Raw genomic sequence first — 288,358 nt, 5'->3', positions numbered from 1 at the left:
TAGTTAATATCTATCGTGAAAAAATACGAAGGGAAAAAAGTTATCCATATTTTTAAACATGAAGAATTTTTCAGCAATAGTATTGTTCCTGGCGAAACTGAAATGAAAAGTGAAAAACTATCCTAGTGACTGAAAGGATATCGTTTAACTTTTAAGGGGGCTCCTGAAATGGCTTGAAAAAGTTTCATGTTTGGCCTGTAGAGCAGGGTTTCCCGATATGTAAAAAATAAATAAAAATAAATAAAAATAGAAAAGATACCCTTATGGACTAAGGGTATCTTTTCTATTTTCCAGCTACGGTTACAAAATGTACTACAGGTTTACTAATGACCTTTCGTAGGTCTGAGCAACACAAAAAAATTAACCTTTGGATCAATATCTCACCGAAATTATTGAGTTCTTCCTGAGGACATGAAATATCCTTACATATAAGATGTTCCATATGTTTAAGGATGAGAGATTTTCGTTAGTGAAAAAAAAAAATAATAATAACATAAATCTGTGATAACTGTTCTGCTTCTTTTGCATTTTTTTTGTAATTTTGTCAAATAATAATTCTTTTCTTGCACCAATCTTATGGGACATCCTTACAATTGAAATTGTTTTATTCAACTGCAGCCACTTTGAAAACGTTCCGTAATCTCCCTCAGATAAGGGACATGTAGCTTCAAATGTCGTATATTATAAGGTTGATGTTTTTTTTAAGGAATAACTGCAGTTTCCTCAGTGGGGGGATAAAGTTTAACTGCTTTTAGGAGTCGTTTGTAAGCAGAAAGATCTTGCTTACAGTGAACTAATGCTTACAATCTTGTCCTGGCCGTTTGAACTAAGGTCTTTTTAGACCAAAATCGTAGTCAACAGAGTGATATCTTCTTGTCCGGAATGATCTGGCTTCGAATCTAGAAAGTGAGGATAATTGTTAAGTCTTCTGAAATAAAAGGTGGTTTAGCAGGTAATGTACGGAGATGTCATGGTTGTTCTCCCTGGAAAATCTGGTAAATGTTTTAGTTCCACAGAGGGGTATAACTGGCGGAATACAAACACAGTAGTAGTCAAACATAATACACTTCTTCAAAACCCCTTAGTAACTTTGTCGCAATTCTAATATCAACAAAACAGTGGAAAGAACCAATCGATTGACAAAACAGACCTGTGTCATTCATATTATTGTTCAATGACGATCTGTCATTCGAAATGGACTAAGCAATGCATGTCTCACTGTTCTATAATATTAGAATGCGCCTTACTCGCGCAGTTTATGTATATTCTGCTGTTAATATTTTGTGTTATTTCCTCTCGAATTTATCTTCTTTTTTAATAGCCAATATGACTGGTCCGTTGAGGTACCTCCGCATTGCAACTGACTAGTCGTGGTTATAATTTTATGGCGTCTTTCTTAAAGTAGTTAAATGGTTAAATCCCCTGATGTGCGATTCTCACCTTGGTTGTTAGGGGACTGAACGGATTTAAATGCTTTCTCGGTGTTTATTTTTAATTTACAGCTGGATGCCACAGAATTGATGGGCAAGCAAAACATTGCAGAAGCTCTACAACATAGTTGCGCTTGTGTAACTATGTTGTAGAGCAGTCTTTTAACATATTGTATGAAAATAGCAGAAAAATTGGGAGAAAACACAATAAAAGAAAACAAAGTATAAGAAAAATTTGAACAAAAGTAATTGCATAAATAAAATAAAAAAAGGGATGAGTTGTACTATATGAACGCCTTGGCGTTCATGCTTTCTAAGATGGTCCGCGCTAGGGAGACTCTTAAATGCTGAAGGGCGTATTCCCGTAAGCTCTCTGTCAACTTATTTTTACGAAAATTTCATACTTTCAACATTCGGCTCTGAAAATGCTGGATCTAATATCCACTTGATTTTTTATAAAATTTGGCTCTTTGCTTTAGTAAATGCTTTCTCGGTGTTTATATTTAATTTACTGCGGGATGCCACAAAATTACTGGGTAAGCAAAACAGTGCAGAAGCACTGATATATACTTAGTTGCACTAAGATACAGGGTGTTCGGGATAAATTTGACAGTTTCGTAAGGAAAAAGAAAATCTTCTTTGTATCTATTAAATTTAATGAATTGACAAAAAAACATTACAGGCAGAGTTAATTACAATACTATCAACAAGATTTACTCAAAATAACCACCATTAGCATCGATCACAGCTTCAATTCTGCTTCGGAACCTCGAACAAGCTGATGCTACAGTCTCCTTGGGAAGGGCCGCAAAAACTGTTTTAATTTTATCCATTAACTGGGCTTTTGTATTACTGGAAGTGCGATTGGTGTCTTTTTCAACTGCGCCCCATACAAAATAATCCATGGGGTTAAGGTCTGGGGAGTTTGGAGGCCAAACATTTGGACTGGTGAAGTCGTAGAAATTTTCAGACAACCATTTTTGACTTTTCCCAGAGGTGTGGCAAGGGGCCGAATCCTGCTGCCATACATACGGCCTACCATTGGCTACCCTTGTTATCCAGGGCTTGACTACAGTTAGCAACTCCACGAACAAAGCCCGAATTCCAATGCCAGGGTTCTTCAACACCTGTTCCTGCAGATTTGCGAGGAATTCTGCTGTACGAACGCAATCAGATCGTCTGCTAGGGATCTTTCTTCTTGCTACATCCTCGTAGTCACCATTGCAAGTCTCTAGTTCATTCCTGATTGTTTTTACTGTATTCAGGGAGCATTGGGCAGCAGTCGTAATATCCTTATTTTGATGGCGGGCACGAATCATCATGATACAAGTTATTCTCTTCCATGATTCAGGTGGGTTCCAGCTATCCATCCTTTCTGACATCTTGTATATGAATGAAGAAGGGTCCAAACTTTTAAATGAAGAGAAGTGTGTGTTAATACATGTAACTTACGGAAAAATATAATTAATTATAAATATGTCAAATTTATCCCGAACACCCTGTATAGTGCAACTAGTTCTACATCCAGGTATCTTATAAATTAAAATTGCAGTGATTTGTCTCAGAGTTCACTACTTAAATCTTACCCCATCCATGGTGCTTGGGTACATGGTACGTACGTGTCAAGGGTAGAAATATTAGTTAAAATTAAATTTGTATGTTTGTTCATCATTCCTCAAGAAGCTGTTGTTCTCATTGATGATTTCGCCAAAACAGTTATGAATACAGGGAGAGTATACAATATGAAGATTGAAAGAAAAACATGTTTTCTTGAAGAAACCTTGTCAACTGTAAAAGACCTTTCCATTTCTGAAAAATCTTCTTATGTTTTCGAAGAGATTTGAAACCAGTTCTTTACAACTAAAGAGTAAGATCGTATCACGTTCTTCTGAATGTAATGCTTTAGGGAAACCTATTGAGTATAACAATATTTTTCCCAATTTCTTGAGCTCCTTCTCCTTCCCTCTTTCACAGAAAGTAGTGCATTTTTTAAATATAAGACAAGCCCTATAAACTCAAAGAGCTATCATGCACGTCTGGAGTAGACTTTTACAAACATCCATGCCCAGGTGCGATTCGAACCCACAATATGTTAGTTAGAAACCCTGTATGCTATTAACTCGGTCAACCAAGTCTGCATTTGTATAACGGAATCCCAGTCTAATTTCAAGACACTGAATTATTTAAAATTAAATTATATTTTAAATGTGGAAGTAGAATGTGAGTGTGTGTTCATCGCATGTTCAAATTTATGTCACTAAATCACCAGAAGAAATACTTGAAAATACTTAAACATTTTAGGCGTTTGAAGCAGATTGTAGAGTGTCGGAGTTTGCACGTAAGATTTTTTCTTACAGAAAAAACCCTGGATTTAATACTAAGTACTCGAGATTGCAGTAGCTGTCTTCACCTGGCATGTAGTAGAAAGTGTCTGTCTGCAACGATGATTGAAGATGAAGACCAGGAGATCCAAGAGCATTTTAGAAAGAAAAAAAAAACGGGAAGGGAGAAGACATCTATGTTGAGTTTTAAATCAAAGTCATAAGATGATTAGAGCTTGTAGGTTGAAGAGAAGAGTTTCTCTGAGAGGAGAGAATTTAGTAGAACGAGAAATAGATAGATCTGTGAAAGGAAAGAGGATAAATGGAAAAAGTTTAGTGGAAAACAGTTTATAGAATGTTACCGGGAACAAACCTATTTTGGTAAAAAAACGGTAGCTTTTCAAAAATGCAGTCCGCATTTTAGAAGAATCAGCTGTGTGTGTGTGTGTGTGTGTGTGTGTGTGTGTGTGTGTGTGTGTGTGTGTGTGTGTGTGTGTGTGTGTGTGTGTGTGTGTGTGTGTGTGTGTGTGTGTGTGTGTGCGCGCGCGCCTTTTGTAACTATTATTTCGATACATCCGTCAACTAACCATCCTTCTTCACATTACAAAGCGTCCTTTTTCAGTTTCTTACTATCGTCAATCAGCTGACCAAAGGGTAGAAGAAAATGCTTTATCATCGCGAGTAGCTAGAAGGCAGATCTTACCATCTCACCGACTCTTTCACACAACAAATTGATTAAAAGATTTCAGGAAAAGAATTAGTTAAAGCGAAATGGAAATAAATATGTTGAGTTTGCCGGCAGCAAATAATTAACTGAAAGAAACACTTAATTAACTTCTTGCTTTGTGCAACACGAAATAGAAGGTTTAAAATTATAAACAACATCTGAACCAATTAACACTGTAAACACCTGATAGAGAGCGAGAGAGAGATTGCTTCAAGGAACAATCCAAGAAAAGAAACTCGCAAGTGAGAAAATTAGAAATTGGACGCCGCTACGATCTGAATTACAGTTTAGGTTGAAGTCTGAAGTAAAAATAGATGAAAGAGTTTTTTTTTCCCACATCTCATACAATGCTTATGTAGATTTGGCCTCTTTTTGTCAATGAGAATCAGGAAAGAGTGATGTAGCTACAATGGCTGCTAATTAGAAAGTTACCGCATCTAAATGCATAGATGTTAACATACTGAACTTAAATTAATTCAAAATTAACCAATAAAAATGCTAACTGACTGACTAACAAAAAGAAAAAATAAGAAAACGTGTTGGAAATGTAAAATGATGGTTCAGAAACAGTTGGTTTGAATTCGAAAGCACAATAATGTAGAAGATTCCATTCTCTTGAACACTTTGTGTCCACGACAGCTGCATCAAACAAGTTTGATGTAGAACGGCAACAAAAGAAGTATCTAATATTTAAAAATCGCATTCCATGTTGGCAAAATAGTGATTAGTGACCCCGATGAATTCTGGGGTTCATCAGCGTTCATCAGACTTATTCGCAGATCAAAATGAACAGAGTCCGTCAGACATCTTTAACTTCAAAAAGAAAATTCTTTTTCGACGACAATTTGTAGAAAATGCAATTCATCGAAAATTTTAACTAAAATTTCATTAAATTGATCCAGCCAAAGCGGAACTGCTAATATCATTTCGAAACTTTTTTCAAAAATATTATGATAAAAGTGGTCCATTTAGAACAAAAACTGAATGCAGACAGCTTCTTGTACTGCAACTTCTACTAATTCCGCTAAGTCAGAGAATTATTGTAATACATAATTTGGACACGTGATTTCTTTGTTGCCCCGAATATAGCTGAACTGAAAACTGGGGCGGTTCGACATTTTCTAGTCGCATATTACTACTACTAACAATAATAATAATGGAGCCTGCGTAGTTCAGACGGTATAAACAACGCCGTTTAGTTGGAATCCCATGTACGACGCGCATAATTTTTATCAGTCCTGTTCAGCTGAAGGTAAGTTAGCAGGCATAATAAGGAGATGGCTGGGCTTTTCCTCCCGGAAACAGGCAAATCAGTCCCATGAACAGACATGAAACAGTTATCGGACAAGAAAGACTATAAGAAACCCTATTGTTCTATAATTATTCCCTATTAAAGTAGCATTGCTTTCTCACCTATCTCATTTCTCACCTATCACCTTTCTCATCTATCCGGAGATATCCGGATAAATGGTATCCGGATATCTCCGGATACCATCCGACGGTCTTTGTGGAAATAAATGTATTGTAGAAAGGACTAGTGGTTGTACACTATCACCAAAGGTATCTTGTTCTCTTCCCGTAGATTACTTCTTTTTTCTTCTTCTTTTACTCATGGTTTAACAAGGATAGGCTCGGCGCACACCTATGTGACTGTCTCACTTCCTACCATATTCTGCTGAGTGGACATTTATACTTCCTAATGTAGCGTTCAGGTGGCGTTCTGCCCAACCACTAGTGTTGGCAATGCACTCTTTTTAACCTTGTAGTAGTTTTCCAAAGGATTCGTCTCAGTCATTTCTAACAACATACTACACGTGGTGGTTCCTTCAGCCCCTAAGAGTAAATTAACTGAAACAGAGGAATACACTGAATGTTCCGATTTATTCTTTCTGAGTACATAATGCTTGACAAAATCAAACTGCATCAATGTGATACTTTATTTTTTCAGAAGGTAATAAGATATTCATTATTCTGTAAACAAATATTTATGACATAGAAGTTATATTTACTTTCTTTATGATAGTTACAGAAAAATATCAGAAGTCTTATGAAAAATGTAGAATACAACAAGTAATGTATACATTTCCTAGTCAGGTATTAACAGATCTTCCCAAATTCTACAGTATACGTTTAAACAAACAAAAAGCGTATCAGACACTTCGGTGATATCTTTTTCAAGATAATCCACCGTTTAGATCAAGAATTTAACCATAACACGATCACATTTTTCCCAAATCTATGTCAAGCAGTCATGCGTTTAACTGAAATAATCTTGACTATCACTGTTGATGAGATTAACTTTACTCCCAGCGATTATGTCACGCAGCAGCATTGCTCCGCATATCTTAGAGAAGTTGAGTTAAAACATTAAACTAGGGGCCATTTGGGTCGCGGTCCTTTTAAGAGAGAAAAAAGAAATCTCATTCCTATATAGGTTATCAGAGATTTAAACTTTTCAGGCTGAAACAGCTGATACCGCAGCCTCCCAGAAAGCAATCACAGCGCTATACTGGTCCACGAGATGAAATCGCTGAGCCTACCGAATTATCGCTGAGTAGGCAATGAGCACGTGGTTGAGAGGGGGAAGAGTTTCAATTTTGAAAGATTTCCGTCTTAGCGGGTAACGACATCAGATGGAAAATCGTACCAGCAACAACATTCCCAATATTTCTTTATAAAGTATTTATACGTTAATAAAGAGAACACTGCCGCTGCCATAAAAAATAATAGCATACATATGACTGATTTTTTATTTGCTGAAATGCGTCATAACTGTTTATATCACTACAGGTGAAGTGTGGTAAACAAAACATTTTTAATTTTGGATTTGTCGACGTTCTAAATTGAATTACTAAATCGAAAGAGTATTGAAGCACAGTGGGAATAACTTAAATGTAAAAATAGTTTTTATAGTAAATAAACTTGCAGTGTACTGATATAATAGCAAATATAGTGTACACATGCCCAAGAAGTATGAAACTGATCCTAGAAATAATAAAAAAGTGCCTTGATTATAGAACTCTCGTGTAGCGACGTCATTTGTTAGCGTAGCTAACAAATGAAGTCACCGTTGATCTGGGCCCCGGCGATCTCCTTATCCCAGCTGATCAGAGATGTTCCAATTATGATGCTGTTATATGAATTCAATGATGATTTTATATATGGTAATACCTCACTGTAATCGGTTAAAATTAAACCACTACTGAAATTAGTTTCAGGCATTTACCAAGTGATATTATGAAAGTTTGTTAACAACATTTAACATTCCATAAAAAGAGAGGGTAAGTTTTTGCAAGTGTTAGGCCCAGTAGATTAGATTTCAGAAACTCGACTTTCCCTTATAAGGGAGTGTGATGAATCTGTGTTTTTTTTCCTATTTGCAGAAGGAAATTTTAAAGAAAAAACAGTGTTGTCTTTCATATAGAGATAAGTTACCTTCCCATAGCAAAAAAAAAAAAAAAAAGTTTCCATCTTTCCAAGAAAAGTGGTGAATTGTGAAATCAGTCATACACTCAGATGACAATTCAGACTATCTTTACGAATAATTTTCGTAAAGATCGTCTAATTTTTAGAATGAAATCAGCTGACAATTTTAATTAAAAACATCACTTAATATAAAGCTAAAAAGTAACTTTAGAATATAGACAATATGTTGAACATGAAACAGACGTCTTGTCATGCATAAGCTGACTCTTTTTCCACTTTATACATGAACTTAACAAATTAACTTAATAAAAAAAATTGTTTGTAAAAAAAAAGAACCGTGTCTTGTACAGCACTGACAAGATAATAACACGGACATCGCATCTTTTTTTTTTTATTTCATTTTCGCCAAATGATTTATTTACAGTAAAAAACATTAAAAAGACATTCGTTTCTAAACGCACACCTCCCCTAATACACCCCTTGACTTCACCCCAGTATGGTTACTCGCGTGATCCAAATTTTTCATGGCACTCTTAGAACACTGCAGTATGTGAAGAGAAGCGTAGCGTTCCATTGAATGGCAGAAGCGAGAGAAGGTCAGTCAATGAGCCATAGTATCGGAGGTGGAGTAGACAGTAAATTACAAAGGAATACGTCGACCGAAGCCCGATAATGATGACAAATGGTCTGAACTGTACTGAGTTCTGCCTGTAATATTCTTCACATCTTTCATGAGTAGCAGCCCGTTAAACTGTATCTGCTCCACTTCAGTCCCGATTCCAGATTTTAGCTTTCTAGGACACAAAGCTGGGAACGAACTAAACATTTCGTACTATTAATAGTATTATGGAATGAAAAAGGATGTAAATCTGTTTTTGTTGTGTGAAATGCAGATGTGTCTAACATTTCGACTGTAGAAAAATTTTCAAGTAGCTAGGGCTGGTGCCAAGAGATGCATTACCATATAGTTCAATGAGAGTGACTGCACTTCGCAATATATATATATATATATTCTTTTTTTTTGTCCCTGTGTGTGTCTCAACTTGGCCAGACTTCCACATGAACAAAAAAAAAGAAAGAAAATTTATATTACATAAATAGATCTATTGGAATCAAAGAAATGAGTTGCATGAGTTATGTGCAGATATATTTTCGAAAACTGAAAATATGCACTAATTACTAATAAATGTATAATAATTAATTACTAATTTAATTATATCCTTTTTATAATCATTTTAAGATAAGATAATTATCAAGAAATATACCAATTTTACTTTAAAAAGTTTTAAACACTAGAATTCTTTCAAACACCATATAAAATATACTATCACAAATATATATATATATATATATATTATTGCGTTTATTTATGTATTTATGTATGCTAAGGAGGTAGTAGGAAAAAAGACCAGGGTAATAAATGGCAATGCTGTAGCCAATGAAGTTTTAACTGAGGCTCGGCTATTGCCGTTACCCAGCCATGACTGGAGCTTTTAGCTCAATGACACTCCATCCATACAGATTTTCTTCATTCAGATGACGGGATAAAGAGTCAAGGACTCAGTCCATCGCCCAGTTCTTATAAGAACTATAAGAACTTATGTATGTATTAGAGAGGCTTGGTGTGGGGGAACTGGAGCTGGAGAGTTCTTTTTAGGACTTCCAGTTAACAAATGGCAATGCTGTAGCTGATGAAGTTTTAACTGCGGCTCGGCTATTGCCGTTACTCAGCCATGACTAGAGCTTTTTAGCTCAATAACACCCCATCCACACAGATATTCTTCATTCAGATGACGGGATAAAGAGTCACGGACTCAGTCCATCGCCCAGTTCTTTTAAGAACTTATGTATGTATTTTCTTATGATATCTTATGATTTAAATAGCATGTAATGTTACATATTTTTATGACAAATTATTTATTTATGCTATTTAAATCTTATGATTTAAATAGCATGTAATGTCATACATGTAATGTCATATATTTTTATGACAAATTATTTATTTATGCATGTATTATCTTATGATTTAAATAGCATGTAATGTCATATATTTTTATGACAAATTATAAATTGTTAGCGTTTCACAGAATTTCGAATAAGAAACAAATATTTTTTAAGTACATCGATAGGAAAAGTTTCTTCGAGACATGTTTGGCATTCTGCTTTTAAATTATTAGCCTTTTTTTCTTTTGATATACTGAATTCACCAAACTATAAATACGTAGAACCATTCTTTCATTAACAATATACTAATAAATATTTTTTACATTATTATTATTGCTTTTTTGGAACTGGAATAGCTTTATATTAGGCCTTTCATGAAGCCTTTTTACAAAACGCATTATATCATTTTACATTTGTTGTCCTGGTAACCAATACTGGAAGCGGTTGTCATTTTGCTTTTTGTTTCTTTGCAATTGATTCGTACAATTAGTAAACATTTCTTCATCTCTTTGCTTCTGATTGATACATTCACTCCGATAAATACTGCTTAAATACACCACTTGAGCCTGTTACGATGAACACCTTAACTTATTTTATGTAAATCTCACTCACGACAAAATGCTCGTTACCTACCGCGCATTGATGCAATGTATAAACTATAAAGTGAAAACCCGATAAAAAGATAATAATTAAAAAAAAAAAAAAAAAAAAAAAAAATATATATATATATATATATATATATATATATATATATATATATATATATAAGGATCTTGTTTCAAACTATTTCAGACGGGCAATCTAATAGCCTCATATAGAGCGATAAAAATCATCTACCATCTAAAGACTCTCACACTCATCCATACCTGTAATGGGATTCGAACTCACTGACTATTGGTTGGAGTGCACAGGAACTATCTCGTTCAAACGAGGCTGGCAATTAATTTAAATTCAAATAATAAATCGATTATAATAATCTATTAACTGAATGAAATAATCAATTCAAATTCTATATTTTGAATTGATTTCTGAAACGGTCACTCATGGGACATTCGTCAACGATATCTTCACGTTTATGAGATTCTATCTCTCCCCCAGAATCTGAAAGCAGTAGTTACGCCCCACTTCATAATTCAGTTGGCGCTTTGCACCCCACGTGAGTGATACCAGTCGATACGAACACCTGATGACCATCCTTCGATATCCCACATTAATGATAGATAGCGTCATTGGATGATGACAGTAATGACAGACGTGACAGTAATTAGTTAGTGGAACTATCATTACCAATCATGAGGTGATAATTGTTTTTGGTGATAAGCAATGCGCTGGCAAGAAGGCATTTATGCAGCTGACCATTACTACCACCTAATTTTAAACTACTCACGACGTCTGCTGCTCTGAGCAACTAAATATATACGGATCAAGTATGCAGCGATCTTAACAGAGAATAAAATATAGGGACGAAATATACGAAGTCTGATTATGAAGCAATCAAAATTAATTCTGTGGAACGGTTCAACATGGTTCCAAGTAGTTTTGCATGTAAATTTATAATAACGGTACTATCCACCTGGAAGTGTGGAATAGTTTGATACAAAAGTCACCAAGGACATTATATATATGAAAGGGATATCTATGAAAATAGACAAGAATAATTGCTACCCTCATTACAGAGTGAGTGAAGTCTTGAAAGGTTATAGCGGTACATTTTTCATTTAACAGCAAAACCTAACCAGCTGACATTCTAAGCACAGCTGCTGCAAGCATTGACGCAATTTCAATTGTAGCTCTAACGTTTGATTCTATTCATCAACTAGGTAGATTTCTTCTTTTCTGGGTGTTTTTTCCGAGTTAAGAGTTACTCATTGAGTGACGTTTAGCATTTTAACTTCAGGAAGAAGCTAAGTTTTTTTAATTCTCGAGCGCAGGGAAGTCAAACATAGAACACACACACACACACACACACACACACACACACACACACACACACACACACACACACACACACTGTACATACGAACAAGTTATAACATGATAAGTTAGGAACAACTCTTTTTATCTAATTAGCCTGTTTGACTGAGTGGTTAACCCAACAGGCAACGGGTTCGAATCCCATCGGAGATATGGATCTTTGTGATAGTCTTTAAGCAATAGGTAAATATCATCACCAGATGTGAGGCTGCCGCTCCGCTTGTTGGAAACGTGAAATGCCTCCAAACTTCCACGTCTGTTTTCTAGAAGAGGGTTTACTGATTATGTAAAAGAGAAATAAAATATAAATAGAAACCATTCCTCGTGGCATAATTCAGTATAGGTTTATAACTTTTCGTAGATAATTTCTATCTTTACATGAAAAAAAAGCTGGGAGTTTTTTTAATCCTTATATATGCTTTGTGTTCTTCCCTGTTCCCTCTTCCAAGACCTGAAGAGAAAAGGGGCTGCTTTGTAGCAGGTAGTTTTCATGGGTAGCATGAAACCATCATACAATGTTTTTCGAACTGCAGATAGTTTTGCACCGTAACGCTTCGAGTAATTCTGACACTGGAAGAAAGAGCATAGTGCAGCCAAAAATTATATTACTCATATACTGCTCCCTTATTCCATGAAATAAGTACACAGTTATTAAGATCTTTTAATGGTACTTACTTTAATAAATCTCTTGGGTTCAGGATCTCTGTAGAGAAACATAAGTGGAAAATTATTCCGCAGAGGAATGGACATAATGGAAATATGATTAGCAAAAGTTCAAGGTGCTCTGCTGGCTGCTTCAATAATGCATTCTGATGGGGTCGACGAACCATTTCTGTGCCCTAGCGGGTTGTCTTTGAGTGCATTCTAAATTACTCGTCAATTTTTAGAGATAACTTCGATGACATGCACGGCGATTTCACAAAGGGATTGGCGATCAGCAAAATATTCTAAATGCCTAATAAATATATATCAGAGGCAATTCTAAAGACAGGCAATCCTGTCTATAGTAAATATATAAGTCTACAGAGGTTCCGTTTTCCCTTTTGTCCTTAGCATAGCTAAAAGCTGGAAGAGAAAGAGGTATGATAGATGGGCAACAGCGGCGTCAGATTTTGACATCAAGGGGAGTCAGGTTTTAGCAACATGTAACTTCGATTGCGATGCAACAACAATCTACCTCTAAAATCACACATCAAATCAAATCAAGTTATGTTATAATTATCAAATGGTTCCAAAACTCTACATTAATTTATGGTGAAATAATGATTGAATTAATGCTGGTTATTATTATTACTTAAAGAAGAATTTTATTCAACATATTAAAAGAAAGACAAAACCAAATAATATCATAAAAGCTATCATAAGCATATATGAAAATAATCAAATACAAATAAGATTAAATCATTTGCTACCATATACGAGAGAGATAAACCAAGGGGTTTGACAGAGATGTCCCCTCTCAGCAACTCTTTTTAATATTTACCTAAATGAAATAATAATAAAATGGAATAAAAATTTCCATCAAGATATTAAACTTTCTTCTACTGTGAACTTAAACACTCTCCCTTTTACCGACGACCAAATAATAATTACAAATTCTGAAGATAATTTACAGAAAGCTATTTTAGATCTAAATGAGATAGCCAAAGATTATGGTATGATAATATCAACAGAAAAATAAAAAACTATTTCCTTTAAAGGACAATTTCTAGTAAGAACTAAAATAGTAATAGATAACAAGATCTTAGAACAGGTGAATTCATTTAACTACCTAGGTTGTATGATCACATATGAAAATGAAAAAGATATAAACACAAAAATCGCAAAATATTTAAAAATAACAGGTGTAATTAATTCTATATTTAAACCAAACCTAGTTCAAAAACAAACCAGACTAAAAGTATACAATACATTAGCCCTACCAGTCTTATTGTATGGAAGTGAAATAACGAAGAAATTACGAAAGAATTAAACCAAGAATCAGTAATAGAAAATATTAAAAAATATAAACATAGATGGATGGAACACGTTCAAAGAATGAAAACAGAAAGATTACCAAAACAAGCCTTAAATTGCAAGCCATTAGGAAAAAGAAAACCAGAACGTCCTCTTAAAAGATTCAACGATGACTTCTAAGGCCGGAACAGTCCACGCTAGGCTTAAATCCTTGATATGATGTATGATGATGATGATGATCATCATCATCATATACATATAACGCCATCTACTGTCAACCATCACTAGTACGTTTGTCTGTAAATTGCGTGTGTTCTCAAAGCCGATTTGCGTATATATGCAGGATTAAAAACCTAAGGATTAAAAATAATGTTAAGAAACGTGCTACGTTGCACATTTTCCGACATAGCACTGTTTACATGAAGATATTGCTGATTTTAGGGAACTTCATCATCATCATCAAATTCCTGACATGTACCCTCAAGGAGTGTACAGGATATAATAGTACTACATGAAAAATTTACATCATTACAAACTTCCTATCTACAATTTTCTTCCAAATCAATCTATCAAGACTCCAACATTATCAGATCTTATATTTCTATCTTCTAAGGCACTTTTTACTGTGTCAATCCACCTATATCTTCGTTTTCCTCTGAGTCTTTTTCCTGCCAACCTGGCAGAGAACACTTTTTTGTTTTTCATGTTAATCTTTCCTCTCCCATTCTGTTTAAGTGACCATACCACGTAAGAGTAGCTCTGTTAATGCATTCCTGGATGCATTACTGGATTTAGGGAACCTAAATGAATTATTATTATTATGTGACTTTCTTGCCACTCAGGCATAGTTTACTTCACAATAATATACCAACTATATGAGGCCACATAACTGGAGATAAAAATTAGAGTATAACTTCCGTTCGGTATTTGTTGTTATTGTAGTTCGTCCCCATCAACACATTCAATGAACTTTCTTGCGGTAAATGATTTGATGATCTCTGTAGTGTGGAGTAGGCATTAAGTTCCATTGGGGAAGTAGTCATTTAAAATGAGGTTTTGAACTTGGAGGATAAGGAGTTATGACGTAATAATCGAGTAGAAAAGAGGGATATCTCGAAGAATGACTTAGACACTTCTTGGCTGTCAAACGTTAGCTTCGTTGTCCCAAACCTCCCTCTTGCTTATAACTCTGAATAGTTACTGTTGTTGTAACTGTAGGTGAGCATATGCTTGAATGGTGCGAAAGGTAATGGACAGATAAATATTAAGCTAATCAACGCGATCTGCTGTTTCAAAAAATAATATATCACTGGTACTTCCTGATAGCGATACTTAGCTGGTGTTATACAGAGGTTGAGGATTTCTTCAAAAAATTGGATTTTATTCCTGGTGGAAAACAGGCAGTCCGTCAGAGAATACACTCAATTTACAGATTACGTGTAGACACCATTTGCCACTCTGTTATAGTACTAATTAAGTTTCTACGAAGCCAATTTCCTTCGCCGTGAAAGACCCATGAGCTTATGATATGAAAGGGAAGATGAGAAAATAAACAAATTATGATTAAATATCATTTTCCCTCTCTGCAATGAGCCAAAATGTCCTTCGTAGGTAAGTAACTATTTCAGAAACCTAATTACGGTAATTATATAGAGATTAATAATCTTTCCGTAACCTCTGTTCGCTCGTCATTATGTCTGTTTTACAGGAAGGGAAAGCAAAAAACAACTTCTGTGAAACTGATTAACTAACATTTAGCTCAAAGATGAAGGTGAAGATGGGGGTTCTATGAGTGTTAGACGAGTGTAAAATCCAGTTTTTTTTTTTCAAAAATAAAAGCGGGTTCTTGCTTCTGAGTGCACCACTGTTATTTAGCTCCGATTTCATGTTAATTGAGGGATGTATGCTTTCTGAAAAAAAAAAACGACAAATTTCTGACTGTGTTATGTTTTCATTCAACCCAATGGTTTGTGGTGTAGTAATGCTACTTTGCTAAGGAATTATTATTGAACAATGTGGTTTCCCCTTGCCTTCCTTGTCAAATAATATCGTATGTCTGTTTATATGTGTGTTTACGGCCGGTTTGCCTATTTTTTCTGGAAGTCCGAGTTTCCGAAAGGAAAACTCTCAATTTCCATATGAGCTAACTCATCTTTAATTGAAAAGCCCTAATAAAGGTTCCTTGCTTCATAGACTGGATTCAAACCGAGGCATTTCCAACTTAAGGGTTCCGTCAATTCAGTGAAAGAGCCTCCGTAGCCAATTGAGCTACGGAGGCTCTTTCACTGAATGTGAAAGAGCCACTAAAGTGTGCCAAATTCAATGGAATATAAGTTTTAGAAACCCACAATGTGCTTTGAACATACTTTTATAACAGTATACAAAAAAAAAAAAAAAAGAAAAGAACTAGATACTCCAACTATAGAATTAAAAATCAATGGGAAGTGGAGTAAGTAAATATTCGCATTTTTGACATTATAACATATGGATCTGAGAGCTGGGTCAGAAGTAAAACACTTGACCAAAGACTAGAGACCGCAGATATGAGAGTCCTGAGAAAGATTAGATTCGTGAACAGATGGCATCAAACGCAATATCATATTAAAAACAAGGATATTAGGAAAGAACTTGACATTGTCAGCATCCAGGAATGCGTTAGCAGAGCTAATCTCAGGTGGTATGGTCACTTGAACAGAATGGGCGAGGAAAGATTAGCAAAACAAGTGTTCTCTGCCAGGTTGGCAGCAAAACGACCCAGAGGAAGACCAAGATATAGGTGGATTGATACGGTACAAAGTGCCTTAGACGATAGAAATATAAGATCTGATAATGTTGGAGTCTTGACAAGTAACAGACTGATTTGGAGGAAAATTGTAGATAGGAAGTTAGTAATGATGTAATTTTTTCATGTAGTACTATCATATCCTGTACACCCCTTGAGGGTACATGTCTGGAATTTGATGATGATGATGATGACATTATAACACAAACTGAGTATTGTGCTTGAATGGAAGAAATAAACTCTATTTGAATTCACCAAATGACATGGTAGAGTGTTTGTATCTTCATGAATGAAATATTCTACTATACCCAAACGTTCCGGTTTCGAATCCGGTTTACGCTATAAGTAAATGGAGTCGGCTGCATGAAAGAAATATGCAATATATTTCTCACACAACATTTTAAATTATTTTCTGTATATATATATATATATGTAATAATTTTTTTACCTTGGGGATATTGTATATTAGGATAACCAAGTTATTTTAAAATAACCAAGTTTATAAAATAACTTGGTTATCCTAATATATATATATATATATATATAATTATATGTTAATCTCGACAGAATTAGATTCTCTGTAAACAAGTTAGTTGCTCTATCATACGGAAGGATTTAAAAACAGACGCAATTTACACACGTGATACATTGGCCTCACAGTTTTAGTTGCTTTGGTCGTAATTCAAACACAACAATCAATGTGTGTGTGTGTGTGTGTGTGTGTGTGTGTGTGTGTGTGTGTGTGTGTGTGTGTGTGTGTGTGTGTGTGTGTGTGTGTGTGTGTGTGTGTGTGTGTGTGTGTGTGTGTGTGTGTGTGTGTGTGTGTGTGTGTGTGTGTTCGCGCGCGATTCTTCTAAAAGATTTTACCTTACCTGTAATCCTCTTTACATGAAGTTCTTGAACCATGCCTCCAAGGGACCAAAGGTTCTTGTAACAACACTAACACCTATTTAGCACTTCTCCTGGCGTCATGGTAAAAGTTTGGCTTCCGAAACGCTTCTGACACTGAAGTCAAGTGACATTACATGACACGCATCTTTTTTGCAGACGCTTCGTTTGTTTCGAGTATCAGTAGTGTCAGTAAATGACACAAACCATTAGTACAGCACTTTTCACATTTTTCTTCAGGTACCGAAACAGGTGCAGGAAGAGGTTAGAAAGACTACAAACAACAAGCTGCCGTCATTAAACTGATATCCCTGTCCTACCTTCAGAGACCGATTCTTATCCTGACTGCCTTAATCTTCGTCGAAAAAGAACGGCTAAGAAGATGGAAACTTTATTAGCGCGTGTCAAGGTTCTAAACCAATTAACGGAAGACCATCGCTCAAAATGAGACGTTCCAATAAAAGACTATTGATGATACAGGAGTTTTCTTCCTACGGGGATCACAATAAGAAAGCTCCTTTCTTTGGAGATATAAGACTTTTCGTTAGTGTAAGTAGGTTAGATCAGCTTTGTCTGATGAAAAATAACATACTACTCTGAGCAGCCTGTGGACGTCATTAGCATCGGGCAAGGAGAGAGACAGAGAGAGAGAGAGAGAGTTGAGGAGGATTATCACTCATAAGTGAAGACAGGTATCCGCTTTAGAATTTCCCAGTTCATTGCATGTTATTTAATGCAGATAATCGACTATCAAACAACACCCTCTGCTAAACTGACTAGTTTTATAAGAACAACAACAAAACAAAACAAAAAAAACTGTCGTGCAGTGAATTTTCTTTACTTTGTTTTTTTTTTGGAGGGAGCCGATACTATAGTTTAGATTATTAAAAACCATGTACAGTATTAGTACAAAATAACATTTATAAACATAAGCCGTTATTTTTTTATTCTTCTATTAAATTCTGCTTAACTCTGTTTTTATCATTTTAGAACTTAAATTTCAAATATTTTTCTACAAATTTTTATATCCTTGACAAAAAAAAAAAAAAACATTAGTATTTTTAGAACAATTTTATGCTGAAAAACAGTAAATGAAGTTTCATAGTGAAAAATGGGCAAAGAACAAAAAATAAAAAAAGAATGTAAGAAAATAATTTTTTCTCCATAGGGTAAAGTATCTTGATTGCATTAATTATACTAATAGCAAGGCTATTTTATTTTTAAGTAGTCTGTTAGAGCAAAAGGCTTTGTTTTGTAAGTTACTTCAGTGAAAGTGTATCTCGCCTGTGGCTGTTTGGTCAAGAAAAGAGACCTCGTTGCCATGATCATTGTTAGCAGGCTGTTATCTGAAGAGCTGAGAAACGGAAAGGGGGAAAAAATAATGGAAAATGAAAAGAAGGCAGAGTGGAAATTTTGAAGAAGGAGGGGTTGCTAACAGAGAAACCTAAGTAAAAGAGACCATATATTGTTTCGTTTATAACATCGTTTTGGGGCTGAGGTCAGCAAAGAAAACAAACAAAGGGTTGTTACATTCATATGTTTTTAGCTTTTTCATTCAAGAGAATGCACAATAGACAGATTGTGTGATTAGAAAAAAGAAAAAATTGCAAATACTCTTCAACGTAAATATCGTAAGGTCAATTTCCTAAACCTTAAAATAAATTTTGATTAAAAAAACTAAAAAGATCTCAGAAACTACACGAAACCAACATCCACGTTTTAAATGACAAACATGTGATCAAAATGGAGCAAGTAAAAATACAATCCTACAGAATTTTATCAGTCCTCCTGCTGCTCTTTTTTAACATTGAGTTACAAGCATTAAAGAATGAAATAAATTTCAAAAACTTAAATATTTCACAGCATATCTTCGATATTTTATCCTTCCAAAGTAAAATATAAAGTTGTGTTACGCTAACCATGACTACCATCATCCGGTTACGTTGTTCTGCCAGTTATTGTAAATATATCTAAGAATGTGTACATGTATATTAATTCATGTGGCATAGTCACAGATCCTCACGTATAGTGTTATGTACCTATGTGTATCTGTGGATATATATGTATGTGCGTCTATTGTGTGAATACATGTATATATTCATACATGACCTCTCTTTTAAAGTCCCGAATGCATCTTCCTCTCCCTCATATTCTCCGCGCTGAAAATCTGCTTGCACCGTCGTGGCGCTTTATACTCAAAAAAGTAAGGTTCAATTTTATTAAGATTTCTTCATCACTAACCCCTCTCTTTCGTTCTTCTTTCTTTTACCTTCTCTTTCCTTTTGTCTTTGCTGAATTCTCCAAGCTAATAGTCTACCAGTATCCCACCCAGCTACGAGGGCCCTTCTCCTGTATCAAGAAAGGCAACAGCCGTTGGTGAGTATTATTTCATTCGCATAACGTTCAAACAAAATCTCGGTGTTCTGTTAGACTACTTCGAAATAAAATTGCTTTGCTACAATGATAATTATTTTTTGTTTTTTTTCCTTTTGTTGATGGTAAGCTCAATGGTCAAATTAGTAAACCAGACAGACAAGTAAAGCGGATAAATCCCCCACGTATCTAATTCATTCCAGTTCAAGATCTGAAAAGAGACTCAAATCAGTTCTATTTATAAAAGTTTTTCTATTACTAGCCATAAGAGAATCGTTTAAATGCATGATATAGAATGAGCGCATTTAGAACAAAAAATACATTACAGCGAAACAACTTGGGCCTGAGCACCACCACAGCTCTTCTGCGCTAATAATAATAATAATACTGTAATTCCTTTCCAAGATTTACTCCGCCGTTAAAGAAATTATGTTTCCGCATACCGTAGCGGTATTACGGTGATGTATTCGCCGCGCAAGACCACCTCTGAAACTAGTATCACACATTCGTTTTCTGTGAAGAGGAACAACACCAAGTTCATTATAGGTGATCAGACTCGCTCGTGTCTTCTCTCTAATAACTTAATTTCCTCGAAGCAGTTAAGACTTTCTACTTATCCTAATTATAATACTCTTATTCTGGTCTGAGTGTCGACAGATGCCCTAAATTAAGTTAGAGTTGTAAGCCTTCATTTCAAGTAGAGATTTAGCCATAGTTCAGTACCCCATCTTAATCAGCCAATTGATTTCATTTGCACTGCATCAGACTCTTTTGTGGCCTTGTCTAGCCAAAGCCAGATGCTGTGGAATCTATCCATTATTACTCTGATACTCGTTGCATGTTACGGTTAGACTCTCTCTCAGCCCCAGTGAAAACTTTTAATTGCACTTTGCACTTAACTGAAGTCGTGTCCATCTTGTCATGAGTCTAGTTCGTATGCTCTTTTTTTATAATTTCGGAACAGACAAACCTCGGAGAAAGAGAGAGAGAGAGAGAGAGAGAGAGAGAGAGAGAGAGGACAAATAGATCATATTCATTACGAATGTTCTACGTATCTGTCATTTACTTAGCATTTTTCAATTCTGTATTCATTTGTTGTGAAATCGAAAATTCTCATCTTGTAGTTTAAAACAATACGACATTAACAAAATATAATATACTAGTCACTTTTTCTAATAAACGACTTTTCTTTATTTCACTGAAGAAGTGTGTTTTTAAAAGCGAAGATATATTCGTTTGCTGGTTGATCTCTTCGGTTTCATTTACACTGAGAGAAAAATATGAGTTTCCGGGGATTAAAATACTGCCACCTGGACATGAGACCAACATGTTGAAAAATCCTTATATGAAGGTTTTTTGTCTTACATGGGATTCGTCTTACAGATGGATACACTAAGTGGGACCATAAAACAAATGAAGAAATTTTACAATCCCTGAACATAAAACCAATTAATTACTACATAAAACAGAATAATCAAAAATGGATAGAACATTTAAATCTAATGGAGAACAACACACACACACACACACACACACACACACACACACACACACACACACACACACACACACACACACACACACACACACACACACACACACACACACACACACACACAATGGGATTGAAATCCCACAGTCTATTGGGTGTAGAGTGGATAGGTTAACCACTCGACCTACTAGGCTGGCAATCCATATGTCAAATATAAGTCAAATATTGCACTGTACTCACATTTGTCGTCAGATTAGATTAAATTATTATACGTTAAGTACCGGGTATGACTAATCCGTTCTTTAGCATGCGGTGAGTAGTTTCATATTAAGAATAGCAAAATCTGAGTATTCTTCGTGGTTAATGACCAAAATGTTTATTCAGTTGAATAAAATAGTGGTACGCTGACCACTGTTTCTTAGAAATGCTTTTGTAGTTCTTGAAATATAAATCAAATAATTCCTTTCTGCATCATACACGGAAAGGGAAAAAAAATCTAAACCATACTGAAGTAAGCGAAAGAGCGCGATAGCCACCGTGGATTAATAAACAATAACAAACTGCTTCAGCTAAATACAAAAGAAAGAAAAATACAAGTAGAAAAAAAACTTGTAACAAATACTACCCAAATCATTAAACCAAGAACAATTTTTATAATTGTTTAATCTATCAATTCCCATCATTTCGTGCCACTCTTGAAGAAACAGTAAGTTTATAACTGTTTAATCTACTCTTGAAGAAACAGTATGTGTATAAGTAAACGGTTACGTGATCCCTGAAGAGAGGACGATTTTATTTTTTTCCATAAGCATAGCTTAAGAAAAAATAACAGAGGACTGGAACCAAAATTTTTAAAAGCTGCTACAGATCAGACTTAATAGTTCTCATTATGAATAGCCTCACTATACAAGACTACTGCTTCCAAATGTTCCTTTATTCAATTGTCTGGAACCATTTCCATAGTTTTTTTAGTTCTCACTCGTTGGTACGATTCTTTCCAGCTTCATAACAGCATTAACTTTTCATCTTTGAAACAACTCCCGCTCTGCAACCGTTCCTGAAATTTGTGACTAATGTTTTATTTTTATTTTATTTTTTTCTGAAATAGCGACTATTAAATTAGTACTCTTAATTGCATGTTGACGTAGAAAAAAACGGAAAGGATAAACACTCCAAGCAGAGCAAAAATAATTTTCCTCTTATGTACGCTTGACATTCTAGTTCCACTTCTGTGAAGTCGAGGAAATTATTTTATGCAGATATAAAAGAGCCTTACAGCTGATGAGGTAAGAAAGAACGATATGATCACCAGCAATGAAAAGATGCCGGAAGAAAAATAATTTTTATTCGTGTCCTGTAAAGGAGTGGATATAAAATGCTAGTTCAGAAAAAAAAAGTATGGAATAGGTTAGCTGATTCAATAAGCCATCCCAGGTTAACAAGAGTTAGTTTGAAATATTGAGTTAGTGATGAAATTCATTTCTCACCTACATTTACTGTGAATGTCGTCCATTGTGCTCACCAGAGTAGTAATATTTTACAAAAGTTCACGTCTGGTAACCAAGTTTTGTAAATTTTAGTTCTAGCACTTTATTTTTATTCTTCATTGATTAAGTTTAATTTCTCTAATATTATCTTCATTTTGCAAGATAAAATAGAATAAATAAATAAATAAACAAAAACCAAAAACTCACCTGGAAAGTCAGTCTACGACATCTTAGATACTTTTGAATGTTGTATCACAACAGATGATTTCACTTTTTAGTTCCAACTTTCTCCGAACCACAGAAACAGTCGATGGTCACCCTTAGGGTGAAAGTGAAAAATTGTAGAGTATAACTGTAACTCAATGACTGATTTAAAATACCAGAAAACGATTATATTCCATTAATTTTTCAGTTTAAATATCTGAGAATTTTATAGTCGTTTGTAATTTTTATTTCAAGCTTTCCAACTAACCGAAGTCTTGAAAACCTATTGTAAACTAATATTAGAATGATGCAATCAGAAAGGAAGTAGGAAGTAATGGAATAAGAGGAGTCAATAAGGAAAGTGCGAAAGTTAACTATGAATCGAATGAATAAACTTCTCGTGAATAAATGAGTAAGAAGAAATTGTAGGGATTATAAATTCATATTCAGCTAGCATGCACGTGGATATATGTAAAGAATTAAAACAAAAACTAAAACTTATATATGGAATGAATCCAGAATTAATCCAAAAAATCCAGTATAGCAGAGAGTCTTCCGTAAAGAAAGAAGTATCCATTCGCAAAGAATGCTAACCTGATTAATAACTATTCCATTTCCGGAAAAAAGTGAAAAGGTTAACTATTTTATTTATTTATTTTATTTTATTGACAAATCCAGTTAAATGCTTTTGGGAAGGGATAGCAACGATCTAAATGTTTTTCAAACTTTCCAACTGTACGTTATTCAAACGTATTTATGAGTTCTCAACATTTATGCATGCAGTTAACTAGCTCAGCGCACATCGGGAGCTCAGTCGGTAGCAAACGACACCTTTTGGTCGAAAATAGCTGAGTTCGAAATCCATCTAGGACACGAACAACATTGAAATTAGCTTCATCGGGCTGACTTTTGTCTATTTGCAGAACAGAAAAGGCCATAGAATGCGCATATTAACAGACATAACAGCTTATGAAGATGAAAATAATCACCCAAAATTAGATTTAAACAGACAAGTCACTTAGCGTCTTATAAAGATGATAACAATAGACATAATAGAATGAATAGTTTAATTTATTAAGATTAAAAAAAAAGATGGATGGAACTGCAAAGAATTAGGTCAAAATGTTTAAAAACAGTTTCGTTTTATTATTAACAAAACATTAACAGAAAGAGATGACCAACAGATGAGTCAATGCTCTGATTATCGACACACATCCTGAAAACAACACACTCTTTAATGTAATGAACGCACTATTTCAACATAAAGATATTTTTCTTGACTTTTCAAACAAGACTGAGTTTTTCCGGCTGAGACACTAGTAGAGTATTTTTTCTGGGAAACTTCGGTATTATTTTTCATTGTATTTTAAGAATTTCCTATTTCTTTGCTTTGTGTATGTGTACATGTATCACTGTGGTCACTTTAATTGAAATATTTCATTGCGTACTATCTTGAACTGGAAGAGTAGCATCATTTGGCATTATCATCTTCTCGAAAAAAAGTCAGTAATGTAAAGGACATTTCCTTGAGAATAAACAGGCTTTCCCCAAGTAACGACAGTCAAGTGTTAATACAAACGCCATGATAAATGACGAATGTTGGAATCAGCCACTTTCTGTTAAGAGAAACCACCCCAACAGGAAATCTCATAAGTCTTCCACACTAAAGGATAAGCGTATGATGGCTTTATCCTTTCTTAATGGAACAACAATTTATCTTCCTCCAAGATTGATTGCGCCTCTCTTGACTAAGCAGACACCATTCTGCTTCCTAGTCACAGACTGCTCCTCTTTACATGCTCTTCCTACGTCTTACTCAGCCCCACACTTTTCTTACATAATATCGCGACGTCCATACGAATGTTTGTTTAAAATGAACATTGGCTGGATCTTGGTGAACTATTAAGTAGTTGGACCGTCTCATCACTTTAAAAAACGAAATATTGTGAATGCCATGATGGGTTTTTAATTCATGGAAAAAGAATAGAGGTACATGGAACGATTTTTGATATAGACGAATAGGTCTCGCTGCAATCCATCTTCCGTTTAGATAGAATGGCTTGTTACGGCCAAGTCACTTAGTCCTGGTATGAAATCAGTTAACTAATCTTCGGCGGAAGTGTTGTTATAATATGCTTCATTATGTTTTAGACGGACATGAATCCAGGATTGTCCTAAAAGAATCATATAACATTTCCTACTTACTCCAAAGCAGCGTGTCTGATCTCTAACTGCGGATTCGAATCCTGCTGTTGGCATGGATGCTTGTGATTGTCTTTAGAAGGTAGATGAATTTCACTACCCGGTGTGAACCATAATTCCAGATTATTGAGGCTTGAATAGGCTCGAAATAGTTTTCTGTTTCACCTCAAGATCAGAGTGGGAGTCGTATAAAAAAGTGGATAGGAACGATTGTATTATGTCAGTCAATGGCGCGTGTTCTCTTACTGGTGGGTCAGTTTTGAGGAGTAAAACATGAGATCCCCGAAACGCAAAGCATTCACCTTCTGTATATGAGATTAGCTGACTCACTTTTAGTCGAATGTCAATAGAAAAGTTCTTCGCTGACTGGATTCAAACCCAACCCAGATATTTCCAATCCAAGTGCAAACGTCTCATGGGCTTTGTTACAACGAAATTTTATCTTTCCTAACACTGTCTCGGGGATGTATAACAATATCTAATAGATTCTTAATGGCTTTCTTCTTGGCCAAACTGTCAAATTTAACTTAAATATAAAGAGCTAATAAGCTTCATTTCGGCAATGAAAACATTACTTAAATTAAGGGGATATTAAATCCCACATATCCCACATAGTTTTAAAACCGAATAAGAAACTCAAAGATTGGAATCAGAGAGTTTCTTGCCGAATATAGTAAACTATAAAGTATCGGCGACACTAGCGTTAGCAAATGCAAGTGATCCTAGTACGTAGTACAATACCTGACGACTCGTTGCAAAGGTGGGGAAGTTCAGATCGCTATTCTTAGGTATTTTCCATAATGTAAAAACACATTTCCTAGGAAATGTATGCTGTTATTACATTATGGAGGGAGGTCACTACCTAGACCGGTTTCACTACCCACACCGGTTTCGGTTTTAAAACTATGTGGGATATGTGGGATTTAATATCCCCTTAATTTAAGTAATGTCAAATTTAATTTTCTTCCCTTCATAGAATTAACGACTTAATTCGTGAAGAAAATGTACTGCTCCTACATTGGCGACGTGTATTTTTAACGATGATCCCTCCAAACTCCAGAGCTATAATCTTGTCTGGAGCAACCAAACTGGCATTTGTGTCATTGCAGAATTTTAAAGAGCAGACTTCATGGTTTTGCCATTAAGACTTACAAGTTTGATTCTGATATTGATTCACCGGTGTTGATGGATTTGTGTCTTCACTTCATTCAATCTCTTTAAATTTTAAGAAAGGTTTAAAATATATCGAAGCCCAACAAATAATCAGTATTAGAGCTGGTTAAAAATATGTGTGTTTCTTTTTCTTTTTAAAACGGGATTTAATCCAGTTCAAAAACAACCAACAAACACTGAATGTTTGTTGCAGTTGTGAAAGTGGCGTGCTTAAAGGTCGGGGGGGAGATGAAGATGTGACAAATGAGTATTCGGTTAGAAAAACTTGATTTCGAATAGCGTCTGAGTAAACGTTATACGGACTTCACATGTGAAAGTGAGTTCACCGATCTCGTATAGAGATGACATCCCGAAATTCGGATATTTCATCTAAAAACAGAAACTGGCTATAGATATAATACAGTGATCTCTTTAATTCATTTGTTTTGGCGATAAATACAATCAAACCCAATTGGTGATAGCTTAACCCAACAATAACAAACCTGCAAGCGTTTCTTCTGTGTTGCTATTTTTCAATGAAATCTGTCAGTTCAGAAACACAATCTGCAACTCAACAATACATCGAATTATCTCCAGGGAGTAGATTCCATGCATTGACGTTCCTTTTCTACAGATAACTTTTAAATTTGTATTCCAATAGGAATTCTTAATTAAGGGCAGTTTAGATTAGTTTTTTTTCTTCTGGTGAAATGTTTTTTTTTACTTATTTTACTTTATAAGAAAGTTAATCCTCCTATCTAATTGGGATTCGTATTACAAACTAACGTTGCCATCAGAATAAAGCTAAGTTATTTAGTCGTAATAGGCCAATTTCAGAATAATGTGGAAATGAAAAATTGTATGAGATATAGTATACTAATGGTTTATCTATCATTATTAGTCTTCAAATTGATCGAAGTATGCTGCTGGAATAAGAAAGAAATCATTCGTTGTCTTTTCTTAGAAATACTCAAATATACTCAGCAATATATTCTCTAGTATTACTTCAGCTTGTCAAGCTTTTCGTGCATTTTGGTACGTTCTTTTTTTTTTTTTTTCTAAAGTAGATAATATTGTTATCTTCAGATCGGGATCGTTTGAAGCTTGCGAGAATGCGTATACATTTGAGTATATTTAATTCAAATAGAAAGTAGGACTTCGAGAATTCACAATAAATCGCCTACTCTTAGCCAAGCCAAAAATAATTATACTGACCATTAGCATACTTCTGCTGAAATTCAAAACATCCCTAAAGACGCTCATTATCCGTCAGGTTGATAGCTTGCTTTCTTCACACAATACAATCAATGGAGAAATGCTCTTCCGGTTGTTTCTTTTCGCCTTCACTTTTCCTCCTATTTGCTAGCGACTTCTCACTGATCTTTAAATCCTGTCCATAGTTTTTCTAATGATTGAGGCTCTTCATCCGACAAATATTGCAGAACGCGATGATATGGATTTTCAGACCATCCAAATCGGTGTCATTTCACGCTGTTGGCTGGGATGACCAGATAGATTACTTCACTTCTTAAACCTAAGCATTCTGTGTATAGGTTTAAGAAGCATTTATTCCTCATTTGTCTTCAAACCAGATGGTCGTGGTCGCACTATCATTATTAATCGAAGGTTGAAATGGCTTGAAAAGTTCCTTATTTGGTCTCTATAAGAAGGTTTCCATACTATTCTTTAATCCCATAGTTCTCATAATATGTTACGACGTTTTGCAAACAAATTCGCATAAAAATTTATAGGATTGAGGAAATCTGTTTTCTTTCTTTCCAAAAAATAAAAAATAAAAAGGAAAAAAAGAAATAAAATCTTACTTCAGCTTCTCTTATCTTTCTTTATCTTTGCTAACACTTATCTTATCCTCAGGGTTTTTGTTATCATCTGATATTTTGCTTCCAGTCATGGTATATCGATATCTAACTCATAACGTCATTAACATTCAAAAAGCGTATGTGTTTCGTTCTAGAAGTTATTTCTTTGTTGATTTTAAACAAATTGCAAATTCAAATTCATCCAGCCTTACAACAGCATTCATGCATTTTGGATAGTCTAGCAAAAGTCTCCCAACATCATTGATTCTGCTCATGCAGGACAATTCAACTAATTAATGATTACTCTTCCACTGCCATTTCAGTCACTAACTCAGAGGAAGGGTTCCACAGAAACTTCCATGGATCGTGCTTCATCAAACTGGCTTCCATCATTTCTCCACTTTCCTCTGTTCACAGCTCATCAAACGCTTTCTCGTTTTTTTCCTTTTTTATTTCCGATGTTCTCCTAAACAGTACTCCTCACATAGTTTTCTCGAGCTACGACTTCCATTTATTCAAAAGAGAAATATAGATTCTTTGGTTCTCCTTAACTCCTCTCACACGATGCTGATAGGTTCTCCAACGTATCTTTCTCGTGTAAGGCCAAAGATCTTTCATTATCATATGCATTATTCTATCCAAATAGTTTGAACTCGAATTTTCTTCTGCGAGTGTTTTTCTGCTGCACATCATTCAGATATTTTACATATATGTTTGTATTACATATATGATATTGTATTATATCATACAATCCAATAAAGTCTGCAAACTTTATTGGATTGTATGATATCAAATTTCTTTTCAAAAAATGCACAAAAATATACGAGTTTGCCATCTTTAATCCTGTTATCTCTACTCATACAGTATTCGGCACTTTTATGCATTTCACTGTAACAAGCTGTTATCATTGAGGTTTTACAATAACAGTTTTTGAGGTTCTATAACAGACCTCAGGTCTAACTAAAAATACATGAAAATATAAGTTTTTGTTTTCTTTTCACTTAAAACGAGAACCAATGTGTTTTTTGCATATATATATATATATATATATATATATATATATATATATATATATATATATATATATATATATATATATATATATATATATATATATATATATATATATATATAGAGAGAGAGAGAGAGAGAGAGAGAGAGATTTATATTAACAAATATAAATCTCTTATTATGTAAATTTCTGTTAGGTATAAAATTCAAATTCAATTTTTATGCATTTATTTCGAGCAGTCGCGAAAAAACAACGAGAACGATTCCACCACTGATATACACGTCACGTTCGCTACTTTTCTTTGAGTCCATCTCAGCTATTACACAAAACAGAAAACAATATAAGAAATGGGGACGAATTCTTCATATCGTAAATTCTAAAGTGTAGAAGAACATTCGCTTAAGATTTCCCACTACGCAGGCTGAAATATCATATGCACACAGTAGAATTCCTTATGGAAAGGAATCAAATCAACTATCCAACACATCATTCTCTCTCTCTCTCTCTCTCTCTCTCTCTCTCTCTCTCTCTCTCTCACACACACACACACACACACACACACACACACACACACACACACACACACACACACACACACACACACACACACACACACACACACACACACAATCCTCGATATAAAAGGATGTTGTTTATTTTATTTTTTATACAAAGACGAGTTTTCTCTGAAAATAGTATAATTACAAATAAGAACTCTATATCCTGAACGAAGGTGCTCTAATTGTCACTTGTTTCTACTCTATAAAATGGTGAAAATAAAAAACCAATGTGCTGCTGTTAGAATAATGAAAAGTGACGTCAACATTGACAAAAATGAAAACAGGAATCGCATTTCAAATCCAAGAACTGAGTTCCGACCATTAACTGTCATTAACCAGACTACACTAACTACATTTTCTGGCTTAATTTGCCAAGTAATTATTGTACCTACTCCCTAACCAATTGGCTATAGTTCGAATTCCCCTTGACCACGACTGTTTTATAAATGTCTTTTAGGTGGGAGATGAATTTTATCATTCTATGAGAGTGTTATCATGCTTACGAGACATGAGTGACTTGAAATTTTAATGTATACTATTTCGTATAACAGTTTTCGGAATCTCAATGACCAGCAAAATTCAAAACATTAGTGCAAAACAATAACTTTCATTATAAAGAGGAAAATAATGTGTTGAAAAGACACAGCATTTGCCAGAAAATTCATGAAAAAAGAAACAAAATCAGACACCATCTTCATATAAAATAGGACTCGAATCGAACTGCGGGGAAACGAAACTGTACATTCTTATAATTACGCTAACAGCCTTTTGTATCCATCTGCTCATCATTAAGTAAGGAGATGCATCCTATTAGACGAAAAGGGTTTAATAACAGGTAAACCATTAGCTCTAACAAACAGGGATTTGATTACAACTGGTCTCTAGAGATTAGCATGCGGTCAGAGAGTGTTCCTTCTTCGTTATTCTTTGCATCTGCACCCAACCCAAAGTATAATCACGAACTTTTATACATATATTTAGACAATTATTCATATATACTTAGATTTATATACATTATAAATACTATAATTATAATAATAATAAACTCATACCATTCTAGAGATGGAAACGGTTGTAAAATCCCTAATATCTATTTCATTATGTTACTATATTAAAAAAAAAATCGCATGAGACATGAAAGACATTTTTTCTTAATAATATACGTGCTGCTATATTATGAACAGGAAAGAAAAGCTTGGAGAAAAAGTTATCAGTGTAAAACACCTTTATTTCAAACAGTGACGTCACTGCACTATTACAAGCAGAAATACAGAAAGTAATTGTCATTTTAATGACCAAATCAAATTACACTGTAAATTTCGTCGTTTCTTCTTTAGAAAAAAATAAAGTAAATAACGACTTTTATGATTAATTTATCAGTGTTTCTTTAAAACATCTGTTTCGTAGAGGGGCATCGTTAAAACAGCATGCAAAAAAAAAAAAAAAAACTCAAACATTGATCGTATTGAAATGCGATTTAACTTAAGACTATATTCTAGTAATGAATCATATTAATATTTCTTGTTTTCATCTATTTTATTTCATTTTGCTTTTGTTAAACATACAAAATATTTGGAACGAAGCAAGAAATTCCATTACGATAATAAAAATCACTTTGAGCGCAGTTGTATTATTACACTTTCTATTTACTGATCTTGTATCCTTCTTTTCAAAGACTATTAATCTGGAAAGATGTTTGTTTATTAAGCTTAATAATTCAATCATTCATTCATTCATTCAATGGTGCTTCTCTTTTAAACAGAAAAATACTCACTTGAGGATCGTTATCTGTATACATGAAAGAAGATCCAGGTTTCGTGTATTTTTTTTCTTTTTTCTTTTTTTTTAGAAAACCTTCGGAAATATTTAAGGCAAAGAAGACGAATCGGCTGTCGACAGTACAACACGTTCTTTTCTGAAGAATAAAAGATTCCATAAAGTATTTGATGGCTTCTACTAGAAAACTTTAAATGCGGTGTCCTCTCTCTCTCTCTCTCTCTCTCTCTCTCTCTCTCTCTCTCTCAAGACCTTATATGTCACGATAAAGCAGTTTCAAATAACTTACAAAGAATTTCTAGAACAAAAAGGAACATCCAGAATTACTTCGTGTAAGAAAACAAGCATATATATATATTTTTTATCTAATCACGTGATTCTTAAAAAAAAAGTGACTAACATATAAGTGATAGATGCTAAACTACTGATTAAAAAATTCACCCCGTAAATAGTTCCAAATATACTTTATTAGTCTAATCTTAATTACGCTCACGTGTAGACCTACACTTTTACCATGCAGGCACTCGAAACTGAAAATCCCACCGAATAGTTTGATCATTCCTTATTCGAGGAGTGTCTGTAGATGCGTGTGTTCACTGGACCGGTTTGCCTGTTCTGAGGGACGAAAAACCCGATTCGGAGTTTCCGAGTGAATAAAAAAGCCTTTTAACCCCATATGAGACCGGCTAACTTACAAAAGAGACGAGATGAATGTTCCTCGGGTTACTGACGGGAATCGAACCCTACTCTTTCCGACCACCGTGCTTCCTCTATACCAACTGAGGTACGGTGGTTCTATGTCCAACACTGAAAATAATTCCTCATTTATTCTCGTAGCGCTCGACTTGAATGAACACAAGCAAATGATAGATAAATGAATTCATCTCGAGGCCTTAGCTGCTCCCATTAATATTAAACAGTCCAACTCATCTTTTCCCTTGCTCGACGGTTCGGTGTTTTGGAGTTTCATTAAACTTTAGCAAATCACATTTCCTTAATTATTTTCATTCAAGACGTTTACATTTCCCCCTTTATTTATAATGAATTCGTTTATACTAAGAATGATATGACATTGGAAGAATTCGTGCTGAACACAACAGTTTCCTGTTTAATGGAAAAACAGACACTTTTGGATTATGGAAGAAGGCTGGTGATGGATGTTCGATAGCATTTGTCCAGGGTATAACACCACTTGCAATCGGGAATAATGAGTTATATCCGCTTGGAATTATCGGAGTAGATTCGGTGAAAGTGCTGTCAGTCGCATCTTTCATTAACACCCGGATGGACTAGTCGAACAGATGAAACCTCTTCAAGGGAGTCCTCAGTAGGACAGGAAAGCTCTCCTTCAGCAGAAGTACGAAACATATCCCCCTAAAGGATATCGGTTAGTTTGTAAAGTGCTCTCCTAAGCTACGAGGAAAATCTGATGGGCGACAGAAGTAGGAAAATCATCACAAGTGCCCCAAAGCAAGTCGTTACTAAGGAGAGATAATGTTATCCTCAGTAGGCATTCTACACTCCCCATCGATACTTACTATCTTCAGAGTGCTTATCTTTGATAAACACAATTTCTGCTTGGTCCAAATTGCAAGTTAACCAATTCCAACAAATTGTATTTTTTTGCCTTTACTAACAAGCAGTGTAGTGGGAGGAAATAATAATTATAAATAAGATAAGATGTCTCTATATTTTACATCGAAGTGGAAAGCAGAGAGAGAGAGTCGTTTGCGTTTGACTGTGTCTTAGTACTATTGTTTACTAACCAAAGAAATATTATTTTAAATCAAAACCATCAGTCAGTTACACTGTTTGGTTTTCATTTCATAGCAGAATCAAATAACCGAACAAAAGAGAAATTGTGTGTTTGTTTATTTGTAAAATTTGAAATAAATGAGTGGAATTCGTGAAATGTGGATATCACTGTAAGGAATCTGTATCTACCGGCCACTGAATTAGAAACTTCTCAGAAATCGGTGGTTTCCGTATAGTCATGCCACTGCCAGTATCGATTCTCTTCAATTCCCTGCGCATACTTCAGAGACGTATGGGTAGGCATCAGCCTTCATTAAATGATTCGGTCAATTGCTGCACACATGAAGTTCGGTTTGTCCGTACAAGCTTTCTTAGATGACGGCGATCTCGTTCCTGACAGACGACTGTCTTAGGACCACACTTACGCCTCATAGACGAGCACTGGGGATTATTTTTCCACTGATGAAACACCAGATTTCTTAACTTTTGAGAATCCAGTCAGCTCTGCTGTTTTCATGGCTGCAGCCAAAGGGGCACCCACAATAAGTCCAATATCGAACTCCGAAAGTTCTTTTGTTTTTCCCATTGTGATCAACACTATTGACGACTGACCAGAACACGTTGTAGTGCATGTGACCAAATATTTTGCATGTACTGGGTAAGACGTTTACGTATATCTACATAAAGGTTTTTAATTCGATGAATCGGTATGTGTATATGATAGGTAGATCGTATGTTCCAGGAACATCTGTACTGCATGGCTGGTGACGACACTAAGTGTGTGACATATGGATGTCAGAAGTAATATACTTTGCATTATTAATGTTGCACTTACCTACCCATTGACTGATGTTCATTACTCTAAGAGGTGCAGCCATAACAGATAATAGAAACATTGCAATTGACTAAAGATGACTATTCGGTGATCTATAATATGTTGACATAACTAAAATTGCTCTCTGGTATTTCAAGGCAATGAGTGACTTTGCATCGAAGTGGATATGGACATAGAAGTATATAGAAGGGAATACGTTTTCTTACGCGACTTGCTGTTTCATGAGAGGAGCCTTCAGGTTCTGTCCTACGAACCAGTACTGAAATGTCATCCAGCAAGTGCATCCAAGACCATAAACAAATAAATAAATAAAACGCTCTAAATTTAAGCACTTGAAACTGACTTATCTACTTATAGCAGTGAGAATATTCTTCTTTGTCATACCATTTCACCTGGTTTGAATGGATGAAACTAGCGCACATTTCTCCAACACCATCTGTGCCTATGTTGCATTTAAAAGCGTTAGTTTGACACTTCATCCTTTTCGTTGAATGATAATGCACGAAACTATAAAGCAGAACTGTCGAGCTACATGTGAACAAATGGAACTGGGAACTGTGAGGATTCGCTTTACTCCCTTGTAAGCTGAGGGTGTATGCTTTTGAACGAGTGCTTTCTTCACAAAGTGAGCATTATATGACTCATATACAGTTCCATGATAACATTCATGCATCAGATCTCTCAGCATGAAAGGAACTGAAAAATAAAAGAAAAAAGAAAAGAAAAAACTCCTTGTCAACTCGAATTTGTTTTCACAGTCCTCAATGTTTTCTTATATTCTTCCCTCGTAAAGCAATGTATATCAGAGAATCCCTGAAATAAGTTCTGTATATCTCCATTTGGAGCACATTTCTTGCTTTTTCCAAATTATTCATTTCTTAGTTCGGATTTTAAGTAATAAAAATATTCCTTGCGTAAATCTGGAAAAAGAAAAAGACTATCGTCAGTATACAATTCTTATATTTTAGAATAATAAATGTGAGTTTTTGGATAATAGATTCAAACCTTTTTTTAGTATTTTAATATTAATATCTTTTTTACAGCATTCGCTTCTCCATTTATTGAAAACTCATTACAGTTCTGTAATCTGCCGCTTTATAATTTCGATTCTATAATCTGCTTACCGGTTTTCCTTTAGTTCACAAGGGCAACCCTGCTTTGTAGGGAAACGCAAAATCTAAACTGTACTCCATTGATAAAGACAACCTCGCAATTCGGAATAAAAGAACATTGAATCCCTACAAATGAAGGGATCCTAAAAAACGTACTAAAACCAAACTTCAGTGATCTCCCAAGATGCAGCAGTGTAACCAGCTTTGTTATTCGAACTTCGTATTCTTTCAAAGGCATGGGAATCTATAAACGGACCGTTTATTCCACGAAGAAAAAATATTCCAATTTATTCATTATTTAAAAAAGATATCATAAAAGGTTATATTTATAACGGGAAACGTAAATAAAATTTGCAAGTAAATAAATAAAATATTTATCTTTCGACCGTCAGACTATGCTCCTCTGTTCTAGAAAATGAGATAAAAATCCCAGGCCTATTTCCCGTGTAAACAATTGTGAGATGTTCCGATATTCTCCAACTCCCTTATGTGGACAGGTAATACGACAACGAACTCAATGCAATGAGCGACCGATGTTTCAGTGTATTGATTGTGCCTGTGGATGATTTAGTTGTACGCTTCACCTCATCTGGTCGTCCTTCGTGTGGGGATAGTTGTTTTCTCAGCTATCATATTTGTACTCGGCAGTCACAAGTGGACGAGAACTGAAGAAGGTGGAGTCGTAGGGCTCCGAATGACTTGTGTTTTTCTTCATACTGCATGCCCGGTGATAAAGAATAAATCGAGAAAACATTTGGCTGACATACACTGCCAACATTAACTTGTGTTTGAAGCATAAAATATTCCAGGAGACGTTCGTGTAATGGTGAAAGAGAAAATAAATGGTAGCAAGATAAATCCACACACACACACACACACACACACACACACACACACACACACACACACACACACACACACACACAAAATTGTATAGACAAATAGAACCAAGTGACTGTTCAACATAGAATTATATAAATTGCTGTTTTAAAAAACCACGTGAAAATAAAAATTAATCTTGTTTATAGAAAGGGATAACCTTTGTTCTACTTGACACTATTATATTGTTAATGCAGAGATGCTTTTAATTATTTCAAAATAATCAAAACATTATTTTTTAAAATCTTTTTCGATTGTAGAAAGCGTGAATTGTGATCCATTGCAACTGTTATGCAAATGTTACTTTCTGCGGTCAGTGCACCACACCAGGGCGCTAAGTGCATTTATCTTCGGTGAAGAAAGTCTTGTGGGAGACTGCTGCAAGCACATCGAAATCGATACCATGGTCTCAGGTACATCGCGTGCCTTTTTACTATCATTTTTTCGTTGTGTTGTTGTTTTTGTTTTGCAGCGAACATACTTCGTGGTCGAGTTCATTTGATTGAAGGGATGTTTCGAATATATTTTCGTACACGATATTTCTTATATTCGAAAAAGGAGGTCTTGATGTATTAAAATAAAGAATGGAAGTGAGAAAGAAAGAAAGAAAATTTGATTATTGCTTGTGGTGAGAATAACTGAATTGAATAAATAACTTTCAATTTATTCCACTAAAAACCTAGTAAAAATGTCCTTTATCCACACTTTAAAAACTAAACATATTCATTCAATTCTCTTATAGGTGTACTGCTATTGTACTGCTTATGTGACCAATAAAATAATTTAATTCAGAATCAAGTGTCCGAATTCGGTTTAGTTTCATTTTAATTAAATATCTTTTTCTAATGATAACCTCAATGCCATCCTATTTATATTTGATGAGTTGACTGTTAGCATTCCATTGAGGAATACGTATAGTTGTTTATCATAACCATTTTTCTTTGAAAAGCGTTTCATCTAGTCATATTTATCGACAAGCTTCACAAAAAAAAATCATATGATGCATTTAATTTTTAACTGAGCACCATTTAACTCTTGCAAGTGCCTGCAAATTTCCACAATAAGACAAAAAAGGTTTGTAACTTACATGTGACAAGTTGGGGTGTTCCAACAGTGTAATCTGTTAACCAACTACTATAAATATTAATATTTCTGTCTCTCTCTCTCTCTCTCTCTCTCTCTCTCTCTGTGTGTGTGTGTGTGTGTGTGTGTTGTGTGTCAGCTTTTTAATGACAGGCCCTTAAGGACCCCTACCTGCACTACTAGACTTCTTCTTCTACTACGCGTTATTCCCGCTTCCCATGCAGGGTCCGCGTGTTACTTTAGATGCGACTTCTTGTTAATACTACTCCCAACCGACCCGTCGCCTGGTCTGCCGCTGGGGGGGGGGGGATATATTTTTGACTGTAGAGGCGTATGTTCATGGGGCCGGTTTGCCTGTTTGCGGGATGAAAAACGCCAGATAAACTGGCGGAAAAAATCCTACTGACCGCGCCCAAGACCGGCTAACTTGGCTATGCCTGAGGAAGATCCTCAAATTCCTCACGTCTACAACGGGAATCGAACCTGGGACACTCCTTCCCCAGGCATATGGTTGCGAAGCGCAGAGCCACTAGGCTAACCGCGCGGGACCTGCACTACTAGACTGCTATACCAAAAATGATCTTTGGTTGTAAGGGGATGTATTATTCTGCTTCATTTAAGCGTTATGCGCATGAGAGCTGCTGGAATGGAATTAGTTCGACAGCAGATTTTTTCAGTTTAAGCCATGCAATAGCATAAAAGTAAAATAAAGCATTCTTATAATTAAATGTTATGTAACGTCTAAGACGCAGAAAAATTTTATAGCTAAAAATAAGAGATACAGCTTCTTTGACACAAAATGATTGGACTAGTTCTTCAAAGAAGAAAACAAAACTGCAGTTGGCAAAGTGTTCTTTACAAGATAAAGATAGATAGATAGATAGATAGATAGATAGATAGATAGATAGATAGATAGATAGATAGATAGATAGATAGATAGATAGATAGATAGATAAAGATACATGATTCTTCTTTCCTGCTACACTGATGCTTCCGCTCCACTGTACTGCTATTGATTTTTAATTGTCTCCACCATAGATAATCAATCCTAACAAAATAATGGACACCAAAGAAGTCTTCATACTCCACCCTATAACAGGAAAATGTGAAATGTTAAAAAATCTGAATGGTGTGCTTCAATTTCGATTATAATTTAATAATTTAATTATAATTATTCGTAATTATAATTTAATAGGGTAATTTGATTAGCCTTGCCTGTTAGTTGGAAAGACCTGAGTTCGACTCCCGTGTAGGAAGCAAATAACCTAAATTTAGAAGGGCTTCTCAGCCAAACGGTTGAAGGGTTTTATCTTCCGGACACGAAACGGACAGACATAGATAGCATTAACTATCCTCATCACAGTATTAATTAGATTTCTAGAAATCCAAGTTACTTGTCTGTCACAGGTAATTATGCCTAAAACGTAAGAGGAAGATGAGATGAGATGTGCAATCAGAGTGGGTGTCTCATACCTGGCGGTGAAATTTATCCACACTATGGCTAGTAATAATCCAACAATCTCTTATGGACAAATTCCATTGTTTAGTCAAGAGCCATAACAAAAACAAAGTTTTTGTTTAGGTTAAAAATGATTCAATAAAATAAAATCAATAATAATTAAAAAATCCTTGGCCCACTCAGAGTATAGCCGTTCTATAGGTATGCAAATACATCTTTCGTGAGTAGGAGCCACATTAATAAAAAGAAAGAAAGCTTTGAGAAAAATAATTCTAGAAATTTACTGAAGGATGAGATTCATATGAAGATTCACATCTGCTATAGTATATTACTATTCGAATTATATATGGGTTTGTGTTACGGGAACTCTGCTCTAGAAAATGAAACTTATTTCGAGCTAATTCAGGCATCCAATACCCAAGGTAATCGTGATCATACCCAGCGAAATGAAATTCATTTACAGACTACAGACAATTACAAAACATTCATCGCCATGAGGGATTTGAACCCACAGCCTCTTGGTTAGAAAGCGGATATGACCACTCCACTGGTTGACCGATTGATTAGCGCATCCCGTACTTGTTTACTCCATGCATTATTCCCAAAATTATCATGGCAGGCTATAAATATGCATTGGAACAGGCAGGAGCGCCTACAGTCATAAAACGTCATTACGCATACATTACTGAAATAAAATAATAAAAAAAACAGCAACAACCATCTAACACGCTCACTTCTTTCCTTAATCAACCTGCCATTTTATTTCTTTCTCCAGGAAACACTTTAGTAATCAAGTACGCCACAAAAGATTTATTTTCCATTACCTACGATAGTTTATCTCAAAAATTCCCATTTAGCAGCTCTACGTTATTTGAAGAGAGTTCAGTATGTGACTATACTTATGCAGGAGACTCGACGAAGTGGTAGTTTTTGTCCCAAACGACCTTAAAAGTGTTGTAACATTGCATCATTAGCAGGAGTTTCTTATTACAGATAACAACATTTCTGCACTTTAAAAAATCTCCATAAAATTGTGACACTAATATAAGTTTTTCGAGGATTTTCATCTTGCTGCTCTTCAAAAGCGCCCAATATATGAACACGTAAATTACAGTCATAAAGTACGCGCTGCTATAATCCCAACCAAAATGTACCTAGAATTACTTCTACTTACGCACCTCTTGTACTAAAAGGAAGCGGAATAATCCACAATTTTGCTTTTTTTTTCGTTGCTAACTGATTTTCCTTAGAGCAACAACGCCAGTGGTTATGCTCTTAATTCGACTATTTTCAGATATAAACATGAATGGCAGTAGTTGCTTATTCTCTAGAACGTAATCATCTCAAAAAAGAAATAAACACCTCCGAGAAATATTACAATGCACGCTAGTAATGTACAGATTTAGTTCTTTCATAAAAATTAGTGTCGAAAGCTTTTCTCAGTCCATAATTACATTACAGCGTACTTTAGGAAAAGTCATCTTGCTTTTATTATTATTATTTGGCGATTTTATTTCGCGATACATGCAACAAGATAAGCATTTTCGTTCTTATTCAAGTTTAATTCAAGAACAAACTGTCGAGTAAATAATACTGGAAGTGACTAGGCATTTTCCACAGGGGAAGTTTTATAATTGATGTAAAACTAATTCTTTCAAGTAAGGATGTGATTGCTAGACAATCGTAAAAACGATTCGTTTTGTAATTGAGTTCTTGAATAGTGACACCATTTATGATCACAACAATTTAACCCCGAGCTGTTTTCAGCTAATGCACGTGTAGGCAGAGTTTGTTTTCTTTCATTCTGTCGCTAAACATTATCGGACTGAAAACCTAATTTGAAATCGCCAGAATTCTAAATTTAACTAAAATACCATAGCAAATAATTTTGGCAATAAAAATGATCCGATTGTTTATCAAAAATTAGAACTAAGTTTTTATTTGAGTAATTGCAAAATATCTTAGTGAATATTTCAGATGCATTTTGTTCGATCGAACCAAAAATTGAAATGACTTGATTGATTTTTGTATGGATTCCAAGCACCAACGTTTATTATGTTCAATCAAAACCAATGAACAACTTGAACACGAACAGACAGAAGGGGAAAATGAATCTGATCGGTTTTGCCCTTTTAACGCACCTAAAAAGCGAGAAGAATCAGTTAGTGAGTATTATTTGGTATTTATATACACGGAATGATTTGCGATTCTTGAGGTTTTTATTATTGCAGAATTAAAAAGATTCTTTCCATTTCTGCTTTATTCTAAGATTATTTTTCTAAAAACTTGGACCATGTATTAAGATATATATACAATCTCAAAGAGCAAACCTCTCTGCCGACACGTCATTATTTAGCACCACAGAACGTAATTAATTTGATCAACTTTTAAATTAATAAAATGAATTTGACATCTGCGTACTCAATAACTGATTTTGTGCCTCCAGTTGGAGGCACAATCTCGTTAGTACTGGGTAGGACGTTCAATTCAATTTCAAATCTCTTCCGTGAGGGAAAATTTTAATTAGATCTTTATTTTAGAGGGGGGGGGGGGTTTCAGAGTAGTAGGTCATAAATTAAATGGTGGTGTGGTCACCTAGAAAATAGAGGGGGGGGGATCTATTTTCGTTCTCAAAAGAGACAGAGTATGGTAGGGTTAGACGACATCATATCGGCTAGCGTTTAGGAGAGAAACAACAAATGATCTTACCTTCAGATGTGGCTGATCGTTATGTGTCTCCATGGAACTGGTCGGTTAATATTTTAACCTTGTCACCTGTGAATGTGAATGCTTGCAATGTATAGGCAGAGTTCACAGGATCGGCTCCTCCCCATGAGCACTACACATAGATCAATGCGATCTGCCCATGGTATTGGCTGACTAATGCTTTAACCTCGTATGCAGAGTCTAGTTCAGAGGTTGACTCCGCTCACTGTTTGTGATAAGAACTCGTTTAATTAGGTGTATACCATTGGGCAATAATTACACCAAGGTTAGCAAGAAGTTGCTGAATAGAATCGTTGAACCGTTTTCCGGTAATGCAAGGTGAAAATTTTCCATTGTAATATTTGACCATGTATAGCCCATTTGTGGAGCTTTCGTGTGAGTCACTGTCCGTTGTCCCCCTGCAGTTAACTCTTATAATGCAGCGATCGACATTGTTTCAAAGATAAAGCGTCATCATCAGTAACTCGCTTGAGCACAGCAAGCTGCTAATTTTCCTTCCCTATGGAATATGTTGGTGCAAAGCGAGAAGTAACACACTTTTCTCTCTCTCTCTCTCTCTCTCTCTCTCTCTCTCTCTCTCTCTCTCTCTCTCTCTCTCTCTCTCTCTCTCTCTCTCTCTCTCTCTCTCTCTCCAATCGTAGTTGCTTGTGCAAATTGCTACCAAATAGATCCATATATCCATAGAGGAGTAAAGTTGAGAAACTCCTCTTCCACTTGCAGAGGAGTCTGTAGAGATCCTCTTAATTAATGCTGACATAGCTCATATGCTTAATTTCTCTAATACTTCTTTATAGCTCAAGAATGGCAGAATTCTTGAGCTATAAAGAAGAATTCCTGGAATACTTTCTGAATGCCACCAGAAGGAGTACGTTTCAACTTGCATGTGTTTCCCTATTATCCCAGGATTGCTCAACGGATCATAAATTTGGAGTCTGAGCTAGACACAGGAAAAGAACGGTGTCCGCATAGTGATTCTTTGAATTACTGTAACACACTTCGATCTCTAAGAGATATGGCAATATCACAGTGAAACAGTCCGTAATCTTAATAGAAAAAAAGAGTAACAATAATGGATTGCATGTGGTCAGCAAATAGCACACGCTTTAAACATACTTCATTTAAATATAGTACGCTTGCTCTAGCCTTAGTTATTTAGGCAGTAAATCAAAAGAACACTCAACATTCAGTACAACTGAAGGGAAAATGCCAGTACTGTTGCACTCACTGCAGTTTGTTAATCCAAACAGAACAAAGTCGTCCCTCTCCCGATGTATATACTGAAATATCCATCAATATCCATTCTTGAAAACTAAATAATATTAATGCATGTTACTAAATTAGGTGACATCGGTAGATTATATTCTTCTGTGGTTAACACGGATTACGTTCCCAAGATTCCTTGCGATCCATGTACATCAATCCAACGGATGAACGAATCTATAACTCATCTACTTCCTGTCAGTATTTATTGAAGAGCACCTGTGGTTATCAGAAGTTTAATTAATCAGAAGAATAGGGTACATCGAGTTCCGTGGCACATATTTAAAATTAAGTGACGTTGTATCACAGACTATATTCTAGCGTGGTTTCAAAAAAAAAAAAAAAAAAAACTAATTTATCTCCATATTTAGCAATGAATTCCAGGTGTCGTACAGTTCCGTTACAAACGTTAACTAGTGAGATTCTCGTTAGTGCCCGAAAACAATAATATATCTTAACTAAATGTTGTGTACACTAGAAGATGCGTCCAACTCATCATCCATTGAACGTAATATGAAGTCAGTTTATCACGGTTGAATCCATACATTAAAGCGTGACAAGGACAAAATTTCCATTGTGGCAAACATCAGACGTTAGTGACAACACGCTGGTTAAAAATTACATTTAAATCAATCTCCGGACTTCGCATTATTTTTAGTAAAAGACCGATTTTCCGAGATGTCATTTTTGTGTCTTGTACACCCTACGAATGTCTCTTTATTCAATAAATGGGGACTTTACTCTAAGAACGATGTCCTTCACTTGCTTAGCAGAGAAACTACTTCTTACATCATCAAACCTTCGTGAATAGAAAGTTTTGATCAACAATTGCTGCATCCGCATCCCAGCTGTCGTTCACACAAAAGAGGTTGGCTTGGAGAAATAACGACGCCGTCTCCCATGCTATCTAAAGAAGTCTATTGTGAGAAAAGCAAGCATACTTTGTATTCGGTGTCATGCCGTCTCCACTATAAGTGTACTCAAGACTTCTTTACGATAGAGTGGAAAGAAGTGTTCATACATTTTTATAGAACACTTGCAGTTGGTATTCACCAGAGTCCTTACTTTTGTTACACACCTTAAATTTTACCCGGTTAAGAAAGATGATATCTTTCTCTCTTATCTCTTCTAGAATTCGCCCAAACTTATGTTCTATTTGCCTGTAATTCGTCTCTCGTTTTTGTGTGTGTCCGCATACTGAATAAGAACAGACATAAGACGGAGGTTCGATTTCTGCAGTTAGAAATCGCACGAGCTGTATAAAGTCAAATGTAAACGTTTTATTTATTTTATTTTATTTTTTAAATTTAGTGCTTTAAAGAACGATTAACTTTCGGGCCTACGGATACATCGGCTTTAGAAGTCATATCCTAGCAAGTAAACGTAAAAGAATTTTTAAAAAATATATAAAAAATTTCCATCTCAGCTATTCCGAGATATGAATTTCATCAACTGAAATGTAATCTGTGTTTTTTTCGATGCTAGTCGGAACTGTATTTTGTGAACATAACAATTATGAATTTTGAAAAAGTTTTAGAAATGGCAATTTTAAATGAAAAGCCATCTTTAAGATTAATTTCTTCCTGTCTCCCAGTCTGTTATTATTACTATTTTTTTTTCAAACCTATATAAATACTCCTCTCTAGAGCACGTTAAGAATAATGGGATACGGACTTTTCAATTTGAAAAGCTCTGAGTTCGATTCTCATCATGACGTAAGAGATGTTTACGTCGGGTTTTTCGAATGAAGTTAACCAGTGTTATACGGAGGTAGCGGGATTTTTTCTCCCTGAAAACAGACAAACCAGAAACAGAACAGAACAGAACACACACACACACACACACACACACACACACACACACACACACACACACACACACACACACACACACACACACACACACACACACACACACACACACACACACACACACACACACACACACACACACACACAGTAACAACAAAGAAATATACCGTCTAATGCAGACAGGGGATTTGGAGCAATGTATAGAGAACAGTAACAGTTTCTTGAGAATAACCTCTGGACTCTATGGAGATAGCTAATAATAATAATAATAATAATAATAATAATAATAATAATAAATTAGACTCGGTGATGGTCAAAGTCAAATGTCGGCAAACACGCTGCAAGTTCGAATCCCCGCAGTGAGCATGAATGCTTGTGATTATCTTTTAATGTCTTTAAGAGATTCCAGCAGTAAAAATCTATCTCAAGTATTCTCGCCCGGTGCAAGACCGCAGCCAGATTAAGTGAAGGCTTAAGCGGCTTGAAAAAGTGCAATGTTTGTTCTCCCGAGCAGAGTCTCCCAATTACGTGAAAATAAATAAAATAAAAAATAATTAAAAATACCTTTACCCTATCAATAATACTTTGTGTGGGAACCAAGAAGGGATGACAACTTCTCATGAGTAGGAGTCATAAAAAGTTGACTTAAAAAATTAAATCCCTTCTAAAAGCTTAGTATATTCTGCATAAGTTTATGAAGTATCAAAATGAAATAAAATACACATTACATTTAGGAACTTTCGCAAAATGCCTAATACTGTATATTCGATTCATTTTTGTCTGTCTTGTTCGGGAAAAAAAAACCGCATCGTGCAATTTATTGAAATCTGTTACTTGAGACAGATTTTTACTACTGAAACCTTTCAAGTGAATCTTAATTCTGGTTTAAATAGAATCCGTTTTGTAGAATTCGAAAAAAGATAGAAATTTTCAAACAACACTAAATAAAATATCTACAATACATAAGCCGAAACCGACTTGGTTTAATTGTTGCGAGAATGAGTGATGGAATTTTACAGGAATATTTTTTATTATTAAATGTCCCTGGTTATTTCATACTTGTTAATTTAATCATCAGGAACATTTGTAACAATTTAGATTCATTTAATTTCTGGAAATTCCAAAATTTCCCGAAACACGTTTAGTTGCGCGTATACAAAAGCATAGCATCATGAAATCTATGATGACTGAAAGTAACCAATCTCGTTGGACTAGGAAGCATAAGACACATACTAACTTTTTCCATTTTTTCACACATGGTGTTCATTCCTGGATAAGTCCAAATATGGTTACGACGATTATAAGTCACTCTCGTGTACATTAATAACAAACAAGCATAGTTTTAGCTGACAGCAACATCGCCATTTTCAGGATAATGCAAAACTTTTATAAAGTTGCAATATATTACTAATTTCATCGAATAAATACGAAATTTAGTGATAAAATTAGTTCTCGAAATAGTGCCGTACAGTGAAGATATAATTCTATCCATGTGCAAATATCTATGTTGCATTACTTATCAATTCCAACGCGATCTAATTTCTGGCCACATATCTATAAAATTGGCTAACGGTTCTCTGCAAGTTACGTCACGCAACAATACGAAACATTGCTTCATTACGTAATAATGAAATCTTTAGAACGGTATCTTTTCAATATAAGTATTGGTTTCATATCTAAAAATTCATGTTCCTTTTCGTCTATTAGGCTTTCTCTATCTTTACTTGTGGCTACATTTTTCAATTATCATTTAATATGCTGTTTTTATAACACTTTTATTGCATCACGCATTTTATCACCCATATGTAATCCTTCAAATCCGCTTTTATTGTGTTATCTTCTTACATTCTTTAATACAGAAATGTTCATGCTGTCTTCGCTTTTGCTATGAAAAAATTAATTGTTTTGCCTCCTACGTCCACTGTAAGATGGACGTAGGAAGGCAAAACAATTAACTACGTGAAGCCGTCTTGGTGTTCACACAGCGCTATTGTTTCCTTTCTATGCTTCACATGGATATCCTCGCTAGTCGCCTCATTCAAACAGATTAAATTCAGAAGTTTCTTCATAATTTTGAGCAACTGTCGTCAAGGATATGTAAGACAATGCAAATTTCCTTATGTCAGCTATTTTCTTATTTCCTTTAGATGCAGAAGGCATTGACCAAGTGGGTACATGCAAAGGTTAGTTATTCGTTAGTACTGCGAACCAAAAACAACCGAGAGAGTTGTTGTAAAACTTCTGTGTAAACTTATGTTGTATAATTCCTTGAGATTGTCGAATGTCCTTTAGATTGAGCAATCACTTAATAGTCGATATTGTAGATTTCTGGTTTCGAAAAGTGATTTAAATCACGATGTTACTGTTCTTTAATAGGTCATTGAAGACGTCTAGTCATATATTTTGATTTGCTGAATAAATGCACTAATTATCAGACCTTTCCGAAAGTATTTTATTCGAACTCAACCGATTCTAGTTTCTAATGTTGTCTGTGCTTCTCGTTTTGCAAACAGACTAGTTTCTATTCATGAACAATACACAGTAGCTATTGGCATTGGTTAATACTCAATAACACTCATTCTTCGTGACGTGACAAATTTTGATGAAATTTGAGATAGATGAATTGTCGCTCAATTATATTCCATATTCATTATGAAGAATTCCACAGCATAAAATTATATGAAAATCAAATAATGTTTGTAAAACAGCTTAAAGAATGCAGTTGTTTCAATAATCAGTTGATGGAAAAAAAGTATCATGTGAATGCGCTCAGTAAAGTTATTGGTGATCTTTTCAAGCGTATGAACTGATCACTTGTTCTACTTTATACCTTTAGTTTATCCAAAAACAGATTTATTCTAACCAAAAGACAATTATTTTATATTACATTATGTAAACAAAATAACTATGACAACAATACCATTTTTGATTTTTTATGCAATCTACAGCAACAATACTATATCGCTTGTATTATGCAATCACTTGCTAATTAACTTAAATTATGAATTAACACATATAATAACATATGTCTTGTGTACTTGAATTGATCTCGAACTGTTTAGTATTTCGCGATGCAAATAAAATCGCATGAGCGATTTTATTTGCTTTATTTTACTTTTATTTTACTCTGTTCCCGCAACTATGTGTGTTCTCTGGCTAGTTTGCCTTCCAGACGTAAAATAATAACCAGAACTTAAAAATAAATAAAATAAAATAAAAACTACAGTTAGATAATACAGAAACTCCTCTCTTGGAGCTAAACACGGAATTTTTCAGCTCGCTAAGCCTTCTAATAATAGCGGTAGTAGTGGTCTCACACAGGGCGATGAAAATCATTTATTACCCAAGATTCATAGCGTTTATTCTTAAGCGATCATGTAGGTGAATCGTAAATATAGACCGAACTTTCTTTCATGCTGTAGTCTAATTTTCGTTTTCTCTTTCTCTCTCTATCTCTTTCGTTTTTAAATTCAGTTTTCAGGTTTTTGCTATAGCATGATTTTAAGGAGACAAAAAATCGAAAGAAATATTTTTAAATGATAATTATGAATAATAACATTAAACAATCCTAGAGTGTATTATTCAGTATCATAAATATTGCAATGAAGTTGAATTTTATTTTAAATAATCAATATCATTAAGAAAAGTGATTTTTTAAGCTTCAACGGTGCAATAGTTTTTATTTTATTTTATTTCTTTTCTTAAAGAAAAAGTAATTTAAGATTTTAAGATTATAATATATATATATATAGAATTTTAATAATTAGTGGAAATATGTCAAATATTTGGGAATAATCTAACTGTTAAATAATAGTAAATGATTTATTTAGGACAGTGTTCATCATAATGAATAATTTATCTATATATTCACGTAAATTTGACCGTACGGTTCCATTTTTATCGATGTATTCTTATCAGTTTCAAGAGTGCATAGCGCATCAGTGCTCATCTTAAATGGATCCGATGCAATTAATTTTAGAATAACTTTGAATACTTTAATTTATCAATTAATATAATTTTAAATATGGAAAGCATAAAGGACAAACGAATAATAGCTATGCTTCAAGTGCGTCGTTTATGTGAGAAGCACAAAGGGTTTACGCTTCGCGGTGAGATTAGATTATCATGGACAAATACTAGAGTGAGACACGGATAATTTGAATTTTGATAAGATTTTTAAATACAGCCATATAATACGCACAGAAATCGGAAAAAGTAATCAGTTGGGAAATTATTATTTTTCCGGATTGAACCAAAGAAAGGCTGAAATAACACGTTTTACTTATTTATACACACGTTCCAACCTTCTTCGACTATAATCATACGATGCGCGAAAGCTCTGCAGAAAATGTGACATTCAATACATCGTCAACACGAGTTATACATTTTAAACATGGGGGGGGGGTGTTATAAATTATTTATAGAATATTATACGGGGTGTCCCATAATTCTTAGTGCAGTTTTGATCTTTAACTGCTTCAAAAGTATCACAGTTACAGAGTTGCAATAAATAGCATTTGAAAGTATAACTATTAAAATTTTTGGTGCATAAATATTATTAATTTATTACATTTTTCATTACATTTTTCTTATTTTTTTTTTAGAGTGCTGTGATTGAAGATGGCAAATGTTGAAGAAAAATTCAATCGCGTCCTGTGGCTTTCTGAACTCAAGTCCATAACAGCAGTAAGAAGAAAATTCTCCGTCCATTATAACAAGAAGGCTTCCCACAGAAATTTCATTAATAACTGGATGAAAAGATTTAAAGAAACTGGATCAGTTCATGACAAACAACCCAGATCGGGGAGGTAGGAGGGTTCATCAAGGGAAGCGAATGTGGTCGAAATCGAAAGGACATTTGATAAGAGTCCCAAGAAATCAGTGCGACATATATTAAAAACGTGTCTATATCGGTGTCTTAAACACATCAGCTGACACTTCGCGCACGCAAAAGAAATGAAAAAACTCAGAAAACAAAAACAGCAACTCATGACAAATCACAACATTCAATTAGATCGCTTCATATAATAAACAATCACAGTCACTAATGACTTCTGGGCGCTGTTGTCTTAGCGTATACCCAATCTCGCCTTCTGAGCCGTTAAAAAAAAAAAAAAAAAAAAAAAAAATATATATATATATATATATATATATATATATATATATATAGGATGGTTATATTCCACTAATTCGAGTTCTAGCCAAGGGCTTATGAGTTGTGGAAATACTTTCTGAAAATGAAAGCTGTGCCGAACAAAGCGGCCTTTTGCAGCTACCCAATTTTTAATCCATCTAACTCGAGTGCTTCTAGATGTTTTTTCAATGTTTTAGGGATGGCGCCTAAAGCACCTATTATTATGGGAACAACTTTCGTTTTCTTTTGCCAGATTCGTTCAACTTCGATTTGCAAATCGCTATATTTTGTAATTTTTTCATTTTCTTTGTTGTCAATCCGACCATCTCCTGGTACTGATATTTCGATAAACTTAACACCTTTGTTTTCACTTTTTTCAACCACTGTGATATCGGGTGTATTACATCCCAAGCTTTTGTCAGTTTGGATTTTGAAATCCCAGAGTATTTTAGCTTTTTCATTCTCAACCACTTTCTGGTGAACTTTATGCTTCCAATAGTCTTTAGATACTTCAAACCCATACTTTTTACATAAATGCCAGTGGATTATCTTAGCTACGTTATCATGCCTTTTACGGTACTCAATTTGTGCGATTTTGGTGTATCCACTCATAATGTGGTCTACCGTTTCTTCCTTTTCTTTGCACAATCTATATTTACTTGAATGTTTTGTATTTTTGCCTTCATAACGTTGGTTTTAATGGCCTGTTCTTGTGCTGCAAAAATTACAGATTCTGTTTCTTTCTTTAGTGCTCCATTTCTCAACTATTGCCAGGTCAAGTTGCTGTCAGCGCTGTCCTCTATTCTGTGAAGGTATTTTCCATGCAATGTCTTATTTTTCCATCTTTCAGTTCTCATTTTTACTTGGTTGGTTTTGTATTCCAATTTTGTCTCCATGGGTTTAAATAAACCCTCTTTCCTTACCTCAATTAGAAATTTTTTCCGTTGTTTGCTGCAGATAATCATTTAAATTTCGTTTTTCTTCTTCAATAACTTGCTTCACTTGTAATAATCCTCTACCTCCTTTTTTGCGTGATAGATATAGCCTATCAATGTCACTGCGAGGATTGAGGGCATGGTGCATTGTCATTAATTTTCGAGTTTTTCGGTCTAAATCTTCCATCTCAAGTTGGGGCCATTCAACAATGCCTGCTGAATATCTCAGAACAGGTATGGCCCAGGAATCAATTGCTTTTATCAAATTTCCAGCATTAAGCATTGACTTAAGGAGTTTTCTTAATCGTCTTATGTAGTCTGCTCTAGTTCTTTCTTTGATCTTATTGTGCAGAATTTGTGATGCTTCTAAAATTCCCAAATATTTGTAGCTATCTTCGAATTTTATTGCCTTGATTATTTCACCATTGAGCAGCTCGATTTCGTTCAGATCTTCAAACTTTCCTCTTGTTATTCCAGCAATTGCACATTCGTCTAAGCCAAAACCCATTGATATATCTTGACTGAATATGTGCACAGTGTTAAGCAACGATCCGAGTTCATTCTCTGATTTTACATACAACTTCAGATCGTCCATGTATAAAAGGTGAGTGAGACATTTTTGCACTCTTTTGCACAGTTTGATAGCTATGAGCATTTTTATTTAAAAATCTAGTTAAGGGGATCAATAACAATATAAACAATAGAGGAGATAATGAGTCTCCTTGAAAGATGCCCCTTTTTATGTTTACCTCTCCAATTTCTTCTCTATTTATAACCAACGTTGTTTTCCAGTTTTTCATGCTGGATTGCAAAATTTTTGCACGTTTTCGCTAATACCAAATAGTTCTGTGCATTTTAAAATCCAACTATGAGGCACCGAATCAAACGCTTTTTTATAATCTATCCAAGCCATATGACGGTTGGTTTTTCTACGTTTGCAATTTTTAAGAATCATTTTATCAATCAGCAATTGGTCTTTTGTGCCTCTTGAATTTTTGCTGTTACCTTTTTGTTCAATTGGGAAAAGAGAATTGCTTTAAGATAGCTGTATATTTTATCAGCTAGTATGTCTGTGAGTAGCTTAAAAGTTGTTGGCAGGCAGGTTATTGGTCGGAGTTTTCTGGATTTGGACCTTTTTCTTTATCCTTTATGATCAGAAACGTTTTCCCTGCTGTGAGCCACTCTTCTTTGATTTTTCCTTCTAAAACATCATAACATCGTTGGTTAGCAAGTCTTTCATATACGCCTGTTAGAAATTTCAACCAGTAGCCATGTAATTCATCCTTCCCGGGTGTTGACCAATTTTTTTATTTTTTTAGCTTGCTTTTGAACCATTTCAGTTGTTATTTTCAGTTGGTCCATTTTTCGTTCTTGAGATTGGTTCGTAATTTGTTCAATCCACTTTGCCTTGTTATTGTGCCTATTAGGGTTGTCCCATAGGTTTTTCCAAAACTTTCGTGTATTTTCTTTGTCTCTGGTATTTATATTTATATTTTCTTTAACGTTATCATTCCTGCAGCAATCAATTTTCTTGTAAAACTGGTGCTGATTTGCGCGAAACATCGAATTTTGCTTGTACTGTTCAATGCGTACACTGTATATTCTTATTTTAGCTGCAACTGCAACTGTGTTTTGCTTCACTTCCTCTAATACTTCATCAAATGGTCGCGTTCCAGTATAATATCTTTTTATGAGGTTATTTCGGATTTTTGTGATTTTCAGCTTCTTTTCCTTAAGGTTTTTCAAATTGCTCACGTCTGCTCTGAGTTTAAGAATTTTATTCTCCAGTCGATGTTTCCATTTTGGTTCCTGAGCCTTACTGCTTTTGGGTTCACTAATCTTATATCCTAATTCAGATGTTACGACGTAGGCTATTGAGTACATAAGTTGATTCGTTTGCCCAGTAGTTCCAGTAGGAATATCCCTTGCAGCAACTTTATTGGCCTCTTGTAGGAGTTCCTTGAGTTTTTGTTGAGGTACTTGTCTCAATACTGGAAGCCTAACTCGTTCCTGGTTGCTGTTCATTTGCTCGATAATTTTTCTTGTGAGTTCTTGTTCCTTATCTGATAGCTTCCTTTCAACTATTTGTATATTTTCATAATTTTCAGCAATCTGCACGTTGGAATCTGGTTCTGCTCCTTTAATATTCTTGGTCAATTCAGGGTCAATACGATCTCCTTTTACAGCTTGAGGTTTCAGCCCTTCCAGCTCAAGTTCACTAAATACCTTGCGTTTGATAATGAAGCTGCGTTGCTGCATCAGCTTTTCGAATGAAATTTCTGAATTTTGGTGTCGTTCAAGCCAAAGTTGGAACATTCGTTTCTGAAATCCCTTAACTGATTGGTTTGAACTGTAGAAGCACTGCATGACTTGTCGATTTTCAGCCATGCTCCACTTTTTCCTAGTACATACTTTCTAGTTCTGTGGATCTTGCTCCTGTAGCCCATTTGTCACTGGCTGTCCAGAAAGCCTAACATCCAGTGCGGTCCTTGGTAACCCGCGAGACGACCGATGCGGTATAGAGTTCTGATTTGCCTGTTCTGAAATATATATATATATATATATAGGGAAGGAAAACCTTACAGTGATAACAAACACTTGATATTAAAAGAAATGGGACGTGCCAACATCTTTATTGTGCATTTCGGTTCGAAATGAATTATGTTTTTTTTATCAAGAGGTTAAAAAAAATTGGTAAACAATTGAAGAAAATTGGTAAACAAATGAGATCTTCTTCTCACATCCCCCATATGTTGGGGGGTAGAGGTGTAGGCAAAAAATGTTACTTTGAAGGAAAAGTTTGTTATCACTGTAAGGTTTTCCTTCTTCTCACATCCGCCATATGTTAGGGGGTAGAGGTGTAGGCAAAAAATGTTACTTTTGCTTACATCTCTGAGATTTTTGTGTCCTATTTTTCAATGATAAATGTCCTTAAAGAATTCATACAAATTCAAGTAACAAAAATCTTGAGTAATAGCAGATATCAAAAGAAATGCTTTTTTTTAAGTTCTCCAGGATAAATCGTGAGATTTTCAATTTAGAAAACTGGTCACTTTCTGCATTTATTCTTAAGTATTGCTTCAAAAGAATCCTAATGTTTTTGTCGAAAATATTCCTTAATATTTTATTGCGCATTTGGCACAAACAAAACAGATATGACTGATCGATGATCATTACTGAAGTGTTATTAACTAAATCATAAAGGAATTCTGAAGATGAATTAAGAGAAGTGCTCTGACTTTCTCCATGAAAACAGCAAAAGAGAACTAGCACGAAAATTAAACCTTCCCAGCTGTTTAAAGAAACTGTCAGATACAAAAACTGCCTAATAGTTTTTCCAATATCAATAATTGATAAATCGTTAATGAAACTTGAAAGCTTACCATAATATTTTGAATATTATCCCTTTCATCGACAGCGGTACGGAGCACGTCTGAATACCCATTCCCACGAAGCACGTCTGAATACGGAGCCTCTATAGAGCACAGAGCAATTGAAAGAAAATAGGAGCCTTTGGTTTGAAAAGCCTTAGGTTTGAATCGTATTTAAGACCGTAGGAATATTTATAAACTTGTATAATAATTATATCAAAGAAAAATAATTCACGTATTTAAAATACCTGAATACTGGCTATTCTATAACCATCGTAATTCAAATAGATATTATTATCTAAGAAGAGCTTAGTCAGCAAATATTCATACTCCGTAATAACAATCACGAAATTATAACGAGACTTGTTTAGCGAGATTTGGGAAACTGGCTTCCTACAGAATTCCATCCTGGATGAAACAATAACGCAACTGTATGTCTCAGGAAATGGAAATCTGCAGTGGATGTCAAATTGAAATGCATTTGATAGACAGTATGTTAGTAAACATTGTCATAACGACTCGTGTTGTGAGGTCATGGAATAATGGATGACGCATACAATGCGAAACAATAATGAAAAGACTTCCTGAAGTACAAATTGATATTGTGCTCACAACAATAGTGTCGTCTGGTTTAATAGTTGCGCAACAATGAGCTTTCTTGTTCTTCTGAAACACGTGCAACAACAATTTAAATGAAATAAGCAACTAATGTATAAATCTGAAATATGCGAAACTATGCGAAAACTAAATGCAGAAACTGATATTATTGTTGATCGATTACAATAATCGCAACTAAGACTATGGGACAAATGTAATGTATTTAACAACTGCGTGTGTTTTATGGTAAAATTCACTGTTTAGGGAGAGGGAGAAAAATCAGTTTCTATGCTGCGATACTTCGTGGTATGAGACTGAATAACTTATCATTGGTTGAAAATCCTTTACGTTCATCGCTCTCTTACAACTACTTTGAAGATTTTATTAGCTTTCGAGTATTGAATTAACTTGAACTCGTAAGGGGTTCATTACTGTAGTTTTGTTCTTAATTCAACTAATATAGACAAGCCCTTTTGTTGGATAAAAAAACGTGTTCGAATCTCCTCTATGAACTGAGGAACCTTTACCAGGTCTTATCAGTCAATGGTGAGTTAAGTTAGTTGGTAGCATGGGGGGGGGGGGATTCGTAAGCAGCAAAAGTATTAAGATAGCATAGTCAGGTGTGGTTTCTTTTTGAATTTTTTCTTAGAAAAATTCTAAAATAAATAATAAAAATTAAATATGAACGTAGTAAAAATTAAGTGATTAAAAATTATCAAAGTAGTACTACGTGGAAGGACTAAGCTTCATTTCCTAAACTCCCACTTACTAAGAAATCAGCATTAGAACTGAATCGAACTTTAATTGACTAGCCAGACTATGATTTATTGATAATGTCCATATTGATAAGCTTTGTGTTTTCATAAAAGTAACAATAAAATAAAGTATCAATTTGTTCTGGATCACAAATGACTCAATTGGTATTCTAGCTCAGCATAGTTTACAACAATGTGACTCAATTGAACAAATTACACTAATTACGTGTCTAGAAAACATGCACTCAAAATTGCTTCATCTTTCGGAGGCAGAAACTTCCAGTATCCCTTTCGTTTTAAACCTCTTGATTTGTATATATATTGAAAAACGAAATCTACCACAATCATGATTTTCTATAACAATCAAGGTACTTAGAGCCAACAATTAAAGTATGAAACAGTAACAACAATCAACGACCACTAAGAATTAAATTAGCTTGTGAGATTGTTTAATATTTTTAATTTTTTTTTTGCAAAACTATGGTATTATTCCCGATTTTATTATTACTATAATAACAACAATAACAATAATATTAATCGAAATGGCTCAATAAACCAGACCAGTTTCTCAACTAATCTAATTGTAATATTGATTTACCCACTTGTGACAGTAGAAAATATTGAAAGTTTTAAGTAGAAAAAAAAGCTGTTAACCTTATGAGGTAATTCATTAAAAAGTTTTGTATTACGTTATCTGTAAAATCCAGTTTATCATAAATTAATTAATACGGTCATTAGAGTGATAATTTATATTGCGCTTTCAATTTTTATATTGTCTATTAAATGTATGTTTCTTAATTTTCTCTTGGAAAAGTGTATTGGAAAATTAAACCGAAAGAGTAAGTGGATCATTTTTCAGCACCTTCGAAATCAAAGACTCATTCATTAATCTTTCAGAGGATTATTTCTCACTTCAAAGATTACTGCATGTCGTTGGTAGAATTAATTTTACGAAGACTGACGCGATGCTAGCAATCAATTACCAAGCGGTTTGTTTACCTGCATAGTATCATGTAGTTGCAGGTCATCCTTACTCATTCCCATCCGCACTTTGTCCCTACGTGTAGATCCACGTTCATTTTCTACCCTAGTGATCGATGTTCAATACTTTATCTGTTTAAAGTAAATACTCTTAGACGAATAGCGAAGATCTGAATAATAGCTTGTACCAGCAAATGTTTGATGTGTGTAAAAGAGCAATCGAGATAATATGTGGTCTCTGGTTATGAATTTTAATGTTCATTTCCACAATTTGACTTGCTAAACTCAATTACACTCTGGTATTTTTCCTTAAATTCTCATGACAGATATCCGAGTAAACTAAAGTGGTTAATGATATGTATGAATCCTTATTAAACTCACGAAGTAAAGTCTTATTAACTATGTAATATCTTTAAAGGATGGTTCGTATACTTTAAATGGAGTGTAGAAGATAATGTGATGGATCCTTGGGAATGGGGATTACCATTTCCTTATGCATGTTCAATATACGTTTGTTTGACAGTGCTTGTACGCACGCCGATTTCTATTAATGGTTGTTTGAGTTAAAAATGTAAACTTTATAATAATAACCGGAGATATGTTATTTAGCAACAAGAAAAAGTTGCTGAACAACAAATGAATGATTGCCTTGAATAATCTGTCTATCGCTTGAATACGTATTTGTCTATATTTTTCAGTATTGTTGTGAATGTTGCTTTAGTATCACATATATACAGATGTTTGTTTGTTACGTTTGGATCTACTAACCAATGAAACTTTGTATGGCTTCTCATTTAGATAAGTGAAAGACAGACTATACTCAGAGCTAAACTTTTAATTCTCCGTTGCTAAATCTGTCTGCTATGATTATAATCTATTCTTATATCACGATAAATATTGTTATCGTGACATAAGAGTAGATTATAAGTGTATTGACTGTTAAGCATAAGTATATTTTTGATTATAAGTGATTGATTTTTGACAATTTCTTTACTTCTTCATTCTTTCTTTTCTTCTTTCTTTCCTTATTTTCTGTGATTCCCTATTTGTTTCAGTCTTTCTTGCTTTTCTTTGCTTCTTTTCTTTCATGATTTTTAACAATCGTTAATGGCTTTAGTTGCCTTATCGCAATTCAAACCAATCCTGATTCAAACTTTATTTTTTAAAATTAAAAAATTCGCAAGAAAAAAATATTAATTTATATTTGACAGTTTGACCAGATCAGTCGCTGTAAAAGCAATTATAATAATGATTTATCTGTCTAGTACCAATTATTTAGTTTGCTTATGCCCAACTGTGTAAGAAGAATGGTTCCTCTTATTTTAATTTAGATATAATTTGGTATTTAAAAACACTACAGCGAGTCAGTGTAATGGCAGACCTACTGGAAACACCTAGTAGAACACTGTAAATACACTTTCTCTGATCAGCTATTGGACTATTGGCTAAAGCTGTTTCTTCTACTTTCCTCCAGTTTCGTTTCACTATGAACAACGAAGTTCTTTTCCCCTGGTTTGGCTTTAACAGGAGAAAAGAAAAGATCTATAAGACGATCAAATAGATGCTTGGTTTAATACTTCACCCAGCGGATAACAAACAGGACGATTTCTGTTCCTACGTTCATTAGCTTCCTCACACCCTCCAGAGAAAGTTGGTGATCAGTAACTTGATTTTCAGCCGGAAGGGAAATTGACTGGAGGTGGTTATCAGATGTTGGCTAACCGTGACTAAGCGGATAAGACTAGTAACAGAGGAGAGAGAAAAAGAGAAAGACAGACAGACAGACAGATAGCCTTCAGGAAATATTCTACACGGCTAACAGCTGAACAGCTTTTCAGTCATTTAAACAAGGATAATAGCTATACATAAAAAATAAATCTCATTTCTTCGTGCTTGATAATAAAAGAAAAATAAATTATATTCCCTTGGTCAAACGCCTTATCCGAAGAACGAATTTTGGTGTCGTCGTACGACATAAACGTATTGATTATCGTAGTTGGAACAAGCTCCAATTTGTCTTTCGCCATTACTATAACCAGCATTGCAATATTTTTTCAAGGTGTTTCAATAATATTTATATCCGTGAAGGAGCTATCAAATTTATTTTCCAAATAACTTACAAGGAATAGACAGAAAGGGTAAAAACGATCACATTTTCTCTTCACCAGTTATTTAAGTTAATTGGATTTTGAAGATCCCAACAAATAAATATATTGCACGATATTTCGCAAGCATATTAAGAAACAGTCTACTTAATACGTCAAACAAATTGTCATCTTCAATTATATCCCACAAAAACCACCTGAGAGGAAATCTTTTCTGCATTTTAATATAATCCTTTTATTTAAGTTAAGGGATATTAAATCCCATATTGTTTCTTAGCCGAATATAGAAACTAGATAAAGTTCGGCGATTCCAAGCGTAGGCAAATACCTGGATAGTGCAACACCTGACCCATTTGGTAGTGCAAACTGAGGCAACTCATAGTAAGGGTGGAGCAAGCTCCGATCACTATTCTTGGTATTTACCCATAATGTGAACTTAGCTCCTAGGAGCTGTATTACTGTTCTTACTCAACTTATTATTAAATAAGTTCATGTCGCCAAATTGAAGCCTTTGGCTCTTCATATAATTAGTAATTTATTAGGACACCTTCTTGGCAATTCTCATAGAAGGGATGTAAGTTCTGTTCGCTACAAACTTGGTATTAACTAGGTCTACCTACTCACTGATGAGATCTCAATAAAGGTTGAAACCGGTCTGGGTAGTGACCTTCTCTCATAATGTTGAACAGTAATACAGCTCCTAGGAGCTAAGTTCACATTATGGGTAAATACCAAGAACAGTGATCGGAGCTTGCTCCACCCTTACTATGAGTTGCCTCAGTTTGCACTACCTCAAGGGTCAGGTGCTGCTCTATCCAGGTATTTGCTTACGCTTGGAATTGCCGAACTTTATATGGTTTCTATATTCGGCATGAAACTCTTTGCGTTTCTTATTCAGCTAAGAAACAATGTGGGATGTAATATCCCTTAACTTAAATAAGTTCATGTCGCCGAATTGAAGCCTTTGGCTCTTCGTATAATTAATAATCCTTTTATTTCTTTAAAACGTCTTTAGCAGAGTGTATGTGTATAAAGCGAACTTCCGTAGCTCAGTCAGTATAGACGAAGCCGTTTGGTCGGAAATACCTGGGTTCGATTCCCTTCGATGACGTGAGAAATCGAAGGGAATCGAATATCTGGTCTCTTTCGACTAAAGGTGAGTTAGCCGGTCTCATACGAGGTATGAGGTTTTTTCACCCGTAAACTCGGGTTTTTCGTCCCCAAGAACAGGGAAACCGGTCCCGTGAACACACATAAATTACAGAGATGGATTACACATGGGTTACAGTCACACACGGATTACAGTCACACACGGATTACAGTCAGAAATACGTCCCAGCCATATGTCAGTCCCGAGCCCGAATAAAATTAGGGGGAAGAGAGCAATGGTGAACTCCCCTCTAAAAAAATCTTACCAAGATATTTTACTACAAAATATTCTTACCAAGAATATTTTGTGGGCAATGCCTACAAAAGTCCCTCCCTTAGGGGTCGGAAACGACTAAAAGGGAAAACCACCGCCACATGTGTGTAAAGCAGCCTTTCAATAACGTCTAATAAACTTTCTTATAAAATTAGAAAATTTTATTTATTCAAACTTTTGAATTAAAATTGAAATTTACTTGAACACCTTTTAAAATTGAGCATAAATCAGTACCTTATAAAATTATAAGTTCTTTTGTAATTCATTTTATTGACCTGTTTCGTTATAATTAGCTATTGCCACACTGACTGAATGTTGCTTTTTGTTCTTAACAAACTAAGCGAAGTATTAGTGTGTTGTTATATAATACACAATTTTCATTACTGTAATTATGATTTTTTTATCACTGCAAAGTTTCCGTACCTTCCAAAATCTTTAATTAACTCATTCCAGCCTAATTACGCTATTTTTTTAAATAATGACTATACCGCTCACATCAAAGGTTGATTTTTTTAAAACTGAAACAATCTGAAATTTCGTGTAATTTTATCAGGAAAAAAAATATATCCCGTACAGAAACTGCATTTTTATACTAAATTCACACTCTTTTAATTTATCCTTTACAAAGTGAAATGATGAAGCATGCGTACTAGAGAACTCTCAAAGTTTCGTCTGCCCTCTGAAACTAATTGTTTAAATGCGCTCAATACGCACAAGCCTGATGCGTGTCTCCCTGTCTCTTATCTTGTCCGACTAGTTCTGTACAGGCGTTTTTAAAGTCATTAGCTAGACGAACGTGCTCATTGGTGGTGAATTGGGCAGCCCTAATCAGTTATTAGCGTCCGTGTTTAGTGAATAGCAGCCATGCAGAAATTGGGTTAGGAAAAGACTAAAAAAAAAAGAAAACAGCTACAATGTACGAAGATAGAAAATGCATTTTTAGTTTGAGAAAAATATCTATTCTGAGGTGTAGTTTACCAGAAGAAATTAGTGATGGGGAAAACGTTAATGATGAAAATTTGGGCGGTGTGTCAAACGTGTCCACACACCTACGATTATATAATAAATGAATGTGAGCTCTGACTCAGCTATTTACCACACCTAATTGGTTGAATGAAGAGAAGATCAAAGATACGAGAACATCGGAATTATAAATTTAGAAGTAACATTTTCAGCAACTAATATACATTATAGTTCGTCTGAAAGTCAATTAGCGTCATTATAGTCACGGAACTACATTCGTTAAGCCAATAATATTTACTCCACACGTATATTTATCATTGTCCTTTGTGTTGTACGTCTAGACGAACAGTTTCTGAGAGTTACGTTGCCACGAACACAAAGGAACAGGCTTATTTAAATGTCAATGCATTGTATAAAGAGTTCGAATGATCTCTAAGATATTTCCACGAAATGAACAAGGAAATTTTACCAAATATTATAACGAAAATTAATCAAAACAAGTAAAGCCTTTATAAATGTGGTCTTCCTTCTGTATTCCAAACTTGTTCTAAACTTGTATTAATGAATGAAATAAAATGACTATCTCTGCGAAAAATCCATTGATAGTATAACTGATTTATATGACTTTTATTAGATATGATAAATATCAAATATTGAATTTCCTTTTGTCTACAAGCACATTATAATAATAATTTCCATTATTAGTAATCGCCATTTCAGAAATTTAATCTTTATAAATAGATAAACAGGTGAAATCTAATAGAGCTTTAGAATTAAACTCCAAATAACAGAGTTTTCTTATTGTTGCGTAACAATAATAAAAACTTTTCTAAGAGTTACACAGTAATAAGAAAAACTTTTCTAACTGTTGCATCAGGGTTAAAATCAGGGAGGAATCAGGAAGCATCAAGGGGAAGTAGGCTGTGCAACAGCCTACTTCCTCTACCTTGGATCCTAGATTGGAATCCTTATGCACTCTCTAAACATCAAGCGATTACATTCTTGTTATGAAACCAAACAACATTTTAAAAAAATTTCATTTACAGGCCTTTAATATCATCTTGATTTTGCCTTATCAATTCCGCACAACGTTTTTGTAAGTATTGCATTCCTATCATCAAACTTTTTTTTTTGTTGATGTATAAGTCGATCAGGTCGCAGCAGGTAATATGTTACATTCCATGCAGAAGATCAGTAACCAGGTGAAAATCGAAACATAAAGTGAAAAAAAAAAACACTGATTTATTGAGGTCTTGAATTGTTCCATTGCTCCCAAAAAGTGATGATTTAGATGATGATAATCACGAGTTTTGTTCTGTTTGCAAACATCTTTATTATTTAATAAAGGTCTCATAGGTTACTGGATTCAATGCGTGAGATGTGCTAAATGCTTCTACGACTAAATTTTGACACATTACCTTGAAGAAAGTATTAAACCATTGAATCTCATGAATTTCGTCTCAATCAATTGAGTTGTATTCAATGCACAACGATGATTTCTCTACGGCATGCAGCATCTACGATGTAGACCAAAACAAATCTGCATTAACAAAGCAAGTGGAAGTTTAAAACCCGTGCCTTTGACCCTCTTCCTCTGAAACACCTCGATTGAGTTACCTTATAATTAATGGAGGACACATCACGCTTTCTATTGAGTTTTGTTTGGAAAACGGATAAGTTAGCGTAGGTGAGATAAGTGAATTTATTTCTGTCAACCGCGTGTCATTACTGGTTCATTTTATTTTATTTATCTTTGAGGAACAAGCAACACACAAAGATGTTCTTATTCAACTTAGGAAAGTCTCTGATTTCGGAGCAAGAATACGTTTCCCACGTCTTATGTACCAAACTGCACGTATCTGCCTTCCGGTTGCTCCACTAAGAAAGCATGCGCCAGTGGCACGCAGAGACGTTCATGCCTCTTAAACGAAAATGTTCTCGTATTTTTGTGTGTTGTGGGAAGAAAATTGATCTTGTAACAATATGAGTCCTGCTCTTTGAATAGAATTAACCTGCTTTGTATTATTTTAGTTTTTCTGTTTTCTATTTAGCAACTTACCTATGAATGATTGAAATCCTATAAGACACCCACTAGCATTTAGGAAGTAGAAAATTAAAAATCTGTAAATCCTGCTCTGGATATCATGGATCTGGTTTAATACTGCTTCAGAAATCCAATAAACAAAAAGGGTAGCGGTGAAATCAAACGTTCCATCAACATGAGGTCCCGCAAGTATAGCAAATTAAATCATGCATATCAGCTGAACTTTCTTCATCTACTTCATAACCAATCGAAACAGTGAAACAGAAACAGCTTATGAAAGAGTTCTACCAATTATCGGTGACTTCACAGTAAATGAAGTACATTATAGCATTCAAAGAATTATATCAAAAATATTCCTAATCCTGAAAAAAAAAAAATCTTTGTGAAATAAAAATATTTTATTAGCGAATAATGAATGTTTGTTTTTTAAATAAATTACAGTTTTTATTTAATTTAAATTGGCAATTAAATCACTGGAGTTTATCTCGTAGAGAATATTAATGTATCGAAACAGGTAAACAAATTTTGTATATTCTTTTAAAAAGAGAAGCTTATCATGAGATGAATCTGTAATTTATTCTATGATTACACTTACAGATCTCAAGAACACTTTTCTCAACATTTTGATAAAAATTTCTAACAGAGGACATGTAACTTACATACGCAGAATTCGAAGTAAATTATATTTTGGAGAGTGGTACGTAAAGCTCTTCTTAGTACTGATGGCTTCCTCGAGTAAAAAAAAAATCGTAACTCTTAAAATGAAACTACACCATGTCCCACGTTGTGACGCATTAAGTGAAGAGTGAGGCAGGAGAACGACATTTTAGCAAGACCTTAGTCGCGAAAAACTTTATTCCTTAGAACACCTTAGTTACTCGTCCGCGTAAGTAAGCGAAAATCAGTTTAGTGAGTGAGTGAGAGCCCCCGGGTTTCAAAACAACTTCTCTTTTATAGTCAGCCCAGATCTAGGGATTTGCTCAGGGCTCGGATGAAGAAAGTGCTACACAGATTCATCCCCACAGGAGGTCTGTGAGTGTAACGCCTAAAGAATGCATTACCGTGCTCGCCTGTCTGTTGATGGGCCTGCACTGGAAAAGCTGAGATTTTAATCTCCTGAGATTAAATCTGCACAACATATTATATTTTGAGAAGAACGTCAACTCAGTGCAGAAGGATTCGTGGGAAGAATCCAGGAAATTACTTCCCAAGAAATAGATTCATCTTTTAACATGGTTACGACATGGTCAGTTAATAAACAGTAGGTTAAAAACATAATCATTACACGTCGTGCTGATTGGTTGGCAAGCATATGTATTAAAATACTATTCTTATATGGAATTTATAAGGCCGGTGAATTATTCTCTTAACTGGGTGTGTTCTCTGGCTGGTTTGTTTGTTATTGGGTTTGAAACATATGAGTTTATCGAAGGAAAATCCTATCATTCTGTTTGAGACCAGTTAACTCAACTCCAGTTGAAGACCTCTAAGAATGTTTTTTTTTTTTAAAAAAAAAAAAGGATTATGACACAAATGAGAACACAAATCTTTCAGGATTTGTGTTCTAATTTATGTCCTTTGAACACAAGGAATGATCAACTGAATCAGGATTTCTTGAAAGAATGGGATACACTTTCAGAGCGAACAAGTAAACACGATATACATCGATATAAGGTAAATAAATAATTGGAAAACACTTGCATGTAGGCTACTCTCGAGCATGTAAACCGAGGAGCAAAGTAGAGAAATCCAGTAATTAATGACTTGCAGATGTCAACGCCAGGATGAACTTAATGGTCTGCTAACACAATGTGAACTAAGACGTTACACGACTACTATATTCGCCAAGTTGCAGTTGAGGTACGATATCACATCGGCTCTGAGTAGAATAATCTCTAAACATCAATCAGAATGTGACGTGACGATGCTTCGTTTCTTCATCCTCTTTCTGTTATCTAAAAAGGTTAAAAGGAATGTGGAAGGGAATGAAGCAAGTAGTTTTTTAATACAGTGTTGAAAATGTACACAGATAGGTACATATTTAAGGCATTTAGCATCAGGCCAATTTTGATACTTTATATCAGCATTATCCATGGATAATTTGGGAAGAATGGTACTTTTCCGTTGGTTGGAAAGAATGCACTTCGACCAAGGCTGAGAGGAACTTTACTTACATTTTTTTGATCAAGGATTATAAGTTAATTGCCCTCAGATGATGTATTTGATTTCGCTTGAACGTGTGATTTTCTTCTCACAAAACTGATACATAGATATAAGAATACACAATTAATATACATAACAAACTGAAGGTTTATATTAATTTAAAAAATATTTCATTTCATTGTAATTTCGAGAAAAACTCAACACTTCCTAGAGATTGAAAAGGCAAATATTGATGGCAGTGTGTTGATGAGAGTAACAATGAGAAAATAAAGATGGCCACTCTCCTTCTAAGTTTATAATCGTTGCTCTAAATCTATGAAGAGATTTATCCCTTCCTAGATTCAAGGGTATCCCATGCAACCATTTTGATCATATTTTAGTCAACGACAACTGAATACCACGAATGTGAGGAATAAAACATTTGCATGATACAAAAGGGTATTAAAATTTGTGCATTCAATATTTTCAAATCGATAAGTATAGAAAGATAAAATTTGAATTTAAGAAAGAATAACAGGAAACCTAAAAAAACGTTTTTATGGTTTGTCCTTTTATGTTTCACTGAGCACTGACGGCACACATATAAACAATAATTCATTGACTTCAAACTGAAAACACAGAATGATCATTGACTAGTTTCAGCATGTCCGTTAATAATTACGACATTGATATTGATCATCCGCACGGTCGAGATATTAACTAGTCTATATTTTCTGTTTTGAAGTAAGTTCTGTACGTGTTGTAAGTAAGTAATGCACGTGCGTTATTTAGAATTATGCCAACATTCGGATTCATATTCATCTGGTATTTCATCATCGTAGATCATTTGAACTTTGGGTGTTAGCCAGGTTACAAGATGAAGACTAGAGTGAGAAGTATTGTAGAAACTTGTGTTGTTGCCCTTGAGATTCCACGGCATTAATTAGGCTGGAGTCTTGCATTGAGTCCCACTCAACAAATTTCCATAACTTAACTTATCTTCTGCAATCCATGATTTGGCAGTTTGAAGTGTCCCAGGTGTTGTGTCATTGCCTACTTTCGTTCTTCTAAATAAAAATGTTTTTTCCTCACTAATTTCTAACGCTGTCCAAATTTTTGATGATAGCAGTATGCTCCATTTCTCATACTGCTTCGATAAATCCATCAGACATCGTGATTTTCTTCAAACAATAATTGCCACTGTAGCGCAATAGGAAGAACGACGGTACGTTGCGCCCTTCGATTGGAAAAGGCTTAAGTTAGATTCTCGTCGTGACGGCAGGAATCTTTATATGGACTTCAATCGGAGGTGAGTTAGCCGATCTCATATGGAGGTGGCAGGGTTTTTCCTTCCTTCAGAACACACGCAAGTAACAGACAAAAAATGCCAGTTGTTGTGGTGGTGGGCGGTGGATGGCGTTGATGTGGATGATTGGTAGTGTAGGTTCGGTGTAGTGGTGGAGATTGAGAGTTGTACAGTAGGTGTCCTCCCGCGATGAGTCTTCGGACTCCTTGGAGGTGTCACGAATAATAATAATAATAATATCTTAAACCCATTTTAATGAGGAGAAACCTACTCATTCGCCGCAGCACAACATAGTTTATCTTCTTTCTATCTCTAAAAAAACTAGGTTTGCTTCTCCTTAATTTTGTCACCCAGATTAACAGACAAGAGCACATATCCCTATTTTTCTTCTTGAACTGACATATACCTCTAAACTTTCCCAGAACTAATACATTTCAATATCATACTCAGCATCTAAAAAAACTGGACACACTTTTTGCTCAATATTTTTTTAAGTTTCATCTAATTTTAGAATACTCAGAATACTTTCCACTCAATCTTAGAATACTGTTCTTATGTTTGGAGAGTTATTTGTTTATTTCGTATGCGAACTAAAGAAAATGTAAGAGCATACATGTAAACGATTAAACTCATACATTTAAATAAATAGACATTAAAAGAATTGGGATAAAAAGCATACATTAAAAGACAAAAATTCCACTTGCATGAAATATTAAGTAAAAACATAAAATATCAAATTTCACTCATCCAGTGGCTATTATACTTTAATGCTGTTTCATTACACTGCATTAAATCTTCTCGGGTACATATATTATTAATGTCTATTAAGCAGAATTGCAGAAGATGATCCATGGTTTGTGTTTCACCACATGAGAAGCTGTCATTGTCTGTGTAGCCCCCATCTGGCCATACTCTGCTTTGATTTGCCCATTCCGAAACGAAGTCTATTCAATATCTTCCATCTTTGCCAGTCAAGATGTAAGTTCAGAGCCTCTGGAGATTATTCTTGCCACATTGTTATCCTTTCAGCTTTTATGGAATCAACCAACGGTTACACTGAGTGAATAAAACTTTTCCTTGATCTTAGCCTCTTATGTACTGCAACATGTCCATACAAAGGATGCTCATCATTTAGTTGTTGTTTCCGCTCATATCTACTCTGTGTAGTCCTTCTGATGTGAGGAGGTGCAATACCAGACAATGAGTATAGATGGTCAATTTTTGTAGGCTTAAGGCAGCCGGTAATGTGCCGACATGTTTCATTAAGAACCTTATCAATAATTTTGACATGTGATGATCTTTCCCAAACAGGGCTTGCATACTCGGCTGTCGAAAAGCAGAGTGCCAGTGCAGAGGTGTGGATTTGCACCCCACAGAGTGATGTTAATCGGCGCAGAATATTATTACGTGTTTGAGTTTTAGCTGCTGTCTCCTCTATGTGTCGCTTGTAATTTAGGGTCCTATCTAGTGTAAGACCTAGGTAAGTTGAATTTGGATAACTGACCAGTTTCACACCATTCTATTCTATATTTCATTCTCTCCTCGCCTCCCTATTATTGAGGTGGAAAAAACACATTTGGGTTTTACTGGGATTTGGTTTCAGTTGGTTTTTCCTTACAGTAAACTGTTGCTAGCTGTTGTGTGAGCTGCTTCTCAATGTCATCAAAGAATTTTGCTTGATAAGCTATTGCCCGGTCATATGCATATAGGAAGGTTCTTGACCATACAGGTTGGTCATTAGGATATATATTGAAGAAGAGGGGAGGTAGCACACTTCCATGAGGTACACCATTTTTCTGGATACGCCATCTGCTCTTTTTTCCTTGAAAATCAACAAAACAATCTCCTGCTGAACAGCAGCGACCTAAATATCTCCACTAACCGATAGCTGTTTGTCATTCTGTAAATTTTGACTATAAGCTTTTTAAGATTTAGTATGTTATATGCTGGTGTCAAATCTATAAATACAGCTCCTGTTGCTAACCCTCTTTCAAAGCCGTCCTCAATAAACTGTGTTAAGTTTAATACTTGTCCAGTCCATGATCTTCCTGGTCTAAATCCTGCCTGTTCTTTTATCAGTACTTTCTCTATTTCTGGACTTAGTCTGTTCAAGATTAACCTCTCATACAGCTTCAGTGTTGTGCATAGGAATAAATGGTGCTTCAAAGAGATCATTTTCTGAATCCCTAACTTTTTTAATATAATCTTTAGGTATTTTTCCTTCGGTACTTGGTTTACCATTCAGAGATAGCTGATTTGCAATTTAGTTTGCATTTATATTAACTTCGGTTGCTGCTGTTGTGCGGTAACCAGATAATTTTTGAGTAAGAGCCAGACTTTCCTGGTACTGTGTTTCATATCTAAGCTTTTAATTCTCTCTGCCCATTGTTGACTGTATATTTTGAGAGTGATTCTCAAAAATTCATAATGCTGTCCAGAGGAGAGTAGTCCAGCTATTCGATGATTCTTCTCTCTCTCACACTTCTCTCTCTCACACTTCCTTTTCTTTCAATTCACCTATTTCTATTCAGTGGAATAGCTTTGTGCGTGAAGTGTTCCTCAAATACTTTCTCAACTATTGTAGAATATTCATAGATCAATTCTCTCTAAATTCATGCCCACATTAATTTAGAGAAACATGTTGTAACATGTGTTATCAATTCTGATTTTGTTCTTCTTTTAGGCTGTCATTAAGCTATGTGATCTTTCAATAGAAGCGTCATCCATTTTCTAGGTGAAAGTGAATGCTTTCACTCTTAAAGCAATAATTTTTCATTGCGCTTATTCTTTTTCCTCCCGATTGAACCTCACTTGTCGAAACCACATTGTATGATCAGGATTGTGAATCACGATTCCAATTCAATCCCTCTCTCCTTTTATATATGTAGCCAAGCTTGTTATGACCAAGTAGCTTTGCTTCTTATGAACCAACATTTTGCTAAAGATAGGCTGGTTAATCTTATCTCAGATCTCTGTCTATCGATGCATTTTTTCCTATCTGATTTGTCAGTTTTGAGGAAGGAAAGAAGTTCTGGGTGGAATAGATCCTGCCATCCATGTATAAGAGCGATGAAGATTTCCGTAACGCCCCTAGGGCGTCGTTCACTACTGTACTAAAGAGACGCCAGGGATTGAAATTGTGAACAGAGTTAGGAATTATGAGAAAAAAAAAACAACACGGAGACATTTTGACACAATTACATTTCTTAAAATGCTTTGTTGTAAGAGGATATAATCAAAAGCATCAATCCTTCTCAAGAAATAATATTTCTACGGTTTTTAGCTTTTCAGAATTTATTTATTCTCTTTTTTTCTCCATATTTTCTTTATTATATTCTCCTTTTTTCCATATATATATTTGGAACAAGGTGAAAAAGGTCTCAGATGCGTATTCAATTAAATGAAACAAGTCGTGTGTGTGTGTGTGTGTGTGTGTGTGTGTGTGTGTGTGTGTGTGTGTGTGTGTGTGTGTGTGTGTGTGTGTGTGTGTGTGTGTGTGTGTGTGTGTGTGTGTGTGTGTGTGTGTGTGTGTGTGTGTGTGTGTGTGTGTGTGTGAGAGAGAGAGAGAGAGAGAGAGAGAGAGGGAGAGAGAGAGAGAGAGAAAGAGAGAGAGAGAGAGAGAGAAAGGGAGAGCGTCTATAGTAATCATAGATTTCCTTTTTCATTTTCTAGAAGTTAGATGGATAATTTGTGTGCAAAGCAACTATATTGTTGTTGTTGTTTTGTACCAACCAGTCCTTTTCGACTCCTGGTGATCTTGTGAACAAAGGTTCTCCGTTCCACTTGACTTCTTGTCATATCTTTCAGTAATTGTAAGTTCGAGTTGATAAGTTCTTTTATGTTGTTCATCCAACACACTTTTGTGGGTCATCCTCTTCTTCTCATTTCCTCAATCTTCCCCAACATAATTGTCTTTTCTAATGATTCATCAGCTTGCATAATATGTTCAAAGTACATCAACTTCTGTTTAGTGATCATCGCCTCCAAGGAGCATTCTGTCTTTATATTCTCTAAAACCTTCTTATTTGTTATTCGTGTAGCTACCTAGCAGAATTCAGAATATAGAAACTATATACAGAATCGCATTCTCTCTCTCTCTCTCTCTCTCTCTCTCTCTCTCTCTCTCTCTCTCTCTCTCTCTCTCTCTCTCTCTCTCTTTCTTTCTTTCTTTCTTTTCTCAATAATTACTCTCTTAAAGTTTCTGTTTCTAAAAGTACCTTAATCACTTTCTATTTGCAAGTAATTTAAATAGTCATCACTTTATAAATAGAAAATATTTCTGCCTAACTACAGTGCAGAAGAATACAAATAATGGTGTTTAATACATATCAAAATAAAGTTGTAAACAATAAAAAAATTAATTTTGCTTTTCTTCTGAAAATGCAAATTCATTTTGCTTTTCTTCTGAAAATGCAAATTCATTTTGTTGCCTTAATTTATATTTTACGCCACATGATTTCCTATGAGAATAAAAAATAATAAATAAATAAAAACTTAGTTCAGAGTGACTCTTTCCCTATTGGTGCTCTTAAATAGTTTTCATTTCTTAAATTGTAATTCATTTGTTTTACAGGAGCTTCCTTCACAAGAGGCTTCTGAAACCAGCCGTATTAGAAAAATCTTGAAAACTACTTCTATACTTGGTAATAACTTCTGAAGAGGATATGAATCAACTGCAGGAAATCGAAAGAAACGACTGGTTTTATATTTGGCAGTATTGATAAAGCCAGATGTCTGAAACTTTTAACTTATACAAACATTTCTGAAGTATTCGCATCTTCATTATATTTTAGTTGAGATGAGTGGTTTCCTTTTGCAAATCACACGAATTCATACCTGTAAGAGAATTTCAGAGACATCCGAAGTTTGAAATTTCATTTACTTCTTATTACTACCTCACGTTTTATGTAAGATACAAAACTACCAAAACAATTTTTGATTTTATTTCAAAATTATTTCTTTGCTTATGTACTAACTTTGGTAGTTTTATTCACAAGATCTTGTGCGTTTCTTACGAGGATCATCGTGGATTCAAAAACTGATATATGCATAGTCGTTTCTTTTTTCCCATCCACCGACTTTGGTGTTTGGCCTTTCAACGTATTTGATGTTATATTTTATATTATAAAATATAATATAAAATTTTATGCTTGTTATTATATTTTATAGAATGAACATATTATTATTTTTTTTTATTAAAGATCTTCGCTTTTCGCCGGTTTCAACCTTGTCTCCGCAGGAGGTCACGCTGCGAAACTCACGTATTGTTTGTGGCCTGTGTTCCATTCACTGACTTCTAGAAAACTAGTTCTTTACTTCTGGATACGGTTTGCTAAGCTGTTTGTTAGTTTATTGCGTACTTTACACAAATCACTTATACTTGCGTGCATCTACTGATAAATATCAGATAGCTGAATGATAATGAGTAGTTTGCTTTCTATACAGTTATTAATTCGAATATACTTATGCATCTGAGTTATAATCTAGTAAGCAGAGGAAAGACTAATTATATGGTATTTGTGCAGGATTAATGCCAAAGGTGGGCTGAGGATTAAAACTGAAAGGAACCGTAATATTGAGAATTAAATAAGATGATTGTAATATTTCATTACCACAGTAACTTTAAATCGTTTGAAAACTTTATGAAGAGTGAATACAGGGATGGGGATCACTTCAATGATCGGATCCATAAAATGAATTTATCTGAGTTTTTTTTTTAATCCCAAGACTTCATTTCCGTGTCTAAACAAGAATGATATCTTAAGTTTTACAAAGAGAGCAATTCACATCTTTTCCATTTTAGTAAAACATGCTTTCCTACACGCTGTATTATATAACAGACCACATTCACAGATAGTTCGCCAATACGAATCGTAAAACAACATCCTCATACAGAAACAAAGTCGCTTACTTTGTGGCGAAAGATACATTACTGCAGCAACTGTTCAAGCTCACTTGCTATGCCTGAGGATACGCCTAGAGATATATGCTTATGTAGAATTCATTTACGAGTGTGTCAACATCGAAGATCTTCTTCTATGAGAACGTTATTCGCTCGGCACACGTATTTTGGAGTTGCGTGTTGCTGATCTATTCTTCGTTTTATTTGTGTCATTGTTGAAAGCTATTCTGCTTATAAATATCCCCGTTCTGTCTTACTGCTGAGCACACATTTCTACCGACTTCACTAGCGATCCTCGCAATCACTTTCTAGCAGCCATAACATCACAGTGCGTGGAACGTGAGTCTCATAGAACGCCAGCCTGTTTCCCTCTTCTTATTCCAGCCACAGGTGTAAATGGTTTATCTTATACTCTTCCGACTTCTCCTAGCACTCGGCTATTCCTATAAATCACTTTCGATATGGGGCGACACAGGTCACATTGCTACTTTGTTCATCTCCGCACGGATAGTCAACAGAACTGTCAGTTAGGAAACCGTACGACTCGTAACGTGTTTTTCCCACTCCTTTGCACGTGTTGAGGAGCTATTTCGGATATTTTTTGCTATGTTACAAGTTGCTACAAACTTAAACATGATTCACTGAATAAATAATTTGTGGAGAGTGCATACAATCGTAAAGAAATGGAGAAAGAACTGGTCCCTTGGTAGGTTCTTAATGCCCACATAAACTGAGTTAGATATCATCATCATCATAAAGTTATGCAAACAGAACACCTCGTTCTATCCTGTGTATCAGAAACGTATACTGCATATCATATTAGAGGTATCGAAATCACAAGGTTATATTAAGTTGCTTCGTGTAAAAATAATTCCATCGCTTTTACACGTTAGGTGTAATAGCTTGTCGGGGCCAGGCCACGTAACTTTTTTTTTGAACTCTTCATCCTCTGATAGGGCTGTTAATCCTATCTGCATTATTTTCATCTTCTGCGAGATGAAAAAACTTGGTTTCTGTGAGATAAAAGCCTGCCACCTCCCTACGAGATTGGCCCCTTCATCCCATTCAAGTGCCATCTCCTGTCGACGTTGAGTACCATAATTTGACTCATGGCTAACTACGGGCGTTACGACATGTGGTGAGCACCCTACCTCTTCCACATATTGTCGTAAGTATTCAATGCTGTAAATCTGTGTGTGTTCACGGGCCGGTTTGCCTGTTCTGAGGTGCGAAAAACCCGAGTTTCTGAGTGAAACATCCCCACCTCCGTATGAGACCGGTTAACTCGCCTTTCGTCGAAAGAGAGATAAAGGTTCCTCACGTCATGGACGGGAATCGAATCCAGGTCCTTCCGGCCAAAGGGCTTCGTCTATACCGACTGAGCTTCGAAGGCTCTACGGAGATCAGCCCACTTACCTCCAATTGAAAAGCTCTGATAAAAGTTCGCGTCAAAAACGAGACGAACTCCGGTCTTGCCAACCAAAGGGTATAATAGAAAGTGACTGATATGGGGAGAATCTTAAGACTAATAGCACACTTTTTTTTATAAATTCTCTGAAAATTTCTCTCTATTTAAACTAGAAGTTTATCCTCCTCCCTGTTCCTTACCATTCGCTCCCTTAAAATCATAATTCTCGGTATTACAGTCAGCGCTATGTTCCGTAGCGCTATTTGTGTGTCATTTATTTTAATCCCACATCTTAATATTATATATAGAGAAATGTGCTTATGGTATAATCGATCTCAAATTAAAGTTCGATTTTTTCTGGATACTCCAATTTCTGCCACAAAAGTAAGCTACTATAAAATGAGAATTTTTCCTTTAAGTCATTAAGAAACAACAACAAAAATAATAATAATAATAATCGTTCCCTCGCCTGCTGCATGTGTTACGAGAACATGACCTAGAACAAATTAATGTCGAGCACACGTATAACTGCTTTCAACCATGTTCTTATTTCTAACATGGTTACACTTAAACTGCTCTGTAAACACCCAAAGATTACCTCCTGAATAATGACGTCTGCATGGGATGATTATACAAATGCAGCTCATCAACTAATGTGGAGAAGAACCACGAAATTTTCATCTTGAAAATTTCGTGGTTCGTATTGTGGTTCGAATTATGTTCGTATTGTCTTCCTTGACGAATTCAAACATAAATATTCCTTTCTTTATCCATATTAGGTTTTTCAACAGTTCCTGTTCTTAAGTAAATAGATATTTTCTTTTCATCTCACTATTATGTTTACTACTGCTGCTAAGTTTAACTTGAATGTGTATTTTGCTGAAAATTTCCTATTTTAAATAATTATATACTCGTAAATACTGTTGAGCTTACGAAAACCATAAAATATCCTTCTAATAATTATTAAATTTTTTCTATACTTATGGATTTGTTACATTAATTATATTATTTAAAATGAAAAACTGTTTAAATATTATTTCAAAAGTCCTTTTTCTACTCAAATTGAAAGCAAACATAACTGGAAGCCAAATTGTCCAGCCTCTCTCTCATCCAATATATAACGCTTATGCCATTTCGATGCTACGTCCATAACTTTTGACACCCGATTATATATCAAAAGACACTTAAGATGCGAAATTCAGTACATGCAGAATAGTTTAATAGCCTCTTAATCATTATTGATGAAGGCGTCCTCAGGAGACCATGTCTCCTGTAAAGGTCGTAGTATTTCCTATCTGATAACTTCCGTGATTGTCCTTGTAAAATAGCCATGTGATAATAATTTCCATGGACTTTAGGAAACCTAAAAGTTCATTATATCGCTTTGTAAGGTGTACAATAACACTTAACAATAATTAATTAAAGTATATGCGTATTTCGTCTTCTCTAATGTTAATTCATTTAACAAAGATAACTACAGATTTAGATACACAGATATCATTATCTCCAAAGAGTTTATTTCGGGGAGCTCTCAAACTTTTAGCTTTTCTTTTCATTTCGTTTCGTTTCCTTCTCTCTCTCTCTCTCTCTCTCTCTCTCTTGTTTTCTTTTTTTCAAAACCAATTCCTTTCTACCTTTCCACCTAGATTTTCAGTTGAATTACCTGCATATTGAAACTCCACCAACACCTCTCTCTCTCTCTCTCTCTCTCGGGAAATCTAAAGGTTACATCGAAAATAACTAAAAACTCTTTTCATAGTAAGCGATTTGTGCTGCCACAAACATCAAATAAAAACAGTCCGCCAGCATTATAGTAACGTCAGAGAATTTTTCTGCCGATTGTGATCTGGGCAAAACTTTCAAGTTATCTGTCCCATTTTGAAGCTATACATTCTATAGTAATTCTATCGCCTTTATATCAATGTCAGCGGACAGATATAGTATAGATTTTGTTAGAATTCATGCTTTAACATAAATTGAAACTGATGTAAATAAATACGAAGAATATTCTCTTCGAAGTGCTACAAATATCCGTATTGTCTTAAAGTGTTTGCAGTTTCCTGAAATTCACTTGTAACTTGTGTAACATGTTGGGCGAGTAGTAACAAAATGCAGGACAGAAAATTATTTTAAACGCAGTATAAAATATAAAATTTTTAATTTTTAATATACTATAATAAATTGGTAATATTATAAAGAATTATTTTATATTTTATCTAGCGATAAAATAAAACATATTTGCATAGAGAAGAATTATGTCTGGAATAAAACTAATTCTAATTAATTAGGATTATCAATCGCTATCCATATGATGTTCCGTCATTTATATGCATCGTGGACTTTTGTGCAAACGACGTTATTTAAAAAATGATAAAGTAATAAAAAAAATTCTAAAGCCTTCACTAGACTTCAAAATTCGTTGTGACTAGCGTACTGGATTGAAGAAAAAAAAAACAAATACTTAAAAGTATCGTGTTTATTTAGCCATTAGCGCAAAGAGTGGATAGTTCCACCTCACTGAACTGTTTGTTTGTTTATTTCAAATGGGATCAAAGAACAGCTTGTTCTAAGAAGAAAGCAATTTATGATTCCATGCTTGTGAGTGTGTAGGCGATAAATATTGATGCACCACATCGAAGTTGCATCCTATTATTTTTTGCTTCATCAAACACTGATATATTTCTCTGTTGGCGGGGATGAGTTCTGTTCCTAATAGTCTTTAGCAATATATCACACGTGAAGCTATGTTTCAGCAACTTTTGATCAAATGAACCTTTCTTTGCAATGCAACTTGATCTGCAGGATGAAGTTGTATTGCAAAAGAAATTTGATCAAATGTTGCTGTTCAACAACAAAAGTTGTTTTATCTAACTTCTATTATTCTGACTGAACCTGTCAGTTCAGCTAGAAATTTTCAATTGTTTTCTTTAGTTAGTCTAATAAAAGTTTCTCGAGATAATCAGCATTCTCTTTTTTGGAATAAGAACAACTATTAAAACGATCTTAGTATCATAATGTTTAAACTTCAACCTTTCAATGGTGTCAATCCATTTGTTCTTTCTGGCTTCATTTAAGTTGTCAATAAGCTCAACATCTATTCAGAAATCTATTCAACCGCTATTCAGAAAGTCGTTATAAAGTGCTTCGCTGGTTTTGCTCCAGCCAGGTATGTATTCTCTTCTAGCACCTCTAGGGATGTGTTTTTTGGCTGTAGAAATTGCTATTTTCACAAATCTTCGGTAGTTATAAGGTTGTGGTGGAATCCAGAGCATATTTTTATCTAGATTTGATGAAAAACTGTTCTAGTTTGCCTTGGCAAAATTCCAACGTAACATTAGTGCAATTCCAGTAATTGGGATTTGAGGACCCACCTCAATAAAGACAGAGCAGTGTTAACTGTGTGGGATTCCTAAAACACCACGGCTGGTTAGCACTGGGAGGCCCCTTTGATTGGTTATTACAAAACATAAGTCAGGATTGGTGCCACTATTCCATCGGTCGAGTTAAAAGTGCAGTTATTCTTGTGATCGAAAATCAGCTTTATGCTGTTTGCCTCTGCTCCCTCGGATAGCTTCGCATCATTTGCATCAGTTACTCTATAACCCCATTGGGTATGATGACTCTTAAATTCTTTAATATAAACAGCAGGATGCATTATGCTGGCAAAACTTCATCAGGCCAGCTTGCAGATGGTGACTTGTAGCCATTAATTAGTTTTAGGTCGTTAACTTCTATAATAACGATATATATGTTTGAAACATCGCTGGCAGAAATGAAACGGACCTTGGTAAATGAGTTTCGGGCATAGGTGGATACCCTATGCATCTGATATATGTTGCTCCTATAAGACTGAAACCTGGAATGGAGTGCCCTAAGACTCGGTCCCTTGGACAACTGCTCAGAGTCTGCCAGCTGAATATAGAAAGCATCAGCAGGGCTAAGAGTCAATGCCTTACTAGACATCATGACAACAGAATTGACATTGCCATCATACAAGAAACCCATGCAAGCAATGAGTCACAACTACGAGAAATAGGGCACTTCTGGTTGAACAGGATGAGTTCTAGTTTCCGTCATTTTAACCTGATAAACTGTTTTCATATGCATGTACACTAATCCAGGAGATCCTAAGATAGTCTGGATGGAGCCTTCTTAAAAGGTTGGGTGATAATTCCCATCGCCCAAATGCAAAAGCTACTAGTGTCAACTGTATTGTCAATCGGATAGTGAATCTGTCCAGAGCTAAATCAGAAAAAAAACTAAAATAATTAGAAAGGAATTGACCAATCTTAAAGAAGATTGTTCTGAAGCAATCAATCTATCGAATCCATTCACCAAAGAAGAACTTCTAGCTGTACTCCAGGGAGTGAAAGCTGGTAAAGCACCTGGATTTGATAATATTCACCCTGAGTTTTTAAAAAACTCTTGACCAAATACAATGGAATGGCTGACAAAATTATTTTCTAATATTCTACAGAGTGGTAGATTACTAGCAGAATTTAAAAAATCAAAAATAATAGCCATCCTGAAACCTGGAAAGCCCGCTGATAAACTTGAAAGCTATACACCTATAGCACTGCTCAGTGTCTGTCTTAAGTTACTAGAAAGACTTTCTCATGAACAGGACGGTTTCAGGCCCGGGCGCAACTGTGAAGATGAAGTTTTGGCCCTAACGACTCATATAGAATGCGGTTTCGAAAAATGCCTTAAAAGTGGTGCAGTCTTTATAGACTTGACGGCTGCATATGACACCGTATGGAGGAAAGGCATGATCTACAAGCTCCTTAAAATATTGAAATGTAAAAAGATGACCCATCTGATCAGCACTATTCCATATTATAGAACAATACAGATATTATAGAATATTATAGAATATTATAGAACAATTCCAGATTATGATATGAGCAAGACAAGAGCACTTTAGCAATGGACTCCCACAAGAGTCATTTCTGGCCTCTCTTGTTTTCAATTTGTATATTTCTGACCTTCCAAGGACAACGTCTAGAAAATTCGCATATGCTGATGATTTATGTATCACATTCCAACACCAGAATTTCTTTACTATAGAACACGTACTAACTAGTGACCTAGAGGAACTAAACCATTTCTTTGAGAAGTGGCGTCTTATTCCAAGCACCACCAAGATTGAAACATGCTGGTTCCATTTGAACAATAGCATGGCACGACATATCTTAAGAGTGCCACTAAATGGAAACATATTAGAGCACATCATCCAAAGTATCTTGGCATAACCCTGGACAAAACTCTCTCCTTTAATAGACATCTCTCCAATATTGCTGCCAAACTCAGAACTAGAAATAACATACTGAATAAACTTGCCGAAACAACCTGGGTGGCTTTGCTCCCACATTAAGGATATCTGCTCGTCTCGTCGGTCTCGTCTACCCAACTGCTGAATACTGCTCATTGTCTGATTTGGGATGGTATCAATTAATTTGACTTATGCGCTGTTCAGCCCAACAGCTGCTCAGCTGTTGGGCTGAACAGCGCACAAGTCAAATTAATTGATACCATCCCAAATCAGACAATGCGTATCGTTTCTGGAACAATAAAGACTACTCCATCATATTAGCTACCAGTTCTGAGTCACATACAACCTCCACAACTACAACGTCAAGACAGCCTGATTCGCGAATATAACAACATTTGCCGGAACCCTGCTTCCTGTACACTCTGACATTGACAGCTTCACATCACACAGGCTTAAGTTAAGACACCCGCCTATTATAATGGTACAACGCATCACGGAATGCTATGATGCAACAACAGCATGGCACACACAATGGGATTGCCCAAGCCCCAGTAATCTGGCAGACTGTCTCTAACCCAAACAGCCTTCCATCAGGGTTCGCCCTACCTCGAAAAATATGGACCTCCCTAAATAGGATTCGCACCAACCATGATAGGTGCGGAGCTTCCTTGTTTACTTGGGGAATAAGATCAAACTCCTCTTGTGACTGTGGTGAGGATACCCAAACTATACAGCATATCACGCTTGACTGGGTTCACTGACCCTATACGGGACCTGTGACTGACTTTATAATAGTTTCTGCTGATGCTGTTCACGTTGTCGAACTCTTAGACATTCAATTTTAATTTTATGCTTATTTGTATATTTTTATATGTATATATGACTACAGTGCCACTTCACACTGTTGTATTCTTTTATGCATTTTGCTGTCTTGTACGTGGTTTTTTTTTTTTTTTGTGTGTGTGGTAGCATATGTATGTATTCTTATTTAGCAAACGCTAAATAATAAATAAAATATCATAATGAGTTATTTTTCTCCTGATATTTATTTATTTTTTTCTTATTTGGTGAATGTTTTCTCCTGAATATTTATTTCTTTTTTTATTATTTGGTGAATGTTTTCTAATGAACTTTATATTTTCTCATGAATAACACAAACAGTGAAGTATTTTATTTGCTTTCTTTGGACAGTTCTACTACCGTCCATCTACCAAATGGAATATTTACACAGTATGCTAAATTAACGAATGGCATTAATAAAAGCCTGTCTAAATTAATGATTAGATTATTCCTTCTCTGAATGAGAAATGAACAGATAAAAAAAATCTGTCTGTCTCCTTCAGGATATCCTCTAGGTTAATAAGGAAAATTTCTCCGCAATGTCATGACGGTCTTCAGTTCTTATTTAAATTATATGGGCAACAATGAGGTCGTGATGTGCTTTAGGGATTTAAACTTGTGTTTGGCGCTTCACTCTAATTACGTATAAACCTCAAGGGTGATCATTAAATCAAGTAAGTACGTTTAACGAAAAGCGGCTTCCTTCGCAGTAAATGAAATGAGGGACAAAAGTTATGGGGAATAATCTCGTTAAATGTAAATTAGTTTGGAACTTTGATTAATTGTCCTTAAATATATGTTACAAGTGCAGCCATACATATTAGAAGAATGACTCACACAGCGAATTCGAAATTCACTTGGTCGCATTGATTAAAATTAATTTCGAATACTTTTAAATAGTTTGATTATTTTTTATTTGATAAGACATTTTGTCAGACTGGACACGTTTGATGTGGTAACATAACAGCTTCTAACCCAACACCATTCTTTTTAGAAGCATTCTTATCCAGAGTAACCAAAAGTTAATGTATAAAACATTCTCTTCTCTCTCTCTCTCTCTCTCTCTCTCTCGTAGCAGCAGCGAGAGAGAGAGAGAGAGAGAGAGAGAGAAAGAGAGAGAGAGAGAGAGGGAGAGAGGCATTCAACTAAATATTGCTTCTACAGGGTGTTCGGGATAAATTTGACAGTTTCGTAAGGAAAAAGAAAATCTTCTTTGTATCTATTAAATTTAATGAATTGACAAAAAAACATTACAGGCAGAGTTAATTACAATACTATCAACAAGATTTACTCAAAATAACCACCATTAGCATCGATCACAGCTTCAATTCTGCTTCGGAACCTCGAACAAGCTGATGCTACAGTCTCCCTGGGAAGGGCCGCAAAAACTGTTTTAATTTTATCCATTAACTGGGCTTTTGTATTACTGGAAGTGCGATTGGTGTCTTTTTCAACTGCGCCCCATACAAAATAATCCATGGGGTTAAGGTCTGGGGAGTTTGGAGGCCAAACATTTGGACTGGTGAAGTCGTAGAAATTTTCAGACAACCATTTTTGACTTTTCCCAGAGGTGTGGCAAGGGGCCGAATCCTGCTGCCATACATACGGCCTACCATTGGCTACCCTTGTTATCCAGGGCTTGACTACAGTTAGCAACTCCACGAACAAAGCCCGAATTCCAATGCCAGGGTTCTTCAACACCTGTTCCTGCAGATTTGCGAGGAATTCTGCTGTACGAACGCAATCAGATCGTCTGCTAGGGATCTTTCTTCTTGCTACATCCTCGTAGTCACCATTGCAAGTCTCTAGTTCATGCCTGATTGTTTTTACTGTATTCAGGGAGCATTGGGCAGCAGTCGTAATATCCTTATTTTGATGGCGGGCACGAATCATCATGATACAAGTTATTCTCTTCCATGATTCAGGTGGGTTCCAGCTATCCATCCTTTCTGACATCTTGTATATGAATGAAGAAGGGTCCAAACTTTTAAATGAAGAGAAGTGTGTGTTAATACATGTAACTTACGGAAAAATATAATTAATTATAAATATGTCAAATTTATCCCGAACACCCTGTATATCGTCAGCTAAACAGACGTTTGACAGTAAGTAGGACATTTTAATTATGAGTGGAATTCATGATGACGTCACTATCCATATTATAATGTCATTGTTTTTTGTTTTGACAATTTTGCATAAGGACTCTTGAGAGAATTATCCATCTGGGATGCATATTTCCAAAACCACGTTAACATTTTCTAGATGAATATTGGTCTTTTGTGGGGACATTTGTAGAAAAAAAGTTCATAGATTTCGATTCTAATTATAGCTTAAAAGAACTTTATTCCCGGCCGTTTTCAGAGTTTCAATCTTTGACGCAAGCTATAGTAGGGTGTATTTTATTCCTTCTGGAAGGTCAAACAAGCTTTTTTTTGTACATGGCAGTTATCAAAGCTGAACGTTAACCTCACCCGAGTACGTAAAATCCAGTTGATAACAGGAACATTGTCTTCGGTCTAGCATGTCCAGCAAATAAGCTGATCTAGAACGGTGATGAAAAGTAAAGAAGACCTACTGCCTACCGATTCCCAAAGTATTATGGTTAAGACAGATTGGCCACTCTGCTTGTGTTCGACTGGTAAGATCTGGGTTCGAATCATGTCCAGAGTGTAAGAAACCGTTATCAGAACTATTCAGTAAAGTCAGTGAGCGGGTCTCATACAAAATTACCAAGATTTTAAATTTTCCGAAATTTCGTGTTTTTCATTGCGCAATGTTGTGTGTGTGTGTGTGTGTGTGTGTGTGTGTGTGTGTGTGTGTGTGTGTGTGTGTGTGTGTGTGTGTGTGTGTGTGTGTGTGTGTGTGTGTGTGTGTGTGTGTGTGTGTGTGTGTGTGTGGATCATTTCTGGATCCTTGCATATTAACTTAAGCATAGTTTTCATATCACCAAGTTTTTTTTTACTCTGATGTGATGCAGCCACTTGAGTACAATACAATCAACCTACTATAGCAGCAAAAAAAGCATGAAAAACTCACTTATTCTACTCTTGCCTTATGCAGAGAAAGGTGATATTGATGCTCCTAACAAAATAACAGATACCGTCTTCCGTCAGACCGCTATCAGTGCAGTAGGAGGGATAATGGCGTGTCATATAGAAATGAAACTTTAAGTAATATTAAATGTTTGTGATCATTATTCAAAAAATGCAGATATTTCTGTTTGCCGAACTCGCCTGTTATTGTAAGCAAAAGGCCACACAGGATAATGAAGATTAATATGAAAAGATAAACACTAAATAGTAACTTGCTGAACCACAACAAAGCTTTGGGTTTGGATTTAAAGCCCCAATGAAAGTGCAAAGTTGCTTCCAGACAAGGGGAACATCTGCAATGAGAGAGAGAGAGAGAGAGAGAGAAAAGTAATATGATTTCAGTATTAGCAAAACTTCAGAAAGATGCAAAATGGAACTGAAAACGACATCGCTCTCATTTCATTATCTCTTACTTGATTTAATAAACCAAAATGCAGTTAAATTCCAATTCTTGGTAGACGAAAGTATTATCAGTGCCCCCCCCCCCAGTCCATCGAAACACTGAAGTCACTCCTAGTGGTAATTCATAGTGCATCTTCTTCTACGCTCCCACCGAAGTAATTCATCTTCAGAGCTGAGAGCCCGTATGACGTTTCTGACCAAGAATTATATCTCACTGGAAAAATATTACGACATGCAGGAAAAATAAAGGTAACTTATTCAACTCAACAAAAAAGTATTTAATAATAATTACAGAAATAGTAATTATACAATAACCGACAGAATGTTTTTTTTTTCTTCTAGTTGTTTACAATCACAGCTAAAGAAAACTTTTTCCACTAACTTCTCATAATGATTTATTCAATGCCAAAATTTAACTCATTTTCTATGCAATATACGAAACTTTATTCAGTTAACAAAGCACATAAGTCCTTTCTGGGCATTGCTTGTGTCTCTCTATTTCATTAAGAGTGCAGTTTTATTTAATTTTTTTTTATTCTTACCTCTTTATTAGCACTTTAACATTCCTAAACAGAAATTAGCATACCTTAGTTAAAGGCGTTGCTTTCATATTTTTTTTAAATAGATTTCTGAAGATTTATTACGAAAGAAGTCAAAGGCCACCCCATGGGAAAGATGCATCGTGCCATGTAACGAATCACGTGCTTGTAGCTGGTATAAATTGGAGGAATGTGATGCTCCCAAGGAAACTCTGTCCGGGTGAATTGGCTGCTAGAAGGAAACTGACCAAGTATGAAAGGGGCACTGCGATAGGATGCCATGGTGCAGGCGTATCTAGTCAGCAAATTAGGCCATCCCAAGTCACCAATCAGTGATACCATACTGAAATGGAAGCGCAGGGAATCAACTGCAGTTGACGCGCCCGCAGTGGAAGATACACCGCACTCACCGACTGTAAGGTACTACGAAGGATGATATGCACAAATCGCCATTCGTCTGCCGACACGTTGAATGCGGAGTTCCGGGCATCGACTGCAACACGAATCTGCCTCAGAACATTCAGAATCGAGGATCACAACATGGGTTTCCATGGTAGGACCGCAATATGCAAGTCCTCACATTACCCAAATCAACATGTAGGGTTGTTTTCAGTAGCGCAAAGAGTGTGTATAGTGGGAGATGGAAGCTTGGAAAGCTGTGTTGTGGAGCGACGAATCAGCTACATCTTCTTCCGAGCAGATGGACGGGTGTGGATGTGACGGATGCCCGGTGAACGTCTCTTATCAGAGGGCATATCCACACTACGAAATTCGTAGGTAGCGGTATGATGGTATGGTGCTGTGTTTCCTAGTTTTACCTCTGCATTCTGTTTGTGGTGCCACGAACATTGAACTCCGAGAGGTATCTGCACATTGTGGACAAAGATGCAATCCTTCCTAATGGTGGTGTTTCAACGGAACTGGCCATTTTCTCTTTCAGCGAGACAGTGCAGCGTGTCATAAGGCTGCTGCTGTAACTGCGTTGTTTGCGGATATGAACGTCACCACACTTGACTAGCCTCCACAGTGCCCCTATCTCAACCCTACTGAACATCTCTGGGATGAACTAGCGTGTTGGGTGAGGTGAATGAAAGAACGTTCGTTCCCAACAGCCCAGGACCTCGTTATGTCTACAGGAAGAATCGTCTGAAATTCCCATTGATCGTACTCTTGTGGAAAGTATGCCCGTGGGATTGCTGCAGTCATCTCAGCGAAAGAAGATCGCTGTTTGTTCCTCACAGTATGGTGTCCGTGACTTCTTTCCAAGCAGTGTATATTTTGTTTACTGTTGGAGCGAATAAATACTTATGAAGATGAAATAATAGGATGTTTAAGGTAAATGGAGAATTTTCTAGCCAACACTTGAAAATTTTAATTGTTGGCAGCTGAATTCAGAACCACTGAGGTCGAAGGAACCGTTCATAGATGCGCTTCGCAAAATGACTAATTACAATAAACGAATGTGAAAATGTATTTTAGATTCATTTTGTTTCCGGTGGATATCTACATTTTTTTCCTGAAATACCGTAACTGGAATCGTTACAGAAAATTGGAAAGCCATTACAATTTTTCGAACGGCTCGATTATTTTTCAAAGATATATAAATTGAAATATATTATTTTTATATATTTGTAACATATTTCCATGTTCTAAATTTATTATTCAATATTATCCACAACCACCATCATACCAGTTATGCTTTATCTATTTTGTGTGTATGAGGAAACATAAATGAATAAAATATTTAAAGATTGTCAATAAAAACGGTCCTAAACTAGAAAATACACCACACAATTTGCTGTAGTTATTATTTAAACTTTATACACCTTGTGGCACGCAGTCTCTTATGGCAAAAATTGCTTTATTTAGTTTAAGCGTAGTAAAATCTACTGCATCAGCTTTAGTAGAAGCGATCAAAGGCGAAGATAAATGCAGTCATAAATTTAAAATTCTCGAAAAACAAACTTTTATTAGCGGGCCAACTCTCCCTGTCATTAATTATTATTATTATTATTAGCCTGAATATGCATTAGTGGTGGTAGCGATATCATAAATTTACATTAACTGAATCCATCAGTATTAAAATGGTCTCAGAAGCAGGAGTGTAATACGACAGTAGATGCAACTAAATACTTCAAAATTTGATGCAAGTACTTTAGGTATGCATGAATATGCTCAATACGTACGGCAGGTCAAATACTGCCACACGTGCTATCTATCATGTACATCGGGGTTTAGACAACATATTCGACATCGCTTTGGGTAACGAAGCGCGGGGATACTGGCTATAATGAGTTAGATTTGCAGCCAATCCTGAGATTGTTGCTATAAAGGGAACACATCGCAGAATTCTTAAGATCTCTGTATTCTACATACCGTTAAGGAACATTGCTACGATTTCTGAACTCGATGTTATAATCCATTCATTACAGAGTCCGAAGATATATCTGTGCTCCATGCACGTTCAGTTATTGTAGCTCAAGTATGAACACGTTATTAGATGCTAAAATATTAATTTCATTTAAATATTTAACTCGACTGACCAGCAGCTGCTGTTTATTACTCTTTGCTACAAATTTTCTCTATAATATGGAATTCAATGTTAAAGCAGAACATATTGGTAATAAGCTGCATTTATTTTCAGGTATAAATATGAATTAAGATTCCTGGTGGAGTTTAGACCTTGTTACGGTACATGTACTTATATATCCTGGTGGAAGATCGAAAATAATAATAATCGATAACTATTTTGAAGCAGCTATTTATTATTCTCAAAGACATAAAGATTAGATTATGGATTAGATCCATAATCTAATCTTTATTAGCGGGCTTGGATTAGATCCGAAAATGTACCGGTTATATATAAACGACTGCACGGTATCCTGTCCCATATATATACAGCTATGCTGTGGCTGTTTAGAAATCCGACGCGAGCGAGCATCTAACATACAGCACACAGTACATCGAGGAAAGCAATATACAGTACCTTCAGCATACTCAACAGTATACTGAAGGAACTGTATATTGCTTTTCGCAAAGTATAGGCAGAATATCATCTGTTGAATCATTCGCCAATATTTCAAATAAAATCGAAAAGCAATGCCTCGTAAAATGCGATTGTGTGTTACACTTCAAAGAATAAAACGTGCAGGTGCATCAAGTTGTTCTTCTGATGAACTGAGGGGAGATAGAATTCATCCAGTACTCTACGAGAAGTTAGAACATGATAAAAAAAAAAGTTGATTTCAGAGAAGAAACAATAAGCAGAACTCAGCTCAGCTTAGTTTTCCGTAGTTCAAAAGTGGAGCGACGGTATATGACGTCGCTGAAATTTGGAGGCGTCCAATCATAATAATCATTGATATAGATCATTGTTTCGCAAAGTGTGGTACGCGTACCCTTAGGAGTTCCCGAAAGACCGTTGGGGGATACGAATCACTTTTATAATAAATTTTGATTACCTTCCTTTTTTTTATGTTTTCCGCCATATTGTCGCAGAGAAATGCAAGTCTATTCTATAATTAATTTTTCAATAACTAAAAATTCTCAACGAAGTTTTAAGCCAAATGTGTCTCTTGGCATGTATTGACTTAACCTTTGAGGGCAACGTCTTCTTGGCGGCACGATCGCGTTCCAGATACGTTATTCGAATTGTTTGCATTAAGAGTTTAAATTCAAATAGTTCGAACCAGGCAGGCGGAACTCTCCCCTAAATTTCATTCTCTCGTTAAACTTTTTCAGTATTGAAAATTTAAATTTCAAAATAGTGTGTGTGTGCGTGTGTGTGTGTGTGTGTGTGTGTGTGTGTGTGTGTGTGTGTGTGTGTGTGTGTGTGTGTGTGTGTGTGTGTGTGTGTGTGTGTGTGTGTGTGTGTGGAGAATAGAACAGAAGAACATGATAAAGCTCTTGATAAAAATTACATAAAAAAAATTTTAAATAACACAATTATCTTTTCTAATTTATTTAATTAATGAATTCAAATGTCCCGGTTAGCCTAGTGGCTGTACTCTTCACAACCATAAGTGGGGAAGAAGTGTCCTGGGTTCGATTCCCGTCGGTTAAGTGAGGAGTTGAAGGATCTTCCACAGCCATAGCCAAGTTAGCCAGACGTGGACAGTAGGGTTTTTCCCCAATTTATCTTGGGTTTTTTCATCCCGCAAAGCAAGCAAACCGGCCTTGCGAACTCAACACTGCAGGACATAGGATAAACACCGGGGCGTAGGGCTGATCACCTTATCCTGTGAACGGCTTGAGGTCCGATGATTAATAAACCCTCGTCGCCGCAATGTAAAAGAGGGTAAAAGGAAGATGAGATGAGATGAATTCAAATAAAACTGATCAGTACTCCCACTCAGCATTAACCTTTCTAATAATGTGCTCAGCTGTAACTCAGATTTCTAGTAATGTGCTTTTTATACTGGCAATTTCAATTTTGATAATGAAATATCAGTATTTTCCTTCAGAACATTTAAATAATTGCTGTTTGATAAATAGGAATATTTGAAAGACAGTTCCAGTCTTGGCTGCAGTTATACATGCTTAGCATAAAGGATTTGCACTGCAAACGATATTTAAAAGAAAATATTGCTACCGGCATCCGGTTTTTGGGAATAGCAGAAAAAATGATGTGGGAAAAAGTTTACAAAAAATAGTAAAGCTTTTATGGTAATACAGCTGCACCTACAGTATGTTCCACCCTAAGGCTAAAATTAAGTTCTTGAGTTTTGTATATTAATAGGGTATTACAAACATACCTCCTGTTGATGGAAGTAACGACAAAGTATTTAGTGCCGGACTAGAAAGAGACGAAAATGTAAAATTTCGAAAAATGTTGAGGATGAAGAACAAACAAGGTGGGCATAGAAATATCTATCTAATAATTGAAGTGTTTCAAGAATAAAACCGACAACAAAAAGATTATGAAAGAAATAAACTGTGGATTTTTAAAGTTAAGAATTAAAAACTTAAAGAAGAAAAAGTAAAAACGAAACTTGCAATATATACAAAACAGCAGCATCACGGTATGCTGGCAGTTTCGTGGGAGTTGTCATCAGATTATAAATTCATAAACAAAAAAGCAGTTTTGTCAAGAGGCGTACAGATTTTATAAAGGTTCAATTAAGAATCTATGCAACAATAAGATACTTAACATATTCAAGTTGATGATTAAAACATCTTTCATTTTATATATAAGTAAAAAAAGAAAATAACGTCGCGTTATTTAAAAAATCTAGTTTGTCTTCTACAAAACAGAGACAAGGAGGTTTTATACACACAAATGATTAAACAAAAAAAATAAAAATAAAAATAGGAAAAACAGTACACGTCTGTTTAACCGGCGTGAGTTCCCACACTGTTAATCTAACCTATCAAAACCATTTAGTACTAGGACAACTAAAAAGAGAAATGTTTAAATTATAAAAGAATGTTAGAGATGTTTTGAATATAATTTGCATCCTTTATTAAAATAATGTATTTACTCTCAGCTGGCAAGAAGCAAACTCAAGAGCAATAACGAAAAAAAAAAAATCAGTAGAATGTTTTTGTGATTCCTTGATGTATATTTTTCAACTAAGTGTTAAAGTTCAGTTTATTTATATTGAGAACACCTGGTTAAGTCTCGACAGCCAGGTGTGCACAGCTTTACTAGCATGATTACCACAGTTATAGCCCGCCTGCAATAACATCTGATCGTCTTTGACGACTTGCTTCAGTACCTCTCACACCTGTTTCGCTTGCTTTAGATGCATTTGTCCATCTGCCAAGCTACTTTCGTTACAGTACTAATCATAAAACTGCTCATTTTCATTCTTTCGTTATGTATTTTTGTCCACTTGAGTGCAAGTAATGCGTGGAACTTTCCCGTAACCAAGGAACCCCATAAACATTGTGTCGAAACAAGTATGGCAATCATCCGAAGATGATCCTTAAAAAGGCAAGCTACGCAATAATAATGTTAGTGACGTCATTTGTTATCGCAACAATTGAATCTACAGCTTTTTGGCTTATGGTAGCAGAAAACGCATCTAATTTTAGAACGTTTGAATTAATTTCTTTAACTTTAGTTTGACATTTGTATAATGATTGGACTTAAACCAAATTTAGTCATCTCGACTAATTTTAGTTAACATTTCAGTTACGTAATTAATTGACTTCTGTCTGCTCTTAGTAATATTCTTATATGTTTAGTAACGGACAAAATAAATCTAAATGCATACCCATTGTTTGAGATGCACCCAAACAATCTACAATCACGCTACCACACAATTAAATCTTGAATAAACTGCCCACTGTGAAAATAACAGTCTTCCGACACAAACTTATTCGACTATTCTTCTTTGGACATTTATGTGTGAAACTTAGTTATGCTTTCTTGGTTATTCCTTAATGAGTTCTCTGAGCTCCAATTAAGTAAATATTTTATGACCTTAATGCTGGTGCTTTTCTCCTCAGCGCAAATAATCTGACCTCATCTTCTCAATACTGCCTAAATACTTAATGCTAGGAACTCTGCTTTGAGCCTTTTCTGTGTGAGATGTTATTATTGATATTTCAAACAGTTCTGGTCCAAATGCTATTTAGAATATCGTGTAAGTTGCCCAGCAACGTAATATTATAGAGTAAACTGCTGGCCCAATGAACATAAAAGTAAATATTTGAATGCTTATTCGCAGGAAGGAACCTCACTCTCAGCAATAAATTGCTGCACACTTTATATTCTCGATACTGAATATTTGAGATAAATTTTTGTTATTACACATTTCGGTAAAAACCGTCCATAAATATCTGATACAAATCTGATACGCTACAGTGCAGCGTAGACAAAAGAATTCTTCACTCTTTTAAAGCCTAAGCAAACTGTAAGTGAAACTGAGATGGTGCTAGCTACCAAAAATGCATATCACATGACCTATTTCTAACTGTTAGTGTAATGGCTTCTTTCATTTTAAAAGCGTTCAGGGATTTTATCTGAAAACTATCGGATATTTAAAATATCAAAATTATTTAACCACAACACAAATAACATATTTTTTATCTGTCTTTTACTTACAAAGCAAGTTTGTCTATTAGTGCTTTAACATCGCTTCAGATAACTATTCATGTTAGAAAGTAGTTCGACGTGGCGCGCCCGGAGGGGGGCCCCCAAGGGGGCGTCTCCACCCCCAAAAAAGGAAAAAAAAAAACACTAGAAAATTTTCCAAAAATCTTTTCCTAATTAAAATTCATTTTTTATTTATGTTGTGTCGTGTCTTCTATTTCTATACTACTCATGAATTAGCGGCCACATAAGGTGGGAATACCCTATGACTTTCGGGAATCACGGCTGCTGTGGACGAAGTAGTGCTCGAGTGGACCGAGCGCCACTTCGTTTGTCCGAACCGAGCCAGAGGAGATCACGGGTATTATGTATTGGCGATCATTGCTCAGTCATAGGTCGTATGCAATGAGTAGTGTGTATTCTCAAATAGTCTACTCAACTTACCCCCCCCCTCAAGATTAAATCCTGAGAGCGCACCTGAACGTGGCAGTCTCCAAGTATATTCCTAGCGTAAGATATGCTCCATTTTGTCCATATGAAATTGCAACGAAAATTAAACAGATGTGGGAAAAGGGTAATCGGATACCAATTCATTCGGTCTCAAAGATATATTATTATCATTATATTCATTGGTGTATGTTATTAAACATCATTGAAATTGCAGAAATTCCTTTATTTTGCGTATTGCCCTATTCTACAATATGCTGCAATGGTTACCAAAATAATTTCGTATATTTGGGAAGGATGAAGGTCTCTTTCTTCGTTTGTCAGTCTGTTAGGTGTATTTGCATTGCATAAGCTATCACAACCATGGCCGTTTCATCGCATTTATGGAGAGAACGCAATGCTTTGATGATCCAAATTCTGTAGAAATAGAGAGCGAGAGAGAGAATGCGTAATAGTTAATAACATTATTGCTAAATCTGCCAAATTTGTGAGTTTGAGCTAATGTCAAGAAAATACTTTGTCGTAGAGATCATTCTTTTGAATATTTCTTTGTCGATTTTTGCATTCAACAGAGGATGATAAGCTGTAGAAAAACATGCTTGCTATATAACAGTATCGTGAACTTATCTGAAAAAGTGTATACTTATGTTTAATCAAATTTTCAAAATTTTTAGAACAAAAACACCGAATTTACGTGACATATATTTAATGGCGTCTACGGATGACGGATGTTTTAAGAAAAACTAATTTGAAGACCAGAAGTTGCTAATCAGTATACAATAAAATCTATTAGGAACTAACACTAACAGAAATAATGCCATAAAACATTCTTATGGGATCATCCGAGCATTATCAGGTAGTTAACTAACGATTTAGACAAATATATACGTAATTCTTAATTAGTAGAGTACAAGAGTGATTACAGTCGATATTGATTTGCGTTTTAACAGCTTTCATAAAAACTGTAAGTCTTAGGACGTTCAAAAAACAGAGAGAAGAGGTCATGTTACTGTCCACATCTCATCATCATGTGACGGTCAACGTAGCAAGCACAGAGTGGGAATTCTGAGACGTATAGTAATAAGGAATTGTTAAGTCACTGTTGTATTATTGATTATAAATATACATTACATGAACCTCAACACAAAATCGCTTTAAGAAGATCTATAGACCCACATCACAGTGGGGAGTGATCCGAATTCTTAATATGTGTTCAGTAAATATTGAACCTGTTATTTGTTAGATATGTTCCCTCATTTAATCATTGCAATACTCAATGATTCACATAAACGCGTTTCGCTTACTACGTATGTGCTAAAGAGCAGGATTTCGTGGTCTGAAAGTGCAGAAGATGTAAAACTTCATCAAAGAGCAGTATAGTGATGACAAGTGTCCACAATAATGACGGATGAGTATATTAAAAATCCCACTAACGTATCTTAGACAACAAAAGAACACTTGTCAGTCAGAAGTGGCAAACCAGATACAGATTTGTTACTCAAAAACAGCCTGTTTGGAAGACATAATGAGTCAGTTTGACAGTCAACGTTGCCTGATTTGAATTGTATACGACATTAGTGAAATATTGTTTGTTTGCTTTTTCCTCTAATGTGATCATTTCGATAAACTATATATGCTTTCTTCTTTGAACTCTAGTAATAAAAATGCTGAAATTAATTTCGATTAGGGAGTGTGTTCCTGAAGATATCTGATCAGTCATAACATATTCCCAAAGATATAACTTCCTAAATGTTTAAATGTAAACATCTATCAAATGATGCATGCCTTTATCTATATATCATCAAAATGTATCATCAAAATGAAATCTTAATATGCGTTTTATTAAAATCAAAGGGTCTTTTATTACATTAATGTAATAACAAAGTGTTTTCGAGGTAAGTGGATCATGTGATGACAAAATGAAGAGATTAGTCGAACCTGTCATAGACGCTCTTTATCCTGAAGCCATTATTTTTCACTGCACATTAGTCACAAACTCCTTCACAAGATAATAACCTAAAATAACCCCAGGATTACCAAACCACATCGCTCATATCCCCATCATACCTGTAGGTAATGATACAGAAACTTTCAGTTACCAGACTGCGCGCTTTACAATCTTTTTATAGCGGAAACACAGACAGAATAGAGAAAAATTGCTAACAGTTATCCTACGATACTCGCACTGGTCCCACGGAGACCATTCTTCACACGGCTAAGATTACGGAAACGACGCAGGTTACGGATATGAAAAGACAGGAAGGAGGAAATAACTGCTAGACAGTAGACCGGAGTTCCAATATGATGCCAATAGAGATACGTTACCCCACACACACACGCGTAGTCAGTTTCGGTTGTCTGGTGTACACATCGCATGGAAGTAGTACAATCTGTAACAATTGGGGTGTTGATATCACGTACTTCTAGACGTTGTTAAAGACAATATCCCCCCCCCTCCCTCCTTCCGTCTGTTATCCCCAAACTGTGAAGTAACCTAACATTCAGTACTACGAGCGATTTTCCCACAACTCGCTACTGTTTTTGTGTCATAAAGAGTAACAAAAGACAACACATTTCCACAAATGCTTATCTCGCGGTTTCTAACTTTTAAAAGGCAAACACTAGCACATGAGTAAAAATTCTAATATTCAACTGCCACATCCTTTCGGATGAATCCAAATTTGGTATTCACTACATCAAACACGAGAATAAACTGGACATTCTTTGCATTAAATCGAATACGGTGTCTGTGGCACAGGCAGAAAATTGGATGTATTTTACTGGAAAATACCTCAAATTCAAGCCTATTCTAATACGCGAGATAGTTATATAATGGGATTAGCTGGTCCTATATGTTTCCCCCTCCTGAAAAATAAAGATTACCTGAAAAAAAAAAACAGGATTGTTTAACCTCCGTTAACTGAAAAGTTATCTTTATTGACAATCAAACAGATAATCAACTGACAAGAGAAAAATATTTCTCCATGTATTATATATAAAAAAATTAAAATGAATGCAATGTCCATATTTTGTTTCCATGACAACGATAAGTTTTCCAGCATGCTTCTACTGTTATCCGAAAGATAACATCAATAAGCTTTCTTATTTTTATTTAATTGTTTGCAGCTGGAGTTTCTTAATTGGAGGTAAATGAAGTAATCACCACCTAAAATAATGGCTTTTCAATGCGAGGATCATCTTTCGCTATTTAGAGCGTAATTGCATTTTTTCTGGTGATAACTCTAGTTTTTAATAAAATCTGGCTTCGTGTCTTCACTACTGACGTTGTAAGTAAAGAATAAAAGAGGAGATAGAAAGATAACTTGGAATTATGCTGTCCTACATGTTTTTTTTATTTTTTTATCCGTTTGTCGACTGATTTCCTTTCATAACAAAAATAACTAAATAAATAAAACGATAAAAAAAGAACAATGATCTTATCTAACGAAGCAAAGATCCTTTATCTGAATTTTCAAATTACAGTATATTCTTGTCATCTTTATAAAACCCTACGTCCTATCAATCTGATTAAATAGATCACTCTGGATCAGATATTCACGAAATAAAAAAAGTTATCAAGCATGGCGTGTTAAGTACATTCTCTTGATCGCTGTTTAATAACTATTCAAAACAGGCCTTAATAAATGTACAATAAACACAAAACTAATCTTTTAGCATCTCGGAATGTTGCCGAGTATAAGTCGTGACGGAGAAAAATTTAGAATGGAAGGCTTCCTTGAGTACAAAGTCCCTCACTTACCTTCTCTTGGCTTGGCAACGTATTATTTTTGAAGATACGCCAACGTCTTCAACATACACCTTATCAATTGTGAAAGCGATTCCAAGTTCTTGAAAGAAATGTTCTTAGATTTCTATCGGGAGTTTTGCAATAAATCACAGCTGACAGCGTGTCTGGAGCCTTTCTCTATAAAAAGAATCTAAAAATCACCTTGCACGAACCTTGTATCGATAGCTTCCATACAAGCTTTTATTAGACTACGGAAAAGTTGCGAATATAATATTAATATTGGTTACTGGCATGACAGTCACAAATTCTAAGTTCCTTATTGAACAGTTTTAGAATTCCCAGGGCTCAGAAGTATTAAAAGATGCAAAATGTTTTAGGAGAAACATGCAACGAGATGAGATCTATGCGTTCTGTCTTTCCCAGTGAACGTATTTATATCTCATCTTCGTTTATTTGTGTGTGTGCGTGTGTGTGAAGAGAATTCTCTAAGGAGCGTATCTCCAGAGAACTAATATGTATTGAACAACTTTTTTTTCTTTAAGGGGGGTCGAATTTCCCATAAGACAAACTCGGCAGTAACCCGGAAGGGAGTGGGTAAAGAAGTTAGCTTTGTAGAATTTTAATTCTATCCCTCTATATGTGGAATTATCATTTTAGACAATGCAAATAATCCACCTCTCTCTGTGTTTATAGGTAGATTGGCGGGGTTATTGTTGGTGATTACTCTTATAATATCCATATTTAAAAAAATAATGAAAATTACGTCAATAAGGGTCACTGAAGATCAATTTATGCGGTTGCACGTGATATGTAAATTTGATCCTAGGTAGGAGTTTAAGTGAAAAATATACGTTCGACTTGGCAAGTTGCCACAAACGAAGGTTTTTGCTTCATCAAATATACATCCAAGTAAATACTTTTGCTGATGCAGTTAAATTTAGATCCTACAAATCTCTTCTTACTTTCTTAAAATGAACAAGCAGTTTAATTTATGTCTTTAGAATAACCCAACCATTTCATAAAATTTCTTAAAAATAATATTAAACTGTTTATTTTAAAACCTTGTATTAACTTTTAAAACTCGCATATTTAAATAAAAGTGTGCAATGAATAAATAGATTATTGCACGCTTGCTTGCGTGATTCGTTTTCACCTGCTGTCGTATATCATACATAAGAATGCCAATTACCAACAATAAACCAAAAGCACGGTCTATCTATAGTTGACTTTACTATTTTAATTCACGTGCATGTGATAAATTGTTAATCAAAGGTATTCATTGTGTTGTTACAGAGAATGACACCAATAGCAACAAAGTTGTTAGTAATAGATAAATGTTTTTAAATCCTAATATAGAACATGTAAATATGGTTTTGTTGATAAACAATAATAGAGGTGTTGGTTTCTCAAACTATTTTCGTGAGAACAGAGAAGGCAAACGAAATGACAAGAAACCATATTTTATATGCTAATCAAGTACTGCTTAATATTAGCATAATAATGCAACTTACATCGATACAGCTCACGAGAACAAACAGATTCCATTATGAAGAAATGAAAGTAAAATGCGTTCTATGTTCATAATAGTTTCTCTATTTGCTTTTCAATTGAATAGTGGAAACCAAAACAGAGTTCATTATGGATTTTAGTGAATTTGTCGTTCACTTTAACATACGAGTATTTGTACTCAAAGGAAGATGGATTCTCCTTTTATAGAATTATTTCTTATTAATATGGTTCCTGTTATCTGCGTGCCAAAAGCATTCATTTTGTTCGCGATCACTTTTTGCAATGTGGCGAGCTATTTAAGTGCACAATGTTATTCTTTCTCTCCAACTTCTGATATCTTTTTTCTTAAAATGTAATTTATTTTCTATGAAAACATCTACTATTTATATAACTCAGTCGGTAATCAATATCCTCTTTGGTTAAAAAGAACCTGTAGAATCTTTTAAAAGAGATTCTACAGGTATTCTTATAAGTATGCACTCATATGAAGCCTTTATTATACAGATATAAACGCTTTATTTGTATGCGTGCAACAACTAACCCCCCCCCAAAAAAAAAAAATTTTAATCTCAAGAAAAAAGGCCAATTTGGCAATTGGCATTTTTATTTGATCCCCTATAAAAAAAAGTGCAAAATTTATGGTGACTAGAAAATGCGGATGGCAGTTTGAAAAAAAACAACGAGACTTCCTGTAATTGGATTTGAATATTCAGTAGGTTGAAATTTTCAGAAAACACAAATGAATGATGAGTATACGAACAAATGGCAGTAGACTGGTTTAGTAATAAGTGGTTCGATGAATTTTTCAGTTGAATCGTAGACGGAAAACGATTATTTGATGTACATATTCTAATTTAGAAATAAATTTAGAAGTTGTTATTGCTGATTCTATTAATTATAGAAATATCATAGAACATTAATGAAGTAGAATCTAACCGTCTACATTAGTGGATGAGTCAGAAATAAACCATTTATGAACTTCCTGTTTACTTATAAACAGAATGGATTTTTTAAGTGCCGTTAGCGAGTCTGTCGGCTTTCAAAGCCCAGCACAAAGCTAATAGTTCCTCAGACGTGAATTGTGAAGAGAAAGAAATACTGTTATTTTTTATTTCCTGGTTATCAGATGATATGTCCATCAACGTCATGTGATGGACATATCATCAGGAGAAAAAGTAAGAAACTTTCGGATAGTAGGATCTTTAAGTTAAAAAAATATTAGACGAAGAAATTTCTATGTTTAGAAATCCAAACAACTAAAATTTGAACGAAATCGCGGAATTCGTGTTGACTTGAAATGGAAGTGTTTTCTGATCCTCTCACCAGAAGAGGGCGCTCTTGAAGAGCACGAAATATATGCAATCATGTATCTTCACGACCTAGTAATGAAATACTCCATGAAACCTGTCGTAATAATATCTTTTTTTTCTGTTGTTTAAAGAATGTCACGATGTATTTTATTCTCATGTGTTGTAATAGAAAGTTACAGAAAGGAGAAACGTCAATCTGAAATTGAGTCGTTCTTGTATATCTCCACAAGACATGTTTAATTGAAACATTAGGAAAACAGTCGATAAGGTAATGGTGCTGCTTTTAGTGGTTTAAATTTTGTGTATTATTTAATTGATGTGATGTGCACTGGAAATATTAACGTGTTTCGTAAAAATTGTCGAAGCCATAAAGATTAGTAAAGTAAAACGTAACGATGTCCAATGAATTATGTTGTTCGTGTTGCATAATACTATAATATATCACAAATCACGATAGTTTTCTACTAAAGAATTAACATAAGCTAATTTAATCCACCGAATTGCTTTTTGGATAGATTCATTGAACTTTTAACGTCTAATTTCTGTACTGAACGATGGCAGGTGGTGGTGAAGATGATGATTGTAGTGGGAGAATCTTCCATTTGGGGAAGCTCGCGATGAATAATGACATTGGAAGAAATCATAAATAAATCAGTGTCACTGAAGAGAAGCATCCATTACTTATTTTAAATACGATTTTAATAGCGGATATTGGTTATTGAAGTATCATAAGAAACCATTCAAATCTTCAGAGTTTTGAACCAAAGGATAAGATATCATAAACATACCTGAAACCAAATTTGGGAACAGGGTATAATTGAATTTAGGACGGTTTTATTTTCAGTTATTCTATAAGAACATTTGCACGAGAGCGACAAATGTGATGAAAAGTGTGTGGGAAACTCTATTAAAGCTGCAATCTATGTAAGATATTTGGCAAAATATCTTGACTTCATTTATCGTTAAAAAAAGAAAAACAAAGATGGTGGAAGATGGACTCAGTTGTGATATAAAGTGAGCATATATAGTCCCTTGAAATGAGTGTGATAAAAAAGCAAAGTAGATGTAGCTACTGCTACACGCTTTCCAGAGTAAAGTATAGATTGTGGCAACAAGGATTGTGATTGCTCAAATGCTTCGTATAACATTTCAGCTGAAGAATCCACCTTCTCTCTCTCTCTGTTCATTTATGGACTTCCAAATATGCCTAAAGATGGTATCCCATTTGGGCCGCATTGTTGGAAGACTTCTCTTATAAGATCTAGCCAAGCAAAAGCACTTCAACTCTCTCTCTCTCTCTCTCTCTCTCTCTCTCTCTCTCTCTCTCTCTCTCTCTCTCTCTCTCTGCAATAGCTCACGAAGCTTCTTTCTTGTATATGAAAATATCAGCATATTTCAATAAAAAAAATCTTTAAGACGTCTTTCTTTAGATTCTCGAATGCCAATATCGACACAACTTCACTCTTCGCAAATATCCCTTTGGGATACTGTGTCGCTACTAGTGGAAATACGTAAGAAACAACGCATACAATTCATTACAAAGAGCAACATCAAAATGAGATTTGCAACTTCACTTCTTAAGAAAGACTTTTTAAGGAATCGATTGAAAAACTTTAAAAATCATTCTGATATAAGCAGGTGTGAATGTTTGTTTCTCTATAAGAACGTAGAGTAGAGTAGTGTCTTGAGGGGAGGTAATATAGCAAAGATAACTCGAATTTAATCGATGATAGCAGCCACATATTAATTAACTTGAGTTTACTTATACCTCCTTTACTAAAGGCAATTTTGTTGCTACTTCTTTTCCCTGTCATATTTATTAATTCCTAATTTAGGAATTATGTTAATTATGTTTCTGTATTTTTAGATGCCGTTATGAATAAATATAAAGATTGGTTTGGATAATGGCTATTAGCGTTGGTACTAATTTCGCTTGATATTTGCAATAGCCACAAGAAACTATTTTTTACTCTTCCAAGAACACTGATTGAAAAAAGTAATTAACGCGCATCTGTAGTAAAGATATTTTATTAAACATGTACCGATTAATTACGGATATTTTCATATCTGTATATGATAATTATTGTGATTTAACAGTATAATTTTAGAAAAATATCTTTACTGTGGTTACATGTTAGTTTCTTCGTGTCAACAGATTTCCCTCGGTTATCTCTCCACTGTAAATGCATCAAGTGTCGAATACCCCAACCGTTAAGGAAGATGACTTCACTCAGATTATGTTACTCCATAATTTCAGTAACTTCCATTTTAAAGTTGCATTCTCTAGAAGTGTTTGCACTTCTACACAGAGAGAAACGTGCTAACATTGATTATAGCTTTTGGCCTAGGCTGTCTTCAAACACAAAATGCAACCTTTTTTTTTTCCAGTCAGTGAAAACACTAGTTGCTACTGGTATGAGTACCACTTGCCCCAATGTGTTAATCCACATACCATCAGCAAATAGGAGTCGAAACAAGGAAAAATACTGCGCCCCCTTCCTAAATTTCCAGCTGTTTTTCAAATTTCAATTTCAGTCACAGACTCTTCGTAATATGACACATTATGGCCAACCATGTTTGGATTGAAATCGTTTAGAAGCAAAGTGTATTAATACTTTACAAAACAATTTCAAAGATTTTTTAAAGTCAAACTTTTAAAAAAATTTAATTATATAACAATATAATTTCATTATTTGGCATATTAACTATACATTGTGTGAACTGTGCGACTGTATAACAATCTGCTAACTTAATGTGCTCTTTTCGGTTATTTATTTATTTATTTAGGAATACAATTAATTATTTATGAATCTACTTATGGATGCTACCGATAAAAGGTCATCAACCTATTATAGATTAGTAACTTGGGTAGGATCATCATCATCATCAGTGGTCCTAACAGGCACTTAATGCCCACGGCCTTCCAACTATAATTGGACTTCGCAACCGCAACTCAAGGATAAAGTGGTTAGCCCCATGCCTCCCTGTGTGTGTGTGTGTGTGTGTGTGTGTGTGTCCTCTGTCTGCAGATGCGTGTGTTCATTCACGGGGCTGATTTATCTGTTCTGGGGAACGAAAAACCTGAGTTTACGGGTGGAAAAAAGAACCCCACTTCCGTATGAGACCGGTTAACTCACCTTTCGTCGAAAGAGACCAGATAACGGTTCCTGACTTAACGGACGGGAATCGAACCCAGGTCTTTCCGACCACAGGGCTTCGTCTATATCGACTGAGCTACGGAGGCTCACACCTCACCTTGGATAGGATAAGGGTTAGATAATCCATAAACTCTTCGTGAAAAGACCAAACATGTAACCACTTCAGGCGATGAAATTCATCTGTCATTTGTTAAAGGCATCATCATCAAACATTCATTCTCGTATAGAATTAGAACCAACCCTACCCTGTTGGGCTAAAAAAGCATTTTGTTTTGCTTTCCTTTTGCTATCACTGGACTGCTTTTTTAGAAACAAAATTAAGAAGGATGAAGAATTCATTATAAGTTGTCAAAGCAGTAAAGAATGACCGAAGATTGATTTTTTGTTTGACCTAGAAGTATTCCAAATGATTTGGGTCTTTCGTTTCGATCTTTTTTCATGATAGATGCACATTTCGTTATTACTTAAACTGTTAACGTGTCTACTAAATTAACAGAAGAATCCAATAATGTCTGTTGATGTGAAAAAATTATTATTAATGTATACTCTTCAACTCTTCATTTTGGATTTAAAAAAATCTTGAGATTTGTTTTTTTTTTTTAATTCCAAAACACTTGAAAATGTGTCAAATATTCTCGATTCTTCCCTTTATGCACTTTATAATTTTTATCTTGAGATTGATTCAGATTAAATACCGCCCATTTATCCAGTCCAATAATAAATAGTTTCCAACAAAAGTCTGTTGACAAAATAGCACCATATACGGAGGAACATTGTTCAGTCTTTTTAGATCACGACTGCATGGAAAATGACGTCACAATGCTCTAGGAAAAAAAGTTTCATAACATGTGATATACGAACCAACAGCAGCACTGTAAGGGATCGCAGCAGGCTACTGTAGGAATTTGTCAAAGCTGTAGAAATGCCTCTTTATACTTGAGGGAAACTTCGACGGTGCTTCCTACGGGGGACACCATTCCCGTCTGTTTGTTGGTGCAGTCGGTCCAAAGTTCCGGTTTATACATGATAATATCCGACCTCCCACACCATTGAGAAAGAGGGAATTTCGACTCTCCGGAATGGCCTGCTCAGTCACCAAACTTAATTCGCATCGAACACGTTTGAAACATCATGCGACGACGTCTCATGAGCCAGTTACCGTTACTTTATTGATTATCGTAGAGATGGGTTGTCCGCTGATTTTCAAAGGATCTAGTCGGCCATTTCTCAGAATGAAACCCGATAGGCTCATTGATAACATGCCGAATAGATACGCTGCTATCGAAATCAACTGCAGAGGATACATGAGGTATTGATGTGCATAGTTTTTATTGTTAGCTGTTTCCTGTTACAGTTTCTGAATTCGGTGAATTTTTCATCTCTGCATTTGTCCTTCCATCGTTCATCTTCTATAATCTCTGCAGTCAAGTTTCACTTTTTTTTTGTTGAATGGAATAGCCTGAATACGAGCGCATCTAACAATTTTTGTCTGTAAATTGCATTTATAAACGTAACAATTGAATAAAGTCGCACGTGAACAAAAATGATATAAACTCGAGTGAATTCCTGATGAGGTAATAAAAGCACGTGAGGATATTGTTGTTGTAAATGCATGTCATTTTCAGAAGATTGCCACGCTTGAAGGGGTTTAAAGATTAAATGAAGTACGTGAAAATATTTGTGATTATTCCAGCAATTTTATGTTCCATAAAAATCAGTCGAAAGAGTCATTATTGTAAACAATAGAGGTCAAAATCACAACAATGCTAAAAATAAAAGTTATTTTTATGAGCAATTATATGCCAAATCGTGATTCTTCTTTTATTGAAGTTGACGAAAAGTTTAACTGCCTGCATTTAAACATAAATGTTCGAGTTAACTTACTAAAAAGATTATTTTCTTAAGTAAGTACCTAAACACAACTCACACACTCAAGTTGTATTTAAGCCACAATTTCACTTCGGTGCCTCTTTCGTAACATGTGCAGTGAATAATTGCGAACAGAGGCTTTATGGCACACTTTAATTCAAAATTTAATTTTACTAACTGTTATTTGACTTCTAATGTGGGAATTTATTAGTTGTCTTAATGGGTAGTAATGTAAGCGTTTATGACACTGCAATAATGTTACTTAAGAGTCGCTACGAATTTGTCTTTCCTTTTTCTCGTTGCTTGTCTAAGCGACTCTCCAGACGATTGTTAAACTGCAACCTACAACAGGGCTAGCAATATTTACTAGATCGCTGTCTATTTAATGTTTTGCTAATTCACTTGCAGGAAAATAAGTGTGTAATTCTCGCATCCCCATGTCACATAACTAAGCACAGCCACGAGTAATTGACTCTCCCTGTTTCTTTATAAAATCCCCATCATTTTATGTACCAGTTCCGTCGTAATTTATTCTTTTGCAAACTTATTAAACAGAGCAAGATTCATGAGTTTCATAAATATTCAGTAGACTGAAAAACGAGGCATGAAATAACGAAATGTGTGTGTGTGTGTGTGTGTGTGTGTGTGTGTGTGTGTGTGTGTGTGTGTGTGCAGTTAAAACAAAAATAAGTCATCCTTTTCTTTCTCCACTACACATATATATGTAAGATAGTGAAACTGCATGAATGTGACCCATTTTTTTATTATTAATTCTTTAATAAAACAGCTATTAGAATTACTCTTGGCATTACGGTTCTATTTTGACCATCTAAATATTAAAAATGAAGCCGTTGTATTCTGAATAAAATAGGTTGGGTTTTGTTTGCTTAAAATAGACGATTGATATATGATGCTTCAGTTCCTATGGCAACAAAATATTTTTGTATACTCGATCATAAACTATACTTACGTCGACAAGAACGAAATAGGCGATAGGTCGTAGTTCTGCTAGCCATGAAAAGTTTGTAACTTATATCGTATGACATGGATAGATTAAGGTTTACCCTGCTCTATTTAATTGTTTACCACGTAAAGATTTTCACATACACCATGTTTACAGTAAGATTCGAATATATACAGCGTGAGAGTGGAGTCGTTATCTACTAGGCAAAAATAACAAGCACTAAGCAATTCAACTTACACGTCTAAGAACGAAATAGGCAATATTTTATCGCGCGCCGAGCTTCTAGCATTCATATAATAATAATTGCAGATCTCTGCAGCTCAGCTAGCAAAATATCACTATTTTTCCACCGTAACTTAAGGTTTGTGTAAGGCTCTTTTTTAAGAAACCCTAACTTCTTAATTTAAAGAGATTCGTTTTATTAAAAAAATAATAATAAAATTACACAGAATTTCTATATATAATGAAACTGAACTTATTTTTGTGAAAAATGCTTCTTTGGTGTTGTGCACCAGTGTTTCTAAATATAAAATTAATTAGATTCACAGAGCACGTACAGGTTTGTTTACAGCAATATAGACAAAACAGCTCGTGTTAATCGAATTAAGAACAGCATAATCTACAGGTAATTGCAGTAGTTGATTAGATTACAACTGAGGCAGTAGGACTATGCGACGACCATGTTTTATATCTCGGGATGTGGTTTTCAGAAAGATGCTTCTACCTTGTAAACTGAATTTTCCTGAGCAGAGAGACTCTACCACTTCTCCCTGAGATCAAACAAATCATTCTTGGTTCAAAATATGCCGAGAAAGTTCCACAAATTCCGCTTTGGATGTGAAATTTAGACTAGACTAGGGATTTCTTCCCTTCTCGTAGATAATCCCTACCATTTTTGTTTGTTTTTTTTCAAAATAAAATATTATCACCTGTTTATATGCCTTTATTCTCATATCTGAGCAGAACATTACACGATTTCAGTATTTGATTACGTTCTTATTTTGTTTCAGGAATATTGACGATTCTGGAAGATTTACATTTTTGTATTCATATAAATACATTAATAGATACAAATTATGTATTAATAGCTATTGCTGGATTTCAAGCACTTTTGTTTAATATTATAGAACAGACAATTAATAATAATAATAATAATAATAATAATAATAATAATAATAATAATATATAATTAATTTTAGTTTTGTGATCAATTCCTTTTTTTTTATTTGTATTAATGTTACATCTGGAATGATAATGTTTAGACGCTACCGTGTGTGTCCTTTGTAAAGATAGGTTGAAACTTATGCAGAGAAGAGAGGGGGGGAGCGTATGTTAATAAGTCAGGTTAAAAGTGGGGTTGAGCATGTAGAATACTCGCGACGGTAGAATTATAGTAATACAAAAGATAAGTCTAGTTTCTGTTGTTAAAGCGAGATTGTGTTCGTTCCCCACTGCGGTAACAGCAGCTGCCTTGCTCGACATAATTTTTTTTACTGCTTTTAATTTTACTTATTAGCCCAGTGTGTGTGTTACGCCTGCGGTCGGAATTCCAAGTACACGAGATTACTGCGTGACTTATAATCACCAGGAAAAAAAAAAAAAAAACCTGCGTGTACCATTCTTTGCAAAACATGCAAATCCAACTTCTAAAGTATTGCTCTTGTCTGCGTTGCTCATTATGGTCAAGAGCAGATCATGAAAAAATAAAGAGGCTAGCAGGAAGTTCAAAAAAACAGTAATTTACTTATACCTCTCAAGGACGCACAAAATAAAGAATGGCCAAACATAACACTAAATCCAAGAAATGAAACGTGTTAAGTGTCACGTGTTATCAATTTTTCATGCATGAGGAGCAGACCAACAGACAAATCTCATTTAGAAATATCAAAAAATTCGCAACCCCCCCCCCCAAAAAAAAAGAAATATGCATGAAGCTTCATCAAGACTGCTAAATAGCTAGCCTTCTGTATCAAATAGCAAAAATAGGCGTTTCTGTTTGACTCTACTGCGTAAGGCTGTCTCCTAGCATGTACACCAACTCAATATACGAAATTCTGTTGGTTTTTAAACCTGCAAGTGCCTGCTTCTATCAGCTGCTTAAAACAAAAAAAAAGTGCTAAAAGGGTAGAAAAACGGTAAAAAAAAAATCAAGGTAATGCAAACTTATAATAAAAAATATCGAACAAGCTTAGTTGGACTCCTATCGCCATCTAGTGTCCAAAATGACAATAAATGACGTTTGCTATTTTGTGAATTGTAGCTTTATTCGGTCACGTTTTCTACTCTTATGGGAGTCAGTGAAAGACACTGTGGATTTCTACACATAATAATCATGTACTGTGATTATAAGAACTATACCAAAAGGATAAAAAAAAAAAGTACGGATTTCCGAAAACAAAGTAAAATTGTTTGCAACGTAGTTGAACGAAAACACTAACGGAAAATTTCATGTAATCACTTCGTCTACATGACATTTGGCGTGCACTTACAATTGACAATATTTTGATCTAACTCAGGGTCTGTTTACTTGTTACCAATAGTAAGTGTACTATTGGTAATTCTCGAGAAAACATCTTGTTTAACATTTCGTAGCCATCGTATTCAACTGATGTTTACGACTTATAAATTATAAATGATTCCGCAATTTTATAATTCACCAACTAGTAAGCAAAAACAGTATTCGGAATAGAATGACATTTGGAGACAAACAGTCAACATAATGGTATTTATTCGTTATCGTATTAGAGAGTAGATCATAAATTATTCATGCGACTGCTATATAAGAATACAAGTACAGAATACATTATTTTCAGTCACTTTTATGTCAATAAATAAACGTATCTAATTTGTCAGTTTGAAAGTATTTTAACAATACCTTTACCATCGACAACAATTAACTGCTTCTAATTTAGAAATTGTCAATTTTTAGTAATGGACATTTTTAACAATACTTGAAGAAATTCTCTTTTACATCGATAACAATTAATTGCATCTAATTTATAAAGTGATAGTTTTTAACAATGGAATTTTTTTAACAATTGTTTTGGTCAATCTATTGAATATTCATACGCATGAATTAAATGCTTGACATAAATTTTATGACAAACTTGTCATTCAATTATCCAAATGAAAAGTTTTATCTTTATCTATTCTATTGCGAAATTGAGCAGTTATTTTAACTTCTCTCAAAGCAATTTAATATTCTCTATATGTCTATCTATTGTATATCCGTTTCCATTCACCCTGTGTGCATTACTATTAATGTATTCACTCATCCATCAATTTATCATTGTTGACAGATTGTTAGACGGTCTGAACAGCACAAACCACACACACACACACACACACACACACACACACACACACACACACACACACACACACACACACACACACACACACACGCACGCACAAAAGTACACAGAACAATTACTAGCAGATAATGAATAGCGAACAAAAGTATCTTTTCCTTGTAATTCTTATGATCAGTAACAACGGGGTTTCTTAAGAGCAAGAGCAATGCTTTCGACTGTTTTTAATGGGACATTAATCTCCACATACATCTCTTGACATTTTGCACTTACACCGGAGGTGATCATTGGTAAATAGCTGCTTCATCTTCTCAAGTTTTCCGCTTCTGTGGTAAAAGCGGGAGGCAGAAATTGAAAATACTAAATCACTTGTGAACTCTAACATTTTATTTTCATGATGCTTTGACGTGCTAGCGCAGGTGATCAATAAAAGAAGAGAAACACTTTGAAAACAATATGAATATTTTAACTATTCAAATAACTGATTGCAAACAAAGAGAAGAGGGGGGGGGGAGATGGAGATAAGTCTTGTTTCAATGACTAAAAGACAATCAAAAGAATGTCAAAAAGGAAATGAATAAAGGCACGTTCTCCTATTTTAAGATATCGGATAAAAATAACAAAAACTTTTAAGTCTAGAATTGACAATAACTAGGAATCCCCCAATGAACTTAAGTAGAATTTATAGCTTGCTATTAGTAACTTCGAAAGTTGTAAAGCTCCGTAACTTTGAGCGATTACCAGACTTCTCTATAAGTGGCCTAGGGAGTCCAAAAAAGATAAGTTACATAAAGGAATGTTCATGATGTATAGCAACATCAATTTAAGTCTCTGACGAAAGCAATGTGTGTATGTGTGTGTGGGTGGGCAATTTCCAATCTGTAAAAGTCACCTTGAGACGTGTGTACAAGCCCGAATGTTCGTATTTCGGTTGCTGGTGTTGCTATTGTTTAATTATCTTCTGTTCAGAACAGTATAGAATGTAAGATATACCAAAGTATTGCATCTGTTAAAGACTAACTTCACTGAAATGAAAAGATTTCTAAAATAAATCTGTCTGCAGAGAAGTTGTCAAATAAGCTGTGCTTGATCGCACCAAAAATAAATAAGTCTATGAAGCCAATAAACCATTACCCCGCAAGTTCGTATATTTTACTAAGGGTAAGAGTAAAAAAATAAACCACTATTTCTAGAACACATAATTGACCTTTACTTGAATAGTTCTTATAAATGTCCTTCACTTGCTACACGGGATCCAAGCCCTCGGTCTCATCAACTAACGGACCCGGATGTTCATCCAAAGCACTCGGAGGTGTCCCGATATAAGCATCATTGGCAAGGTGGCTATAAATGTCTTCCGATAACTGAATGTGTTGAACGCAACCACTGTTTAATATGAAAAAGAAACTATGGTTGCTTTGGTGATCTATCTATTCTATAAAAGTAATAAAATAAGCAAGGGAAAGTGCGCGTGTTCGTAAATATCGAAACGGGTTGCAATTCATGTTGGCAAACCACCGCTGTTGAATTTTGACGAAAGTTTTTCCACTGCGCACTGCAACGAACGAAGTCGTAGCATTGTGGAAGATATGTAAAGAGTGTAATAACAATGCCTTACCGAATTCTATTGTAATTAAAAACTATAATAACCTTATCGAAGTTCAATTTTGCAAGATTTAATAATTTTTCAGTATATTACATAAAAATGGGGCTCCATAGCGATTATCAAAACAGATTAATTTTGTAAAATATGGAGAATCATTCTTTGATTAAACCTGGACAAACAAAATTTGCACACATAAAAAAATTACTTACTGAAGTCCTAACTTCTACTGATATCGACCATCCCCTTCGCGATTAACTATATTTCTTTCGTGTCTTTTATGGGACTATTTGGGGAGACCCAAAACAAATAAAACACGAATATATTAACGAAAACTTTCGTAATGACAGAGCGCATTCGTCGTTACAGAAGCTGTCATCACTTTGAAAGATATTAACGGTAGAGCAGTTAAAGGGTTCCAACTATCGCGAACTACAGCTATCATCCCTCCGACATGATAAAGGGTCATGTATCTATTAAATTAAACGTCTGCTATTTTTTTTTCTTTCTTAGCCGCTACCTCTGCAGTATCATCCTCACTGGCCACTGTCTGCCTTTCTTGTAAGACAGAAGGACGTAGGAAAAACGCACACTATCAGATGCAAGAGTTGCTCCCAAGTCGATAATGATCTCTTATTTTCTGCTTCCACGCAGAATTAAAAGCAGGTAGTGGTATGTAGGAGAAAAGGTGGGGGTTGCCTCTGCACCTGGCCCTTTCGTCACACGTCACAATCTGTCAATTAACTCTATATGTCACTTCTTACGCCAATAATACAGTGAAAGGTAGAGGTCACTGCAAATGTTCAGTGAGAGCAGGCGCACTAGCGTTTTCACATCATCAGTGCTTTCGTTTGCCATCGATCGTCTGCTGCTAGCGTTCAGGCCTGGCTACAGTTAGCTTTATATAGCTGGCTGAGTAGGAGCGAGTGAGCGAAGTTCCAGCAGACAGAATCGGGCTGTGGTGTGTGTGTGTGTGTGTGCGTGTGTTTGAGGCCCGACACCACCAAAAAGGAGTTTTCGGTCATCGCTTAGTGTAAAGTTACAATTTTTTTTTCCCTTCCCCCAAAACTAATAGTATGGGACGCAGTTGCTGGGTGGAAAGCCAGTGCTCTTTTTCCGGCCACTCACATTCGCTCAAGTGGGATAATCGCCAGCTATGTGAGAAGACGCAGGCCACTAACGGCAGTAGTGTACCGCACAGTTTCTGTGATCATTCAAGATTTCGCGAACACCTGATTCAGTTTTGGAAAGTTGTGCTCAGTTTCTTGCGTCTGTGCAACATTTACGATGTAGCTCCTTATGTACCTGTGATGCTTGTATCGCTGGCGTGTTACCTCAATTCTCTCCATGGAGATTTTGTCCATGACGATATTGCCGCTGTAACTACAAACCCTGACGTTAGAGGGGAAACATCTCTGTCCACACTCCTTTATAATGACTTCTGGGGAAAAGCAATGGCCGACCCGTATAGTCACAAATCTTACAGACCTCTCACAGTCTGGACATTTAGGTAAGGAAGAAATCATGACCTTTTGTTGTTGCCATTACAGCCGTTATCGTACGATGTAAGTGTGATACTTTCAGAAATTTTTTATGCTTTCTTGTCGGCGATATCTAACAACTGTTCTCTGCTATTGTGTTACAGTATACGAAACAAACGTACAGGAGAGATTAGGTGATAGAATTTCCAGTTATAAAACGATTTTATGTCCTAGCCGGTAAATTTCAGTTGCACTCTTAATAGTACTAAAGCAGCCCACAATTTCCCGTTTTTGATGTGCTTCCCGTATAAGCATTCAGTGCAAACGTTTGCACTACAACAATAATACAATAATTATCTTTGAAGTTATGTTCTATGAGGTTTATTTTGTAACTGTTGTATTGTTCACTTAGAATCACATTCTTTTAGTAACTATAAGTTCGTCTAACTCATGAATTGAACTAACTTGTAGGCAATTCAAGCTTTTATACTAGATTCTTTCGTTTTTATTAATTACATGAAATTATATTGCTTATTTATCTCTTTAACCATATTGAACGGTAGGTTTTATCTGTTGCGACATTGCATTACATATTAGTAACGGAATTCTTCTACTTACATCACACAAAAAGCAACTACATAGTGTAGGTTTCTAATTAATTAATAAAAAAATTAATTGTATAGAGTATAATAGCAATTTAAATTAAATTTGAAAATTTTATGTCGATTTTAAATTTACTTGGATGATATTAATTTAATCGATGTCTTTTAGTATATATACCAAATAAATTTTAAAAGAACAAATACTTATAAAGTTAACGAGATAATTGGTTCCTTCTTCGGAAGATAAATGATTAAATTGGGAGGAAAATCGTAAAATAAGAACAATGTGGGTAGAAAATTAGCTCCCTTTTGGGTGCATGTAGGGGTGTTTGCAGATCGTGGATGGATGAATAAGAAGGAATTAGTTGGAGAAACTCTTTAGTTAACCTTGCATTTGCCGTTACTGCTTTGCAGCATAACAAAGGGAATTTCACTGAGTACAATTACTATATTTAGTTACTGATGATGATGTGAGAAACCGCATAAAGATATGTGTAACAAATATTTCCTTGGGAGAGTCTAGAAATATTGCAAAGTTAAAAAATAGGAGATCGAAAGAAAATGTTCCATTAGCGATATGTTCGCGAAACAAATGGTTCAATCCAAAAAGAGAAATTCTTAGTGCGTTTTCTCATTATCCATCTGACTTTGCAGCTTAGTTCTTGCGAAGGTGATGTGTCGTATTGCGAAGATAATAAGCTGTGCTTATGAAATATGGGGTGTGCTAGATTTGCGGCTGACTATCCGAAACTGCACATAGAATGACAAGATTAAGCACTTTACTATATTAGCTCTTCTATTAATTAACGAAGCCACTTTCATTAGAATTAGTACTTTTGACGAAGTAAGTGGTGTAGAATTATCTGTAATTAAGCCATTATTAATAATAATTCATAGTCAGGTTTCTTCTTAATATTGGCATTTTTTCTCAATAGTTCATGGATGGATGGATTCATATGTGCTCATGGTGAGAGCAGTATAGTTGAATTTGAATAAGATAATGTATTATATTATGATTTTATTCATTGTTAAGTAAATTAAATATATTACCACATTGTCAATATGTAGTTATGCATTTCGAGATGAAAATCGGTATATAAATCTTAACAATGAAGTTTATGGAGTGAGTGCGCTTTTTATTTGTTTTTTTTTTTTTTCAATTTGAACATTGCTCAATTTCCATACCATTGTAAAAAAACGTTAGTATTATGCATTTCCTATTTAATTTACTTGTAATTATTATTTCCGAACAATACAATATGCAATGCTATAAAACTGGGGAGTATTCTGGTACCTTCATTGTTCAAAAAGAATTAAAACTTTCGTAACAGAAAACTATTACAAGGAGCTCTAAAATATCAACGGTCATACATCAAGAACAGACAGCTCACTGTGCCATTTCACATAAAAAAATCAAAGCAATCTCAGCTCTCTTGTACCAACTGGTTTTTATTCCTCGATTTATCCAAGTATTACACATTAAGAAACATTTCGTAGAAACTTCGATTAGTCTGCAGACATGCAATCTGGTTGAAAAACAGTTAAAAGCAATATTAGCTTGAACATGATATAGAAATAGCATTTCTTGTATTAATGTTGTCTTTTACAAGGGTAATATTTTCCCAGTTTCCGTTACCGGAAAAGAATTTTCAACTCAGATTCTTCAACTCAGATCATCTTCTTAATACGATAGCTACATGTTCCAAACGACAAAGTATTTGTGAAATTTTATATACATGAAGATAACAAATATCACATTTGGCTATCTGCCTATTTGCAATAGCAACATACAATTTTCCGACAAGCTAGTTTCCCGCACATTATCCATCTTGCTTGAACTATTTAAACAAAACATAAAAATCAACAGAATTCAACTTTGATTTAAACAATTTAAAGTCAATATTGTTTTATCTTTCCAGCTGTTTTGTACGTAATGGTGCTAATTTGTAGAAGTATACTTTATAGAATTGAATTGTACATACACTGATACCTACTAACTTGTTTCAGAGATCACTGCAGCAAAAATATGGATTTTTAAAAATGATTCTGAAGTGATCACTCCTAATTTAAAAAAAAATGGTGATTATTTATACATCTCTTTCTCTTAACTGTACTTTTTCTCCTCCTCCTTCCCCTTGAAACCATTTCATTACTTCAGAATGTCGACCAGAATTAACAATTCCTGCTTTTCATCTAAGCTCTGTATTCACCATTTGTTATAATTCAGTTTCAGTAATCTTTAAAATTAATTAGAAGGAACACTAAGTACAGACCCCGCTTTATTGTTAGGTTGGTTCCACGTTGAAGCAGCGATATCATAAAGACACTTCATCCGATCTCTCTAACACAGCCAAATCGTCCTGGTCATTACGGATATATCCCTTGTAATCTGTCGTTCGCTCTTGCGACAGTGAATACAATTAATTCCTAGCAAAGCAGGCATTTAGTAATACAGCAACCCAACTTCAATTGCATGAATGAAGGAAACAACTCCGCACAGTAAATCATAAGGAAAACATTTCAATTTTTTTTCATCCAACTACTCATTACGTAAAGTGAAATTGTAACTCTTTGTGGAAATAGTTTGCGTAGAAAATATCGATTCTATCTCAATGTTAAGAGTTCCGTAGATATGAGTCAATAGTATGGGCGAAAAAAAAAAAAGAAAAGATAGAAAGAAAAACATATAAACCGTATAGGATTGCTTGGCAATACAGAAGAGAAAAAGGAAATCTCATATCGGAGATTTGTTCGGTAACTTTAGATTTTTTTTACTTTTTTCGAATAATCAATGTAAAATAATAAAAAAATCAGAAAAAGGACGTTGATAAACTAAGATATTTACCATTCCTAATCATAGTTAACATTTATATATGAGACAAAAAGGAATGTGTTTTGATTATTACACGTATGACTCTTATCAAAACAAAGTTACATACACAATCAACTTTGAACTTATCGACTCTTAACACGTTCATTCATGAAACTGCTGTCGCTAATGAGTAGTAAATATGAATCATGGAAATGCTTAAAAAAAGCCAATAATTCAAAACAAATCTTCAAAATATCTGTAAAATGGACCAAATTAGAATCTATATATACATACATGTACAAGAAATTGTCAAATATCCAAACATTGTTAGATATTCTTGCACTGACTGCCTACGCAACTCACATGTTGCGAAAACCCTTGACTTGGAATGAACTGGATTCGATTTCTGTCGTAATGCGAAAGGAACATTCAAAAGAGCACGTAAAAGTGAGCTAGTCGTCTCCTACTGTTCTCCCAGAATACCTGTTTTTTCATTGCGTAAAATCATGAAAAACAGCCAGAACAATGTGAAATTTACAGATTTACCAGATATTCCAGCTTTATTTCCTCTGGTGTAATTCAACTAACCAACCATATTTTGTGCATTATTCAAAAGAAATACCGACAGCAACTGAAAAAATAAAACATGTATTTCTGCTATCTTCACCGTTAAGCATGAATATATTTCGGCCCATACCTTGTTTGGAATCCACTCTCAATCTCCGCTTCTTCTAAGATAAACGTACTCATTCCATTCTCTTTTTTTTGGCTTTATTTTAATCCTTTTCCTTCCCAGAATATATTTTATATGTAAGAATGCTCAAAGATATTTAATATTTAAACATTCCGTCAATGTTTTATTCAGTATTAACTCATTTGAATCCATCACTTGTTTTTCTTAATGGTATGTCCTTTTTCGCAATCTACCTCTTGTGCATTAATGCTAGAATTAATGATGGATTCGTTCAAAGTCAAGCAAGGAGAAACCGATAGCTAAACCTATTAAAATTCTGTAAATGGAGTTAATGTTAAATAATGGAACATTTCCGTTTATCTATGAACAATGATGGAATACTGTTTCACTGGTAGATATTGCCTGAGTGTTTTCTTTTAAAATCTCCTTAGAATATTAATGTTTTCTAAGTAACATAGCCATCTGTTTTCAAAGGTTTCAAAGCTACATATGATTATCCAAATGCTTTTTTCTACAGCATTTGAAGGGAGAAAAGAGATTACCATTTTAGACCAAATATTTAGATAATATTAAAATATTATTTAAATATATACCTAAAAAGACAATGCATTATTATATAAAATTATTTTTTATTTCATTTTTATTAGTAGAATTTGCAAAAGTACTAAATTTTTGAATCAAATAGATACACCTAAATATATCGTATATAGATTCCTTTAAAGTGTAATTCGGAACTTTTAACTTCACAAATGTCGAGAGATGGTGGAGAATATAGACCCTGGGATGGTAATGGATGGCAATGCTGTAGCCAATAGCCAATGAAGTTTTAACTGAGGCTCGGCTATTGTTGTTACCCTTATGCCATGATCAGAGCTTTATACAGCTCAATAACACATTATCCTTACACTGTCCTTTACAGATAACGGGGAAGATAAAAAGCATTCTTGCTTCGCCCATTTAAGACAGTCCTTATAAGGACAAATGTCGATTTTATGAAATCAACTCTGATTTGATTCGATTCAAATTGTGATTTCTTTATCTGTTATAGAGAGAGACGTTATCTTATATTTTTCTGCTATATATAAATAACATTGAATTTTTTTTTATTCTGTATCTCGTTATGCTTGTTTATATATGATTATTCAGGTAAGTGATATATATATATATATATATATATTTATTTATTTATTAACGTGGTGTTTATCATTTCACTTGACTTTATATTATATTAACTACATAAAATAGTTACTTATTATTATTATTATTTATCATGGGATTCCAAAAAAATGGGATTGCTAAAAGTCTAAACTAGAATAGGGATCCTGTCAGATATGCAAGGAATGATCACTACTCAGTCTGTAATTCCACACTCTCGATAATACATGAATTATATATAACAGGAGGATATAATTAATTAAATTATGAAAAAGAAGGAATTATCTCATATACGAAACATTCAGCTTTCGCTATAGTTCGCGTGTCTCTGAAACATGTCTTATCAAGAAGGTTGGATCTGATTAAGGCACTTAGTTATTCCACAGGAAGGCATAAGAACTGTGATCATCATATCCGTGTGAATGAAATTTGTTTTTATTGTAATGATAACCAAACCAAACAATCAAGTATGGACCAAATTTCTTGAAGTTTTTCCTTAGAGGAAAGCATCCGCCCCTACCTTTATCAATTTTCATGACACTTAAAATCACCAGCGACTATGAACTCATCTGAAATATATATATATATATATTTCAGATGAGTTTTTTTTTTTCTTTCCTTATTTTGGACTGCAGAACTAGACCTAGATTCTCTATCGCTGCTGCTCTGTGACTGTACCTTTATATTATCACAGCACTAGTAGCAGCGAGGCGAGCGAGAGAGAGAGAGAGAGCGATTTCACTTGGGGATATAATCTCACCCACATCTTTGCCTTCCTTTGTGCTGTCAAGGTCACTATCCGAATCCCATAAACAGCAGTTGAAGATTTTGCAAAGGTTACTAAGGCGTCAAATCCAGTGTTTCTGAGATTAAAACAAAATATTTAATTACAATATTATTTTTATAGTGCGCCATATTCAACAAACCGAACAAGAAAAAGAAATCTTATAAAAAAAGATCAAAGACTTTTCTTAAAAGCCTGCAGAATAAAGTTGAACTGATTTTCAAAAGAAATAACATATTTATATTTCGTTTCATAATGTTCTCCATCTTTGGTCTGAAAGCTATGGTAATTAATTAAAAAAACGCGTAGAATGAAGTCAGTACTGCAAAATATATCCTTGAGGATATATTTTTATGTTTCATGGTATTATGTTTCCTTAATTTAATTCAATTTATAGCTTTTTAATTCAATTTACGTATGGACATTGCATTTTTTTAAAAAAATTATCTGAGTATGTGAATCATTTTCCAAGATCTTCATAACTAGTACTAAAAAGGTATATAAGTTATAGGCTTCGATGTGTTATGGAAAAGAGCCTCTCTATTCTGAAGTGAAACCAGTTCTAAATTATCAAAAAAGCTGAAGGTATGTGTAACTATGCAAAGAAAAACATTCCATATATTTTGCTCGTAAATATTAATGATGAAATTTAAGTTATATATTTTTCCAGAATTTGGATATTTCACCGTTAAAATCTCAAAAAATCAGAAATCTATAAAAAACGTTAAATTAATTACAGACCAGAGCCTAATTGCCCTTTTAGTACAAAAATAAGACAATGCATTCACACGAATCTCGCTACTTGGACCGATTCGTAAATTAGAGGAGTGTCCACTTTTCCCTGATGATAAGTTAGCCCTTCTCGTACAAGAGTTGGCAAAGTTTTTTTTTCTTTCCAGTAAAACAGACAAACCAACCAGTAGAAACATACACGCGTGATTAAGAGACATAGTACGGCTGTCTCATAGCCTTAATTGCTTTGGCAATAATTCCCAACAAACAAACATTTCAGTTCCTTTCCTAAGTTAACAAAATATGAAATGGTTTCATTAATTGCAACTAAACTGATTTTAATGAATTTTGCCTTCTCCAAATATGCAATCGAAATGAATTTCCTTTTACTCACTGCAATTTTGAATTTAGGACGCAGGTTGATAAATAATAAGCAAGTCAATTCAAGTGCTCTATTTGATTATAATTAACAACATGAATATAATTGTAATTCTTGTAGCAAAGAAGCATCTTATCGGATCACAATATGTTGGTAACACAAAATGAATAATACATGCGATTAAACCTGGGATTACTAAATCTTTAAATAGACAATGCTAATCTGGCTACAATTTTATAAGGTCACTGAAAAACAAAAAATCAGTTTGTTCAATTCTATGTTGGTCACTCATGTACATTGTACAATTTTGGTATCACTTGACCAATATAATAGGCATATTAGACGGAATTAACTTGGATATATTTTATAAATAAAATACGCATTTATAGAAATAAATATACATATAAACGAATATGTTGCTTCTAATATTAATTATTAAAATTAAAGAATTAGTCACGTTTCCTCAACATTCATTTGTAACAAACATCGTGTTCTATTTAAGATGATTAAACTTGAAATAATTATAAAATCGGATCAGAATTGAAATTGAATGCTTTTAGTTTCTGAAGCTTTCATGTTTTACCTTAATTTTAATTTATACTAAACTAGGATTACGCGTTTGAATATTAAAGTAAAAGCTTCAAACAAAATTATTTAAGTTTCTGAGTTTAGTGACAGATGACAGAGATGTCCTTTAAATGAGATTTTTATGTATAATATTTCAAAACTGTTTTCGGAATAATAATAATAATAATAATAATAATAATAATAATAATAATAATAATATAAAGCTTTTCATTAAGTGGTGTGCGTTTAGAATTTTAAATAAAAGTTGAAAATATTCATTAAACACCAGCGATAAGTATGGCTTATTATTACTATTTCGCTCTTTTGAACAATTGAAATAAAAATATGTTATTTTAAATTGCAAAACAAATTTTACTTTTTGTTAATTTTTAGCCATAAAGATATACCCAAATGTATGAAGTTTAAATAACGAAATTGATAAATTTCTTTAAAATACTTGACATTAGTGAATTTTTGTCAATTTCTTGTGGATTTGTTATTCGCTAAAGCAGCGCCGAACAAACAAAGAAAAGAAAAATATCGTCAGTTGTTAATTGTGTCTTTTACCATAGATCGTATTTTGGAATTCATGATAGCACGTTTCTTTTTTTGTTTTTCTTACTTTGAGCTATTTTTAAGTTATAAGGATTTTCCTAGTAACCACGTAACTCAGATATTTGTCACTTCATTCTTATAACTATTTAAAAGGTATCGTGCATGCTAACTAAATACTTCTAGCTGATTGAATGTTTCCTATTCGTTCATAAATGGTATTTTTATGACCTATTTATTTTTCTGTGATATTTTCTTTTAACACGTTAGCCAAAATTCCTGCCAGTGTCAAAAATGCAATATCTTTCTTTAAAAATAAACAAATAAATAGAAAACTAGTGCAGAAAGTGTTATAACAGCCTGTCAGTTTGTGAGTAGCGATATTTTTCCTTCCAAATAATTTTATGGAAAACGTCTGTCATAGACAGATGTTTTCCATGCAATTATTTGCTTGCATTTTCTCTATAAAAATATCTGAATGAATTCAAAATATATCATAAATGATGTATTTTCAATCTGTACAAATACATTTTGAATCTATAAGAATTATTTCAATACATTCTCTATATGAATATCTAATATCTACTACGAATATCTATGTCTTTGAATTTCTTTAATATCGTGTCTAAGTTAAAGAAAAAACAACATAACTTGTATCCACTTTTGCATCATATGCAAAAGTCTTTCCACAGTGGTCACAGGGTTAAATAAAGAGTACCGTAAACATTCTGTGCACATTCTAATGCCGGTGTTCAGTAGGGATATTGAAGTTAAAGTTTATATTCGGAGAAGTAAACATCAGGATACTAACTATGCACGCCATGTCTATTTCCCAGCAGAATCGGCCCCAATTACAATATGTTTCACGGACGCATGAACATCCGTATAGCAAAAATTCCTTCAACCACAAGAATTCAACTAGAATAGAAATAAATTTGTGTGCCGAGAATGACTTTAATATCTCTTCAGCAGTACGTCTAGCTGACAGCTGCAATGGTTTGATAGTTAAAGGTGAGGTGAATGAAATGAAAGAAACTGTGCCTTTGAGACTTATATAACGACACTCTAGACACCGTCACAAATTAACAATAGCGTGATAGTGGGACATTTAACTCGATCACATTAAATGAGAAGTGCGAAGAGCTGTATAAAATGCTTACGTGATCATACTCTGATGGGAGGAATGGTGTGATACTTAGAGGATTTATCGCGAGTAAAATCTCGGTCATCTACCTGATTGCAGTTCAAAAAGGAATTAGACACTGTTACGCTTTCGGGGCTATTATGTTTTGCTAATGGACACAAATGTTTCACAACTGTAGATAAGAAAAGTCGAACGATAAGGACGAACAGAATATGCTTGTATGGGTATTCAAACACTTACTAACACACGCCATTCGTTTAGAATTGAAGCGTCACATTTTCTTAGCGAAATATCTAAGCTGTTAACAGCAGATAGTAATATCGGAGAGAAAAACGGTTTTTCCGTTCACCAGTTAGCTGAGCAGACAACGTTAATTGATTTATAAATAGGCCACATGAATACTTTAAGCAGACTAACTATCCTAGTTCAGTTAGATCTCCAGTATGGTGTCTCCTTGATGAGTTCTAAAAGCTGTAATCAGCTGAACATTAATGTTCTAGTTTCCAGAGCATTTTGATTTTCCTCCCTCTTTCGTTCCTTCCTTAAGCTTACTCTACAATGGTAACTGATTACAGCATGCGGTATTCTTTTTTTTTGTCTACGTATTACTTCAACGTATCTGATGAGGTTTGTTTTTCAGACAGGGGAAAAATGACTATCCCATTAGACTCTCTACTTCATGCGATATCCAGTACCCGAAAACACTTGGGTATAAACAAAGAATATTAACTGAAAAGAAACCAATAATAAAAGAGTCAAGAAAACAAAAAATGTCCTTATATTCATAAACCATTCCTTTATTTATGAATGCCGTCTATCTTCTTAAATATATATTTAGAAACACCAATCTCTAAATTTTGTTACAAAAAAAGGGATTAAAATTCTGTTTGAATGACGGCCTTTAACAGTGATTCTGCTTTTACAACCTATTATCTGGTTTTATTTTCCTAAAACAACTGCTATGAACAAAGTATTCAAAGTCTGAGTCTTATTCAAATCGAAAAAACAATATCGACAAACTATTTGGAAACAGCATATACTCCCACTGATCTACTTTTAGAACAGAAGTCATTAAACAGAATCGATATCATGTACAGGTAACTATTAATGATCGTCTAAGAGTGCAACATTTGCAGGTTCGTTTTGCGATTTGTATATGACTGGAAATGTAATGTGATATCGGTTGTCACTTAGTTCGCTAAGTAGTAAAGATAATGATAAAAGTGAATTTTTTTTTCAAACTGTATTCAAACAAATAGATACTAAAAGCTATTTTCTTTTATCTAAAAGACAGATATTTAATCATTACGTGGCATTAGAGTACTTTATATTCACTGTAATTATCTTGAAGCCATTTTTAGAAGTTACTCAGACACATGTGTATGAATCATTATCATTTTTCTGAGGGACAATAGTACATGTCACCATCAGACATACGTGAAAAAATAATTGAGCTGTTCTCTTTAGTTGCAAGAAAGTAGATAGAAATTTAATGTAACCACCTACTGAAAATAATGATTATTCCTTATTACAGTTTCTCCTGACTGATTAAAAATAAATATCGCAGATTTAAAGATGAGTAGTGAGTATTCCCGCAGAGAGCCAAGAGCAGCATTAAACAATTATTAAAGAAAGAAAGGAAAGAAAGAAAAACGGAGCGAAAGAAAAGCTGGATGGATAAAGCAAAGACTGAATAAAAGGGTAGTTATTCATTAATATTCTAGTTTCTGAGCATTCCTCGAATACTCAGAAGTCAGGTTCGGCTAATTCGAACCTTACTTCTGAGCATTCTGAGGAATGCTGAGAAGTTAGGTTGAAATTGGATGCGGAGAGACTCGATTCTTCCGTTTTGTGACATCAACAGATCTGGATTAAAAGTAAGAAGCTGGGTTACGCCCTATAACTTTTCTAACTGAGGAGTGAGGGCAATACGTTTAAAAAAATAATAAATAAATCGACATCTTTTTCATCCAACTTTACTTAAAATATCATATATATTTGGGAATATAATTTAGAAGAAAAGAAATTTGAAAACAAAAGACATAAATAAATAACTAGAAAATCAATTTTTAGTAATATCTTGTATTAGTTACAAAAAATCATAATTTTGATGTTAAAAATTACGTAAAATAGAATGTAAGTTTATCTGCTTCTTTTTCGTGATTTCGTTGGCCTAGAAATTAGGCCTTTCTTAACACTGATGTATTCATATTATAATTCCCGTAAAAGTTATTTTAAATGCAGCGACTGGCAAAGCTTCTCGTAATCTGTAAGAAGAATTATCTATGAAAGCAAGCATTTCAAGACATATTCAACACGAAATTAACCGTGGACTGTATAACCTGTAAGAAAAGTGAACAAAATCGGTTTAGGAAGGAACATAGACAAACGCAAGCAAAAGGATGTTGATAAGGAGAATTCTGCGGGGAGGGAAGATGACACATGCATAAGAAATCTTGCAAAAGTTTTTGGAGGCTTTCCATAAAATGCATTGTAGAGGATTGACAGTTGAAATCTGATCTTACCAAACTAGAGCATTATAGATATCTGCCGTGATATTCGAAAATATCAGCCTTTCTTCTCTGTATCTCATTAGCTACAGTATCGCTCGTGTTTTCCGAAAAGAACATGCACATTAGGAACTAAAGTCTTGAGTGAACACTGTTGACCAGTCCAGAAAATATGATCTCTGTTTTAAAATAAATATTATCATTTTCTGTAAGGAAATAACGTCCATTTAAGTAATTTATATAGTTTAGATGGGTTGAGTAATGCTAGTCAGACCGAGCGAAAGTCAATAAAGGCCTTTAGGTATCAAGTATTCGCTCCATTATATGATCGGACAAGTCAGTTAGTTCTGTATGAGGTAGAGGATGGTAGTAAGGAATCTTAGTTTCCGGGAGAAATAGCCAGCTGTGCTCTTGGGGACGACTAACTCATCCCAAAATAAATAGGCTTAGAAAAAGTTACTCATATTCTTGAGGATAACTTAACCCCAGTCTTTTGAAACTGTATCGTTCCCACCGCCATGAAGGGGATATTGAAGCTTTATCATTACGTTAGATTCTAAATACTCTTGTAGATATAATGGGATTACTGCTTACCTACTGCATTCAACTGCTAATGCTAGATAGGATTTTAAAACAGAGGCTGTGACTGTCTTGTATTCTTGTCGAAGAATTTTCAATATCCTGGAATATGTTCGAAGGTTAATATATGATACTTCCATTCGTTTGAGGTCACGTAGATACAACCCGGTAACCGTCTTTCCTATTGTTCTCTGGAATGTAATGTTCAGACCATCTTTAGGCTAATATTACGTTTTTTTATTGTCTACATGGGTAGCCCAACAGTCACTGGAGAGTTTAGTAGCTCGAATTACGAAAAAAAATTTCTGTAACATTAACATAATTTCAAAGCCGTATAAAATTAATTTGGCTCAATTTTTAATACAAAAAATAATACTCAAAACTTCTTTTTTCCCGTAAGTTGTTTTAATTTATTTGCATTTTTGGTTTAAGACTATTCAGAGTTTTATTATATTTTCGTCTACTTTATTAAGTCTTAATGATTTCTTTGGTTTTTTTCTGGTGACACGGCGATGATAACAGGAAACAGGAAACAACTATGATATCCCGTAGTCAGATCCTAGGTGATAGTAGTAATGAAATAACCGATTGGGCTAAGAGCTAAATGACAGAGACCATCTACCACAAGATAAACGATGGTTAATATCCGAAATGCAACCCAGGCCGATTACGCTGGATAATATGGGTGGAGAGTCCTAACGTTCAAGAAATGCAGTCGCGCTCAGAGACGATGAGATCATAAAGAGCACACACAACAATGCATAAATCAGTATATTATTTATAATTCACTTCTGTCACGCACACAATACCTTCCAATGGTCCTCCCTTGCTACGTCAGAAAGTTTTCCAGTTATTCTATTCACCATTTTTCCCGAAATAAATCTAACAGAGATGCATTTTATTTAGTGTTAATTCGCCAAGTAAATGTCAACGTGACCTTGACAGTAACAGAGGTTAGACTGCTGAATATTTGAAATTCTTAATGGATATGAGCGACTAAATTGCCCATATTAATGAGTACAAGTCAGCATATAAAGCTCTATCCAACACTGTTCATTCTGCTTCCACCGCTGCTCGTAAAATAAGTTCAAATGCCATCTGAGATCATTTTGGGGAAAAGACTTATTTAGTAGAGAAATAGTTAACAGTTAATAGTAAAATTCCACGCTTCGTTTCTTGATATTGTTTAGTGCTAAATGGAGTTATAAATCTTATTAAGCATAAATAACGTATGTACTGGAGCTTTTAAAATAAAACAGAGGAAAGTTTAATTTAAATACTTCAAGTAATAACTCGAGTTGTTCATGCTTAGAATAGTTGCTGCAGAGAAGTTAGAAATCACTGTGAAATGGATCACGAATCATTATTGCTTTAATTAGAAAATAGTAGACATTGTGAAGAGATATGCCCTGTAAAGATTGATTGAATTAAACGCTCGATGCATCTGATTAATATCTAAAAAGACTGAATAAATACTTGGGAACAAAACCTATTGGCTGCTTCTCTTAGCAACAGAGAATTAATCGTGTGTGGTGCAAAAACTTCCTACAAGGACGTTATTAAAAGTCCAAAAACATATTGAACACTCGAAATAATTAACGACATTTATTTATTTTACTAAATTCGCAAATCTTTATTTTTTTGGTGTAATATTTGTATAAAGATTACCCAATCTTTATATAAACTACCATTTTTAAGTATTTCTGTATAGTTTTACATTCTTAAAAATCGTTAAGCCTCGCATAACATACGAAGCACTGCTGGTTTTACTTTTGTATGCGTATAGGAATATCCTGGCTGATAGCATTATCTTAACTCAGTTCTGTCTTTATATCGATGTTCATTGATCCTTTAAGGAAACAAGCGTTGACCTCATTCTTCAGTGATCCAAAGGCGCTCATCTAAGAATGAAAATATTTTTGTAGTTTTCCAGTTCTCTGTAAAGTAGTACTTGTAAGAAAAAAGTAATCAATGATCCATCGTAATGTCCAGTTTCGAGCCCCTACTCTCTTGAATCTATGTACATTTTTGCATTGAAATTTTCTGTGTGCAGTACACAACCGCCATGTGGTTACTTTTATCGCAGACGGCCTTGGCAACATACGTTCCCTAGAGTCATCCATAAGTCCTTGTGCTGCCACCTGGTTAGGAGTTCAAAATTATGATCTACTCATATTTATTTTGTTTGTCATACAAACGATCTATGAAACTGCTCGTCGTAAAATAAAATATTTTATTCATTTTTTTAAAGTATCTGCATATGCATTTCAAACAGAATTCTTTAAGTTTATATGTAAGGAATATAAAGCGTTTCATTTATATTTATTTATTTTTTTTTTTTTTGCTGTCTTCCCAAAAGTGCTATAAGCAGATGCAGTATTGAGAAAGCAATATGTACTAAGAGGTAGTGAGAACCGATAACCGTGCTTCTCAATGTACTTTGGCATGTTGCTATTCTTCCTATCCTGATCTTGGAGGCACAATAAAGGAAATGATAACACAAGCACACCGAGATAACAAAGCAGAATCATTGTGGCTTTAGTTCTTCTTCAGAGCATAAACATATCGGCAGCCAGCATAGAAAAGCCCATATAGGTGCACGATGCGTGAGATTACAGTAGACGGTTTGTATCCCTACACATAACCCGCCATTCAAAAGGAGCAAGACGGTCTTAGATGAGGCCAAATGGGCTGTAGTACTCTCCTTTAAGATATGTTACTCCTCTTTTGTTATTCTGTCTCGAGGTTTGAACTAATTTTAATTTTGGGCGCATTCCATGTCTTCATTTCTTCTTGTGCTGTAAGTGTTTCCACTGAGAAATAAGAAAATCCTAGACCAACTGTTACTTAGTCTCAAGACTAGTAATCAGTTTTCGAACTATTCAACACACTTCAGCAAAAATACGTTTAATTTTGCAGCAAAATAAACCAGAATCACTGCAAAAATTAAATTAAAATGAAATATCGCATTTCACTATTTATCACCCAATTTTGCAGCGATTTCTACAGCTACCTCTCAATTATTCGATACAGAATACAAATAACTAATTGTTTGACTTTATCCAGATAAAGCTGAAGAATTATTTCAATTACAAAACCAAAGAGTTGCATTTTTGCTGTTATATGACTGATAGCAAATATATACCAAGCAGCCACTTTAGAGAATCATTAGTTGCCTAATGTTGTACCAACTTATCTCAGTCCTGAAGATATTTTCAGGCGCAAACTTTGTTTGCGTACACTTGGATAAAGGATTAAACTAAATTTATTATAGTCTAACCAAGTGCAAAATAAACTTCCAACTTCTTTCTCGAAATCCAGAGTAATTCAATAATAAGGTGGTACACCTGTTGGCAACTCATATAGGTAAATATGATCTCTCCTATTGCTTCTGCCTTAGTATCTTCACGTTTGGGTCTGCCTCCCACTGAAGACCTCAATAATGGTCGAAACCGGTCTTGGTAATGGACTGTTCCTTAATGCATAGCAGTATACATGCCTGCAAGGAGATGTGCTTTGCATTATGGGAGATACTGAGACAATGAGTGAGGAGAGCTTAGTCCACCTTTGCTGCGAGTTGCCTTGTGTTGTACCAACTCTGTCCTGAAGATATTTTCAGGCGCAAAGTCTGTTTGCTTACACTTCAATAAAGGATTAAACTAAATTTATTATATTAATTTCAACATAACGCTTTTTATTCTTTCATTTTTTATTTTCCTCAATCGTATAAATATTCGTCTGGAAACGTCTCTCTCCGGTCATATATCTAATGCGGTATGGTTGAGTTTACAATTTTGATTTTCATGTTTCGCTAAATTAAAAAACTAAAGTGATTTTAAATGCACAAAGGCAACGCAATTGTATTGTAACTATATTGAAGAAAACATATAGCCTAAATAACCTTTATATCTGTCATAGTTATAAGTTCTAAAATTATCGTTTTCATCTCATTTAGTCTCATCTTTCCCGAATGGAGTTAGTCTTAATGGTCTGTCACAACCAACACCTGACTTCATATAAACGTAATTATTGCAATAATATAGGGCGGTTTAATTCTCGCTTTCTGTCTCTGTCTCTACATAGTCGCTACGTATGTCAATTGCATCATCTATTGAGTTAGGAAAATGTCAAAATACTGCCATCTTCATAAAGCGAGTCTTAAGTTATTCAAGTCTTAAAACAATATCCATATTCAAGCCTTTCTAATCGAAGAACATCTTAAATATTGACTCAGCTGAGGAGCCTCCTCTAAAACTTCTGCATGATTATAAGAAAATATAAATTAATACACCATGCAAGGAAAAGAGCTCTTCTAATTTCTGATATAAAAAATCACAATACGTGACAAACACGTCTATGAGTTTCAAATATTGCTTTGTTAGATATTCACTACAAACTTCAGATCCGATGCAAGGAATTTTAGCATGCCGTATAACAGTAAATTGGTTACTTTTAAAGAAAACTGCGCACATATTCTACAGTTTCGGTCAAGTCACTTGACGCATGTCCGCAAAGTTGCCAGGCTGTGATTAGTGTTGATGGCAGACGCATCAATCTCCTATCTTCACGATCTCTCCTCCCTTGTGTTTCTCTACCTGTCATTAGTAGAATATGATGGAATACACGGTTCGGTGAGTGCCTTCAAGTAACACAGCAGCTGCATCAAATAGCATTCTCAACCTTCATGGACCATATATAACAAGGAGGCTTCTATATTGGTTTTCGATTTCGTTGCAACTCATGATAAATTCTTAATTATGCATCTGTTTGGCTTCGTAGCCTACGCGAGTATCATATTTCATAAATGTTAGAGGATGCTGAACATCATTTTCAAGGTATTTGCTAAATAATTGTTTTTATTCTTGAGATTTTCTTTATTTTTGTTATAGTAGATGGTATTTGTTTCCTTACTAAACAGTGTCAGAAAAATGTCTACGAAAACAATGTTATTGTAAATTTCTTAAACCTCTTTGCTAATTCGTTTTGGACCAGATATGGACCCAATATTTGCTGAAAGTGTGGCTCATGAAGACTCCGCTGCAGTTCACATTTTTTTTTCAGACTGCGGATCGTTTCTGTCTGAAGCAACATGATCCACCTTATCCGATGAACTATGATACGCTCTTCCGTATAGTTCTGAAACAGTTCCTGAACTATCCATGACATTGTCTTTCAAAAAACTATTACTGAATGAAGAAACAAATATGTGCATGAGGGTTGCAATATACAAGTAGGCGGAAGAATTCAGACTATTGCCAAGCGATCTAATAGGGTTCAAAGAAACAATTCATGTTGCTGTCGCCGTACGCGCACATCTTTCCTTAGCATGGAACAACTGAAGTTAGGATTCGTCGGACCAGCAGACTATTTGTTTTTCAGTGTCGACTTTTCTTCAGTTACTATGCCAGTTGATGTCTGTATTTAGTTGACAGGAGCTCGACTAGGTTGTCTACTTAGCTATACCCCATCTTCACGGGTTTTACTTTTCATTATCCTCCTTTGTAGACTATTGTATTGCTGTCAGACTGCAGTTCTTGTAACCAACCATTGGCCTCATATCACATCAATAAACTTCCGGTCATAAAACTGACGTTTTGTTGAAAATACTTTCTGTTAGTTTGACCACTGTCGGTAGTGCAGTGTAAACATCGTGAGTGAATACCCGAATATGGCAAAACTTTTTTTTTTGATTCTTGCATCACGAAATCTAGCGACGACTGTACTCTCTAGAGTAGGCCTGCACAGCTTGATTGTCTTTGAGGGCCAAACCCAACTTGTACTACTTGACCAAGGGCCAGATCACTTCGGACCTTAAATCTTAGACTAGTCCACTGCAGCTAAACGTAAGTAAATTTGTTAGTAGGTCTACAGTAAATACTAATTAATATGCATATTTAAATTTTTAGAGAGTTAAAATTAAAATTATAATCAAAATTATTTACAAACAGATATGGCTACAAAATGTCTCAATAAAAATCACTTAAACATAAACATAAAATTTACTAATAATTTCACTGAGAATATCACACTTATTCTCAGTGAAATATCAGTGACTGAATGTCACATTGTGACACATTACATTTCTTTGTTGCCACTATTTTATCAAAGTTTGGTGTCATCTTTGAAGTGACCGTTCTTAATATGGTCTCTAAATTGATATCATTTAAAGATGAACGCTGTTTGGTTTTCTTCAAGTTCATGATCGAAAATGTTTGTTCACAAGTATATGTGCTCCCAACATACAAAATACCTGGTAGGCAGTATCCAACAAACTTTTAAATTTATCCTGATCCAGAATAGGATAAAACTCTTGTAAAGTACTCTCCCTATGCTTCACCCGATAGTTTTCAGAGCACTGAAGATCAATAACTTCCACCTGGAGTTCGATAGGTAGATTTCCTGCTTCGACAGAAAATGCATCCTCAATCGCTTTTATGCGGACTTCTTCATTACTCAGTGGCATTCTTTTCTGAAACTCCTCACTTAGAAGTGATATGTGCTTCTTATATTTTCCACCCACCATTGAATGATATTCTAATGAAATATTCTGTCGACAAGTTAAGAAATGTGACATAACCCCCTTAGCAAGTTGATTTTCAAACAAACTTAATTTCATTTTGAATGCCTTTATAAGGGACATTAACTGAAAAACAAACTTATTTTTTCCTTGAAGCTGTAAGTTAAGGTCATTCAAGTGACCCAAAATGTCACACAAGAAAAATAAATCTTGATTCCATTCTTCATCCATTATTTCTGGGAATTTTTTCATATCTTCTTGAGATTCCAAAAATTCAACTAGTTCATTTTTTAGAACGACAAAGCGTGACAAACTTTACCGCGGCTCAACCAACGTACACCAGTCTGGTATGGTAGATCCCCGTATTCGGCATCATTTTCTTCTAGAAACATTCTGTGTTTCAAATCCCGAACTTGAATATAGTTGACCAGAGCAAATACTACTTTAATCACATGATTAAAGTACAAACCTTTTAAAATAACACCTGCTGATAAATTAGACAGTGAAATTTTGTCAATGGTATACCTGTATACTGTTCAATAAATGTTACAGCTCGCTCCAACATTTTTTCCACACATAGATGGGACACCATCAGTGCACTCTGCTACTAAATTCTTGAAATTTAAGGATAGTTTTTCGGTTACACACATCTTTACATTTTCTGCGATCTCCTTTCCTGTTGTTCTTCCTTTCATTGAACACAAACCAGCAAGCTCTTCCGACACCTCAAAATTCTTATTAACGCCTCTTAGAGATATTAAAAGCTGTGCAGTATCTTTCACGTCAGTACTTTCATCCATAGCAAGCGAATAATACAAACATTCACGCCGATTTTGCAGGTTATCTTTAAGATCCTCGGCAATATCAGCCACCCTCTACTGAACAGCAATACTGGACAAACTGATATTTTTCAAAATTAGTTTTCTTATCAGGATACAATTCGGAAACGGCAACCATCAGACACTTTTTTATCAACACTCCACAAACTATTTCTTGTGATATTTTTAAGCTTACTTTTGTGGCAACTTCATTTGCAGATGTCACTTTTTTAAAGGCTTGTTGCTCACCGCTATGGACTTTCAATAACTTTGCTGCATTTATTTGCTTTTCACTTGCATCCAACTTGCCAAGCTTGGGATGTTTCGATTCAAAATGACGTCTCAGATTGTACTCTTTCGGCACAGCGATAGATTCCCGGTAAACAATGCACGTTATTTTGTCCCTAAACAACGTAAAAAAATATTTGTTTGTCCACTCAGGGTTAAATGCTCGATGTTCCGAATCTATTTTACGCTTTTTACTTAAGCTCACTGTGTCGAGATTGACAATATTAATTACAAAAACGAATGATGAAAAACTCACAATAATGCAGGTTATGATAACAGTTATGTAATGTATTGCACCAGCTACAACCAACCACCACACTGCCAAAGCCAGTCAAGGCACTGTCAACTTTGTGTAATACGATTCGTTCTCGTTCGTAGACATCAAGTCGTTATCACGGAGATGTAACTTTGAAATTTCCCGCAGCGACACTAGCGCTAACAAAACCTCGAAGCAAGTGTAATAATTTGTTATTAAATACGATAGTGGGAATAACTCCAAATGCAATTTATTGTCGAGTTGAAAGAAAGATGATTGTGCCATTAATCGCATGAACGTAAACATTCAGAGTCTTAGTAAAAATTTAATTCAAGTCGTCTAATTTCATATTCCCCCGTATGATTAATTAATGTCAATCAGGCAGACGGGCCGAAATAAATAGCATTGCGGGCCACTTGCGGCCCGCGGGCCGTATGTTGTGCAGGTCTGCTCTAGAGAATATTCTCAAAATCACTTAAATGATGTTCAACAATTACTCTGTTCAATATTACACAACACACACGCACACACACAATTTGGAGAAACTTATAATGATGAGAGGAAAGAGAATTATATACTAGTATAGAGCTGTTTAAGATATGCAAGCTTTCAAAGACATGCATCCCCATTGATCATTAAAATGTAATAATCATCATCATCAGTTTCTATTATTTATTCTCAGAGGTGCAGGATACTATGACAATACTACATAATTAAATTTGTATTATTATTATTAGCTTCTTATTAACAGTCTTCTTCTAGATAGTCTGTATATAATATTATTAGATCCTGCATTTCGATTTTTAAAGTCATTACTGCATTCACGTACCCAGAACAAGTCTTCCTTTGGGGATATTTCTTACGATCAAATACCTGTTTATTCAATCTTTCCTCTTCGATTCTGTTTAACTAATTATACTACCTTAGTCTGGTTATGCTTACACATTACTGAAATGTTTATAATGCGAAACTCTTTACTGATGTCTACAATTTTAATTGGTTCTTCCACTGAATGTCTGCTTTAATTTTTCTCAGAACTCTCACATTTATGGTCTATAGTTTTTGAGTAGCTATTTTATTTTTGTCTCAGATAAACTATGCGGGAAATGTAGTAAACTTTAGCCTTGTGACTAAAATGACTCTAGTTTACTATATTGTGACTAACGGAAGAGCTGAATTTAAAATAGAATCATCCCACCTTTTCGATACGCTAACTGACTTTATATGTTTGTATTAAGTACTATTGAACATTACAAGACTCGTGCCATACACATCAATGCAAGATTATTTTATTTAAACGGAATAAAACTTTTACGAAATTAAAAAGGAAATCAAATGAATTTAGAATAGGTACTAAATGAATCTCGAATGAACATTTATCTTACGTCCAGATATTTAATATTTGCAGATACAAGACGAATACACTTTTATGTACGTATCACGTGGAACTAATTATCACTAATTAACCAGCCTATTCTAGAGAGAGAGAGAGAAAGAGAATCGATATGGGTTTTACTTTCATTGATTTGCCTCCAGTAACGCAGAAGCAGCCAGCTAGTCCATTGAATTCCTCCAGAAGCTGTTAACAAGGATTAATAAATTTAGAACATCTAAAATCCTTTAATGAAACAGAAGTTATCTTAACCAATTGAAGTAAAATAAACGTTCTAAAAGAATAATATTTATGCTTATTATCTCTCTGCCTGTATTATTGCTCTGTATGCATATAAAAAGATACCGTACATCTGATTCAATTAAGCGGGAGTAACCTCCATGACAAAATATATTTCATTTTAATTGAACTTCTTGTTTACAGACTCGGAAGTGATACTGGTTGGAGGCTATTCACAAGCCGTGAGAGAAATTCTACAGGAACGTACCCTTTCAACTACTAATTCTTTTTTTTTCTTTCTTTCTTTCTTATCTTTTCTATGCCCAAAGTCATTTGCATTCCTTTTCACAATGTCTTAGCCAAGTCCTCATCGAGTGTAGCGTATTACATTATAAAAGATATTAATTACTTAGAAGGGAATTCCATGCCTTTCTATCTGTGTCCGGTCATTTGTTTGATTACGTGAATATTTTTGTTTATTATCTGCGTTCCTTTCATTTGTTCTAATGGGTTTTGTTTCTGTGGTCAAATCCGCCTTTTCTAAGTAACATTAAACGTACACAGAAATAGAATTGGATTTAAATTTTCCGTCTTTTAATTTCAATAAAGTAGCAGCGAGACAATTATGGAAATGGCAACCTGGAGATTATCTACTCTAAAAAAAAAAAAGAAACAAACAAACATAAATGAGAAAATATATTATGCATATAAAGAGATGGAGCAAGCGATAAAAAAAAATTAAAATGTGTGATCACAGCATATTTAATTACATAGTATTTAAGTGATTGATACTTTTAAAACGTTAGAAGAGAAAGCTATCTTCTTAATTCGTGTTTAAATATTTTTACTAACGTACTTATTCAAACAGATGTAAAAATGTCATAAAAATAACTCGTCTCTCTTTGTAAATGAATATTGTCTGTCGGTGATAAACATTAAATGGTGTCCTTATGTATTGCTGGTGAAAGAAAGAAATACTGGCATTTAACAGAGAGTAACTATTCTTTCAGAAACTAAATTAAGACTACTATATGTTTTTTTATTTAAAACATTAAAAAAGTTACAAAACTTTCTTATATAAATAAGACTTTTTATATTCTTATTGAGATGATGATATCAGCTATGTAAAACTGGACATTAAAATAACTGTGGACATTTTCATTTGCCCCCCGAAAACAATAACTTTTACTGGTGAATGTTTAAAAACAAGATATCAGTTATCAGTGATAATTTATTTTGCACACCTCTTATAGATTGGAGGCCTTCACCGTTTCGTAGTTACAGATATTTTCTGTTTTCAACTGATATTTCATTTCACTTTGAATCTTGCTCTTTCGTTGCCCACAAGGATTCCTCCATGTTTCTTTATTTCCAGCAGTATTTCTTCTGCTATGCAGTGTCAAGATCAAGTAAATAATATATGTCGCGCTATATGCACGTTGCAATGCAGACCGAACACTAACTTGTTTGAGTTTCTGGAAACAAAATAAAATTCTTTAACCGTCAACCTCCGTCTGAGACCGACTAACTTAATTTAGAATAGAAATGAATTGAAATTTTTTATTCGTCATTAACACGAATCTAATCTAGGTCTTCCATGTTATTTTTTTTATTATCCCCACACACCAATGTAATTTTAACTAAAAAATGGATATTCAAGCAAATATATGCCGAGATTTTTGATGCATAATGAAAATATATTTACCACATTTGAAAATGGCGTTACGAAATAAATTTTCATATAAAACTATACATATACTAATGCTCAGAATAAACTATCTAACAAGAAATAGTGCATGGATATGGTACTTAGATATATAATTGAATTATTTAAAATATTTAATGTTCTTCCATATACTTAGTCCCCAGCTCACTGACATTGATTAATTCCTTTCCACCACCCATAAATGGCCTTTTACATCGATGAATCCATTATGGAATATATTTTCATGAACGTTTAACGACATAAATGAAAATAGTTTTTATATTGGAGGATATTTTACCAAAAACGTGAAAACATTATATAAATTAAGTGGATATTAAATCTACTTAAGTTTCTTGCGAAAGTTGACCAGAGAGCTTGCGGGAATACGCTCGCCGCCATATGCGCCGCTATACTCCTATAAGTAGGCTAGGGTAACTCGTAGTATGACGGCGAGTGTATTCCCGCAAACTCACTGGTCAACTTTCGTAAGAAACTTTTATAGTTTCTGTATTCAGCTTTGAAATGATGTTGGAGTTAATATCCATTTAATTTATGTAATTTTGCATCTCCGAAATGAAACCTTTGGTTCTTTATTTTAGTAAATACTTTACGCACCGACCGAGAGTCAGCTTACGTGAAAAAATAAATTTTTTTTCCAGTTTCGCTCCCAGTATTGCATAATTTTTCATGTTTGTCTTCATTCAAACAACCACGTATACCCACATTCATCTTAGTAGAGATAATGACAACAGAGGTCGTTAGCTACTACAACAACAGCACAAGTGTCTCCGAGATATCTATTCTATATACCGGGTGATTATAAAATAAAATCAAGTGTTCAGAGCCCTCTAGCGAGTAATGTATTGGACGAAACACACCAATATTCGGTAGACGTATACAGTGGAACATGGGGATTCGATTTAACGAAAAACAAAATAGTACCAAAAGCCGCCAACAGGGAAAATTTTGGCACTGCCAAATTAATTTTAGTAGGTGTGACTAATGAATGACTAAATGGCAAATGAGAGACAGCACACATCAATTTCATGACGTTTATTGTTAATTACAAATGAGGTTCAATATGACCACCATTTTGATGTTCCAGGAACTGCATACGGTGCACGACATTTTCCACAGTGGCTCGCAACATATCGGAATTGGTTTGTCTCACGTGTAACGTTATTCGATCTTTCAAAGTTGGAAAATCGGGTACATGTCCTTGATACACAATGCTTTTAAGAAATCCCCACAGCCAAAAGTCACAAGTATTGAGATCAGGCGATCTCGGTGGCCACGGCGTGGGAAATGCACGACTAATGATTCTTCTGTCAAAGAAATGTTGTCGCAAAACACGCTGTACCTAAAGTCTGATGTGGGGTGGTGCACCATCCTGCATGAAGATGGTCGAATCGAGACATTCTCTTTGCTGCAGTTGTGGAACCACAAAGTTCTGTAGCATATTGGCATATATGTTAGCATTGACGGAACAGGTCACTCGTCCATTTTGGCGAATTTCCTTGTAAAAGTATGGACCGATGATAAAAGATGCCGTAAATCCGCACCACACTGTGACTTTGGGTGAGTGGATAGGCATTCTGCAGACACACGAGCCCAAATGCGACAGTTGCGTGTGTTAATATCGCCGTTCATATAAAAGTGCGCTTTGTCACTCCATAAAATCTGCCATGCATCATCCACTTCCATGCGAGCTAAAAATCTCAAAGATAAGTCGATTCGTGTGGTCGCATCACCAGGGCGCAATTCTTGAACATGACTGATTTTATAGGGGTAAAACTCCAACATCTGATGTAGGATTTTCCACACCGTTGTGTATGCGATATCCGTTTGCCGGAATATTGCTCTTGCACTGCTGGTAAAATGCACATTCGTCATCTCCTGTTCCACAATAGCAGTTGCAACTTGTTCAACTTGTTGGTGATTGATTGGTTTGCGTCCCCTGCCTACCTGCACTGCTAGAATTCCAGTAGTCTCAAATCGCCAAATCAGTTTTCGTAAGTTTGTTACGCTAATCGGTCATTTTCGTAAATTTTTCATACGCCGAAATCACGAAGACTGATAATAGAGTTTGATTAACAAAGCACGCTCACGTAAGGTAAGAGGCATCGAAAAGCAGTTCGTGTACGAATGATAAGAAATCTCACAGGCTTTCCTTTTATTGCATGATCGCTCACAAGAAACGCGATAATGCAAATTAATGCATTTTACTCGGTAAACAGTGCCAAAATTTCTCCTGGTGGCGACTTTTGGTACTTTTTTTTTCGTTAAATCGAATCCCCATGTTCCACTGTGTGTCTACCGAATATTGGTGTGTTTTGTCCAATACATTACTCGCTAGAGGGCTCTGAACACTTGACGTTATTTTATAATCACCGGGTATATAAAAAGATAAGCCGAAATTTGAAACGTTTTTATGCCACGTTTTTTGTCTCTTCATTGTTTTGAAACGTCCAACAATGTGTTTGTCTTCACGAGACGAACACATTGTTGTCTCATGTCTCGAGTCATCAGAATTGAAGGAGAACCGACTTACAACCCGGAACTCGGGGGGGTTGGTACCCGTAGGCGCCGGGGGGGGGGCGGATCCCCCTGTAAGCATTAACAGTAAGCATTAACTAATTATACGGTGAGAATGCTCGCTTTTTGTTTTATTGTTCACCAAATTTTGTTACAAGATTATGTTTCTAATTTTCATTTTAAATTTAAACGGGATGTTGATTGTATAAATAAACTTCATGGAGCAAAAACGAATGTTTAGAATCCTAACGTACGGACATCTTTCCAATTCTTCCCGCAGACTGTAATAACAACGTAACGATGAGCCAGCAGCTCTATCCACAAATAGGTCACGTAATTTGCGACGTTCAGCTCGCAGAAAGCTACTACCTTTGCAGTAGTATGGTGGTCAAATATTTGGGAAGCTGACTTGCGTATTGAGACGTTTCTTCAAAGCCCACTGCAATAATACAGAAAGTCAACAAAAATGTTATACATGCTAGTTAAATCCATTGGCAATTTAACTGAAGAACACGTGAAGGTTCCAGTGCACTGCCTATGCGATATGTTGTCGGTGTAAATCCTCCTCCTGAATACTTTGATTCTTTGCTAAATGAGAAGGCTAAATTAAGTTTTACTCAATTAAAGGAAAATCTTTCTCGTTAGCCGCCATGACTTTGTCATCACTCGTAATTATTCATAATTTCATTAGCCAGCATCACCCATAATTCCATTAGTGCCGTTGGAAAATATTCTATTCTGCAAATTGCCAACCTTGTGAGTATTTTTCTGTATTACTTTTCTTTCTAATAAGACTTTTTTTTTAATATTCAGTTTTTTATTACTGCAGGAGTTTCGGAGAGAGAATGTCTTTCAGTCGTCAAATTAAGCTCTGCATAACGTTTATCCAATTAATATTTAATATTTAAGAAGTCACGGTTTCTTTATTTACATATGAGATCCCTTTCCAGTACAAAAAATACCGGAAAAGAGAGAAATAAATACGTACATGCATGCAAGATGCAATGATACATTCAATCAGTCAAATGGTACCCTAACGGGGTATTTATTTAAATACCCAGTGTGATTTCCAGAGGTTAAATATCTCAAAATATAAAGATATTAGCTAAGAATGGCTGAAATGTTTTAATTAAGAAGGTAAACCAGGCTAATATTTTCGTATTGATTTGGTCTCACAGTGGAATTAAGGGGACAACTTATTTATTTTAAAAAATTGCAATTTTAATAGATTTAATGTAATTTAATGTTATGATTTTAAAGTCTGATGGTGAATAAATTAAAAAAAAAATTTAGAATTATAATAAAATATAAAATATGGAAGCAATGTTTTTTTTTCTTAGAAGAAGATGATGAGTTGTGCTAAAACTATCGAGTCAAGTCAAATCAAGTCTATTTATTCTAATTCCAGGACAGAGAGAGAGAGAGAGAGAGAGAGAGAGAGAGAGAGAGAGAGAGAGAGAGAATTTACGAATTCAAATAATATAAAAAACGTTCTCGCATCTGTATGACGTCATTCTTTCACGTTGTGATCGCTATATAAGTTCTATTTAAATCCGCCAGGTGACGAAGCATCTTTATAACAAAACAGCATCGTTCATACCAGTAGTTTCCGCTTTCAGAAACACTGTACCGAGTATAAATGTCATCGAAATAGGAGAGATTATTACGATATGCAAGTCGAAGCCTTACTTTATACATAATTATAGATTTCTTTCATGTTATCGCACCACCACTTGTCTACTTCCGTGCTCACCACACGACTCGTCAATACGATGCATAGCATAAAAAATAAACATCGATTAGCAACTCGGAATAATCATGGCTCACAATAATTCATAATGTTCCAATAGTGACAAATATAATGCCAACGAATAAATAAAAAATCAAATAAGATAGTGTTTATTGCACACTTTTATTATTAATATTTATTTATTCCCGATGCTTGTTATGCAAATATCGATGAGATTCTTCTATTATTTCAACAAAAAACACTTCCCAAATATTTTAAACATCAACGTCGTTCAGGAAGGAAGAAAGAAAGACCTTACCAAGATTTCGCAACATCCGAGGTGCAGGATGATGTTTTAAATATTTGGACAATGTTTTTAAGCCATTTATTTTTTCGGCCATTTCCTGAGTTAGGTAATGTGTGGTGCCGGTCATACGGGTTTTTTTTCCCCTTTGTTTGTCGAAAAAGCGGCTTTTAACTTATAATTCAGAAAAAAATCAACTCTAAAACTCAAACTAATTCGTACAATAATACCAATTAGTCTTACGAAAATAAGATGGCGTCTCTACTTTCGTGCATTTTCAATAACGAAAGTAGAGACTGGTTGAACCGATATGCAAAAAAAAAAAAAAAAAGACCTATAACCTTTCGAGAATAAAGATGCTTGGTGGATTTTTATTTATAGCACTTTCGTTATATTAACAGACTGGTGCAATACTTACAGGCTGGTGTAATCAACGATTCAAGTTCTATCTTTATCCTTAATGATGCTAAAACCACAGACATTTTCGAAGTTACTCTTGAATCAGCAGCTTCTTATCCATTACTGATAGTGATATCAATAAATGCTGAAATATTTTCTGATATCGCTATCGTAGTAGAAATCAGTATTAATCCTCTTTTTCCCATCTTTGAGCAGTGTCGGCATTGTCGCTCTCATTGATTTAATAACGTATCGCTAACACAGCCATGATTATTAAATAACGTCTGGTCCACGACTAAACAATTGATAATCATTGCACTGAAGAAGTGGATGAAGCTATCTCTACAAATTCAGGCTCGCCATTGGGAATGCTTGTTTCAAGGTTAATGGATTAGCTGGCTAATCCTACGAACTTATCGCAATGTGAACAGCTATGCCATAGTTTCTATCAGTTATCAAAGAATACGTCTAGCGCTATTCAAGATGGAAAATGTCTCCTATGTATATCCAAATGCATGATTTCCTTATTATGGATATGTAACTAGAACAGGGAAGTAGTTATCCTATGTGAAGCTCACTAGTCTGGGTCATTCTTCATGCGGTTTTTGTTTGCATAGCTACACACACACACACATAGTTGTAGTTCCTTGTTTGGCCAAGATTGCGTTGCAAATTTTGTCAGAAACATGCTATGCGTTTAATCCGTTTCAGAATACGAATGACCCAAGTAAATTTGAGTTGTTCATTTCCTCCTTGCGCATATTACATCGTCGATTTCATTTTGAGAATTTTAGTGAAATTCTGTATTTGGAATCTTTAATAAAATGTATTAAATCATCTAAAACGTTATTGAAATCACAACTAATTTAATGGACGTGATTTAGAGGAAATTACATTTAATTCTAACCCCAAAAATGATTGGAAACGATACCAAATTACACATTATGATTGAAAAGAAATAAACTGACTCCTCAGTGCATCATCTAAAAACAGGTATAAGACCATCATGTCGCTAGTCAAGAACCGTATTGAGAAATGCATGTTTACTATTATCTTGGAACATTTTCCTACTAATGTTAGAGAGAGAGAGAGAGAGAGAGAATAGATATACATCTTTGGCAGAAGCACTTGCTAAGAAGGATATGTTAGATAAAAAGACAGAAGTCTCCTTTCATTTTAAAAACTTGAAAAAATGTAAGAAAACAGAAAATCCTTATGAATTCAAAGAGCTATACAAAGTCATCCGACTAGGCTTTTACAAGCATCCCTGTCTTATGTGCAATTCAAACGCGCCGCGTAAGAAGAAAACATGCAGTGGCTTCGGCCAACTGAGACAGCGAGTCAGCTTTAAAAAATACTTTAGAACTTTGTGACCATTTTGAAGAAAACAAATATGGATTTTGTGTATTAAAAAATTCATATAATTTACTGTCCAAACATCATATATCATCGAACTTTTAAAAATCATAAAAACTAACTAATTTTAGTCTTGTTCTTTATAAAACAAATTTAAGTAGTAGTAGCCATTTATAAGATAAACCGTTTTTAAGTGGTCCGTTAATTAACGATAAATGTCTTACTTTAGGAAAACATTGCACCACTCTGACTATAAGAATTGGACCTTTATATGGAGTCCGTCGTTTGCTATAAAGTATGGAAAATGATATATATATATATATATATATATATATATATATATATATATATATATATATATATATATATATATATATATATATTTTATATAATAGGCATTATTTAGTACGTAGCTTTTCACTGTGAATGTGCGAGATTTTAGTTAGAAAACCTTTAGCTGAAAAATAAATAGTACGCATATATATATATATATATATATATATACGAAGAGAATTAAGAAATATTAAGAAGTAGATATCGTTGTACTCAGTCGATAATTTTGTTCGTCCTTTTTTTCGCTTTATCAGACTGTATTTAAGTTTAACACAGCTATTTGTTGACCAAATGTGTTGTAAATATTCAATGGCTCATCAGTTACGACCCGATTAGCAAAGAGTTGATTGTAATCTAATGATGCATTTCAATTATCTCGTTTTGTTTACATTCGGTGTCCTAAGAGAATATTGTTCCCTAGGAAATCTGTTTAATTTAGTTTGAAAAAAAATATATTTATTCGTAGTAACCGTCACCACTGTCTTATCTTTCCACTTAATTGCCTGGTGTTTATTTAGGGTTTCCCAGGTCGCCAACACTTTCGTGCAAGTATTTTTTTTTCATTCTGTCACTTGCAGCCAGCACGCCAGTTTTCCACTATCGTAGCTCGAACAATTATCAACACATCCATTCAATTTGGAGGTTCATACGGTGTGTCGCCTGTTTTTCTCTTACCTACCTCAGGAAAGGAACTTTTCCATTCACGGCAAATGTTGTTTATTCGTCAGGTGGTCTCTTGTCGATTATATCTCCTTTTATCGGCTTATTTATTTAACCATATGTAATAAACGGTTTATTGTTTATTGGATTATTTCGATTTAAGTGATGTTTGGAATGATATTCCCATTGGTGTGGTGTGCATGCTGACGACACCACAATGTAAGTGGCTTACAGATGGCTGCTCTTGGGAGATTATGATGGTAACCAAGAAACGCAGCTGTGCACAGAAACATACTCATGGTGGATTTCTAAAGACAAAACTATCACAGCCGTTCACTTGAAGTAAATATCCCATAATGTCGGAGAAAGAGAGAAAGTAAAAATAACAAAAATATTTTTATTATCAGCGACGTTTTCTATTTGGTTTTCCCTTATGTTTGAAACTTTTCTACTACACTCAAACCTGAAATAAGTTTTAGTTTAAATTTTGTACTTAAAAAAGAGTATTTTGAATAATTCATATCCTTCAGATAAATTTAACACACACGCACACACATCGTGAGATTCTTCTTTCTCTCAATTTTGGTCCTGCTAAACGAATATGAACCCAGACTGGTCACAGCTAATCAGCAGAGAATAAGCACTTCTAAATAGCTTTGATTCGTAATAGTCCTCATTATTAGTGCATCCTCGTGCAGTCTAGAGAACTGCAATAGGCATGCCTTTCAGATGCAATGATTTGGGTTCAAATTCCATCTAAAAATTCGAAGAAATTTTTATAAAGACTTTTGTTCTGAAAATTAATTAACCGAATTTATGACGTATCAGAATACGCAACGGAAAATACACGCATTTGAAAAATATAATTAAGGACATGTGATTTAGGAATAAATAAAAAATTCGGCGGAAGGTCGACAAAAATAGTACTAACACACTAACCTATATTATTACTAATTTGCTATGAAAAATTATATTATTACTATTTTTCATATTTTCTATGAAAATTCTTTGAAACGTTTGATCAAAAGTATGAAACATAAAGAAACAAGTAATGAAATGTTAAAAAATGAGTTACGTTTTGCTTGTTACTACGGTTGAGATCAGTCTTTGGGAAAGGTGTTTGATATTTGTAGACTACTGATAAAAGTCCCGAATACAACTTAGTAATGCAAGCAAAATATTAATGGCAAATCGAGCCTCCGTAGCTCAGTCGGTATAGACGAAGCTCTTTGGTCGGAAAGACCTGGGTTCGATTCCCGTCCATGATGTGAAGAACCTTTATCTTGCCTCTTTTGACTAAAGATGAGTTAGCTAATCTCGGAAATTAACGTTTTCGTCCCTTAGAACAGACAAATAGGTCCCGTGAACACAGTCATATGAACACGGGTCGACAGTCATATACTTAATCCCTCATTAGGAGGTCTCAACCAGTCCTAAGGGACGGAAGGAAAGGAATAAATAAGAGATAAATAAATGGCATATCAGCAACTACAATCTGACTGATTACCTTGGAAACTTTTACAGTCTCTGTAGAAAGCTTCTTTCATTAAATAAAACGATATCAGCCAGATGAAGAGAAGAAAGGTAGTTTTGACTTACGTGTTCAGTTCATAACTGAACATATTCTCTGTCTCTTTCTCATATAAGTTCTGTTTCTGCTTTTCTCATGACCAGTGTTTTTCTGAACTGATCATCATCGTACTACCTTTTCTTAAACCAATGAGAAATAACAGCTGGTGGTCAACGCCCATCTTTCAGTCCAGGCTTCAATCCTACAGAACCAATCTTCCCGCCCTCCTCTTTCATTCCATCTACCTCTATTCTCTAGAAGAGTCATCCTCTTTCTATTATCCCCACAGAGTACAACCTCCTGCTATTCAGGAACACATCAAGAGAAATTCCTACTTTCTCCTTAATTTATCCTCCCATTCACAGCATTGACGTGTTCAAGTTTTTGCAAATATAAAATAAAATCAATAAACTACCAAATATGTTCGAATCAAAGTTATGATATTTTTAAATCTGAAAACACTCTGGAGAAACTAACCGCACAACCACAGCACGAGATCGATTCTCTCTGTATTGAAAAAGAAGAAATAGAACAGCAGAAGTACAGTTCGTATTGTAAAATACAAATCATAGCAAGAAGTAATAAGCAAATGTTATTCATTATTTTTCTGCAGTTAATAAATATACAGTCTTAAGGAGCTGGACTAATAAAAGCGCTATGTACTTCAACATGAGTACAATTAAAACTTGGCTTCATGTAAATCTATCAGAGCTAACGATAAGAAGCGAGGTTAGCTTTATCAACATAGTCTTCTATATCTATCAGCGGGCTGGTTAACTGGGGATAGTTCGCATGTTTTTAGGAGGAAAACCCTTCCTCCACCGTGTGAGATTGGCTAACTCACCTTCACCTGAAAACGCCCTGTAAATTCTCTTCGAGTTCGGAACGAATTCGAACTGCTTTTCAACCAAAGGATATCATCACAACTTATGGAGATACTCCATGATAGAAACTATAGTAAAAATATGGTGGCATAAGAGACAAAATGCGGTACACGATAGCGATGTTAAATGCAAAAAAAAAAAAAAAATATTTGTTCTTGGATCGAGTGCATTTCGCATCTCCCATGATACTCTAAACGCAGAAAGAACTCCCTGCACAGACTGTGAGACTGTGATTAATGCAGTCTCGACTGAATTACTACTAATCTTCTTCTTTTAAAAAACACAAATTGTTTTTTTTTCCTTGACACCCTCTGGAGCCTCTGAACATCATCTGTGCTTGGCTTAGACGATGTTGAAATACTGTGCTGTAAAATAAAATTATAAATGATAATATTGCAACAATAATATTGTAATAATATTGGGCTTTCCTAAAAATTTCGTTCATTTTATTACTAAAAGAGAATTAACTAAAAATAATAAATAAATAAAATAACAGTAAAAAAACACGTTCCCAGACTTGAGATTTATAATAACCAATAGGATGAGATGAACATTCTTCTTATCGGATCTTTTACTTGAATTGGCAAAAAATACTAAGAATAATGCATCCTTGAAATGCACACTTCCCCGTGCTAAAGAACTGAGCAACAATTATGGTGATAGTTAATTCAATATTAATTCAATTTACTTCGTCATACAAGTTCATGAAATATATAAACGATTGTTTTTTTTAAAGTAGCATTCCTCACGAAGCTGTCAATATCTTGTGTTTGTAACAATGTTTAATTGTTATAATGTTTAATTGTTATAATGATTTTTTTGTGTCTTGGGGAAATTTAATATGATTTGGCTCCTATTTTTTAGTAAAAATGTCATTTAAGTGATCACTATAAAATAATGCAAGATATTATGTCATAAATGTTTTTTTAAAAAAAAGCAAAAGTACCTACGCTTTTCCTTTTGAAGATTCATATTATGTATATCCATACATTCTAAATGTAAATTTTTCATTTGACTTTTAGGTAATTTGTAAGTTTGAATTCATCATGTCATTCTAATTTTAAAAAGTTAGTTTTTGTATAACTACTGTTTTTTTTGATAATATTCACTGAAAACAACAGAAATGAGAAAGTTTCTATGCTCTCATTAACTAGTTGCTATACTTGGAGATTTTTTTTTTTTTTGAAAACTTATAAAGTATGCTTCAGTAGCGTTATTCGAGTTTTCATCTATACGACTGTGGCGCCATCTTCTGTGAATTATTATCAATATATAGACTATTTGTGTAGTAATAATAATAATATATCCTATGTTAATTTTCAAATCAGTATTTTATGAGAGTTTATAAAAATTTTAAGATTTTTAATTAAGAAAAATATCTAACGTATGATAGATTTAGCTTTTAATGCACTAGTTAGGAAATTACTATTTGAAATTTTGTCGTTGTTACTAATACCCGAATATTATTTGGAGATAACATACATGATGATGATGTGGTAACACAATGAAGATAAGACTATTTTTTTTGTTTCGTTTTTTACTAAAAAAAGCACATAATTTTAAAACATTCATTACCACATTATTATAACTACATCATGAGTAAGAGTGTCTATAAATGCTTGCCCCTTTGATCAAACGATGCCATTTGACGTGGGCACGTCTCCAAACTGCTTAATCTAAGTTGGTGAAAATTACCTTTTCAACAACCATCTACTTTTGTAATCTCAAAACTGACGCATCACTTCTTAAATGAGTATAAACTTATGAATATGAAATAATGTAAGCCCCCATGTATATTTAAAAGAAATGTACGTCATCCTTCAGCCATGTTAATCAAAAAAAAATAATAATAATTACATAACCTTTCTTTGACTAACATGCAACATGCGATTCTTGGAAATATTCAAACAGCTATAATTTGCACATGCTGTCGCATTCTCTTTTTATTTAACTAAGAAATGTGATCATTTTCCTAGATAAATTCGTCATATGGTGTTAATAGTAGGTTAGATATTATCTATCAGAAGTTCTGGATGCTAAAAAAAATAATAAAGGAAAAAAAGAAAATTAAAACACGTAGCCTTACTCCTTCAAGAACGAGTCAGTTTATTTCTTGATGAGATAAATTTCATTTTAGTGCCAGATGGGAAAGTTCATGATGGAACTCATGAGATGAATGAAGGCTCTGAAAGCTATCTGCCAACGCCTCCAATTTTCTCGAAGTCTTCCTCAAATGATCCATCGCTCTGTTCAGTTAGCTGGGTAATTGTTCGGATGTTTCAATCAGCTGATCGATATTCTTTAATTTATTTTTGTGCTCTTTTATGTTTATAGTTCAGAAACTTTCGTCTCTAAAACAATATTTAAAATTAATATGCTTATGCTATAATGCACCATACACATAAGTTGGAAAAATCTTCGATAGCAACATAAATCGTAAACAAGTCTATTAAGCATAAGATGCATGAGGTTCGTGTTATTCTTAATGGGATGACTCTTGAATAATCAACGTCGTTCCTGTTTGAGTTTGATTATCTGGAAACATCTATATAACATGTGCACATACATGAAATTTTACATGAAACGACTTTTGAGGTCAGCGTGATCTTTTTTTTTTTTTCAAATTACAGTGAGGTATCCAGCATGGCTTACCTCGCATTGAAACTTAATGAGAATAGAAAGACATAAAATATTATTTTCTGACGTGCTAAATAGCTAGTTCAAACTTGCATTTGCACCATAACGCCACAAACATAGGGTGTATCTGTAGTTTAGTGGTAGTTAGCGTGATTTCAGGATAATCAGTTAATTTGCTATTTAAATTAACTCATTAAGCAGATACTCACTTACATCCTCCTTTTGATCACTCGTCTCACATTCCAAAGGCATAAATTGCCAGTGAAGTTTTCGAACGCACCTAGACATTAACAGATAAACAAAACGATATTTAAAAATCATCGTCGTTTTATAAATATAATTATATAAATTTTAAAAACCTGGGATCTGATAATATTTGTCCATTCTAACAAACACTAGCGTATAAAAACAACGTCATAAGTTTCAATCATTTTTAATAAGCACTATTCAATCTACTATTAAAACCAAGACTAACAACATCAATAACAGAAATGCAGAACAGAAAAACGATTACATGCTATTTGACTTGCAGTTAACATCTTCTTCAATCTGGGAAGCTAACTGAAGAATCTTCTCCATGCCACTATTACCATCGATAATAACACAGCACTTTTTACTGTGACATCTAGCATAATTGCGAGGCTATCGCAGACTCCCCCATTGATATGAAAGACCTTGGTTTGAATCCATTCCGCCTAGAACGCAAACAAACTTTATGAGGACTTCTCAGCTGAAGATGACAGCTGATCTTACACGCTGGCGGCCACTCTTTTATAATTTTATTTATTTATTTTTTTTATTCTATATTTGTAACAGTCAATCCGTCCAAAAGAACACAAGCAGACCCCGAATCAAAAGAAATTCAATATTTGGTTTGACGCAAGCCAAGGAAATTAAGATCACAGGTCAAGCGTAATTAAATGCCTTTGTTGCACATGTCCATCAAAGGTCTGTGTGGCTTGTAAAAGTAAATCTCGAAATTTTAAGCAAAAATGATGCCGTATCAGACATAGTTCGTTAGTTTTTTTTTTAGACTGATTAAATATTTTCTATCACTGAAATCACGACTATGTTTTCTTTAAATAAATTTGGTGCATTGAATTAGATTCTTTACTGGATATTGTCTGATTTTTTTTTTCTCAAAGAAAGTTGCTTTTCATTAACGAAATTTTCACACTTAAAGAAATTTACTTCATTTTTATTTTTGAATTTTGTTGAAGTTTACTTAGACTATAAATAATATTCATAAGTATTTATAATTTTATTATAAAAGTAATTTTTTTTGTTTGCTTGAAGTCCAGATTGGCATTCCCTTAGATCGTAAACGATTTTGATGGTGACAATTCCATATTCATATTCAGCATTTTAGCGAAGATTATTAATAATTATGACTCTGCATGGAGGAAGTGGAATTTATTTTTTTTAAATGGGTAATATTTTCTTTTATTTTATAGTAATATTTTCTGAAAAAAATATTTTCGTTAAGCTTAAATAAGATTAAATAAAATCTTTGCAAACTACCTGTGCTAACAATTTCATTGTTGTGTTTTGATTAGGACAGCTGTTTGCCTAATTTCATATAAGTCGTGACCGACACATCATGAAATAAACATCTAGAGATCTTCCTTCTACCTCACCTATCGATTTGCACAGTGCTGCCTTCTAGTGGCACTTATCATATCTTCCCAATTGTTGTCCTTGCGTAACAGAAAAAAGATAATTTCCTAAGGTTCTTTAAATCCATTATGGGGAATTAAAAAACAAATCTCATGAGAAACTTGTTGAACTTAATTCTAAGCATATATAGCAATCCAAATATGTTTAAATATAATCCTTTTAAAAATCAGTAAAACAGGGAAATTTAAGCTAAACGTGTCTATGGAGAGAGAGAGAGAGAGAAAGAGAGAGAGAGAGAGAGAGAGAGAGAAGATACATAAAGTAAACATGCAAACATTAAAATAATGAAAACAAAATTTTAGAGAAAAAACTGAAATCGTCATGACAATTTTTGTCTGTATACTACCTAAAAGGTTTCGGAACCTACACAATGGACGATACTTCTGCAAACGTTTGCAACAGCAATATACTGTACTTACAGCTAAAGTGCAAAACCCAATCGGGATGTCTTCCGATGGCTGTGATGCAAATGACTTAAATTGTATGAATGAACTAAACTAATGACAAAATGACAGAATGAACTAACAAATGACAAAAATATTTCTTGAAATCAAATAGCCCAAATTATATAATTTTTTTGAATATAGATTCATTCTCTTGGTCACTTAAATGGTCGAAAGAATGCAGGATTTATAGCTAGTGTTCGAATACATGGCCAATCATTTTCAGCAAATATTTCAACCGAAGCAAATGTAAATGATCTACAGATTTGCATCTGTAGATCTCCTGCAGATGTAAAATTTGCACCATTTACGTAACTTTCGATGCCAAATTTTCATTTCAAATTAAATTAGAATATTGCAGTGAAAAACTATTCAGGATCCTTTAGTTCATTAGAACATTTCAATCAATACAGTAAAAAAAGCACTTCAATGAGATATGGCAGTTTGCATGTTCCGTATAATTTTTCCTAATAGAGGTTTAGATAATCTTTGTCAATAATCTATGTAATGAGATTAATCTCTTGAGGGATGAACCCAAAATCCTTTTAATAGCTAAAATTCTGCCGTTCAGCCATTAAGAATTTCAAACCGTACAACTTGTCTCCATGTTGAGCTCAGCCTCATGCGTTATGCTCCTTAACAGATGGCGGTAATGATTTTCCATACCCTCTCTTACAGGATGCTCCAGATTACTCTAGCAACTATAAAGAAACTTAATCACTTAGCGTTAATCAAAGTGATTAAGGTTCCAAGCGATTAAGTCGTAAAAACTCCAAAAAGTCTCAGAGGCCTATGAAACTACGTTGAAACCGTTTAAGGAACTATATCTGCCTGACTTATTCTTTCAAGAGTTGCCGTAAAAATAAATTGCTTATATCCTGCAGTAAAGACGATAGATTCACCCGCTAATTAGTACGATACAGCCAACCCTACAGAACCGTGTGCAGTCGTAAATTTAAGTAAACTTAAAATGGATCTTTATTTGTCTTTACACGACTGACTGAGTCATGTGAAGTGTATATAAAAATACGAGTAGCGTGAGATTTCTATAATAATAATGGTGAATACCATTATAATGAAGGGAATTGCGTTTCTGTGTTTTCTGACTAAGTTAAGGAAATGGGATTTCATGCCACTAATTACATTTTCGTAGTGTCAATGATGTTATAAATCCAACAAACAACTCTTCGTGGTCGAAGCATTGATTAGTCGGATAAAGTGAGATTCGAATCTTTCAAATAAATAAATAAACCACCGTGATCCAATATCCAACATCATTCTCCCCGCTTCCATCCTCTTTTACAAGTCGTCATACTACATTATCTGTGTACACGAGTCTAAAACAGGCACCATCATTCACCTTATGTCAGAACACAATTATTATTTTGATACTACACGAAATGCATCTTTTCATTATCTTAGACATACTTCAACAAAACACGTGCAAAAATGAAACAGCTACACACGCATTTACCAAATGAAGTAATTAACATAATACTGAGTCGGTTGCTTGTATGATTCCTTTTATATCGTTCATACCAATAACAAATACTTCGTGCAACCCATTTACACACTTTTGTAATCCTTTTATAATACTTGGTCTAGATAAATACTTCTTTTTTTTATTCGAAACCTGACATATCATTTGTTCAGTACGTCACCATTTAACCTCTTTACCGTTTCCATCTTAGAAACATCTTCACTGAAAACTGTCAACTCACAATGTTTGTCCTTTCTCCATTATAATTACATTATACGTTACGGTAAAGCGCGCGCGGCTTTCTTGGGAGGAACAATTCTAGGTAATCTGCCAAGAACTAGGTCAGCAAAGCAGATGGCCTTTTATCCACCCCATTTTCTCTTATTAGACGACACCCTAAGTACTTACCCAGTTTCAATTAACGAACACCAGGCCGCCTATTCTTCCGGCAAAAGGTTAAACATCAGTTTCTTTATTAATTAATCGTATTGAGTCTTTTGAATTATCGATTGAAGCCAACAAATGTATGTAGATTCCACCCTAATCTATCACCAAGAAAACAGGTCATTGATGGTTACATTCAGTTTTATTTTGTATGACTGACAAAGCTTGGTTAATGATAGGCTAATTATCCTATTATTTAAAGTAAACTGGCAATTATGACAATAAATGAGTTCTAAGAAAATTTCAATTATTTCAATAGCGGAAATAATTGAGCGTACTTACAGCTGATGGAAGAAGCCCTTCGCTGTATTGCTGATAAGGAATTGACATTTGCTCAGTCATTAGCATTTCTAGGTGTGAAAACGCTTCCTAAATTAGCGTTAACTTTAAAAGGAATCGTTGTTTCGGTTTATGAATATAATAAACTGAAATGAGACGATGAGAAGAAAATAACTGACTACAGAGTTCTTCATTTTGAATGTTTCTTTTGTAAGGAAACCTGAACTTGTAATTAACCTATAGTTTAAAAATTGTTGAATGAAACCCTATCGTATAGACATCGGTGTCCTCTTCGATAATAAAAGTTGCTTCTCCTCACAGCATTTTTGAAGTGGAGAGGTTTGACGTTTTCTGAGAGACATTTGTTGTTTTTTTCTGCGATGTTTGAAGTTTAGAGAACAAATGAAATTAAATGATGTCATATACTGGCATGGATTCGTTGCTTCAGTCATACTTCCAAACATTGCTAATTAAGATAGGAGATCCGTCTTTTCATTTTTATGCTGAGATGGCAGCAGTACTCTGCTTGTCATTTTAATGCAACTCATTTTGGCCAACTTTTTTTTTGTTCGCGTATCAAAAACTCAAAATAGCAATACGTAGGCATTCGTAAATATGCGATGTTGTCCTAAAATTTTGGTAGCAATCTTATAATGAGAAAATCTAAGAATCTACTGTCCCTTAAGTGACATTCATGGTAATGAGAGATTGGAAACAGAGAATCAGATTATTCTCCCCCCCCCTCCCCCGAAAGTTGTAAACTTTGATAAAAACCGGAAATTTCAAAGAAAAGGAACGTAGCCACTTGAGTGAATCAAACTGAATAACCTATCATTGATCAACACTGCTGCTCGTATTCTAATGATAGTAGAGGAATAAAGGATGCCAGTTCAACTGGATAGCGCCCATGGAAATCCTATCAGTGTTCCTAACAGGCAGTTAAGCACCCACAACCTTTCCAAGTATTCTTGGACTTCTCAACCGCAACCATAACTCGAGGATGAGGTGGGTAGCCCTCCGCCTCCCGATGTGTCTTATGTCATGTCTGTAGATGTGTGTGTGTGTGTGTGTGTTCACGTGCCGGTTTTCCTGTTTTGGGGGACTAAGAACCCGAGTTTCCGGGTGAAAAACTCACCTTTAGTCGGAAGAGACCAGATAAAGGTTCCTCACGTGACGGACGGGAATCGAACCGAGGTCTTTCCGACCAAAGGGCTTCGTCTATACCGACTGAGCTACGAAGGCTAGCGCCCATGGAAAAAGGCATAACACAAATAGAAAATCACTGTGGCAGATTGACTGTGCCAGTGAGAAAGGGAGCCTCATAATGAAATGATGTTCCGTCAAAGAATTCTAGGGAGATTTTTGGTACTTTACCTAAATGAGAGATTAGATAATATTTTAGTGAGGTTAGTTTGTACAATAGTTGTTCAGGAGAGCGTTTTTTTTTTCTGAACTGAGGAAATCATAGTAATGATATTCGTTTCCTAAGAAAGAATTTAATTGAATATCAGCTGAAGGAGTGATAGGTATTTTCAAAAGACTTGAGATTATTCTCGAAGTGAGAGGGAAACGAGAAAAATGAATTGGGACCTTTTTTTTAAATAAAGAGACCAGTTATCGTCATATTGGCTGATATCCAACAGCCAATATTGAGCTGTTGGATATCAGCTCAATATTGGCTGCTTGTGATTGCATACGCGCGCGCGCACGCACACACACAAACTGGGATATTCTGTCTGGTTCGCCAGATCAACTATTCGAAAACAATTAGCGGACTTGTTTTCCATTAATTGAAGTAATTAATAATTTTTCGTCTGGTTTTAACATAAAGTTTTCAGTAAATGTTATTATTCATTTTTATCTTTTATAATATTTTATTTTTTATAGTCCGCATACAAAGGAATTCCCGAAGCTTATTTACTCTACTAAAATAGAATTTGTATCATTTCAGTTTAAAGAACATTAAAAAGTCTTTGGTAGTTGGGGAGATGTAATCTTATCGTAGCAAACTTCCTTTTTCTCGCTTCACTCCTTTGTACATTTCGACCAAGTAAAAGCCGGCAAACCAAATCTGCAGGACCACTTCTTTCACCCGGGGATTCACACTGTTGACTTTTGACATTTTGGACTATTCCGGAATGGCATAACAGTTAGACTGCATTTTGGTTTCTCACTTTGTTCGTTTAAACTCTGGTTGAGAATTAAACTAGAGACATTTGTCATCCTTAAATGATGTTGCAGTTTTTAGAAGCGAGAATCTGAAAACGTGACATGTGGTGACTGATGAGAGTACATCTGAAGAATGATGTGACGTCAAAAGGGAGTCAACATGAGCCATCTCATTTAAAAAATATTAAAAATCCTTCAAATTTAAAAATTACTGAACGCAAATGGATGCAGTTATGACTTTATCATATGATTTTAAAATATGGTAGGGTGGGTACCGTTATATACAACTGTTTAAAAAATAACAGCAATATCTTCTTTTTTAATGACAAATCTTCACATATTAATATGAACATTTGCCTTTAAGCAGCTATAAATAAATCTATAGATCTGTGAAATGCTGCAAACCTGCTTTACTTAACATGAAATTCGCGTCAGTAAATAAAGCACTACTCGACCCCGCTATATTCGGAAATGTCGGTGCCCTTTTAATACCTCAAGCTTTCTCTGCGTCATAACAATTTATATTCGTATACAACTAGCCTTATAAATTTTGCGTTATAAATCAACTACTAAACCCTAATAAGTTTTAAAGTATTAATGAAAGCTGAGAATATTTGTCGTCGAAGATAACGTTAAAAATTCAATGCTTGTGAAATATTGCAAATTTTTAACTCTGGATGTAGAGTTTATCGATGCGTATCGATAATTTGGTGAATGCGGTTATGTTAAGAATTAAATTCTTTTCTTCGTTATTTCGAAGGTCATTTCTTGAAGTCAAATTTCATTCTTTCTAGAAAATATTTATTTTTTCCATTCTATAAACTTACCTGAATTTTAGCGGTCATTTTTGCTGTATCTGTAGCGCAGATGGAAGAATATGGTTCATTGTATCCTTCGACTGGAAAAAAGCCCTGAATTCGATTCTCGTCGGAGTAGAGGAATCTTTATATTGGCTTTGAGTTAGCTGATCTCATGTGGAAGTAGAAGACTGTTTCTCCTGAAACTTGGGTTTTTATCATACACACACAGGCAAATCGACCAAAGAACACGCGAGAAGTAGTATTAAAGGGAAAACAAATAATGTAACATTCAGATAATAGCTACCGGCGCAGTGTGGAGGATTAAATGATGTATACGCTGGCTGGGTAGCGTAGAGAGCCTTCCTGCAACGAGTCCAAGGACTCGTTGCGGGAAGGCTCTCACTAGAAGGACTCGACTCTTTAGAAGTATCCAAAAATAATAATAATACTTTCCTTATTAAACGAAAGGCTTGCAGGAAGTGCTTCAAAATAAAACTTTTCAATATTTTCAATATTTAAACTCATAAACTTAGCTTTTCATGTTATACATTTATTTTTGCCTCGTAGAGTAAGTGGTTACTTTCCTACTTTTTGATACAGAAAGCTAAGGAGAAGAAGTGGGATGAAGACAAATGCAATAAACCGAAATCTTTTAACAGAATGTTGAATAAATAGAAATGGTCAGCTCATCTGCTACGTGTAGCGACTCTCGTAACATCTCACAAACCGTCAAGAAGAGATCCCGATACAATTTGCTATCGGTTTCGTTTGATGCCTCACATGGGTGTGACGTAATACTTCCATGGCAACAAAGGTTACATTGCTAGCAGCTCAGTACTGGATGCGAACTGCTATTTCCAAATGTTGTGATCTGCTTAGCCATAATAATGCAATGATTGTCTGGATACCTGAATATAGAGCGCTTTAATTAAAAAAAAAATAATACGTTTTGTAAAAATTTATCTGGGTATAAATGCTTTAAGTCTTTAAACTTATCGTGTGAGACCACTACATAGTTTATTGGAGCCCTGATGTCACTTGTTTCTAGAGAAGGATTTTTTTGTTTTGCTTCTAGAGAAGAATCCTCAAATTAAATAACTGTTAGTTCGTGCTAAATATGTGCTGGAGGTTTCAAATCTTTTCCAGTTTCGATTACTATAATTAAATACGCGTGTGTGTGTGTGTGTGTGTGTGTGTGTGTGTGTGTGTGTGTGTGTGTGTGTGTGTGTGTGTGTGTGTGTGTGTGTGTGTGTGTGTGTGTGTGTGTGTGTGTGTTCGACAAAAATAAGACGCATTTAGAAATCGCTGAACACTTAAATCAAATAATCCCATAATGGCTTTACAGTGCAGGGCCAATTACCAACCATGTTTTGTTTTCAAAGCTCTCGCATTTTTGTTTACCTACATATAAAAACAGGAAAAGTAATTTTGGAGCGATCTTTCACAAAATAAGCAATATATATGTTAAGAATCACTTTTCAGCAGCAAATGGATTTTTTTTTCTAAATTTAATTAGTGCTTTTATTTGTTTCTGTTTTTACAGATCTCCTCTGCCACATGGGAAGAGAAATAATTTTGCGACCTGTAATTATATAAACTTGGGCATTTCTAATTATTGATTTGGTTTTATCTCCGTTTAATCCTACATTTGCTTTACAAATTAGGTTTTATTAAACTTAACTTAAATATAAAAAAGTAGCGTTAGTGATTTTATTTTAAACATTTCGCCAGTTGAGGGCGATGTATCGCTATAAAAGGAAAAAACGAAAGAAAAAAAGAAAGAAAAGAAAAGTAAGAAAAAAGAGAAAGAATCAGAAAGAAAAGAAGCCGTCTGACAAGCCTAAAGTTTAAAAATAAATTCCTAGTGATAGAATGATTAACTGCTTAGATTACTGGTTTATATAGATTTTTGGAGCTACAATAAGAATCTTGTACGAAGGAACAAAATCAGTATATTAATCTGAAGGCAATTAAGAATACGGGTGACAATATTTTAAATCTTTTGTCACATAATTAAAATAAAATTTATGTGTACATTACATTCACATGTGAGGAAAAAAAATATCAGCTGAAATATTCCTGTGCTCAGGTTTAGAATTCTTGCGGTAGAGCAGTGTAACACTGCTCTACCGAATAACCAATGGGTGATTCGACTATATATCTACCGATACATGCAAAAAATAAAGAAACTCTTTGACCGCAATAAATCATTTTGGGTTCTAATTAACTACTCTGGTTGTATTAAAGTAGAAAAATGTTTCAGGTACTTTATCAAAGAAAAAAAAATTTCTAATGTCAAACATTTTAAGAATCAGATGACTTTTGCAACGACATCCAATCAAACGAAATGTAATGATTAATAGCTGGGGGAAAAATACATCCAGGGCAAAATCTAAAATTAAAACGGCTTAAGGTGAGAGAACTGTCGGTGTTAAGAGTTTAAAGAAGCAGTAACGTATGACGCTACAACTTTAAAAAAAAAAGTTTAAGAAATTATCCAGTGAAGATGAAAAATTTTACGACTCCATCTTGTGTTTATCAGTGATGAAGGAAATGCCTCCAGGCAGCAGGAAGTGAGGCTGTTTACTTAGTCTTCGACATGCGATGAAATAATCTGTTGCAGAACCGAAATAAATTTCCGGCGAATTTCTAACGCTCACCGCGAAATGCACGTGCCACTGTAAATTATTACCACAAGGATACACACCGAAGTACCGGATTTATTTCAACGGGGACGACTGCACGAGCAACAGCGCGTGGTCAATAATTAAATACAACAATAAGATGTGAGCAATGTTCCAGAAAACTATTGTAGTGCAGCTGTCGAAATTGGAAACAAAAGGTAGTTTTGCTCAGTGCTTATAAATACTCCATAAAGTGATCGCTGTAAGAATACCACGCGATTTTAGATAGTAGTAAAGAGAGAAGTAAAGATGTTCTATTGTATAAAATAAATATGAGCAATGTACGAATCACACAATAGTGGGTTTCATGCGTATTCATTCCATTTCTAAGGATTTTTGAAATTATGATGGGTTAGTCGATTGTGGAATGAAAATAGGACTTCAATTTCGAATTTCGGTACGTTTGCGCATGCTCTTCACACCCAATTGTGACGTATTCGAAGAATCAACGATACCACGTATCTCAGCAACCACTATTTTCCTATCCATTTTTTGCGAAGCTTGACATGATCACATACACGCGAGAAACAAACAAGATTTCAAACTTCGCTTGAAGATGGTGCGAATTTATTTTTTTCATCGAATTAGCTTCTGCTCACTATGAACAAATACAAACTTTATTTTAATAAATGTTTCACCTGTTTATAATGTGAATCTAATTGGCTAAAATTCCTAGAAAACAATTTTGTAAATCAAAAGTCTTCAAAATTCGCTACAAAAATGTCAAGTGGAAATTTAAGCCTTCTGTTTTGAGAAAATATTGCGAAAAAGAAAGGCCATTTATTCACTTTAATTAATATTTACAATAATCGTTTGCATTTATTCGGCAGCAACAGTAGAACAGCAGCAAGGGCATTGGACTAACCACCTGATCCTCGAATGGTCGTTACGAAATCCAAGGATAGTTGTGGTCGCCTGTTAGAACCACTGATGATGAGTAAACAGAATAGTCACGGCATCATTGTTTATGTTACTGTAATGATTATTTTGTCTCTTAGCAGAATATTCCCTGCTGTGCATGTGTGGGAAAAGCATTCTAATAAATTATTATAATAATACAGTTCTCGTCAAGGGCTCAAATAAATTACATCATCACTAGCATCATCAAGAACAACAGCATCTACTGGTGGATGATAATTTTGGCAATATATTGTTGCCTGTTGGCAAAATATTAATTGTCTTTTACCTTTTGTTCATAGCAACGTAGTTACATATCAGCGTCCAAATGCGGGATGAAGATCTACATTTTGAATATTTGTTACTTAAAATAATATTTATCTACGTTTTCAGCCTTGAACATATTACTAAACTCCTTTAAAAATATAAAATTTCATGTTTCATAATTTCCACTTAAAAAATTCTAAATGATAGATAATAATAAGTAATCTTCCTCTAATTTGCCTCGGTATTGTTTAAAGGAAACATCCTAATGTCTGAGGAGACTGTCTCTGTGGGCTGTTCTTCGTGTGAAATTCTGACATTAGGAAAAGTAAAATTGATCACGTTTGTATATATAGAATACCCTATGAGCAGTGGCGTAGATAGAGGGGGGGGGGGCGGAGGGGGTGGTCCGCCCCAGGCGATACATTGAACCTTTTTGAACTTACAGTTAATTCTAAAATACAGTCTCAAGAACTCATTTCCAAAGATTGTAATACTACTACGAATTTTCTTCACAATTGCTGTAAGTGTTGCTAGTTGTGATAGAAGTTTTTCTAAATAAAACTGATTACGAATTACCTACATTACTATGAAATAGACTTCGCCAATGTCATCGACGATTTTGCTAACAGAAAAGCAAGAAATATAACATATTAGAATGTTTAAATTAAAGTTTTACTTCAAAAATAACATAGTCTTTTAATTTATTTCCCTATACGTCATTTTGACTTTTTGTAGTATTTTTGGTTTGTATTGAGAGGGGGCGGCAACCTCAGGGACCGCCCCGGGCGGCAAAAGCCCTAGCTACACCACCGCCTATGAGGAATCTGACAAACACGTGGTACCGCGATTGATTTTAAGTAAAAAAGTTTATATGAATGTTCGTCCCATTTTAATCACATCTGTCACATCTATGAAAAGATATGGCAGTCGCATTAAACACGAGTATACTTGATAAAACATTATAATTATTTTATCAAGTATAGTTGCTATTCATAGAGTGGTCTCACTTGCATCAGTGTTCACACTAGTGACTATTCCTCACTTATATTTAAATCATAGCGTGCAAGCTAGATGGAAACATGCAAATGAAGGGGATAACTTGAGGTAAGGTTGAGAGAAGGAACAAGCGGAACAGCATGTAAAAGAAGAATAAAGGAATAAAATAAAAGATTGCACAAGCAGATGAAAAGTTTATTATTACTTTAAAACTTGCTCTTAATTTGCAAAATCGATATTTTACGAAAGGTGCATCAACAAAACTCATATAATAGTTGATCAAAATAACTTCCTTTTATTTCGATGCATATTTCCTTGAGTAGGAATAATGCTTGCGTTCTTCTCTCTATCGCCGATCGAACATTTCGATTGTGAACTGAAGTGTACAAATTTTCAAGTGCAGTGCACTTCTATCATTAAACGCTTACGCTTACGGACGCTCTCATGTGATCTCGAATGCAATAGTTTTATAGGGTGAGGTCGAGAAAGCTAGCTGGTCAAGGATACTACCTTCCCAAATATTTGAAACATTCAGATAACCAGAAACCTCCTATCTGGAAAAAATGCCTTGGAGTTCAGGAAACAAGGAAATATATACGCCGTAGAATCATTAAAGGAACATCCTCAAAATATTTTTGTAGTTTATTTTGCAAATAATTAAGGGAGATCTCCTACTGATTCGATTTCATTTATTTCCAAGACGTCCACTCATTTGGAAATTTATTTCTAAACAATAAATGCTCAATATTACGTATCTCAGTCACTCCATGCCGAGTACATGTGTCTTCAATGGTAATAAAGTGTGTCTACATTATTTGCTCTCCTAAATGGTATAGACCCTTGTAAACGGTACAGACGTAAACGCTGTTTGTTTAGCGCCATTCAAAAAGCTACATTAAAATCTCCAAGGTTTGAAGATATCCACTGGAGTACTTGTTTCAGGAATGCAATTTTCTGCATTAAAAAAAGCAAAATTTTGAACTTTGTGATTAAAATCATGTTCAGATTCTACACAAAGTAATCCAGTTTCCAACACACGACAATATATTGCCTGCAATCGACGAGTTTTTACTGATATAGAAACTCGTTGATTACAGGCAATATAATCAGGAAAGCATCTACTATATTCTTCACACACACACACACACACACACACACACACACACACACACACACACACACACACACACACACACACACACACACACACACACACACACACACACACACACACACACACACACACACACACACACACACACACACACACACACACACACACACACACACAACAGACCAATCTTTACATGTTCCAGAACACTATGAAAAACTAAGGATGCATTTATTAGAGCCAGATCACAAAAGGACTTCCTCACTCCAACGGTAGTTATTCAGTTTGTTATTCTCAACAAAAAAAGAACCTGTGAATTTTGCTGACTTATTCTCAATTTATACACCTAGGGAGGCTTTTTTTACGAAGTCTGTTTTTTTTTCGAGAGCTCAAAAAAACTTGGTATATTTGAAAAAGTTGATATATATTTCAAGTTTTTTGAAAACATAAAATAAGCTACCCGTTTCCATAATAATTTAAAGTTCATGTCTAAACAAACGTCTTAAAATACCTGAATAATTTTAATAGAACAGTATTTCATATGTATTATTTTGTTTGCAGGTGGAGCTAGTTTCTATAAATGGTCGAGGAAATTCTAATTACCTAGTAACAAATTATAACTAAATAAGAAATAAACGGAAAAACATTTAAATCATATATAGCTCAATAGTCAAATATTCCCTTGGTAACCGTCACTGTGTCGCCATACGCACCTGTACCCTTGGCAACAAAGACTAAAACGCCTTCACCTGTAATGTTTCTTATAACAGCGTTTTTTTTCTGTATCATTTAGGCACTGGAAGTTTTCCAGTTTAAATCAATAGTGAAATATGGTAATAAAGTCTAACAATGATCAAATTTTATAAAATTATCCAGCCAGAGTCGCTGAAACAACAGTTTTATAGATCTCACTGTGTAAAAATATTTACAAACCGTAAGAAAAAAAATAGCAAAATATTTTAAATGATAGTTGATATTTTCCCGCAAAATTATAAATGTCCAAGTATAAATATCTTGCACAAAAAAGTCGGTGCAATAATTTTGGCTTCGCTGCACATCATCACTAGAGCATGATGGGAACTGATGCATTTAATGACTGGAAAACATCATTGGAAGGCTGCTTCGAATAACTACAGCCTTGGACCCACTACAACGCACGAATAGAGCAAAACTTTAATATATATATACGATGGCAATATTAGTCGATAACCAAATAAATAATAAAATAACTTTTTCTCAGATTTTTGAGTCATGCATCCGCTGTTTTTTTTTTATTTTTTTTTTATTGGTCTTAAATAAATTCAGAAGGATGTCACAGAATGATCTACCTTTGTGACGTAAGTACCTGCCATTTAGTGCATGGTATATTTTAAGCCAAAGTAAAAACACAGACGGTGTTTAAACAAACTACTTGAGTGATTAGATGCCACAATACAGGACTTGTTTGCATATATACAGAGATAACATATACATGGTATTACCAATAGAAACACTAAATCGATATTCAGAGAACAATAAAAAAAATTAAAAGTCTTTCATTTTTTATTTCTCTCACCACGACCATCATTTTCATAATAACATTGTTTTTACACATGAATATCCTTAAACATTCTCTAAAAATAAAAAAAAAGAAAAACGTATATATGAAAATTGCTATCGAGGAAACTAAACCCATCGCACTGCTTATATAAGGCGCTGCAAAAGTTCAGCATACTTCCGAAGTGGAAGAGATCGATCCTGAGGTCCAGCTAATAACTTAATTATTAAAAGATGTACCACGAGTAAATTAAGAAATAAAATGTTTCCCAGAACTTTGGTAACCAGAGAATACCCTCGTTAGAGGTATCAGATGAAAGAAAAACGAGTTAGAATTTGCACCTGTGTCTTCTCTCTCTCTCTCTCTCTCTCTCTCTCTCTCTCTTCAAGAATTCTGAAATAAAAAAAGAAGGTTCAAAAGAGGTTCTTAATTATCTCTTGGTTTTTCCTTTCACAACTACGATCTTGATTGATAAGTTTTACCACGAAGTTCGGAGCAAAAAAGGCAGCGGAGTGAACAACTTGTCTGAGAGGTTTGCAAGTGTTTCTTCTAACAGAACTTTTTTTAAGAAAAAAAACTCTCCTAACTTTTTATCTTTCTCACGGCGGGATTGTAATTATACTGCTGCTGTATTTTAATATGTATGCTCTACTTTAAAACTTGATCCAAGACTTAAGAAGCAACTGACTTTTTTGGTCAATAATAGCATAATTAAATTATTAGACAAGTAACGCTTTTCATGTCTAATAAAGTGTTCGGTATTAAATGCCCTCCCACGTAGCAACTTTGGCGTCATGCTGAAAAACTAGGAAAGAAAACTTATCCATCAGTTAACTGGTTGCTGAAAAACATAACGGAGTGTTTGTTTTACTCTTATAATGGCTGAGAAGTTTCGTGTTTCGTCATGAGAGTAAATAAATAAGTCAAAATGCATTATTTCAATGTGATGAAATAAAACATCTTTTTTCTCTTGCACTTTCTTCGCGACTGTGTTTGAGATTAAGATTAGAAACGGTTAAGAAGTAAAAAAGCTTGTTCCTATGAGATAAACGTGCAGCTAAGATTTTTTTTTCTTAATTTCCGATGATAAAAAAAATCACTTCAGATATCTTTCTGAAGAGTGTTTCAGAACAACATTTTTTGTTGCTGATCCATTAAATGCTTTAAGATAAACTGTGTGCAGAACAGCCAACAGAAGATAAATCAGATAAATGAACTGGTTGTAGTAGTAGATGTAGTAGAAGATAAATCAAATAGATGAACTACTTTCACAAGCAGATGAGAATCGATTCCAGCAACTAAAAAACGAGTTATTCTCAACATCAACAGTTTGAAAAAAACAAACAAACCTGGAAAATAATGTTGATTAGTTTAAATGAAAAAAAAAAAATATTCCCAATCATTATTTCTAAGGTCTCGCAAATATCGAGTTTGTTTTAGATTCATGATTCGTTTTAAGCACATTTTTTATTCGACGAACATTAATGAAATAAATCCTTGTTGGCATGCTCAGTACCTGTTTATTTCCAATCCAAGAGAGGCGCTTGCTTTTTTAAAATAATACCCTATCCAATACTGGCAGTTAAGAAAGAATGTTTTTTTTTGTTCAAAGATAGCCCCAAAAAATAATAATGATAAGTTATTTCTTCTAGAAATACGCTGGAGCGATTTCACACGTGAAAGACTAGCTGCGAGCTACAACTAATTGGTGTACTCGGTTAGAGTTTTTTAGGAAAGCAGAGAAAAGTAAAAGAATAAGCAAGAACAAGAATAAAAACAAATTAAGAAGGTTTTATTTTTCTGTTGAAGTGAGTACGAAGCAGAAGGAATCAATAAAGATCCGAACCGATATGAACTTCAGATGTTGTGAACGAAAAACATATTGTATGGAAAGAAATGATAATATAATTAATCACAATAATCTCAAAAGTAGGGGGAAATCTTCACCACATAATTAATATATTAATCCCTTCATTCATGAGGCAAAGTATTTCACCCTCCTTATCAAATCCAGCAACTAAGCCGTCGTAATAGCCTGTACATCAACGATATACCTTCACCTGAGTTCGATTATCGTGGTTGGTGAGGAATCTTTATATGGGCTTGTTCAAGTGACGGTGGGTTAGTTAGCTGATCTCATACGAAGGGTTTACCTCCCCCGCAAAATTAGCATTTTCATCCTAATTTTACAACCATACAACCAGCCACAGACAAATAATATATTGATGGGCAGTAGATGGCGTTGTACGATTAAGTATTGGAGATGGTGGATTGTGTGAGGTGAAGTGCCCTACCACAATGATACCTTGGAGGTGATCCTTAATAATAATAAGAAGAAGAAGTAGAAGAAGAATATTCTTTATTTGGAAAGACCTGTCTAAGACGCGAAGAACTTACTTATAGAGGCTTTTCATCAGGAGGTGAGTTAGCAGATCTCATACGGAGATGGAAGGGTTTTTTTACTCTGGAGTTTTTGTTTCTGGGGAAACAGACCAAAAGAAACACACGCGCTTATTGACTTAATGAACTACGGGAATAGTGACTGGCCATCCAATTTCCATCTGGCAAATTTGGTTCCGAAAGTCCGCATTATACGATGTACGCCTATTCTCGGGTATAAACTTTTCCCCGGTCTACTAAAGTTTTAGGTTTTCATGTCTGCCACCCTTTATTTTATTCGCTGGTTTTGGAAGAATTTGTATCTATAATATATGGAACTCTGGCATATTCGTTCGCGTTTAGTACCATTTCTAACCTACATACATAAACAATTCCCATTGCTACCTGGGCTACTGACGTAAAAAAAATTAATATCAATAGCTATTAAATAAATTATTTAATAAGAGAGGGCACACATACATGAGGTTAATATATCAAAAAAGCAAAGAAAATCCATGTTTGGCTTAGGCATTTGGAGCCTGTGGGATGAATGTAAATAATACTTCACTTTTATTCGTGGAGAAAGTGAATGCTCTGCCGAATATGCTTATGACCGTGCTGAGGTATTTATGCTCTCTCTCACACACGCGCTTTTCTTTTTGATGCTCAGTGCCCTCCCCCCCCCCACTTCTTTCCGCATAGTTTTATTATTTATTTTATAAATAATGTGGCATTGCGAGTGGTTTCTCAGGACTAGAGAAAACAAAATATTTTCTTATTTTATTGATATAACTGACTACAGATTTTCACTAAAAATATTTATTTTAAATTTTTAATTTCTCTTAGAATTCGAACATAGGGTTTCTTCTGATTTCCTGGAGATGTGCAATCTCTCCTGTCGCTTTTCTTCCCCAAGATCCGTTACTGATTCAGTAGCATGAAAACTTTTTTCCTGACTTTTAAGATAATATTGTACTCAACTGAATATGACTGCTGATGAAAATTGAATATCGATAGTTTCAGTTTCCATCGAAAGTAGCTGTTCAACATTAATGTAATCATTTCATTTTTCTTGAGCAATTATGCCATGGTAAAATTACTTTTCATTGTGATTAATTATAATATCTAAGTTCTTCTAAACTATTTAGATTCACGAAGTGTTAATGACAGTCAAAACGAGCCTTTCGTAAACATAATACAAAACACAAAACGACTCTATATCGAACAATTATGATAATAGTGACGTCACAATATTGTGACGTCACACATTATCGCAATAACTGAACTTAGAGTCGGTTTTTGATATAGCTTCTATAGAAAGTTTATTATAATTTTGTATTGTTTTCTTTTTCGAATTTTTCCATCAAAAATGATGCAGTTGAAATTAAAAATGAACCGCAGCTCAACAAATCTAAATAACGATCCAAAATAGCAAATTTGCATAATATCCGAACTGCCAGAGTGGAGTCATTATATTCGTACGGATGGGCGGACAAAACGAATAGAATATGTGATATGCATAATAATTTATGCGTCGCCGTTAAAATTATCCGATGTGAAGAATACGAACATAAGCGAATATAATTATTAGCATCTAGTTAAGTTAATTCACGCTAAGACTGTCTGCTAGTTAATTAGGTTTCTTATTTGGTAAGTGATCTTCAAACGTTAGAATCCCCGAGATTTCTTCAGTGGCAGCGATTCGCTCCGCAGAGAATTTGAAATTACATTAAAATTAAATGTGTTGAGTAAACAGACAGTGAGAGAGAAGGAACTATGCTTTACATAAAACGTAAAGCATAGTTCCTTCTCTTTTACACGTAATTTTATTTTTTGAAGTTGTGATAAATATAATTATTTGATATAAGGAGACACGAGTTCTCAATGCCTTCGTTAATTTCTTTCTTGGATAATGACGAAAGGTGATGTCATCAAATCATAAAATATTCTTCAAGGATATTTTCTTCAAGATCTTATAAATCGTTTCTAAAGACGCAATTATCAAGTAGTAATTATCAGACATTACCACAGGTGTCGTCCTTTTCTTTGAAATGTGATAATTTTATTTAAAATAAATAAAAGAAAACTGTTTAGATAACAAACAGATGAAAGGTGCAATTCAAATAACAAATCGAAATCATCTTCCTTACACGCAGACACAATGACGCAATCTAAGAATTGAAATATGAAATTAATGGGAATCTACTGTTGCAAGTACTATTTGAAACTGAATGTCGCTCCAAAAATCTGCTTAATTTCATTCTTGCAACATACATTATCGTGCAAAACAGAATACATCCTCGTGACTCGCAAAGTCATTGTTGTTTCTAAGTGTTGCTTTTTGCGCTCCAGATTGATTATCCAGAGAACGTAACACTGCTATTTTAGAACCTCTCCTGGTAAGATGAACATTATCAGCTACACTTCGACCATTATATTGTTACCTAGCAACATACACACACATACTGCAGTCCCCCTCTAGTGATGAATGAACATATAATTCAGATCGGAAATTTTTCCTTTATTCGTTTCTACCATTATCCAAGATACTAAGCTGCACTTTTCTTTCCTGACAGGCCATTGCTGTTTGGATTAGTTATCTATGCACTTTTTAAAAAAATCGAGATCAAATTTTGCATCAGAGCCCTTTTGTAAGTGATGATAAATTAATGCCTGTTCTTATTCTTCTCTCTCTCTCTCTCTCTCTCTCTCTCTCACACACACACACACACACACACACAAAATCTTATGATGAGAACTTTATATACGTTAATAGTTTTTTTCCTCCAGTTAAAGCTATCAACTCTCGGAGAGTTACATCTGTTTTTCATAGTATAGTGATAGATGGACAGTTTAAGAGTGGGTATTGATTAATAGCTGCTATCGTACTTCGTCTATTAAATTTGGAAGAATTTTTATCTGGTTTCATCGATGCATGTTAAGATCATATTCCTATCGTTTTACTTCTTTGAACATTCTGTACTTGTATGTCAGATAAAAATCATTCTTGTCCTACAGGGAATTCAAACTTTCCTAGCGAAATTAAAAATATCTTAATATATATAATTTTATAACAAGGTGATGAATACATTTGACAAGGGGGACGCATTTGCAGTAGTATAGTTAGATTTTGCAAATGCTTTCTATAGATTGCCACATGACAAACTAGTAGTTAAATTAGAACAGATGGGATTGGATAGTAGATTTGTGAATTGTGGATTGGAGATTGGCTGTGCGATATGGATCAGCAGGTTGTGTATGGGGGAAGTGATATCCCACAAGAGGAAAGTCACTAGTAGTGTATGCCATGGGTCTGTTCTTGGGCCATTGTTATTTAAATGGTGATATACAATTGTTTGCAGATGATGCAAAGTTGGGGAGAGTTATGGGAATATTTTCGAGGAAGTGGGGGAGATAAAAGATGTGGGAGATGATGGTTAATAGGGACTTGTAATTTGGTGTGACAATTTTACTGAAATTGGGGAAAACACAGCGGATTATGAGAATGATGCGGAGAACAACACTGACATGTAGAAGTAAGGACTTCTACATGACTGTACAAGGCTTTGATCAGGCCGCATATGGATACTGTGCACAGATTTGGTCGCCGTTTTCAGGATAATGAGATATTGGAGAGGGCTCAGAGACGATTGACTAATTTGGTTTCTGTCTCTGGAATGTGGAAAATTAGGATGGATATTGAAAGAATGTAAATTACAGAGCCTAGTGGATAGAAGGAAGAGGGGAGATATGAGCGAGACCTAAATTGATAAGGGGTAATTGCCAGATTAACGTGGATGAGATTTTTTATAGAATATTTGAAGACAGACGGGAAAAGAGAGACCATCCCTGGAAACTGTATAAGGTGGGTACGAGCAATGGGATGAGGAGTAGATTTTTTCCATGGAGAGTGATGGGTGATTGGTATGCATTGCCTGAGAATGTGCTAAATGCAGGGACAGTGAATGGATTTAAGTCGAGGTACACAGTGTGCTGTGCATGTGAGAGTGAGACCTCCCGTGATAAATCTCTTGACTCCATGGAGGTCTGTTTGATTATTAATAATAATAATGATGATTTAATTTTTTCAACATTTGTTTCTATATAACATAATAAATCCTGTTTTAGGTTTAGAATCTTTTTTAAATAACGAAACCTGTGGTGCGATCATAATTAAAAGAAACACACGTATTAACCACAGCGAAAATTATTTAATTGTAAATATTTCATCCTAAGTATCTTAGGATATCATCAGTACAGTAGTTTTAAACAATAAGAGAAATAACATACAGTTAGAGCGCATGATTACAATAGAATCTCATTAAACGTGCATAAAGTTATGCACGTTTAATGCACGTTTATGCAATTTATGCACGTTTAATGCACGTTTATGCAATTTATGCACGTTTAAATCTCATAAAATTGCATTTTATGAGATTTAAAGTGCATTAAACGTGCATAAATTTATGCACGTTTAATGCACGTTTATGCAATTTATGCACGTTTAAATCTCATTAAACGTGCATAAATTTATGCACGTCTAATGAGATTCTATTGTAATCATGCGCCCTAACTGTATGTTATTTCTCTTATTGTTTAAAACTACTGTACTGATGATGTCCTAAGATACTTAGGATGAAATATTTACAATTAAATAATTTTCACTGTGGTTAATACGTGTGTTTCTTTTAATTATGATAAAGAATCTATTTTAGGCTTGCTTTTGTCAGTAAGTCAGCCAGCAATGAAACATTTACTAGATGGACAGATTTTGGTGAAATTTGGTAACTTGGCTATTTTGTTAATGCATCTCAGTTCTGAATTACAATGTTCAAACTTTTGATCTCTATATTCTTAAAAATTAGATCTAAATTATTGTAAAAAAGAATATATTCTTTTCGTGATTTGATTTTAGTCCGTCAGTGACTATAAACATTGTTAAGAGTCGTTGGACAGGATTGTTACAACGTTATAAATATAGGATATATTATTGTTGTTGTTACAAGAGACCTCCAGAGAGTCAGGGACTCATCGATGGAAACCACATATCACTCTTCGTAATTTTGTTTTTAACGTTGTCGTAAACTGTTGAATTATTAGTCCATGATGTTGCTGTGTTGGTGTAGAATCTTTATAGTCCTAAATGAAGTGAGAAACTTTTTGTAGCCTATTACTTGCAGGTAAGAATAAATTGTAAGTATACTCATCATAAGTATACAATGCGAACACATATTATCCTGGCTTTAGTTGGAAACAGCGTTACAGGAAACAATTGGTCAGATTAGTAACACACACTACTAGTAGTAGTGGTTACACATAGATGTATAATAAAAAGCAAACTAGGATATAATCGCTATATCTAAATAACCATCCGAACCCCAGTAATAAGGAAAAATTGAAATTTCAAAATAGCTACAAATATTCTGTTTCTTCTATTTCCTGTAAGAGTTCCAATCAATGCACACTAAAACCTGCAATGAATGAATCAGCCTAGAATTCCAAATCTATTAGCACTTTTCGATGGAGGGGAGCCCTCTCTGATACAAACAGTGTTTATATTGGAATGGTGTGCACGATAAACATTTCATCCGCACCTCAGCAAAGGGAGAATTTCATGTTTATATTCAGTAGCATAAAAGAGGTCATCTTTCGTATGATTTTCATGCAAATAAAAGAAATAAAAAAATAAAAGAATCACGTATTACTTACTATATTGCATGAGAAGGCAAGTGTCGTGATACTTACCTAAATATCGTTGCATTATGTATGTCTTATTCACTAAAGTTTGGATTTTGCATCTGTTTTTTTTTTTTAATATGCTTCCCTAAGGGTTCCTTTTTTCTTATTCCAGATGAATTCTTTTCCTGAAGGTGATGCCGAAATGTCCTTTGAATGAAACAGATCATAAAGGAGATTTTATTAACAGAAAGACGGAGTAACTCTCAATTCCGAGAGTAATATTAATCACAGCGTTCGGGCACTGCCGGGATATCTTCAAAACACATTGTTCTCGCGTTTGTTTACAACGGAGCTTCGCATTACATTGGTTGGCGGAATTACACACTCCGAAAGCTGCATCAAAGGGCATAGTTCCAATACAGAATTCTCTTCACTCTGTTTCGGTCGTTTCGATTCTCACATTAACAATTCATCTTTCAAAAGATTTCGTTGAAAGATGATCCACAGGATGAAGTCACGATTTCGTTTCTTCCACGAATGTGAATGCAAATATTTTAATTTATTCCTCATCAGAACTTTTCAATCATAAGTTGGCTGATGGAAATATTAGAATTCATTAAATGATCGGTTCATTACATGCGATCGGCTTCGTCGTTTTCCAATAACGCTAGTCCTCGTGATAGTTTAGTAATGTATAACTGCCTCTTGTTTATCGGTGATGATAAATTCAAGAGAGGTTATTCAGGAACTTTGCTAACTTTTACGCAATTTTTCCAATTCAACAATGAATCTGACTTATGAAAATGCAGCTGATAATTCTAATATCACAATAATGTTTGCAGTATGCTCTGTACTATCCGAATTGTGGTATTTATTTCTGTATCTATTAGCCTGCTCATCTTCAGATACTCGTAAATTATAAAATTAATACGTATTTAAGGATAAGAAGTCATTATCACGTTGTGTATGGGTGTGCGTGTGTGTGTGTGTGTCTGTGTAATACAACGCTGTATTTCTTCTGCCAACTGATTGTTTTCCTAATTCTAAATGTGCAGTTTCTCATTTAAATCAATGGAAATGAGTCATTTTCATTCATTATTGTCCGATTTTATTATTTTAATAGTTGTGAATTTTACACGAAAATAACGTTTCACTTTCAATTTCGATTGCTCTCGTAATCCTAAAAAAAGTGAAATGTAAATTCATCAGATGAATTTTCAGGAAATGAATCTTATATTAATTATTTTGCATCGTGTATGCAAAACATTGCATCTGTATCGCCATTACTTCGTCTGTTTAACATTTATAGTTTTATGGTTCATCTAAAGAAAACCCCAGAAAGTGAAAATCGAAGACCTGCCAAAAGACATCGTTTCCTTGGTAACAGTCATAATAACAGTCGAAAATTAGGCACCACTTAGAACAGATTGCTGTACGCTTCATATAGCAAGCTTACATGAACTCGGGACAGTTATGTGAAAGCCGGTTAAGCAAATAGAAGTCACATCACAGAATGTTCTTTATGGCACTTTATGAAATGTGGTGCGATAATAATAACAGCAGAAATCATCCGTTCATTTTTAATATGGATGCGAATTGAAAAGATTGCTCACTATTCCGGCATTACACTCTTACTTCTAACATTTACGCAGACAGCGTACAAATGCTAGTCCATTGCGTAAGTATCGTAAGTATGCTAGTCCATTGCGTATTTCTCAATTATAGGAAGCTGTGGTGGGTTCGAGGAAGCTAAATCCAAAATATGCGATCTGTTATAGACCAGTAACTTATTATAGTCCAGTATGTTGTTTGGTCTACAAAAAAAGCTTGTATCTGACGTCCGTATTAAAAAGCTTTAATACGGACGTCAGATGCTGTTTTGATAACGATATTACGTATCCGCAACTGAGCTTAGCGTGATGTTCGTATGAATATAACAGTAGATATTTTGGAAGGTCGTGTGATCACGTCTAGAATGCCTAGAGCTCTTTAGAATATTTTCAACTGAGAGTGAATTAACACTTTTCGTAGAGGGGTGGCAGTGCTCCCCTTCCAGAAATTTGATCTTTCCTGCAACAACAGACAAATGTGTTGGGAAATACTGACAAACACAATGTATGTGGAGTTAGAGTTAGTTGCCGCTTATTAATCAAATTAATCCAAAGTCCAAGAACGATCATTCTTAGTTCAGTTGGTATGAAAGATGCTTTCAGATATTCACTTAGAATCTTTTGTTTTCTTCATCTTAAGGTAAATTAATCAGTCGGTGCTGTCAAGGTTTTTTCTCTTGGAAAATAGGCGTATCATCTTACTAAACAGGAAAACTGACGAAAACAACAAGCTCCGTTAACAGACATAATACACTGACCTCATAGCCTTAGTTGGGTCTGCACTAATTCATACAATCGCTACCTGTATCGGATATAGTATTTAATGCCTTAAGTGTTATGACGGAGAGCGTGTAGTCAAAGAACCATCTCATTTCTTGCAAAAGAGTTTGTGTGAATGTGTTCAATCACATCCCATTATTATAATATCTACACTGCTTGGAAAGAAGTCAACAGACAACCTCAAGAGCAAGATGCATCATGCCATGTAACGAGTCATGTGTTTGTAGCCAGTATAAATTAGAGAAATATGATGCTCCAAAAGTCAGTGGAACTGTGTTAGGGTGAAATGGCTGCGAGAATGGACTGACGGAGTTTGAAAGAGAAGTTGTGATGGGATGACATGTCGTAAGCCTATCTGTTCTGAAATGTTTGACAAATTGGGCGATCCCAGGTCAACAATCTGTGATACCATACCGAGATGGAAGCGCAGGGAATGAACTTCAAGTGCTACCCATAGTGGATTACTCACCGAACGTGACCGTAGAGTGCTACGAAGGATAATATGTAAAACCGCCATTCGTCGGCTAACACGTTGAATGAGTAATTTCCAGCATCGACCAAAACACAAATTTACACAAAAACATTCAAAACCGAGGCTCATGACATGGAGTTCCATGGTAGGACTGCAATATGCAAACCCCACGTTACCCGAACCACATGTACTGGTGTCTTCAGTGGTGCAAAGAGCGTGTATAATGGGAAGTGGAAGCTTGGAATGCTGTGATATGGAGGAGAGACGAATCACCTTCCACCTAGTAGATGGACGTGTGGGTGAGACGGTCTCTTACCAGAGGATGTAACCCCAACTGTGAAAATCGTTGGTGGGTTGGTGATGGTATAGTCCTGGTTTTCTTGGTCTGGCTTCGGACCTCTATTTGTGGTCCCACGAACATTGAACATTCTGGACAATACAATGCTTAATGGCTTTTCTACGGAACTGACAATTGTCACTTTCAGCAAGACAATGCACCTTGTCATAAGACTGCTGTAGTTGTAACTGCGTAGTTTGTGGACACGAACGTCACCACACTTGAATGGCCTCCACAGAGCTGATCCTGATCTCAACCCTATTGAACATCTGTGGGATGGCAGCACTTATTAAAACAATTATGATTATTGATATTGAGAGAGCGTGCCATGTTAGGGCGACATCAATCAATTCCTCGAGCCAAGATAATTAAGAATTTTATATATTTTCATGCTAGCATAAATCGAAAATGAGTTAAGTGAAAAGCCAAGCGTCATTTTTTTAGGATTCGTGGCCAATTTCTCTTTCTTTTTGCTTCTTCATATTCCTTTCACTATAGTTTCACTAAAAAATTCAATATACAATATTCAATATTGTATATTGAATATTTTAGAATATGAGGAGATATTGAAACAGAACCTATAGAACAATATTACTTATATTTTTTGAGAGTAACTTGGAAGGCTATCGAACAAATATATTATTGCCGACAAGCGAGGATGTTTTCTGGATTTTTAGAAGAAAAATTTGACTTTTGGAGAGAAAGAGATAGAGAGAGAGAAAAAACCTTTTCTTTTCTTTCGTATGGGATCCGCTAAATAACGTAACAGTGTTCCTCGCTCCATTAGTGGGCTACAACTCAGATCTTTTCCAACTAAAAGACGCGCGTGCTGTTCTTCTGACAGATCGGACAAAAACATCACATCTCGAGACCCGCTCATTGACAGTTAATCATCTACAAGCAAGAGTAATGTAGCAAAAAACTGATATAAGGTTTGAAAATGAATTTGTTATTCCAACTGGGATAAGAATATTGAAAGATCAAGGCTCCTTTATAATTGTGTAATAACTTATGACAACATGTTTTAAATAAATACATTTAGGAAACGCGAAAATACATATACAACCAAAAAGTTATTATGGTTGTTTGAATGAATATAATCGCTCTCTATTGCCTCCTAGAGAATAAATCACATCAAAGTCTCATTTATCATGATTTGTTTAAGCACTAGTCACCCGTGATATAAAAATAAAATTTATAAGTAAAGCTATTTACTAAAGTGCTTTATTTTCGAAAAATTATGACTTGCAGTTTCACTCAGTACAATGTACTTATCCACCGATGATAATTAGCGACAATCGTGAAATGGAATAGAATGAAAATTTAATGTGTAGAGAAATTAATGTAACGACATATACACTAGTGTGGGCCATTTCTACAAATCACAATCTTTTTTTTTTTATCCTAGGTCGTTTATGGGATGCTACTCTAATCAAATAAAGATCCGAATATGACTTTTTTTAGTTTTTAATTTTATAAAGTAATGACCACCAGAGATATTTGTTTGTTGTTTAGTAACCTCGTAAAATGGAAATTGAAATTCTAAGGAAATGAAAATCCCACTTTTATAAATTGCGTATAAACTTCTTATTTAATTGTTTCTAAGCAATATTACAGTCTCGGATAATAATTCTGTTTTCTTTCTTAGCCATCAGAAAGAACGTAAAGATAAAAGTTCAAATAGAGTTTAAAATGGTCACAACAGAGTTCTCCGGCATTCCAGAACTTGAGATAAGATAAAAAGGATTAGAAATCTTGCATGAACATAACCGAAAGACATAACCGAGGATAATTATCTGAATAATCATTCCCAAGAACACGTCCGATGCCTTTGCTAATGTTTATGTGAATAAATTACATGAACGAAAGACTTAGGAAGTGTTAGAGAAAATGGTGAATTGAATTTTAATACACTGTAATGAATTGGATTTTAATTGTTTCGATTCTCGAATATATTATTAATTAGAAAATAATGAAAGACTTGATACGAACTGAGTGAAACGTCATAAAAATGAATGGATTTGAATTTTGTGATTTATATCTAAGCGAATATTTCATTAATTGCGTACCTAATACGTGTGTGTAATGCTCTAATATCATTAAAATCAGTGAATGGAAAGGATTTATTTTTTATTTTGTTTTTGGAAAATAAAATACAGAATTTTTAAACTTTAAAATGTAGGCTTAGAAATTTCAAGTCCCAGTATACTGTTATCGTATATGGCATTAGAAACAAACAGATGTGCATTTTCATTCTTATTCCTCCTTCTCTCTTTTTTTTTAATGAATAAATAAGCAATTCTATAAAACCGAGTGTTACTTTGGGGTTCAACTGTGACGCAATGGTATCTAACTTTTCATGTCTCGATATTTATGTTACCCGTGAAAGCTGTTTGCGTAAGAATTTTCCGACAATATTTTTGAAGGATAATCTATTGAATTGGAGTAAATGATGGATAATATTTATGTTTCTCTCTCTAAACGGAATAATGTCCACTAGCATTCCCGAATGTTTGTGCACACTGTTCTTGTCTTCCCAAGACACGCTTGTTTGTAACAACCACCGTAAAATCATAATGCACTGGCCTATTGCACGAAATCAATTTTTACTTTCCATGGAAACCAACAGAAACGTTTTTCATTAATTCCAAAACAGTTCTGAAGCTATTAATGTTTTATAAACAAAGGGATAGAGAAGATTTACTCTTATTTTTCCTCGTTTATTTTTAATTTGAGTCAATGCTGTCATTCTGAGAAACAATATTTCTTTTAATATTATTCTCTGTTCTGAGAGTAGCGTTGAGAAGCAATAACAAACAAAGTAAAGGTTAGAAAAAAGACATTCGTTTTGGGACGAGCCGATTCCACGACTTTTTAATGAATAATGAAGTAATCACGCATACCATGATAGATTATTTGCCCTTCTAACTTTTTATTTTTTCTGTCTTTCATGAATTCGCAATCTCTATGATATCAAATTAGCCATATAATCTGCTAACTCTCTCTCTCCCCCTCCTACTGGTCCCGCCGATGAATGATTGCACGCCCATAAATATGGAATCTGGTTAGTATTTAAGTGAAACATTAGACCTTGGTCAAAAAAGTTGTCTTGCTGAATTATATCAGTGGACTACTTACCAGCCCTGTTCACTGCAAACAACAAACAATAAGAATATCACTAGTTTGTGCGATTTCTGTGAACGGAATGCTAAACAAGTGCAGGACGTTCACCCTAAAGTATTACAAATAATGTCGAAATGAGAAGAACCTTATATAAGTAGATTTGCATACACTGCTGGGAAAGACGTTAACGGACGCCGTAGTGTGAGGAACAAACTGCCATAGCACCCAATATGCCATAGCACCCAATATAATAAGATGTAGGACCTCCTTTCGCTCCGTTGACTGCAGCAATCCTACCGTATATACTTTCTATAACCACACGATAGCAATCAATGGGAATTTTGGAACCATTCTTCCTGTAGGTATGTAATGAGGTCCCAGACTGTTGTGGGACGGACGTTTCTTGACCTCATCCGACGTTTCAGTTCATTCCACAGATGTTGAGTAGGGTTGAGATCAGGGATCTGTGGAGACCAGTCATATGAAGTGACATTCATGTACACAAACCATGCAGTTACAGAAGCAGCCTTATGACACGGTGCATTGTCTTACTGAAGGAAACAATGGTCAACTACGCAGAAATGCCACAAGGTAGGAAGTATTGCATTGTCCAGAATGTTCGGATACCTCTCGACGTTCAGTGTTCGTGGCCACAAACAGAGGTCCGAGGACAAACCAGTAAACGCAGGACCATACCATCACACTGCCACCTCTGAATTTCATGGTTAGTGTCAGGCACTTTGGTAAGAGACATTCAGCGGATATCTCCCACACCCAAACCAGTCCGTCTGCTGGGTATAGGATGTAGCATGACTCTGCGCTCAATAACACAGCTTTCCAAGCTTTCGCGTCTCACTGTACACTCTCTTTGCACCACTGAAAACGTCGCTGCATGTTGGTTCGGGAAATGTAGGGCTTCCATGTTGCGGTCCTACAATGAAAACTGTGAGCCTTGGTTCTGAATGTTTTTGTGCAGTTCATGTTCGATGCCCCCGATCTTCGCATCCAACTTGTTGGCTGAAGGATGGCAGTTTTTACATATTATCCTTCGGAGCACCATACAGTCACGTTCGGTGAGTTGTCCACTGCGTGTATCACTTTTAGTTGCCTCCCTGCGCTTACATCTCAGTATGGTATCACTGATTGTGATTGTTCACTTGGGATGGCCCAATTTGTCATCGCAACATGGCATCCTATCACAAGAATGTGATAGGATGCCATGTCGCAGCCATTTCACCCGGACACAATTACACTGACCTGGGAGCATCGCATTTCCCCAATTAATACCTGTTAAAAACACGTGACTCGTTACATGACACGATACACCTTGCTCATGGAGGTGTTCGTTGACTTCTTTCCGAGCAATGTAGCCCTGATGAAGAACGATCAGTATGTATCAATAGCAACGACTGATGTACGCGCGTTTCCCCTCACCCCAATGGTTGGTGGGAAACACGTTGGTGGGGTAGAAATGTTACATTACTTGCGAATTATTGTTATTATGAAACATGGTGGTTTCCTGTTTGCCTTCCTTGTCCAACAGTATTCTAAGTCTCTAGATAAATGTGTTCACGGGACCGGTTGCCAATTTTGAGAGATGAATATCCAGAGTTTTTGGGAGACAAAAAGCCTCCATCTCCATACGAGAGAAAGACTAAACATTAACCGAAAACCCCAGATAAAGTTCTTCGCGCCATAGACGTATTTAAACCGAAATCTGTCCAGCCAAAGGGAACCATCGAAACTAACTGTGCTACGGATGGTCTTAGCGACTGATAACATGATACAAAAAATGTACACATTAATACTTGAAAAATTATTAAAATCTAAAGGCAGAATAATTATAGTATTTCTTATTCCAATATAACAACGAATGGATATACACAAAACCACTGGAACATCTTTCTCTTAAATCGATACCGTAAGGAAGCTGGCGTGTTCCTGAAGTGCGTTGGCAGTGATGACGAAACCTGAATCCACCCGTACAAGACGGAGAGCAAACAACAGAGAATGAGAGATTTTTCTTTCTCTCTCTCTCTCTCTCTCTCTCAAGAAAATTTCCAATCGCAGCTTTCAGAGAGAAAAAGTGGAGCCGGCAAATTCTCTATATTCACAAGGACAAATCCTTGAGCATTTTTTAGAAACGAGGTAATACAGACAACAGGGTCCGTTAGAGGGAGAATCAAAAGCCAGCAATTTTGAGGAAATACTGAACATTGCTCTCACACACTGTACTATTTTATGATAACTCCTTTCCCTATCCTGTGAGTGTCATATATATATATATATATGACGTAATGTTTCCATGACTACAAATAGCTTTTCTTTCCCATGTGCTCTACTTGAAACATTTTGCGTTTGATTTATAATACATTTTATAAATGCGACACAAATATATGTTTTTAATTAAAAGAAAGCGAATTAATGGGATGAAAAGTGACATAAAGGATCTGTTCTATTTATTTAAAGAGAAAAAAAATCTTTTTTAAGGGAAACTTGCTGGGTTTTATATTTTTATAAAAATCTGTTGGCAATTCATTATTTAAGAACTATAGTACGAGAAAGGGAAATTTATTTTCCTTCCTCGTGCTATAGTTCTTAAAATTTACTTTTCCTTCCCTTTATTTATGGGAAAGGAAAAGTAAGTTTGAGAAACTAGTAAGAAATACTTTTTATGGTGAATAAATTATTATTATTATTATTATTATTATTATTATTATTATTATTATTATTATTATTATTATTATTCAATATAGTTTTGAGAAACTCATTGTGCAACTATATTTGTGGTACGTGCTGCAGTGTCATTTATTTATTTAAAATATTCTACGTTTTGTTACTATAGCAGAGTTTCCGCATCAGCCCATCTATGTTACTAAATGTGCAATAGATTTGCATTATATTGGTAGGATTCATATAAAAGTGAACGCCAAGAGAAATTTGGTTATTAGGAATATGCGTTATTACAACACTTGGATTGCAAAAGTGTATTGCAATGTAGATACATTTACAGGGGTATAAAACTATTTTTCGCGTTTTATTTTTTAATGGAGTGCGACTGGAAACATCTAATTCAGGTAATAAATAAAATTTTATTTTATTTATTTATTTATTTATTATTTTTTGAAGGAAGACTTGCCAGGTTTTATATTTTCATAAAAACCTGTTTACAATGCATTATTTAAGATCTATAGTACTGGACAATCATCTGTCTACAGCTCCAAAATCGATAAACAAACCATTAGATGAACTTCGCCCAGGATACCAAACTACGAGGATTGCTGAAATAGAGAAACATAAAAGAAACTTTTAATACAGTCTTTGTTTCTTAGAGACTGTTAAGCCATGTGAACATCGAAGGACAAAAACACGCACTTAATATCACTATACTTCTTTGAAAATCTGAATTTTTTTTTACGTAGAAATGTTTGACAAATAAGAAGAATTAATCCTGCCTGTGACTTATCTCACAAAATATTGTGTATCAATAATTATTTTAATTAATCATTCAAACTGTGGAATAAATCCGGGTACAATTTATATGAAGACAGTATCTTACTTCTTGCACATATTTTAGCACGTTACTAGCCGATCACTCTGAGCTTGAATTTTTAGCATTCGACTTTTTCATTGCAGTAAACTATACAAGGAGCCTTAGTAGTGATTTTTCTTCATCAGGAAGAGTAGCGTTCTATTTTTCGAGATTAGCATGACATTTCCCTGGAACCGAAAAAGAGGATGTAATCAAACGTCGACGGGACGGTATATCAAGTCTAGAAGCATTACTCAATAAATTCGACACGGAGAGTGTTCACTCTGTGTCGAATGTAACAGAACTGCTCTCTGTTTCTTTGATGTATTCCGATTGTTATCTAAACAGATGCTAAGGCCTGATTCTAAGATTTTTCCTGCATTTCTTGGATGGAAAGGAGTGGACTGTTTGTCTAGGATCAAACGTTCTACTTCGGTTATTTTTGTATCTTAAGTGTTAAAAATAACGCTGTATAAATGGTTAAACATATGTAGAAGTATATATCGTAGATCATATTAAAGAAGCTTTGAAGTTACTCTAATGTTTAATTATTGAAGATTGCATTAAGAAGAAGAATTAATATGTATAATTAATAATAGGAAGAATTAATCCTTCCTGTAACTTATCTCATAAAATATTGTGTAATTAATCATTTTAGTTTATTCAAACTGTGGAATAAACTATAATGGGTACAATTTATATGAAGAACCAGTATCTGACTTCTTGCACATATTTTAGCATGTGACTCATTAATAATGTTATGGTGACATACAGGCACAGGATGACAATGATATAGATTCATACCAAGTTATAATAGTCCTCGATACAACATCAATGCCTGCTCTTACACTTTACTGTGGCGCCATGTTGTAGTCTTAATGCCTGAAAAGGCTTGATTTCATTGATAGCTTGAGCTCACCGTCGGTGAAAAGCTAGTTAAGACCAGAAGAGCTTCTCCTACTCATTCTGTAGAATAAAAGACGTTTGAAGATTTATATTTTAATTTACAAATTTGTATATATTTATTAATCTTAAAATTACAAATTTAGATAATATTATCGATATTATTATAAATTTTTGAATATGAATATATTAAAGAAACAAGACAGAGGGAGGAAAGAACTATACGATTTTGTATGGAGAAAACGTGGTATTTTTTTGTTGGCGCCATATAAAATACTGAGCGTTTATAAAAGCAAAACCTCCATTCCTGTAAAGTGCATAAGATAATCCACTACTCGTGCTGCGCCATCTAGCGTATATAATTGAAAGTGAAAAGAAAATACAGAGAGTAATAGTTATATTTCTGCATCTATCAGACTCCTACTACTATAATTAGTGAATCATGGTTCTATCTATTTGGCAATTAAATGGCATTTCTCTTTTCTGCTCCAAGGTCGTTGTAACAGCATGTACAAAGAAAACAAATTTAGGTTTCTATTTTGCTTTACTTGACAGCGGTGCACGCAAGGTAAGTTGGCAATTCACCAGGAAATAAGTACCACACGCTTTACTTCTTGAATAACAATTCTGTAGAAATAAGCTCCAACTTACAGTGAGTATTGGCCAATCGTTCATCCCCAAACCATCATAGAAGAACTTATACATTTTAAGGATTGTACGAAAGGAGAGGAAGGGGTAGTAGTTTAGAGTAGCTTAGTAGGCATAAGAAAGACTCGATGCCCACAATTTTGATAACTATCTAAAATTATTACATAAATGAAAGTGTAATCCTTCTTATAGGTGATGATTCTCAAAAGTACGCATTCACAAATATAGTATCAATATGATTGTGGTGAATGATTGTTTATTCAGGAGTAATCAGCGTGTCCGTTTTGTCAATAAAAAAGAATGACATAAAAATATCGGGAATCTGAGAGTGTGCTCATTACGAAAATTCAGAAATTAGATGGTTGTTTATTTTTGCATAACTTCCCTCTGAAAAATGGTTAATAGTAGAAAGAAACCGTATAACTAATACTCATAAGTTATGGTAATTAAAATAAATCATATCCACTTCTAAAGGAAATAGCAAGTAATAGCGATATTAAGTTAACGCAACTTTAGCTAGTATCTTACCATTATGTCCCTTCTTCTAACTAAATAGCATACTCTTTGGATGGAAAAAGGTTCGAATTTGTCAGAGTCGAGGAATATTTCTAGGCTTATTTTTGTAGCGGATCTGAGTTAGCTAGTCTCTGTTCAACCACCCACTGAACACATAGGATAGGTCTACACTCACCATTATCGTCTTTGGTTCCTCGCCTGAATTCTAAATCATCCAATTAGGGGAAGGTCTTAATTTTACGCATTCCCTGTGTTAAAATTTTCTATTCTTGTACACTTAGCTCTTGCTGTTTACCAGCAGACAGAATAAGGTAGATATTTCGTCATTTAATTAAAATCTTCCGCTATTTAAACACTGTGAAGTTATGTGACTCACCATTTTCCAACACCTGAATATAAGTAGTCCATCAATCAATCCTTGGATTCATTTTTAGTGACATTGCTAATGCACACCATTTTTTATAATTTTATTATGGGTTCTGCACCATAATCTATCAATTTTCTCAAACGGCCATTACATCCATCCATGAATTAATGTTAGAGAAAGGTATCATAATTCTAATTTAGTCTTTAATAAACTATTTATAAAAATGGAAGATAGCGAGAGAGGAAATTTTCTTCCTGTATCTAAGTACTTCAAATACTTCTATGGAAGCTTTTACATGTATTTTTTTTATAAAAGTGCTGGATTCTAGCATAAAAGTTTACAAAAAAAAGTTAGAAAGTTTGAAAATGGTAAATGACGTAATTTACCATTTTCAAATGATAAATGACGTAATTACTCCAGTACAAAAATAGCATACATGACGTCACATAATATATTTTACTTATGACCTATATTTCAATATTTTAAATATATATTTTTGTAAATTATATTTTTTATATTTATTAACTTTGACATATAAAATTATGTCTTACTTTTCACCTATAATTTAATATTTTGAATTGTTTAAAACAATTTTAGATGCTAAAATCATAACACGTATCTTTAAAAATTTCATATTATAATTTTAATATTATAATATTAAACATTGTTATTATAACATTGTTATAATAAAATTATAATTTTAATATTATAATTTTATTATAACAATGACTTTTAATTGTAGCAGCAGCCATTATTGTTTTCTGTGCGCGTCGAATGTAACATTATTGAAATATTGTGTCGCTTTTCAAACAGCTGTTTTTTCGCTATTCCAAAGGATAACTTCCTTCAAACGAATGTGTTCGCATTCAAATCAAAAATACAAACTACTTCAAACGATCGCTTCAAAATAATTTTCCAACCTACACTGTTAAGGAGAGCATTGAAGCATACAGTCGCGTCTCTTTAATCATTAAACAAGTATCGATATCTTTCAATAGGTTTTATATTTAAAATCACACTGGTTAGCTGTGGTAAAGATTTTCTAGTGAATTTTATTCTTCAGCCGTGACTGCAGGGCTGAAGAATATTTTTCTCAATGGAATGAACCGAACAGCCTGAATTCGAAAGACCGGAAAGAAACCAAGGCAACCAAGCATTTTCTCCAAATGGCTACAGAGACACCATGGTGCCAGACATGTAACAAAAACTCTCCTGTATTCTCCATATTATCATATATATTACATTTCTATACACAAGTAAAAAGAAATGGTGATGAAGTTTAAAGTGAGGGCAGCATCGAAAACATTCTGTTATTTCAGTACAGAGATAAAGTGTCGAAAATATACTACTGAAACGGCTCCATTTCCTAGCAGGGTTATGGGATTGTGTGGAAATAAAGTTGGCGTGGATCGAAATATTATAATGGCTAACAATATCACGTTAACGAAAATTAATTGGGCGCCATCCAGGCTTTTTGGATCGATTTGAACTTTCAAAAATTTGGTCTTATTTCACTTCTTCCGCACTTTAATTAACCATTTAGTTTATGTAATTAGCATAATTAAAACACCCATTTTAAGCCTTTGTAAAATGGGTCACAATTTGTTTCCGGACACGAAAGACTTCTAAGGAGCTATTTTTGCTGGTCTTCTTCCATTACTCTTTCTTTTGCGCAAAAAATAAAGAAAAAGAAATAAAAAAATCAAGGGATAATTACTTGAGATTTGCATTGCTAATTGTTTATTTTATCCTTAATTGCAAACACACAATGAATTTATGTGATTTTCTCCTTTTAAAGATTTGTACATAATTTTGGTTGTTTCTATTCAGACAAAATTTTAAAACCACTTTTTTTTTCTTTTCTTTTTTTTTTTGAAACATAGTCTAGTCTTTCTGACAGTTTAATCCTAGATTATCCAAAGGTTAGCCGCTCAGGCTATTTTTTGCTTTACTGCTTGCTTCTCTACTAGTCTTTTACCTTCTACTTATTCTCTATCCTACTTGTCGTCATCTCCTTTCTCTCCGATGTTTATTCCTCCAGCTTCCTATATTCGTTCCTTCCCAATTAAATGCACTTACTCTCTATATATATACTATATATATACGACTGAACCTAAATTTCTAAAAAAAAAAAAATTTCTTTCTCATCCACTGGTACATTATGCATTTCTTCCCTTGTTAACTGGCTTCACTCCACCCATGTTTGAACCTTTAATATAAGTCTTTACTTTGTATACATTAATGATTTTCGTATTCGATGGTCCCCCTTCCAATATATCAATCTCCACTTTTTTTCAAACCATATTTGTAATATATCATAAAAATATTTTCTGTGCTATGCTTTTAAATAACACTAGTATTTTTTTGTCCTATAAAGCTGTAGCTGTGACAGTAGTTCTACCCCCAAACATACCTACTGATTGTTTTCTCTCCGGTATTAACGTTAAGCCTTCTCTTTCAAAACACTTCTGCTTATTCTCAAATCTATTTTGCAGTTCGTCTTCCTTATTTCGCATATCAACTAGGCATCCTGTAAATAAAAATATCTGAGTTATTCCCTTCGTCATTTTCATGGTCTATTTATTACAATAAATAAAGCATTTCATTCTACATTATACACCACCTCTGATATAAAAGTGCTCTGATATCTTCCCCTCTTTCTTCTCACAACGATGTCTTTGCATCTGCATGCATTGTCCGGCAAACGATTTAATGCAAAGAGAGATGGCGACACTGTCGTATTCCTTTTCAAGTAGCACTAAAACACTATGTTGCAACCAATATATTTTCTATTTCACAATATAAATGGCATCGAAGGTTATCATTCTTTACATGATATTCAACAGAATATTGTTGACTCTCTCTCTCTCTCTCTCTCTCTCTCTCTCTCTCTCTCTCTCTCTCTCTCTCTCTCTCTCTCTCTCTCTCTTTCTTTCTCTCTCTCTCTCTTTCTCTTTCTCTCTCTCTTTCTGTCTACCTGTTATCTATCTGCATCATATTTCAAAGTTCTTCCTTACCACAGTCTTAAGCGATGATGACTTTCATTCGGAAAGAAAGTTCGAATCCGGTCTAGGAGGTGATGAGCCTTTTTAAGGGCTTTTAACCTGAAAGTGAATTTGCTTGCCTAGAAGGAGAGGCAGTAGAATTCTTTATCCGGAAGACTTACTTGTTTTGCCGTAATCTCAAAATATTCAATTATTTTATATCTCTCCGATCATCTAAAAGCGAAAATCTACCTTAAAAGCAAAATAACTCAGAATGTCAGCCAAGATTGTTTTTGTTGATATTAAGATGGGTAAGTTTTCTTTTTAAAAAATACCGAGGGCCCAAAATCAATTATAAACCAAAAACTCCCTTGACTTACTCGATAACAAACTGTGTCATTCTTTCCACTGCTTTCAGTAAATTTCGCCCTTAAGTTTATAAAAGGGATACTCAAATACTTTTCTTCCTGTGATTTAATATGGTTTATCCTTTTCATATTATGATCACATATCAGCCATGGTTTTTTTTGTTGTTTATATTAATATCAGTAAGTTTTCTTTGATCATTTCTATTGCCACTTCAGGAACAATGGACTCTAAGGACGTGTGAGAAAGTTTTCAGTGTTGAGCATTAATTCACCCCCATGGAAAAGACCAAAATGGTAAAGTGATACATAAAAGTTTTTTAACAAGACGCTCGACAATGCGAAAAACACCATTGCTAGTTATAAAAATAAAAAAAAGCCTTCAAAAGACTGAATCAGTTTGGTCGCAGACATCACTCAGGAAGAAAAGAGACCTACACGGACAAGTAGCACGTGAATGAAGTCCTGAACAAATTTTGCGGTCACTCTGGAAGCGCCAGCCGTGTTCAGAAAAAGAACTTGGTGAAGAATACTAAAGGAATGCGCGCAGCAACACAACACTGCGCCTTTGTTCGGATAAACGAAAACATCCGATTCGTGTTGTGGTCAATACTACGCTTCCATTCAAGGGAATGTTCGACAATGTCCATCATATATAAATAATGTTCGAGATGTGAGGGCGAATGGGTTGAACGGGGTTTTCTTTACCGATATAGCGTATCGCGTATCAATGCCCGTGTGTGTGTGTGTGTGTGTGTGTGTGTGTGTGTGTGTGTGTGTGTGTGTGTGTGTGTGTGTGTGTGTGTGTGTGTGTGTGTGTGTGTGTGTGTGTGTGTGTGTGTGTGTGTGTGTGTGTGTGTGTGTGTGTGTGTGTGTGTGTGTTTATTCAGAAGTTAAGCGAATACTGTGATACGATACCTTATCGAAAAATGGTAATCTTTGTAATTTTTGTAAAAACTTCGGTTTTTACTGAGAAATATTTATCGGTACTTATATTTCCGATTATTACTGATACACACACAGATATATGATACTGCAGCAACTGTAAAATACAGCAATAGCATCCATTAGCTACATCGTCTCTTAATTTTGAGAGACCGTTGACTTAAATTATTCATTTGAAACGAATTCTCAAGAATTATACCATCAAATGCAACTTCAGGAGTCTGTTACAGTTCACCGAGTTTGTATCAAATTATCTGAAAGCACGTTCTTCCCATTTCTCTCAGTTAAATAATTAACATTTGAAAGACTCAACAATAATACTAAAATCAACAATGTAAACCATTAATTGATTATCAGCCATATATTCTATGTATACAGTATTGTGCGCGCGAATCCAGTTTCCATTGTTACAAAAACTTTCGTTTCTAAGGCAGCAAGGACTGAAATACTTTGTACTGCTTATAGCGCTGAACATAATATCAGACTAAAGTTGTCGGTAGCAAGAAACTATCTATTCTTTTAAATTTGTGTGTGCGTGTTTTTTTTCCCGTTACTCTTGGAGGCATTGTGTATTACATGAAGCAATACAAGGAATAAAAGAAATTATGTAATCATGGGGCTTCTACTTCTCAAATAAAAAAACAGTAATGGAATTATATGTAATTACAAAATAGATACTATATGTGCCTTTTATATAGATTATTTGGACTTTTACTTTTTTTTTTCCTGAATACGATGAAAACGTTATATAAGGAAATCTCCGTAGCTATTTATTCTTCGATATCTTTACTGCAAGAAGAGGCGTTATAGAATGCAATGCGAAAAATGATAAAAATGATAATATGAAATGAGGGTAAACTTCCCTGGGATCAAATGTCTAGGTAGCATCCTGGTATGCGGTACCATGTTACTTCACTAGTAAAGCTAAAATAGTTCAATTGTCTGTTGCTAGGCAACAACTCGCACCAATCCATTAAGTCAGTGGATCGAAGATTCACTGCCTACTCTTAGGGAACAAAGTTTCTTTGATAGCAACTGAAGGTTAAACTATGCAATATCGATGTATTAAGACGGCTTGAGCATTTTGTTTTGAAAATCAATGAATATTTCTAAGGCAGTCATTAAAACTTGAATCTCTTAAAAATTGAACCCTAAAATAGCCATCATTTTTCTTTTCTTCTAGACTCAACGTAACATTGGGTGGATGGTGTGTGTGGAAGTTCCATATTGTCAACATCCTCCTACATCTAGTGGTCGTGCAGTTACTAGTTGTTCTCTGTAAAAATGTGTTATTGTGGGACACGGAGCAGACAGTATATGCGGGCCTTCTTTTTGGAACCCATCCGATTCATACCGAAGCTGTGAGTATCTTTTTAATAGTATTGATTCATTAGCATTCAGATATTCCAATTAACAAGCATTTCACATTGAGACAATCTAGTGTGTGTGTGTGTGTGTGTGTGTGTGTGTGTGTGTGTGTGTGTGTGTGTGTGTGTGTGTGTGTGTGTGTGTGTGTGTGTGTGTGTGTGTGTGTGTGTGTGTGTGTGTGTGTGTGTGTGAAAGTCACAATGAATATTTCATGAGCATATCTCGTATTGGTCATTCCAAAAATCGAGTGCCCACTGCATATCTATTTTTAAAATTTCTACAAACTTTCCTTTCATTGCATCTACAATAAACACGATGATGATCATTTCCCTGCAGCCAATATTTCATATGGCCACCAATGGCGGTGTTATTATTGGCTCTCTACGTGGTGGCTAACATTTTCTAAAGAATAGTCGGTAGCATAAACTAAAGCGGGAGAGGCTGCATTTTTATTGTCTGGATATTAATATGCATTTTCTAATAACATTAGGGTATGACTTTTCTCTACATTATATATCCCACCTCCTGTATAATAAATAGTTTTTTTTGAGCGATACTGAAGTGACGTAATGTTTCTATGGCAACAATAGGTTGTACCTTATGCTGCAGAGTAGTCAAAGTTTCTTTGATATTGATTTCGATTCACTGATTTTGAAATTCAGAGCTTAAAGTATCTATCATAGTTTATCTATCTTCAATGGGTGTTGGGCGCCAGCATTTTTCGGTACTCTCTGATAACAGCGTTGCTCATTAGTCTTTGGAAGACATCAAGGTTTTTATTTCTTCATTATAATCGATTTTGTCCTTCCCTGTCTTTAACCTTCGAACTCCTATCATTCTAGACTACTCGTGTCGGTTATCTACAATTTAGTGTTCCTAGTAGAATATTCTTTTTCTTGATGTCTGTGACTCCCAAAACCTAACAGTTTTCTTGAATCAAAAGATGCAAGAAAACTGTTATTGATGTTATAAGATTCAATTGATCAAAAGATGAATCAATCAAAGATGCAACAATTTCGCAAAGGCAACTCGTATTAGTAAATCACATCGTAAATGTATTTAAGTAAAAAAACCTTAAGATATCAAAAATAAGTGGTTAAATTCTCTCCCTCCTCCCAGAAATACAAAATATGTCCTGATTCAGCACCTTTACTCCGATATACGTGGTTTCGCAACAAATTGAACAGATTGAAACCGATATTGCGTCTCTGTTACAGAGACATCCTCAGGAATACATTTTTACAATTGCAATAACACACACACACACACACACACACACACACACACACACACACACACACACACACACACACACACACACACACACACACACACACACACACACACACACACACACACACACACACACACACACACACACACACACACACACACACACACACACACACACACACACACACACACACACACACAGTGGAAGAAACTAAACCATTTTAGGCCTATAAGGGGCATACTATATGAATGCAATCGGGCAGCCTTTGCTGCCCGATTGCATTCATATAGTATGCCCCTTATAGGCCTAAAATGGGGCAGGAGGCCTAAGAATTAGTTTCCAACTCTTGAGAAATCTATCTAGTCTGTCTTATCACTTAATAAGTGATATCTCAGGTCATTTAAACAGAATATGAGAAGAACGATTAACAAAATAAGTATTCTTTGCTAGGTTGGCAGGGAAAAGATCCAGAGGAAGACCAATACATAGGTGAATTGATGGAGTAAAAAGCGCCCTAGGAGACAGAAATATAAGATCTGATAATATTGGAATCTTTACAGATAGCAGATTAATTTAGAAGATAATTGTTGATCGGGAGTTACTAATGATGTAACGTTTTCATGTAGTGGTATTATAATTGTCCTGTACATCCCTGAGGGTACATATCAGGAATTTGATGATGATGATGATATTTAGATTAGGCTGGTTTTTTTGAATCTGCTTTGCATTTTTTGAAAAAATTCTTTCAAGTTCGTATTTGCTGTGATGAAGCATAGTAGTTTTATTGCATCTGATCTTGTGCAAGGTATCCAAGGCATGGTCAGCTAGTGGTCGACTATAGTAGAGGCGGCGGATGTATTTCTTGTGTTCATCAAGGCGGATGTTGCAGGTTGACATAATATGATAAGTTGCAAGAACGAGAAACCTTGTGGATCAGAGAGAGATGGAAGTGGACCATTAGGAGAGCAGTAAAGAGAAGCCAGCTTCAAATGAGGCTTGAAAGTTGTGCAGATATTATATTTTTTTATTATTATTATTACTAGCTATTTTTCTGAGATGCTCCAGATGCAGGGAATAGTAACAGCGTTACTGTAATCTTTATGTTGAGAGAGATATGACGAGATGAAAGAAACAATTTGTAGATATTTTTGGCTTGTAACAATCGGTCAGGAAGCTCTGTCTGGATGGAACTGAGGTTGTAGGTTCTGCTGACAAGTTTTGATGACAGAATATTATTGAGAGAGGGGACGAGAGGGGGAGCAGATGAAGATGATCGGAAAGTTAATCTACCTGTGTGGATGGATTTTTCTGTAACCTGAAAAAGAAAGAAAGGCTTTCGCTGGGCAGACGTGATTACAGTATCTAGAAAAGACAGGCTATTATTGTTTTATTTTTCTATACACTGTTCCATTAACTGGATTCTAGGATACTGGCTGTTGAGTTGGAGAAAGAAAGAGTCTAATGTGTCTGAACCATGTGGCCATCCCTTGGATACCTTGCACTGGATAAGATGGTGAAAAAAAAAACAATTACATGTTTCATCAAGACAAATACAACTTGAAAGACTCTTTTTCGAATATGCAACAGATAAAAAAGAAGAAAAAAAACAGCCTAATCTAAATAAATATGATTTAATTATATGAAGAGCCAAAGGCTTCAATTCGGCGACATGAACTTATTTAATATGGTCTACCTACTCACTGATGAGACCTCAAAAAAGTCGAAACCGGTCTGAGTAGTGACCTTCTCTCATAATGTTAAACAATAATACAGCTCCTAGGAGCTAAGTTCACATTATGGGTAAATACCAAGAATAGTGATCGGAGCTTGCTCCACCCTTGCTATGAGTTGCCTCAGTTTGCACTACCAAATGGGTCAGGTGTTGCACTATCCAGGTATTTGCTTACGCTTGGAATCGCCGAACTTTATATAGTTTCTATATTCGGCATGAAACTCTTTGAGTTTCTTATTCGGCTAAGAAACAATATGGATGTAATATCCTTTAACTTAAATATGGTTGTGTTAAAATTCCCAAGATTTGGGAATTTTTAATTCTTAGGCTTACCGCCCAACAGTTAAGACTAGCCAACAGTAATCATAAAGGGCGCCCGACATAGGGCTTTAGGCTTAGAATTGTCTAATTTCTTCCATTTATTGTTATGTGTGTTATTATAATTTTATTATTGTATTCCGAAGATGTCTCTGTGACAGAGACGAAATATCAGAACTATTAAACAACCTGTTGTTTAATTATTTATCTACGCTGTATTCATTCCGTTAAATGCAATTATGAGTGTAAACCAACATCTAAGCCTAAATGCTGACTTACAGCAGATATTCGTTGTCTTCGTTTTCATCTTCTTGCTAAGTGATACTGCATATTCAATATCACTTATCACTTAGTAAGTGATAAGTGATATTGAAGCTCCCTCCAATTCATCAAGTGCTGTTTTGTAAGTGGTGAGAGGTTGAAATTATGATCGAAATAATAAGGCTTTGAGGTCAGTATATATGTCTTTTAATTGTGTGCGCTCCTACCTCCAGTTTGGGAGTCTCCGTAGGTCATTTGGTTCCGACGATGCCCTCTGGATGGAAAGTCTTGCGTTAGTATTCCACCTAGGATTCGAAGCAACTTTATAAAGGCTTTTCAAATGAATATGAGTTAACCGGTCCCATACGGAGGTGACAGATATCCTCCAGGAAACTCGGGGTTTTAATCTCACAAAGCAGACAATCCTTTGGCTTGTTTATTTTGCAGATGACAAACTCAAGTTTCTGGGAGAGAAACCTCTCGTTATGAGAATCTGAAAACAGAAAGAACGTCACATAATTTCTTGTCAGATGGTCCATGAAGACAACGATGAAGATGTTTTTCGTAACCAAGACTTTCAGTTCCGTCGTTTGGAACACACAAGCAACCTGGAGTATTGTGGATCATAGAAGTCACTATTGTAGTTAAGTGACTATGTGAAACGGAAGAACGAAGAAAGAAATGACCTGTGTTTGTGTAAATGAACTTCCATTAGCGGAAAAATAAATCGTGATACTTTTCAGAATGCTGTCGTACATTATGCACCTGAAGACTTAATTTCGACATTCATTTTTATAAAAATGCAACACAAACAATAAATCGAATACCAAACGACAGAATGAAACCAATTTCTTGTTGTTCCACGTGTAAAAAGAGCCGTCTTTTTTTCTATAACTTTGTGTTTCCGTATAATATTTGAACCACCAGACTATTGCATTATATATTTTATTTATACATCTACTTAAAGCCACTTGTGTGGCCCTGACCACAAGGGAGTTTACCTTCCTTCAAACCCCTCAGTATCAATCTTTATATATACACTCCATTCGTCTTCGCCCGCTAGTGTCAAGTGCTGATATTGCTGGCAGTTTTCATCGATCAACTGCACGCACACGCACACACTCGCGCTCTACATGATTTAGTTCTTTCGAACAACAAAATCACTTATTCTTACTTAGCAAATATTTGGTGACACCCATCCAGCAGTACTTTGTATTTAGAAGACATTTCAAAACGGTGGTGCTTCGAGTTGACAACGAAGTAATTCACTTAGGTGAGTGTTTCTTTTAACTTTATTGACCGGCTCCGGTTTTCGTGGCATAGAGAGGGAGGGAGGGAGGCGCTATTCGCTCTTACAACCCGTGAACTCAAAATCCAGAACTCTTTTTCTTTCTCTTTTTCTTCTCCAATTCTAATCAATGACATTCCAGCTTTGTGTTCACTAGAAAACGATGGTCTTTGACAGAAATCTTTCCATATTTAAGTAATGCATTAAGTAATCACTTTTCGAAGAAGAAGACCGTCTCAACTGAGAAAAACGTCACTAAATTCATCGCGGTATTTTGTACTGAATATCAATTCGATTTTGAATATCTGAACCAAAACAGGAACACGTTAATACGTTTTATGTTATTCGATGCAGTAATTAATTTTGATTGTTTGAATAAAAGGAAGGCGATCAATTACAGATATAATAATTCACGTTGGATTATATTTCACCATTAGTACTACATTTATTCAGTACCAGAATATTTAAGACGAGCCAATATAGAAAACAGCAGCGATTTTACTCATCGCTGTATAATCTATCATTCCATTGATAATAACTGAGATTTCGAATAAAAAAATTGTAATGAATAGAAACATGCCTTTAAATGGATTTACACTATTTCGTGCTTTCCGCAGCGTGAAAATGAACTCCAGAAATTAGCTATATTAAATACCGACGAGAAGAAAACTGCAAGACAACAGCTGAAAATTATTTAGCTATCAAATGTAAATGTATCGCAGATCTGTTATATGGACTTCATAGAAGACATTTACAACATTAACAGATTCGTACCTGTTGAGGTAGAAAAGGATAGAGGACGCTCTGGACTCCAGTATGGTCTGATCCACAAGGAGAATATTATGAAAGCCATTTTGGGTGTAGCCAGTTTTATGTTCGGATAAGGTGATTGCAATCTCCCTTCTTTGTAGTATTTCAGTTTATCTAAGTAAATGAGAGAGAGAGAGAGAGAGAGAGAGAGAGAGAGAGAGGTGTGCCTCATTTAAAATAAGGGCACTTTTGGAAAAAATAAGGGAAATAAGCTTATCTGAACTGTGTTTATTTTGCAGTGGTTGACTTACTGTTTAGGAAACTGAAAATGTTTCGCAAAGTGTGCTGTTTTTATGGGTTCAGATAGTCAATGACCTTAATCTGCAACTTCTTGTACTTCTGTAGCACTTAAGAAATAAACTGTTTCATTTTATTCTCCATATTTTTAATGTTCAAAGTTTTTTCTGAATACTGTTGTATTCAACCAACACATTCGATTACGTTGTTCAGAAAGTAAAATTTAAAAACCAAAATAATAATAAAAAAAAAATCATCTTAGTAAGTTTCATTTTAAGCTTTTATATATTTAGTTTTGTCAAGATAGTCATAAGCTTTTCAGCTTGATTAATTTGTGGTACGTAATATTAATGTTCAGCGCAATGTTATATATATTTTGGAATCATTTTGCAAGAATAAAAGAAGAAGAAAATAATGCAATTGAAAGGCTTCAGGACGAACAACAGCAGCCTGAAGACTAAAGGATATAGAACAAAAGAAGAAAAGACACAACAAATTACTGTTAAGGTAGTAGAACATCATAGAACTCTCAAAGAGTTAAGAATATGACTCAGGAGCGGGACAAAAGTCAACATTGTGGACTGCTACCTCGGAGGCATCGCCCATGTTTCAGGAGATAGCAGACGGCCCGGAGGAAACGTAAATATATAAACAAAGAGCTCTTACTAGTTAGTAGTTCAACTAAACTGTATTGACAAGGTGGGCCATTGTTTTTTCACAGTGAAAGAGAATGAGCTGTTCACATTTGCTGCATTCAGAGAAGGAAGTAGCATTTTGATTGCGTTGTCAAACAGAGCTACAAATCTCTCTGTGCATATATTTAAATAAATTGCCCGATATGAAACCTTTTTGGAGACTGAAGTGACGTGTGATAATACACATTACTTTGTTATGGTTTAACTAATGTAATTTATAATTTCTTCTAATTTCTCTTGGAAATAAAAAGTTATACACAAATGCTACATTTACTTCAAACAATTAAAAAGATAAATTCAAAATATTTTTTGAACAGATTTCTCAACTTTATAATGAGAAAGTTCACAAATCTAGCATGACAGTTTTATGGTTCAGTTTGGTTGAAATCGGGAGAGCTTATCACCCAGAAATCCTCAACCTTTTTACAAACTTCTATACCATGTGAGTAAAAGGTTATCCACGTAATATATAATTTCTTAGTGTCCCAAAGGGACAGCGAGAAAAAGATTAAACCCTTCTCCGGCAACAAAAGATTGAAATAAATTATATTGCTATTGTTCTCTTGCATGGTTTCGACTAGCATTTGATCCTATAGTAATAAAGCAAATAGGTGCTTTCTATTAGAGTATTTCCTCATTACTACGCAATAGAGTATTTCCACAAACCCTATTTCATTTATTACAGTAAGATTGCGGGAAGTTTCCTTAACTGATTGAGTATGCATAGATGGTGGCACATCTAAGTATTCCCCGATTCAAATCCGCTTAACTGAATTAATCTGACGTGAAACACCACACGCTGCCAATCAGTCGAACGAGCTATTAAGTCGAAATTTTAATCTCTTTTTTTTATTTCATTGTTTTTTATATTCTAGATGCTTAAAATCTTAATCTTATTCTTCGTCGAAGCATTATCTATAAAAAAAGTTCAATTACGACCCTAAGAGATAGATGGAGGACAGAAAAAAATCAAACTACAGTAGCAGAAATTAGCATAAAAATATAACAGAGTAAAATGGATTTAGAATCATTTTCTTAATTATAAATATTACACTCGAAACCAAAAAGAGAAACGAGAAAACTATCTTCCTTTGACCAATTAAATAAGTAAAAAAAATGCCTTATCGTAGATTCTGACCATTTGATTATTTTAGTTAAATTCCCTTGTCATTATTATTTTCATTAATCTCATAATCCTTTTAGCGAGTTGTAAAGCTGCTGTGTAATTTTAATTGACTGTTAAAATCTTATCGAAGGCATCTATTTTTGTAGGATTCACGGCAACAATGTGTAAAGTATTTAAATTCTAATAATCGAACAGTTTCACAGTAGGTTACAAATGTTTATGTGTCATAAAAATAATGACGTCATTGATGTATGTACATTCTGCAGACGAATAGCCTCAACAATCAAAGTGATTATATTAGAAATATCCTTGTAATATATTTGAAAATATTTTACAAATATCATTTTGAATTACACTTGGAAAATATTGTTCAGAACAACCTAAAGTATTTCATAAAAAAATTTTGTACGAAAAATAATTTAAAACTTTCTTTTGGAGTTTTCATTCCGAATTATTTTCTTTTTTCACTCAAATGAGGACCAACAACACCATCACCAACTTTCACCTTCGATAAGTTTCCCGCTTCTTACTTAAGACCTAAAACGCATGCATTAAGTGTCTCTTTATATTGGAGTTGAACGAATCTGAAAAGGCAGTTGTTCGTCCACAATCGTATGCTGCTTTTCGATGAGTTATTTGAACTGACGAATAAAGTGGTGGCGCAATTCCAATTACCGATGAATAGAAACCGAAATAAAACGTATTTAATCTACCGTCGCGTTGAATAATTGCATTCATTCACAAGCTCTATTTAGAAAGTTTTAAAGGCAAACCAGACTGCTCTTTATGTGAATTCCAGGTGGTAATCAGAACTATTTACTAGCCCTACTTTGTTGGGAATATTTGTCTTGACTTCATTGGATAATTTTAGTGGAATTTTCGACAAAGAAAGCGCCTCTTTAGGCAAACAAATGCACTCACTGCGCAACAGAAAGTTCTCAACACCGACAATAGCGCAAATAGTTTTATGGTTTTGTTTCCTACTGTGAAATAAATAAAGCACTTACCCTCAAACTACATCAAACTACGGACTATTAAAACTTTCAGAGACAAAAGCATGCGCTTTATTAAGTAGTATTTGACTTTCTTAGAAAAACTCATGAAGAAATATTCGCCCGCTGGACCAGCAACGGACGGACGGACGGACGGACGGACACACACACACACTGCTGCTGTTCAATAATTTTGAATAATATATGAAAAAAACAGATTACCCTGACGGTTACATTCGAATCGTGTTGCCATTTCCACAAATGACAGTATAACGTTCGAGTCTCGTCAGGCTGGCGGGAAGGTGTCTGTGACCCCCTTTGCAACAAGCAACCCACTCAAGGGACTTCTAGAAATAGAACTGACTTGTGAGTTCTGCAGTTGCCGACTGATTATTAGACACACGGTAAGACAACGAGGTTTTTCGTCTACTAGAAATGTTCGATGGAAAAAGGAAAAACCGCAACTTATAGCAAAAAAAAAAAAATTCTTATTACGGAAGCAAAGAATTTTCATCTTTTTACAAAGCCTTGACTCGTTCTTTCCAATTAGCATTTTTCTTTCATTCTTTTTTAAATTTGCATGTTTTATGTTAGGCAGAAGAACAACGAAACATTTTTTAAAAAGACGTAAACTGATTATTTATTACACCAAAAATTAATCGATGTTTTAGAGGTCACGCATCGGTAAATAGCAAGAGAATGCTTGATAGAATAAATGAAACGAAAGAATTTTGTTGCTGACAGGAGAAAAATGACTGAGCCTGAAATGAAACATAAAATGAGTTTTACCATCTTCGATATTTGAGCTGCGTTTATATTTCGACAATAAGGGATTCATCTCAAATATTTTCCAGGACCGAAGAAGAATGATTCAGATAATATTAAATAAGAAGGTACCTCTAGTTTCCAATAAGTAACTAGAGATATCTAGTTACTTACCTTTACCGGAAAGTTATTTAGCTGGTAATTAACTAGAGATATCTCGCTAGATGAGATACTTAGTTACTTACCCAGAATACAGCATTCAATAAATGCAAACGGTCACTGTAATTCAACATTCTGAATTTGATTTCTTATTTAAAAAAATTGGGTTTTGAGTAAACGCAATTCTTCCCTTTCTAGGGAAGAATTATGTTGGCGTGCTGTTGATCAGCTGTGGGCCACTACTGTTGGCCAGCTTCACTTGTTAGTCGTTTGTTGTATACCACGCTGGTGATAAACAAGAAAATTATCATTTGAATGTAAAGATCACAAAATGCTATTAAAAAGAGGATTAAAGGTGATAATAGAATATTATTGGTTATTTTTTTTAATTTTGCACACACACACACACACACACACACACACACACACACACACACACACACACACACACACACACACACACACACACACACACACACACACACACACACACACACACACACACACACACACACACACACACACACACACACACACACACATAATTAACTAGAGATATCTCGCTAGCCCATCTCTGGCAAAATCAAGTAGGTTTTCTCCCTAAAATTCAGGTTTTTAACCCCCAAACTCAGAAAAATAGACCATCGAATTCACGCTATACAATACCATTGTTCAGCTCAAGGTTCACGAGATTGCGGCAGTCATCGCTCGTTTTGTCCCAGATGCATCTGCATTAATCGATATTCATGGGCTCACAAGAGTGAAGAAAGGCTGTCCAATGATTGTCATAAAGTTAGACTTCAAACATTCCGTTTGCTTTTTTTGGAGAATGAAACAGCTTTAGATGATATGTTTATTTCATACAGGAAGTGATAAATATGAACGTGATAAACGTTCTGCGAGTCCCAGTCAGACTATATGTGGACGATGAATACCATCGTCAAAGAACGAGGAATAATTCGATTTTTAGTGGCAGAAGAAACAGCACCTGCAGGTGTTTACTGGAATATGAAATATGTATGTAAAACAGAAGATTATTGATGAGATTCTGAAACAGAGTAGCAAGAAGAAAGACTTTTTCAAACCTACTATTGCAGGAGATTAGGCATAGTTCCACCTTTCAATCCACAGAAAAGCCCACCAGCATACTTCGAAAGCTTCCATCTTTTCCATTGTGCAAGAAGTTACGATGAAAGACTCAGCGTCTTCTGCTACCTGAGTTTAAAGATCGCGGTGACATTATCAAAGGTACAACAATATTAAGAAAGGCAGAAGTTCTACAGAACTCGGGTAAAGACCTTGTGGTATGATTTTGCATAACTTTTTGGTGCGCCTTCCTGTCTACTCTCAACATTAATAACAGGAATCACTACGAAACGCTCCACTGTCGCCCTCCATGCACGTGACTGTTCTTGTTATCCAAGTCATTTCGCTTCCTGTCTTCGCTGAGTGTATATCGTTAAAGTACCTCTGATAATGCTAGCTTGAGATAGCGAAACGTCGGCTTATAAATAATTCATTTCAGTCAGTAATTTATTTATTGACATTCCAATTTCTACGTAGTTTTCTGTTCCAGGAACTTCAACATGAATCACAGCAACAGCTACTACGGAAATTTAAACATGCAAATATTAAGAACGTTTAACTGATTAACCTTAATTTGACAGAGCAAAGAACTTCCGCTATGGAAAAATAGTACAGTTGGGAATTTTAATGTGCACTTAATATTCTTTTTGAATTATGATCTAATTATAATTCAAAAAAATTATAATTCGAATAAAGATATGAAATCAATGTAATGAGTGAAACATTGAATTAGATTATATTATTAAAATTTTCAATCGTTTATATTTTTTCAATCGTTCTTTTTCTTTCCCAAAAGATTAACACATTCAGAACTGAAAGTCTGCATTCACTTATGCAAGCTCGTCACTTACCATGTTCACATTTTAAACTGTTCGCAGAATGACATACTGCTAACTGCACCCGGAAACATACCTCCCAACAGGCATGGCTAAAGCGTGTATAGAAAAATATATCATTTATGGTTTATTTTAGATTTCTGCACTTTTTGTCTGAACGACATCATGCCCAGAACAAAATAAAAAAAAAAGAAAAGACTTGGGATGGTGATAACAAGTGTGCAAATGATTACGTCCACATCTTCCTGGCTAATCAGTGCACTCAGTGATGGTTCATTTGCTTCCAGTTGAGAAAGTCTATTTCGAAATGATAACCCTTCATTCACGACGCTCGTAACCTTTGAAAATAGTCATTTCCCTCATAAATGTCTCCATCAATCGTCTTACTTCATTCCCTTGAAGAGACTGCAGCTCTTGAATGTCTACTTTTCATCCTAAAGGAGAATTGTAGCAGTTTAGATGAATAATAGAAGAAAAAAAAAACATCGAAAAGTAGGTCATTCTATCAGCACGTTTTTATCATTTTCGATATGAATTTCTTTATCTGCTACCGTCATAGTAAAATACCAACACACACACACACACACACACACTTGCCAGTATATCCATATTCTACCATAACGCTAGATGACCAGCAAGAAATGTTGTTTTATAACCACAATGCAATTCACATGATTTTTATCAGCGAAAAATTGGTAAAAATTGTAGATATTCCTAAACGAGGATTATTTCGTATTCGAATACTTGTGTAGTTTCATCATTCATTATCATGACAATTGATTCAAGAAGTGTTTTGGCGTTTGTATTTGTAAGCATATATTTTCCCCCTCCTTACTCTTACCATTTAGTCGCAAAATTACTCAAAGAGGAAACAACCGACAAATTTTAATAGTGATTTCTAATATCACCTTTCACCAAATTTTGTCTTGCCATGGAGGAATAGTTATTATCACTGTGAATTATTGTACTAAGAAATGGGAAGAGTCAAACAATGGCTGTGTTGAAAGGACTCCGTCAAGAACTTACTTTCATCATATCAATGTGGATTTTTTTTTTTTTTTGCCAAATTTTTCCTCTATCATGAGTCCGACCGGAATGAAAATTATTAAGGGCAAACACATTTTCGTATGGATCCGAAAATACCAAATTTCACTAAAATCTGTACACGATGAGTGATAATACTGATATCTACGAACAAAAAGCAATCAAATAGATTCTACGCATTTTGCAAAACGCACCTAAAAACAACTCCTAAATTATATTTCTGGTGGCTTTATAACATTCGCTATAGTACTTGAAGAAATCTTAACCTCCGGAGCAAAAATGACATCGTAATGGCCGCGTCCGACATTTCCAATGGCGGAACAGTGCATCCCACCAACATATTGCTCTGAACTTACCTCATCTCATCGTCACACACCATATGAATGAGATGAAAGCTACATAAACTCAATAAAACATACTTACTCGTACATAAGTTTGTGTCGTTAGCTACTTCCTTTCTTCCTTGATGCCACCTGCTTCCTAACTTCCGGTCGACGTCCATTCTCCACTCTGCCGTAACTCCCTCTTCCTCTACGTTCATCGTCCCGCGCTTCCCACACAGCCGGAGCGCTTTGTTGTTGTGCCATCTCAGATAAGGCCCGTACATGTGTTCGCTTGTCCGTGGGTTTTTTACCTTGTCTCCTATTGTATTGCTTCTTGTTCGTCCACCAACGCTTTGCGACTTTGGTTCACTTCCTGACCAGAACTGCTGTTCACTAAGAATCTTTATAAAGGATCCTGAGAGGATGCAATACGTCGTTTCTCTTTGACATTTTTTTTTATTTCAGAATCTATAAAAAGGACGTGTATTCACAATACTTCACTAAAAAAAGATTTTTATTGTTACTCAAAAAACGTCATTCAAGTAGCCTTCGGGCTCTAAAGCCATACTTGAGGTCATAAGGTGAAGAGGTCATCCTATAGATTTTTTTTTTACTTCTACAAGTTGTCGAACTGTTTCACTACATCACGTCTTTATTTTGCTTTGCATATAAGTACATGTAAAAAAAGTTCTGGAATTAACTAAGATATTAATATTTTATTTTCTTACAGGTTTCCAGCATCGTTGGCAGAGCGGAAATTCTATCAGCGGTATTCTTCTTATCCTCCCTACTGGCGTACATTAGGTAAGTCATTTCATTATTGGTATTCGGAAAATGTTCCAATTTTGCTCTTAAAGGCAAACAGTCTTTAAGATGTCGATAATCGGTGCTCATGCGTAAAGGACTTGCAATCAACAACAGAGTATAATGAATTCATTTCTGACGATTTACCTTAGAATTCCGTCCACTAGTACGCTCACTTAAATACTGCGACATTTTAAAACTTATGTGATAAAGTTTGCGATTTGTAATATTTATAAAATTATAAATATTACAAATTGTTTTACTTCTTTTACTTTGCTTGGATTGTTGTGGAAGACGATTTATTTTCCATCTTGGAATGCTGTTAAATAAATGTTAAGTAGTTAATTCATTTTGTTCAGCTTTATTTAGTCAAATAACCCCTCTGATTTTTTAATATAAGATCCATTTTTCCTTAGGTGTTCGACAGCGCCCCTTGGGTTGGAACTACCTGGGTTCGAATCCCCTTTAGGACGCGAATAACCTTTGTCGGAGCTTTTCAAGTGAAGATAAGTTAGCAGGTCTCATATACGGTGGTGGTGGTGGTGGTGGAAGGGTTTTTTCTTTCCTCAAAACAGGCAAACCAGCCAGAAGAACACACGCAATCATAATAAACTATGCAGATAGGATTAACCTCCTTATCGGATCATTAATCAAGTTTCAGAGAAGCAAATTTACTTTGCTTCTCTGACAGGCCATTCAGCCAAACACGAAAAAAGAAGATGGGAATTCATATTCGACAGAATGACACGAAAAGATCCGAATCTGAATTCCATATGATATGAAAGGAATTTCAATTAAAGGTGAGGTAGGTGGTCTGATACGGAGATAGCAGAATTGTAACACAAGAAAACTCGATTTATTATTATTACATGATACCTCAAGGGAGTCCAAAGAGTCATCGAGGGAGGGAACCTGCTCCGCAACTCTCCGTCTCCACCACTCATTCAACCAACTACTTTCATCATCTACACCAACGTCATCTACTGCCAACCACCACTACTGGTATTTTCACAGACAGCCACAAACATCCATGCCCAAGGCGGGATTCGAACCCGCAGCCTTTTGGCTAGAGAGCACATACGCTAACCACTCGGCCAACTAGGCTGGCTCTTTTTCTGGAAAACAAATAAATCAGCTAATGAATTCGTTCTCCATTTCTGACCTGCCTGAAATCTTTAAATGGTAGACCAACATATTCGATAATCTTACTTGATACAGAAATAATTCAATGTATATGACATTCATAAATTGCGTTATACAGATGCATTTATTTAAGAATAATCAGACTAGTAAAATAATTTTCTCTTCAAAGTAATGCAGCAATATTGTAATGTTGGCATTTATTCAAACCATTTCACGTTGAAACCCCACGATATATTTAAAATATATATTTAAAAATTCTCTACATGTGTTGAGAATTTTTATCCATTTTCTATGTTGTGTTCGATTTTTATTTGTAAATCTCGTTAAACAAAAACTTGCATTAATGTATGTCTGAATACGATTAACACTTCAAGTTGAAAGTTCCACTTTCAACAAACGAAGTGCTCACTAACCTGTTTGACCGACGGTATTCACTTAAACTGTCTTCTGTAGAAGCAAAGGCGAACTACTTCTGAGGATATAATCTCGGTAATCAATAAATGCTATTAATCATGTATCAGTCTAGTGATTTTTGCTATTAATACTTGTCGAAAATCAATGTAATGCGAACCACTGCATTTAATGTGTTCGGATATTCCTTTTTTTTTTTTTGCTTTAGTTATGTTTGTTCGATATTTATTTATTTTCTTATCAAAAATGCTTCAGAAAAATGTTTTTTTCTTTAAAAAAATGTTAAGTTTTAATATAAATCTTATCAGTGATAATTGTTTTGAATTGAAAAAAAAAAAAAAAATAACAATAATTTATTATTTCGGTGAAGTGCCAAAAAATGTCTCGCATTTTTGGCACGCATTCAACTGGTTAACCAGTTAACAAATATCACTGACTTCAGAGACGGCACCAATTTTTTTTTTAATTTACAATTCAATTTTTATATTTTTATTCTAGCGTAATTTATTTTTTTCAGACAGCTGAGAAAGACTCTGCAATATTACAAATACGTGGGCATATTTTAACGTTTACATTCATTACTTAACTATATGAAGTCAGACGTGTAAAAAGATACTGAAATGACATGAATTTTTTCCCCTTTTTCCCCCTATAAATGTGATAGTTTAATAGAACATGGAGTCAGCTGCAGTCCAACATTTCTTAAAATCCAAGTCAAGTTTTCACTTCAAAACGCAGAACTCAATGTCGTCGTTCTTTGATTGTTAACATCTTCTTCTAAAATTGACAGAGAGCTCATATATTCTGTTTTTGTATTATTATACGTTCCTGTTTTTTGCATGCGATCTCTGAGTGTTTAGTGATTTTCTCTCGATGAGTTTTTAATTCCAGCAAATGCAGAAAAAAAAAAGACAAGTTACGCAGCTATCATACAATAAGCATTTACTCCTTTTAAATTTCCTCTCAGCTAAGAACCCTTCAGGCAAACCTGTCAAAGCGACTACGAATTCCTCCCGATCACTGCCTTTCTTTGTGTAAATTCGAGAAATATTTAAAATAAATAAACTGTGTTGAACTTCAATTACAATTCGAAATTTTCTGTGTTACTTTCTCTTTGTGTGGAACGACCATGTTTCGTTGCCCCAATTTAAACCACAAATGCCTCCACTTATACCAACATTTCACTACGTGAGTGTCAGAAAAGAATTCAATTACTTCAGGATATCGCTGCCACCACTAGTAACGTAGCATCTGCACGCTGCAATTTGCGTGCCCGCTGTTTGTTCAAACGTAATGATTCTTTCTACTCAAATAACTTAACAAGTAATGAAAACTACAACGATAACATATAAAATGCTAAATACGTACTTGGTATTTCAGCATAAAAATCAGAAAAACACAAATAAATTGTTTTTAAGTAGAATTTCATTGCAATGGGAATTGTATAATTTCTTTTGTGGCTGTAAATCAAATTCCATAATAATAAGCACAGTCAGCATCGTTTAAACTAAATATTTTGTCGGTGCTGCCATCTATCGAATTTCACTGAAATCTATTAAGTTTGTTTTAAACGTTTAAGTCATTTCCTATTGGAATATCATTACGATGTGAAATGTATTCCCTCTATAAATGTCAATACATTGACGAGAACATGAATTCGATTAAAAATTCAAGTTTTGATAATTAGATAGATAGTTTTGAAATAAAAGCAATAAATCTAACAACAAAAGCCCTTAAATAAATATTTGCTAATATGCCGAGAAATAAGAAATTTCCATTAACAGAAAGGCTTGAATGGAAACTACTTTGGGGACTCCGTTCAATATGATAAATATTTAAAAATATTCCTACAGTCTTTATAAGATGTTTTTCTCATATTTGTAATTTTCCATCTATTCGGAATTACCATTTTAAACATTCAAAATAATACATATTATTTAAGACTTTATATGTTATTATAATAGACATCAGAAAATCTGTTAATAAAATATTTAATGGCAATCCAAACATTAAGCAATAAATGTCTTTAAAAAGAAAGGAAAGAACTAAAATTTTATTTAATAAAGCTGTATCTACGTAGGAAAATGTTTGTTCACATATGCGTAAATAATCGCAACAGTAAACAACAAAAACAACACTAATACATTAATCTTTCAAATCTAGTAATCTATAAATATATGAAACATTACATCTCTTAATAGCTGTTCAAGATGTTGAGGAATTTATTGATTGACCATTAACCTGATCTTAACCAAGTTTTAAAGTGGAAAGTGAAAAGACTCATCCCTCTCCATATCCAGAATCTCGTGCCAAATAAATGTATTACAGGACAGTGTTCTTATTTCTCCGAAAAAAAAAAGTTTCGGAAAAGAACATAGCTCTTTCCTAAAAAGAGCTAAGCTAACTAGTTATCATCCCTTTTTATAAAAAAAGATTTCATTTTATATTTATATATATATATATATATATATATATATATAAAGGGAATAACTTTTTATAAAAGGGAAAACCTGAAATACCTTTTTATAAAAGAAGGTATTTCCGGTTCTCATCCTTTTTTTATAAAAACAAAATGAGAACCGGAAATATTTAGTGTTGGAACCTTTAAAAATTTCCTTCTTTGTTATAATCAGAGTGTAGAACCCATACTTCTAATGTGATTAATATTTGTAAATGAATTCATAAAAATGTGCTAACAGGACTCATGTTAGATTTCACACTCCGTAGAGATTTACCATAATTAGCAAAATTAAGACATTCCTTGTGCTAATTATTATGCTTAATTAACTATGTGCATTGGTTTATTATGTACTTGCATACTTATAAATAATAATATGAATTCGTAATCACATCAGCATTCGTGTCTGTCTTTGTTATGTTTACTTAGACTGTACACACTTTTATGCCCTTTCTGAAATGAAGTTTGCGAAATGAAATATCCGGTTCAGAATTATTTTGTCGACTTAAGATTAATCGAAACAAATATCAAAGAAATATCATGCATATAAACAAATGGCTGATTTAAATAAAAACCAGGAAGTACCCACAAAAATCATGACACAAACAGTTTACTTTCATGTTAATTGAGTAATCACATTTACTTTCATGCTGATATAATTCGAGGTATTTATAATTAAATCACATTTTCCCCTTTTATTTTTCTTCATTTCGTTCCATTCACTTGTAATTGATTGTATTAGGAGAGCGGAAAATGTGGAGTTTTGTGACCCACGGAATTTTGTTTTCGAAATCGTCTAAAAGAACTCAAATTTCGATTTTAATAACATCTTAGTGTAAACCTGACGATATTACTTATTTCAAAAATATTTATAATAAAACAAAAAATGTATTTCATCAAGAAGTATATTTAGAAATATCGCTTATTAAAATTGTCTTTATATATTTGAAAATAATGTTTTTGTTTGATGCTGATACGAATGCAAACTCCATGGATATAATTGGCTTTTTTGCATTACTTAACGAATGTAATTTATTATTATTTTGATAATAAATTATCAAAATAATTTATTATCAAAACTTCTGAATCTGAGAGATAGGTTAGAAATAAAACATTTGATCAAAGATAAGAAATATATATACACTTTGAGAAAGTTTGAGAAAGATGGCATTAATGGCAGAATCATATTGAAACTGAGGATATCATGAAGGAAGGATCTTGAGATTGCTAGCAGTTACAAATGTACGAGCAGAGCTAATCACAGGTTGTATAATCACGTAAACAAAATTTGAAAGGAATGACTGGTGCTTGATGCCAGGATGACAGGAAAAAAGACCCAAAGGAAGATTAAGATCTAGATGGATTGATTCAGTAAGAAATACTATTAAAGAGTGAAATATAAGATCTGATAATACTGGAGTGGTGATAAGTGACTAATTTGGAAAAAAATTGCTGACAGGACATTAATAATAATGCATTCTTAATCGGCAATATTTGGTGAAAAATTTTACGTTCTGGATCAACAATAATGATTACTGATATTTATCCTGAATTTCAAATGTATGAATTAAAGAATGGAGAAAATGAAAGTCTCTCGTGCTGTTAACCTGACAGACTGTTGGCGAAGATCAAGGACACTTTCTTCGACTGTGTTATTTAAACACCCTTGTCTTATCTGTCGTCCTCTGTTCATTAGGCCCAGTGCCAAGGACAGTTGATCCTATCCCATATTTTACTAAGCCTCTCAGAATAATTTTTTTTCCTGGCCGATTTGTTTATTTTGCAAGAGGAATACCTGAATTTTCTGGTGATAAAATCCTGATGCATTGGTGTAAGACTGCCTTTATTAAAAAATCCTTGTTGTCTTGACGTCCTAGAGGGATTAAAATCCGTATTTTTCTTAGAGGACTCCACAGCAACAGTAACTCTGAATATTCATTTAAGGATCTTTTCCGATAAGAGTACTAAAAATAGAAATGATATTCAAACGAAGTGCTAATTTCAAACTAATTTAACTTATCAATTGGAAATTAGTTTGGACTTTAATGAACAACTCATCTTTCCATGATGATGAAATTGCTTCTGAGCGATACTCTCTCTCTCTCTCTCTCTATCTCTCTCTCTGAATAACGATTTCAACTACGTCACCAGAAAGAACCAATTCTGGTAAACATAAGCTCCCTAACTTCTCATACCTAATTGCTTTTCCTGTGTCAAAAATGTGTTTAGTCAAAATCTCAAAGTTTTTAAGTCAATAAGGGCAAGTAAACATCTTTATTTAAACAGATTAAATTCAACCCCTCGTGTGAGAATCATCCAATTACATGACAGAATAAAGTATACTTTTAGTCGTTGACATACTGCCCACGACAAAGGTCGTAATTATGCCCACTAGAACGTGTTCACTTTTTTAATTATTCCGGCTACTCTTTCAGTAACCCAGCAGTATTTGTGACGTCAGCTTTGAAGATCCACATCATTAATATTGTCAGACTGGAAGCTTCCTATCATTTATCACTTCCACCGTCACACCTTTCATAGAAGCAGACCCTCCTCCTGTCTTCCGTTATCTTAAGTCAACGACAACTTTGCTCACCCTAACATGGCAAGATATATAATGGCACTACATCTTTAACCATCTTCAATGCCTTTATATTTGGTTAATTCTCTCTCTCTCTCTCTCTAAAATCAACAAGATGTTCCAAAGATTTTGAATGCTGAAAGTATTCCAGGACTGAATAAGCTTTTCTTTTCTTTTGTAAATGTGTTTCTAATAAAATGTTTCCGCAGAATACGTCAAACAAATCAGCCTGTACTTCGCTCCCATTCTACAAATGCAAATAATATCAGTGAATTAATTTTCTATTTTGAATTATTCGCATAGTTAACAGGAAAATCCCAACAAAATATCCGCATTTTTCATTGTTGTAGATCGTTCAGAATCAAAACTTTCTAAATCAAAATCCTACAGAACTACTGAAAGCTATCTCTAGTTATGCTAATTTTCCACTGGAAATGTTTTCAAATTACTAGATGGCAATGGAAACTTATTCGCATAGAGCTAATTTTATTTAGCGCTTAATGGGTTGTTATACACTATTTAAAATATTATATCCACCGTCCTGATTGTTCATAGGTCTCCCATCTTGCTACCAGAACTGCCACTACGTAATATAGCATAAACTGTAACTGTATATCTTGCAGTTGTTGTAAATATGCTGTGTACTTTTTTAGAATTGCATCCAGAAGTATCTACAAGTGTTTGGGATGGGTTTCATCCACATAATCCCAGAGATGTATGGTAACAATCTGGAAAATCGTTGGCGTATTCAGCGAGTCACTGTTGAACGAGACAAGCAACGTGAAACAGTGCATTATCCTGTCGAGCACACTGCCATCTGGGAAGACCGTCACCATGAAGGGACGTAGAGTATACTTGATCAACCACACGTTGGATAGGTACTTTGGAGCATTCATAGTTACGTTCTACGCATACCAGAACTCCATGGGATTCTCAGGAAAACATTCCGTCCCCATAACATACGAGTACTACTGTCATCACTTACCCGTTTCTGTTAGACCATGACATTAATATGATTTCTCTCCTTGGGTTTTGGCCTAACTGTCCACCTGCCATCCATACGGTGTGTCTGGACACATTATGTATCCAAAAAGGTAACTTTTTTCCAGCCTTCATTGGTTTAATGATGTCGCTTAGGAGTAAACTGTAAACGTAGTCGTCGACGTAAGTATGTGTAACATAACTGATTGCCTGTTTAGGTGCATACGAGGGATGCTGTGTTGGATTAAGGACTGAGAAACACCACCACCACCACCCGTACCCTGGTTAAATTCCATGGTCGATTTTTCAATAATTTTTAGCCTATGAGCTTGTATAGAGTGGAACAACCTGTGTTCACCACGATCATCGATGAGACGTGGGCCCCTACCGTTGGTCCGGCAACTGCTGCTTTGTCCACTATCTTTTCAGTCGAACACCTTATCTACAGCACTCTGGGGACAGCCTATGATATTGGGAGTTTTCTGGATACTGCAACTCTTCGACCTGATTCCCTAAAATTATGCCGTTTTCAAGTTCAGCAGATCATGTCCCTTGCCCATATCGATCAACAACTTGTGAACAGTACGTCACACTCTTACACCCTCATATATTCAAGTTTATACTGTGCAACGAGTACCTCCTGGCAGGATGGAATGGTCGTTTGTGGAATAATGGGAGGAAGTCATAATATTTGACTTGAGTGTGGTTAGGACCGTTTGTCAGAAACTGCAGCGCCGATACGAGATTGAGTCGGCGCTGTGTGGTACTCTTGAGCAGTAAAAAGTCTGCATGTTTTAGCACAGTTTCCGTTCCTTAGTTTTGTTCCTTACTCATCGTATCTTTGTCTTAATAATTCATTCAATCTCGTCGAAGATTGTTTGATATTTACAGAAGATATGAAAATCAAAATAAAATGCAACTATACGTTCCTATGCCGTCAAATGTCATCTTTATCCAGAAGCTTGACTATTATGGAGGATAGATCCATAGCTGTACATTATGGATCTCTATCAGAGATCCATAATGTTCAGTAGAAAGATGAGTGAAGAACCAGTCCCGTGAACACACATATGTAAATATGTGTGTTCACGGGACTGGTTTGTCTGCTTTGAGGAACAAAAAACCCAAGATTGTCGATAAAATCCTCCATCCCCGTATGAAACCAGCTAACTCACCAGATTTAAAACACCTGATAAAGGTTCCTCATATCATAGACGGGACTCGAACTCAGTTCTTTCCAACAAAAGACTCGTCTAAACCATCTTAGCTAAGGAGGCTCGAACTACACGTTAGATATCATTAAAACAAAATTATGTGAATTACTGTTAATAAGCGACTAAATCAAATAACGCATTAATTTCCTGTCTGTTAGCTCAGCAATTCGGTATAAATTTGTTCAATTTATCGCATTTGCTGCGAAATTATTAAATTATAGTTGAAAGAAAAAATTTCACGCAATTTTGTTTTTTACTTATAATCTTAAAAAGTTCCGTTTTCTTACAGATCCTACACAGACGAAATGCAACAGAAGAAATGGCTTGTCATAAGTATAATCTGTTCAGCATTCGCACTGATATCCAAGGAGCAGGGCATTACCGTTTTATCGGTCTGTCTAGTGTATCACTTACATCTCGTGGTGGAGCAGAAGAAATGGTAGGACATATTTTTTATATATTTTTAATATTCATACTGAAAATCCATTCAACATTTATACGCATTCGATCTCATCACTGAATCATTTCTATTTTTAATAAAAAGCTTCTACTTGATTAAAATTACTTTCCCAAGAACGAGTTCAGAGTAAATGCACTACAACTGAGATTTTCCGTTCTCGTCAATTTAAAATCTTGCCAAGTACGATTGTATTGTTATTTCTAATCCATTTTCTTGATTTTAGTCAATCTGGGTGAGATACACATTATACACTAGTCTAGTTTTCATAAGTCATAAACCATTTTGTTGACTTGCTGCTACACCGTAGTGGCAATCAATATCTGAGAATATCTATTTTAGTATGACTTCAAGATCAATATATCTTCACTAGCATTTCCCCCATGTGGTTTCTGCACTCGCTTTTAACATCCAATAGCTTTAGCTCTGTTCAAATAACAGACACAGTTGCTCCTTTTTATCTATTATTGCTTGCTCGAGTAATCTTCCAAAGTGCAGTGAACAAAACTCCTAACATAACTTAGTGTCACCTATCTGCTCTCTGGCCAAATAAAAATAGATAGTAACATGTGAACATGACGAAATTTAAGAAAATAATTTGCTTCATGCGAATTATAAACGAACGAGGTTAAACTTCTAACGAAATTACAACATTTGAATTGAAGGTTATCCTGCTTTACAAGAACACGAATGCATATAAGCAAATCAAAGAAAAATTCACCTACTCTGTGTATTGAATAACATAAAATGAATTTTAAAAGTAATATTGTTAAACAAAATGCTGCATAACTGACATTTATTTATTAATAACAATGTTAGGTAGAAAAAGAATCTTACATGTTACTGTTTCAGTTACAATCACCAACTACAGGAACTTTTAGCCTTTTTCTGCCGATTTGATGGCCGTTTTTTGGTGTTGGTAAGTAGGGATATTTCGAATTTCAAAACTCCAAAAAATCGATCGGAATATGCACGTCTATTTGCAAATATATGTTAGCCAAAGTTAATAACATTGCTTCCTATCTAGCACGCCGTGTGAATGCAATCTACTTCGGCGCTGACCAGCTGGTTACCGATTTCCTAAAACGTAGAAATGAAAGAGTCTCTGCCCCGTATGGAAAATAAAAGAATTTGATATTAAGACACAAAACCACAAAATTGATCTTATCAGAAAAAAATCTTAACATGGCGATGGAGGTTAAATATATAGAAATCCAGTCACATAAGTAATCCAAATTAACTTATTTAAATAGTTAAATAGTTAATGTACTCATACTTGTATCATTTGACTAAAATGATTCGAATTCGGAAGAAAGAAAAACATGCAAACATTTTATCTGAATACAACTTCTGTATCGTCAATGCGTTTTTATAAAACTTTACACAAATCCTTTCCACAGATTCGCTGATCAAACATCTTTGATCTTATCTGATAATCCCATGTGACTTTAATTAAAGAAACAGTAAAAGTCGCTCTTTGTAATTTTTTTAGAGCAAAACATTTCTACTTAAAGTTGGTCTGTAACAAAAGAACACAGGATTATATTCCTTCTTAGACGATGGGAGGTTTCTCTTTAGACATCGCTGCTCTTCAATATTGCAGAAGCGTCCATGGCAATAACAGAGAAGCGAATTAGTGTGATCTGCTCGCTGTTAATATTGCTCAACCCAAAAGGAGTTTATACGCATATTAAAAAAAAAAGTAGAGAGATAGGCGAGATTATATAAGGAAAGGGATTAAATTAGAATATTTATCCATTAGAAAACCCAGTTTGAAATATTTTCACGATTCACAGATATCTGATGAAGTAAGAATAAAAAAAAGCCTTTCGAACCTTCTTGAAGTGACGCATACCAATTTCAAAAATGAACACTGCCACAATTACATTACTAGTGATAACGAGATCAACTACAAAGCTTTTATCTTCTTCACGTATTTACCGAATTTATTTCAAATGCTTACGCGAATGTTATTAACTCAAATCATATGAACATTGTAGATTTATAAACAGTTCCAAACAATGTCTGCCCTATCGCAATAACCAATGTTATTATTTCAAATCTAGTACGCTATTTTAAAGGCATTTTAAAATTCTCTGATCAGGAGGTTCAAAAAACTTTAAAATACGTTATTTTAACGCTAGTTGTGAATCTCTATTTAATGAAATAGCGTGCATGTAACTCTTAAGTTATTTAATTAGAATAATAGCAAAATGAGGTTCGTCTAAAAAGTATCCGGATTGATAAGATTACAAAATAATAATAATAATAATCAGCTAACGCCATTTTATTCCCTTATAGGGAGTAGGCGAGGCATTTATACCCTACCTAGCTACCTAGCTAATAATAATAATAATAATAATAATAATAATAATAATAATAATAATAATAATTAATAAATAAGGGACAGAAATTGGATTTTAGTTTACTTCAAGGTAAATTCCCTTCTTCATAAACACCTTTTGTTCATCGTGTCTGCACTGGTGGAATCATTTTTCGAAATCAAATTACCAATCCGTTCAACACACACACCCAAACACACAACCCATCATCTACTTATTCTTTCCTATATAGTTATTTATTTCTCAAATAGAAGAGGCCAAACTTATTTTCAGAAATTAGCAGCCAACCTGTCTCCTCCAGTCTTGGAACACTGCTTGGAAAAAAGTGAACGGATATCCCCATGGCAAAGGTGCCTTGTAACGAATCATGTATTTTTAGCATGTAAAAACTGGAGGAATGTGATGCTCCCAAGTCAGTGCGACTGTGTCCGATGAATGACTACGAGAAGGGAACTCACGGAGTTTCAAAGAGAAGTTGTGATAGGATGCCATGTTGTAGGCCCGTCTTCTGCAAATTATTGACAAATTGGGCCACTTCAGATCAATCGTCCGGTTCTGTATGATATTCATTTTATTACAGTCCAGGAAACCCTTCAAAAATCGATAATCACTAATACTATACGGAGATGGAAGCGCAGACAGTCAACTGCAAGTGTTATCCGCAGTGTACGAATTACCCCACTCACCGAACGTGACCATAGGGTGCTACGAAGAATAACATGTAAAAAGAAAAACCGCTATTCGTCGGCCGACATGCGGACATGTTGAATGCGGAGTTCTGTGCATTGACTGGAACACGAATCTCCACCAAAACATTCAGAACTGGGGCTTATAAGATGGGTCCCATGGTACGATTACAATATGCAATCCCCAGATTACCCGAAATAACATGGAGCATCGTCTTCAGTGGTGCAGAAAGGGCGTACAGTGGAATATGGAAGCTTGGAAAGCTGTATTATGGAGCAACGAACACCCTCCAGCCTCTACCGAGCAGATGGACGAGTGGAGTATAGCGAAATCTCAGTGAAAGTCTCTTGCCAGAGTGCATAACCCCAACTGTAAAATTCGGAGGCGACGGTGCGATGATGATGGTATGGTTCTCTTATTCCTGGTTTGGTCTCGGATCTCTGTTTGTGGTGCTACGAACTTGAACTCCGAAAGGTATCTGAACATTTTGGACAATGCCGTGCTTTCCACTTTGTGGCATTTCTACGGAGCTAACAATTGTCTCTCTCTTATAGGATGCTAATTGCGTGGTTTGCGGTCACGAACGTCACTACACTTGACTAGCCTCCACATGGTCCTGATTTCAACCCTATTGAACATCTATGTGATGAACTAGAGCATCGGGTGAGGTCAAGGGACATCTGCCCTTGATCTTCCCCTGAATGAGGTCAAGGTACATCTGCCCTTGACCTCATTACATGCCTACAGGAAAAATGGTCCAAAATTCCCATTGATCACTATCGTACGCTTGTGGGAAGTATGCTCTGTAGGATGGCTGCAGCATCGCAGCGAAAGGTGGTCCTACATCTTATTAAGGTGGGCACCATGGCTGTTTATTCCTTACACTATGATGTTCGTTGACTTTGTTCCATGCAGGGTATACATCTAGCAACCAGCAACCTACCCTATCCTCTCAATTTTCGTAAAGCTACATGAGGATGGTCCATATTATTTTAATAATAAGCATGCTCTCAAAAAATATACTATTCTGAAACAAGTCTGTGACAACATTAATTTCAGTGTAATAAGTCTTAGTTAATAGGATTTCTAATTATATCCCGATTAACATTTTCACCAATTATTCTAGATATCGTTTTTACCATTTGTAATACTATAAATGAGGTATTTTCAGGCATTCTTCCTGCAACATATAAAAGTTTACAGGAACCTCTACCATTCCTTTCCATTATAAGACTATTGCTTCTGCTCTACCGATCCAAACATCTGTTCTGAGCGAGTAAGAGAAATTATCGTCACCGGCATGAAGGCTCCCATTTCTTATCCAAACCAAAATCCCCATCCATTTTCCAACCCTTAGTTGATGTACCAAACCTTAGTTTGGTACATCAACAAAAGATGTACCAAAGTAGTTGAAGAAATAATAAGGATAAAACGATGAGTGCATTTTGGTAGCATTGAAGGTGACCAGGATACCTTTGTCCCATTAAACGATGGCTTGAAAATCAATGTTTAAAGCCACTGGTTGAATAGAGTCTTGATGGTTGGGATGTCTGAGCCCACTGCAAGGTTTGTCGATGAATAGCATGAATCGAGTATACTATCGTCAACAAAGTTGTGGATAGGATTAGTGGTGAGTGAGACAATGTCATTTACGTATGTGAGAGAAAGAGAGCAGGTATTAGAACACAGCCCAGAGTTACGCTTGTTTTATTCCTCATTCCTTATGAGACAGCAATCTAGTAGTACATGAGATAGAGAGAGAGAGAGAGAGAGAGAGAGAGAGAGAGAGAGAGAGAGAGAGAGAGAGAGAGAGAGAGAGAGAGAGAGGAGGGTCTAGTAGGCCTATCGTTATTGTAATGCTTCAAAATTGCTTTTAAGCTCCTTTTGGAAGGTGCAGAAACAAGAGTGAACCTTTCAACTAACTTTCGTTCATTTTTTTTTCTATGAGGTCTGCATACTCACCTTTGACTGGAAAAGGTCCTTCCAACACTGATCTTCCCCACCAGAGAAGGACTCCGGTAAAACCAACTGAGCTATTGAAGTATGTTAGTAGTGCCATTATTAATGTCCAATGTATCTGAATATACTTGTTTGTATTCGGAAAGAGAAATATAAATTTGTGGATACAAAAGCCAATTTTCACTACAGGAATTTACTGAAAAATATAAAAAAATCCAATGAGATACTCTTACAGGAAAGTTAGAACTGGTATTTATTTGCTTTCCATTCAATTTTGGCTGTAAATGAAATATGCCCTTCCAAAATAAGTTGCTAACCAAGGGGGGGGGGGTCATGATTGGTATTCCAGAGTAAGCCCTTTTTTGCAGTTAATAGTTTACACTTTGTAATGAAAATCACTGTACAACATACGCATGCTATATAATCCAAAATATATTAAACTTTTTCCTACAAAAATTTGTAATACAGTAGTGACATCTAGTAGCGGACTTAATGAAAAGTAATGATCGCAGCCATATTTATAAAGTAGGATTAAGTGATTCTAAACTGACGACTGAAGTTACTGCAAGGCTTACATGCCTTTAATATCCAACAAACGTCCTCAGGTCGCTTCAAACCAAAAAGAAAAAGAGTCGAGTCGAAATTGATTAAATATTAGAGCATTCTTTGTTTGAAAAAGTGTACTTTAAAATCAATTTCAAAATATATTCCAGCATTAGTGTGAATCCCTTTCTCTTGCGTAGAAGACGTATGCAGTTTTAAAGCACCCTGAAGGATTGGATTTGTTTAAGATTAATCTGAACCGAAGGAAAAGTTGAGCAGTTTGAAATTAAAAGTGCAATAAACTTCCTGTTCCCATAAGCACATTTAAGCTCGACAAATATATGAGCTAATTGTAGCTATAAGACTCGTCCTCGCAAAAGTAATCTCATAATTAAACCCTTATGGGAATAGTCAGGACTTAAAATATTCTATAGCGGAATAGCAGGAACTCAAATTCAGTGAGCTGGGAAACATTTTATTGCTTTTCCTTCTTCGTTGATTTATGTTAGGCATTAGTAATGACAGCTTCTGCAATCAGTAGGCCAGGAAGACTCTATTGCTGCCTCTGGCGATCGATGATAGAAGATGGCCCGCGAACTAAGCTCTATTGATTTATATGAGCAAGACCATCCTAAATGGTTACGATGCTGTATTTCCAGCCCGCATTGCTAGAAAACTATACTTTCCCTTCGCTTATTTGTACCGAATTTTCTATTTCACAACACTTCTTGAGAAACGTAACTGCTAAGAACATAAACGCTGTAATGATGCAAAACATATATATTACTTGAGAGAGCCATCTTGTCCCAGAGAAATAAGTTCACGATTTATACAGATTAGATATCAATAATAAACAGAAAATATTCTAAAATATTATTTATATAAAAATATAAAATAAGATTATTATTTAAAATAAAGAACCAATAGGCTTCATTTCGGCGATGTAAAACATTATTTAATTAAGGGGATATTAAATCCCACATTGTTTTAAAACCGAATAAGAAACTCAAGGATCGGAATCGAAGAGTTTCATGCCGAATATAGTAACTAGAAACGTATCGGCGACTACTAGCGTGAGCTAAAGCACGTAGTTCAAGTACGTAGTACAAACTAGGGCAACTCGTTGCAAAGGTGGAGAAAGTTCTGCTCGCTATTCTTAGTATTTTCCATAATGTAAATCCCATCTCCTAGGAGATATATGATGTTATACATTATGGTGGGAGGTCCCTACCCACACCGGTTTCGATCTTTATTGAGATCTCATCAGTGAGAAGCCCTATTGGCTCTTTATTTTAAATAATAATTTATGGGTGCACCTTTTTAACAACTCGTGTAGCAGAGTATATAAGTTCTGTTCGCTATACCCTTAGTATTATACTTTGGTCTGCTACTCACTGATGAGATCTCAATAAAGATCGAAACCGGTCTGGGTAGTGACCTCCCACCATAATGTATAACATCATATATCTCCTAGGAGATGGGTTTTACATTATGGAAAATACTAAGAATAGTGATCAGAACTTTCTCCACCTTTGCAACGAGTTGCCCTAGTTTGTACTACGTACTTGAACTACGTACTTTAGCTCACGCTAGTAGTCACCGATACGTTTATAGTTACTATATTCGGCATGAACCTCTTCGATTCCGATCCTTGAGTTTCTTATTCGGTTTTAAAACAATGTGGGATTCAATATCCCCTTAATTAAATAATAAAATAAGATACTGCTTTAACAAATATATTTTCTATAATTATTAACTATAAATATTGCTAAAATATAAAACACCAAAATATAGCTCACATACTTTTATTTAAGTAGTAACATTCTCTGTGTGGTGGCCGCGGTAAGAATTGCTCTACTGCAGCCCATGCATATCGTATGCGGCGGCTAAAATGGGCACCCGGGGAGAGTAATGGAAGGCAATGCTGCAGCCCAAGGTTTCCCAATTTTTTTCCCCCCATGACACGGCTATTTTAATACTTTATCTTCGTAACCCACTAAAATTTTTATGGCCAATAGGTAAAATAAAACACATTTGAATGTTCATAGAGTTTTCATTTATTGTTATTATTATAAAGAAGCATTTACTCTTACACAAATATAAAGAAATTAAACTAAAGGCAAGTAATTTATTAATGAGAAGTGTGATGCTGTTGTTTGTAAACTAGAAACTTCAGGTTTGGAGGAGAAGATGATAACTTTATTATTAAATCCGGTTCGACTTTCAAATCGGCGACCCGGCATTTAGCTTCCGTGACCCGGTGCCGAGTCGTGACCCACCATTTGGGAAACCCTGCAGTAGCCAATGAAGTTCTGAGGCTCGGCTATTCCTGTTACCCTCCTGCCATGATCAGAGCTCATAGCTCAATAACATCCTATCCTTACATTGTCCTCTACAGATAACGAGGATATGAAACGCATTCTTGCTTGAGAGAGCCATCTAGCCAAAAAAACCCATTAAATTCATTTTGTTTTGCTTTTTAGAAAAGTCGTCGCAATATGTGCCTTAGTTTCGATTTGGAGTTTTTGTTTTTGATATATAACGAGTGATCATGAATTTATTAGGTGAAATAGTTAAATTTATGTTCTGTAAGTGACTCGATTTTTACTTCGGTGTTTGTAAAAAGTAGTAGCTGTTCAACAGGTAAGAAGTTTATTTAAATTATGGAAAATCTTGATACAGACGACTTAATCTAAAAGTTGGACAAAAAACTAGCACTCGATCTGCTTAAAAAAAACTATTAAAGAAATTTGAAGTCGAGTGGCCAGATTACTTAAACATATATTCAGTGACAAGTAGTGACCCTGAAGGTGATGACATGGGAGCAGGGGGGGGGGAATGATAGTCTTAGTAGTTTCAACACTTAAATAATTCCAAGAAGTACATGGGCGTAAAACACGCAGAACTGAAGAGGTACGCAGAGATGATAAAATGGATGATGACACTCCTAATACAGATACTTCAAAGAGAAAGTGCCTCCAATCATCCCACGAGACAAAAGCAAATGGATGTCGATTATAGCAATTATGAAGGATCAAAACATTGCCTACGCATGGGCATAGAGATTCAGCTCACTGCAGTCTATCGTCACCTAAGCAAAGTAATGGATAACCTCTATGTACAATACCACACATTCTCCCTCAGCTCTGAAAACAGCCGAAAGGTCATACTGAGAGGGGTTACTGAGGACTCACCACTGAGGAGATAGCGACGGATCTCAGCTATCACAGTTTGCCTACGATCAAAGCGAGCAGAATGTTTAGAGCTTGTTGGAAATTCACAACTCCTATAAAAATATTTATGAATTAATATCGATCTGCGGGCTCAGGATAAACGCCTGAACCTTTAAGAAAAAGAATATCAGCAGGGCAGTGCCATAGATGTCAGAAATATGTCCATGCGCAAAAACTATGTACAGCTGACTACGGGTGTTTGAAATGTGGAGAAACCCACGCTACTAACACCTTTGCGAAGCCTAGAACCATACCGGCCAGATGTGTCAACTACAACGGCCCTCATCCTGCAAATTACAAAGGTTGTAGCTTCTGCCTAAAAAATAAATTGGCGGTAAGAAATAATCGAACTTCCTCTCAACCTCGCACGCAATTAAAGAAAGTAGAATTTCCTCAGACTCAAGCAATATCAAAAAATCAAGAAGATACACATCAAATAAATAAATAAACGTATGCCGAAGCGGCAGGCCCCAAGAAAGCAACATGCCAGGATCAAACACATCCTAACCTGACTGCGGTTATTACTGCCTTTCTAGCTACCATGCTTCAAGATTTAAGTAAATCATTGGCCCTGTACCCAACATAAAATCAAAGGACGAGATTGAAAAAACAAAATAGAAACCTCACTAATCAAATCAACAAAGCACTAGCAGCAGCTGTCACGAACACTACAACTATTGACAAGCGTAACCGTCATCCAGAAGATATTATGGCCAAAATTAGAGAGAACAAAGCCAGGAAAAGATATCATAGCACACGTGCCCACAAGATAAAAAAAAAACCTCCTCAATAAATTGAACAGTTCAGTCAGAGAAGCGCTCAAAAATCACAGAAACCAGCAATGGAGGAAATGAATTGTCATCTCTTAGTCCTGAAGTTCATGCTATTTAGAAATTTCTAAAAAATCTCAGAAAAATAAATAAACACAAATCCCCCCCCATTCAATCAAATCAGGGTTTCGCACACACTAATGCTGAAAAAGCAGAAGCTATAGCAATTAATTTGGAAAAACCGTGCAGTCCTGCATACGAAAATTTAAACATCAGTCATGTTTACAAGGTGCATCGTCATGTTCGACGCACATGAAAACAACCTAACAATAATTCAAATCTGCTTAACCCTGCTTCACCAGCAGAAATATTTAACATAATTATTAAATATTAATTAATCATCAAGTATCTCAACAACAACAAAAAAAAAAAGCTCCAAGTCCGGATGGCATCACAAACAAAATCATCAAATTGCTACCGCGCAAAGCTATCGTGCATCTTGTCATCATCGCCATGAATGTAAACTTAAGAATACAATATTTCTTTCTTTCCTGGAAAATTGCTGATATTACACCAGTTCACAAGCTGGGTAAAGATCCACATTTGCCTAAGAATTATTGCCCCATCAGCCTGTTATCCAATCTATGTAAAATTGCCAAAAAAATTACTCTCCAGACTTCAAGAATCAATAGACAGATTAAATATCATACAATGTGAACAATTCGGTTTTCGTCGGAATCAGAATACCACCCAACAGATTCATCTTTTAGGAGAGTATATTACTATGCGATACAATTGGAAGCAACACAGCGGTGCTGTATTCCTTGACATTGCGAAGGCTTCTGATAAAATTCGGCACTATGGTATCCTATACAACCTCATTAGAGCCAACATATCAATGAATATAATACGTTTAACCAATCACATGCCTTACCGATAGAAAAATGTAGGTCACAATTAACGGAAAAACTCTACTCATCGTAGAATTTTGGCTGGAGTTAGACAAGGATCTTAACTGGCCCCGCTTTTATTCTCAGTCTACATGGCAGATATCCCATAGAACCCAATGGCGTCCATCGCGGTTTTATACGCAGACGACACTGCAGTATTAGCTAAATCACTTCGTCCTCCCCTTGTAATAAAAAAACTTCAGGACAGCAACTCAAGGTTAGAAAAATGATTCTCAGACTTGTGACTACAGGTAAACCCTCAAAAACGTGTAGCCATGCTCTTCACCAGAAGGCTAGCATCTCCCAAAGAGGACATTCATCTGTTTGGTACCAAAATCCCATGGCAAACAGAAACCAAATATCTCGGGTTGCTACTAGACAAAAGATTGTTTCAGTGATCATATCAGGTACATCTGTGCGAAAGTATCCAAAACTATCGCTCACTTCTATCCCTTCATTAATCGACGCAGCAAATTAGACGCAAGGAACAAACTATTACTCTATCAGATGGTGATTCGTCCTATAATTACCTACGCCTCTCCAGCTTGGAACCATACCTCCAAAGTCAACATACTAAAATTGCAACGAGCGCAAAACAAATGCTTGCAAATGATACTAGATGCTCCATGGTTTATCAGAAATACACATATTCATCGTATACCACACATCTCCTCATTCCTGTGCTCTCTAGCAGTAAAGTTCTTTTCAAATGCCGCCGCGCACCCTAATCAACTAATCCAACAAGCTGCAGTTTACAAGGAATGCGACCTTTACAAACCCAAAAGACCTACAGCCATTTACTCTCCAATGATATCATTTAATCTCTCAGCCCCCACAGCTTGATGCTCATAAATTACTCTGAATTATTTAAATTTGTTCCAAGGGTGAGATCATAATCTCGCATGTTCCAGAATTGACTTTCACAGTGTAAAGACATCCGTAGACTTCTGTTGACCTGAATAAGCATTAACTTGTGATTTCATCTAGAATAGTATAAATAAAATTAAACAAATAATAGTTTAATTTAGGAGAATAATAAAGTCATCAGTTCTATTATATACGTATTGCAATATCTAGTAATTACCACCATTATAATTATGCTTATTATTTTGATCGATATCGAACGAATTCTTTCTCTATATTTCAACGGAAATATTAATTGAGATCTTTAGAATATCAGAAAGTTCCTCGCCTCTTAAAAACTGAATTTGCTCTTAAAGCAGTCTTTATGAAATGTATCTTTTTGATTTTTCAGGCAGAGTCCAACGAAAGCCACAAAAATCTCCACAGTTCGCCTAATCGACATCAGGCCGGTGTCTGTCCTTGTAATGGTAAGTACGGATAGTTATTTCTCTCGCTACAATAAACGGAAATCCTGTAATCTATCAGGAAGAAAGAGTACTTATGATATCATCCCATTAAATAAGATGAAATCGGATTCGCAATCAATCAAAGCTATCCACGCTATAGGATGACCATACTTAAATTCTGTAGTCCTATATTTGCAATGGTACTCTAACTAATATGAAATAATTCGAGATATTAATAAATATATGAGTTTTTTTCTCTAATTGTGCTCTTTGTTTCGTTTCTTTATTTTTATTAATGTTTGTATTGAAACGATGCAGTGATTGTAATAATTTACACAATTTTTCCATCTCACGGCAAATGTTTGATTTATTTCAAGAGAAGGATTAATTATGAAAGTTGAATCGCACAAATATATTGTTATTAGTTGTTTTAGATCAGTGTTTCCCAATCTTTTTTGAGTCGTGATCCCCTTTTATAATAGCCAAGTAACCTGAGATCCCTGCCACATTTGCATAAAAATATTTTTAATAGAGTAAAGAAAACACATTAAAATATTTTTCAGAATATAATTCTAACCTAATATTTTATTAACCTAATTTAATGCGATGATTGTACTTGCATCTGGACAACCAGCTTCAAAATTCGCGGCTGAGTTTGTTAAAGCCAGCCTCACATCATCCTCAACATTCAGTCTATTTCTTGCCTTTCTTTTGATATAAAGAACGTGTAGAGGCAAATGGAAGCAAAACTCGAAAGGCAAGCATGGTGACATTTGGCCATAGCTGATTCATAGCACACCAGAAATGAGTAAGCAATTTTTTATAAAACAAATTACGTGCTGAGGAATCGTTTTGCAGATCCTGGAATTCACCCTGTACTTCATCGGGAATGCTGTCGACCTTCAAGGAAGCAGAGAATGGGTTTCGTACCAGCGCAGTTTCTTCTGTAAGCTCAGAGAAGTACCGCTGAAATTCTTTTTCAAGGGATTCAAGGTGCCCAGTAATCTTCAGATTCGTCTTCCACACTGCAGACTTCATCTGTTATTCAAACATCGAGAAACCGAATCAAAAATGAATTTCGATATTGAATTTTGCATCACAGTGAATATTTTTTTCGGTTTACTATTTGTAAACATGGAATTTTATTCAAATAATAACACTGCATTTGTGTATTTTATTTTTAGGGAGTGAATCAAGGTCCGCAGAGGCGGAAATCTGAAAAAATATTAAAGGTCCACCATAGCAAGTAATTAAAATAATATACAATTTTTAATATGTATGAACTCGGCGGGCCTTTGATATTTTTAAAATAGCTGCCGCGGTGGATCTTTAATTACTTCCCTTCATTTATCAAAAATCAGGTGACAACCCCCTAGTAGAATATTGCAGTGTAGCCATGTTGAAATAAGTGTCGAAAACATTCGTGGTGAAAATTCCTATAAAATTAATTCCAGCTAAAAATAACGAAGAACTCCCAGAAAACACTTTGTGACCCTCTTGTGGGCTCGCGACCCACAGGCTGGGAACCCAGGTTTTAGATAATACCATGGGTATGGAAACAAATATTATTGTCTATACACATGGTTTAAGTCAGTTGTATATAAGAAGGTCTTGAAATCTGGTATTTGAACGTTTTTTTGTGGACTGGAGATGAAGAAACACTGCTCTTCAATTTTAATTTTCATTAATATTATTTAAGGAAAAATTAAAGCACCTCCTTGGCTCAGCCGAGTAGATCGATAATTCATTCCTTCTCTCTCTCTCTCTCTCTCTCTCTCTCTCTTGGTCCTTCATTCTGTTATATTATATCTTTATTTTTTTTAAATATTGCTATTTTTACATCCATATCTAAGCACAAAAACATAACAAGAATACCGACAACTTTAACAGGGCTAAAGATTATATAATTATTACGCATAAAATTTTAATTCACCTATCACTAAGGCTTCCTAACTATCTAATTATTTCTTAAAGTTAAGTAAATTTATCGTTTCAATATCTATTGCCGAATACCATTCCACATATATTCAACTCTAACAGTAAAAAAAAAATGTACTTTGTTTCTATGCTTTATACAAACAAACAAAAAAAAAACCCACCAACACCTTTTATTCCTAAAGAAAATAGGCGGAACTATTTTAGTCTTAACTAGCTTTTAGAAATAGGAAGGTAGCAAGTCCTTGATTGTCGACAGCAGGTACAGGCCACCTACCGACGATTTCAGGTCCTCGGAGAGACAATAAGGCAAACGACTGCTGCCATCTGGTCTTCCTTAACCATAACTGGTATATTAATATCAGAAATATTGTGAGTCCTACGGTCAGTTTAGTAGATAACGGTGGATAATGGTTGCATACATAAACGGACTTCTAACAAACAAAAAAAAAATCTTCTAATAAAATAATTTAAAAAATTCTAATATTTTTAAATTATTCAATAAACTAAAAATTCAACAGTTTTACTAATTTAAAAAGCGCGTGTTTATAGAGCTAAATTATGATCTGTTTTGTTCTCCCCCCCCCACCACCAATTCAAATCAAAAGTAAATCCAAGCAGAGAATGCTTAGAAATGGCGCGGTGTTCTCTTACCATTGATCTACGTGGGCGTCGCCTAGTTCGTTCAGGACAACAAAACATTGTACCTAATCAGATCTTGTTGTCGTCTGGAAGCATTATGTTAAATTTATCACAATTAAATTTAAAAAATAAAATAAAAACACACTCTTCTAGTATACAGAACTGAAAATACACTTAAAGCCAGTTTCTTTTCCGTTTCTTGTAACCAACCTTTGTCATCGAAATCACATTCCTTCAATACTGTGTCAAATTATAAGACTATTAAAATGCATTTTCTGCCTCTTCAAATTTCAATAAGAGAATGAGATTTCCATTATAGTCACCACACTGTTGAAACCTGAGTAATAATTTTTTGAATTATTAGCAATAATAATTTTCAATATCATTTAGTTTCTATTTTTGCTTCTGTTTTTCCTCCCTTGTTGCTTTTAGTGTTTTAGAATTCTCTGACGCAACAAAACAGCAAAATTAAGTATTATGTCTGTTATGCAGGTTAAAAAAAAAACATCCGATGACTCGGAAGAGTCATCACTCACTATTCTTTCAAAAAAGAATATAAAAAAAAAAACACCTAATCACTGTTCCTCGCAAAACTGTGTCATTCTTCAAGCATGTTCTTTACACAGCCCTGGACTTTTACATAAAGTTGCCCAAGTAAGAATGAAAATGAGGTACTTAATATGATGCATATTGTTAATGTTTGCCAACATCCCTAACAATTTTGACAGCAAGCGAACAACTAAAATTAATCAATTTCTGGATTAAAATCGTTGCTCCGTTTCGAGTTCAAATGGCATTTGATGGTCAATATCTTGGGATATTTACTTAACTTGGCATGAATATTATCAAGCGATCCAGCATTGCTTGTTGAGCCCAGTAGCTATTCTAAATATCAATAAGGCCAAATTTTAATCCATTTATGTTAACAATTATCAATCCTTCACTTTTATTCAAAAGAGATATTCAGCATGGTATTGCTACTAAATTTGAAGCATCAAATACTGAACTGAAAATAGTTCAAAAAACATCAAAAATTATTTTCTTCTTTTTCTTTTCTTTTCGTTCTTCAACCAACTCCCATCAAATCTGAAATACAGTCAGATTTCCGTTGCGGAAGCCTCCTTGGAAATTCACTCTATTTGAACAACTATGGTGGAGGTGTCGAGCCTTCCTAGATGCCACTAACAGGTCTCATCATTCAGATGATTTGAAATATATGTTCCTAAGAATGTCTGGGATCTAAAAAATATTCAGCCTAATCGGCTTAAAGTATCGGGAGGATTGTACCGTATGGATCGCTTGCTACGATGACGAAATATGTCCTACGCTGCTTTGAATTAGATGACCTCTGCCGTCACATCGCTCAACAGGTTTCGACTACATTTGGAGTATAACTTTTTCATTCTGTTGTTTTATGCTCCCATAAAAATTTCAGCCTAGTAGGACGAACATAATAGGACTGTGAGGAGAGAGCCATCACCTCTGCAGTGCATGTCACATTTATATATTCACTTAAGACCAAATCTCGACTATACTTGTTCCCTATACTGCTTAAATTCCTCCCACCCCCTCCTTTGCAACCATTCGTCCAAAATGAAAGACTGATTGCAAAGGAGAATAAAGAAAATTAAATGCTTCAGATACAAGTTGAATCACTCAACCAATTTTAATAATTTATTCCTCGACTGTTTACCTTTTTCATCCAATAAAAGTAGAGCCGCCGTAACTCAGTCGGTATAGACGGAGCTTTTTTGTCGGAAAGACCTCGGATCGATTCTCGTCCCTGACGTGAGGAACCTTTATCTGGTCTCTTTCGATTAAAGGTGGGTTAGCCGGTCTCATACAGAACACACGCTGCTACAGTCAAAAAATACATACTTAATACCTCATTAGGAGGGCTCGACCAATCCTAAGGGGCGGTCCAGGAACGGGGGGTGGGGGAAGTAGAACCCCACACGAATAAAATAAATCAAAAAAAGTAAAATCTCATAAAATCTCCTCTGTGTTAAAAATAAGCTAAATACTGAGTAAATAAAAAGTGGGCTGCAATTAACAAGTGGATACGAGGCTGATATTATGAAATTCAAGCAGTAATTGAAAATAATGTTAGTAAGCGAGCAGCTACCAAATTGCAATCAAACATCTGCCCCGTAGTGCGTTTCACGGTTTCACTTACAAGGTATCATTAGCTACTAAACACACCTAATTTAAATACCTTTAGCAGAAATGAAAATAATTCCATAAAAAAAATATAAAAAGACTTCCTTTCATTCTGTTGAAGGCCATCACTCCTTCGGCACGAAGTGCTTTTAGTTGCATAACTTCTCGTAAGTGTAAAATACCCGAACCTTTGATATGTTATGTTAATCATAGACCTGCTGTTCGATAAGATTCCGTGTACTTTGATAAAATTATGACATTTTACGTATAGGGCGTTGTCTTATGTCTCTTTTCTCGGAAAATATTCTCATACGCACACATAAGGACGAATAAAAGAATTTAATCATTCATAAATAATGCCACGTCACATATTTCGTTCCCTTACACCCTATCGTACTACAGCTGTAACCTTTTACATTTTGTATAGAATCTGAAAATTTTATCACTTTTTTTGGAAACCAATTTAAAGAAAGCAGTTTCTGTATCGTTTATAGAATAGATCGTGTTATTTGCTAAGTTAAAAAAAGTTATGAGCCACAGATTGGTTTATTTATCTGACAATAAAGAATTCTATCAGTTCTTAAAATTCTATTAGTTGTTAAAGAGTCGTCAGTAAGCTTTCTTTAATTTTTTTTCGAAAAGTTCTTAAAGTTCATAAGTTTATATTATAAACATTAATCTAAATTTATTTCATTTTTACACAGTTACTAGCCCTTGTTATGCTCAGAATATGGTTACTTCAGGGATCCATGCCCCAGTTCTCCGACCAAGATAACCCTGCCTCCTTTTCCACATCATTATCTACAAGGTAAGTAAATATCAACAAATATTAACTGTTCCCTGTTCACCTTAAAATACCGTAAATGTTTAGTTAATGAAACTTATGAGTTGACAACGTTGACGAACCCAGAACTACAATTCATTGTAGTCAGCATTACAATTTAAAATTACCATATTCCATATAACTTAAATGACATCCATGGTCACTACACAATACTGAGGGTGGAGCTTCCACAAAAGATACGATTTCCTATTATTGCCATTTTTGGAATTTGGCCTTCATCAACAGAGCGAGTTTGTTGCCTAATCGGTGGATATTTACGTGAAAGGTATTCCTTCAAGGAGTTAATAGTTTACCTCTTAGAGTCAACCTTCGATCTCAAACATAAAATTCAGTCTAAAGTTTAATTATTGACTTGGGGTACATTTTTTATTCCATGTCTTATTTATTGTTGCTGAATTAAACTAACTAAATATATATATATATATATATATATATAAAGATGTAATAAATACAGTACATTTGATTCCTTCTCTCTCTCTCTCTCTCTCTCTCTCTCTGAGCTACAATCACTAGCATATCATTTGAGAGGAATCTGGCCAAATCACCGAAATAAAATCTAATCGTTGCCTTTCCGTGTTACAAATGTTTCAACAAAAATCGTTCAGAACTCTTCCTGTGAGCCAGCATATGCTGGTAGAATATCCTGGTTTTATCCGCTTAATTTAATTAACTTCACCAAAAAAAATAGCCGTTTGGCTTTTTATCTTAGGATTCATTTCGTTTCGACAACCTAAGGAAACTGAGGAATAGCTGCTGGCATCATTCTGGGGTGATACAAATAATATATCAAGTATATCAAGTAGACCATAGTCTCATATCAAGTGCTGTAGTCTATCGAGTTGAACCTTCCACTCGCTCATTGATTATAAAGAGATTTTCTTTATGATCAATGCTTATCACACACTTCATGAAGAGGTTTATTAAAATTAACAAAATAAACATTCAGATGATAGTATATATATATATATATATATATATATATATATATATATATATATATCATCTGCATTCTGTCATTATTTCCGCATAGACATATTGCTTCAATAATGAAAAATCTTCTACATAACGCATTTAAAAAATGCCATTAAAAAGCGGCATATTTATAATACATCTTTTATCTATCTATAATATAAAATGATAACCTTTTTTGTATCACATTATTTTCAAGTTATTTGAAACTTTTTGAAATTCAGGGACTACCCTGAGTGTCGAGTCTTCAAAATTTGTCATCAGAATTCAAGGAGAACCGGCCTACCAGTCCGTAACTCGGGGGGGGGGGGAGGATTGGGCGCCGTAGGCGTCAGGGGGAGGAGCCCCCCCAGTAATAAATATATATTTATAATAAACAAGTCTTGGCTTTCCTCACAATCTTCCTAAGTTTATAGAAATTGATATGAGAAAAGCTCTGTTCGTTTTATGTATTTTCATTTTGCGTCACACCTTTCTCCAGAATGCATAAATTTGCATTAAGAGAGAATTTGATGCACTTGTTAGTTTCAACATTTACTACCTTTGCTGGTAGATCGACTTGATCTACGGGATATTTACATTGGGCTCTAGGTCCCACTTCTCAAACTTTATTTTAATAGAGTTGTTGCATTCTGTTAATCATGACAAAACCTCTCAATGAAGGCATATTTGAAGAAGTTTACAAAGAATTACTAAGATTAGGAAAACTTTTGAGCGACAACTGGCCAGGGAAAGTAAAGCTCTTAGATACATTCCCCCCTACAGCAGTCACAGAAGATAGGATGGATGATTCTAATGAAGGAAGTATGTTGACTGAACCAGAATCAAGTCACTCCACGAATACAGAGAATGCTGCATCTCAGGATAATACTCCGCAATTTGTGGAAACTAACACAGAATTTCAAACAGTCAAAAAGAAAAGGAAAATCTCCTCTACTGCAGATACACCCAAAACAGTGGAGATAGAACCAGATAATGTAATTAAAGAAAGGGAACCCCCAGTCGTCCTAAGGGCCAAGGAGCACTGGACGTCTGTTGCATCCACACTGAAATCTTCAGATATCACCTTCATTAAAGCCACAAACACAGAAGAAGGAATTCGCATACAACCTAAAACATCATCAGATTACAGAAAAATGACCAAACTTCTAGACAACAACTTGCCATATCACACTTTTGCACTCAACAGTGAAAAAAATTTAAAAGTAGTGTTAAGGGGAGTAACTGAAACATTACAAATAGAAGACCTCACTGCAGACCTCCAACTTAAGGGATTTAGCCCAATTAAAGTCAGCCGAATGCGGAGAGCTGATAAAACACCCTATCCCCTAATTCTAGTGGAAATAAGCAAAGACCAAAATCATATATACAATCTCCAAACCATCTGTGATCTAGTCATAAAAGTTGAGGCATTGAAACATAAATCAACTACAACCCAGTGCCATAGATGCCAGAAGATTGGGCATGCCCAACGATGCTGCAAGGCCGAATTTCGTTGCGTTAAATGTGGTGGCAAACATGCATCAAATGAATGCCATAAACCTCGTACACTTCCAGCAAAGTGTGCAAACTGCGGAGGACCACACCCTGCAAACTATAGGGGCTGTATAGCATTTCCTCAAAACCAAAAATTACAACTCAAAACCAGTAAACCTCTTCAAGAACAAGCGTATTCCCATCAAACCATAGTCTCCACAACGGATGGAAGATCGTATGCTGAAGTTACAAGATCGACCTTCCAAAAAGACCCAAAACCAAAGCAGTCACAGCAAACCAACAAACCTATCCTACTGAACATAACAAGCCACTTAGGTGAAATGCTTGCTGAACTCCAACAAACCAACCCAACTCAAGAAGCCAAAGATATCATCTTAAGGCATACACAATCACTCTTTATGGAAATTCTTAATGGATAAATCTAAAAGAAAACCGAAATCATTACAAATTGTTTCATGGAATGCAAATGGTTTATCTATCAAATTACAGGAGCTGCAGGAGTTTGCAGCAGAAACTCAAGCAGACATCATCCTCATAAATGAAACACATCTTCGTCCAAGTGACAAAATCAAAATCAATAGTTATAGCACTTACCGAACAGACAGATGCTTTGCTAGAGGTGGAGGCACTGCCATCTTTGTGAAAAGTAACATAAAACATAATTCAATAGCAGAACCCCAAACAGAACACATGGAAACTACAGGAATAGAAATACATATGGAAAATACAAGCAGAATTACGATATATGCAGCCTACAACCCCCCAAATAAAAAACTCCTTGAATCTGACTTAGAGGTGATACTAAATACAGGCAGAGCAGTGATTATAGCCGGAGATCTTAATGCCAAACACTGTCTGGAATAGCAGAAACTCAAATATTAATGGAAGAATACTCAACTCTTACACCACTTCAAGAAATATAACAGTAATAGGACCCACTGAACCCACACATTATGGAGATACCGGTCGTCCTGATGTACTAGATATAGCTATATTAAAAAACATAGCGCACAGCTATCAGATACAAGCAATCAACGACTTAAGTTCTGATCATAACCCCATCATATTACAACTAGGCACCATACAAGATATAACAGAAAACACCACCGCATTTATAAATTGGAAACAACTTCCCTCAGCCTTCCAGGAAAACCTTGGTCCAATACCGCATATAACATCTGCTGAAGATGTAGAAAAAGCAGTGAAGACTCTTGAAAAACAACTGCTGACAGCTATAACGCAGGTAACAAATATAACCAAATATACACCATCAAATAAACTTACACAGGATATAAAACGTCTTATCCAAGAGAAAAACAGATTAAGAAGACAATATCAGAGAACAATGGACCCAGCGGATAAACAAGCAGTCAATAGAGCAACAAACCAGGTTCGATATGCCCTAAAGGACCACCGTAACCAACTCTGGAATAACAAAATTCTCCAATTAAACACAGAGGATCAATCAATATGGAAAATGATGAAATCACTCCGTTCAAAGCGTTTTACATTTCCTCCAATCCAAGGTGAATCTAATGTTGTCTACAACGACGAGGAAAAAGCTGAAGCATTTGCTGATAGTTTAGAAAAACAATGCAGCCCCAATTATATCAATACATATATAAATTTCATAAGTAAAATTCACACCCAAGTGCGTAAAACAACTCAAAATGTCTCATTCCAATCCAATAACAAATCCGTATCACCAACAGAAGTATATGAGATTTTAAGAAAACTAAATAACAAAAAGGCTCCAGGTCCAGATGGAATAACAAATAAGGTACTCAAGTTACTTCCTCGCAAAGGGGTTATGCATCTAGTAGCCATCATTAATGCCATCTTCCGGCTAAATTATTTCCCACAACGATGGAAAATTGCCGACGTTTTCCTAATTCCCAAACCTGGGAAAAATACACAGTTTCCTGTAAATTACAGACCAATCAGTCTTCTTTCATGCATAGGTAAGATAGCCGAACGTGCTATTCTCACACGGCTTCAAGAGGCAACAGATATCAACCATATAATTCAAGATGAACAATTCGGCTTTAGGAAATATCACTCCACAACGCTACAAATTTACAGAGTTATCGAACATATAACCCAAGGGTATGAATGGCACCAACACACTGGCGCAGTTTTTCTAGACATCACTCAGGCATTTGATAGATTATGGCATCATGGACTAATTTTTAAACTACACGAAGTTGGTATTCCATTGCCACTAGTGCTACTTATCAAATCATATCTACACAACAGAAAATTTAAAATAAAACTCAACGGTATCAGATCCACGGAGAGGAGAATCACGGCCGGAGTACCTCAAGGCTCTCTACTATCTCCCCTACTCTTCTCCATATACATGGCAGATCTCCCCAAACTGTCTCCAGCTATCACCGCTCTGTATGCCGACGATACAATCATTATAGCCAGATCCCTCCGTCCACACCTGGCCACAATCAAGCTGCAGAGAGCAGTCAATGAATTGGAGGATTGGTACACCAAGTGGCGTATCGCAATTAATCCAAACAAAAGCTCTGCAGTACTTTTCACCAGACGTAAGGCAGAACCGAATACAAGCATACAAATGTTTGGTAAAATCATCCCTTGGCGCAATTCTACCAAATATCTGGGAATTCATCTTGATAGACGTCTAAACTTCAAGTCACATATGGATAGTGTTACCACTAAGGCAAGTCAGACTATAGCACAGCTATATCCACTTTTGAACAGGAACAGCTTCCTAAGCATAAGCAACAAAATCTTACTTTTGAAATCGGTAATCAGACCGCAACTAACTTATGCCTCTCCAACCTGGGGTCACACGACTAAAAGCAACATCAACAGACTTCAGATAATACAGAATAAATGCCTAAGAATGGCATTTAATGCCCCATGGTTCATCAGAAACATCCAGTTACATCAAGAAGCCAATCTTCCAGATATTAAGACCTACATGACAAACATTGCAGAGAAATTCTTCACAATCACGGATAATCACCCAAATCAGTTAGTTCGACAGGCAGCGGACTACAAGCCCTCAGATCGTTTCAAACATAAAAAACCGAAATCCTCCATCGCAAGAGAAAGCTGATACAGCCTCAATGCTCACAATGAGCGGGTAAATTACCCACAATAATCTCATCACCCACAATCTAAAATCCAGATGAAGGGATAAAGAGTCAAGGACTCAGTCCATCAACCAATTAAGTTCAAGTTCAAGTTGTTAGTTTCATATCATACTGATGTTATTCTGATGCAGAAATATCTTTCTGGCCTTACTTGGTCTTAAGTATTTTATTATTTATTTATACAGAAAAAAATTTCTAAAAAAAATGTTTACTAAATGTAAACGTTTAGTAATACGTTTAATCAAACAGACTGCGACGCTCTATCTACCTTTTGCTGTTCAGCATTCAATCAGACTTTATTACATTAATTGTATTTTAAAAAACTTGCTCTCTATAAAACAATATATTATTTCTAATATAACATGGAAATGAGCTAGCGATACTTTAATTACGAAATAAAAGGGATATAAAAAAGTAAATTTTGTCACACCAAATATTTCAAGAGTATATTTTACTTAAAGAATAAGGTGCAAAAAAAACAAAAAAACAAAACTACATTTCGAAAGGTGAGATGCAGTGATAAAGATTAATACCCTTGGAGGGTAATGGATGGCAATGCTGTAGCCAATGAAGTTCTAACTGAGGCTCAGCTATTGCTGTTACCCTCCTGCCATGATCAGAGCTTTATATAGCTGAATAGCACCCTATCCTTACATTGTCCTCTACAGATAACGGGGAATATGAAAAGCATTCTTGCTTCGCCCATCTAGCCAGTCCTTTTAATTATATTTCGACGACATATGAATTGTTCATCGTTGTTGTTCTATTTTCAATATCTAAACACAAATATATTCTTTAAAAAAAATTCTTTAATAAAAAAAACATTCTTATAAAATGTCTTAAATTTTTGATAATATCTTTTTTAAATAAAAGTATATTCTTAATAAAAAAATATATGTCGATCTCTCAAATCATATGTTATAACGCAGAGGTATGAAATAGAACAAAATATTCATTTGTCAAATATGTGTTTCCTCAGGTTCATGACTTACTGTTATCTTGCTGCCTTCAACGTTTGGCTTCTGCTGGCCCCAATCACATTATCCTACGACTGGCAGATGGGAAGTATTCCACTCATGGAAGACATACGGGACATTCGAAACCTGGCGACAGTTATTCTATCAGCATACATTGTTTTCCTGGCTTGTGGGACACTAACTATATCCAAGGTAAGAAGAGGTAGGTGGATGTTTGGAAAACTGCGATTTCAGAATAATTTCATTTCCAGATTGACGCTTAAACACAAATGAGAAACAGTCCAACTTCCTTTATGAGAATAAATCCAAACATTCTCCATAGAGTTTTGAAGTTATCGCAATAGTTGGAGGCTTAATAATTAGCAAATGGAACGAATTAAAACATTCTGAAGAAGTCTATCAAGATAATTATCCTGAATTTATTTCATAGGCATTAAATAATGTAAAGAAGAATTTTAAATGCTTAAACATATCTATTGTACATTACAGAGTAAACTTCATAGCCACATTTCTCAACTACTGAATAAAATAATTTATTTTTAACAACTGTATTCTCCGTTAGTAAAAACTCTTACAATTAAAGATGTGTGATCCATTTCTCCTATGGACGTAGCAGGATTTTTTCCCTTCGGGAAACGGAACAGGCAAACTGCTCACACGTAGTCGATAGATGTAGTGCTGATGGTAGATTTATATAGTTAGCACAAACTGTGGATCATGTAGTTTTTTGTAGTGTTGGATGGCCTTCCTCAAAGAGTTTTGGTACTCCATGGCTGCATCATGTAATTATTATTGTTGTTATCGTTGTCTATGTATGATCTTTATTTCAAGTACATGAATTACTCAAAATGATTTGCTTAATGCGTGGGTATTTTCATGGATATAATTATTCGAAATTAAATACGATTAAAAAAATATGGTTACACTTTAAAGGAGTCTATTTAAGAGAACCTGTTATTCCAGTCAAAGATTTTATTATTTGCAGTTGAATACTTGACAAAGCAATGTATATTTAATGTGTGGTTAGGTAGTTAAAATTAATGAGATGCCGGGTTAAAACCGCGAGTGTTCACTAGGAGGGAAACTTAATTTGCCTGTGTAATTTATTTTGGATATTAATTATTAAGTATAATTATAAATTAGAACATAACGTATAAAATATATTCATGATATTTTATTGCTAAATGCCGCTGCTATCCCTATTGTTATTGTTAATGGGATTACATAGATAAATGTTATGAAAGATGTAATGAGAGTAATGGCATTCAGAATAACAGTTCCAGCTAAAAGGTAAGTTTGTCTATGAAGAGGTGCATTGCTCTTCTAACGATTTCAGAAATTTGTTTGTCGTAAAGATAGAAAATACGAAATTAATTCTTTAACGCCTTTCTTTCCTTAGAAGGCGAAATGCAAAACTCTTAGTCGTCTTCGTAGCCTTAATTGCTGAAATATTTAAGGCTATGAGGACAGGCGTTTTGTTTATAACTTAGGTATTCTTCTTCTGACCGGTTTGCCTGAGTTGCGAGATGAAAAACCCACGTTCCGGTACGCATAAAACTGCGCAGTCTCCGTATGATAACGACTATACCACTTCATCAGAAAACGCCGTTATAAAGATTCTTCAAACCCAGATCTTTCCTACCAAAGGACTTGAATTTTATTAGAGTGCTAGACCCAATGCGAAGAATAGCAGACAGCTGCTGCCATCTCGTGTTGCTAATTTCCAGTATTGTATCCTGATTTCAGTTGTCGAATTTTCGAAGTTACACAAATGAAAACTAGTTTCGTTCGAGTGGGTGAGTTATTTTTTTTTTTTATTTAATTTTTTAAAGTTGCTGTATTCGGTGATTTTTCTAGTCACCGAATTATTATTATTATTATTATTAAAAAATATTTATTAAACTTCAGAAACTATAAAACATCGTTAACAAAGCAGGCTTTACAAACACCTTCGCATACTTCAAAATTAGAACCTTTCAGTTCAGGCCTCCAGTAGGCAGAATGATAGTTTCACACCTGTTATGAGAAAATTCTGTGCCTTTATTAATTGAGTAAATTTCTGTTAATTAACCGTCTGGTTGGAAAAGTAGGCATTCGAACCAATAGACAATAGGTATGAATTTGAATTTGCCTGACTAGCTAACGTTCAGGCGAAGAAAAAAAAAGTAAAAAGTCATTCTAGGAACAATTTGAAATTCCCACATTTTATTTTGTAAATGTCTTTACTCAATCAAAGATAAAAAAACAGAACTGACCAGGAACATGAAAAATACAATATTTTTTCTACACCATATTAGCTATATTTTTCTACACATTAGCTATACCGCATTAAACCAATGTACATCTACATCCAAGTCTCACTTTTCATGTTTTTGTCATGTTAAACCATTTCGCTACATTAGCAGGTAGTGATACTCAAATTAATCATATTACAATGCTACTCTTCCTTTTTCTTAACATGCTTATTATAGTTATTTGATTTTGTGCAAACCATTATTAAATGAAAACACTAACAGAAGTTTGAATCATATCTTATTCATAATGTATTCGTTGCGATGCTATCTTTGATTCCATTATTAAAAGAACAGCAGATAAAGCACAGACATCGTTGATTTATTGATATTATTTATGTACAGAACCCGATAGCATGTTCTTTAAATCACTTTAATACAGTTCGAAGTTCATGTTATCCTCGATGCCAATTCATTCAGCCATTCTACTTTCAATTTTCGTACTTTTCTTACCACAAATCTTAGTCACTGTGTATGCATCCACTTCGACTTTCTCTATGTTCAAAGCATGAGCACTACATTAAATTCACCCCATTCCCATTTACTTGAGTAATACATCGTATTTAAATTGCCTAGTCAGACTTCTAAGACAACACCGCATCCTTGTCCTATGCTCTACATGCAAAGCATTCTAGAAGTCACTGTTGGACAGAATTATATTTCAGGGGTAAAGTACGACAGACCGACATACAGACCTTCCGACGTACGTACAATTAATTACTGAAGGAGTAATTTCCTGCCAGAACACTAATGGATTACAGAGAACCCCAGACAGTCTTAATTTGCAATTTCCTTACCATCTGCTGATAAAAAAAAAAAAAAGGTCGGTATTTGCTGGAATCTTTGAAACAAAACGGAAAGGAGTTGTACACGCCCACTTAGGGAAGCCATCAAGTATTAGAGATGTAATTTATTATACCCCCCCCTCAACATCCCGCTCGATAGTTAATTGTATAGAATTTCGAAGATGTGGACTGGTGAGATGATTTAGTTACAAACTACGAAAGTAGTTGGCCAAAAGAACCGAAAGTTTCAGAATAAGAAAGAAGGTTCTTTGATGGGACAAAAACGCACTCTTTTTCTGGATTATAATCTAAGTATTGTAGGCAAATTCATAATTTAATAAAAAAAACTATGGAAAAAAAATAATAAATTCTCTATTTTTATTAAATTTTAAAAGATATGCCAAAAATTTTATTTATAATTGGAGATAAATATCGAGACACAATAAATTAGATTATATCGAATTTTATAAAATAATAATAATATGCTATCAATGGAGTAAAAATTTGATTTTGCCTGTGGAATTATTTAAAATAATAACAATACGGTTACTAAAGGTGTAAAAAATTAATTTTGCCTGAATTTGAAATTTCAAAATCTGGGCACAAAATTTTAATTAGCGAAAGAAGAAAATCTAAATTCTCCACATATCGATTTTCAAATTCATTTAGCAATACTGAATTTCCTGGAACAAAGCGAAGCGATAATTATTGTAAATAGGGTAATAATTACTCTGCTAAGAATTCCAGAAATATATGATTTCGGATGGATGCATCGGAAGCAGGAATTCTTCTCTACCGATTACAACTTGCTCAAATAGCACGTGCTCCCCCCCCTTCCTCTTCCTCCCTCAACAATGCAAGTTGTCAAATCGCGGTCCATTACTGTCGATCCTACTATCTATGTTTATTACAAAACTAATCCTGCTTATCGCCTAATTTGCATTACTCATTATCGATCTCAACTTCGTACGTAACTTAATTTGCATAACTAACCTAACCGGAAGATAGACTCAGCGCGAGAAATTGATGACCAAATGATGTACCATTAAAATGTGTTAACGAGATGTTTCTAATTGTACAAACTGCGTGGCCGATACAGGAATCTCAGCTTGGTCCCCGTTTCACAATTATTATTGACAGAAGTAACATTTACACCTGCTGGGTAATCGATTCTATATTAAATAACGTCGAAGTTATTTGGAAGTCCACGCTATATTATTGGCAACCTCAGTGTTGGGACCTGCTTGGCACGTAATCTGATATTAAACGACCGAAACATTTAAGTTTGTCTGAAGTGAGCTAATGGGAATTGGAATACACAACCATGCACAAGTTTGAGACTGCGCAAAGGCAGCAAATGCGTCACTTGCACTCAGGCAGTGATACGTGATGTATCTCAGAGACAGTACACATATACGCATGCGCACGCGGTAGTCTCATTCTAAAATGGCAATGCTAATAAAATGACATTGAATATGCACAAAAAATGCGACGTATTATTGTGACTTAAAAACTATTTCTCTTTTAAATTATTTTGATTTCTGTGGGAACAATTTATGGCAAAATTAAGAAATGCGCTTCTAAATCTACCAAATTTTATGTTACAAATGAAAAATTCTGTTGTCTGCACTTATAGTGTTTCACAATAGCTTTCTTTTATAGTGATGACATTCATTATCATAAGAAATGAATCTAAATACTTTTTGACAGATATACGAAACATTATTTATTGTCATACAAATGACAGCGGTCCATAGCAATATTTAAAAATGAAATGTGGCATTATTAGTGGATCTTTAAAAATATCATTTCTTCTTCTTATTCTTATTATTATTAAATTCTTTCCAGCGGTTTTACGTACTTCTGCTTCTGCAATTGTCCAATCTAAACCACATGTTTCAACAGACCTTTTAGGACTTTTAGAATTTATTTCAAGAGGTTATCAGAAATACGATCAATAAAACTGAGTAGAGATACTGATGCCTTCGGTATTGTATTTATAAATGGACAAATATTTACATTGAAACCCTGCTGTATTACAGTTATTTTCTATAGTCGTCATTGAAATAATGTATATTCGCTTATGTATACTAGAATTCAAAGCGTTGGCTGTGTGTATACAGCAGGCGCCTTCAATGTGTTCACTGCATTGCTGCTAAGACTCTTTGATAGACATCGATCCACCGCACAAACAGTAAACGATAGAAATCACAGCTTACAAAGAAATATACAAGGGAAGTGTCTTACTGTTAGAATGCATGTTACGATTTCTTCATAGAAATGTTCTTGCCTTCAAATATTAATTGAATTTATATCAAAACATATTCAAAAAATTGCGTGTGGTATATTTGTATGAAGGTAAGTGATATTTCTTTTTAATCTTAAGACATTTTTTTTTAAAGTTAAGAGCATTTTCTAACTTTTTCTGTCATTATAACAATGCATATTTCAAAAAAGGAGATTTTTTTCTTGATTACGTTGGGTTACTTTTGTACCGATCCAATTTCACAAAATAATAGGCTTGAGTAATTATGTCTGAATAAAAATAATTTGCATATGATATTGCAATATTACAAAATTATGAGTTTATATTGATTTTGAATGTATCGAATTAAACTGTCACTCATGCGTGCATTAAATTTTCTAACTTCATTTCATTTATTTGAATTCGCCCCTCTTCTTCGAATATCATGATTTTGTCTTTTCTTACAGTCACGTGATAGAAGAGCTATAACAGTTTCTCTGTCAGTCCTCTGTCTATCTTTCTTACCAGCTTCAAACTTCATCGTCAACGTAGGTTTTGTAGTGGCCGAAAGAGTATTATATATACCAAGGTAAGATATTTTTTAACATCGTGTTTTTAAGCCGAATTAAAATGATTTTTCTTAAGTTTTCTTTCTACATATGACATTTCAACTTCCTTTGGTATGTAGAAAGACACTTTTTATATATGCGCATGCGCGGCTTAACAATCCAATGCTGATTAGGCACCTAAAACATTGTTATTATTTATTTAATACATTGAAACACGTAAAACTTCATGTCGTTTAAACAATAGGAATAGCTAAACAGTTTGCTTAGTGATTTTGCAATAAATAACTGTTTACGCTCGATATTTCACCATCAAGTAGACGTTGACTTAAAATCGACCCTAAATTACCCAGAATGGTAGGTAAGGCGACGTAATATTGATACATACCTATAGCATTGTTGTGGAGTGAAGCGATCAGTTTTATTGTAGCATAAATCACCACTATCAGGTGAACAGATGATCCTCTGGCAAACCAGTCACCGCAACACCACACGACTATCATCGGGAACGTGCGAAATGAGTCCCAAACGCTGTAGCATCCATGTTAACCGAAATGGAAATTGTATCCCACCAGGACCACTGGGTGTTGACGCCTTATGAGTATTGATTACCGAATTTGAGCACGCTGAAACTTCGCCATCGTTGCTCTGACAGATTACTGATATGTAGCGTCGTGAACTTTACAACGCTCAATGCATTTGTTCTCGTGATCATAACAACACGTGCAGTGGAAGGATTTGAAAGACGTTAACGTGGATTTAGTTCACTATGGGATCAACTGATTCAATTGTTCTTGTGAGATGCGAACTTTGGGCTCATTCATCTCCACCATTGTACCGTAAAGGTCAACTATTAGTTAAAGTCTTTGGTGTTGGAAATATAAAACTATACAAATTTTACTGCTTTACCTCTGCTTTGATTCTTGATAAACGAACAAATAAGCATCCTGGTTTCCCAGTGCCATCTTTTGGAGATAATTAGAATTTATTTTAATGCTGGAATATATTGTGTTATATATTACGCAGATCTCCTCGTCACATATTTCAATATATGACGAGGATATGATATTGGTTGGCCGAGTGGATGGCCTGTCTGTGGATTCCAGTCCTTGTGGGCATGGATGTTTATGAAAGTCTTTAAGTAGTAAATGAATTATGGCGGGTTATGAGGACCATTTCCACGCTTATTGGGGGCCAGAAGTGACCTGAAATTATATAACTCTAACCCACTCATAATATACTCATATTACTGGTTTATAATCATTCAGGGTTAGGATCTACGTTAAAGAAAAATAAATAATAGAAAGATTGATGAATCAAATGTTTGACTAGGTTAAGCTTGGGCAATATTTATCGCATTATTTTTTTATTAATTTTGTATTCGTCTTTACTTTCAATATATTAATTGTTTCTTCTCATAATTATTATATAGCTGCCGGTGAATTTGTTTCGTATAGTGCTACATAATGAAATAGCCTCGAAATATTTCAGTTTGAATATTTAGCCAGCTGGTTGGCCAAATTAATGTCGTCTGTCTGTGACAGATGAATCATAATGCCTTTGGGCCAATGTATTATGTCTGTTAACTGCGCAGCATATTGTGTGGCATGTTTGCATAATTATGGTATTTGCTTCATTATGGCAGGATGCCATATTTCCTTCCTGCAATCTTTGCACGTTGGAATATAATAATAATTTTCTTCTTTATTGTTATTAAGGAAATCCTGCAATGCGTTTTCGATCCCTAAAGCCTATAATAAAGGATAAAAAATCCTTTTTATCCTTTATTATAGGCTTTATCCTTTTTTAGCGTTAACTTTATTTGTAAATCGAAAGGTAAACTGTTCTCACCTTTCAAACATATTAGAGATGATTCTTATTCCTAATTAGTATTTGTTGTATGTACTTATGGGTGTTCTACGGTAGATTCTGAGGCATTTTAAGAATTAAAAACCTTTCTTCACTCAGGGAGAAAAGCCCTGAGTACCTGTGTCAAAAATGATGGTGATGATAATAATATTTGTTATTTTAATATCTTTATTATTATCATTGATTATCTGCGTTTGTGCAGTAAATATCTTAAATAAATTCGAACATTTCCTTTGACAACCCTCAACACTTAAATACTCCATTTTCTGCAATGATTAGTTATTTTTACTGTTAAGATTTTAATTTCATTTATAGCATCTGATTGTTCAGATCTATTAAGATAAATTAGTCGCTTTAAAATTTTAAAATTCTACGAATTATCATGCGTACATTTGTACCAGGGTGATAATTTCATTAAATAAATAATAAATGAATTCGATTTTCTCTTTGGGGGATTTTTTTTTTTCTTGAAAAACATTTCGTTTATCAATATCATTCATTCTGAAGGTGGTGGGGGGGGGGGATCTGTCTCCGTCACTCAAAGACGAACGACGTCTCCTACAACATTAATATCATTAATGGAATAGTTGCATTATTTTTCAAATGCTGCACTGAGGCAACCAACAAATCTGCATAATGTTATGGTAAAGTAATGCAAAATTTTTGCATAATCGGGTCCCGAAGTTGGATGACCACGAAATAATACTGAACAATGTGATTTTTATGACTATCTTTCTGTATTACAGATTTCTGGAGCAAACGTTTTGTTATTTCGTGGAATATTTATTACAACATCGTATAGCAAGAAACTTTTGGAACAGTTCAATATGCTTCTTGTAACTATCAGATGTCGTTAGAATTCCATTTGCACTAATCTGAGGAAGATGTTAAAATCTAGTTAACATAGCAGGTAGCCCTTAATGGGCTTTCACTCGGCTACTTTGTAGAGTTAAATTCTCTTTAACGACCTGTCATCTTTTCATCTGAAGCGCATTTGCCGTTTCTATGTCTTAAACGTCTTTAATATTTTCATTGTTTTGCAGAACATGTAATTAATCAGAACATTTTCTTTTGACAGCACAGGGTACTGCGTCCTAGTTACTATAGGCCTGCAGCGTCTCAAGGAATACCGCCCAAAAATAGCCTGGGTATGGCGACTTCTCACGTGTTCTCTAGTCTTACTGTTCTTCATGAGGACGGTCAGGAGGAACTGCGATTGGGCTTCTAGGGAAACCCTTTTCAAGTGAGTTGGTTTCATTTAGCATTTAAACCCATGCTAGAATTTTATTTAATATTTCTGCAAAATACGGAATTTGTTTTACGTATAATTAGAGTTTTCAGAATTTTCACTAAGAAAAGAAAGATAAATAATAAGCAGTTAGAATAATAAATAATAGGATTAATAATTATAAAACCGTGTGCTGTTCATGTTACTGATAAAAAATAAAAATAAAAAACAGATTTAAATGAGGACAGTCTATTTTAATCATATCAATGAGTTCAGAAGTTTTTTTAATATTCAAAGGTAATTTTGACAGGTTTCGATGGACAGCATAGTTTGTTTTTCTTCTGTGAAATATTTCTTTCCGTTATGCCCAATATTTAACTAAAACAAAACTTCCAGAACCTAGAATCCTGTAATATCTAAGTAAAAATAGGATTTTTTCATAACTAGCACCTTTCAAAATTATATCCATTTGTTTATTAATTATGCTATCCACATTAACCTTTCCTAACATCGACATTCTCTGATATAAAGAAAAAACATTCTAAAAATTCCCTTATGGGAATTTTATTCCCCAAAGAGAGCAAGTGATATTCTTTTATCCCTAACGTCTTGAAATCGTAAGTTGCCTGGTCTGCAATTGCTACAGCTGAGATCATTATAACTGCCAGAGTACTGAAGTCAAAGGCTACGTTCAATATCAGAATTTCCTATTTATCTGAGAAATACCTATTTATCTGTTACAAAAAACTGTTAATTTAGGAATCTGTTGAACAAAGGTTTAGAAAAGTTTACTCTAGTTAGTAACTAGAATCGAACTTGTAAGGTATTATTCAGCTGAATTTAACGATCTAACGGACAGCGGCCCAGTTCTCCAACGGAGAGGTTGTGTATTTGAATCTCGCTTGGATATCGTATCTAAGTTTGTAAGATCCCTTATCAACGGAACTTGCTTAGAAAAGTCTTTTAAAAAAAAGGCAGATTTCCGGGTTGTCTAATCCATTCTATTCCATGTACTAAAGATATACTGTCTGTTAGCAATTTATAGAATGAGTAACATGTAGTAGCAGCGAACAGTAATCTTCTGCTCATTATTTGTGGTTGCATTACACTAATTACAAATACGAAAATAATACATAACAGAAGGAGAAAAAGAAATACTCTCAATAAGCATTACCAGATTTCTTAACTTCTATACCTAAGTGATCTCTCGCTGACCAGTTACCCTATGCATAGCTTTGTTAAAGACAGTACACTTCTTTTCTTCTATCATTTAACCAACCTTGCAATACATAAATATCTTCAATATCTTTCAATTAGGCTAGATAACTAATCACCTTAAATTTACTAAAACTCGGTCCTGCATTCTTTCTTTCTTGCAGAAAGGCTCTCAGTTCACCACCTCTTATAATGCACAAATCGCCACGCTGGGTGGCGATTCGTGTCTCTTTTTTTTTAATACCGCATCCATTCTTGCCTGGCAAAAATACATCATAACAATGGCTTCTTCAACTTCTAAGAAATATACATCCTCTTTTGTTTGAAACCTATTATTTACCTATCTGGGAATTAATTCCTTATAAATTCCAACCCTGCCCAAACTTAGGAATTTAGGAGTGGTGTATCAAAAGCTTCTCTCTCTCTCTCTCTCTCTCTCTCTCTGATTCATTTCAACCGTTATTTCAAAAATTCTCTGTTTGAACCTTATTTATTTCCTACAGGTACTTCTATGGGTTTACTTCCATCAAATCAACATTCATCGTTCTTTTCTTTCAACCAGGTCTATTAAAACACGAGATGCAGTTTCCTACGATCCTTTTACAGTCCAGGTACAAACCCGCTGAACCTGCTTATTCTCTTATTCTGTCTGCCTGTATTCTCTGCCAACTAAAACTTTCATATTTTCAAGAAAAATATGTGAATAGGGGTTTTTCTCCTGGAAAGTTAAGTTTTAACTCTCAAACTCAACAAAAATCCAATTGTGGGTATTACAGTATTTTACACAAAATACCTATTAGAATTAGAATTATAGATGGCCGTTGTCTGTATTCTTGTCATTAAACTGGTTAGTGGAGATGATCTCAATTATCATTATGGCTGGCAGCCTACCGATTTCCAGCAACTTGAGAACTAAAATAGTTTCCAAGCTACTAAAGAATCAAAGGGATTTATTTTATTTTTATAATGACTTGTTTTATTTTAGATTCGCGTATTCTTGGAAATGTATATGTATTCTTCAAATAAATAAATGCTTTGCTAGAGATCTAGTTTTTTAATCCACCCCATTTTAATATGAAATAATGAAAAAGAAAAGCTTTTTTCGGATACGCTAGAGATTCATTTGAAATATCTTTCTGTCATGGAAAAAAAATTCTGGTTAGCAAACCATTATTTAAAGTCAAATGACAATAAATCTTTATACCAGTCAATTAACTTTAATAAAATTTCATGAAAGGATGGTGATTAATAAATAAAAAGTAATACCATATGTATAATACTGGCATTTTTTTTATATTCACCGCACTCACGAGATCACAAAATCTATAACACAACACTGCCCCTGTGCGAGCAAAACGGGGAAAAAATCCTGCAGGAAATCGAACCCAGCTCTCCTCAATAACATCCACATATCATAACCACTAGACCCCATGGGATATAATCTAGGATAAGTTTTCCACATGGAAATTAAATAAAATCAATAAAATTCGTACAAAGACAATACTGAAAGTTGTACGGTAATTAACCACTTCATGTGAGGTTAATTACTCTTACCTATCATATGTCCGTTTTTAAATGTAAAAAGTTCTAATCAGTTTACATGAATTAATTAATGATTGGGAAATTATGGCCGTCAGTATAATGTATTGGGCATCTTCATTAGTAAAGAGGCCACACTCTTGAGGAGGGAGAGTACGTGATGCTATGAACAGAAGTGAGACAAAGAGCACTTCGATATGTTTTAAATTGTAAGATTTTTTAATGCAGAATAAAGACAGATTCGACTTTAGTTAGAATTTCAAAATATGGCTATGTCGTTATTATTATGTGAAATTGTTAAAGTTGAGCGGAATCAATTTACTTGGGTGCTACTTTTTTAATATATTTGATGGATTGGTTACGTCCTGCTTATCATATTGAATTCATTTCCTGTTTATTTAATGAAAAAGCAAATAGAAAAAGCAGATGAAAAAGCAAATAGTATTAGCACAGAAAAGTTGTAACACACACACACAGCGAGAGAGAGATCTAAGAAAGCTGTACTTAAGTCTTTAAAGACGGTGTCGAATACTGTTTATCTTTCGTTGCACTTCAAATTCATTTTATTTAGTCCAGTAGTGCGTCCCGATCTGTAGAAAGAATTTTAGTTGACTTGGAATTTGCTTGCAAATTCCGCTGGTACAAAATGATGCAACTACCATCCATTATGTGCTTTGTGCAGCGATGAATTTTCGTAATGGAGTCGCGTTTTCAAATATCTAATGAAATAGTTCTGTAATTCTTTCACCGTGTCCAGTTCACGCCAGTGACACTTAATTAGCTAGCTAGCGTGAATGAATGGCCCAGGTTACCATAAACATAGATTGGAAACGGATATCTCTGTGTTTAGTTTGCTATCGAGAAAAGATTATTTGCAACTCTGTCCATGCCCTTTTCAGATCATTCCATTCCCCAAATAACTGTTTGCGTGAAAGTTATAAATCTTTGTAAACTGATGTAGCAAAACCTAATTCCAGCATTTAATAAATGAAATTATTTGTTTATTTATAAGAAATAATACATGAAAATAATCATAATCCATAAACTGGTGCATAAGCAACAGAGAAATAACAACAAACAACAGTTTTATTTTATATACAACATATAGCCGAAGTCCAAGTTTAAAATGAAATGCACTTATTCAATTTTAATTATTCAATGAATCGTTTTAATTTGTACTATTATCACCAAGTGTGGTATCTGATTATGACTTTCTTTTTTACTTTAGGTCCGGCCTAGATTGTGTTCCAAATAACGCCAAAGTCCATTACAACTACGCCAACTTACAAAAGGATCTTGGCAATAATGATATTGCCATAAAACATTACAAGATTGCGTTAAGGTAAGGTACTCAACGATATTCTAATTTATCTAAAAGAGTGTTTCACAAATAAAATGAACAGTAATATTAGGCGACCAGTAAAACCACTAAGGAAATATAAAATGTGCTTCTTAATATAGAAAGACTTATTAACTGACTGATAAGTTAACATTTGTTCATGTTTATAAGTGAATTCGCACCATAAGGCCTAATATACAAATACTACAATACGTTTACCAATGTTGCATGACTTTTAATAACGGTTATAACATTTTATAGGCTGTGGCCAAACCATGCGAGTTCCCATAACAATCTAGGAACATTATTATCTGACACTTCTGAAGCTGAATTTCACTTTAAGACCGCCCTCTCCATTAATCCTCTTCATCCCCGAGCTCATTATAATCTTGCCACCATGTACAGGTAAGTTTTAATGCTGGTAATTTTTTTTTCTGAAATAGTAATAGTAAAGGTTGTAATATAGCCTTTAATTCAATAAGATACAGCTCACAGACTAATCGGTTTTTCAATCTTACGATATAGCAAACAGGGACACAGACAAATGGCTATTGGTTTACTGAAAAGAGCAATTGAGTTGGATCCTAACTTTTCTGAGGCATATTCCCTGATGGCTTCCATTTATGCTGAGCAAGGGAGACAGAGAGATGCTGAGAGTCTCCATCTTACGGCTTTAAAACTTGGTCCGGATAATGCAGATACGTTTAACAACTACGGAACATTTCTTCAGAAAATAGGTAAGTGAATGCTTCTTTGTGGTATTGAGATGAAAGAGCATGTCTCCTTTAAAGCATATTACTTACAATCAAATGTCTGTTATTTAACTAATGCTTCTTTCTGTCCAGCAGCCATACGAAAGAATGCTGTCAGAAATATCTTTGAGTTTTTTCCGAATACTAAGATGATATTATGCGATTCTTTAGGAAACAGAAAAAGTTTCCTCTTTTTTGAAGAAAGAATAAATGCCATAGCGTGTTTCTTCCTCTGAGAATCATCTAAAACTAATCGGTCTGTCTTCATCATATACAGGAAGTAAGAAGTCAGGCCTAAAATTTCTTATTCATGAACTATATTTGTTGTTTTATTTTCTGTTTAAGTACCAATGAACATCTTCAGAAAGTCTATTATTATATCACTAAATGAAATAAGTATTCAAGCTTTCCTTGTTATGCATTTCCTGCAGTAGAAAAAAAACTGCATGGACGTTCTGGTAAATCATAAAGCTGCAAAAATGCAAAAATTAAAGACAATTGGAATAGCAACTGAGGTCGGTGTATTATTTGTGTGTGTGTGTGTGTGTGTGTGTGTGTGTGTGTGTGTGTGTGTGTGTGTGTGTGTGTGTGTGTGTGTGTGTGTGTGTGTGTGTGTGTGTGTGTGTGTGTGTGTGTGTGTGTGTGTGTGTGTGTGTGTGTGTGTGTGTGTGTGTGTGTGTGTGTGTGTGTGTGTGTGTGCGTGCGTGCGTGCGTGCGTGCTTTCTCTTTTGGGGGGATGTTCCCATTATTGGGAATGAAAGTCTTCTGTCTCTGACCCATTTTCAGTATGTTTAAAGCGTTGGTAATCTTCAAAGTCTACACATTTAATTTGTAAAATTAAATTTATGGAAAATGTAATAATACTTTCGATAAATCATGATAAGAATGAAGGACAAGAAAAAGTTTTGTAATATGTAACTTGTTTTAAAAGAAAACCTTTTAGTTTTTGAAATTTATCCGTGTGTGTTTTTTTATTACTATCCTAACTTACTCAATCCATAAGATATAAATTTCCAATAAGAAATCTCCACTGACGTCTAAAATGGCTAATCGGCAGGACGTAAATCTTTGGTTGGGAACATTAATTCCTAGGACTTGTTTTGCTTCAGTGTTATTAATGTCGATTTCTCTTGGAGTAACAGGCAACTGAGTATCTTCTAGGTGTGATTTCTATTTATTGGCTGCTGTCATTTTTATGCCACACGTTTGGTACAGCGTTATTCGATACGGAGAGAGAGAGAGAGAGAGAAATCATTTTTACTAGATTTCCCTGGGGAAGTTCAAATCTCTCGATATACTAATAGCATCCAGAGTTTAAAATCTAATGCCCTACTTTCTGTATTTTCCAGGTCGAGTTCGGGAAGCCATTCAACAATACCAGCAAGCTTTACGAGTTCAACCAAATCACACTGTCGCATTACTAAACGCAGCACGAACTCTTCGTTCCATGCATCATAACAGGGAAGCAGAAGACTTGTACAAAAAGTAAGAACTCCCAAGTTAATGGTACAATGTTTTTTTTTCTTTGCTTAGAAGGACGAATGAAAAGTGATGTCCATTAGTAGATTAACCTAATTTTGCTACAGCTTTACAGATAACCAGTTTCCAGATTGGTGCAGTTTTTCAACTGCAAATCCAGTCGTTTTGTTTGCACATCATGATTTGATATTTCAAGCCAATTAAATTTATTAGCTAAGTAGTGCAAATGGATTACGTTCTTAGTAAATTTTTTACTTAAGAAAATATGATTACTGTATTTGCAAGATGCATTTGTAAAAATAGAATAAGTCCTAAAATATAACATTACAATGACTGTAATTTAATATCAGCAGAAATAAAGAAATATATCGTTTTTTCTTTTTAAGATGGTTAAATGACAAAGTGGTCCACAAACAGTTTTATCGTCTCAGTTAATATCCTTAGGATATTTTATTTTATTTATTTTCTCTTTTTTTGCGAAATAAATAAGCACCGTCTAGTCATTAAAGGTGAGTTTCGTAAAATGCATGTGTAATGACATCAAATTCTTTTTTTCCCGTTGGTTGTTTTTGTACTGTTTCCTAGCCCTCCTGGATCAATTTTATTGGAATTCTGCATTTGGTGAGCAAATAAGTCTACACATCTCAACAAATTTTCGCGTTTTGTCGACAAAATTAGGCAAAATAATATATAACAGTGCCTGTCCCAAGAATGGGGGATCTAGATTTATTTCCTATAATAATGGGTCTTCGTGATGGCCATGTCTCTATTACAGAAATGCATTGCAAAACATACCTTTTATTATCATCTCCTCTCATTATTTACCTACTTTATGATTATTTTTTAATCGTTTTATCATTATTTGTTTACCTGTTTATCTTTTTCCTAGTAATAGTTAGTAGTAATAGTATTCGTTATATGTACAGCACCTTCCAACAATCGTTCAGCTAGGCATGTTTATATTTGTAGCCCATAACTTTAGCAAACGTATTAGGCTACGCAAGCCATTACAATTAATAGGACTGCAAAATATCCAACCTCTAATAAATGAGTCACGCAGCATCTGAATAGAAATTTCAGTGTACTGTCAAATTTTCCATTCCAGTAATTTTTTGAGCATTTCATATGAATTTCAAATGATCAAAGAATATTTCGGATTTCTTCTTAGTATGTACTTCATTATTATAGATTGGAAATTAGTTGATACAGTTTCATTCTCAACGACATAACCTTTTTTAAAGTACTCAAAAAATAAACTCGGTACTTTTTAAAGTACTCAGTCACTTAGGAACTCAGAGAAAGAGCATGAAATCATTACATTTATATATTTTTTTTTCTTTCCTAGAATTAAAAAAAAACTTGCAACCTTTAGGTTAAAGAACTTTATTCCCAAGTCTATAAAATCCTTATAGAATTTCAAGATGATGAATAACAAACACTATTTGCAGATTTTAAGTGTATCTTCATGGATATGAACAAAGTTCTTTACAGACACTTTCATTCGAATAGATTAATCATGATTTGTTGCCATTCAATTTTGATTTAAATAGTGGACCGAACACTGGGACTGGTGTGGGGAAAATCTCTGATTTTAATCTCCAAAATATAACATTTGTATTGCGATTTTTTTCAGGTAACCATTCATTGATATTTAAATAAAAATATTTAAAATATAATTACATTATTAGTTACATTATTAAAATATGTCATACAAAGATGTCGCCAACGAACTCGATCTTGAGCCTCTCTCCTCCATGTTATACCATAGATTTCACTGATGGATCTTCCCATCTTGTAGGTGGTCTTCCTGGTTTTTCTCTTTATTCTTGGTTGCCAGTTGAGTATTCTACATGTCCTGTTATCCCTGAGTCTGGCCATGTGACCTGCTCATCTCATCTTGCTTTCGTATACTGCAGTTACCACATCTTTTATGTCTGATCTCTTGCTCAGTTCCGTGTTTTTAACATGTTCCATTTTGCTGATGTTACAAATCCTACGTTCTATTGCACGCCTTAGTTATTCTGAGAGAGTCTCTTCTTTTCTTGTCGTGTTCCATGTTTCTGATCCATATGTGAGTGATAGAAGAATGTCACTATTAAATAGTTTTGCCTTCGCAGAGATGTCAAGATTTGGATCAGTAGTGTTTCTTTTAGTCTGTTGAATGATAGCCATTCAGCTTTCTTTCATTTTGCTAGTTCTTCAGATAAATCGTTATTCATTTTTATTGTTTGTCCTAAGTAATTGTAGGAGTCGACTTGTTCTATAGGGATGTTATTAATACATAGGTGACTGCCACTTGTGTAGATGCTTTTAATTTTTTTTTTTCTAGATTCATTTCTAAGCATTTTTTCGCCCATTTCTTGTAGATCTTTTGGGTTGTGGGATATCAGTACTAGATCACATAAGTATTTGTAGTTTTTCACAACATCTATGCTTATTCCTCCGTTTATGTCTATTTTTTTCAGTATGTATTCTAAAGTGCTCGTAAATAAATTTGGGGAGATCACATCGCCTTGGCGGCCCTCTCTTTATATCTATATTTATAGCTTAATCAAATAAGGTTATTCGTGTGGTCTGAATTTTGTTAATTTCTTTTATCATGTGGACGTAATAAAAGTAGGGTCCACATTTATTTCCAGTAAGGCACTGATGGCTGCATTATGTTCTATAGTATCAAATACGTTTTTAAACTCAATAAAGAGGAAACATAGAGGGATATGGTATTCTCTGCATTTTTCTGTTACTTGTGAAATGACCTGAATATGATCTATTGTGGAGAAGCCTCTACTGAATCCTGCCTGCTCTCTACTGGAGTTGTCTTCTAGAGTGTTTTGGATTCTGTTCAGTATTACTCTCTGTTCGTGATTTTATATATGTGAGAGAGTAGACAGATTGGACGATAATTTTTTATGTCTTCCTTGTTCCCTTTTTTGAATAGAAGTATGCTTTTGAGGTCTTCCATTCCTCTGGAATCTTTCTTTCTTTCTTTGAAGTACCACGTGAATCTGGCAGCCAAGGCTTTGAATATAGTTGGTCCACCTTATTAAAATATAATTACATTAATCTAAATAGTTACTAATTATCGATTTTTGAATGTGTGGTCCACCACTATATGTTATAGTAACTCAAAACGTAATTGTACCTTTATTTCGCAGAGCCCTTGAAGCAAAAGAAGATCCTCAAATCCTAGACAATCTAGCAGTGCTTTATCTTAGTGCTGGAAGGTTTTTGGACGCTCGAAAAATTTTCCAGGAAATAGAAAAAAAATATCCTTTATTTTCCGAAGGAAAAGTACATTATGTAAGTTAATCTACTTTTATGTAATTTATCTACTTTTATTCGACCGGCAAAATTAAATTTTGCATTTAACGAGAATTAAATATCTAAATTGAATGATACACCTCGCAACTTTGTCGTGATGGTGATGCAATAACAACAGTTAATTGCATAACACACTATTTTACATCAACTACGAGTTCAATGTTATCACTTAATAATTATTAGCAAAAAAAATAGGAGGGGAGGACTGAATTTCTGTCATTCAAAGCATCGCGTTTCTTCAGGAAAAATGTGCGACGAGTGAACAGAAAACCTAGAAGAGAGAAGCTATCTACCAAAAAGAGGACAGTTACTGAAGCGAATATTACTACTACAAAAGTATGATGATATTCAATGAGCTGAAATGTTACTGGAAATGGCGCAGAAGTCATATCAAGTAGCCATACTGTCACATATCGATTTGTACAAAGGTACTACAAGGACTCAAGAAAATTCCTATTTTAACTAAAATGTGTACTGTACAATTAAAAAAGTGCAAGGGAACATGATAAGCGAAATTCACATCACTGTGATTTGTTCATATAATTAGCTCGATTTACACGGCTCAGATGAACTTCGGTACTAAGAAATAGATCAGATGAGTCTTTTGACCAAGACTGTTTGAAGCATAGTCAAATTTTGCTTCCAAGACGATTTAGGGTTCTATTTCGAGTAAAGGCGGACTAACTACATGTCTTGCAAGAAATACCCATTCCATGTTGATGAGCTACATTGGCATACTGAAAAGAAGCTTGCTACCATTCACTGAACAGTTTGATATATTCCAAAAGTGTATTTCTGGTGAAATGCAGTTTTTTTCTGATGAATATTTCGGTCATTACCAACTAAATGCAAGCGTGTGGGTTATTTATATTTCCACTAACATTTCATCCTTCTCGTTCCTCTAAGTAAACGAATCCCTTCTTTTACTTAATCCTGTTGAGTATGGTAGGTACTTGACGTGTAGTGCAATTAGGAAGAAGGTATGAAGAATGAAAATAGCAATGCATAAAATAATAATAATATGAGCCTTATATCATGGATTCAGTACGAACATTGTAGACAATCTGATTTACAGCATGCCATAGAGATGTGCTTCAGTAATAAAGGGAAAACATGATCGTACGAAATACTGAGAAAACAACAAAGAGCATGCTGCTGAATGATAGATCATATTGAATGATAGTCTAAAATTTAAACATGCATCAATATGCAAATATAAGAAAATAAAGTCAGCGTGATACATCGGTAAAGTCAAGTTAGCTCAGTTAGTAACGACCATTATTCTGTTTAGGAATTTTTTAAGTATATATATATATATATATATATATATATGTAGAAAGTATTTTACCTTGGGTATAATAAATGTTAAAGATACCAAGCTATTTTAAATCTGGTTTTACTCCATTTCCCAAGTAAGCAAACAGACAAACAAGTCAAGTTTGCGCCTGCAAGTGTTGCAAGTCTAGTTAAATACTTTCTACATTTATATCTCCTCCTGAGATTTTTATTTAATAAGGTTAAAACACCTTATGGTAACTTGTTCTGGTAAAATACTTATAAGCTCTGTATTACTAAAATCTTGGTATTTCTAGCCTGGCTCCCACTGATGAGACCTCAATAAAGGTCGAAACCGGTCTGGGTAGTGGCATCTTGCCTTTAATACAAAGCATCATACATCTCCTCCAGGAGATGTGCTTTGCATTATAGGTAAATATTAAGATTAGTGATCAGAGCTTATTCTACTTTTACCATGAGTTACCTTGGTCTTGCACTACCTGCAGCATCAGCTAGACTTGTATTATGTGCAGGCGCAAACTTGACTTATTTGTCTGTTTGCTTACTTGGGAAATGGAGTAAAACCAGGTTTAAAATAGCTTGGTATCTTTAACATATATATATATATATATATATATATGTATGTATGAACTTGTCGCCAGGGGAAAATATCTTTGTTTTTCTGCCCACAGGCCGTTCTGTGGAGTATAAATATTACTTAATTCTTCTCAACAACGTATTTCTTTTTAATTTTCAAACATTCATAACAATTTTTCTGCCTTTAATAGATAAACTTGATCCATTAAATTGAAAATAAGATCTCCAGGAAAGACATTACAACTCAAACAATGTCTTACTCCCCCGTGCATTATAATTTACAAAAGACGATATCTGTTAGTATTTCATTAGAAGGCAAGTACGCACTTGAGATATCAAGTTAATTAACAGATATGATATAAAAGTGACTTGCTATTAATGTTTATTCTTTTGTAACATAGTAAGTAAAAGGTGTAATGCACCTACTAAATGGGTGGTGTCGAACATAAAAGGTTCTCCATTAAATGCAGCCAAAGCTTGTACCGAGAACTTGCATACAAAGTGATCAATGAGCATTTATTGATCCACTTTGTCTATTATGGCAGAACAGGGACCATTTTCTGGCTTGGAAAGATTAATTTATTGTACAGCGGCTGTTGCTCCAGTCTCCAAAGTTACCGAGTCTGAAGATAGAAGAGCAATGAAGGTACGATGTCCCCCCCCCCTCCCCCCTATCAGAGCGTATGAAGGGTTGTGATCGAAAAGATTCCTATTTCGATTGACAACGTTCGTCGAGTTTTCTGCCGCGTATGTTCCTTGATTCTGCCACCTGATAATGTGCATGAACTGCCTGTCAATTCTGTGCTATGATAAGTTGGGTGCTGATCGATACAGGTAACGCGGAAGAAATTCCCCACCAGACGTGAGAGATCGATTCGCACAAGTTCTACAGAAAATCGTTATCCCAGCATAATTAGAGGTATCGTCGGTTGTAACTTCAAGTAACTTGTACAAAAGAAGGCTAAAGAAAAGCGGTTATAAATTGGCAGCGACCGAACTTTCTATGCATTCATATTTTTCACTTTAAATGTATAGTCATGAATGTAATCTCAAGAAGTTCCATTTAAGTTTATAAATACACTGGATACAGAAAGAGAATTTGGTGTCATTAACCTAAAATTACTTCGTAAAAGTTCATTTGATAATAATTTGCGAATAATACAATCAAACTGTAATTCTGTTTTTAATGATAAAGATGTGCATAACTATATAAGATTCCTGTTATATTGAATATAATTAACTACTTATATTAAATAAATACGGTACATTAATTAAATAATTACACATCCTAGTTTATGATAGTGATGTGATGAGATTTTATTTGTGGATCTCCTTCTTTGTTTTTTTTATTTATTTAAGCTAAGTTGTTTTAATTATTTGTGTTATTTTCAGGCTGAACTACTGCTGTTGGAAAGGAACTATGTACAGGCCGAGCAGTTTCTCATTTCCGTGATCAGCAGTAATAACAGTGACCGGGATGCTCTACACAAACTGTCCATAGTTTACGCCAGAATGAACAGGACAACCGAGGTACGAACTACTACTACAGATAAGAGGGGCGTGTTTAGAAATATGCTGTCATTTTTAGAAAGAAATACACACATTACACAATATATGAATATAATATTTCAGATAAAGGTAGGTGATGGGTGAGTAGAAATTATTATCGCAACAATTAAAGCATAAAAATTTATTCAAGGGTAAAACTGTGTAAGGATAGGATTATGAAATACGTAAGAAACTATAATACCTTGTTAATCATGCTTGTATATGTATCAGCAGGGAAAAAAAATTTTTTTTTTCTGTTCTTAGATGTTAATTTTCATGAACTGAATCCTTATATTTGCATATAGGAAACGAAACTTATCGACGTCGCTAATTATCCGAGAATGAAACTCAATAACTGAAAAAAAAAAAAAAAAAAAAAAAAGTTCGTTTTAATTTGGTTACTTACAGTAGCGTGGCTGGGGGGGGGGGGGGGCAGTCCTTCCCGGGCAACCCTTCTCACGTGAGACACAATTTTATTTTTCGACGATTCTTTTATTAACGTTAACTTAGTAATTTTTATTACTTAATTAATAATTAGTTTTCAACAACTAACTTACAACTAAAATAAACAGAGTGTTTTAATTTATTTCCCTATACGTCGTTTTGACTTTTTGTAGTATTTTTGGTGTATATTGAGAGGCTCGGCAAACTCAGGAACCCTCCTCCGAGCGGCGAAAGCTCTAGCTACGCCACTGATTACTTAAAAACTATTTTTTTTAAATGTTATTCGTTTTTTCGAAGTAATCATACTAAGTTACTAGCACATTATATCATCTTAGTCGCAAAACAGCATACCAAAACAGCATACAAAATTTAATTCAACCTACAATCCGTCCAAAACACTTGCTTTCCCCATCCTTAACCTCATGTAGAAGCTTATTCAACACTCTGGGGGAAGAAAGAACGGAAATAATCGTGTATGTGATGCCATCACATTTTAGGTATGTGATGGCGTATAAATTCTTATCACAGAAAAAAAAAAAAAAAGAATTTAAGGATTTAGAGGAGTGTTCCAGTGCCTCAGTAACGTCTTTCGAATAAAAGAATGAGAGAAAGCTGGTATAAGCTGATTTAACTTTAAATCAGCTTATACCAGCTGATTTAAATTTAAATATGCTCAAAGTTAAATAAGCATTAATCTTTAATTAAATAAGATTAAACTTCCTGTCTTATTAGCAGAATAGTTATCACAGTTGTCGGCATGGATGTTTTGTGACTGCCATTGCCCCATTGCAGATCTGAAGGTACTTGAAAAATTCCATGAAAAATTTGATCTTTAGAGCAGATTTTCTGAGATGATCTAACTCTTAGCTCACGTGATACTAATGCACTCTAGCCTAACAGGTTTTGTGGATGGGATTCATTTAAAAGAAATGCAACATCGCCTCAACTGTTAGTGTTCGAAGAAGCTCCAAATATAGAATGTGAATAAATCGGGGAATGTCTTCGGTAGTTTTAAAAAAAAAGGATACACACGTGTTAGAAAAGGTTAATCATTATCATATGCGCAAAAAAATTTAAGTAATAGACAGAAAGATAGCCAGGTTTATTCTATCGTAAAAACAAAGGAACATAAATTTATCTCTACATCATATTTTAAAAAAGAAGAGTTTTAAAACAGCGAAAACTACTCTTATATTACATAAACCTTTCAAGAAATGTAGGGTTGTATGCAAGGATGTGATTTTGTCCAATTTAAGATATTATTGATTCACTGATTATTGAAAACTGTCGAATTTTCACCACGTTTTCTGCCTCTAGAATGGACCCCGAATTTTAAAATTGGTTAATTTTAATTCCATGCGTCATATTATTCATTCTAACAACAACGGGAATATTTTTATTCTCATTATTAATTATGAATAATTATATATTATTATGAATTAATATGAATATAATAATGAATAATTATTATATTCATATTAATTGCCTTTTACTGTGATCCTGCAAAGCACGAAATATTTACAGTATTATTACATCGAAATTGTAGATGAACGAAATACGGTTTTCTGTAGAGTATACAAATTTAAAGATGCACAAAATGCAAATTCTACTTATTATGCAGCATCAATTTATAGATGTCAGATTTAAATTATAAATATAAAAGAATATATCACTAATAATAATAATATAATTATACAGGGCGTTTCAAAAAGAATGTCCCGATTTGAAAATTGTATATCTCTGCAACCACGAACCAAAAATGAATGCGACTTGTACCATGTGAACGGCCTTGGCCCAGAGTTTGATATGACGACTTGATGCCACTACTAGCGCTGAAATAGCTGCTACGCTTAGTTAATTAATAATATTTAATCATTATTAAATATAATTATTTGAAATCGGGTCGTTCTTTTTTAAACACCCTGTATAATAATAATAAGTTAAGCAAGTTTGAGCGCGGTTAGTAGTTGGAAGGGAATCAATCGTTCGATGCTGTTGGCACACTCTCCCTCGATGAGTCTTTTTACTCCCTAGAGGTGGCACATAATAATAATATAAAAATTAAAATCGTGTGGATATTTTAATTTTAATTCTCCCTGATACGTTGATTATAACCGAAATAGATCAAGAAAATAAAAATCAAACTTCTTAAAACAACCAATTTATATTATTATTCTTATCGTTTTATTTATTTTTTTGCTATTTAGGCCCTGGATTACATTCTGAGAGCGCTTTCATTGTGTTCCAGCGATGACACGTCATGTGGTCAAATATACATGGATCATGGAGACCTTTTAAAAGACATGAACGATCTAGAATCTGCTGCACAGGTGGCTTTCCATGCTATATAATTTCTATAAAAAAAAATTATTATTTAGAGTTCAACAATAACATTTCAAATAACGCCACTAATGTACTATTTTGCATTTTGAAATTATAAATGAATTTAATAGTTTGTGTTTTTAAAATTATCTCTGATAAAAATTTTGGTCCCCTCACAGAGGAATAAGTCTCTCTTCAGTCTAAATATTATGAACAAAACTAGCGATTATAGACAAGTCATTCTGATAATCGACAAACATAAAAAAAAAAAAAATGAAATGCCAACCAGCGTGTGAATTGGCGCTGATAATTGTTTAAAGGCAATTGTGATACTTTAGATATTTATATATACATATCTCTATATAATAAAAAGAATGTTTTCGGGCTTAAACAAGCGGATCACATTCTGTTCGCATTAAAAAAAAAAAGCATTAGCAAAAATTAGATCTTTATATTCATGGTTTTCATGCCTGGATTTGGGTCGAAACATTGTGGCTTTCTCCTTCGATATTTCTCCTTCTTTCGCTGTCTGTCATTGCTTCCAATACAGCGAAACGCTTCAAGTCAAGAACTGGAGGTTAATCTAATAGATAATGTATACATTTCATTCCAGACAACCGGTATGCCATAACGCGTAGATCAAGTAGCTATGCTCGTATAGGAAAATATGAAGAGGAATATGTAATAAGTTCAGCATGCACAGCTGAACATAAAGAGAAATATTGCATACAAATCTTTGAGGGAACAACGAGAACTATTTCTACATGCAGAAATGTAAGCCAATTACCAAAGGGAAAAAAAGAAAACATTATTTTATGAGATTAAGGAGAAAAGCAAATAATAAGTAAGAGATTTTCGTGGATTCAGGACTGGTAAAGCTGGCGTATATGACAAGAATAATAAGGAGGTGAGAGAGAGATCAAGAAAGTAATCAATACAGAAGAACTGAGTCGACTTCATGAGTCTGTCTGGTGATTCACCACCCTCGAGAGAACCGAGAATACGTTAAGAGATTACGTGCTGTAAATAGCGATACTTCAAGTACGGTGAGAAGCTGCATTCCTCTTTGGATTGGCTGGTCTGATGCTGTTAGCCAAATACCAGAAACATATAATAAACGGTACGTGTGAATCTCTCCCAAGTGATTCACGCTGTAATGGTGGACTGAGATATTCTAGGCTTTTTACGGCTGTGCTAATGACGAAAGAATACCGGGAATTGTTTCCTTGATGAATACACGATATGGAGGAATGAGAATTGTGATTTTGTCTGGTTCACTGCAACTGATGTCTTCAGCTGATGATTGCTAATTGCTCAGGAGTGCACTCGAAAAATATTTATAGATAGTTAATTTTTAAAAATGTAAATATTTTCATTCCATTTCCGTTTCATCCATTCTACTGTTAACAGTTAATAAAGGATTTGAACCGAGTGCGCGAATTATTCATTTATACACTTTTGCAGATTAATCAAAATTGAATAAGTTTAAGTTGATTCTGTCACAAAAGTGTGGATATACATTCGACTCTTTCAAGAATGGCTTGAGTACTTAGCATAGTTTTAACAGCAACTGCGGTGTTTTGCCTATCGCTAGGATTACACAGTCTACACATTTCCTTAATCAGATTTACCTCTCGAAATATTGAGCATTTTTTTTTTTTACTAAAATAAACGATTAAAATAAAGTGTGCTTAAGCTGGCCTGGTTGGCCGAGTGGTTATCGTATCCGCTTAATCCAGCCGTGGGCATGGATGTTTTTGATTGTCTGTGAAAATACTACTAGTGGACAGTAGATGGCGTTGGTGTAGTTAGTGGATTGAGTGGTGGAGACAGAGAGTTGTAGAGTAGATGCCCTCCCTCGATAAGTCTTTGGACTCCTTGGAGGTGTCATGTAATAATGATAATCAAGTGCAGTTAACAAATTATAATAATGGTAATAATTTCCCTTTAAGTGATGTTTTTAGTTATCAGGCTGGAGCAACCAAGTCAATGAAGCTAGTGTATCGTGTGTATTAACTACGTGTGGTTTGCCTATTTACCGAGATGAATACCAAGTTTCGGAGAAAAACCCTATCACCTCTTATGATACCAGCTGAAGTCACCTTTAACTAAAAAGCACTTATAAGTTATTGGCATAGATGGGATTCGAATCCAGATCTCTGTGATGAAAGGGCAACTTCGTTAGCGAATACTACGGGCGCTCTGTGTCTAGGATAAATCATCAATGAACATCTGCAGACGCTCGAGGTAGTGTTTCTGTTGACCAATCAGCACTGTTTCATTGCTGGATGCACGCCTCGGTAACGTATTAGGACATTGCTCTTCGTTTAGAATTCGCGGAAAACTAAAGTACCGTATTAGGACTTTTTCAAGTGAGGATGAGTTAGCCAGTCTCATACGAAGGCGAAAGGAAATGTTCCTTCGATAAAATTGGGATTTTCATTTAACAAAACAACAAACCGCGCCAAGAGAACACGATACTCAGCTAATAGTAATAATGCAGTTTCCTCATAGTTTCCTCATAGCCTGAATTGCTTCGGCTGTAATTCTAACCTTGGTTTAATCGATTGTTCATTAAAAGAATGCACATTTTTTATGAATTTTTCATTAAATAAAGTCCTTCCTAAATAAAATTTGAAGTGAATTTAAAACAACTCTATCTCTTTTATTTTAGTTTATTTATTTATTGTGTGTTGTTTACGGTAGAACTTCAGAACTTTAAGGATCTAGAACTTAATTCATTAATTTCTAGATAAAAGTAGTTAATTCGGTCATAAAGTTTGAATAAAGTTTTTCAGGAGAGTTTGGTGAGGGAGCTGAATTATAAAGAAGAATGACCTTGAATTCTTATGAAGAGGAAAAGTCATTTCTATGAAAACTTTTCACTTTTCTGGGTCATATTTATCCACATATAAGTAGAATTTTGTTCAAAGCATATCTACAATTATGAACTAAAAATATTCACCACAATACAAGTGCCACTAAATATAATAATCCTTCAATGTCTCTTCATTCCAGAGAATAGGTGAGACGCTTTTAACTAGAGCTTTTGTAAATCGGCAGGTGGCCAATCCACTCTTCGTCGTTATAGGTTTTCGAGATATTTACCGATTATCTGTAGAGATACGAGCAAAGGACATTATGGATGACAACTTCGGTCATCTCGTGTTCCCAACCTTAGATGGATTATTGCGTGAAATTATACGAGTTCTTAATCATTTTTTAGTTTAAAAGAAATCCATGTTTTCAAAATAATAAAAAAAAAACTTTCTTTGAGCGAGTTGTCTTCTAAAAAACTGACTAACTTGAAAACTAACTGAACCAAAAAAAAAAAAAAATTCTCTAGAAGATATTTCTAGGCGGCGAATCAAATCGAACCCATAATGTTCCTTTTACTAATCTACCATCATAGACGTTACCACCAGATTACACATACACCAAGTGCCACTAAGTTTTGCTTAAATGTAGTTACCCTGTACAATAGAACTTTGTGAATTAGTGAATGGCCTCCCTTTCTTTGAGCGATTTACCCAACAGTGGGTCTCCAAGAAAAAGTGCAGCCAATTATTTTAGCTAGCATCGCCTTTCTGTCCATCAAAGAGAATTCAGACTTTCGCTTATGTGCAAGATATCGTTCCATCCATATCACATGTCACGTAACTGCTCTGTGGTTACACTTCTACTTCCAGGCATTCGTTTGCTAACATTGAATGTTCATCCCCAATAACTTTCGATTTTGGAAAAGGGATGAGAGTTGAAAGAAGTATTTTCTATATATCTTTAGTCTGTAGAAGAATTTCATCCTTAATGCAATACAAAGCGCCTTACTCTTCACCCGCTATTAATGTCTAGTTGAACAATGTCGAATTTTCTACTCCATTGTTTAACACTGTGTTGAAATAAGTTTTGGAAGAAACTATATTTCTGAGAACCCTAAACCACACACACACACACACACACACACACACACACACACACACACACACACACACACACACACACACACACACACACACACACACACACACACACACACACACACACAATATCCTCATTTGGCCTCTGGCTCCATGTACTTTCTTGGACCTGCTACTACCTTCCATTTACTTGACATTCTACTAAATATTCCTATAGTCCCGTGTGTGTGTGTGTGTGTGTGTGTGTGTGTGTGTGTGTGTGTGTGTGTGTGTGTGTGTGTGTGTGTGTGTGTGTGTGTGTGTGTGTGTGTGTGTGTGTGTGTGTGACGGTCAAAATATATTATATATATTAACAAAGAGATAGAATTAGTCTTGAAGCTTAGCAGAAGCAAAACATATTTTCTAATAATCATTATAAAGATAGCTTGTTTTATAAAAATGCAAAAATACATAACAAAAAAAGTTGCAAAAAATACACAGTAAAATCATTAAAATTTATAATTACTTTAAATATCGGTACAATAGCACGTACGATAAATGTACTATTACGCAATATAGAAACACGCTTTTCGTTGATAAGCTGAACAGCTACACATCTTCAGAAAATCCAGTTATTCATTTAATCTATTTGTATACCTGAAGAAGAAATAGCAGGAACGCGTTTCCATTTGAAATTTGTGGACAATAAAAAAAAAAACATTTCAGCACCTTACTATGAGCACAAATTAGTACACGCTCTATGGTTAGTGTTTATCATGTCCAAAGTGGATAATTTGTTGTTATCCAAAAAAAAGCACCTTTTTCTTTTCCATTTTTTCCCCTGTTCGCCTTTCTTTAGATATAACAGTGCAGTATAATATATGTATTGTGTTATTCCCATTTAGGTCACAGTTTCATTAGCATTATTGGTTCTTCCAGAGTTACTCCATGGCCATTAGGCTGGACTCGGCTCTGTATTATGCAAGAATAAATCTGGCCGTTGTCAAGCATCTTCAGGTAAATACACAAAAACTTATAAAATCTGCCATGTATTTATTAATTTTTATAAAATAAGTAAATTGAAAAACCACAGTTGTTGTTAAAAACATTTTTCTTTATTTTTATTCATATGTTGAAAGAATTTGTTAATTCATTTGATCTCAAAACCTTGATAGAGCAGTAGCGTTAAATCAATGGACAGTCGGTTGATAAGAAAGAATAAAGCTATTAAAATTATTTAAAGAACAACTGACTGTAATTTTTCGGAAACACTTTGCAAGAGTATGATATGATTGTTACAAAGAACAGCACTATAGAATATTATTGAAGATGGAAAAATATAAATAAATAAATACTGTAGTGTATTTGGAGTTCGGTTAAATGATTTGCTAGTGATTAGATAAATTTTCTATGTATACTGGGCGCTACTCTTCTTTCTTTTCTTCTTGCCCTCCCTGATGCTATTAAAGTATTCGAGATCTAGGAGTGAATCTATCCTATTTAACTATATTTTTTTCGCTTCATGAAGCAGGAGTCTGCCTTCTTTCCAAAGTATTTGCCTTACCTCGTAGGTTTAATCCCAAGACGCTTGGTCATCCTGGAAATATTGACCAAATATCTCCTTCTGCCCCTTAAACAAACAGAGTTGATAGCAATTGAAAGCCGTAGCAGCCAAGGCCAAAATGGGAATGTTATCTCAAATGTGATACCTACTTCTCAGACTAATGATAAAATTCATTCATATCCAACTGGGATGTCCTTTCTGGATAGTACATCTGTGAAGAACCCTTTAATAAGAAAATCGAACATCTGTACTTATAATGTCAGAACTTTGAAAGGGAAAAAAAAAAGAAGAGGTGTGTAAAGCACTGGCAGAGATACATTGGGATATTCTTGGACTTTCTGAAACAAGAATAGAAGGGAAAAGTGCAACAAGCAATTATATTTTACATACTGCTGGGAGAAATCAAGGTCTAGTCGGAATTATGGTCCATAAAAGACGAGAAAATAACATTCTTAAATTTAAAACAGTCTCCCAGATAATTACACTCTTAGATTAAAAATCAATAAGCGGTGTGATTTAAGTTTAGTACAAATATATGCACCCACTCAGTCGTTTATATGAAGAAATTAATAATTCCTATGAGGATCTCTCCAAGCAACACTCTCAGAGATAATACTTGTCTGTGAAATTGTAATGGGAGACTAACTATAAAGTAGGCTAGAAATAAAAGGAAGAAAGTGCTTTAGGTGCACAAGGTATGGGCCAAAGAAATGGGAGAGGATAAAGACTTATTGAATTTGAAAAGAGAGGGATTGTATATAGGAAATATTTTCTTTAAAAAAGCGAACTAAACGAAAATGGACCTGGAGACCACCAAACGAAGATTTTAATAAAACTGATTATACAGTATGGTGTGAAAAATAGGTACTAAATAACTATAACCACGTATGTTATGGAGTAAACACTATACCATATTATGGTGAACAACAAGAAATACTGGTAGATGTGTCTGTTATTAACCAGTTTAATTATGATAATGATCATAGGTCAGTGAGAACAAGAATAAAGATCAAGAGAAAGAGATTGAAATTGCTAATGAAAAAACTCACACTAGATGGTGGACATATAATAAAACGTAAAAAAATAATTGAAGAAATAATGGAAGGAAAGTTGAAGGAGAAAAGTATGAATGAATCAGGCTTATCTGATAGAATGGAGAAAATACTTCAATAAGTTACTGAAAGTTTAACAGGATCATTACCAGGAAATAGAACTTCTAGAGGAAAAACTTACTTTATGGACATTTGATCTAATACAAAAAGGGAAGAATTGAGGAAAAGGAGACATAAAAGTAGCAAAACAATACAGAATTTGTGGAAATGCGAAAATTAGAAAAGAAATAAAAAACATCAGAAGATTCAGAACATAATAAAAAATAAAAAATATCTGAAAATGATCAAAAAAGGGTTACATGGAAGGAAAAAATGCATTCCAAAATTGAAAATAAGCAAGGAATAGGGAGGAAATAATAAAAATATCTAATGAGTTTTATAGAGACCTATACGCAGGTAAGGAAACAGATACAAATCATTTACTATATGTAGATGAGGCAAATACAGAACCACCCATCGTGATAGAAGAATTATGGAAAACCCCGAAGTCAGCAAAGAATAATAAACGTCCTGGAGAAGATGGCATAAGCAGAACACATAAAATCAGGATGTTCACAGTTCCATACGATCATACTGGATTTATTCAATGATATTTTAACTACAGAAAAAATTCCATAAGTGCAGTCACATAAATCCTTGATTATCTTATTATATAAAAAGGGCAGAAGAGATGGAAAGAAAGCTACAGGAGGACCAAGAGACTGTGGGAGGATGAGATTGAAGAGATGGATGGAACTCAATGACAGCTCAAGATAGAACTGAATTAATTAATTAGTGTATGATGATACAACGGCCATGAGTCCATATGGACAGTACGGCACATTTTATGAAACCAACACGAAGCTATTGGTTATAATGTATTTTATGTTTGTCTGTCAACTGCGTGTGTTCTCCTGACCGGTTTGCCTGTTCTGAGGGATGAAAAACCCAAGTTTCCGGGAGGAAAAACCCTCTACCTCCGTATGAGACCGGCTAACTCACCTTTAGTCGAAAGAGAACAGATAAAGGTTCCTCACGTCACTGACGACAATCGAACCCAGGTCTTTCCGACCAAATGGCTTCGTTTATACCGACTGAGCTACGGAGGCTCTAGTACTTGATGATGAAGAAGATAGGCCAAACAGTCTGCTATCGCAATTGTACAAAATGTCTAAATCTATTATATTAAATAGGATGATGCATAATCATATGAACAATTGGGCTTAAGAGCAAGATTCTCCAATAGATCATATCTACACGATCAATCAAGTAATGAAAAAAAGCAAATGAATATATAATCTTTTCGAATATTTAGTGTTTGTAGATTTAAAAAAAAAACCTTGGATTCTTGATATCAGTCAGAAATAATAAACAGATTAAAACAAGAAGCCATCCCAGCAAAGTATATCAGATTACCAAAACTGTATATCAGAATTCAACAGCAGTATAAAGCAAGAACATCGTGGAAGTGAATTTGGAATTTGTAAGGCAGCGAGATCCTATATAGCCCAAATTGTTTTCTTCTACATTATAAGAGGCTAGATTTGAACTGATTTTTAAACTTATATGTTTTGGATGAAATTCATCTACCAAATAAAGGCATTAATAAACACTCACATCGTTCGAACTCATACCCTAGTGCCTAGAAAGCAGAGACATTATCCATTCGGTCTTTAAGAACATGTCATGGTAAAGTATGAAATTAGCATTAATGGAAAAAATCTCAATTACGTACGTTTTGCAGATGACATTGTTCTTTTAGCAAAATATAAAGAAGCTCAGGAAATGCTAAATGACTGAAAAACTATAAACAAGGTTTAAAGATTAATCTAAAACCAAACCGATGACAAATTCAGATAAAATCGAACAAAAATTAACAGATAATCGCGTTGAAATTGTGGAGAACTATATTTAGTTTTAAGGAAAAGCGAGATAAAGAAATAAGTAGAAGAATCACACAAAGAAACGAGCATTTTAGTTGTAAAGATTATCTGTTAGGAAATATAGGCAACGACTAAAAACAGAAAGACAGGTTGCGTGTGGCCAAAAGAGCCTTGGAGAGAAGAATGCTCCCACATAACAAAAAGAGATAGAAATACTAGAATTAGAGAAGTGACTTGATAGGTGATATTGTGATCCTTTGCAAAGCATGTAAATGGAGATGAGCTGGCCATATTAATAGTTTGCCGGACAAAAGGTGAACAAAGTCAAGCACTAGTGGACACCAAGAGAAGGAAAGGTCACCAAAGAAAAAGATAGATGGATAATCTATAAAAATTTAACATGGAATGGTGGAGGTTGACTAAAGACAGACAGAATTGGAAAGTTAAGAGGGAAGGCTCTTTGGCCTCCTTTCCATCCAACAGCGAATGGAAAGGAGGCTAAAAAAGTGTAATGTATTGGTTTAATAGTATACACTGTATGTCTGCTTTTGCTGGGATGATTATTGCATAAACTAAGAAAGAAATATGCGATCAAGGCAATATTTACGTTATGCGAGAGATATAAAACGGTCAGTTTAGTTGGAATTTCTTTCCGCTGAAGCTACTAATCTATTTTTCACGAGTTTCCGAAGGAAATAAAAAAATATATATAAAAAAAAAATTGTAAATACCAACTACGGATGGGACCAGCTAACTCACGTTCACTTGTAAAGAAACCTCTTATAAATACAACCTTGATCACGAGAGTTTCCTTGGTATTACAGGGCGGCGAACTCCATCCAGGATTCCACATATTCGCACCTATCATGATACTTTTAATTGATGATTTCTCTGACCCGATAATTGTTTCGAACTATTTGTCCTAATCAGAAACTAGGAAGAAATTATTCTGAAAACCATTTCAGAACTACCTGCATTGCACTTTCATAATTTCTTTCAATTAATAATTTTGATGCGTGTCATCAGTTTTAATGTTTAAGTTGAATATTATCAAATAATTCCTAAATAAAATTTCTGGGAATCAGAAAAAAAAAATTTATTCCCAAAACCGGAAGTATCTCCCGGTATCCCTGAAAATAAGAAAGTAACGTCCATGAAATATTTTAAAACAATGCTCATAATGTATTCTAGACAAAAGAAGTCCTCTCCCACATCTATAAAATATGAGAATATCTCACTGCTATTGAAATGTTTTGCTGTAGCTAATATCTTCTGTTTAAGAGAGGATATTACGATACGCCTTATCTTCTATTTAAGAGATTGTTCCTTTTTTTTTTTTTGAAACCAGACATTCCTAATTTTGATTCTTTTATGAAGAAGCTGTGGAACGAAAAATTGATGTGATAGGTATAGTGTAACGGGCTTTACGGAGTGAAATAAATCAAGTTGAAAAGGAAAAAGCACAGCAACGCACTCATCAGTGTTTTACCCTTACCGGGTGCAGCTGGCTTTCGTAAAAAAAATAATAAATAAACTAAAATAACATAAAAAGGATTTTCACCACATCGAAACTGGCAGTTTGGTTATTGACTAACTGTCTATATCCAGCTGAGCTTCATCTATCTCGAAGAATGATGTCAACAATATCGTCTGCTCCTAGTTTAATACAAAATTTTTCAATGATACATTATAGCGATTCTATTTTTCAGTCTTTCTCTTGTTTAATATGTGGTTTTATGACAGAATAAGAACTATTTACTTCACTTAATCTTGAGGCGTGATCAAACAGTTTCTGAATTTTTATTTTATTTATTTTTAAGAATAGCAGTATTTACTTGCTAGTTCATACCGTCGCCTTCAAAAATTCCCTAGAGAATCGATATAAGAATCCGAGAATTCACGCTATGATTGAAAGCATGGTGAAGTTCTGTATTTCGAACTAGATAAATAGAGTCTGCCATTTTTGTGTTATCAAATCTTATTCCATTAAGTGCCCCCTTGAGTTTTTGAAAAAGAAAGAAATCGCAGAAATGACATCTAAGGAGTAAAGAATAAGCAGAACAATGGGCTTGCCGTTTTAGGACAGAAATTTCATCCCAAACAAAAGAGAATGAGTGGGAAAAGTCACACACGTAACTTTTCCATGGACATAAAACCTTATCACTATCACATCTGTATAAGACTAACTCACGTTCAGTTGAAAAGCCTTAATCCAGGTTCTTTACATTCCGAGGATTCGAATCCAGATGTTTCTAAAACGGCATATCGATACCGACTGACCACTGAGACTCCAAGGAGCTTTGTAATCCTGTGTAAAAGCACTTTGCCCTTTGTAACTGCTATATTTCGCCTGGTTGTGTCATTAAACTATTTTGATCACAGCTCATCTAAAATACAAGTTTATATATTAGGGAACTCTTCAAAGTAAAATTTTAAAAACATGTGTTCGCACAAAAACAGTAACCATTGGTATGAGTTGTAGGATGGTCTAAATATGTATAGTTCTCTTATGACTTCAGAGATTATCCTGTTGAACACCGATTTTTTTTCTGCAAAAATGGTCTTGTTTCCACCTCCTATAAAACATTCTTCGATCAGACAGTTACAAGAGCGAATTTCACGTACGATGATCATAAGACGTGCTATCACCTATGTCTTGAACATACTCAAGTATGTTGAAACGTTTTCGTTCTTATTGGGAACCCAGCTCTAGTACCTAATAATAATGGCACAATTTAAAAAAAAAAAAATTTAACTACCGGGAACTTTTATTATTAAGTTAAGCTTTTTTGTAGTTATCGGTATTTCTTGATAACTTGAATTCCTGCTACTTTTCTCATATAGTGGTAACACTTTTTTTAGCTTTCAAAAGCGCAGCACATATGCCACTTATGGTAGAGACAAAATTCGAACTTATTTTTTATACTTATATGTTCAAGCTGAAATTCATCTACCACATAAAGACATTAATCTATGTCATACGAACTCGTATCCTAGTGCGTAGAAAGCAGAGACATTATCCATTCGGGCAACCAGACTGGCAAAGCTAATTATTTTTAAAGTAGTACTGTAAAACTGTTGAAATTCCAATGTTTTATTGTATTTTTCATTTTTAAAATCTTAAATATTCCACTCACAACTACTATGATATTTCCTAGCAATGGATCTCATCTTTTTTGCAGTTTTGGTCATATGTTTTTTTATAAACATTGAATTAAATATGATTTCTTTTCTTAAGGATTGAGACCGCAGAGATTTCTAGTGCTACTGATCTATATTTTATGTATTTGATACTCTTTCATGGTCGTAAACCCATAATATACAGCATTAGTATCGCAATTGAGCTAAGGATTCTTTCCTAGTTTTCATCTCTCGCCTAAATTAATCTTCCATCTAAAGACAATCGCAAACGTCCATGGTCAATATCTGAATTTTAGCCTGCGGACGGAAAGTAGATATGCTAACCACTCTGCCACAGCAAATTTACCAGTCTGTATAACTTTTATTTCCTTGGTAATGGCTAAGCTAAGGATGTTACGACTGTTATTTTGTTGGATACTGATTGTTACAAGTGTGAATAGTACAAATATTATTTAGTAATAAAAGCAATTTTTCAGTTTTTCTATTAATGAGATCATTATTCAAAAATCTCGAAGAAACGTCATTAGAATAATACTAATCAGTTTTTTACACAAAAATGTAAGTACGAGCATATCAGAGTGGAGATCATTAAAATAAAACACACACCCGTGATAAGTTACACAAAAATCTAACTTTAAGAGTACTAAACAAATAAATCATCATATCTTTGCAATGGTTCCCGATACTTTCACTTCAGAAATTTCATCATTCGTTATTTCCAAAGTGTTATTATGATCAATGACAGTGTACCATTTAATATCGGTCGTATTCATATAATACCAAATTAATTGCTATCGATCCATAAGATGATACACATACCGGCCGCTGAATTAGAAATATTTATTCAGATGTACGTAAACGCCACTTACACAGCCTATATGCAAAATACTTGGTCTTAAATAGTTGCCTAGAACACGTGGGCTAGGCAACTATTTAAGAATGCTCTGGTCAGTAATTGTCAATGGAAATGGGAAAAACAAAGGATCTTTAGGAGTTCAATAAAGGGCTTATTGTGGATGGCCCTCTGGATGGAGCTACAATTTTAAAAATAGCAGAGCTGACTGATTTCTCAAAAGGTGAGTATCCGAGTGTTTAATCAGTAGAAAAATAACCTGCATACTCGTCTAAGAGGCGTAACTGTAGTCCTAAGACATTCCGTCAGGAACGAGATCGCCGTAGTCTGAGAAAGCTTATACGGAGAAACAGAACTTCCTCTGTGCAACAATTTAATGAGAGCCCTCATTAAATGCCGAAGCATTTAATGAAGGCTGTTCTTGACACATATCTCACCGAATTATGCGCAGAGAATTGAAGAATATCGGTATTGGCAATCGCATGCCTATAAGGAAAGCTGGTTTCTGCGAAGCACTGAATTCTGTGACTGCACACTGGAAGACTGAAAAAAAGTCATATGATCCGAAGAATCACAGTGCACCTTGTTCCGTACCGACGGTAGGCAGAAAGTTTGGCGGGAGTCCCATGAAGCAATGAACCCAGCTTGCCTTGTAAACACAACTCAAGGTTCTGGAGGTGGTGTCATGGTGCATGACATGTTCTGTTAGTACGTAACGGGTCCCCTGATATTGCTGGAAGGTCGGGTGTTCTCCAAGAAATATCTGAACATTGTTGCATTGTTGCCGATCAAGTGAATCTTACAATGTTGACTTTTTATCCAGCAGGTGACGGTTGTTTTATGGACGGCAATGCTACTATCCATTGCACATGAATTGTTCAGCAGTAGTCCAGCCAGCATGACAAAGACTTCCACCATCTTTTCTGGCGAACACATAGCCCGGATCTGAACTACATTGAAAATGGGAAATGATAGAAAATCATATCCTGGAGCAAAGTCCTCTTCCATCGAAATGGGCCAAAGGACTGTCTGGTGAATGCCTTGAATGTTGTAGATGTGGATGCAATCCAACACCTTGTGGAATCAATCCCAAACCATATATGTGCTGTAATTTGGTCTAAAGGAGATGTTAAAGAAAAGTTTCTTTATATATAATGAATAATAAAATATAAATTAAGTTATTGCACGGGCACCTCCATGAAGTCCTAAGACTCATCATCTAACTATCAACAAAATATCTATCATACCTCATTGAAACCATTAATAGACAAAGCACTTACAACTGACTCAGGCAACCTATTCCATTCGCTCTCTCCTCACGCTTTTGCTAACTGCACTCTTGCCCAACTTCCCGGGATGACCGGTTGTTCTCCCTCAAGCCAAATGCTGATACATTTCCCCTGCATCAATCTTATAAAATAAAGTAACTTAAATGTTTCTATCATATCTTCCCTTTTTCACCTATCAACCAACTTTTGCAACCCAAACCCTTAATTTATCCTCATAAGAAGCATTACACCGACCACTCCTCATCTTTGTTCACTCGCCATTAGATTTTCTTCACCACTTCCTCATCCCCAAGAAAACAGGTGACCATATCTGAGCACAGTCATCCAGATTTTGCCGTATCGAGGCTTTACAAAGAGGAACGATAACTCCCTTATCGCAGCTTGTTAGTGAAATCTTCAATAACCAAGTAATCTTCTGAGCTACCCTGGCTACTTTAACAATATTTCTTCTGAAGTTCAATTTTATGTGTACTACCAAACCGAAATCCCTGGTTTCATCAATTTCCTGGAGTACAATTCCCTCAATATGATATACGGTTTGTAATCTTTGTATCCCAAAATGCAAAACTTTCCACTTTTCCACATTAAATTGCATCCATAATGTTTTGCCCATACTGCCCACCTATTTAAATCCTAGATTCTCTACATCATCTTGATTAACTGCGCTGCTTGAAAGGAAGTCAATGGACGGTGTAGTGTGCGAACAGACAGCCATGGCACCCACCTTAATAAGATGTTGGACCTAATTTTGCTGGGATGACTACAGCAATCCTACAGGACATACTTTCCACGAGCATACAATAGCAATCAATGGGAATTTTTGAAAATTCTTCCTGTAGGCATGTAATCAGGTCCCGGACAAGAGATGTTCACTTCATCCAACGTTCCTGTTCATCCCACAGATGTTGAATAGGGTTGAGATCAGGACTCTGTAGAGCTAGTCAAGTGTGGTAAAGTTCATGTCCACAAACCACGCAGTTACAACAGCAGCTTTAAATATACAGTCCACTGTCTTGCTGAAAGATACGATGGTCAGTTCGTAGAAACGCCACAAAGCAGGAAGCATTACGTTGTCCAGAATATTCAGATCCCTCTTGAAGTTTTCAATGTTCATGGCACCACAAACAGAGGTTCGAGGCCAAAACAGGACCACACCATCACGCTGCCTCCTCCGAATTTCATAGTTGGGGTTACTCACTCTGGTAAGAAACGTTCATCAGGCATCCGCCACAGTACCCATACTTCTCCATCTGCTCAGTAAAGGGTTTGGCATGATTCATCGCTCCATAACACAAGTTTCCAAGCGTTCACTTCCCATTGTACATGGTCTCTTGTGCCCTGAAGAAGCCGCTGCATGTTGGTTCATGTAATGTGGGATTTGCATATTGCAGTTTTATCATTGATACCCATGTTGTGAGCCTCGGTTCTGAATGAATTCAGAACTATGGCGTCTATTATAAGGTCTCTTTCAAACTCCGTCAGTTCTATTCTCGCAAACATATAACATATCACCAGGACACGGCTGTGCTGACTGGGCATCATATTCCTTCAATTTATACCAGCTACAAACACTACTCGTTGCATGGCACGATGCATATTTCCATTGTGTGTGTGGGGGGGGGGGTCCGTTGACTTCTTTTCAAGCAGTATATTGCTCTATCTAACTTTTGCATCATTAGCAAACAGCCTTGCGTCACACCAATAGTCATCTGCCTTCTCCTGGATTCTGCTCCTCCATATGCTACATTTTTGATATCTGTCCATCAGCCACCATTTTATCCATATCATCAGTATCCTACACATTTCCATTTGTTGCAGTTTGTATAACAGAGTTCCATGTGGTATCCTGTCAAACGGCTTTGCAAAATGCAGCAGTATTATCATGTAGTCATCCCCTTTATCCATCTCAGTTGTCACTCTATTCTGAAAAGTTAGTAAATTACTAAGGCATGATCGACCCTTCACAAAGCCATGCTGACCCTCATACAGTATCATATTCTTAGCCACCCATTCCTGAATTTTATTTGTTACCAACTTTTACCATCATTTCTGCGACATTAATTGGTCTATAATTTGCTACCACAGATTTAGTTCCTCCATTATGCAAAGGAATTATTTGCCCTCCTTCCACTCTCTTGGGACTTTTGCCAGAGCTGAGACTTATATTAAATAGCCTAGTCATTCATATTCTGCAGTACACTAATTACCTCCAATGATTCAACTTCCGTTCTCACATCAGTCACTGTCACCTCTATCATAAAAATATCTTCACTTGGTAGATCATTTAATAAAATAAATTAAATTATATAAGATAAATTTGGTGATAAAAATTAAATCACCAAATGCTGATGAAATTTCTCACACGATAGACGGGATTCGAACCCAGGTATTCAATATTTCCAACAAAAAGCCTCGTTTCTACTACCTGAACTACAGAGCCTCGAAATGTATCCAACTGAATGACAAAATTAATGATTTTCACACTGATTCTTAGTGCTCAATTTTTTATACATTTAGGAATATCGCATTTTGACCAAGCGCAGAATCTATATATTTCATTTCAAGAATACTTTTATTTAAAAGAAGGTAAAATATTAATGTCTCTATAAATTCCAGTTTTGTGGCCTTTATTAAGTTGGTGCCTTTAATAAATAGAATTTCAGTTTATGACAATTAAGTTTTAGGAGATCGGTTAAGTCTGATATCCCAAAATTGAGTTACTGGATACAGAATTACTGGTTATGTCCAGATGGTAGCAGTAGCATTTTTTACTTAACACTTTATGAATGAATTTTACAAATGATACATAAATAAATATGTATTTTCAGGATACTGGTCTGTTAATTTTATTAATTATTTATTTATTTTTACTTTTGATTTTCAGGGCAGATATACAGAGGCACTACGACATTATGAAAAAGCTCTTGCATTAGATCCACATAATAAATTACTACAAGAAAACTTGGAAAAATTACGTAGAAACATTCTCCAAGGAGCCGATCTATGTCATGAAAAGCTGCTCAACAGCTGTCAGACTCGGTGACAATAAGCTCAGAATGATTTCATTCAGGGACCAGTTTCCTACTATGCACGCAGAGAACTGTATGATGATAACGATATTTATTATGTGCAATATACAGATGAATAAAAATAAATATTGGTCATTTCTGATGAGTCTCTTCTGGCTATTTTAGAATACTTGCTGTGTACAGTGTGTGTAGATATTAGAAAAGTACTTTGGGGAAAAAAATGGTGCAGTCTTGATATAGCGTGCCAGGTAGGTCATATGAAAAAGGGAGAACGAAGATTATAATGTGCTAAAATAGTTCGTATAAACAGAAGCAACAGTTTTCTTGATGACCAGAAAATCTATATTCAGAAGACATAATATGACATGAGAAGATGTGATATATTAATCATATTTCACTCAACTTAACTGTAAGTGTGTGATTTTTCATTTTTATTTTTTTACAGAATGTCCATGATTTTTCTCTCTGCCCAAATGATACTAAAATATAAATTATCCCCATACGCTGTATAGGAATTTGAACCTGCATCCTGATCTACAAATATATGATTATGAATTAAAAGGGTCCCTTCCAGTTAACGTTTAGAAGAATGAATAGTATTAGCTCCAACTTATGCAGTAGCACAGACAAAAGCTGATTATAATTTGACAATGTTCAAAGTGTTCCTGATTACATTACAAACCAATATTACACCAAAGATGTAGGAATAAAAAATTATTTTAACATGTAGTGGAAAATATTAATAAGTGTTCAAAATGATTTATTTCAGCTTACAAAGGTAACACAATATATACACACGGTCTACAAGTGGTGCGCCATCTGTGGGTGTCCTTCCCTCCCCGACCCAAAAAAGGTAGTAAAAGTAGTTTAGGAGAGTAAACAGTATTTTAGGATGGTTGCTTCTTTTTTTTTTTTAATTTATGACTTGAAAAATTTAAAAAGAAAAGAACATCAGACTCTTTATAAGATTTTATGTTGAAATTTGAACTGATCAAATAGCGAACGGAATAATAATCTACCCGAGATCCACATATATTTTGACTTTATTCGTATAGTATCGCTGTAATTGAAGATCTGGTATATGTTATGTGCGATATAAAATGAAGCAAATACAGCAAGCGAAAAAGAGTAGGAACGAATATATTAATATTAAGGTGAAAGGAAGCATGCCCAAATATATGAGAATATATGAGAATATGAAGGAGGACTGACACCTAACAGCTTACGTACCACTGATCTATATTACCAACTAAACGCATTATATTTTTATGTTTGCAGGAGTCAAAATAAATTTGTCATTTGTCCTAGAAAGTTTATTCAATAGTCATTAAAAAAATGAATAAAAAATACAGATTTCAAAGATCTTGAAGATTCAATAGTCTGGGAGCAAAACTCTTCCATCTACACGTCACCTTTGATTAAAAATCCATGATAAATGTTCCTCTATTTCTAAACAAAATTTGAATAAGGAGGTTCTTTTCATTTACTATTTTGATGACATCTGTTTCTCCCAACTGGAATCAACGTCTACTATTTCTAAGTTTGTCTTGCAGCGGTGTATCAGCTAGTTACCATTTGTTGATTCATAGTCCGATCAAAGTTCGACATATTAAATTCCTTCTCTTTCTTTCCCATCACCACGATAGGAATACGATTTAAATCAGCATGCATGCTTGGATTACTATAAATTAATGAATCTAACTGGCCAGTTTAATAATATCACTTTTTACTTAAATTAGTACTCTAACAAGACATGTCCTGGAATGCTATGGAATATTTCATGCTAACTAAAAATATCGAATGTTTAAAACAATGTTCAATACATAAATCCAACTTAGTACAACACTGAATAGATTATAGAATGTAGAATCTGCAATAAAACGTAAGTAAAGCACAACTTGCAAACCACTACTATAGTATACAGTGTGTGTGTGTATATAATATATTAAATATATATTAAAATATTAAAAGGCGTTTATAAATAGTTCCCCATTCAATATTAATAGGATTCGTAAATTCCATAACTTCCTAGTTTATGCCAACACCTTAATTGGATTGAGATTCAAAGAATGAGAAGATTATGGCAATTTTGTCTGACATCATGGTCGTATTTATCCAGGTCTGAAAAAGTTAGGGTGGTGAACCAGGTTTAATAGATATTTCCTCTTCTTTGAAATTATTAAAACCGGCTACCGGTTCGTCACTTTTTCGCATCCAAAATTTATATTGTATTGCAATAAGTCGTACAATGCGATGTAATGGGAGTTTGATTTCACTGTATTTTTGAGCCTTTTTTTTTTTCTGGTATACTCTTGTATACTAAAAGTGCATAAAAATTTATAGAACTTCATGATCTTTAAAATCAACTTAATATCAAATCCTTTTCTCTATATATGACGACTTTCGTAAGCCCCTTTAACATAATTAGAAACGATTATAATTTTGTGCATCAAATTTTATGTAGTTTATTTTTTTATGTAATTTTATGCGTGCATACGTATATCTCTCCATATCTCTCCACTGATTTAAAAAATCTCCAGTGATCAGTGATATTTTAAACTAGAAGTGTGGTTTGTAGGGAATAGTTTATAGCAGTGGTTCTTAACCTTTACAAAGTCACGGAACACATTTGATTATAAGAAAAATTTGGGGAACACCAAAGGCATTAGTCATAAAACTAACAATAAAAATATGCATGGACTTGTCTTTTGTAAAAATGGAACTTATCTTACGATACTTGCGCTTGTCCGCTTTTGCAGATTTCAGCAATATCAGGTCTAATATGTGATGTGGCTACCCTCATCTCTTTGTCTATTATTAGTAAGTCTGTCACGCTTTTTAGTTTTTATATATATATATAGGTCAATATTGAGAAAACGAGCTCACACAAATATGATATTGAAAACTGTAACAAAATTTTCAGTGCCCTTGTGGAGAGAGCTAGGTATTCATTCGGCTTGGACAAAAATCCAAAATTCTTCAGAGAATTTCATCTTTAGAATACGATCTGTTGACAATGTAACGAATTGTTCTTCTTCTTGTAACGAAAATTCACAACTCGATGTATTAACTGTGCCAAATGGATTTCGTATCTAATCATAACTGTGTATTTAAGGAAGGAAAGAAAGTTGTAATCTTTTCTTCCAATATTGTTAAATGTTCTGTTATAACGAAAATAATTCCCTCGACATTTTTATTCAGAGTAACCAATTACACTCAGAACTGTGTCATGTGGCATCTTTCACGGTGGAACACTTGTAACCAGTTCGCGTAACACGGTGTTCCGGGGAACACCTGTTAAGAACCACTGATAGTAACAAAAAGCATGCACTTTTCTTCTCCCAATAGGGTTGGTTTTTATATATATATATATATATATATATATATTGTATATTGTATATCTTTCCAAGTAAGTAATATAAAGACAATAATATCATTTGGATATAAATACTCGTTTCTAGACTGAGTATCAGCATTTAGTGATTAGAATCTTAGAATCGATTCTAATCACTAAACTTTTTTCTAGTCATTTCTTCAGTTCGGTCCCTAGTTAATCAATCTATGGCGCTTTATAATTGTTTAACCTTCCGGCCAACCAGGTTTTTCATTCCGCAATTTGAAAATCGGCGTAGAACTCACGATTTCGCACAACACCAGTAGGATTAAAAACACGATATGGCGGCAGGTGTTCGTCCATTTCCCTGTCGCTTTTTTCTATGCACGCCAGTTAAAGACTGCAATTAATCTCTTGGCAATGACTCAGGTAGAGTCTAGGTACTAACAGAATTCCAAAATTTAGAGCTAGAGACATCTCATACTTCCTTCAGGGAGTGAAAAGCCCATATATGGGCTTCTTTTTTTTGTCTTACAAACAAAAAAAAAAATCATTTAATACATAATCCATGATACTAACAAAGGAACCGTTCACTTCGCGATAGAAACTTGTATATATATATATATATATACACACGCACACACAATTTTTTTAATGTGAATCTCAGCAATGAAAGGTAAATCTATCATGCATTGGTGCGAAGGGTTAGCTAAGGCAAATCATTTGGAACCCACGTCACATTATATATATATATATATATATATATATATATATAGACATTATGTTAAACAAATTTCTTTGGAATGATTTAACATAAACTAGGAATGTGGAGATGGGGAAGCCACAAAGCGTTATTTAAAAAAATAAATGAGTCCGCTCAGTGGCATAGCTAGGGGGGGGTCCTCCCCGGGCGACACTTTGAACCTTACCCTATACGTCGTTTTGACTTTTTGTAGTATTTTTAATGTGTATTGAGAGGGGCGACAAACACAGACTATTATCAATTACGATCGCGAGTGAAGAGAGGCAGATAAGTGTCGCCATCTCGTGGTCCCTTCATTATATTATTTTTTTAAAAAATAGATACGTGAATGGGATGGTACGCATAACTCGAATTGTGGAAGTATACGTTGTGGGTCAATGGCTTTGCAGCATTTACTTTATAAATGCGCAGTGCCAGATAAACACTGCGCATTTTTAGCTCGTACAGCTAACAAGAAATAAACCCGTTGTATTTTGGTTCATATACATAAAGCGCCTCCGTAGCGCAATTGGAAGAACGACGGTACATTGCGCCCTTCGATTGGAATAGGCCTAAGTTCGATTCTCGTCGCGACGGGAGGAATCTTTATCTGGTCGATTTCAATCGAAGGTGAGTTAGCCGATCTCATACGGAGGTAGCAGGGTTTTTTCTCCCGGAAACTCGGGTTTTTCATCCCGCATACATACAAATCGGCCCTTCAGAACACACGCAATTTACAGACAAAAATTACTAGTTGTGGTGGTGTTGGAGGTGGGCGGCAGATGGCGTTGATAGAGATGATTCGTAGTAGAGGTTAGGTGCAGAGACAGTTGTAGATGTCCTCCCACGATGAGTCTTCGGACTCCTTGGAGGTATCAGGAATAATAATAATAATAATAATATACTACTACTACTGCATATTCTGCATTTGTCTGAAAGGTGCAAGGGTACATTTCGACTGCAAGTCGTGAAGGTAAATATTCGCTGCTGCATACGTTGACAAAATGAGAAATCAAATCGTTTATGTTTTTCTCTAGACGCTTTTTTTTTTTCTATAGGGATAACATCTTGCAACGTTTTTTTTTTTCCTTTTTTTTTTTTTTCGACTGATGGTCAGACTAGTGAAATGACAAAAGTAGAGTCGGCTAGACTGTCATCAAATATATATATATATAGCGAAAGAAAGAAAAAAAAAAACTGCCAAATACAACTAAAATAGTTCTACTTAACAGAGAAATCTCATATCAGCAGAAAACATTATATTCATATTTAACAGAAAACAATACGTGATCCATTTGAGGTATTTTTAATGGTTCAACCATTTTAGAACTCCAGTCATTCCGATACAAATGTTTGTGTCCGAGATTTAATAATCATATTAAACACAGTGTAGTGTAGATTAATAGCCACGGTTTTGTCACATCAAAGCAGTTCTGTCTACAGGGAACTAGGATTTGGGAACATGCGTTTCAAAACACTGGACTTTCGAAGTTCATGACGCAAATTAAGTAAGATCGATTCACTTCGCTTTTGTAACAAATGTGTGTGTGTGTGTGTGTGTGTGTGTATATATATATATATATATATATATATATAAAGCAGTATTTATACGAAAATACAATAACAAATAAGGAAATGATTGTAAACAATCGCAACCAGATATTTGTAATCGCATTTCTGTATAGTGCATTACGTGACACCTCTCTCCACAGAAATCAGCGTCTCCGATACTTATCCACCATCGAATAGAATTTCTGCCTGTGAATTGCGCTAGTTCTGGCTGTATACGCGATGAAAACCTGAGTTTCTAGAAGGAAAAGACTACTACTACTACCTCCATATGAGGTGAAATACATATCAGTTAAAATCACTTGCCAGTAAAAATAGAATTCCAACGAATAAAAATATTTCCCTGTGCACTGAGAATTCCGTTAGGAAAATTAAGAACCTTTTTTTACTGCTAAAGCTGAGTTAGCCAGTCTCCTACGGTGGTAGAAGCAAACTGACCAAGAAAAGAAGAGAGAGAAAAAAAAAGCAATCAACATGCACAATCAACTGATCTTCAGAGCCTTAGTTCGCTGCGTTCGTAATACAGAAACAAGAATTTCTATTCAGTTTAATAATGAAAATTACTGACAAGTAGCATTATTACCTGATATGCTGAGAGAGCCTATAACTGATATATATATATATATGTAGAAAGTTTTTTTTTTTTTATCTTGGGTATAATATACGTTAAAGATACCAAACTATTTTATATGTATATAAATATAAACTTGGTTTTAACCCATTTCCCAAGTAAACAAACAGACAAGTAAGTCAAGTTTGCACCTGCAAGTAGTGCAAGTCTGGGCGACTCCGTACGTTTAGGCAACTCGTGGTAAAGGTGGAATAAGCTCTGATCATTTTTCTTAGTATTTACCCTTAATGCAAAGTACATCTCCTCGAGGAGATGTATGATGCTATGCATTAAAGGCAAGGGGCCACTACCCAGACCAGTTTCGACCTTTATTGAGGTCTCATCAGTGGGAGCCAGGCTTAGAAATACTATTTCTGTATAGCATCATACATCTTCTCGAGGAGATGTGCTTTGCATTAAGGGTAAATACTAAGAAAAGTGATCTGAGCTTATTCCACCTTTACCAGGAGTTGCCTAAACGTACGGAGTCACCCAGACTTGCACTACTTGCAGGTGCAAACTTGACTTACTTGTCTGTTTGCTTACTTGGGAAATGGATTAAAACCAAGTTTATATTTATATTTATATACATATAAAATAGTTTGGTATCTTTAACGTGTATGTGTGTATACATATAAAAGGAAATTAAATGACTCTATATCGAGAATGACAAGTTTAATGTTAAGATACTAGTTTCGTTGAATACATCAACTTCTTCAGGTATCACAGGCAAAGAATTAAATAAAAAATAACAGACATGATAAAATACATTAACAGATCTAGTATAAAACACACAAGTACTTTTAAATGTAAATATACTTGTGTGTTTTATACTAGATCTGTTAATGTATTTTATCATGTCTCTGTTATTTTTTATTTAATTCTTTGCCTGTGATACCTGAAGAAGTTGATTCAACGAAACTAGTTGTATCTTAACATTCAACTTGTCATTCTCGGTATAGAGTCATTTAATTGCCTTTTATATATATATATATATATATTATACTGAATTAAACTTTCAGTTGTTTAGATAAAGTAACATTGTCCAAACAATTATTTTGTGACAGTACTTTTTCTAAAATCTAACAAATGTGTAAAAAAAACGCATAGCCAGTTTATACCTGTCTATTTCTTAGCTTGTGTGCTGTAGGCATATATATTTTTTTGTTTGCTTTTGCAGCTACAAACGATACAAGTGAAAAACATAACTGAAACGTTTCAACCAATTTTAAGAGATATCCTCACTACTAAATTTCATTCATCCAGTGCGAATTCTTATTGTCAGTTCGAATGCTCTGTCAAATTTCTCCCCTAAAAACGATCCGATTGAAACCAAAATTGAACTTTCTTGGACTTATTAAATTCCACCCAGACAGAGCTGCATGGAATTTAATAAAATTATTGTAATATAAAATGTTGATACTTTTGCCCTCTACAAATGATCCCACTAAAACAAAAATTGGAATAATAATGATACGTTTTTGTAAAGGATTCCAAATATCAAATCCGAGTAAAAAAAAATCTGTTCAGCTGGCATTCCAGAATAACACGAGCACAAACAAAAGAAGAGTAGAATGTCTCTTATAGATGTTTAAGCATTGCTCAAACTGCACCTAAACAAGATTTCATGCCTCCTTTTATGATTCTATATTATCTGCCCTTTTTTTAATCTTCCACTTCTAGGTAATAAAAAATATAATTTTGCTGGATCAAGCTCCACAGATGAAGATCCAGAATACGTTTACTTTCCATTCTCTCTCCAAACGAGTCATAAGTGTCGTTATTCTCTTTCATGCTGCGATTTTCTACAGCCACAAACTTACTCACTAAAAAAATACCAAAAATTTCTATCCAGATTCATTGCCCCAACAAAGAGTAACATGGCTAATGAAAATTCATACTTTCGGAATTTTGAGATGAGTACTTGTATCACAAACTATAATTTGGCGTTCAAGTGTTGCTTGTCATACCTTTTGAATGAGCAAAATTTGAGATATCCTCATGACATCATTTAATGTTAATCTGATAGCTTAGATGTTGCAGTCAATCCTCAATTCAGTAAATGCACAGCACCAAAGCTTACATAGTTTGTAATAAAGAAAATCTTACTACAGTAAATTTTCTTATAGAATAGCACTGATGCTACAAAACTGTGAAGTTAGTTTTTTTTTTTGTAATTTTTATTATAGTGAATGTGTTCAACTACAAGTGTTTGCTAGAGTAAGAGTTTTTTTTGTGTGCATGCAATGAACCTATATATGTAAATAAATCCATAAACATTTTTCCTTTTATTTATTTTTCTGAAAAACTGTCTTTTAATGACGCTTTTGAGAAATGCTTCAATGTATATAATATAATAGACACAAAATAGATTTACTAAATGTAATGAGTTTTCTCACATCCCATGTTGCTTAAAAACAATTTGCATACTAAGAATGACTAAAAATATTTGAAAATGATTAAGAATTACTCCAAGGATGAGGCATTGTTAGTATTATCTATCAGCTGCACAAATGTGTAGGGATGTTTGCCTAATTTGCAAAAAAACAGAGTTGCCATCCAAAGATCCCAGAAAATGCCTCCTATCATTGGATTTGAGATTCACAGCCAGTTCAAATGTACTGTGATTAATCATCACATCTGAATAGTTCTGGTGCACTGAAATCTTTAACTTCTTCATACAGAATATTTTGAGTTCATGAGAATGATATATCTCTTTAGAAGCCATGGAAAAACAGAATCTCATATTTAATAACGAAATTAGTTCTAGATTTCTTTAACTTCAATATGACCCATAACATACTTTTAAGGAGAATATGAAACTGATCGGTGCAATATTATCAGTGTGCTAAATTTTAGGTGCCTTCATTCCACAGTAGCCAAGATTTGACTACTCAGAAATTAACCCAATCACAACTTGTATATCCATTAATTACCTTGAATGAATATATACTGTGTTAATAAGCAAAAAAAAAAAATATATATATATATATATATATGCTTAGAGTGAAGCATATGGTTATGCTTCACTCTAAGCGTATAATAACCATATTATGCTTAGAGTGAAGGATAATAAATACAAGGCAATTGCTCTTAGTTTTAATGCATTTCAGTACATATCAAACCAGCGCTAGCTTAATACTTAACATTATATTTGGCAGTTTTCAGTGATGGTATAAGAAATATGCACAGTAAAAACCATATGTGTACTGATAATCTAAAAATGAAATATTTTCAAAAGAATAAGTCAGTCTGTCATCACTTGGAGTGGTTTGTATGGAATTACAGCCAAAGCATGGACCTTATTTTTTCAGGATAGTTTGGAAGCTCGTGTGTGTCTGGAGTTGTGGTTAAAGTGCTAACAAGGTTAGTTAGGACCAGGATTCAGAACTGGATTGAAACAGCAGCATTCTCTTGATCAGCATGAGTTTGCTAACATGATCTGCTAAAGATCATGTTTTAACAATGTACTTAATTATAACAAGTAACAAATGCATTAGATAAGGGTAATGCATATACAGTGGTATATTTAGATTTTGCAGGCCTTGGAGAGATTTCTACATAAGTTGGTACAAAAAATCATCATCATCATCAAATTCCTGCCATGTACCCACAAGGGGTGTACAGGATATGATAGTACTACATGAAAAAAATTACATCATTATTAATTTCCTATCTACAATTTTCTTCAAAATCAGTCTGTTACTTGTCAAGACTCCAACATTATCAGATCTTATATTTCTATCGTCTAAAGCACTTTGTACCGTATCAATCCACCTATATCTTGGTCTTCCTCTGGGTCGTTCTGCTGCCAACCTGACAGAGAACACCTGTTTTGCTAATCTTTCCTCGCCCATTCTGTTTAAGTGACCATACCACCTGAGATTAGCTCTGCTAACACATTCCTGGATGCTGACAATGTCAAGTTCTTTCCTAATATCCTCTTTTTTAATATGATATTGCCATTGATGCCATCTGCTCACACCTATAATCTTTCTCAGGACTCTCCTATCTGTGGACTCTAGTCTTTGGTCAAGTGTTTTACTTCTGATCCAGCTCTCAGATCCATAAGTTAAAACTGGTTTGAACACTGCCCTGTATACAGCTAATTTAGTGTTCTGACTAATTTCTCTCTTATTCCATATGAATTTATTCAATTGACTTCCCACCATACCAGCTTTGCTAATTCTGTTGTCTATTTCTATATTTAATTTACCATCTTCAGTAAAAATCGTGCCTAAATAGCTGAAATGTTTTACTTGTTCCACAGGTTCTCCATTCACAACACAGTTGACATTTTCAATGATTCTGCCTATTTTCATTGTCTTTGTCTTTTTATTGCTAACCTTCATACCATATCTAATACAACAGCTATTCAATTTAGTCAGAGAATCTTGCAGACTTGTAGCGAATTTATTTAGAAGTATAACATCATCCAAAGCAAAGAGCTGACCTTAACATCTCCAATTTTGATATCATGTTTAATACCACTTTCCCCCATAATGTGATCCATATAGATAATGAATAACAGAAGGGATAATGTACATCCTTGTCTCACACCAGATTTAACATTAAACCACCTTCCTGTACTTCCTTCAATTCTAACTGCTGACTAACAACTCAAATAAATATTGCTTGATATAATGCTCCATTGACACAATATAACTGCAGTGTATTGAATAGCTTCTCTCTTGGCACCTTGTCACATGCCTTTTCCAAATCGACAAAACTTAAATACAGATCTTTGTTATATTCCCATGCTTTCTCGACTATTTGTCGTAAAGTGAAGATCTGATCCTGACAGCCTCTATTTGGCCTGAATCCAGCTTGTTCTTCACCAAGCTTTTCTTCCACAATTCTTCTCAACCGTTTCTCAAGTATACTTGCATAGATCTTGCCAGGATCACTCAGTAGGGAAATACCTCTGTAATTCTCACATGCAGTTTTATTTCCGTTTTTATATATATGGGTACTATCAGAGCTCTACTCCAATCATCGGGAATTCGTCCCTCTGTCCAGGCTTTTTGAACCATGCAGTGCAGCCACTGTAAGACTCTTATACCACCATACTTCAGCATTTCTGGTCAAATATCATCTACTCCTGCTGCCTTTCCACATTTCAAGCCTTTGATGGCTTTTTCTACTTCAAGTATGGATATGTATTCCTGACTACATGCCTGGTCAGTGTATTTTACCACTGTGCTGTCATCACTGCTTGTTTCATTTAGCTTTTTCAAAGTAATTACTCCATACTTCAAGGATATCTTTTTCTCCAGTTTTCATGTCACCTTTATCATCTCTAACTCCTTTTACAGCACTCTTTCCTCCATTCCTAAGCTTCAACAACCTCCAGAATATTTTGCCACCTTCTTGATATTTATTTTCTATATTCTTGCCAAAGTCCTCCCATGACTTTTGTTTAGCTAGTTTTACACAGTGTTTAGCATTCTTGCATTTGTCTCTATATTCTCTAAAAGCACAAGCTGACTTATTCGACAGGAACTTTTGATATGCTTTTCCTTCACTGCCTCTTCAACTTCCTGTGTCCACCAGGGAGTTCTGATTTTTTTTATCCTTACAGACAACCTCACCACATGCCTCTCTGGCAGAATCAATCAATGTTTTCTTCAGAGTTTGCCACTGAATCTCCAAGGTTTAATTCCTGTACTCAAACTCTTTCATTTTTTCTTCAATAATCTTTGTGTATTTTAGTCTACAGTTCACATCTGAGAGCTGCTCAACTTTTATTCGCTTTAAATCTCTCTTACATGTTATTCATTTCAATACGAAATTCAATTTTATCTTGCTCAAGACTAAATAGTGATCACTTCCAATTTCAAATCCTCTGTACACTCTGGTGTCCTGCACCAGGGAGAAAACATCATTATCAACAATAACATAGTCAATGAGACTTTTCTTATTAATAGCCTCTTCTCTCCATGTGAATTTGTGCACATTTTTATGTTGTTGGAACATGGTGTTAGTAATAACCAGTCCATGTCCTGAGCAGAAATCCAACAGATATTTGCCATTATTATTAGCTTTGCTCTTTTCTCCAAATTTTCCCAAAATATTTTTGTATGTCTCACAATCATTTCCTACTCTGCTATTTAGATCCCCAACAAGGACCAACTTTTCATTTTTCATTGTGTCAGTTGCTTTTTCTAAAGCCTCAAGAAATTCCTCCACTTCTACCTTAGTAGAACCTTCTGTTGGACCATAGGTACAATAAGTCTCATTGTCCAGTTCCCCATTCTCATATTTGCCCACATTACTCTACCTGAGACTGAATGCCATTCAAGAAGATTAGCCTCGTATTTTGTTTTGAATACTATGGCTACTCCTTCTTTTCCTTGATTGTCATTGCCTGAATATAACATTTTGTATTTATTGCTCAGAAAGATCTCACCAGTTTTGGTCTTTTTTGTTTCAGTCACCCCTATTATGTCGATCTGCTACTTATCTAATTCCTCAGCTAGCTCCATTTCTTTGCCATTCAGGCTTCTTACGTTAATACTGATCTTCAACTCTGGTGATGTTGAGTTGGGATTTATTTTCAGATTTGTTCCAGTAGCTGACTTTTCGCTGTTCGCCCTGGTTCCCTGGCTAAAACAACGGGGGCCTTGTTTAACCGGGCGA

General features: G+C 34.7%; 1 protein-coding gene across 1 annotated transcript; it reads left to right on the top strand.

Moving 5' to 3' along the window:
* The first annotated feature begins 109,565 nt into the window (after nt 1-109,565).
* LOC150108652 (protein O-mannosyl-transferase TMTC1-like) lies at nt 109,566-275,601 on the top strand. The gene is made up of 18 exons (XM_090416133.1): nt 109,566-110,126; nt 186,818-186,995; nt 200,639-200,712; nt 209,790-209,939; nt 221,697-221,772; nt 227,193-227,296; nt 233,906-234,095; nt 239,692-239,813; nt 242,738-242,902; nt 246,870-246,983; nt 247,242-247,385; nt 247,506-247,717; nt 249,082-249,217; nt 252,367-252,511; nt 255,797-255,934; nt 258,604-258,726; nt 263,554-263,631; nt 275,320-275,601. Exons 1-18 carry the CDS (start codon nt 109,693-109,695, stop codon nt 275,476-275,478), a joined length of 2,742 nt encoding a protein of 913 aa, XP_090272259.1. The 5' UTR covers nt 109,566-109,692; the 3' UTR covers nt 275,479-275,601.
* The last annotated feature ends 12,757 nt before the right edge of the window (nt 275,602-288,358 follow it).

This window comes from Typopeltis vanoorti, chromosome 3 (assembly GCF_054136105.1).
Source record: "Typopeltis vanoorti isolate ZY-2024b chromosome 3, IOZ_Tvanoo_1.0, whole genome shotgun sequence".
In the NCBI taxonomy this organism is placed as follows: Eukaryota; Metazoa; Arthropoda; class Arachnida; order Uropygi; family Thelyphonidae; genus Typopeltis; species Typopeltis vanoorti.
Note: the sequence above shows the minus strand (reverse complement) of the source record. Positions and strands in the feature narration are given on the sequence as shown.

Excerpts from the sequence above, each read along its gene's own strand:
- LOC150108652 (XM_090416133.1), top strand. The coding sequence starts at position 109,693 with ATGGGACGCAGTTGCTGGGTGGAAAGCCAGTGCTCTTTTTCCGGCCAC. Across the intron at positions 258,727-263,553 it reads ATCTAGAATCTGCTGCACAG|AGTTACTCCATGGCCATTAG; the intron begins GTGGCTTTCCAT and ends TGGTTCTTCCAG. Across the intron at positions 263,632-275,319 it reads CCGTTGTCAAGCATCTTCAG|GGCAGATATACAGAGGCACT; the intron begins GTAAATACACAA and ends TTTGATTTTCAG.